Source organism: Rhinatrema bivittatum, chromosome 9 (genome assembly GCF_901001135.1).
Source record: "Rhinatrema bivittatum chromosome 9, aRhiBiv1.1, whole genome shotgun sequence".
Taxonomy (NCBI): Eukaryota; Metazoa; Chordata; class Amphibia; order Gymnophiona; family Rhinatrematidae; genus Rhinatrema; species Rhinatrema bivittatum.
The window spans coordinates 171,481,727-171,743,587 of NC_042623.1; the positions used below are offsets into that span (position 1 = coordinate 171,481,727).

General features: G+C 45.7%; 2 protein-coding genes and 1 long non-coding RNA gene across 5 annotated transcripts; 2 read left to right on the forward strand and 1 right to left on the reverse strand.

Moving 5' to 3' along the window:
• Positions 1 to 28,933: 28,933 nt before the first annotated feature.
• LOC115099105 (retinoic acid receptor responder protein 1-like) lies at positions 28,934 to 82,225 on the forward strand. The gene is made up of 6 exons (XM_029616450.1): positions 28,934 to 29,299; positions 47,629 to 47,691; positions 63,163 to 63,337; positions 69,329 to 69,465; positions 81,162 to 81,224; positions 81,586 to 82,225. The coding sequence occupies exons 1-6, from the start codon at positions 29,072 to 29,074 to the stop codon at positions 81,733 to 81,735; spliced, it is 816 nt and encodes a 271-aa protein (XP_029472310.1). The 5' UTR covers positions 28,934 to 29,071; the 3' UTR covers positions 81,736 to 82,225.
• Positions 82,226 to 121,978: 39,753 nt separating this feature from the next.
• Positions 121,979 to 209,081, reverse strand: LOC115099494. 2 transcript variants are annotated; one of them, XR_003858806.1, is made up of 3 exons: positions 209,007 to 209,081; positions 136,736 to 136,789; positions 121,979 to 123,078 (listed from the first exon to the last, which is right to left on the reverse strand). It is a non-coding gene; the product is annotated as an uncharacterized LOC115099494 (long non-coding RNA). The 2 variants fall into 2 exon arrangements; XR_003858805.1 differs by lacking the exon at positions 209,007 to 209,081 and adding an exon at positions 208,401 to 208,492.
• On the forward strand, positions 207,292 to 238,987 carry LXN (latexin). 2 transcript variants are annotated; one of them, XM_029617168.1, is made up of 6 exons: positions 207,292 to 207,534; positions 208,138 to 208,200; positions 218,542 to 218,719; positions 228,420 to 228,556; positions 237,825 to 237,887; positions 238,294 to 238,987. In XM_029617168.1, exons 1-6 carry the CDS (start codon positions 207,307 to 207,309, stop codon positions 238,402 to 238,404), a joined length of 780 nt encoding a protein of 259 aa, XP_029473028.1. In that variant the 5' UTR covers positions 207,292 to 207,306; the 3' UTR covers positions 238,405 to 238,987. The 2 variants fall into 2 exon arrangements, with proteins under 2 accessions (XP_029473028.1, XP_029473029.1); XM_029617169.1 differs by lacking the exon at positions 208,138 to 208,200.
• The last annotated feature ends 22,874 nt before the right edge of the window (positions 238,988 to 261,861 follow it).

Consider the following 261,861-nt stretch of genomic DNA (forward strand, 5'->3'; position numbering starts at 1 on the left):
TGAGTGCAGGAAGCCGAGTGCTGCGGTGATGACACATGCTGTCTCCCCACACAGCTGGAGACCATCTGCATTCAGGTGGGAAAGGCTGAGCTCAGGTAAGATTATATATATATATATATATATATATATATATATATATATATATATATATATATATATAATTTTTTAAAAAATATCTAATATAAATACAGCATGCATAATGCATAATTCATAAATGATCTGGAAAGGGGTATGACGAGTGAGGTAATCAAAGTTGTGGATGACAACATTATGCAGAGTAGTTAAATCTCAAGCGGATTGTGATGAACTGCAGGAGGACTTTGCGAGACTGGAAGATTGGGCTTCCAAATGGCAGATGAATTTTAACATGGACAAGTGCAAAGTGATGCATATAGGGAAAAATAACCCTTGCTGTAGTTACACAATGATAGGTTCTATCTTAGGAGTTACCACCCAGGAAAGAGATCTAGGTGTCATAGTGGATAATATATTGAAATTGTCGGCTCAGTGTACTGTGGCGATCAAAAATGCAAACAGAGTATTAGGAATTATTAGGAAGGTGTTGCACTCCCTGGCTATGGCAGGCCCGCAGCTGGGCTCACTCACCCTCGTCACCAGGTCCCCGAAGCTGGCCCAACCTCCTTGGCGGAGGTGGGCAGTCACCTATGCGCCCATGCTCCCTCCGTGTTCCTGGGATCCTCCTCTGCCACGCCACCACTTCCTCTTCCCTGGCCCATTGGCCTTAGGCGTCATGCCCGCGCCTCTCTGGACTTTAAAAGGGAAAGCCTCCTGCAACCCCAGATGATGACGTCAGCCAGCTCCACTGTATAAGGAAGGTACAGACGTTCAGAGTCTGCCTTGGCAACAGGTCTCCACACTTCCCTTTCGTGTGCTTTGTTGCTACTCCTGCTCCAGTACCTTTTCCAGTTCCAGTTCCTGCTTACCTCCTGATGGACCTCCTTGGCTTTGACCCTTGCTCAGACTTGCCCTTGCCTCTTTCCACCTGCCTTCGACTCTTTGCTTGGACCTGATCTTGTCTATTGCTGCCTGCCCTCGACCCTTTGCTTGAACCTGACCCTGACTCTAGCCGCCAGCCTCGATCCTTTGTCTGGACCCGACCTCTATTCTCGCTTCATCCTTCCAGAACCTCTGTCTCCGCTGCCACCTGGCACTCTGCCTCTGGACATCTTCTCCGGAATGAACTATGGAGAGGCCCGCCTAAGTCCAGCCGGCCCCAGTACCCAAGGGCTCAACCTGCGGGGAATGAGGGCTGGTATTGGCGAAACTCCAGTTGGCCTCCGCTTCCAACAGTGGGGACCTATGGGGGCTTCCCCCACGGGTGGCACCAACACCACCTCGGGCCAGTAGTCCACTTCCACAAAGAAGGGAATGGCAAATAAAACAGAGGATGTCATGATGCCTCTGTATCGCTCCATGGTGAGACCGCACCTTGAATACTGTGTACAGTTCTGATCACCGCATCTCAAAAAGGATTTAGCTGCACTGCAGAAAGTGCAAAGAAGAGCAACCAAAATGATAAGGGGCATGGAACAGCTGCCCTATGAGGAAAGGCTAAAGAAGTTAAGGCTGTTCAGTTTGGAGAAGAGACGACTGAGGGGGGATATGATAGAGGTCTACAAAATCATGAAATGACTTGAACAAGTTAATGTAAATCGGTTATTTACTCTCTCAGATAATAGAAGGACCGGGGGGCACTCCATGAAGTTAGCAATTAGCTCATTTAAAACAAACTGAAAAATTATTTTTCACTCAGTGCACTGTTAAGCTCTGGAATTCATTGCCAGAGAATATGGTTACAGCATTTAGTGTAACTTGGCTTAAAAAACGTCTGGAGAAGTTTCTAGAAAATAATCCATAAACTAATATTATGGTAATTAATAAGCAATAGTAGCTTGTGATTTATCTAATGTTTACATACTTGCCAGGTACTTGTGACTTGGATTGGCCACTGTCGGAAACAAGATACTGGGCTTAATGGACCCTTGGTCTGACCCAGTATGGCATATCTTATGTTCTTATGTTCTAAATAGATCCCATGCTACTAAAGCTAGTAATAAGTAGTGGTTATTCTCAAGTCAACTTGTTTAATAGCAGTTTATGGATTTCTCCTCTAGGAACTTGTTCAAACTTTTTTGAAACCCAGCTACACTAACTTCCTTTACCATATCCTCTGGCAAAAAAATTCCAGAGCTTAACTCTTCATTCAGTGAGAAAGAATTTTCTCCAGTTTGTTTTAAATGTGCTACTTGCTAAGTTCTTGGAATGCCCCCTAGACCTTGTATTATCTGAAAGAATAAATAACCAATTCACATTTACCAGTTCTAGTCCTCTCATGATTTTATAGACCTTTATCATATCCCGCCTCAGTCATCTCTTCTCCAAGCTGAACAGCTCTAACCTCTTTAGTCTTTCCAGGGGAGAGCTGTTCCATCCCCTCTTTCATTTTTGTCGCCCTTCTCTGTACCTTTCAAGGGATGTGGTTCAAGCTAGAGAGATTGCTTCGACATCTGCACTAGGTCCCCTGGGCTAAATTCAGCAATGGGGGTCATCATAGGTCATCATGTTTTGCCAACAGCAGAAAATATATCTGAGAGAACTCTATGCTGGGAATGTCGAGCGAGCATAGAAATTGCTGCTGTGATTTGTACAGTCAAGGATGCAAAAATCGTTTTCTAGGTGCTCTCTTTCTGAGGATGCTCCCCAGCAAGATCTGCTACTTGAAGCTTCCTGTCTTCAATCCCAGTGGTTTAAGTCAGATATCTTACTTGTAGGGTCCAAGAAGTCTACAACTTTGGAAGTGTCATGGGGCAGCCAATATATGGCTGGAAGAGGCTGTGATGTCTCACATGAATTTGCAATAGACTATGATAAAGGAAGTACAAAACCAAGTACAATTAAATGCTGCTGAAAGTAAAGAATTTTCCCTTAAAACTGTGACTTGTAAAAAGTATTAGATTAAGGGTCCCCAAACTAGGGCCTGCATGCTGGATCCAGCTTGTGGAGCTTGGTATTCCTCCCCCCCCCCCCCCCCCCCCTCATGTGCTATGGTGGCACAAAGGCTGCCAAGGTTCCCCAGAGTCTGTAAGTGGAAGAAGAGAAGGCAGAACCTTTGGAGAATCAGAGATTCGCTGGTGGGGAGGCTGGACCATCAGGAGAAGAGCAGGTCAGGGGAAGATGAAAATGATGCCGAGGTGTGAGGGAGTGAGATGGGAGGAGTCATAGTGAAGGAAGCATGTAAGGGAATGATGGGAAGGGTGAGTAAAAGGGATAGATGGAGTGGATGAAGGATAAGTAAAAGGATGGGAGGGGGCAAGTGAGAGGGAGGGGGAGGAGTGAATAAGAACATAAGAAATTGCCATGCTGGGTCAGACCAAGGGTCCATCAAGCCCAGCATCCTGTTTCCAACAGAGGCCAAACCAGGCCACAAAAACCTAGCAAGTAGCCAAACACCAAGAAGATCCCATGCTACTGATGCAATTAATAGCAGTGGCTATTCCCTAAGTAAACTTGATTAATAGCCATTAATGGACTTCTCCTCCAAGAACTTATCCAAACCTTTTTTGAACCCAGCTACACTAACTGCACTAACCACATCCTCTGGCAACAAATTCCAGAGCTTAATTGTGCATTGAGAGAAAAATAATTTTCTCCGATTAGTCTTAAATGTGCTACTTGCTAACTTCATGGAGTGCCCTCTAGTCCTTCTATTATCCAAAAGTGTAGATAAACGATTCACATCTAATTATTCAAGACCTCTATCATATCCCCCCTCAGCCATCTCTTCTGAAAGCTGAACAGCCTTGACCTCTTCAGCCTTTCCTCATAGGGGAGCTGTTCCATCCCCTTTATCATTTTGGTTGCCCTTCTCTGTACCTTCTCCATTGCAACTATATCTTATTGGAAATGCAGTGACCAGAATTGTGCACAGTATTCAAGGTGTGGTCTCACCATGGAGCAATATAGAGGCATTATGACATTTTCCGTTTTATTAGATCCCATGCTACTAAAGCCAGTAATAAGTAGTGGTTATTCTCAAGTCAACTTGTTTAATAGCAGTTTATGGATTTCTCCTCTAGGAACTTGTTCAAACTTTTTTGAAACCCAGCTACACTAACTTCCTTTACCACATTTAACCATTCCCTTCCTAATATGCCTAACATTCTGTTTGCTTTTTTGACTGCTGCAGCACACTAAGCCGACAATTTCAAACTATTCTTCATTATGATGTCTAGATCTTTTTCCTGGGTGGTAGCTCCAAATATGGAACCTAACATCATGTAACTACAGCAAGGGTTATTTTTCCCTACATGCAACACCTTGCACTTGTCCACATTAAATTTCATCTGCCATTTGGATGCCCAATCTTCCAGTCTTGCAAGGTCCTCCTGTAATGTATCATAATCCGCTTGTGAATTAACTGCTCTGAATAGTTTTACATAATCCGCAAATTTGATAACCTCAATCGTCATAATCCTTTCCAGATCATTTATATATATATATTGAAAAGCACCGGTCCAAGTACAGATCCCTGAGGCACTCCCCACTGTTTACCCTTTTCCACTGAGAAAATTGACCATTTAATCCTACTCTCTGTTTCCTGTCTTTTACCCAGTTTGTAATCCACGAAAGGACATCGCCTCCTATCCCATGACTTTTTAGTTTTCTTAGAAGCCTCTCATGAGGGACTTTGTCAAACGCCTTCTGAAAATCCAAATTCACTACATCTACCGGTTAGCCTCTCACTTCGGTGGTGGGAAAAGTAATGGAGTCACTGTTAAGAGAGAGAATAGTGACCTATCTACAGTCGGGAGAATTGCTGGACCAGAGGCAGCATGGATTCACCAGGGGAAGATCCTGTCAGACAAATCTGATTGACTTTTTTGATTGGGTAACCAAGGAATTGGATCAAGGAAGAGCACTCGATGTCATCTACTTAGATTTCAGCAAAGCTTTTGATACGGTTCCGCACAGGAGACTGGTGAATAAAACAAGAAGCTTAGGAGTGAGTGCTAAGTTGGTGACCTGGATTGCAAACTGGTTGACGGACAGAAGACAATGTGTGATGGTAAATAGAACTTTCTCTGAAGAGGGAGCGGTGTTAAGTGGTGTACCGCAAGGATCGGTGTTGGGACCGGTCCTGTTCAATATCTTTGTGAGCGACATTGCGGAAGGGATAGAAGGTAAGATTTGTCTTTTTGCGGATGACACTAAGATCTGCAACAGAGTGGACACGCCGGAAGGAGTGGAGAGAATGAGACGGGATTTAAGGAAACTGGAAGAGTGGTCGAAGACATGGCAGCTGAGATTCAATGCCAAGAAGTGCAAAGTAATGCATATGGGGAATGGAAATCCGAATGAACTGTATTCGATGGGGGGGAAAGGCTGATGTGCACAGAGCAGGAGAGAGACCTAGGGGTTATAGTGTCTAATGATATGAAGTCTGCGAAACAATGCGACAAGGCGATAGCAAAAGCCAGAAGAATGCTGGGCTGCATAGAGAGAGGAATATCGAGTAAGAAAAGGGAAGTGATTATCCCCTTGTACAGGTCCTTGGTGAGGCCTCACCTGGAGTACTGTGTTCAGTTCTAGAGACCGTATCTACAAAGAGACAGAGACAAGATGGAAGCAGTACAGAGAAGGGCGACCAGAAAGGTGGAGGGTCTTCATCGGATGTCATACGAGGAGAGATTGAAGAATCTGAATATGTACACCCTGGAGGAAAGGAGGAGCAGGGGTGATATGATTCAGACCTTCAGATACTTGAAAAACTTTAACGATCCAAAGACAATGACAAACCTTTTCCGTCAGAAAAAAATCAGCAGAACCAAGGGTCACAAGCTGAGGCTCCAGGGAGGAAGACTAAGAACCAATGTCAGGAAGTATTTCTTCACGGAAAGGGTGGTGGATGCTTGGAATGCCCTTCCGGAGGAAGTGGTGAAGTCCAAAACTGTGAAGGACTTCAAAGGGGCGTGGGATAAACACTGTGGATCCATCAAGTCTAGAGGGCGTGAATAAAGTGGAGGCAGCAAAACACTGCACGGAGCGGCAGTAGCCACAGAGGCATTCAAACACTGCACGGAGCGGCAGTAGCCACAGAGGCATTCACGGAGCGGGATGCCAGTGGCCAGTAGTTATTGTTCCACCTTCACGGAGCGGAAGGATGGAGGGCTGCTATCTCCAAAAAAAAATTTAAAAAAACAAACAAAAATAATAACAGGGGTGGGTAAGAGTATGGGGCAAGGGTGTGGCCTGCTTGTTACAGCAGTTGCTACCCCTAATTGAGCTGGATGTCATTGGATGCAGATACGGCGCTGCTCTCTAAATTGGTGGTGGGGTGGAGGGGAATTAGGGCTGGAGGGTACTGGAAGCCAATAGTAACAGGTGGGAGAGAGAAAAAGGGAAATAAAAATGGATAAAGTGCGTGGCTTGCTGGGCAGACTGAATGGGCCGTTTGGTCTTCTTCTGCCGTCATTTCTATGTTTCTATATGTTTCTATGTTTCACCTTTATCCACATGTTTATTAACACCTTCAAAAAAATGAAGCAGATGTGAGGTAAGACTTCCCTTGGGTAAATCCATGTTGACTGTGTTCCATTAAACCATGTCTTTCTATTTGCTCTATGATTTTGATCTTTAGAATAGTTTCCACTATTTTTCCTGGCACTAAAGTCAGACTCACTGGTCTGTAGTTTCCCGGATCGCCCCTGGAGCCCTTTTTAAATATTGGGGTTACATTGGCCACCCTCCAGTCTTCAGGTACAATGGATGATTTTAATGATAGGTTACAAATTGTAACTAATAGATCAGAAATTTTATTTTTGAGTTCCTTCAGTACCCTAGGATGCATACCATCCGGTCCAGGTGATTTACTACTCTTTAGTTTGTCAATCTGGCCTACTACATCTTCCAGGTTCACAGTGATTTGGTTCAGTTCATCTGACTCATCACCCTTGAAAACCATCTCTGGAACTGGTATCTCCCCAACATTCTCATTAGTAAACCCGGAAGCAAAGAATTCATTTAGTCTTTCTGCAATGGCCTTATCTTCCCTAAAAGCCCCTTTAACCCCTCGGTCATCTAATGGTCCAACCAACTCCCTCACAGGTTTCTTGCTATGGATATATTTTTTAAAGTTTTTATTATGAGTTTTGCCTCTACTGCCAATTTGATTTCAAATTCTCTCTTCGCCTGTCTTATCAATGTTTTACACTTAACTTGACAATGATTAAGCTGTATCCTATTTACTTCAGATGGATCCTTCTTCCAATTTTTGAAGGATGTTTTTTTGGCTAAAATAACCTCTTTCACCTCAGCTTTTAACCATGCCGGTAATTGTTTTGCTTTCCTGCTACCTTTTTTAATGTGTGGAATACATCTGGACTACGCATCTAGGATTGTATTTTTAAACAATGTCCATGGCCTGTTGAACACTTTTAACCTTTGCAGCTGCATCTTTCAGTTTTTTTCTATTTTCTTCATTTTATCAAATATTAGGGATGTGAATCGGGTGATCGTCTTAACGATCGATTTTGGCTGGGGGGGAGGGAAATCTGATCGTCATGGTTTTTGTTTTTTTTAAATCGTAAAAAATCGTAAATCGGGGGAGGGCGGGAAAACTGGCACCCTAAAACCCACCCCCACCCTTTAAAATAAATCCCCCACCCTCCCGAAGCCCCCAAAATGTTTTAAATTACCTGGGGTCCAGTGGGGGGGTCCAGGCGCGATCTCCCACTCTCGGGCCACGGCTGCGTTAAAAGAAATGGCGCCGGTGGCCCTTTGCCCTTACCATATGACAGGGCAAAGGTAGCGCCGGCGCCATTTTGGTTCCTGTCACCCGACATCACGAGTGCAGGAGATCGCTCCCGGACCCCCGCTGGACCCCCAGGGACTTTTGGCCAGCTTGGGGGGGCCTCCTGACTCCCACAAGACTTGCCAAAAGTCCAGCGGGGGTCCGGGAGTGACCTCCTGCACGCGGGCCGAATTGCCAATATTCAAAATGGCGCCGGCGCTACTTTTGCCCTCACTATGTCGAATATTGGCAATACGGACGGCACTACTTTTGGAAATCTTTACCTCAGGTGATTTTTTACGTATAGGCACCATCATTTACTGCTATACACTCTAACTCTCCCATCTTACTTCTTAGACCTCTGGCATTGGCATACAGACATTTCAAAATGAGTTTTTTGTTTGTATTAACAACCTGCTTTACAGTTGTTAGGGATAATTTGGAAATCTTTACCTCAGGTGATTTTTTACATATAGGCACATTAACTGTCTGCTTTTATTGGAACCTCTCTGTTGGGATGCCCGAACTCTCCTGTTTCATTAGTATCCTTCAAGGATACATACCTCCGAACCATGCACTGCTGAGTGACTGTCAGCTTTCCCCCTTGTTCTAGTTTAAAAGCTGCTCTATCTCCTTTTCAAAAGTTAGTATCAGCAGCTTGGTTCCACTCTGGTTAAGGTGGAGCCCATCCTTTCGGAAAAGTCTACCCCTTCCCCAAAAGTTTCCCCAGTTCCTTACAAAACTGAATCCCTCTTCCCTGCACCATCGTCTCATCCACGCATTGAGATTCCAGAACTCTGCCTGCCTCTGGGGACCTGCGTGTGTAACAGGAAGCATTTCAGAGAATGCCACCCTGGAGGTTCTGGATTTCAGCTTTCTACCTAAAATCCTAAATTTGGCTTCCAGAAGGGAGAGTGGAGAGTGAAGTGAAGGAAGAAAGGGAAGAGAATGTGAAGGGGTGAAAGACAACATGGAAAAGGGTGAGTAAATGAGAGTGAAGGAGAGGGGTGAGTGAAGGGAAGAGAGGAGAGGAGACAGAGGGAAGAGATATGAGAAGGATTGCAGAGGAGTGGGGTGAGTAAAGTGAACAGAGGCAAGGGGGTGAGATAGTGAGTGGAGGGAAGGGATGATGTGAATGAAAGGACACACATATATAGACATACACACTCCTCAGGGCAGAGGAAGGAGATTGCCAACTTCTCACACATCTGAAAATATTGTTACTGACACTCTAACTGCCACAGCCTAGGACTGCTTTCTCTCCCATTTCAAATCATCAAAACAGTCTTCCTCCTCTCAGCCCCCTCCCAGCCCTCTTAATGATTTGAAATGTCTTGGAGGGCACTTTCCTTGAAAAGTCTTGGGAGCTCTGTATAAGATGAACAATCCTCTTTTGGTAAAGGATAGGTAAAGGATAAAATGGCTTTATGCAGGAAGTTGGAAACTATAAAGAATTCCATTACCTTGAAAAATGCGTACATAGTCAGTTTTCCTAAATTGCCTGATTTTTCAGGCTTGGATTTAACAGACATCTGATGGAAAATTATTTGACTTCCTTTGGATACATTACCCCCAATTATAAAAGCATATTGCCTTCTGGTTAAGGAGATGGCAAGAGACAGCAATACCAATATGAGAATAGCTGTGATGGGAGTATGTGCACGGCTACAAGCACACCTGGTCTATCTATGATTTTACAATCTGGGAATCTCAAGCTCCTTACTAGTGGTGAAGGGGAAGGCTTACGTTATTAGTGACATTTGCACTTGAGATTGACTATGACTGGACTTTGACAATGTTTTTCTTTTAATTAAGAAAGTATGGAAATTTTCAGGCTGCAAAGTGAAACTTTTCCTGATGTGTCACAAATTACCCAAGCCCGAAGAAGGTTTGTTTGCTTTCTGTGGTTTGTTTGGTTTTTTTTTTTAACTCTTTTATTTATTCAGACACGGTTAACAAGCCATGCTAACATACAGGACGTTTTCTCGGTGCTGATACAATCTTTTGCTTCTGAATTTACAAGCATAGATAAATACTTTCAGCCCTATTCACAAAAGGTGCATTACCGCATTAACGTGCAAAAATATGTCATTTACTGCAGCTCCCATCATTTCTATTCACTAATGATGCATGTTTTCCACTGTTACACACCTTTGTAAATAGAGCTTAAATTGTGTTTGGCATGAGATAAAAAAAACTTTAAAAAAACTTTCAAAACATTTTATCTTGTCTGATATTCATTTGCTTTTACCAAAACTGTTGCCAAACAACTTTGTATTATCTTAACTCCCCTGCTTAATGAAAATGTAATTTTTTCAGTGGCTACTATTTCTAGTGGTTTCAGCAACTGAATTACAACTTTTCTTTGCAGGTCATGTGTGAGATCAACTTTTTCAAGTTTGAAAGGATTTAAATTCCCTTCCACCAAACGAAAAGATAGATCTTAGATGAAAGGACAATCTGAAATCCTGATATATGTCTAATTCCAGCTTCTATTAAACACCGAGAACACTAAACAAATTTACAACTCCACCACTTATGCATGTGCCTACCAAACACTCTACACCTTCTTCAACAAGGAGAACTTGAGATAGCATTAAAGTTGGAAAAGCAGGTGGGATACCTATTTAAAATAAAGTGTAGCAAACAAACATTCAAATCTACGACAACAGATGGAGACCTTATGAGCATTAATCCAAATACATTAAGAACATAAGAACATAAGAAATTGCCATGCTGGGTCAGACCAAGGGTCCATCAAGCCCACCATCCTGTTTCCAACAGAGGCCAAAACCAGGCCACAAGAACCTGGCAATTACCCAAACACTAAGAAGATCCCATGTTACTGATGCAATTAATAGCAGTGGCTATTCCCTAACGGGCGGATTTTAAAAGCCCTGCTCGCGTAAATCTGCCCGGATTTACGCGAGCAGGGCCTTGCGCACCGGTGCGCCTATTTTCCATAGGCCGCCAGCGCGTGCAGAGCCCCAGGACGCGCGTAGGTCCCGGGGTTTGTCGAAGGGGGCATGTCGGGGGCAGGACCCGATGACGCTGCGTTTCGGGGGCAGGACGCGGCGTTTCGGGGGCGGGACCGGGGGCGTGGCGCCGGCCCGGGGGTGTGGTCCAGGCCTCCGGACCAGCCCCTGGGTCGGAGGACGGCACGCCAGCAGTCCACTGGCGCGCGTAGATTTACATCTGCTTCTTGCAGGCGTAAATCTAGGAACAAAGGTAAGGGGGGGGTTTAGATAGGGCCGGGGGGTGGGTTAGGTAGGGGAAGGGAGGGGAGGGCGAAAGGAAGTTCCCTACGAGGCCGCTCCGATTTCGGAGCGGCCTCGGAGGGAATGGAGGCAGGCTGCACGGCTTGGCGCGCGCCGGCTGCCCAAAATCGGCAGCCTTGCATGCGCCGATCCAGGATTTTAGAGGATACGCGTGGCTATGCGCATATCTTATAAAATCCAGCGTACTTTTGTTTGCGCCTGCTGCGCAAACAAAAGTACCCGATCGCGCTGTTTTTAAAAATGTACCCCTAAGTAAAATTGATTAATAGCCATTAATGGACTTCTCCTCCAAGAACTTATCCAAACCTTTTTTGAACCCAGCTACACTAACTGCACTAACCACATCCTCTGGCAACAAATTCCAGAGCTTTATTGTGCATTGAGTGAAAAATAATTTTCTCCGATTAGTCTTAAATGTGCTACTTGCTAACTTCATGGAATGCCCCCTAGTCCTTCTATTATTCGAAAGTGAAAATAACCGAGTCACATCTACTCGTTCAAGACCTCTCATGATCTTAAAGACCTTTATCATATCCCCCCTCAGCCGTCTCTTCTCCAAGCTGAACAGCCCTAATCTCTTCAGCCTTTCCTCATAGGGAAGCTGTTCTATCCCCTTTATCATTTTGGTTGCCCTTCTCTGTACCTTCTCCATCGCAACTATATCTTTTTTGAGATGCGGCGACCAGAATTGTACACAGTATTCAAGGTGTGGTCTCACCATGGAGCGATAAAGAGGCATTATGACATTTTCCGTTCTATTAACCATTCCCTTCCTCATCCTTTGAATTCACCCCAAGAACTTCATTCCATTTGTTAATCAAATGTTGTGGGTTCAGGATCCCATATGTAGCTTCCATAATCCACTGATCCAATAGGGATAGTAAGCTAACCTTGGTTTTGCTAGTGTCAATTTTTCATCTTAATTTAGGCCCATGCATGCATGTTGTCTCGTGCCAAATGATGCTGCAACATTTCTTATCGATGAAAATATGCCCTTCTAATAACTTTTAACATTACCTGATCAAAAGTCCTAATTTGACATGTCACTCATATCTCTCCCACATATCTAAGGCCTGCTCTCCACCCTACCTCCATATCAGGGAGGAAAGTGTATATTGAAATACTAGAACTAATTTTCAAACAGGAGCTCAATGAACTTTTTCATTATGAGTCAAAAACAATTCATGCAGTGTAAACCAAGCTTTTAGTACACTTGCAATAATCAGACTTTTACAAACAGTTTTCCTTACTACAGGAGACCATGAAGGGAGATCCAGAAGTAGAGCCAGGTCAGTGTTCATGGCCTAATATTTCGCAAGAGACAACCAGGAAGCATGTCTCTCGTATCTCACCCAGGATCGCAAGCCCATTTGTAAGCTTGCAAATTTGGAAGTGCCATTCCCCTAGCTGACTTGGGCAGCCACAGTATCTCTTATTAAATCCTACCAAATTCTATTGTTCCATATAAATCTCAAGCTAATTATACTACTATTAATATCATCCAGCACTTTAGCAGGAATGCAACACCTCACAGGCTGGAATAAGTTTTAAGGGTTAGGTTTATTTTATTTATTTATCTTTTATAGTCTGCTTTTCGGGCACTTCAAAGTGGATTACATTCAGGTACTGTAGATATTATTAGAGCATTTGTTTTAAAAAGACTGATTCTCCCCACCCACCAGTCAACTAAATCTTAGAAGAAAGATTTTGGACTTTCGTTTGAAAGTGCAAAAGACGGAGGCTGATTTTACATTTCATGATACCTATACACTGAATGATGTATAGGAAGCATCTCTTTGTTGTATTTGATTCAGATCAGGTGTCCTTGTTTCCAAGTGCCCCTAAGTCAATATTTCAATTTTTATTTATTTATTTATGAACTTTTAATATACCGACATTCGTAGAACACATCACGCTGGTTTACAATTAAATCAAAGAAAGGAAAATTACATTTAATGGGGGGTGAGGTGAGGGGAGCAGGCAAGAAAAGAGGAGGAAAGAAGAGCTGGGAACGAGAGGGACTAAGAGTAGAATACTGAAAAGAAGTAAAGAGGAGAAACTGGAGAGGGACCAAAATAGCTTTATAGAAACTTACTATATTTACATCATTGGGAGAGTACATAAAGTAACTGGGCTAGCTATATACATAAATATATTGTAAGGCGAGTTCTGCGAGGCAGAGTGGGCCTTGTCTAGTTTGGTTAGTATCTGGGTAGGCCTGTTTGAAAAGCCATGTCTTGATGCCTTTTTTAAAAATGTGTAAGGATGGTTCTAGACGGAGATCAGTGGGAAGGGAGTTCCAGAGGGAGGGGCCAGCAATGGAGAAGGCTCTTTCTCTAGTGAGGGTAAGGTGTGCAGTTTTGAGGGATGGGGTGTGAAGGGTGCCTGCAAGGGAGGTTCTTGTGGGGCGGTTAGAGGATTGGAAACGTGGCAGTTCTTCGAGCCAGGGAGGGTTGTCTTTGTAAAGCATGTTGTTTAGGAGGGTGAGAGTTTTGTATTGAATGCGGAAAGGGATGGGAAGCCAGTGCAGATCCTTTAGAATGGGGGTGATGTGGTCCCTTTTGCGGGTGTTGGTTATGATTCTCACCATTGAGTTCTGCAGTATTTGCAAGGGTTTAATAGTTGATGAAGGAAGGCCTAAGAGAAGGGACTTGCAGTAGTCCAGTTTAGATAAAATGGTCGTTTGCAGAACTAGGTGGAAGTCCTGGGTGTGGAGGAGTGGCTTAAGTTTTTTAAGGACGTGGAGTTTGTAGAAGCCCCCCTTTAGTAGAGACAATGTGGGGTTTGAAATTTAGGCATTGATCTAGTGAGACGCCTAGGTCTCTTCGGAGTGCAGTGGGGTAAGGGCTGAGGCAGAGTTATGAGGGGTGGATTTAGATGTGTGTTCCGGTTGCGTAGAAATGATGAGGATTTCTGTTTTAGATGCGTTTAGAGCAAGGTGGAGGTTAGATAGTAGGGAATTGATGGAAACAAGGCAAGATTCCCAGAATTGCAGGGATTCCATGAGGGTTTTTTGAATAGGAATAAGGATTTGCACATCATCAGCATACAGGAAAAACTTCAGGTCTAGGTCAGAGAATAGGTGGCAGAGTGGTAAAAGGTAAATTTTGAATAGGGTGGAGGATAGTGCGGAACCTTGGGGAACACCTTGTGTAAGTGGAATGTGCGATGATTCAGACTTATCAATTTTTACTAAGTATTCTCTGTGGGAGAGATAGGATGAAAACCATGATAGTGCTGAGTCAGCGATGCCTATTTCTGCCAGGCGGGAAATGAGGATTTGGTGGTTGACAGTATCAAAGGCTGCCGAGATATCTAGGAGGACAAGTAAATACGATTTGCCTTGGTCCTTGCCTATGAGGATGGTGTCTGTAATTGCTAGTAAGAGATTTTCAGTATTGCGATGTTTGCGAAACCAAATTGTGATGGGTGTAGGATATTGTGGTCTTCAAGGAAGTCAGTGAGTTGCGTGTTGACAACCTTTTCAAGGATTTTGGAGATGAAAGGCAGGTTGGATATAGGCCGGTAGTTTGCTGGGTCAGTGGGGTTGAGGGAGGGTTTTTTGAGGAGGGGCTTGACGACAGCAAGTTTAAGAGAGTCTGGGGCTTTACCAAAAGCAAGGGAGCAATTAACTATGTCAGCTAAGGGTTTTGCAATGGCAGTGGGGATAGAGAGGAGGGTTTTCGAGGGGATTGTGTCTGAAATGTGTGTAGCAGGTTTCATCTTTTTCAGGATGTATTCAATCTCCAAGGATGATAAAAGGTCGATACAAGGATGATGTAAGGTCAATATAGCCCTGCCTCCTTTATTTTGCCTTTTCAATAATGTATAAATATAAGTGACTTCAAAATGGAACTTTAATTTCAGGAGATTTTAATCTTCATGTAAATGAGTCTCCAAGATTCATCACCCTTGACATGTTTCTAGAAACAATAGAAGCCTTAGGTTAAACTCAACACGTCTCTGAAGACGTACGAACAGAACAGTACACTCTTGTGAAGATTTGATGTCCTTTGGAGTGGAAGTTGAGAGAACATTGTACAAATCTCAACTTTGTGTGAGTTTCCTCACTCCAAAAGACATAAAGTCTTCACAAGAGTGTACTGTTCTGTTTGTACGTCTCACTCTGCATGTCAAAGTGGCCCCTAATCCCTGCATTACTACCTAAACCTCACCTTGAGTTACTAGGTGGGCCTCCTATAGAGATATAAATAGCTAACTACTAGAAGGGCCTTATAGCTTTTCTTTCTCTCTCTCTCTCCAGAGGTTGCAGGTAGGAACTGCAATAATTGTGGTATTACTGCAAAGTACATACTGCATAAGCAGCATTCACAGCTCCTAGGCAGGGACAGAGATCCAGTCATTGCATAATAGGGATGTGAATCGTTTTTGAACGATTAAAATTGTCAGATAATTTTAAAATCGTCCAAAATCATTAGAGTGCACAATACAATACAAATGCCCTCAATTTATCGTCAGGGGCATTTGTATTGTATCGTTAAATAGGGCGCGGGAAAACCGGCACACCAAAAAAACCCTAAAACCCACCCCGAACCTTTAAAACAAATCACCCACCCTCCCGAACCCCCCCAAAATGTTTTAAATTACCTGGGGTCCAGTGGGGGGGCCCCGGCGCGATCTCCAGCTCTCTGGCCACAGCTGCGTTAAGAGAAATGGCGTTAAGAGAAATGGCTCCCAAGCTGGCCAAAAGTCCCTGGGGGTCCAACGGGGGTCCGGGGGCGATCTCCTGCACGCGTGACGTCGGGAGCCAGGAACCAAAATGGCGCCGGCGCTACCTTTGCCCTGTCACATGATAAGGGCAAAGGGCCACCGGCGCCATTTCTCTTAACGCAGCCGTGGCCAAAGAGAGGGAGATCGCGCCGGGACACCCCCCCCCCCACTGGACCCCAGGTAATTTAAAACATTTTGGGGGGGTTCGGGAGGGTGGGGGATTTGTTTTAAAGGTTCGGGGTGGATTTAGGGTTTTTTTGGTGTGCCGGTTTTCCCGCCCTCCCCCGATTTACGATTTTTAACGATTTAAAAAAAAAACACGATCAGATTTCCCTCCCCCCCCAGCCAAAATCGATCGTTAAGACGATCGATCACACGATTCACACCCCTATTGCATAATGCTGCTGTGATTGACTAGGCTAGATGGGAGAAGGTGAGGAAGGTTAAAAATGATGAAAAGTTCCAGGTTCCTACAAATGAAAACTCAAGGACCCTATATAGCCATAGTGACAGGTCAGTTCTGACTGAACTGAATGCCCAAAGAAGCAAGGGGAAAATGTCAGGCCAGAAAAAGAAAACGTGTTGTACAAATTTTGTTGCTGCATGCTCAACACAAAATTAACAAACTGTAAAACAGATAAGTGTAAACTGTATTGGAATAATCTGACTTTTCTTGCACAAACTTCTTTCATTTATCTATCTAGGACTGGTGATCACAAGACAAGGAAAGAAGCAACAGAGAAAAACCAAAACAACTTCTCCAGGAGGCCTTCATCATCTTTCTTTTTCTCATATCTGTATGTTTCTTAGCTGCTATTTGTAGAGGAAGAACACGTCTCTTTTGCTGGTTACTGCCCTGCATGAGGCTGCCAGTGATGAGATAGCTGATTTTAATCTAAGGCCAGGAATTCTTCTTCTTTCTCCTTTAGGCCTACAGCCACTGTATTGCTGTGGAGGAGTAGCCTAATGGCTACAGCAGCTGGCTGAAAACCAGGGAAGCTAGGTTTCAAATCCCATGTCTCCCACTGGTATTCCTTGTGACTTTGGGCAAATCATATCACCCTCTATTGCAGAGCTTTCCAAACTTTTCATGTTGGTGACACACTTTTTAGACATTAGTCGTAGAAAAAGATGGAAATATTATTGTAATTTGAAAAAATGCTCCAATGAAATAATTTTATAGCATTTGTTGTTTCATTGTCTATTTTTTATTTTTATTTTTTTTTATTTTTTATTTTTAACTTATATTATGAATTTTTACTGTTTTTGTAATCTGAAGACAATAAAACTGCTTAATTATTATTGTGAAAGTGAACTGCATCAGCAAGCCAGTCAGCGTCGGACCAAGAATTTTTATGGTGAGCGCCCGGTCTTCTCAATCATTTGCAGTCACTTGTATAGCTACATTTCATCATTGTGTTTAAGCAAATAAAGTTTTAAACTGATGCAAACACTTCTAAAAGTCGACGGTGAATATCAATGAATGTCTTTGAGAACGGCTCAACTGCGGCCGAAGTTTCGCTGTAAGAACAGCTTCATCAGGAGCCAAGTTTAAACACAATTTTTCACAGGTTCCGTCTCTGAAAGAACAGCTGATGTTGCGTCTTCATGAAAAAGTGTTTAAATATAAGGACCGCAAGGTCTCTTTACTGCACTTCTGTATCCATAACTTCAATATTATCACTGAATGAAAAGACAAAAGAATATAAGACTAAAGAGTTTCTCTTATACTTATCTTAACACGGAGCAGGTAATCGTATCCTTACTCTGGACGCACTGGTCTCACCCTTGATTTCAAAATGGACAGAACGCTATCACTGATTTCTTCACCACTGTTATAGGGCCACTTAGCCCTTACGTAACCAATGAAAGCTCAATGATGTCATTACGTGCTGAATCGAAATTCACAAAGAGTCTGACGTCATTGTGGACTGAATTTAAAGAAACACCTGTAAGTCTGAACTTGCATTTAACCCTTTGGGCTGTAAAGTGTCCAAACGGTGTATCCAGCGTTGTTCTGACTGGAGGAGACGGCGATCATAATCACCTCCTCGCCAAGACGGGCTTATTGATTCCAAAACACAAACCCGTAGTTGATCAAACGTATGTGTAGACAAACATAATTTCACGACACGGTAATTCAGTCTACTAGTAAACCAGAGGTTAAAGGTTAAACGAACGAAACATATTTCGACAATTTATGTATGTTTCCTTAAATATATACATAAATAAAATGTTTCACGACACAACATATCTCATGAAAACCTTAAATTTATATTAAAAATATATATTCCAAGATTCATGTTATTGTTATAATTTATGAGAAACAATAATAAAACAAATTGTCTGTCCCCCACACACTCATCTCTCTCCTCCCCCCAGCACATGTCTGGTCCCCACACACTCATATCTCTCCCCCTCAAGCACGTCTGTCCCCCCAGCACGTTTGCCCCCCACTCACTCATCTCTCTCCCCCCAGCACATGTCTTGCCCCCACACTCATGTACCTCGTCTTTTTGATTGTTGCCAGTTAAGTGCTTCACTCCCTTCCATGATCACCAGACACTGCTGCTTGCAGTCAGTACTCCTCATGGCCAGGCCTCATCGGCAGCAGCAGCCAATGCAAGGATGGCTGGGCTCGTTCCACCCACCAAGCCCCCCAAAAAAACGCGATTGACAGCAAAAATCACCCAATAATAAGCAACCCATAAACTGAAAAAAAAAGTGAATCTCTAGAAAAAAAAAAGCCCAAACTCGCATCAGAGTTGACCGGGCTTGCGCGACACACCTGCACACTGCAGGCGACACACTAACGTGTCCCGACACACAGTTTGGAAAGCTCTGCTCTATTGCCTCAGGTATAAAAAGTGAAGACTGTAAGCCTTCTGGGACAGGGACCTACCACCTCTACCTGAATTTATAACTTGCCTTTTGAGCATGTCTTTGGAAAGATGGAGCAATGTGGGTTGCCTTTATTCTCTCAAATGGAAACTATTCTTCATTTGTACCAGTCCTGCTTTCGATCCCTTGTTCCACACTGACAAAAAAGCTGAGAGCTTTGTATGCATTTGCAAACGTGTCCTGGTGTTAAGGCAATGTCTGGGCTGGTTTTCCACATGAACAAAAAATACCCTCTGTCACCAAAAAGAAGAGAACCTGCATAGTGATGTATCTGAGGCATAAAAAACAGCTGTAGAGATAAATTCCACTGGGGCCGAAGTAATAAGGTGAAACTTGTGCTAGTTGTCTGCGTGTATTTTTCTTAGCGCGTGCAGGAAAAGCAAGCGCCTCCGCAGGACATAAGGGGACGGCACATTGCTATAGCTGTGCAATCTCAGTCAAGCAATTGCATATGCCGCACTTCAGGCAGGGGAGAAACAGTAGTAATCTGTTGCACCACCAGTGCTCCCCAAGTCTGCCACCCAACAAATATATATATTTGTAGGGATGGTAACTTTAAAACGAGCACACGAGCACCCATTAATGTGTGTAGGTGAGCGCACACGAGCTCACATATACAGGAATTTTAAATCTTGCATGCAACACATATGTGTGCTCCTAATTTTAAGCATGTGTAATTGGGTCATTTTAAAATACGATTTGCTCACGCTCGGTCTAGATACTCACGTATATGGACCTTTTAATGCAAGCAACTCTTAAAATTCACCCCACAGCATTTTGTTTATTGCACACCATACTGAATAAATAATTTGATATGATCATCCTACCAAATACAGTTTATGAGATTATTCATATTTATGGTTCTATTTGCCTGATTTAAAGAAAAATGAATCAGCTGATCAAGTCTATGGATATGGGCAACTAAGTTGTTTAGCCTGTTCAGTTAAAGGTTGTGATATCTTGCATTGACCTAAGAGTAAAATAATCAAAAGATATTGTAGTACATGCCCTTTTGACATCGCATAGGTCCTTTCTCTGCAATTCCAAGATTTCTTCCGGACCACTATGGCAATTAGGACTCTGTACACAAATTATTGTTGCGCGTCCTGGCCACGTTGGTGCCGCGGTCAGCCCTGCTCGCCTCGCGCTGCCCTCCACCATTTCCAGCCTTGCCGCAGCCACCAGCTCCCGACATCCCCGACGCTCTCCCCAGGGGTCCTCGGCTTCTTCCACGCCAGAGGCCTCTCAGTGGAGCTCCCATAGGGGCTCCGTGTCTTCCATCTCCTTGGCTCCGCCCTTAGGCGCACATACACGGCCGACGTCACGGACTTTAAAGGGCCATGCACAGGAAACCCGGCTCAGACGCATTCCGATTACATCACACAACCCCAATTTATAAAGCGAGGCTCTGTCCCCAGAACCTCACCTTGGCAATTGGGTCGACACCTCGGTGTTTCTAGTTTGCCTGTTCCTTGATCCTGTGTTCCAGTGTCTGTCTTGTTCCTGCTCCATGTTCCCTGGTAGGACCCTTCGGACTGATTCTTGGTACTGACCCCTGCTTGCCTGACTACGACTGACCGCTGCCTGGACCTGACCTTTGCCTGCCTTCTGACCACGTTGACTGCTGCCTGGAACTGACCTCTGCCTTCTGACCACGTTGATCGCTGCCTGGAACTGACCCTCGCTTGCCTTGACTGCGCTCGGACTGACCTTGGATTTAACCCTCGCTTTGCCTGACCACTTCTGGACTTCTGACCCTTGCGCTGCATTCGGAGACCCTCTTCCTGCCTCCTGTGACCACCAGACCAACCTGTTTGGACTCTGACCACGGCCTTCCTCTGACCAGACCCACAGGCGCTGCCTGTTCCGCCCGGAGAGCCTTCCTGAACTGTTACCTCCCTGAGGTCTCCGGAGTCTCCAGTTCAGGTCTGGTCCATCCTCTCTGCATCAGCCGCGCACCTTTGCTCGTGGTGGGCACACATCTCCGCTACCTCTCCGGGAGACCCTCTGAGGCCCACCTAAGTCCAGGCGGTCTGGGTACCCAAGGGCTCAACCTGCAGAAACCCCAGACTGTAATTGGCGAAGCTCCAGCTAGCCTCTATCGCCTCGTGTGCTCCGCCTCCTGGTGGCAGGCGCTCTCTGGGTCCGACCAGAGGGCCGTACCAATCCTGCACTAGGCCAAGGCTCCACCTCCAGCGCAGCAATTACAAATTCATGTGCCCAGAGATTCTTCATGTCGCACTATTTCTCAGGCTTATTAAACATTTTTTGCTCTGTTTTTTGTGATCTCAAAATTCTATCACAAAGTCAAATAAAATTCATGTTAAATATACCCTGATTGTAAATAATTTTGATTAATATGCATTTTTTGTATGGTCCCAAGTGCACATGCCAGTGAAGTTCACCCTGTTTTTATTCAAAGAAACATTTGTGTTTGGAAAAACAGAACAGCAAACAGTGGAGCATCCTAGCTGTGAGGCTCTGGGATAGTCCTCTCTCAAACTTACCTAAATGTTCAAAAATCCAATTTTTCTTTTATTTATTTATTTTTCTATACCGACATTCGATTTGACATATCACATCGGTTTACATACAACATGATGTCTAAGGCAAATCTTATAAAGACATGATACAGTGTAACAGATTAACTGACTAAATACATACAACTTGCTTTACAAAATAGTATTACATATAAAGGGCCTCATTTTCTAAGGTATCGCAGGCCTGCAATACTTTAGAAAATTGCGCTAATGGGGGGGCGGGGGTCGACCCGGGGGGTGGGGGCGGTCATGCGCTAGCCGGCAGCGATCGCACCGCCGCGGTGCGATCGCTGCCGGCTAGCACCTTTTCGCCATCCGCGGTGTCTTCGCGGAGTCGGCCCTGGTGATGCCCCGACTCCTCCTCTTCTGGGGCCGACTCCACCCCGATTTAGGTAGCACAGGCGTGCGCTACCTTTGCAGCTATTGCAGGCTTAGCGCAAGCCTGCGATAGCCTTGGAAAATGAGGCCCATAATTTGCTATTAGATACTGGTGTTTGACAATCAATTTAATTTTCAGATATAAGAAAATTATTCCTTACCTGCTAATTTTCGTTCCTGTAATACCATGGATCATTCCAGACGGTGGGTTATGTTCCATGTCCAGCAGATGGAGTCAGAACACAAAATTCCCAGGGGAGGAACCATATAACCACGCCTCCCCTGTAACAGCTCTCAGTAACTAGACTAACAGAGCCGATGGCGAAAAGGCCCTCACCTTTTCGCCATCCGCGGTGTCTTCGCGGAGTCGGCCCTGGTGATGCCCCGACTCCTCCTCTTCTGGGGCCGACTCCACCCCGATTTAGGTAGCACAGGCGTGCGCTACCTTTGCAGCTATTGCAGGCTTAGCGCAAGCCTGCGATAGCCTTGGAAAATGAGGCCCATAATTTGCTATTAGATACTGGTGTTTGACAATCAATTTAATTTTCAGATATAAGAAAATTATTCCTTACCTGCTAATTTTCGTTCCTGTAATACCATGGATCATTCCAGACGGTGGGTTATGTTCCATGTCCAGCAGATGGAGTCAGAACACAAATTCCCAGGGGAGGAACCATATAACCACGCCTCCCCTGTAACAGCTCTCAGTAACTAGACTAACAAAGCCCAAAAGAGAGAGACTAAAAACAGAGGGATCAAGTAATCAAAGAAGGAATTGAAATAACCACTGTCCAAATAAACAGCAACTAAATTCTGAACAGTGAACTTGCAAACAGCAGTGCGTGAACAAAAAAGACGCGCAGTATTTGAAATACAGAGTAAAAGATTGTTAAGACAGGTAGGCAGGGATGTCCCACAAGCAAACCCCCAAACCAAGGGAGGGTGTCTGGAATGATCCATGGTATTACAGGAACGAAAATTAGCAGGTAAGGAATAATTTTCTTTTCCCTGTACATACCAGGATCATTCCAGACGGTGGGATGTACCAAAGCTTTCCCATCACGGGTGGGCCGCAGACAGCCCTGCTCGTATTACCTTGTCTCCAAGCTGACCGCCCGGAGCACCGACGTCCAGGCGATAATGTCTCGCAAAAGTATGGATCGACTTCCAGGTGGCCGCCCTACAAATCTCCTGAGTGGAGACGGAGGAGCTCTCCGCCCAAGATGTTGCCTGGGCTCGAAGAGAATGAGCCTTGACAACCAGCGGAGGGAACTTACCTATGCCAAGGTACACCACTATGATCGCTCCCTTCAACCATCACGCTATAGATTGTTTGGAGGGCATGCAACCCTTCCGGGGTCAGGACCAGAGGATAAACTGATGATCAGAGAGCCGAAAATCATTAGTCACCTCTAGATAGCGTATCAGAGACCGCAGTACATCCAGTCTACGCAGGTCTCCAGACTCAGAAGAGGCAAAAGATGGTAACTCCACCGATTGGTTGAGGTGGAATGCCGAAACCACTTTAGGGAGAAAAGAAGGAACCGTCTTCAGCGAAACCCCTTCACGCGTGAAACGAAGGTATGGTTCACGACAGGATAGGGCCTGCAGCTCGGAAATACGTCTTGCTGAACTGATTGCCACGAGAAAAATGGTCTTGAGAGTGACGTCCTTGATGGTAGCCGAGCTTAGAGGTTCGAACGGCGAACCACAGAGGACTCGGAGCACCAGATTCAGATTCCACGATGGACAAGGTGGGCGAATCGGAGGCTTCAAGTGTTTCACTCCTTTAAGGAAACGGGAGACGTCTGGATGCGAGGACAGAAACTCCTTATTTCCACTGCGAAGAAAAGCCCCCAAGGCCGCCACCTGAACCCGAAGAGAATTGTAAGCAAGACCCAAATCCAAACCTGCCTGCAAGAAGGAAAGGACTTGTGGCACTGAGGCCTGCATGGGAAGAATGTCATTCGCTCCACACCAATCCTCAAAGACCTTCCAGACTCGAACATAGGTAACAGAGGTGGACATCTTACGTGCTTTCAGTAGCGCTGAAATAACCGGCTCCTGATAACCGCGCCTCCTCAACTGACGCCTCTCAAAAGCCAGGCCACAAGACAGAAGCGATCTGCCTCCTTGAAAAATATTGGTCCCTAGCGTAGAAGACGTGGCAGCTGACAGAGACGAAGGGGACCCTCCACCGTCAAATTGCGCAGATCCGCGAACCACGGTCGTCGGGGCCACTCTGGCGCCACAAGGATCACCGGCCCTTGGTGTGCCTCTATCCTGCAGATGACCTTGCCCACGAGGGGCCACAGTGGGAAAACATATAGGAGACAGTGGCGCGGCCAGGGCAGGACCAGCGCGTCCACGCCCTCGGCGCCGCGCTCCAGCCTGCGGCTGAAGAAGCGGGTGACCTTTGCATTTCCAGCGGTTGCCATTAGGTCTACGTGCGGTGTCCCCCATCGCCGTACTATTATCCGCATCGCCTGCTGCGAGAGCTCCCACTCTCCAAGTTTTGTCGACTGAGAAAGTCCGCCTGTACGTTGTCCACTCCCGCTATATGCGAGGCCGCTAGTCGTTGGAGGTGAAGCTCTGCCCACTCCATCAATTTGTCGGTTTCCAGAGAGACCAACCGACTTCTTGTGCTTCCCTGGCGATTGATGTACGCCCTTGTAGTCGCATTGTCCGATAGCATTCTGACTGCTTGATGGCGTACTATGGGGAAGAAACCCTGTAACGCCAGACGGACCGCCCTGGTCTCCAAGCGGTTGATGGGCCACTTCGACTGTTCTTCCGTCCATCGACCCTGGATTGAGCTGTCCCGACAGACTGCTCCCCAGCCTGTGAGGCTGGCGTCCGTGGTGATAATCACCCAATCCGGGTCCTCCAGCGACACTCCCTGAGCTAGGTGCCGCGGTTCCAGCCACCAATGGAGACTGATGAAGGTTCCTCTTGGAATCGGAAGGATTGCCTGGAAATCCCTCGACACTGGCTGCCACCGGGAGAGTAGGGATCTCTGCAGAGGCCTCAGATGGCAAATGCCCAAGGAACCCCAGGCAGTGGGCTCGAGACGCCCACTGCCTGGGACTACCTGCAGGTAGTCCCAGGCAGTGGGCGTCTCGAGCGCCATAAATCCTTGAATCTGCTGACGCAGAGAATGAGCTCTGTCCGCATGCAGAAAAACCCTGGCATTCTTGGTGTCGAAGTGAGCTCCCAGAAAATCCAACGACTGGGACGGGACCAGGCTGCTCTTGGTGAAGTTGACAATCCATCCCAGAGTTTGGAGAAGTTGTACCACTCTGTCGACTGCGAGGATACACTGCGCTCGTGACTTTGCACGGATGAGTCAATCGTCTAGGTAAGGATGCACAAGGATGCCTTCCTTGCGCAAGGTTGCCGCCACTACCACCATGATCTTCGTGAAAACCCGTGGAGCTGTGGCCAGGCCAAAGGGAAGAGCGCGAAATTGGAAGTGTTGACCCAAAATTTTGAAGCATAGGTAACGCTGATGAGCTTGACAAATTGGTATGTGGAGATACGCCTCCGTGAGATCCAACGAAGCCAAGAATTCTCCCGGATGAACTGCCGCTAACACTGAACGGAGTGTCTCCATGCGGAAACGAGGGACTCTGAGGGACCGGTTGACCTGCTTGAGGTCCAGGATAGGACGAAAGTACCTTCCTTCTTGGGAACCACAAGTAGATTGAATAATGCCCCCGGCCCAGTTTGGCGGCTGGCACCGGCACTATGGCCCCCAATTGAAGGAGATGATCGAGGGTCTGCTGCATGGCTCCCTGTTTGATTAAGGACCCGCAAGGGGAAAACAGGAACCGGTCCCGAGGAGCGCAAACAAAATCCAAAGCGTAACCGCGTCTTAGAATATCCAGAACCCATTGATCCAACGTGATTTGGACCCACTCTTCGTAGAAGAAAGCAAGGCGACCCCCCAGTCGAGGGACCACCTCGCGGGTCCATCTGGCATCATTGGGTAGATTTAGCGGATGTACCAGCACCCTGCGCTTCCTTACCCTGGCGGCGCCCACGAAAGGGCCGGTTCCAGGAGTGCGAACGAGAAGAGGGAGCCCGAGGTGGCTGTTGCCTCTGAGGACGCGCTCTCTGCTGGTTACGATAACGGTTTCTGGAGTAATTATATGATCTTGACGAACGGGGTCGATCTTCAGGCAATTTGTGTACCGCGTTCTCATTAAGGGACTTGATGATCTGATCCAAGTCTACACCAAAAATATACCTACCTTTAAAAGGAAGGGACCCCAAACGTGTCTTGGAAGAGGCATCAGTCGACCAATTGCGAAGCCAAAGGAGCCGACGCGCTGAGACCGCCGCCACCATGGTTCAGGCTAGGACCCTTAAAAGATCATATAAAGCATCCGCTCCATAGGCAACCACAGCTTCCAGTCTGCCCGCCTGGTGAGCCTCAGCGTCTGGTAAGGACTGGGAGGTGAGAAGCTGCTGCACCCACCGAAGACCCGCTCGCTGTGCGAGGGAACTGCAGATAGCCGCCCGCATCCCTAAGGCCGAGACCTCAAAGATACGCTTGAGGTAAACCTCCAGCTTCCAATCCTGCATATCCTTCAACGCCGTCCCTCCAGTGACAGGAATAGTGGTATGCTTTGTGACCGCTGATACCGCAGAATCTACGGCGGGAACTTTGAGATTTTCCAAAAAATCGGCCAGCAGAGGATACAATTTTTCCATGGCTCTACCGACCCTAAGGTTGGCCTCCGGGGAATCCCATTCCCGAGTGATCAACTGCAAGATCTTGTGATGAGTGGGAAAAGACTTGGCTAGAGGCCGCAGTCCTGCTAGGAGGGGGTCCCCCTTCTTGAGAGCCGGGTCAGGCCCCACCGGTTCTGGAGGGGGATCAATATCCATTTCCTGGAGGATGTAGGGAATGAGGTCATCTAACCCCGCCGCTTGGAAGATGCGGAGGACCCTAGGGTCGTCGCCCTCCACCTGGGCCGCCAAGGTGGGGTCGTCCACGTCAGGGTCCTGGGATTGTCCTTCCCCCGAAGTCTGTATTATCGATGGTGTCCCGGTAGGGCCACGAGATGTCCCCGCTCCCCCGCCTACTAAAGGGGGGTGAGCCTGAGGGAGGGTCCCACCCAGGAGGGGGGTAGGACATGGTATCTTGGGGGGAGAGGGTCCCCAGGTCCCGAAGGTCGTGTCTCTGCTCTGAAGAAAAGCCCTGTGCATCAGGACTATGAATTCAGGGGAAAAGGCCTGGCATCCTGAGGGGTCACCCACCGGGGGATCCCCCCTCTGCCAACCAGGATTAGACTCGGAGTAAGGGTCCAAAACGGGCCTAGAAGTGGGGAACGGATTATCCGTGTCCTCCTCAGAGAGCGCGGCATCAGAATCTTGCAACAAAATGGCCGCCGTTCCCGCGTTGAGAGGGAACGGGGCCTAGCACTTCCTTCCCACGCGGTCTGCAGCTCGAACATCCTTGTTAGTAGCTGGCGCACATTCCCCCTCGGGGAAACTGCCTGAGCACAGACCCTCTTCAGAAAATAATCCGGCCCTGTCGGAGCCCTCACAAGGCACCACGGACTGCATCGCCGCAGGGAGAGAGGGGGGGGGGAAGCTCCGCCGCAGGGAGAGAGGGGGGGGGGGAAGCTCTACAGGTGGCTCGTGCCTAAAATGAGCGCCGACCCGGCAACGGATGCTTGCCGCAGTCCCCCACCGACCTGAAGAAGAACTGACGGGGAATTACCCTCCAGACAGCAGGCGGCCCCGGGGAATGGTGCTTCGCGGGGCCGCAGGTCGGGATGTCGGTCGCTCCCCAAAAGGGAGGGGGGAAAACCTGGGTCAGGAGGGAGAGGCCGGCGCTACCAACTTTCACCTCAGAGAGCCGAACGGAGTCCAAAAAATTGCAGTCTTCTGCTGAAAAAGAAGATGAAACAAAAATACACTTACCCCAACTGAGCCCTCAGTGAGGAAAATGAGAAAAGAAAGAAAGAAAACAGGCAACAGCCTCGCAGCAAGTCACCAGGCTAGAGAGCGATGAGCCAGCACCAGCGGAGAGCTCTCCCCCTGCTGTAAGAGGAGCCTTAGCAAAGTGACCTAAACTGTAAATTTAAAACTTCCTTTTTTTTTTTTTTTTTTTTAAACTTGATCCCCCTGAGGAGGTAGCCCTAAGCTAACAAGCTGGGGACCACAAGTCCCCTGCTCACATCTGCTGGTGTCAGAACGTTACTGGGAGCTGTTATAGGGGAGGCGTGGTTATATGGTTCCTCCCCTGGGAATTTTGTGTTCTGACTCCATCTGCTGGACATGGAACATAACCCACCGTCTGGAATGATCCTAGTATGTACAGGGAACTTCCCATTGGTGAAATGATTACCTTATGATCATGGCTGAAGCAGGAGAATTAAAGCCCCAATTGAAAAAAAAACTCTTATATTAGTACAGGGAAATCCAAAAAGCTTTCAGCAAATGGGCAGAATTCACTTATTTCCTAAATGTTATTCTTTTATTTAAAAATATTTGGATATTATTATTAGGGCTTTTGAAAATATGAGAAGAGTAGGGCTGCTTCCTGAAGACAGAAGCCACATGGTGTCCCCTCATTTCACAGTTGTGGGATTCTTATGTGCCAGGCCTAGGGTAAATTGGCCTTTTTGTTATCCCTTTGGTACTGCATGCGAATACATCCAAACTTGGCTAAATTAAAATTTGTTAGTTCCCCAAGCATTACATTATGACTGGAAACAAACCTAATCCCAATACTTCTGCACATGCTTTAGTAATTTATTACAAGGGTTTACATATCTGCTCTTTACTGGAAAAGAATCCATAATTTATTGGCAAATACACTACCACAGATGGGGCTTGTTAGGCTACACTGAAGAATATGAAGAAATGCTCTGCTAAACAGGTTAATCATTCCAGTTATTCACTAAAAAAAATAAAACAAAATAAAACTGTCACAAGATTTTCTCTTTAGTCAGCAGGAGAGTTCCAGTAACGGAACAGGATTCTTGGCAGACTGTTACCGGACTAACAAGCACTATCTCTATAGATTATGTGCATGAACCCATATGGGTACTAGAGAAAATTGACATATATCTTCATTGGATAACTCTTTTTCCGTCCAAGTAAAAAGTATGATGTTCCGCTAATATATCCAGTCAGAAAAAAAATGCACTAAATATCCAAGTACCCTGGGCAACATGTTGCACTTGCCCCTCACCTCCTGGAGCTTGGTTCAGATACTGCCTAGGGCTTGGAAGGAGGAGGCGGGTAGACGTCCTGGACTCCGCCTGAGGAGGAGGGGAAGTGGGCAGCCATCTGGACTTCTCTTGCGCAAGGGCCGCCGTTGCTTTTTTAAGCGCGGGCAGCGGACGGCACGCACTCGACCGGATTACAGCGCGCGCAGCAGCAGGTCTTCGAACCTCCCCGGGACAGCCTAGGTCATGCAGTGTCGCGCGTGCCTTCTCGCGCTCACCTTCCTGGCGGCCGCTCGTGGCAGCGCCTCCCTGCCTTTTTCCGCGCCTCCCGCGCAGGGCTCGGCCCTGGAGCTCGTGCCTTCCCACAGGCCGGCGCAGCAGGCGGCCCGCGTAGCGGTGCACTATCTCAACTATATCGCGAGCTCCCCCAACAAGCTGCAGAAGCCAGGGGAGGTCAAGCAGGCCATCCGCAAGGTAAGGAAAAAATAAATCAACTGCGTTTTCCGTAACCGTTATTCCTCGCCTCGTTTCATTCTCCGGAGGCTCAGAAGCAGGCAATGAGGTTGAAAAGGTGTCCTGGCCCGGGCTGTCACTTGCCGCTTTACAGACCGCTCCGTAGTTCCTTGGGTGGAAAACTGCTCCTGCTAAATAAAGACAGCTGGGTACTCTTCACTTTAAGATGCAGCGGCTGGTTCAGTGACAGGAGGGGGATGTGAAAGGGAAGTTCTAGAGCGGAGCACTTTATTTTTTTTCCCCTTAAGTGGCCAGAAATGCAAAAGACCACGTTCTGCATGATGGGAACTCAAGGTTAGAACGTAGAGCAAGATGTTCTCAGGGTTAAATAGTAAACTGTTAAAAGCTGCTATAGTTTAAACACTGGCTAGGGAACAGACAAATCTTCAGCCAGTTGCTGACCAAACCAAATCAAGAAAAATCAAAGAATCCGAGTTGGTTTTTTTTAAACTGTCTGAAGGAAGTCTGACTTCCCTGAAGGGTTGTTACTTATTGTGACAGCATATTAGAATGACAATGCAAAAATTAATAATTGGTATCACACTGACAGTTGTACCTGCTCTGCTATGCTTCATTCAGCATGGGTGAATTACTCACAGAAACCAGTAATATTTACTTTCTAGCCATTCTTAATTTTTGGAGCATGTACATTTTGTAACTTCTTAAAACAGTTTCCTTTATGATTGCACTTGAATTTCTGAAATAGCCATGTTAGCAAGAGAGTCCCTTATTACCTTTCCATAACTGGAACCAATTGGATCATACTAACTTAAAACATCAGAATGTAGAGATCTACAATAACAAGAAGGACAAGCAATACTAACTGATGCATGAGAAACAAATTGAGAGATTGTAAGAATCTCAATACAACATACAGAATAATATGTGAAATTTATTTTATTTTTGTACTTCACCTCATATGTTGATCTTTAATTAATATGTATTTGAACAATTCAGTTGATAGATATTAATATCTGTTTATGAATATTTCCATGGTAGCCCATCATTATTTGCCAATTTATACCTATGAATGTCATTGTAAAACAATTGTGATCTTTACATGGAACGACGATATATAAAATGTCTAAATAAATAAATATTGCATTGCTTCCTAAGGGGGTTTTTTTTCCAACTTGCGCATGCAAAAAAAATGCTTTAACGCATGTGAAAAGCACCATAACATACGGTGTGATGCTAATTTTTAAAAGAGAAGAGTTGGGGGTAGGATTTTTGGAAAAGTGGATGCCATTGAGAGAGAGACAGACACACAGATTTGCTATAAGTGTTATGGAGTCTCAATTTAGTGGACCCTTGGGCCGACCTGCAAGAGACTGGGAAAGGTATTCAATGTCTCTGGTACACCGCAGGCCGGGAGGCAAATGTTCAGGCAGGACGTAGAGGTGCTCTTCACCCTGGAAGCTGGTGCTCCGCCGGGAGGAGCCCGTAGGAGCCCTGCCGCTGGGACTTAGGTGGGTTGATGATCTTGAGACTGGAGCGGGCAGGCTGATGAGCAGGACTGGGAACTGGAACCAGACTAGAATAGTAGACAGGAACTGTATCATGACTCGGGTACTGGAACCAGGCAAGAACTGTAGCAGGACTCGGGTACTGGAACCAGGCAGGAACTGTAGCAAGACTCTGGTACTGGAACCAGGCAGGAACTGTAGCAGGACTCGGGTACTGGAACCAGGCAGGAACTGTAGCAAGACTCGGGAACTGGAACCAGGCAGGTACTGTAGCTGGCAAGCAGGAACCAAGCAGGTACTGTAGCAGGCAAGCAGGAACGGAGCGAGTTCCAAGGCAGCTCACTCCGGGGCACGGAGCAACAGGGAACCGGTAGGTAAGCCCGTTGCAAGGCCAAGACTGAGAGTCCGCAGCCGGCTTATCAAGGCTGCGGGGTCTGACGTCAGGAACTGGGCGGAGTCACCACTGGCGGGAAACGGCCTAGAAAAGCGCCCAAGTGGCGCGCGCACGCGTGCGCCTAGAGGTAGGGCATCCATGGGAGGCCTCCTGGTGGCGCGGCCCCCGCGGGGACGCCACCAAGCAGGCCGCGAACTAGGCCAACAGAAGCGGGAACAGGTCCAGGAACCCGGAGGTAAGGGTCTGGTCATGGCGCTCGCGGCCAGAACCGTAACAGTATCCCCTCCTCAAAGCCCCCCTCCTCAACGTCCAGTCAACAATTCCGAGGAGAGGGGTAACAGTCCATAGCAAATGGAGGTATTCGAGGGTCCAAAAAGTGGAAGCTGGTAAAACTGGGGACAGCATGAACAGAGAAAACCAGCAGGAAACCACAAAAACATGAAGACACAACGAGAGACCAAGAGCATGAGACCGAGAGCAGACGAGACCAAGGGAACATGAGACCGTGCGACCGACAACACAAAAGAGGGAGCAAGGGAACGGAGAGCGACGGAACGGGGAGCAAGGGAACAGAGAGCAAAGGAACTCAAGGAGTGAAAGAGCAAAGGGCGAAAGAGCAACAGAATGAGAGCTGGGAAACGAGGAAACGGAACATGGGAACGAGGAGCACACAAGCAGGAAACAAAGACAGGCAAGGGATAGGCAAGAAACAAAACAAGAACAGGACCAACGAGCAACAAGCGAGAAGCAACAAGAAGCCCAGGGGGCAAAGAAAAACCAGCAAACCAGTAGGGGTGCAGGCGCCTCCTGCAGGTCGTAAAACCCCAACCTGGTAACAGGATAGCAAAAAAGGGTCTGAATACAGGCGCCTCCTGTAGGTCGTTTCAAAAAGGAAATCCAGACAGCTGGCACCTCCAGCAGGTCGTAAACAGGCAAGAACAGTCCAGAAGAAATGTTTTCGGTCCCATCAGCGTCCAGGAACATAGGCAAGAGTCAGAACAAGGCAAATCCATCGCTGAAAGTACCGTCGAGCACATGGCCTTGCATTCTGTTATGGGGCTCATCAAAAGCCTGTCGGAAGTTTGAGATGAACTGTTGTAAGTCCATTAGTGAGGGATCATTGTGTTCCCAAAGGGGAGAGGCCCACATTAAGGCTTTCCCGTCAAGCAGGGACAAGATATAAGCTACTTTCACCACATCCGAGGGGAACTGCAGACGCAACAGGGAGAACCGTATGAAACATTGGTTCAGAAAGCCGCGATAGGTCCTTAAATCTCCAGCATAACGAGAGGGTGCCGGCAACTGAGTCACCGAAGAGTCTTGACCCTCGGGTGCTGGTTCTGAGGTGGACGGGGCCCTGGCATCCAATCGGGCTGATAATTCCCCTACAGAACCAGTAAGGACCTCGAGGTACTGTTGTTGGTACTGCATCTGCTGGGCCAACCCTGGCAGGTCCAAGGGGACAGGCGCATCCGCTGAGTCCATGGCCTTGCAATCTGTTATGGAGTCTCAATTTAGTGGACCCTTGGGATGACCTGCAAGAGACTGGGAAAGTTATTCAATGTCTCTGGTACACCGCAGGCCGGGAGGCAGATGTTCAGGCAGGACGTAGAGGTGTTCTTCACCCTGGAAACTGGTGCTCCCCCGGGAGGAGACCGTAGGAGCCCAGCCGCTGGGACTTAGGTGAGGCTTCACCCTTGGAAGCCGAAGCCCCCCCCCCTCCCCGGGAGGAACCCGGCCGCTGGGACTTAGGCGGGTTGATGATCTTGAGACTGGAGCGGGCAGGCTGCTGAGCAGGACTGGGAACTAGAACCAGACTAGAACAGTAGACAGGAACTGTAGCAAGACTCGGATACTGGAACCAGGCAGAAACTGTAGCAGGACTCGGGAACTGGAACCAGGCAGGAACTGTAGCAGGCAAGCAGGAACCATAGCTGGCAAGCAGGAACCAAGCAAGTACTGTAGCAGGCAAGCAGGAACCAAGCAGATACAGTAGCTAGCAAGCAGGAACGGAGCGAGTTCCAAGGCAGCTCACTCTGGGACATGGAGCAACAGGGAACTGGTAGGTAAGCCCGTTGCAAGGCCAAGACTGAGTGTCCGCGGCCGGCTTATCAAAGCCGCGGCGTCTGACGTCAGGAACTGGGTGGCATCACCACTGGCGGGAAACGGCCTAGAAAAGTGCCCAAGTGGCACGTGCACCTAGAGGCAGGGCGTCCATGGGAGGCCTCCTGGCGGTGCAGCCCCCGCGGGGATGCCGCTGAGCAGGCCGCGAACCAGGCCAACAGAAGTGGGAACAGGACAAGGAACCCGGAGGTAAGGGTCTGGTCGCGGCGCTCGCAGTCAGAACCGTAACAATAAGGCCCTTCTAGTAGTTAGCTATTTATATCTTTATGGGAGGCCCACCTAGTAACTCGAGGTAAGGTTTAGGTAGAAGTGTAGGGAGTTAGGAGCCACTTTGACCTGCAGAGTGAGACGTATGAACAGAACAGTGCACTCTTGTGAAGATTTGATGACCTTCGGAGTGAGGAAACTCACACAACGATGAGATTTGTACAATATTCTCGCAACCTAGCTTGATGTTACCCAGGTAGAGAGAGTCTATCAAGCTAGGTTGCGAGAATATTGTACAAATCTCATCGTTGTGTGAGTTTCCTCACTCCGAAGGTCATCAAATCTTCACAAGAGAGCACTGTTCTGTTCGTACGTCTCACTCTGCATGTCAAAGTGGCCCCTAACCCCTACACTACTACCTAAACCTCACCTTGAGTTACCAAGACAGACACAAACATATTTTTAAACAAAGGCCTACATAAATACACACTTAATTTCCCATTTTCAATATTAGTTGTTGGGTGCATACAATATGGATGATGATAGATTTGTTTTTACTTAATTACCATCACTGGTTTCTGGTGACATTTCAGACAGAAGCTTTTTGAGACCTGTTTTAGTATACTAATATGAATTCTGATTTTTGTGCATTTTGTAAAAAAAAAAAGGTAGAATAAGGGGTTAGTCCTTTTCAAAGTTTTTTTTCCTCACTGCTCATATGTTGTCACAGTAAAGCTGCCCACTTATAACAAGGGTTTTCATTCCAGTAGATTGAAGAGAATTGGAACCCTCAGAAAATGTTTATCATAACTTTAACAGAGCGTGCTGTGACATTAATTCTTTGTCTAATCATTTTGAAATATCAAATTTGAAGTTATATTACTTGACAGCCTTTCTAAGATAATAAAACAGAAATAAAAGTTTAATAAAATACAGTTTAATACAGCAGCCCCCACTCCCCTTTCTCCCACACCCCTCTGACACATCAGCCCCCTGTAAATCCCTCCTAACCTGGAACTGCAACCCATTCCCAACCTATATTCCCTTAATGCAAGCCCCCAATTCCCTTGCACATATATTATATATTCTATAATTAGTTCTTGTTAACCACTCCTCTAAGTTAAAATGTAAAAATAAGCAGCCCATGTATTAGATTAAGCAGAATTTGTTTTATAATTAGTTACTTGCCATCTGTTTCTAAGTTATTCTGTAAATATAAGCAGCCCAATTGTTTTTTATAATTAGTTACTTGCTATCTGTTCTGTTATACTGTAAAAATAAGCAGCCCATGTCTTATTTACTGTTCAGATCTATGTGAACTGATGTGATATCTCGATCGAATGTCAGTATACAAAAACAAATAAATAAATATTAACTTAACTTTGACTATCTTTCAGAAGCTGACACTTCCTTCAAATCTAAGTGTAATGAGCAAAAAAAAAATGAGTTTGAATGATATTGCCAGAAAATGCAAAGGGCATGAAGAAAAGGTGGTGGTGGTGGTGAGGGATTGATGCATTAGCAGTAATGAATTTCTCCAGCTCGCAGACCTGGAACCTTTATGAACTTGCTTCGTTTTCCCAATTGCAGCTGGAGTGATGGGTAGAAGTCACCAATAGCCCCATTTTCTTTAAAAATAAAATTACCACTGTATTTGAGCAATCAGGCAGTGGCAATTTATAACTCCGAGTGGGTTAAGAAACCTAGGTCATAATGATTAAAAGCTGCTGTGAGAGCGATTTTGGGAACTCACAGAGCAAAGATACAGCATCTTCAATGAGCAATGATTAACTTTTAAATGGATAATTGAACTCAAAAGGTGTGTTCCTTGTTTATATCATCAACTCAATAGATTAACAGATGATCTGTGAACAGGCTGAGCAAAGATTGTCAACTCATCTACTTTCACTGGGCAGTATAAACGTGGATAAGATATTAAAACAAAAAAGATTGGTCTGATTAATCCAAGTTTGTACTTTTATTATTGCCATGTAGTTGTCATTTTTGCATATTTTCTATCAATAAGCAGACTGAATTAGTCATGACATATGGGTGATGTCATCCAGCAGCACCAAACAAACTTCTCTCCTAGCAAGTAGAGATTTTAGTTCTATTGAGCATGTGTGGGAGTTGCCTCCTGAGCCTCCTTAGTCATTGTTTGTCTGAGCAGAGCACGGATGTGTACTCCATCTCTGTGTTTTTTTTCTTCAATTCTCTTAATTTTTTGTATACTTCTTTGTATTTTTTGGCTATTAAAGTTGCCTCACTGCCTCAGCAGCACCCCCAACAGTACCTTTCAGTATTGGAAAAAAAATAGAGTAAAGTAAAAGTATTTGTCTCCTCAAGATGTCTGGCAAAAAGGCTACAGTAAGTGGATTCAAGCATTATATTTTCAGCAAAGTAATGTCCATTACAGATGGATACAAACTGTGCTACGGTTGTCTGAGACTGGAGTACAACCAGCAAATGGCTACAGTTATGAACAAATGTTCCCACATACACAACATGCCAAAGCTTATGAAATGAATGCACTGTGTAAGGTATCGATACTCTTAGTAGTCGCAGTTGCTTCTCCTCTTGTAGTGCAGTATTGTCTGCCTCACCTGAAAACGAGTTGAGCCGGAGCTCCTCAAAAACACCCCCTTTGGCACGGCAGGCTGAAACCTCAGGTGTCAAGTAGTGCTGGCCAGTCTGCATTGAAGAAAAAAGGGTGTCATTTTGCGAAGGCACTGGAGCAACCAGGGTCAAAAAAGCATAGAAGACAGTCAATGCATGCTACACCGACCCAGGGAGCACTGGCAACAAACAAAACATTAGTGCCGTCTACATATGCATTGTTGGCGCGATCGACTCACATATGCATTGACGCACTCCAAGCATGGTAAGTTGGTGCAGTTGAAGCATGCAACCATGAAATCATCAAAACATCTGGCACTGAAGCATAAGACATTGGTGCCACTGAAACTTAAAATATCCATACTGTTGATACACGAATTTATGATGCACTCAATACCTCAAGCCTCAACAGTGGAGCCTTCCTACATCAATTGTCTCATGTCAAACTACCAATATGACTTTATGGGTGTTACAGTCTAGTTAGTGGACCCAAGATAGTATAACAGTCTTACCTTGACTTGCCCTTGGACCACAGCCAGAAACCCAGTCAAGGGCATAATCCAGTACCCCTGGGTTGGGTGTCTGTGAAGAAGGTCCAGATCACAATCCGGTCCTAGTGGCAGGTAGCCAGCAGGAGAAAGTCCAAAGCAGGATCCGGGTCAGCGAGGCAGGCAGCAAGCAAGAGAAGGTCCAAAGCACAATCCGGGTCAGTGAGGCAGGTCACCAGCAATTCGAGAGCAGCACCAGCACAAGCAAGCAAGCCTGTAGCCGAGGCAAATGTTGGGCTGAAGAGTGGCATTTAAATAGCCCTATTTCCTGTGCCAATTCACGGACTTCCAGGGGAAGTGGACCAGTTACTCAACAGCCAAAAGTACAAGTCTCAAAGTACATGAAACAGGAATTGTGCTGATGACTAAACATTTGCATTCTTCATGGAGGAGATCCGCTTCGTCTGCTTCCTCATCAAGTAACCTTAGCAACAAATGCCTCCACAAAAGGTTGGGGTGCCCACATTGAACCATTTAGAAATCAAGGGACTTGGTCTGTCTTAGAAAAACATTTTCAGATGAGCCTATTAGAACTAAGAGTAATCAGATATGTGCTGTCAACGTTTACACATCTTCTCCAAGGGAGAAGCATTCTAATTCAAACTGATAACCAAGTGGCCAAGTTCTAAGTGAACAAGCAGGAGGCACAGGGGCATGGACTATCTACCAAGAAGTGATTAAGGATATGGGAATCGGCACGCAAATATCAAGCTGTCCTGCAAGCCACTTATCTTCAAGGGATCTCCAACACATTGGCGGATTGTCCAGCAGAGTTTTCCATCCTCACAAGTGGTCTATGCAACCATCAACAGCTGACAGACTGTTCAGATTATGGGGTCTCCCAGTGATCGACTATTTGTGTCAGAACAGAAAACTGGAGAAGTTTTGCCCCATTTTACCCAGCAAACTCAGGTCAGCTTAGGGATGCTTTCCTGCTCAATTGGAATGCAAATCTCATGTGGCCTCCACTTATAGCCAGAACCGTGCAAAAAATTCTAAAGGATCACATTTGACTGATCCTTATAGCTCTAGCATGGCCCAGACAGATTTGGTTTGCATATTTCATACAGCTTTCCAGTAGTCCTCCTATTCATCTGGGAACAAACATAATCTTATTGACGCAAGAAGAAGGAAGTCTCCCAATGCTCACCCTGAATGCTTGAACACTTAGTAATCGTGGATCTCTTTACCCAGAGAGATTGAGGACATAATTGTGATTGCCAGGAAGCATTCAGCTAGAACAGTGTTTCACAAACAGTGTGCCTGCAGACCAGGTATGATCAGGTGTGTCATGGAAAAGTCACCACTGCTTGATACTCAGATCCAAATCAGCACCTGTTCTCTGCTCTCAGCACCTCACAGAAACAAGGGTCACCAGCAGATTCTCCATGTGGTGTCAGCATAATGCCTTGAATCCATTCTCATGCGATCCTAAACATTTACTAACCTACTTGGCTCTCTCAGGTTTTTAATGTGGAAAGTAGTATTTCTTGTAGCAGTATCGGCAGCTAGAAGAGTCAGCAGACTTCAGGCATTAGTTCATTATCCACTTAAAGTTTCTGCCGAAAGTTGTATCAGCTTTCCATATTAATCAGGCCATCATATCTTCTTCCCAAAACCACAAGCTCAGGAAGGTGAGAAAGCCTTAGCCCACTAAAAGAGAAGAACTCAGCCACATTGTCAGACTTTACAACTTTTCATATCTTGCACTCCTAATAGACTTGGCATAGCAGTCATCAAACATACATTGTTTAACTGGATAGCGGACTGCATTCAATACTGCTCCACATCAGTAGGCTTACAAGTTACAAACTCCATCAAAGCTCATCATATTAGAGCTACGGTGTCATCCATAGTTCACCCAGTACCTCTTGAAGACATTTGCAAAGCTGCAACTAGGTTGTCTGTACACACCTTTATGTCCCATTACTGAATGGACAACCTCTCAAGGAGTGACTGAATTCAGACAAGCAGTTTTGCGTAGCCTATACACTTAGTCTACTCTTCATGATGGAGACTGGGTTGCTTATTCAATAAATGCTGTGCTGCAACCCTCAGCTTGAAACTCTCCACATGTGATGGCTAATTCAGCCCTACTTATGGACAGAAAAAGAAAATATGCTCACTGTTCAGTGTTTTCCATAGATAGTAGAATAAATTAGCCGTTCTGAATACCTGCCCGCCTCCCTGGAGAGTTGACTGTAGATAAATTCAGCTCTACACTCGACTGAGTAGGCAAGACTGGTCCATTCAGTGTGACTGGATGACATCATCCACATCGTGGCTGATTCATCTTGCTATCTATGGAAAACACTGTTAACTGTGAGCAAACTTGGTTTATCACACTACGAGATCTTAACTTTCCTGGAAGTGAGAACAGAAATTGGCAGAATTGACCCAAAGATCTTCAGGCCGATGCAATATCGGGCGCTAAGGTCAGTGCGCCACTGAACGCACGGTTGGACATGCTAGACTTACACCCAGTGCAATACCGGGATTAGCACATCCAAAACGCGCTTCCAAACCAGCACGTAGCTAATATACTCATCACATTTAAATGCATGTTGATGAGGCTATTAGCTAGTACGTCAGATGTAAAAAGTTACCCCATACTGGACGCACATGTTTTTGCGATCAAAAATTAACACCAGCTCCGGAGTTGGCAGAAAATACTGCTTTTCTGACTTTTCTATAGTTCCTTCAACTTAATATTGTTGCGATACTAAGCAGGAGGAACCACAGAAACAGCAAAAAAAAAAAAAGTCTTTAAAGCGGTCAGATTAGGAAAAGAGACTCTGAATTTACAAGAGTCCATTTTCCTAACCCGTGCACAGCCATTTCTCCTTGGTGCTCGATGCCATGGATGAGAGATAACATTATTTAAAATGTTAGATCTTATATTTCACAGCATTCTTAAAATCGATTGTTTTTCCTAAACCCTTCAGTTGTACCTGACTGATATTTTTGGTATAAGTCCTGTTAGGAGAGTGTATGCATTATAAACTTTTTCCCTCTAAAACCTACCAAGGACACTAGGCCCATTTGCATTCTGCAGATATCATAGTATGTGTATACTGCCGAGATTTTATAATTTAATAAAGGTTTGTGTGCATGTTAATATGGTTTTATATGAAATATTAATTGTATTCCAATTAACTGCTCATTAACGAATCATGCCGCACTGTTGACCATCCCTTCATGCAGACAAGCCACCCTCATATGTAGCTCACAATAAAAAGAAAAAGATGAAAAGAATACTGAATATTTTACTTGCTGAATTCTATTTTAATCCATCATTCATTAGCTGCTAACATGGCTTTCATGATAAAGCTGGTTTAGTATGCTATGATGATTTTCTTTTTTACTTTTCATAATTTTTTTTTTTCTGGGAGACCTTCCTTTCTTGTATAAGTAGCACATGATAGAAAGTGAAACAGGAAAGCTGTTAAAGATTTCCTAATCTGCTATGTAGATGGTCAATGTGGCTCAGTAAAGTGAAACTGAGTAGCACTGGATGTCCGTACATTATTAAGTAAAGAAAATAGTCTACATTTCTTAGTTAAATGATATAAAAGATTAACGTATTACATGAATTTGTTGCAACATTTAAGTAAAAAATACAGATAAATGGTTGCAGTCAGAAAATGGAACATCAGCACTGGCCAATCAGTGGTCAGATTAATCAAGCATTGACAGTCCATGAAAGCCTGCGTGGTTGCATTTTTAAAGAAAAATGTAAAACATGCACAATTTTTTTTTTAAATGTTCTGAGTAGCAGTAATCGTGCCTTTGGTATTATCAGATAAGTTCCTCTTGCCAGGTTCTTGGAATGCAAAGGCAGCTGGTACTGTCTCTGCTGCCTTCAAACATGCTGTATTTATACCACGTCTTTAAAAACCCTCACTGGATCCTACCTGCCTTCCAACTATTGTCCCACCTCCCCTTTGCCTCCAAACTACTAGAGTGTGCTGTTCGCTGTTGCTGGTTTTCGCTGTCTATAGTCGCCAGTCTGGTTTACTCCCTGAAACAGCCCTTGCCAATTTCCAATGACCTGTTTATAGCTAAAGTGAAAGGTCTTTACGCTGTCCTTATCCTCCTTGACCTGTCTGCTGCTTTTGACATTGCTGATCACCATCTCATAAGAACATAAGAAATTGCCATGCTGGGTCAGACCAAGGGTCCATCAAGCCCAGCATCCCATTTCCAACAGAGGCCAAACCAGGCCACAAGAACCTGGCAATCATCCAAACTCTAAGAAGATCCCATCCTACTGATGCAATTAATAGCAATGGCTATTCCCTAAGTAAACTTGATTAATAGCCATTAATGGAATTCTCTTCCAAGAACTTATCCAAACCTTTTTTGAACCCAGCTACACTAACTGCACCAACCACATCCTCTGGCAACAAATTCCAGAGCTTTATTGTGCGTTGAGTGAAGAAGAATTTTCTCTGATTAGTCTTAAATGTGCTACTTGCTAACTTCATGGAATGCCCCTAGTCCTTCCATTATTCGAAAGTGTAAATAACTGAGTCACATCTACTCGTTCAAGACCTCTCATGATCTTAGACCTCCATCATATCCCCCCTCAGACGTCTCTCTCCAAGCTGAACAGCCTTAACCTCTTCAGCCTTTCCTCATAGGGGAGCTGTTCCATCCCCTTTATCATTTTGGTTGCCCTTCTCTGTACCTTCTCCATCGCAACTATATCTTTTTTGAGATGCGGCGATAAGAATTGTACACAGTATTCAAGGTGTGGTCTCACCATGGAGCGATATAGAGGCATTATGACATCTTCCGTTTTATTCACCATTCCCTTCCTAATAATTCCTAACATTTTGTTTGCTTTTTTGACTGCTGCAGCACACTGAGCCGATGATTTTAAAGTATTATCTACTATGATGCCTAGATCTTTTTCCTGGATGGTAGCTCCTAATATAGAACCTAACATCGTGTAACTACAGCAAGGGTTATTTTTCCCTATATGCAACACCTTGCACTTGTCCACATTAAATTTCATCTGCCATTTGGATGCCCAATCTTCCAGTCTTGCAAGGTCCTCCTGTAATGTATCACAGTCTGCTTGTGATTTAACTACTATGAATAATTTTGTATCATCCGCAAATTTGATAACCTCACTCGTCGTATTCCTTTCCAGATCATTTATATATATATTGAAAAGCACCGGTCCAAGTACAGATCCCTGAGGCACTCCACTGTTTACCCTTTTCCACTGAGAAAATTGACCATTTAATTCTACTCTCTGTTTCCTGTCTTTTAACCAGCTTGTAATCCACGAAAGGACATCGCCTCCTATCCCATGACTTTTTAGTTTTCGTAGAAGCCTCTCATGAGGGACTTTGTCAAACGCCTTCTGAAAATCCAAATACACTACATCTACCAGTTCACCTTTATCCACATGTTTATTAACCCCTTCAAAAAAATGAAGCAGATTTGTTAGGCAAGACTTCCCTTGAGTAAATCCGTGTTGACTGTTCCATTAAATCATGTTTTTCTAAATGCTCTATGATTTTGATCTTCAGAATAGTTTCCACTATTTTTCCTGGCACTGAAGTTAGGCTCACTGGTCTATAGTTACCCGGATCGCCCCTGGAGCCTTTTTTAAATATTGGGGTTACATTGGCCACCCTCCAGTCTTCAGGTACAATGGATGATTTTAATGATAGGTTACAAATTTTAACTAATAGATCAGAAATTTAATTTTTGAATTCCTTCAGTACCCTAGGATGCATACCATCTCCTCCTTGATACTCTGACCTGTCCTGTCTTGGTTCTCTTTTTAGCTCTCCCATCGCAGTTTTAAAGTTTCCTATGGTGGTTCCTTCTCTACTGCCATTCCATTATCAACTGGTATGCCTCAAGGTTCTGTCCTGGGCCCTCTTCGCTTCTCACTATATACTATTTCCCTGGGTACTCAGATTTCCTCTCATGACTTGCAATAACATTTTTATGCTGATGACTCCCAGTTCTACACCAGAAATTTCACCAGAAATCCAGTCCTGGATCGCTTGTCTGACATTGCTTTCCTCCCAAGCCCACCTCCCCTCTTCCTTCCTTCTCTGTTTCTGAGGATAACGCTCCTGGTCCTATCAGTCCATAACCTAGGAGTCATCTTCAACTTTGCTCTCTTCTTTACACATATCCAAACCTCTGGTAAAATATGCAGTTACTTTAACATTTCTAAAATCTGTCCCTTCGTTTCTAAACACACTACCAGAACCCTTATCCGCTCATCTCCTCCCGTTTAGACTATTGCAATCCACTCCTCACAGGTCTCCTGGCAAGCCATCTCTCTCCACTGCAATCTGTCCTAAATTCAGCTGCGTGACTTTTCTTTTGCTAAAATTGCTGCTCTCTGAACCTCGGGGGCATTCCCTTCTACTGACGTCACGCCATCTGGGTATATAGCCTGTACTTTGTTGCTAGCTCTTTGAATTAGCAAAGGATTTGTTTTGGCCGGTTCTAAGCTACTCTGCCGCTTCCGTGCTGCCGCTGGAAGCTCTCTCTCTGCCCTTCGGGGTATTGCTAACCTGGGTACCCGCTCCTCGGGTGCCCTCTGCTTTATTTCAGGTGCCTTACAGGGATCAGGTACTCGCTCCTCGAGGGCCTGCTCTCCCTGCCTCGATGCCGCTGCCAAACTTCTTCAACTTGGTGGAATCGCATACCAACAGCAACCATCTAGTGAGTAATCGAACTCTCAGTCTATCTCATCCACAGTACTGCCTTGCTGGGAAACCTGCACCGGAATCCCCCTATACCAACGGGGTGAGAAGGGTACCCTCTGCCAAGGGTCCTTGTAGTGTACCTCTGGTGGTACACTACAAGCTGTCTAATAAAAGAACTAAACTCTGGGTTTGTGCGTCTGCGTTTAGCCCAGCGCTGTGGCGCTTCACGGGGCTCCTCCCCGTGGGTGTGATCATCTGCCACAGTACCCAGAAATCCACCCAAACACCTCTTAACCATAACACTGTCACATAATCCCTCTTCTGAAGTCAGTGCATTGGCTCCCTATCTGCTCCTGCGTACAGTTCAAGTTTCTCTTTCTCACCTTCAAATGCTTAACTCTGCAGCACCTCACTACCTCTCCTCTCTTATCTCGATATCCCTCCTCGTACACACCGCTAATCAGAAAAGTCACACCTATCTGTCCCTTCTCCTCTACTGCCAATTTCTGACTCCATGCTTTCCACCTGGCTGCGCTGTCTGCTTGGAACAGACTTCGCTGAACTGGTGCGTCATGCTCCCCCTCTCACCATGTTTAAATCCCATCTGAAGACCCATCTTTATGAAGCTGCTTTTAAATTTTAGACCTATTGTCTATTTTTAGCCTCATTAACTATTTTTTTTTTAACCATTGTCTTGCTTTATGAAATACTCCACGTCTCTTGCCCTTTATGTTTGTCTCTGTTGAGCAGGGACTGCCTTTTTTTTTTTTTTTTTGTGTAGCGCTGTGTATGTCATGGCACTATAAAAATGTTAAACATATTTACTTTTAGTAGTACTTATCAGCACATACATATATCGGAGAAAGAAGAAAGGCCAGAAGTGGTATAGTGAAATTGAAAGGTGACAAGGAGCAATGTGTAGAGACAAACGAGAAAATGGCAGAAATATTAAACAAATACTTCAGTTTGGTATTCACTAAAGAAGACCCTGGAGAAGGACCATTGCTGGTTGACAAAACCGTAATTGGGAATGGTGTAGACACAACTGCTTTTACAGAAGAGTATGTATGGGAAGAGCTAGGAAAACAAAGTGGACAAGATCATCCTAAGATACTACGGGAACTCAGAGATGTCCTGGCAGGTCCACTGAAAGACCTGTTCAATAGATTCTAGAAATGGGACTAGTGCCATGAGATTGGAAAAGAGAGGTTATGGTCCCGCTTTACAAGAGTGATGAATAAATGGAGAGACTGCTTAAAGAAAGAATAGTAAAGTACCTACAATCTGGTAAGTTGCTGGACCCGAGGCAGCATGGATTCACCAGGGAAAAGTCCTGTCAGGCACATATAATGAATTTTTTGGATTGGGTAACTAAAGAATCGGATCAAAGAAGAGCGCTCAATGTAATTTACTTGGATTTCAGCAAAGCTTTTGATACAGTCCTACATAAGAGATTTATGAATAAAATGAGAAGCTTGGGAAGGGACGCTAAGGTGGTGGAGTGGATTACAAACCTGTTGACTGGCAGGAGACAGTGTATAATGATAAATGGAACCTACCCTGAAGAGAGAATGGTGTGAAGTGGAGTGCCACAGGGATCACATTTTGGACTATCTTTGTAAGCAACATTGCAGAAGGAATAATAGGTAAAGTTTGTTTATTTGCGGATGATATTAAGATCTTTAACAGAGTGGATTCGCCTAAAGGAGTAGAGAGAATGAAAATTGATTTAAGAAAGCTTGAAGAGTGATTGAAAATTTGGCAGCTAGGTTTCAATGCCAAGAAGTACAGAGTCATGCATAAGGGGAGTGATAATCCAAAGGAGCTGTATGTGGTAGAGGGTGAAAGACTAACATGCAAGGTCCGGGAGAAGAATCTTGGGGTGATAGTGTCTGGCAATTTGACAAAGCTAAAGCCAGAAGAATGCTGGGCTGCATAGAGAGAGGAATAACCAGCAAGAAAAAGGTGATAATGCCATTGTACTGGTCCTTGGTGAGGCCTCACCTGGAGTACTGTGTTCAGGTCTGGAGCCTGTATCTCACAAAGGATAAAGACAGGACAGAGGCAGTCCAGAGAAGGGCGACCAAAATGGTGTGGAGTCTGTATTTTGAAGACTTATGAGGAGAGGCTGAAGAGTCTAAACATGTACACCTTGGAAGAGAGGAGATGCAGGGGACATATGATACTGACCTTCAGATACCTGAAAGATTTTAATGATGCACAAATTTCAAACTTTTTCCATGGGAAAAGGAACTGTAGAACTAGGAGTCATGAAAATGAAACTTCAGGAGGGATAATGCAGAGCCAACATTAGAAAATATTTTTTCACTGAGAAGGGTGGTGGATGCCTGGAATGCCCTTCCGGAAGAGGTGGTGAGGATGAAAACAGTAAACTAATTCAAAAGGGCATGGGATAAACACTGCGGATCCCTAAAGGCTAGTGGTTGGAAATGAAGTGTGCATGGGGGTAACCTGCATAAATTGCAGTTACTACCCATAACAGTAATGGGAGTAACAGTCATGGAGCGGCAGTTACTACCTTAAGAAATTTTCTGGGCAGGCTGAATGGACCATTTGGTCTTTTTCTACCGTCATTCCTACGTTACCATGTTACATACAATTATTTTACGATAAAGTTTACTGCTATAGGTACTTAACTTGTGTAGGTCATAATTTGAATTTTAAAAGTACTAATTTTAAAATTAAATTCTTACAAGTGTATTTCACATATTTGCATCCTGAAACTCCTATTACTGTTATACACTGTCTCCATTTCAGGGGTCTGGAATGGGCATTTTCCCCCTTTAGCTTTTTATCTATGGACCCAAAAATTCCAACCGACCTGAATGCCGTGTTATGACTGGAATAGTTTATCCCATAAATGGATAGCACATGCTGTTGGAGTATAGAAACATTCTAGTTGTCTATAGTAATTGTATCCAATGACATTGTTAAAGGTACATCTGAATTTTGTTAAATAAAAACTGATCTTGAGATAACTTAGACTAGCAGGAACAGGCCAAGGTTTGGGTTTGAGTAATTCTTTGCCCCATTTAAACATCGCACTCAGTTGCCATATGCCTGTCATATTTATCCACTAGAAAAAAAATGAAACAGTTATTGGGGAATTAATTTTAGCTACATAGTCAGATTGTGGCTGAGTGAAAGGTTATGAATCAAATTATGGGAGAAAACGCAGGGTATAGCTAGGTTTGTGTAATATAAGTTATTTATTATATAAATAACTTTCACCAAGCCTTCCCTGAACCACCAGACAATTACTAGTTGGCCTTTCATTCCTACCTGGTCTGGCACTCCGTTTCCCAAAGAAAGAAAAATAAATAAATAAATAAATAAATGGACTCTGAGACTTTCAGGTTAAAGCACCGTTCTTAAGTTTTAACTTGTACACTCTATGGTAAAAATACTTTTACCGGCCTTTCTTCTTTCCAGCTTGTTGCAAGCTTCCAAGTTCTCTCCCCCTGTTGATTATAACTTTGACTTATTCCTACTTATTGTTATCTTTCGTTTTTACTTGAATTTGTTACTCTAGTTTTTCCCTTTGTTAAACTGTAAACCGATCCGATATGGTAATTTACTATGAAGGTCGGTATAAAAAACTGTTAAATAAAAAAAATAAATAAAATATATAAAGCTCCTAACTCCAGAGCATGTGTCTGTGCACAGCGGTAGCTGCATACACCTTGTAGCAGTGGTAGTCCTGCACCTAGGTATGTATTGCATAGGTTCTGATGCACATTCCAGGTCAAGTTTAGTTTAATATTGTGAATGTTTCTTTGTAAACTGCTTCTATTATTTTTATGCTTTATTATGTAGCATGTAAATAGTATAAATATATTACCAGTAACCTGTACATACATGCATGAAGTCCTGTGGGTTTTCCCTGTTGACTCCCCAACAACCAGGCACAGAACTCTGTGGGCTACTAATAACATTCCACTATGCAGAATTGTTTAAAACACTGTAAGATGCAATTTTAAACTTTTCAGTAGCTAGTCAAATATATTTTTTTTAATGTGCAAAAAGCATAGTCACAGCATTTAGAAATGATATTTACAATCCATGATCATGACAAAATAAAATAGATGAACTTGGGTTAATCACACCAACCTTGTTTTCCTGGCTGTGCTTGCAGTTTGACTATTTTCACAGCACACATAGTTATAAATGGTGAATGTCAGTAATGAAGTCATTCTTTCTTTAATAAGATTTTCTCTCTTTATGTTAGGATATTCCAGGAGTTGGACACAAATATTACATTCAGTTTACAACAGAGGACTTCTTAAGTGACGTAAGTGTGATGAAATAATGATAATAAAATACGCGTTCAATATTTACATGACAGCAGCAATTTAAACCAAACTACTCTCCAACAATAAGGGCAAAAAAGGATGATTCGGGACTCAAGAACTGTTCAAAACTACTTCAGAAAAGAAATGACATTGGACTTTGTATCACCCCCTGAGTTCTTTTCTGCTCTCCTCTCTTCCTTGCTGACCCTAGAGGTTACCGTGCGTAGGTTGAAAATGTACAGAGAGAACACTGCTACACAAGAATGCATGGCATATTGACTCCTTATTGTAAGGGCAACCTGTGTGTTGCATATTCAGACCATTGTGGGTTTTTTGGTTGGTTTTTTTTTATAGTGCTGTAGGGAAAGGTTTCGCACCCCAGCCTACAGTGGATCCATTCCCTTGCCATTTCATTGTGCATAATGGGATTGTACTGAAAATAAGGAGAAGGAGCAACCTTCTGTCTAGACTGAATGCATTTCAGTCTAGATAGAAGGTTGCTCCTTATGGCAAAATTCCAAACTTTTGCCTTCCCCTTCCATCCCTCCCTCCCCTCCCCCCCACCCCAAACAACCTAGCTTAACACCATGTTTGATGGACCTAGATCCAGCCATTCCAAAGTTATGAGGGGGGGGGGGGGAGGAAGAGGCACATAGACATCGGTACAATCTGATAAGCCTCTCTTCCTATTGAGCAGAGGCTAACAATGTCACCTACTTGTCAACCATTCCAGCAACATTTGCCACAATGGTGTCCTCCTGAATCAAGTAAAGCTACTGGAAAGATTCTAATACCTCCAAGGCATGTGAGCATGAAGAGAATGAGCACGGTGTATGTATGGCTCCCCCCTGAAGTTTACTTACACATATTTGCAAGTTAGAATAAATATTACCATTTTTAAGTTGTTTTGAAAGATAACAGCTTCTCTGTTAAGAGGTTTCCTTATCGTCCACCCAGACCAGTATGCATGGGTTTAACCCCTCTGCCAGCAGATGGAGACAGGGAATAATCTGATTCATTGACATCCCTTTTAGGGCACTGTAAAGTTTATAGCACCTCACTATTTCTTTATCTCCAGTAGAGATGCTGAATCCTGCAGCCTAAGAATTTGGAGACAAATTGCTCCCAGGAGGTTTAGCCATTGGTGTTCTTTCTGGTGGTGTAGAAATGTGCAGAGGAGTTCGGTGGCTCCTTCCTGTACGTACCTGGATCCGTCCAGACAGTGGGTTGAGCGTCCTTTCCAGCAGGTGGAGACAGACTAAAACTTGAAGGATGCCCTATATCAGGACAAAATAGTGGAACTTGTTCTAAACATCAAAATCACAGAACATATAGAAAGACATGGTTTAATGGAACAAAGTCAGCATGGCTTTACCCAGGGCAAGTCTTGCCTCACAAATCTGCTTCACTTTTTTGAAGGAGTTAATAAACATGTGGATAAAGGTGAACCGGTAGATATAGTATACTTGGATTTTCAGAAGGCGTTTGACAAAGTTCCTCATGAGAGGCTTCTAGGAAAAGTAAAAAGTCATGGGATAGGTGGCGATGTCCTTTCGTGGATTGCAAACTGGCTAAAAGGACAGGAAACAGAGAGTAGGATTAAATGGGCAATTTTCTCAGTGGAAGGGAGTGGACAGTGGAGTGCCTCAGGGATCTGTATTGGGACCCTTACTTTTCAATATATTTATAAATGATCTGGAAAGAAATACGACGAGTGAGATAATCAAATTTGCAGATGACACAAAATTGTTCAGAGTAGTTAAATCACAAGCAGATTGTGATAAATTGCAGGAAGACCTTGTGAGACTGGAAAATTGGGCATCCAAATGGCAGATGAAATTTAATGTGGATAAGTGCAAGGTGATGCATATAGGGAAAAATAACCCATGCTATAATTACACAATGTTGGGTTCCATATTAGGTGCTACAACCCAAGAAAGAGATCTAGGTGTCATAGTGGATAACACATTGAAATCGTCGGTACAGTGTGCTGCGGCAGTCAAAAAAGCAAACAGAATGTTGGGAATTATTAGAAAGGAAATGGTGAATAAAACGGAAAATGTCATAATGCCTCTGTATCGCTCCATGGTGAGACCGCACCTTGAATACTGTGTACAATTCTGGTTGCCGCATCTCAAAAAAGATATAATTGCGATGGAGAAGGTAAAGAGAAGGGCTACCAAAATGATAAGGGGAATGGAACAACTCCCCTATGAGGAAAGACTAAAGAGGTTAGGACTTTTCAGCTTGGAGAAGAGACGACTGAGGGGGGATATGATAGAGATGTTTAAAATCATGAGAGGTCTAGAACGGGTAGATGTGAATCGGTTATTTACTCTTTCGGATAATAGAAAGACTAGGGGGCACTCCATGAAGTTAGCATGGGGCACATTTAAAACTAATCGGAGAAAGTTCTTTTTTACTCAACGCACAATTAAACTCTGGAATTTGTTGCCAGAGGATGTGGTTCGTGCAGTTAGTATAGCTGTGTTTAAAAAAGGATTGGATAAGTTCTTGGAGGAGAAGTCCATTACCTGCTATTAAGTTCACTTAGAGAATAGCCACTGCCATTAGCAATGGTAACATGGAATAGACTTAGTTTTTGGGTACTTGCCAGGTTCTTATGGCCTGGATTGGCCACTGTTGGAAACAGGATGCTGGGCTTGATGGACCCTTGGTCTGATCCAGTATGGCATTTTCTTATGTTCTCTACCCCTTCAGTATTCGTCTGTCTCCAGCAGGTGCAGCATCTCCCCTTCAGTTCTCTGCTGTAGGCTAGTCAGCCTCTTCTTCTTTCTTTTTCGGCTCAAGCAAGTAGTTCTTTGATTCCCGCTTGTTTTAGAAACAAGGAAAAAATCTATGAAGGAAATTTTGCCTTCACTGTTTTTGTGTGGGAGACGTCCGTCTCCCAGCTCTTGCCCGGCTCAGAGGGGCTTTGCCCCTTTTACAGGAGGGGGTTCCCTGCATTGTCCTGAGTCCGTGGACGCTTCCAGGTGTGGAGACCGACGGTCTCCGGGCCTCGTTCCCCCTCTGGCTGCTGAGAGGGTTTTTAACCCGCTGCTGCGCTCAGTAAAAAAAAAAAAAGGAGTTTAAAAGTTTCAAACTTTCAATAAGTTGCAGATACTCACCTACCTCTAACTTATTTGCAGCAGTTGACCAGCTTTTTTATTTTTTTCTGGTCAGAGTAGGGCTAGAACCGGCAGCCAGAGAAGCAGAAGGCAGCAGGTTTCCCGCCTGCTCTCTCCTGCTGTGCAGGCTGTCAATCAAGCTTTTTTTTTTCAGCTTTTTTTCCTTCAGCCGCGGCTTAGCTATGTCCCGGCTGGCAGCCTGCCTTTCTTGTGGGCTGCCCTCTTCGCGTTTTTCGCGGCAGGGCCTCTGCACTGCTTGCCTGCCGGGTGGGGAAGGTCCCTCCTCGGCCGGACAAGCAAATTTAGCCCAGGGCTCCACTCCTCCTGGCATGGCTAGGCCTTTCCCGGGTCGGCAGAGCCCGGGAACGGCCGCCATCTTTGATTTTTCATCGGGGCCGATTTCAGTGCTCCCTGGGGCTAGGGGGCCAGATTTTTTTTATTTAACCCCCGATTTGGCCCCCGCGGGTGCCCAGGAGGGGGTCCTGACCTTCCCTCCGCCCCCCCCGCAAAATCCAGGGTCCCTTTTTCAGCGGATTTCGTCCTCCTCATGCCCAAATCTTATCTAGCTAGCCTGCATGAGCTGGACAAAAGCCCACCCCCCCTTGCTCCCCCCACCAAAAATCCCTCGCTCAGCGCCGTTAACCACTGGACCGGCCGCGGAGTCCCAGGGACCAGTTCGGGTGCGGGTGGTCCCGGGGGTGCGCCCCCCCCCCCGGTGTCTCCCGTGTCCTCGGACCCCGCTGCTGCCTCGGATTCGGCGGATGCCCCCCCCACCCCAGAGGGGGATGACCCTAGAGCCCTCCATCTTTTTCGTAAGGAGGAATTAGAGCCCCTTCTCCCTTTTGTTTTGCAGGAGCTGGGTCTGGAGAGTCCCTCCGTGGATAATCTCATGGCCTCGCTCCCTAAGGATATGAACCCGGTTCTGGGAGGGCTCCGGGCTCCAGCCTCGGCCTTTCCCTTCCACCCCATGCTTAAGCTCCTTATCCTGCGGGAATGGGAGGCTCCTGAGGGTGCGCTTCGGGTGGGGCGTGCGATGGATAAGCTCTATCCCCTCCCGGAGGAGGGCTTGGAGCTGTTGCGATATCCATCTGTGGATTCTTATATTTCTGCAGTGGCCAAGCACACCACGATTCCAGTGGAAGGTTCCACGGCCTTGAAGGATTCACAAGATCGTAAGCTGGAGGCTCACCTGAAGCGCATCTTCGACGTTCTGGCCCTTGGGGTCCGGGCGTCTTGCTGTAGCAGTCTCATGATGCGAGCGGGCCTCCAGTGGGTCAAACAGTTACTCTGCACCCGGGAGCTTCCGCCAGGTGAGGCAGAACAAGCCGAACATCTGGAGCCAGTCACCGCTTACGTATCGGACGCCCTCTACGATCTGGTCCGTGTCCAGGCGAAGGCAATGGTTTCGGCAGTGGCGGCCCGGAGGCTCCTTTGGCTACGCCACTGGTCGGCTGATCAGTCCTCGAAAACCCGGCTGAGCATGCTGCCCTTCAAAGGTAAGATGCTATTTGGCGAGGATCTTGAGCTGACAACAAGGACTCCTTGGCTGACAACAAGGTCCATAAGCTCCCAGAGGACCGCCCTAAGTCTTCCTGATCCTTCGCAGCCTCTCGCTCTCGCTTCAGGGGCCAGCGTCGCTTCGCTACTCGGAGGTGGGGGCGGTTCTGCGAGGGGGTCTTCTCGTGCGCAGTCCTGGTCGCAGTCCTTTCGTGGCAGACGGCCCTTTCGCGAGGGCCAGCCCGTGCGTGCCACCGCTAAACCTGCCACGCAATGAACTTCAGCCGACCCATTCCTCTGTTCCTTACCTCAGCGGACGCCTCTCCCTGTTCTTCGAGGAATGGGTCAAGATCACGTCGGATCAGTGGGTCCTTGACATTATCAGAGACGGGTACGCTTTCGACCTCGTCAAGGAACTTCCAGATCTTTCTTTTCTCGCCTTGCGGCCGGGCCAAGAGGGACGCGGTGGTCCAGACTCTCTCCAAGCTTCTGGATCTGGGAGCGGTGGTCCCAAATTGGCGCCGGCCAGTATTCTATTTACTTCACCGTGCCCAAAAAGGACGGGTGCTTCCGCCCAATATTGGACCTCAAGAGGGTCAATCGGGCTCTCAAGATCCCCCACTTCCGCATGGAAACCCTGCGGACTGTCATTGCGGCGGTCCGCCCCGGAGAGTTCCTTGCTTCCCTCGATCTCGCAGAAGCTTATTTTCATATTCCCATTCACTGCGACTATCGGAAGTATCTCCGATTCCACATTCTCAACTAGGACTTCCAGTTTCGAGCTCTCCCCTTCGGCCTCGCGACTGCTCCTCGCACCTTCACGAAGGTCATGGTAGTAGTAGCGGCGGCCTTGCGCCGGGAGGGGATTCTCGTCCATCCCTATCTGGACGATTGGCTCATCAGGGCCAAGTTGGAGACCTCTTGCCGGCGGGCGATGGATCGCGTCTTGGAGCTCCTTGCCTCTCTCGGGTGGATAGTGAACTTTTCCAAGAGCAAGCTTCAGCCCTCCCAGGAGTTGGAATTTCTGGGAGCCCACTTCGACACCCGAGAAGGCAAGGTTTTCTTACCTCTGGCGCGAGCCCTAAAGCTGATAGATCAGGTCCAGACTTTGATTGCCCTACCTTCCCCGACAGCCTGGGATTATCTCCAAGTCCTGGGATCCATGGCTTCTACCATCGACCTTGTCCCCTGGGCTTTTGCTCATATGCTGTCCCGTTGGCAGCCAGTGTCGGAGCAGTTCCACGTAGTCCTTCCATTCTTGGATTCTGCTGCTGACGAATTACAGTGGTGGCTGTCTCTTCCTCATCTTCTGCAAGGGATGCCTCTTCAAGCTCCACAGTGGACAGTAGTGACCACGGATGCCAGCCTGTTGGGCTGGGGTGCGGTCTGCCTTTCTCAGTCCACCCAGGGAACATGGTCGCAGACTCAGTCGCACTGGCACATCAATCGACTGGAAACTTTGGCGGTCCACCTGGCTCTTCAGGAGTTCCTTCCCCTGATACGCGGCAAGGCGGTACGAGTCCTGTCCAACAACTCCACCACAGTCGCCTACATCAATCGCCAAGGGGGCACTCGCAGTCCCCTGGTAGCCTTAGAAGCCAGCCGTCTCCTCGCTTGGGCGGAGCATCACCTACAGTACCTTGCGGCTTCTCACATCGCCGGAAAAGACAATGTTAAAGCCGACTTCCTTAGCCGGCAGTCGCTCGATCCGGGAGAGTGGGAGCTCTCGGACGCGGCCATGGCTCTGATAGTGGACAGGTGGGGTCCTCCTCACCTTGACCTCATGGCGACTCTGCACAATGCCAAGGCCAATCGGTTCTTCAGCCGCTGGAGGGAGCACGGCGCAGAGGGCGTGGATGCTCTGGCTCTACCTTGGCCAGCGGACATCCTTCTGTACGTGTTTCCCCCGTGGCCACTGGTGGGAAAAGTTCTCAGGAGAATCGAGCTCCACCGGGGACCAGTGATTCTCGTCGCTCCCGAGTGGCCGCGAAGGCCGTGGTTCGCGGATCTCATCAATCTAGCGGTGGACGGGCCCCTGCGCCTCGGTCATCTTCCTCGTCTCCTCTGGCAGGGGCCTGTATATTTCGACCAGGCTGATCGCTTCTGTCTTGCGGCCTGGCTTTTGAACGGCGTCGCCTGAGGCGAGCCCGGAAGCAGTCGACTTCTCTGGCCTATGTGCGCATCTGGAAAGTTTTTGAGTCCGTGTGTACGGAGGCGGGTGTCCCTGCGCGCTCCGCCTCGATTCCTTTGATTCTTTCTTTTCTTCAGAAGGGTCTCTCTAAGGGCCTCTCCTTCAGTTCTCTACGCGTTCAAGTCTCTGCGCTCGGCTCTCTCCTGGGTCGGGTGGACGGTCATGCCTTAGCAGCTCACCCTGACGTGATTCGTTTCCTGAGGGGCGTTGGACACCTCCGCCCCCCCCTCTCGGGCCACGTGTCCGTCATGGAGTCTCAACCTAGTCCTTCGTGCTCTCTGTGTGGATCCCTTCGAGCCTCTTCACCACACTATGCTCAAGGATCTTACTCTAAAGACTGTCTTTTTGGTCTCTATTTCCTCTGCTCGCCGTATTTCCGAGCTTCAGGCGCTGTCCTGTCGGGAGCCCTTCTTGCGTTTCTCGGATTCCGGGATTTCTCTCAGGATGGTTCCTTCCTTCTTGCCTAAGGTTGTCTCCGCTTTTCATGTCAACCAGTCTGTCGAACTCCCAGCGTTCTCTCCGGAGGAGGTTGCGGGTACGGCGGGTGGCGACCTTCGTCGGCTAGATGTAAAACGAGTCTTGCTTCGCTATCTCCAGGTCACCAATGACTTCCGGGTATCGGATCATCTCTTCGTCCTTTGGAGTGGTCCCAACCGCGGTAAACAGGCTTCTAAGACCGCGATTGCGCGGTGGTTGAAGGAAGCCATTTCCTCAGCGTATCTTTGTCAAGGTCGTCCGCTTTCTGAGGGTCTGAAGGCCCATTCTCTGCGTTCTCAGGCTACTTCTTGGGCAGAGAGTCAATCTGTTTCCCCGCAGGAGATTTGCAGGGCCGCCACTTGGACGTCTCTGCACACTTTTGCTCGGCACTACCGTCTGGATGTACACGCTCCGGTGTTTGGTTCCTTTGGGCGGCAAGTGCTTCGAGCGGGACTGTCTCGGTCCCACCCAGTTTAGGGAAGCTTTGGTACATCCCACTGTCTGGACTGATCCGGGTACGTACAGGAAAGGAAAATTAGTTCTTACCTGTTAATTTTCGTTCCTGTAGTACCACGGATCAGTCCAGACACCCTTCCCTGTCTGTCTTCTGTCCTCTCGAAGCTTGTTTTCTTGCAGGTCTGCAGATTTTCATATATTTCTTTGTGCAAGATTACTGAGCAATTACACCGGAAGCCTTGGTAGTTCTCTTATACCAAGTTGATGCAAAAGCGTATAGGTATACCATGTTTTTCTACATTATTCTATATTTGCTCCGTTGAGCTTTACAGTTACTTGCTTGATCCTATTCTTGGGTTTGTTGTTTTATGCTTTGACATACGTTATACTGAAGGGGTAGAGGATAGGCTCTGTCCTGATATAGGGCATCCTTCAAGTTTTAGTCTGTCTCCACCTGCTGGAAAGGAGGCTCAACCCACTGTCTGGACTGATCCGTGGTACTACAGGAACGAAAATTAACAGGTAATTTTCCTTTTCTCTCTTGGTCCATGTGTGTAGGAAGATTCAGATAGCCAGTGAGGCTGGCTACCACTTTCTTTCCTTCTTGTCTGAGTTCTGCCTTGCCCTCCTCTTACCTAGAATTTTTCCCTGGTAATCCTCACACATGGGTGACCTCATCGGATGGAGCCTGGCACCGGTCTGTGTCCACCGGTCTGTGTCCTCACACGGTGCTGGGCTCAGGTTGGCACCGGCTCCTGCTTTGATGCCCCCGAAGCAACCCCACGGCGAGGAGGTATCTCCCTCCATCAAGGCCGGGAGTCCGAGGCGTTCTCCACCAATTCAGGTGCCGGGCATCAGTCTCCCTCAGGGCTCAGAGGGAAATCTGGCTACGCCTCATCCTCAGTCAGTCCTGTTGTTGGCGGCCTTCGAGGAGGAGCTGAAACACAAGATACAATTTGCGGTTGTTCAAGCCCCACCGATGCCGGAGCCTGTGCTTTCTTTGTTAGCATCGCTGCTGGAACGCCTCAACATTCTTCTCGGCGTTCTCCCCATGCAGCCGATGCCGGTGTCCAGGGTGCCATTTATGGCCACCAGTGCCTCCTTCTCTTGTTCCCGATGCTATTCCCCATTGTGGGGTCCTCCAAGGAGGAAGGGTCTTCGAGGCCGGAGGTGCTGTCGAGACCCTCTGTTCCATGGCTAGCGTTGCCTGGTCCAGTTCTGGGTCTTTGGGGGCCCTCTGTGCCCTTGATGCCCAAGTCGCTGGTCCTGGAAAGCCCCCCCCCCCCCCCCCACGGGCATCTCTGGGTGATCTTAGTGATGATCACACCCCTTACGACCCATGGTATGGATGATACCTCCGAGTTCTCTTATGATGATTTGGTGACCTCCCCTTGGACCTGTCTCCTCCAGAGGAGCACACCGGTTCCCGCCTGAAGACTTAACCTTTGCTGGTTTCGTGCGAGCCATGGCTAAAGCCATATTGTTCCAACTTCTTACGGAGGAGGATGCCAGACACAAGATGCTGGAGGTTCTCCAGTTTGTGGATGCCCTAAAGGAGGTGATGACTGTTCCTGTCTATGAGATTTTCAAGGAGTTGCTCCTTAGAATCTGGGAACATCCGCTCTCCTTGCCTCCGGTGAACAGGAAGGACAATACAGTGTACTTGGTCCAGCATGCTACAGGGTTTGAGAAGCATCAACTCTCACACCAGTTGGTTGTGGTGGAGTCCACCCTTAAGAAGGCCAAGCACTTTCACTCCCATGCCTCTGCTCCTCCACGATGGGAACACAGGGTGCTGGATACGCTGGGTAGGAAGGTGTTTCAAGGCACCATGCTGATTGCCCATATCGCCTACCAGCTTTATATGATGCAGCATTCTCTGAATCTCTGGAAGCAGATCCAGGACCTGACTGAGCACCTGCCCCAGCAGCAGAAAGACGCTTTTTCAGGGTCATCCAGCAGGATCTTGAATGCAGCAAGCATGAGGTGCGCTCCATCTATGATGCTTTTGAGTCAGTGACGAGGGTGGGGGCACGGGAATTGGTGCCCACCGGATGGTCTGGCTTTGGGCCTTGGATCTCTGCCTGGAGGTGCAGGAGAGACTCGCAGACCTGCTGTGTACTGGCGAAAACCTCTTTGCTGACAAGGTGAGGGATGCTGTGGCTCGGTTAAAGGATCATCATGAGACCTGCAGCATCTTTCAGCCAGTACATCAGACCTGCCTTCCTCGGCCAGGAAGACCTTGTTTCAGGGCACAAAGAGGTCGTCCTACCACCAGAGGAAATACTACCCTCCTGCTTCTCACACCCGGGCCCATCTGGTGAGCCTTAAGTCCTGCCAGAGACAGCAGAGGGCCCCCAGACCTCAGCTGGCGCCCCAGACAAGCCCTGGTACAGGGTTTTGACTGGCTACAATGGGAGCATAAGCCAACTGCCTGTACCCTTGACACACAACCCTCTGGTCGGAGGCTAGCTACAGTTCTTCCTGGACTGTTGGCTAAGTGTTACCTCAAACCGGTGGGTTCTGTCCATCATTTGTCGAGGGTACTGACTGAACTTCCTGGATGTCCCTCCAGACTCTCCCCCGTGCCCATCTTGGGGTCAGTCCTCGCATCAGGAAATACTTTCGATAGAGCTCACCACCCTTGTAACGGCCAGGGCTATCGAGCCCGTTCTGTTGAAACAGCGGAGGTGAGGGTTCTACTCCCAATATTTCCTGATTCCAAAGAGAACAGGGGGACTCCATCTTATTCTAGACTTGAGAGCCTTGAACAAGTTTCTGAAAAGAGAAACTTCAAGATGGTCTCTCTGGGCACCCTGATTCCCCTCCTACAAAGGAGATTGGCTTTGTTCCCTCGACTTAAGACGCCTACACCCACATCGAGATCTTCCAAGGTCACAGGAAGTATCTTCAGTTTGTGGTGGGCGAGCGACACTTTCAATACAGGGTGTTGCTGCTCAGCCTGGCCTCTACCTCATGTGTCTTCACCAAGAGTCTGGTCATAGTGGGTGCATACATCTGCAGGTTGGCAATTGGCTTATCAAGAGCCCACGATCTCTAAACTTGACCATTTGGGTGTTAGTGTCCCTGGTGTTTATTATCAACTATCCAAAGTCCCATCTCGACCTGTCACCTCAGTTGAACTTCATTGGCGCTCACGTTGGTGTCCATTGCGGGAGTGGTCCAACAGAGCCAGCAGATTTCGGCTCGCCACATGGTGTGACTGTCCATGTTACTCCCTTACCTTGCTTACATATGTGCAGAGCTCAATGGACCTTGCGATCCCAGTGGTGGCAGGCCACCCAGGACCTCCATGTCCGCATCTGCATTACTCCGCTTCTCCGGGACTCCTTGCCCTGATGGAAGATTCTTGTCAATTTGGAGCAGGGGTTGCCCTTTCAAAATCCCTCTTGCCCAGATTGTGCTCATCACGGATGCGTCCAACCTGGGGTGGGGTGCCCATGTGGAGGGGGTCAGCACAGAGGACCTGGGGGCCACACAGGAAGCACAGTGTCAGATCAACTTCCTGGAGCTCTGCGTGATCCAGTATGCCCTCTGGGCGTTCAGGGATTGGCTGATCAACAAAGTGGTTCTGATCCAGACTGACAACCAGGTGGCGATGTGGTATATCAACAAACAGGGAGGTACAAGGTCATTTATCCTGTGCCAATAAGCAGTTCACATCTGGACTTGGGCTCTATCAGAGAGCATGGTGCTCCGAGTCATGTACCTGGCCAGGACAGAGAATGTGGTAGCAGACAGGCTGAGCCAAGCCCCATGAGTGGTCCCTGAAATAGGAAGTGTCTGATCGATTCTTCCGCCTCTGGGGGACACCGGACATTGATTTGTTCACAACCTCCTGCAACAGGAAAATGGATCAGTTCTGTTCCCTGTACAGGGTAGATGGCAAACCAGCCTCAGATGCCTTTTGTCCGCCACTGGGGCAGAGGCCTTCTGTATGTGTATCCTCCGCTTCCCCTGGTGACGAACCCTCTCCTGAAGCTTTGACAGGACAGGGGTACTGTGATCCTCATAGCCCCTCATTGGCGAGGCAGATCGGGTTCCCGCTCCTGTGGGATCTCTCCCTCTGGGAACTGACCAACCTGGGGATTTCCCCAGATCTCATCATGCAGGATTGGGGCAGACTGCGCCATCCCAACCTCTGGGCCTTGTCCCTGACAGCCTGGATATAGAGAGGTTAATTCTGCAGCCTCTCGAGTCCTGGAGGCTTCCAGGAAGCCTTATGACCTGAAGTAGAAGAGGTTTTCTGTGTGGTGTGAGCGCTGCGACATGGATCTGTTCTTCTGCTCCACACTGAAGCTGCTTGACTACCTCCTGCACCTTTCAGGGTGGATGGTTAACTATCTCCTGCACCGGGGTGTGGATGGTTCGCCCATCTCTGTGCAATCCATTGTGGGACACTTTATGCAAGGGCGGCTTCAGTTGAAGCCTCCCCTGCAGCCTCCCGCTGTATCCTGGGGCCTCAATGTGGTGTTGGCTCAGCTCATGAAAGCTCCTTTCGAGCTGCTGCTTTCTTGTGACCTCAAGTACCTGACCTGGAAAGTCACCTTTTTGGTTGCAGTCAGTGAGCTTCAGGCCTTAGTGACGTATCTACCCTACACAAAGTTCTTCCGTGATAAGGTGGTTATGCGCCCGCACCCCAAGTTCCTGCCTAAGGTGGAGACTGATTTCAATCTTAACCATTCAATCGTCCTGCCCACCTTTTTTCCCAAGCCTCATTCACACCAGGGCAAACGGGCTCTGCACAGTCTGGATTGCAAGAGAGCCTTAGCCTTCTACTTGGCGCGGACAGCAGGCCATAGGCAGTCTATGCAACTCTTCATCTCTTTTGACAGGAATGGATTAGGAGTTGTGGTTGCTAAGCAGCCCCTGTCCAGCTGGCTGGCAGATTGTATCTCCTTCTGCTATACTGAAGCAGGATTGCAGCTTGGGGGCCATGTCCAGGCTCATTCTGTCACAGCCATGGCAACTTCAATGCCCTACCTGAGAGCAGTCCCTGTGGCGAGATCTGTAAAGCTGTGACATGGAGATCCTCTCACTACTATCTGGATAGGAATGGCCGACGTTATAACAGCTTCTGCCAGTCTGTCCTCCAAAATCTCTTTCAGTTGTGTTACCCAGCTCTTCCTACCTACGGCCCATTGTTCGGGTTCAGGCTATCTCCCTCTGTTACTAACAGCACCTGTGTTGTTGTACCTGTTGGCACCTGGTTAGGTGCCTGTTGGTCTTGCTTGTTCGGGAACAGCCTGTAGCTAGGGATTCACCCATGTGTGAGGACTACCATCCTGCTTGTCCTAGGAGAAAGCAGAGTTGCTTACCTGTAATAGGTGTTCTTTTAAGACAGCAAGATGTTAGTCCTTATAAAACCCACTCGCCACTCTGCAGAGATTTTTCTTTTTTTTTGTAATTCTATGTTAAGAGACTGAAGAGGGACCCCACTTGGACACGTGGATAGTGGCATGCTGGGCAGTTTTCCGTGCCAGGCTCCATCTGATGATGTCACCTATGTGTGAGGACTAACATCCTGCTATCCTAGGAGAACACCTGTTACAGGTAAGCAATTCTGCTTTCTTCAGTTAAGGGCATTTGCTTTATTCATCCTTTCTTCAGGAAAATAATTATTTATACTGAAAAAATAAAGTTAAGAACTTGGTAAAGTTCTGCCAGCTGAAAGAGGAACCACCTCTGGTTTACTTAAACTTTGAGGAGCTGAGTGCTACAGCTGAGACTGCTTCTGATGCAGGTCCCTCAGGGCTTCAGGTCTTTTCGAAAATGGTGGTGGCAGCCATTTTCTTGGCCCTGACTTCATGAGGAAAACCTTGGGGAGATCCTCTGAATTTCTTCCTAGTGGAGGGAAGTCCTATTAAGCCTCTGGGGGAGAAAACCCTGGGCAAAGATTGGTTTCCTCTAGGTTCCCTCCATCTCCTTTACACCTGAGAGATCCAGTCTAAATTTAGTGGAAAAGGGTTTTTTATGCCACAAGTTTAAAAAAAAAAAAAAAAAAAAAGGCCCAGAATAGACTCAGAAGAGGATCTGGACAGGGTTTCTCTGGATTCAGGAGCAAAGTCTGTAGAGGAGCTTCTGGAAGGGAACATTGATCCAGAAGAGCCTCTAGAAGGGAGCGAAATTCCCCCCCAAACCTATCCCCAAATCGTTAGATTATTTAGGAGAGAGGAGCTTCTTTCCATTCTGTTCCAGACCATGGTGAGTTGGGTATTTAAAGAAACTCAGGTAGAACCAGTTGTAGAATGAGGACCCATTTTTGGAGGATCTTCATAAATCAGTCAGAAACTTTCCTCTCCATAGGATTGTGAAGGCTCTAGTTATGGCTGAATGGGATTCACCTGAAGCAGGTCTATGTTGGCAGAGCCATGGCAAAGCTTTATGCTTTACCCTCACCCCCAAAAACAGATATTTTTCTTTGCATCTTAAATTATAACTACACACAACAGCACCAGATGATGTAACTATTTAAATATGGACCATCATAACACCCGGATGTAGCTTACAATACTATGGATCATTTTTAATTGTTGGTCCACATTGTTTTTCAAAGTTGTTTTTTTTTTCTTACACTTTTTTCTTTTTGAGAACTTGCAAATTAAAAGAGTGAAATACTATTTCTCCTTCACTTTATGCCATGCTCAACACATGTTTTGTTCCACTGTGTCAGGGACTTTTTAAATGTGTGTGTGTAGATATGTTTGTATGCTGATTGCTTCAAATCTTGTATTTTTTCTGTAGAGCAAAAAACAAAACAATAAATGAACAGTAAACAGAACATCAACAGTTATTATTGTCAATCAATATTTAGTTTTCAGTTTCATGGGAATTTGCATTACATCCTTTTGATGTTCCTCAGAAATGGTGGTTATCTGAAAATATCGGAACACCATGTAGGCAATGTATTGCTGTTTCAAAATTAAATTGGGCACATTATTACTTAACAATCGATCAGAGCCACCTTATATTAAAATTTAAGCAAACTTTCAAATCAAAATTAAAGAACCTTTAGAGTAAAAAATATCAAAAATACAGGAACAAATAATTTCACTCTATATATTGCTGAGTCAGTCTGTTAGTATGACCTTCATATCACAGAGGATGTCATTGCACACATTTGACTGTGACTAATGTCTATCTTTATGTACAAGCCATTACAGGTCACAAAGCTGTCCTCCAAAATTAACAATATGGAAGTCCCATAAAAGCAAGACGCTGACTCAGTGTTTTGAAATCAGCATCTATATCAGGGGCACACAAACACAAGTATTTCAGCAAAGGATTATGTGAGAGTATAGGGAGCATATCAATGTATATATCTTCAAAACAATGAGGAAAGGGAGAGGATAGAAATGTATTTTCTCCATTTGACACACATAGGGGTTGAGCAAGCATAAGTTTGAAACTTGTGAGCAGTAGCACCTGTTAAGGCTTCAACTCTGGTTGCTGACCATTTGCATATCTTTCATATGCATTTATAATTCAGTCTATTTGAGAATAGAGAGTATTGTATTTCAGTGCTAGGCATCTTCTAAACATTTGAAAGGTAATCAAACTTGGAATGCCTCCCATCAAATATTATCTGGTCCAAATCAGGATTAAGACTGGGTTTGCTTTTTCCTAATTTGAGCACATTAGATTGTCAAACACTGATTCAGATATTGAGGAACGAGCACTTGTTTCGTTTGTCATTCCAGGAAAAAGTCTGCGTGTGTTCTGCCACTGTGCTCTTCCAGATGAAAAAACCTCGACCTGCCATAAGCCTGAATTGCACAAGCAACAAAAATCAGAAACAAGCTCGGGAAGATGATTATATCTTCTACAAAGAGATGAAGCAGCGGACAGAGGCAATTTCCGGAAAGGAAATTCCAGGTAGATTCTGGCATCAGTCCTAATCTCTGCAAACTGCAGTCCAAATATTCTACATTCTATGAAGTCTAAAACGTAAATGAACAGATTCATTTTTCCAACACCATTAAGTAAGGTATATTAGTTCAATACAAAAGAGTTTACCTACATTTATTATTTCTCTTTATTGGTGCCTTGCATTTACCTGGCCAGTTGCTCACTGTAGACAAAATGTCCATGGTTATGGAGAGTACTGGCATTATTGCCCTATGACAAATGGGATCCTCACGTCACCACTTAATTTACAATGGGTAATTATGCTGCCCCAGGAGCTTGGCTTTTCCCTTAGTAATTCTGTTTCCTTGGGCTTTAGGACTTTTGTAAATTTATGCATCTCAGCAGTAAATATTTTAGTTTTTTGTTTTATGACCGCTGTGCTAGTGTTAAGATTCAGAGCTCGCGGGTTGGCCCCACAAGTTGCTGCACTTATCCCCGATGCTGCCATGATCACACGGGCCCCAGCCTCCAATGCAGCCCGGACGCTGCCAGCACGCCATCATCATCTTCCTCCTCACCAAGGCCCCATAGGTGCGCGCGCAGTCACAAGTAAATGTGCTGCAGCAGGAAATGTCCCTGCGGCACCCTTTGACGTAATGGGCTCCAAGAATAAAAGGTTCTCCCAAATGCTGCCTCGATGCCTCAGCAACAGGTCCCCTGATGTGCTTTGTTCGTCAGTGCATGTTGCTTCAATGTTCCTGTTTTGTTCCAGCCTTGCCTCATCCAGCTTGCTTTGTCCTGCTCTCTTGTCCAGTCTCTTCTGTGTGACTTCGTCTCCCCTTGGCCTGACTCTCCGGATCTTGACCTCTTGCCTGGACCTAACCATGATTGCCTGCCACCTAGACCTGACCACGATCGTCTGCCCTGATTTTAGCCTGTCTCAGCCTCCGTTAGTCTGCTGCCTGCTCTGACCCTGGCATGCCATTGGACTCTTCCTATTGCCACCATCCTAGGAACCTGCCTAAGATCTGCTGGCTGCCATAACCCAAGAGCTCAACCTATGGGGGAGAAGGCTGGTATAGGTGAAGCACCAGGTCTGTCCTGCTACAGGGCACGTATGCCAGCTACCTGTGTAGGCCTTGTAGGTTCACCTTCAACGTTGCGTCAACTACGTAACAGCACAAAGGGCTCACATCCACAGTACCCCTCACAACTAGGTGCTATTGTTTTCTCTAAATGTTTTTCTTTTGAATTTTTTTTATTTATATTCCGGTTTTTCAGGTACTTCAAAGCACATTACATTCAGGTACTGTAGCTATTTCTCTGCCCAAGAAGGCTCACAATCCCTGTATCCAAATTGGGAGCCACTTTTTTTTTTTTTTTTAATTCAAAACAGTAAAAATGCCCAAAACCAAGTCTCAGCAGAAGTCTCATGACACCACCATTTCATGCATAAGCTTAAAATAAAAAGGGTAATTAGTTTTAAAAGTGCCAGTTAACTTATGCTAGATTTATTCTGTTTTATGGATGATTGTATTTGAAATATTCTAAAATATATATTATCCCAGGACAAGCAGGATGGTAGTCCTCACATATGGGTGACATCATTGGATGGAGCCCTATCACGGAAAACTTTGTCAAAGTTTCTAGAAATTTTTGACTAGCACACTGAGCATGCCATGATCCCTGCAGCCACAGGGGTCTCCCTTCAGTCTCTTTTTTTTTTCCATGTTGCTGTTAGCCTCGTGTTTCAGGAGCTCTGTGAGTTCTCTCACAAACTTTTCCTCACAGAAAAATTAATATTTTCGGTCAAAAAATACCCTACACGGGTCTCCCTTCGATAACCTGTTCGGTGAGTACTGTTTTTGGTCATTTTTTTAGTCTGTCTCTGTTATCTCACTTCGGTATCCGAAGGCCACTGTGGATTTTTTACCATGGCCATGGGATTTAAGAAATATCCAAATTGCCCCGGAACGATGTCTGTAACAGACCCGCTTAACATCTGTGTACTTTGCCTGGGATCAGGCCACAATATCCACACATGTTCCACCTGCGCTCAGATAACTCCGAAGGGCAGGTGTGCCCGACTGGACAAAATGGAGGAACTATTAATTAAGTTGACTTAGAAAATAGCCACTGCTATTACTAGCAACAGTAGCATGGAATAGGCCACTATTGGAAACAGGATGCTGAGCTTGATGGACCCTTGGTCTGACCCAGTATGGCATGTTATTATGTAGCAATGTGGTACATAAACAAACAGGGAGGCACAGGCTCCTATCTGCTGTGTGAAGAAGCAGTGCAGATTTGGGCCAGGGCCCTGGTACACTCTATGCATCTCAGGGCAACTTATCTAGCAGGCATACAAATTGTCCTAGCAGACAATCTCAGTCGACGCTTCCATCCCCACAAATGGTCTCTGGATCCCTGTGAGCGAGCAAAATCTTTCAAAGCTGGGGTCACCAACCATCGACCTATTTGCGTCCAAAATGAACCACAAAGTGGAAAGGTTGTGCTCCCTCCACAGCCGTCAGCAAACCTTCCCCAGGGACGCCTTTGCTCGCCCCTGGAACACAGGGCTTCTATATGCGTATCCTCCAATTCCGCTCATAGCCAAAACTCTCGTGAAGCTATAACAGGACAGAGGGTCAAATGATCCTCATAGCCCCATACTGGCCCCGACAAGTCTGGTTTCCCATACTCCTCAAACTCTCGATCAGAGAACCAATTCGCCTGGGCACAGCGCCCACTCTAATAACTCAGAACCAGGGCATGTTATGCCATCCCAACCTGCAAACCCTTGCCCTAACAGCTTGGATGTTGAAAGCTTGATCCTACAGCCGTTCAATCTTTCGACTCAAGTCTCTCAGGTTCTCATAGCTTCACGAAAGCCTTCTACACGTAAATCTTACCGTTCCAAGTGGACTAGATTTACTACGTGGTGCACTCAAAAAGGTATTGACCCTTTTTCCTGCTCCACTCCATCTCTATTAGATTATCTATGGCACCCCTCAGACTCTGGACTCCAGACTCCAGACTTCTTCTGTACATGTACACCTGAGTGCCATTGCAGCATACCACAAAGGAATAGGGGATGCCCCAATAACCGTGCAACCCCTAATGAGTTGGTTTATGAGGGGCTTACTCCAACTTAAGCCTCCCATTCAACCACCGGTTACAGAATGGGACCTAAATGTAATACTTGCAAGGCTCATGCGATCTCCATTTGCATTCCTGTGATGTCAAATTTCTTACATGGAAAGTCCTTTTCCTAGTAGCTATTACATCTGCTAAGAGAGTCAGTGAGTTACAAACCCTTGTCACATACTCACCCTACACAAGGTTCCTGCAAGACCGAGTGGTCCTATGTACTCACCCCAAATTCCTGTCTAAGGTGGTAACAGATTTTCACCTTAACCAATCCATAGTCTTGCCCACTTTTTTCCCAAGGCCCCACTCTCCAGGGTGAGAGAGTTTTTCACACCTTGGACTGTAAATGTGCGCTTGCATTTTACCTAGATCACACTGCAGTCCATAGGAAATCAATCCAACTCTTCGTTTCTTTTGACAAAAACAAGCCAGGAGTTGCAGTGGGCAAACAAACTCTCTCCAACTGGCTAGCAGACTGTATCGAATTCTGCTATGAAAAAGCAGGCCTTCCTTTCCAGGGGCAAGTAAAGGCACACTCAGTAAGGGCTATGTCAACATCCATAGCGCACTACCGTTCAGTACCTATTGCTGACATCTGCAAAGCTGCGACTTGGAGTTCTCTGCATACATTTGCAGCTCATTACTGCTTGGATAAGGAAGGAAGTCAAGACTCTGCCTTTGGACAATCTGTCTTGAAAAACCTATTTCTAGTATGATACCCAACTCCTTCCACAACTGCCTGCTGTGATTCAGGCTGCCTCATCTTAGTCAATGACTCCCCAGTTGTTGTGCCTATTGCACTTGTTGGGTGCCATTGACCTCTTAAAGCGTGATTCAGCCTGTAGCTTGCTAATCACCCATATGTGAGGACTACCATCCTGCTTGTCCTGGATAAAGCAGAGTTGCTTTCCTGTAACAGGTGTTATCCCAGGACAGCAGGATGTAGTCCTCACGAAACCCACCCGCCGCCCTGCGGAGTTAGGTCCGTTGCCATTTTATTTTTTCGCTCACATTTATTGCTACAAATGAGACTAGGGAGAACCCTGTGGCTGTAGGGATCATGGCATGCTGGGCATGCTCAGTGTGCCAGTCAAAAGTTTCTATAAACTTTGACAGAAAGTTTTCCGTGATAGGGCTCCATCCAGTGATGTCACCCATATGTAAGGACTACATCCTGCTGTCCTGGGATAACACCTGTTACAGGTAAGCAACTCTGCTTACTCTCAGTTTTTAAATTTATGCTTTCATAGGTGACTGCGTTCCTGATCGGAGCACTGATGCTACAGTCACCTAAGCAGATCTGCCACTGGCAGGAAAGCTCCTGTTTAACTGCTGCTACTATCCAGCACTATGATCAAGAGCCACAATCAACAATAACAAAAAAAAAAAAAAAACACTTGAAAATAAATTTTTAAAAATTGGAAACAACATTAATTAGATACAACATTAATTTGTCTCTTTCACAAATCAATGTCAAGATAGTAAACCATTCTTTTTTATGACAGGTTAATGGTCCTCTTTGAGGTGTTCAGTATTTCATAACAGGTTAAAGTGTTCCTGGATTAGTTCACCTGAATGCACAGAAATAAAGGTCAACAAACAAACAAATACAGCTCTCGACTAGCTTTCGGGAATCGGTGTTCTCTTCCTCAGATCAAATGAAAATGAACATATTTTGTTTTGAGATGAGGAAGGGAGTGTTAGCTACCAAGCGCAAGTCAAGAAATATGTTAAGTTAGTCCAATAAAAAGGTCATCACCTTATTTTTTTTTTTAACTAACAGTACTTGGAACGTCACATTCAGATGAAAGGTAAATAGTGATACATGCAACACATTTTGTTTTAAGCTCTCCTTGGGATTCTAGCATTGTTATTTTAAAGCAAAATAAGACTTCCTTCGTGAAATGTCCTTGAAAGAAAAAAAGTGTAGAGTTGATCAGTCTTGGCTGAATCTCAGCATTTTAAGAAACAATTTTTCAAGCATGACACTGCCAGAAGGCTAAATAAAGTGTCCCACTTGTAGGGAAAAGAACGGCCATTTGTAGGGGTACGGCCAATAGCATTTTCTTGTTTGGAGAGCTTTGTGAATATACAACAGGATATTATGAAGCGTTTCAACATTTTGTAGACATAATAATAGAGTAGGCCTTTGAATCACAAGCAAAGTCTGTGGTTTACAGTGTACACTGCAAAAATCAGTTTAAAATATTTTTTTTTCTAACTGTTTGTTAGCACAAAACGTATTGAGGACAATTTTCAAAGCCTTTAAAATGGCTTGGCTGAACATTGCCTTCCCTAGCAAGCAAACGTTTAGCCGTATTAAAAGGAGGCATTCGGGAGGAAGGGGGAAGGGCTGTATTTAGGTGTGGGGAGTAAAACAAAACTCAGAGGTTTGATTTTTCAGTCATGCGCTGTCTTTGTCCGCATTCGGCCACCTGCACAAATGGCAGGTGGAACGCGCATAGGCGATTTCAGTGCGCATGCGGTTTGGCAGCTGCTCATTTTCAAAGGGGAAAGACATGCGAAGATGAGCTGCAGTGCATGCAGGTAAAATGTGCCCGTGCACTCTGTAAATGCAGGTTCTTCAAAACCGCCTCCATAACGACTCTTCCCAGCTTTTGCATGCATGCTTCAGTAAATCTTTTTTTGTATTGTATATGTCTGTTGTGGTTTGTTTGTTTTGGTTTTTGTTTTTTTTTTTAGTGCTGTGCTCCATGAGAGTTAAAATTCCAGAACAGCACAGTGTAGCAACCATGTTAAAAAAAATGATTTAAAAAAAAAAAATCTTATGCTGGCGACATGAGCTGTTTTTCACTGGCCTGTGAGAAATCATAAATGTTCTCTCTTCGTTCTTTTCCTTTCACACAGACAGTTATGGGCATATTGACCCTTCTCTGGAGCCCCTGTGGCACCTGGCCATTGCTGGAAGCAGTTACATAATGTGGGAAAAGTCAGAAGAGAATTTGCATTACAACGTGGCACAAATTAAGAGCGTCAAACAGTGGGTAAGAGTGACCAGAAAATAAACTTTGTAAAAATAGGAAATGTAAGTATTGGGCCGTGTTTTCCCGTAAGCTTCCCCCGCCTTTTGTGCCTGTGAAGTAAGGGTTTGGAAAGCAAAGCTTCAGACCACGTATGCATTGTCATGATCTGAGCACTCACCCTGGGGCTTCTGGGGAACCTGAATCCTAGGTTCAAACCCCACCTTTACTGTGCCTACTGTTATCTGAGAAACTTGGGGTCGCTATTAGCCTGCTTTCCAAAAGGGAAGGCTGATGAGATTGCTATGTCTGTGTCCATTTGTTCTTTTTAGGAAATTTTTGGAGAGTAAAGCCCTAACGGATACACTGGAGGACCCAGAGGAAGCCCTATGCTTCCCATCAGACCTCTAAATGGAACAGAAACCCTAATCCTGGAAGTTTAAAAAAAAAAATTCAGGGAAAGGCTCAGTAAGCGGACCCAAAGGAAATCTGTTTTGATGTCTCTCCATCAAGGCAAGAAACAGAGATTATCCAAAATCAGCATCCAAGTCCAATGGGGCTGCTGCTGAGTAGAAAAATTGATGGGAAGCTGAGGCAGATGGCCAGCACTCCCACCGAAATAGGAGCGCTGGAGGTCTCCTCCATCTCCTGCCCCGAATGCAAATCACCTGAGGCCATCTTCCCTGATGGCTGGAGAGAAGAGTTGGAAACCGGGGTGGGTAGGAGTATGGGGCAGGGGTGTGGCCTGCTTGTTGCGGCGGTTGCTACCCCTGATTGAGCTGGATGTTCACTGGGATGCGGATACGGCGCTGCTCTCTGCATGGTGGAGGGGTGGAAGGGAGAAAAAGGGTGGAAAAATAAATAAATAAATGGATGAACTGCGTGGCTTGCTGGGCAGACTGGATGGGCTGTTTGGTCTTCTTCTGCCGTCATTTCTATGTTTCTATGTAAACCCTCGCAGCTTTAGAGCACTGCCCCGGGACTTCCCCAGCATTCACACAGGCCATGTACAAAGGCCCCGCAGCCAACACCTACCGCTTACTCCCACAGGCGCCACAACTGTGACTGAATCCCCCTTTTCCATGGCACCTGTCTCTTTCCCCTCACACAGACTTCAGAGGCCTCCCATGCACCAAATACTCATCCAGCAGGGAAGAGAAGAAGGATAGACAGATGCTCAAAAGAGATCCCCTGCACAGGAACAACCATTCTGCATAGTGCCTCTCTGTCACTGCTTTCCGCTTAGGATGTTTATAAAAAAAACTAAAGAGGCAGTCATGAGAGGAAGGCAGTAAGAGAGAGGGGGGAGGAGAAAAGGGAGAGCGGGCTGAGGAACCACTCCACAGCAATCAGAAGCTTATATCCTTGATATAATTTTTTTTTATTTTATTTGGCTAAGGAGCAGCTCCCTACTCTGGGCTCTACCTAGTCCCCTCTGGGACTGGGAAACCCAAAGACAGGGGGAAACCAAGGGCTTGGCCCTTAGCCACAAAAGGGCTGTCCTAGAAGACCTGCTGCACCAACAGTGAGTCCTGGAGGCAGAGAATACTGGAAGCTGCACCACCTTTATATAGTGGCAGTGATGTTGCTGAGAGAGTCTGTGTACTCTGCCGCCATCTGCTGGTAGGGAACAATAACCCACCTGTTCGGACTGTACTGGACTGGCATAGCAGGGCAAAATGGAAATTCCATTGGTTTTGCGTTTATTATTGTCTTGTGCATCCCATTTGCTCTGTGACTGAGCCAGAGTCCAATTAGAACTCTGCTTTAGAGCCAGTTTTGTATAAAAAAAAATTTTCTTGGGTCAACACTGTGGCAGTACTGTGCACTGCCATGTGGAGAGACCTAGTTTCAAAACCTGGCTCAGGTCTTCTGCTTCCTGGATTGGTTACTGGGGAGAGTTCATCATCACACAGTAGTGACATCCAGTGGCTGGATTTAGTGCTCATGAGTGCATGGATCCTGGCTGAGGAGTCTTGGTACAATAACTGAACTAACATAAGTTGGGAGAAAAGGGGGGAAAGCCCTAGGCAGTGGCGTAGCCAGAATTGATTTTTGGGTGGGTACAAGGTTAACATGTGGGCTGTAGGCATGCAGATCTGAGACCTACTAGTTATTTTCTTATTGATAAATAATGCCATATACTGCACCCTAGAATGATTTTCTAAGTAGTTTGCAACAGCCATTATGCATCATGCATGAAACTTTAAAATAATTTACCTCAATTATTTCAAGCACTTACCAGCATTAAAATTTCCTTATTAATCAGAATGTATTTTATATTTATTGCAGTTTATAAATGCACAAGTATAGAAAACATTCAGATCCAATCATGTAATAAAACAAAAATTAATGTATTCTTTCATGAACCGTCTTTGCAGAAAACCAGAAATCTTCATAAATACAATAACATATATTCCCTGTACGTACCTGGATCAGTCCAGACAGTGGGTTATATCCCCCGACCAGCAGATGGAGTCAGAACAGAGTTTGAGAGCGTCAGCATATAGAGTAGTGCACCCTCTGCTGGAGCTCAGTATTCTTCTGACTCCAGCAGATGTGAGTGGGGGGATCCACTAGCTCCCCCAGATTGACAGGGTTTCTTCATTTTTGGTTATTTCTTTCTTTTTCTCCACAGTATTTCCCTGTCTTATGTTTCTCTTCATTTTGGATCCTTAAAATTAAAAAAAAAAAAAAGTTTTCAATTTTTGAGGAGGCGTGTGTCTGTGGCTCTGCCTTCTCTATTCTGTACTCCTTTCCTCTTCCGTTGGGGTAAGTGGAAGTTTTTTGAGTTTCTTTCTCCACAGGTTTGCTTCTTTTTGGTGGTGCCCCGTGGATGCCGGTGGTTCCGGCCGCTCCACGCGTCGTTTGTGGGTCCTGTGGTTCGCAAGCTCCGCCCGCGGGTGTGTGCTCAACTGAAACGGGGGTTTTCCCCCGCAGTTCCTGGACCCCTTTGGCGGGTTGTTAGGGCCATTCCAGGCCCCCCCCGCGGCACTAGCTCGTTTTTGGGCCCCCCCCCCCCCCCGAGGCTTTTTTCCCGGTGCTGACATGCCGCGGTCCTCGAGGTGTGAGGCCTGCGGCGAACCGGGGAATCAATTTCTGAGGGAGGGGCTTTGTGAGCGGTGCTTCCCCGACGGGGAAGGCACTCTGCAGTCCTCCGGTGCAATTTCGGACCTGCCTCCTCCTCAGCCCGGGCGGCACGGGCCGGGAACAGCGGCCATTTTAGGGGGACAGTGTGAGACGGACTCGCTCCCAGATGCAGACAGGATTGCTTGCACTGGCTCTCAACAAGCTTTGCCCCCGGCGGGGGGTTTGCCCGACTGGGGCTTCCAGGACGGTCCCCCCCCAGGGATTCCAATTAGCTCCCCGTTTTTCTCACCTGATTTTTTTCTGGCAATGCACATGGCTTATTTGCAGGGTATGGGAGCGCAGGCGCCGAATCCCCTGGGGGCCCCTCCCCCCAAGGTTCCTAAACTTGCCACGGGGGCGGCTTCGCCGGTGAGAGACGACTTCCCGGAACCCCCGGAGGCGCATCCGGATGGACATACGGAGGGGGACGACCCTCGAGCCCTACGGATTTTTCAAAAAGAAGAGCTGGATGAACTCATCCACCATATTATTCAGGAGCTTGACCTCGACCCACCTCCAGATCCGCCGATCCCTGTGGCTCCTGCCGTCGCCACCTCTTCTCGCAAAGGGGATCCAGTACTTGCCGCCCTCCGTCCTAGGGCAAGGGCTTTCCCTATCCATGAGTCCTTTCTACAGCTTCTCACCAGGGAGTGGGACACTCCCGAGGCGTCCTTGAAAGTCACACGCGCCATGGAAAAGCTATACCCGCTCCCTGAGGATTTTTTGGATCTTATCAAGGTGCCCAAGGTGGATTCAGCGGTGTCGTCAGTGACCAAGAGGACGACCATCCCGGTCACGGGTGGAACGGCCCTGTGGGATACGCAGGACCGTAAACTAGAAACCTTCCTCAAGAGGGTCTTCGAAGTCTCCGCCCTAGGTATGCGGGCCGTGATGTGCAGATCGCTCGCGCAAAAGGGCCAGCTTACTCTGGGTACAGCAGCTTCTCACCTCTCAGGAGTTGCCCCCCGAAGAGGCCACCCAGGCGGACCGTCTGGAATCTGCCATAGCATATGGGGCGGACGCCTTGTATGATCTCTTTCGCGTAATGGCGCAGTCCATGGTTTCGGTTGTAGCAGCCCGACGGCTCTTGTGGCTTCGCAACTGGGCAGCAGATGCTTCCTCCAAGTCGAGCCTTGGCTCCCTCCCCTTTCGGGGGAAGTTTTTATTTGGAGAGGACCTGGATCAGATCATCAAGTCACTGGGGGAAAATTCGGTGCATCGGCTGCCGGAGGATAGACAGCGTTCCTTCAGGTAATTTTCTTCCGGTAAGAACCAGGGCCAGGGCACAGAGACGTTATAGGTCTTACCGGCAGTCCGGTTCCCGGACACAGCCGACAAGATCCCAGCCTTGGTCTCGTTCCTTTCGTGGGCGGAGGCCCACGAGAGAGGGTGCAGGGCAGGGAAATCCGCCCACAAATTCCTCCCAATGATGCCAAAGGAAGCCCACTTCTCACCTCCCTAGTTCGGAGGCCGCCTCATGGACTTCTTCGAGGAGTGGGCAGTTATCTCCACGGACCAGTGGGTGCTGGACACCATAAGAGACGGTTACGCCTTTGAGTTTGTCCGCCCCCCGAGGGACCGGATCATCTTCTCCCCCTGCGGTTCGGATCTCAAGAGGATAGCGGTTCAACAAACATTAGACCGACTGCAGGAAATAGGGGCCATCGTTCCCGTCCCCTTCGACGAGGTGTGCTTGGGCCACTATTCCATTTACTTCATCGTTCCCAAAAAGGACGGTTCTTTTCGGCCCATCCTGGACTTGAAAGAGGTAAACAAGGCCCTCAGGGTCAGCCGGTTCTGCATGGAGACTCTTCGATCAGTGATTGCCGCAGTGCACAAGGGAGAATTCCTCGCTTCACTGGATCTCTCGGAAGCATACTTGCACATTCCCAACCTGCCGGCTCACCGGCGGTATCTTCGCTTCAAGATTCTCGGTCAACACTTTCAGTTCAAGGCGCTTCCCTTCGGTTTGGCGACCGCACCTCAGACCTTCACAAAGATCATAGTAGTGGTGGCGGCGGCCCTCCGCAAGGAGGGTATCCTAGTACATCCATACCTAGACGACTGGCTGATTCGAGCGAAGTCCTTCTCACATGGTCAGACCTCAGTGGCCAGAGTAGTACAATTCCTACGCTCTCTGGGCTGGGTGGTGAACCTTCCAAAGAGTTCCCTTGTGCCCTCGCAACACCTGGATTTCTTAGGAGCGAGCTTCGATACCTGGCGGGGTATGGTGTTCCTTCGCCAGGACAAGGCGCAAGCCCTGAGGGAGCACGTGTCTCGGTTTTCGGCTTTGGAAGAACCAACCGCCTGGAATTATCTGCAGCTCCTGGGAGTAATGCCCTCCACCATCGACATGGTACCCTGGGCGTTTGCACACCTGCGTCCACTGCAGGCGTCCCTGCTATCCCGTTGGAAACCAGTCTCCCAGGAGTATCAGGTGATCCTGCCGCTTCCACCATTAGCCAGGAAAAGCCTGGATTGGTGGCTTGTCCCCTCGCATCTCGCTCGGGGAGTCTCGCTCGAGGTTCCCAATTGGGTGGTGGTGACCACCGATGCCAGCCTCGCGGGATGGGGCGCCGTCTGCGAAAGAAGCGCCACGCAGTGGACTTGGACGCCAGAGGAGGCAAAGTGGCCGATCAATCGCCTGGAAACGAGAGCCGTGCGTTTCGCTCTCCAGCGTTTTCTTCCCCTGTTGCGACACAGAGAGGTGAGGATCCTCTCGGACAACGCCACCACCGTGGCCTACATCAATCGTCAAGGGGGGACAAGAAGCAAGCATGTCTTCCTCGAGTTAACTCCCCTGATGGAGTGGGCGGAGAGCAATCTCGTCCGGATAGCGGCCTCTCACATCGCCGGGGTGGACAACGTTCAGGCGGACTTCCTGAGTCGTCAACAGCTAGACCCCGGCGAGTGGGCTCTCTCCGACGAGGCAATGCATCTCATCGTCCATCGTTGGGGGACTCCACGCCTCGATCTAATGGCGACCTTTCTCAACGCCAAGGCTCCACGCTTCTTCAGCCGCAGAAGAGAGCGCGGCGCGGAGGGGGTGGATGCCCTCGCCCTTCCGTGTCCGTCGGATCAACTGCTGTATGTGTTTCCTCCTTGGCCTCTGGTCGGCAAGGTTCTCCGCAGGTTGGAACATTATCGAGGGACTGTAATTCTCGTCGCCCTGGAATGGCCCCGTCGGCCATGGTTCGCAGATCTACTTCAGATGACGGTGGACGGCCCACTTCGCCTGTCCCATCTTCCTCATCTTCTGCGTCAGGGGCCGGTATTTTTCGAGCAGGCAGAACTCTTCTGTCTTGCGGCCTGTCTTTTGAACGGCGCCGTCTCCGCCACAGAGGCTACCCGGAGACAGTGATCTCAACGATGCTTCGTTCCCGCAAGCCTTCGACCTCCGTCGCTTACGTTCGAGTTTGGAAGGTCTTCGAAGCCTGGTGCTCCGACCGCGGGATCAAAACCATGGAGGCGACTGTCCCGCTGATCCTTCATTTCCTACAGGATGGTCTGGATAAGGGTCTCGCCTATAATTTGCTCCAGGTTCAGGTGGCGGCCTTGAATGTCTTGGTACAGAAGGACTGCTCTCTACCCCTTCAGCCGGATATCGCACGTTTTCTGAAGGGTGCCAAACCCCTACGGCCACCGGTCAGGGATCCTTTCCCTTCTTGGAGCCTCATCTTGGTGCTGCGAATGCTGTCGGGCCCTCCTTTTGATCCCCTGAGGGGGTCCTCCCTCAAGGACCTGACCCTCAAGACGGTTTTCCTGGTAGCCATCTCTTCTGCTCGCCGGATCTCAGAGCTCCAAGCCTTGTCCTTCCGGGACCCTTATCTGCATTTCTCCGACTCCGGGGTTTCCCTTCGTACGGTGCCATCCTTCCTACCAAAGGTGGTCTCGGTCTTCCACGTCAATCAAACTGTGGAGCTTCCAGCGTTCGCTCCAGAGGAACCCCGGTCTCTCCGGCTCCTGGACGTCAAGCGTGTGCTGCTCCGTTACCTGGAGGTTACCAATGACTTCCGGGTATCCGATCATTTATTTGTCCTCTGGTCAGGACCGAGGAGAGGTTCTCAGGCATCCAAGATGACTATTGCGCGCTGGATAAAGGACGCCATCTCATCGGCTTACATTGCGGCGGGGCGGGTGCTGCCTCGCAGCGTGTCGGCTCATTCCACGCGATCCCAAGCGGCGTCCTGGGCGGAATCTCGCTCCGTTTCCTCCCAGGAAATCTGCCGTGCGGCGACGTGGAAGTCGTTGCACACTTTTTCCAGACATTACAGACTACACCTGGTGCCTCAGTACACGGGTTCTTTTGGCGATCAAGTTCTCCGAGCAGGTCTCTCAGGACCCCACCCGGTTTCGGGAAGCTTGGGTACATCCCACTGTCTGGACTGATCCAGGTACGTACAGGGAAAAGAAAATTATTCCTTACCTGCTAATTTTCGTTCCTGTAGTACCATGGATCAGTCCAGACGCCCGCCACGAGGGGTTTCATTAGGTCCTGCTCGGATTCTTCCAGGTAACTTTCATTCTGTTTGTCTCTGATTATTGTTACTGTTCACAGCTCCTCACAAGTTGACTGTTGGTGGTCCCGTTGACCGTTTGTTTACTTATATTTTTCTCTGTTCCTTTTTGGGGACGGATCTGGATCCAAAATGTTGTGTTTTGCTTTTGGGCTTTGCTATGTGTAATACTGAGCTCCAGCAGAGGGTGCACTACTCTATATGCTGACGCTCTCAAACTCTGTTCTGACTCCATCTGCTGGTCGGGGGATATAACCCACTGTCTGGACTGATCCATGGTACTACAGGAACGAAAATTAGCAGGTAAGGAATAATTTTCTTATTAATCATCAGAACAGGTGCAGTGCAGAGCTAGAGCAATTCACATTACAACTAATGGAAAAATAAAATTGAAATTCTGGTGTCACCTCAGCAAAAAATAACCCTCCACTGCTGAAGTAACACAAACTCTTGCAAAGAAAGAGGCATCTAGATCCTTGCCATACAGTCACAGCACTAACTCTCAGGATTCAAATAACAGCAATCTTATGAAAAAGCAGCAATGCAAATACTACACCAGGCCCTAGAACATGAATACATCACCTACGGGACTAACAGAACAAGCTGGACTACTACTACAGAGAAACTACATGCTAGCAGAAATACTGCACTTCAGTCACACACAGGCAAAACAGGCTGATCTTTACCTAATATAAAAATAAGAGACTACAAATTAGAAACAGAAACATTCAGATAAAACCAAAATAGCCTGAGAAACTAAAGTCTCTGAACAGTGGAATACTGAAGAACGAGCAAAATACAAAAATATAAGAAATGCACATTCCCAAAGATGGCATATTTTAAATTGCTAACATCTCAAAATATATATATTTTTAAATCTTTGTTGTCTGATCTTTGTATTTTTCTAATCAGTTGGTCCTGGTCTCATTTTTTCCTATTTTTTTCCCTTGTTGCTCATTTCCTAATTCCTTTTCAGTGCCTTTCTTCTACTACTATCTTCTTCCCTTCCACACACACACATACATGCTTTCTCTCACAGACTCCCTCACACACTCGAGCTCTCACTCTCATATGCTCTCTCCCCCCAACACACATGCTCATATTCTCTGCAGACACACATACAAGCTCTCACTTTCTCACCCCTCCCCAGTCTTACATTCTTATGCACACATAGATGCACATCCAGACTCCCATTCTCACCCACACACACAAACCTAGACTCCCATTCTCACCCACACATACACATATTCACGCTCCCATTCTCACCCACAAACAAACGCAGACTCCCATTCTCACCCACACATACACATATTCAAGCTTTCATTCTCACCCACACACAAACCCAGACTCCCATTCTCCCCCACACATAAACAAACCCAGGCTCCCATTCTCACCCAGACACAAACCCAGGCTCCCATTCTCACCCATATATGCACATATTCAAGCTTCCATTCTCAGCCAGACCGAAACCCAGGCTCCCATTCTTACCCATATATTAAAGCTTCCATTCTCACCCACACACAACCTAGGCTTCTGTTCTCACCCACACATATGCACATTCAAGCTCCCATTCTCACCCACAGAAAAACCCAGGCTCCCATTCTCACCCATATATGCACACATTCAAGCTCCCATTCTCACTTACACATACACACATTCAAGCTCCCATTCTCACCCACACATACACATTCAAGCCCGCGCACAGCTTCCGCTCCTCCCCAAAGCAGGAAAATCAGTTGGCTTCTCCTGCTGCCACGGCCTCCTGCTATCTTTGGGCCATACGGCCCACCAATTTTCCTGCTTGGGGGGGGAGGAAGCGGAAGCTGTGCGCAGCACTTCTGCTCCCTCCCCCCCCAAACTGGAAGATCGGTGGGCCATTTGGCCACAGGAGAGACCACGCCCGTTGCTGCTCCATGGCCATGCAAATGCATAGAATGGCATATCCGGTCGCGCAGGGCCTGGGTCCTCTTCACTGTTGTGGGGATGGGATCCTGCGATGGCCTTGCAGTTCCGATACTCCACTTCCGGTTCCAGTTGGGTGGGCCTGGGTTCAAATTGGGTGGGCAACTGCCCACCCAGGTCCACCCGTGCTATGCCACTGGCCCTGGCTAGTTGCAAATAAAAAAGGCATGAATTTCAGATCCCAGCCCATCTTCTGAATGAGCTGGAAGGCCAAAGGAGTGGGAAGAAACTATGGAATAAAAAAAAAAGGGATGATAAAGCTGAGTAGGAACTATGGATGGGCAAGCTGTATGGACTTTATCTGCCATCATATTCTCTGTTTGCTGCCTATTAGTGCATGTAACTAAGAACATAAGAAATTGCCATGCTGGGTCAGACCAAGGGTCCATCAAGCCCAGCATCCTGTTTCCAACAGAGGCCAAACCAGGCCACAAGAACCTGGCAATTATCCAAACACTAAGAAGATCCCATGCTACTGATGCAATTAATAGCAGTGGCTATTCCCTAAGTAAGCTTGATTAATAGCCGTTAATAGACTTCTCCTCCAAGAACTTATCCAAACCTTTTTTGAACCCAGCTACACTAACTGCACTAACCACATCCTCTGGCAACAAATTCCAGAGCTTTATTGTGCATTGAGTGAAAAAGAATTTTCTCCAATTAGTCTTAAATGTGCTACTTGCTAACTTCATGGAATGCCCCCTAGTCCTTCTATTATTCGAAAGTGTAAATAACCGAGTCACATCTACTCGTTCAAGATATCTCATGATCTTAAAGACCTCTATCATATCCCCCCTCAGCCATCTCTTCTCCAAGCTGAACAGCCCTAACCTCTTCAGCCTTTCCTCATAGGGGAGCGGTTCCATCTCCCTTATCATTTTGGTTGCCCTTCTCTGTACCTTCTCCATTGCAACTATATCTTTTTTGAGATGCGGCGACCAGAATTGTACACAGTATTCAAGGTGCGGTCTCACCATGGAGCAATATAGAGGCATTATGACATTTTCCGTTTTATTAACCATTCCCTTCCTAATAATTTCTAACATTCTGTTTGCTTTTTTGACTGCTGCAGCACACTGAGCTGACGATTTTAAAGTATTATCCACTATGATGCCTAGATATTTTTCCTGGGTGATAGCTCCTAATATGGAACCTAACATTGTGTAACTACAGCAATGGTTATTTTTCCCTATATGCAACACCTTGCACTTGTCCACATTAAATTTCATCTGCCATTTGGATGCCCAATCTTCCAGTCTTACATTGATGATGATGAAATGATAATGCACTACAACAGGGTACTTGCTGCTTTGAAACATATTGCACCTGGTCTGATTTGGGGTGGATCTTTACACTCCCATGGCCACTGTGTGTTGTCTGGAGGGTGATGACTTCTAGCGCCAAGAAAATTCATGCCACACAGCTCTGTTTGGCTGTTCCTATTAGCCAGGTCACAAATGCAGGCATCAAATGCACTTTGTATGTTGAGAGCTAAATAGTTGTCAGCTGGCTCCATTTTGCAGGTCAGGCTAATCCAGTCTTGGCTTTACCCTACTGCGTGCTTGAACTTACAACCATACATTTACAAGGGAAGCTAGAACTACAATTCCATGCATGAAGTGCAATAAAAGCAGGACTGAATCTACTTTTCCTGGAAACAAAAATGGAATTAGCTGCTAACCCTAGAGTTGAGTGATAGACTTTTATAAACATTTGCTCATAGTTAAGGGAAAAGAAGAGCAAATAAAACTGTCTGTACTCCTGAAAAATATAATCACAAAAGGACTTTTAAACATTAAAACTTGGGTCCAAAATTAGGGCTGCCAAAAGCACAGGGCATATGTATGACTGGCTGAGTAACAGCCTTGGTGAAGAAGACAAGATTATCAAATATTGCTTAAATGGTGACCCTAAACTGCAAGATTGTAAAAGGTCACAGCTTGACCAGAAATTGAAAATGAGACCCAAATCTCAAAAGCTAAAAGAATCCGTGCTCTAAAGTCAAAGCAGGGAGCAGATCATGCTGAAGAGGGTTAGAACTACTTCTGGAAAAAAAATAAACATGTTTTTTAGTAAAGCTTACTAAATCTCCTTACCATCTTTTCCCCCTAGATAAGAAGAGATGACTTTATTGACTTTGACTACAATATTCTTCTTCATGAAATTCCAACCCAGGTAAGTGTCTGGTAATCCTTAAACAGCTGACCTTGCTTATATCATCGCTGCATTCCATCTGCAGTGAAGCTCAAATTTAGCACAAGCAGGGTGAGAACCCTTACCTATAATGAGGGAACTGGAGCAGCAGGGCAATTGTTTTCAGAGGAAGGTCCCAGTTTAAAACCAAACAATATTTGAGCTAAGTTAAACTAGAAACTCAGTTCAGCACTCTTATTTTAAGGAGAGATGTCTTTCTACTCCTAACTGTGTTGAATTTTGCATTAAGCAATGGATGCCTTTTTTTTTTTTTTTTTCTTTTTTTTGCTGACGTGACATGCAGGGCAGGAGTAATCTCTTCTTGAATCTGTCCTCCCCCCAGGAAATGGTACCATGTCAAATGCGGATAGTCTGGCACCCAGAACAGCCCATGAAAGTGAAATATTACTGCTTGCCTGTGCCGCGCTCTGAGGAGGAGGAGGGATCTGGAATAGAATCCAAGGAAGGATCGGCTTCCTATGGGAATTTTTAACCAGAGATGTGCAATGTACAATTTTAAAACATAGAAAGTGATGCACTTCATCTACAATACTACAACTAGGACTTAATGAAAAAATGTTTATCATTTAGTAATTGCTCAGATTTGTATTGTAACAATATAGCTTAAAGTAAACTGAGTTGAGGACTTTGTCTATTCTTGGCTTTTTTTCAAAGTGCCTTGGGTGTTACTGCGCAGCTCAAGGAAGCGTTATACAGTATGGCAAAATTTAGAAGAGCCCAGTCATTTTAGTATATTTGGTTCAGACACAGAATGGTAGATTTGTTGAATTAATATTTTTATGAGCACTATATTTTGAACAAAGTTTAATATAATTGGGCAAAGATTTGTCTTGGGGAACCTCTTCCTTCACTGCTTTCTTCCAAGATCACATGTATTTCGGTCCACTAACAATATTTAAGAAAAGAAAAAAAAACAATTTTGCTGATCCCTAAGCATAATAGCAAAGATAGCACTGTTTAGTGAACACTATTACACTTTATGTACGCTGAGTAGATTTCCAAATCTCTGGGGCAAAAGGATAACAGTCCTGTGACAAATTTAAGTTATTTTATGTAAACCTAAATAAAATATTTCTACCTAATAAAGCAAAGTTTTACTAATAAAGTTAATCAAGTACAAAGTTGGGACACATTGGACTTTGTACCCGTCTCCCCCTCTTCTTTTAATCAAATGTAATCAGTAAAGTACATTTGCCACATTTATAGAAACATAGAAATGACGGCAGAAGAAGACCAAACGGCCCATCCAGTCTGCCCAGCAAGCTTCGTACTTTTTTTTTTTTTCCTCATACTTATCTGTTACTCTTGGCTCTTAGTAACCCTTTGGTTCTATTTCCCTTCCACCCCCACCATTAATGCAAGGAGCAGTGTTGGAGCTGCATCTAAGTGTAATATATAGCTTAAATTAGTTAGGGGTAGTAACCACCGCAATAAGCAAGCTACACCCATGCCCATTTGTCTACCCAGACTATGCGACTCAGTCCCTGTTGGTTGTTGTCTGTATATAGATCCACTTTTCTTCATCCCCCCTGCCGTTGAAGCAGAGAGCTATGCTTCTACCCCATCTTCAAGTGTGCTCTCATTCTCTTAAGCATCATAAAGGAAAACCTGTGCACAAATGACAATTATACGGATAAAAGCCAAAATAGAAGTTTCTGTGGAAAATAAGGGAAAGTATTTTTTTGCCCTAGTTGGTTCTAGGCAGTTTTTGGTCAGTAGATATTCAATGACACAACATAGGCTTACAAAGAAAAAAAGAGTCAAATATCTGAATGCCCATTGTATATTGTACTGTACTAAGTGAGCATTCAAAATCACATTTTAAATTAACATTTGTATGTAGAATCATATTTGGAATTGCAAAGTTTCTTACTATGGTGACAACACTTGGTACATGCTGCTATGGACCACCATAATACCCATGCAAGCAGTTACTTGCTTATGCACCTACTTATCAGGTCATATTTAATCATTGGTCCTAATGTCCCTTTTTTTTTTTTTTAACCTTTTTATGCAAATTAAATTGTCACAACTCCCAACAATGAATTTTCCATCCAACAGCAGCAGCAGTCTGAATCACCCGCCATAACGCTATGCCTCGCGTAGGGCTCTGCAACAGGGGTTGACGTTTCACCAATATTGGCATGTCATTCCAGAATGTCACGCCACATCATCGTGCTCATTACTTCCAAACTTTGCTCACTTAGTACAATAGGTTGACAACAGCTGGAGAACAACTGGCCCATCCTATCTACACTTTTTTCTTATAGCTAGTGGTTTAAGTCTCCTGCTTTGGCAATGGTCAAAACTTAATCATGTCCTCAGCGGGGTTGTGTAGCAATGTATTAACCCCCCACCCCGGAACAATCTGAGGCCACAGGTTACAACGCTCAGACCTTGCACCTTGGATGTTAGCCAAAAGGACAAATGCAACACCTATCAAGATGGGGGAAGATTATTTTTCCCACTGAATCAGCTTTAGTCAAAAAGCATAAATAAAGACCAGCTGCCAGGCCTAGAAACTTGACTGCTTGTAGGAAGATAGCACTCCTTGTCACTCCCCATCCTAAGCCCTCAGCCCCACTCCCCAGATATGTATTTCCTATTCTTACAGTGAAATTTTAAACAGGTTCATTATCTGTGACCTTTGCACGTAATTGCTTCTGCTGAATTACAACAAAGAGCCAACAGTTTTGAGAGAGGAGAAAATAAATATGCCCATAAGATGGGCAATCAAGCAAAACAAACGATTTAATCAAATGAAGGGTTTTGGTGCATCATCTCCATTGATTATACAGAACATTACTGGGAGGATGGGCTGTTATTTCATCAGTTTATAAAGATAAATTACAATGCTTTTGGTTACATCTGTACTATAGTACTGGAAGCCAGTGGAATAAAGAGAAACATGTCAGCTTCTTGGATATTAAGTGAACAGAAACTGCCTATAGTCCTGAGTAGGATTGCTACATACAGAGTACTAAATAATCTATGTCGACAAGATTGTCACATCTGAAGAGGGGAAACCTTGTAGATTTGTGTACTACATCATTTTGTTATTGGTCTTTTTAAAGTATATCAAACTATGTTGATTTTCAGAGTTTGTTAGGTTAGGTAATTATGTTATGTTCTTAAGTCAGACTCTTTCAAGATTGCACCTTCTATAGGATCATTGGCTCACCTTCATTCTGTGGCTCATAGGAAGTCAATCACCCTCTTCACAGACTTGAGTGGTGCAACACTTGTTAATATCTGTGCATGTGTGAGATGCTTCCACTTTATGGCAGGCCTTGCCTCTTGCATAATATAGATGATCAGGAAGAGGAAACTGCTAGCATTAAAAAGAATAGAAATAGTCATCAGTAAGAAACCTGGAAATCATTGTGAGGGGGAACATGCTATTTTAAGAAATTTACTAAGTGCATCTCTAGAAAGCCTTAGGGCTTTAATACATCTGTGTTATATGGATATTTATCAAGAAAGGTATTAACTAACCACCCAGCATTTCAATGATACAAATGTTTGTGAACCCCAACTATAATAATGAGAACATAAGCATAAAAACTTCATCTTTTTTTTTTTTTATAACTAAAGGTTTTATTGAAAGTCAGTAAACACCATAATTAATAAAATATACAACCAGTAGCATGTATGTGACTCATTTTTATATGTCAACATGAAAGCCCCTCTCCACCTGCAAACAATGCAAAAAAAAGTTGTTAATCCAGCTGAGTTCCATGAAGCTACAAACTCAAAAGCAGCACAGTCATCCTGTAAAAGGTACGTGCATCTAAGCACAAATAACATTAACCATTATTAGTATGTGTGAATACACAGATCAAAAATCAGTTAGATGAGTGAAGGAGGCTCGGTTAACCGTCTGAATAACAATAAATCAGGTAAAGATATTCCCGTGATGGAGGCATAAATTCTAAAGCAAATTAACAGGTATACTTCTCCATCTACACCATAAAGTCAGTAATACCCATAATGTGGAAAAAATTTGGAAGAGAGCCAATAACCAAAATATAACTAAAGTTAAGGATATAAGGAGGAGAAATGGACCAGACATGGTTAGGAGCAAGATTCCCCCCATTTCATAAAGGGACCCCATATTTTTTGAAACAGATTTACATATATGCAGGGCAGCTGTGATAGATGCCATCTGGCAGTAAAAATATACTCTTTGTTGTACTTTTTGTAAGGAAGGAATTTCAGGGCATTTCCAATTCAATGCAAGTTCACAATGAGCTTCAATAAAAACTTGTTGGCAGAGCCGTTGATATTTCCTCAGAATCTGCAGTGGGATATTAAGGAAAATAAAACCCATGTTATATAAGTCTCCAACCCTTAAAATCTCCTCTAGCCATGTGATCACCAGTGCCCAAAATAAGGAAACCTTCTTGCAGCCCAACAGATGTGAATAGAAGTGCCTACTTCACCACATCCCCTCCAACAAAGGTCACTAAGGGAAGGGTATCGACGGTGCAATTTGTGCGGTGTAAGATGCCATCTCACAAGTTATTTATAACAATTTTCTTGTAGCACCGCAGAGATGGAACATTTCTGAATGGACATAAACACCTGATCCCAAGATTCTGATGAAAGCTTTCTCCCCAAGTTTTCCTCAGAAAACTTGGGCAGAAAGGGTTGTCTAATAGGCCTTTAAGGAGAGAGTACATTTTTGAAATCAAACCTCGTTTCCTATCCACTTCTCCATACAAGTGCTCAAAGAGAGTTTTCTCTTGTGCTTAGGCGGAAGAAATCTCCGGGGATCGAAGAAAGTGACACACCTGATAATAGGTCAAAAAATCTAGTTTATCTAATTTATACTTGGCCTTAAGGTCATCACTTGACAAAAGGGAGCCCCCAACCATCATATGTTCAAATCGTGTTATACCTCGAGTTCGCCATCTCTGAAAGGCCTTATTAAGGTATCCTGCTGAGAAGTTCTTATTGTGAAATAAATGAGAAGAGTAAATATAGTCTCTCCTCCCCACTAGCTGAGCCTTCCATTTGGACAATACTCTCAATGTGGTGTGTAAAGAAAATGGAAGATCCCCCCCCCTCCCGGCACCCAGGTATCTTGTGGCTGCCAGGACATTGCAATCAAAAGACAGGCCTTCTAAGAACATAAGAAATTGCCATGCTGGGTCAGACCAAGGGTTCATCAAGCCCAGCATCCTGTTTCCAACAGAGGCCAAACCAGTCCACAAGAACCCACTGTTTGGGCGTGGTAACCCTATGCATATCTAAAATGGCCCGCAATTGAGCAGCTGCATAATACCAATCCAGGTTCAGTACCCCCAAAACCCCCCCCCCCCTTCCCTTGGCTGCAACAGAAGAAGACGTGATACCCTCGGAGGATGATTCCTCCATATAAAGCCAAAGGTTTCCTTCTGCTATGTGTGCAGGATAGCTGAACTAATGAAGATTGGAAGAGTAATAAATAAATACAAAAAATGTGGGATGATGTTCACTTTTACAATCACAATCCGTCCTAGCCATGAAAAATGTTCCCTGTCCCACCTAAGAAGGTCTCCCTCCATGGTTTTCACTAATGGGCAATAATTCAGAGCGAAGAGCTCTTGCACATCAGGTCCAATCTGAATTCCCAAATATTTTATGGACCTTTTTTTGCCCATTTAAAAGGGGAAATGGTTTTCAGGAGACTAGCTTCACTTTCTTCTAGTGTAACGTTCAATATTTTGGATTTATCTAGATTGACTTTAAATCCAGAAACTGAACTAAAGATTTTAAGTTCACTTTCAAAATTCTGCAGTGAAAGCAAGGGCTTTGTTAGAGTAAATAATATATCATCACGAAGAATGATATTTTGAGGTTCATATCCCCTCTCTGTATACCTCAAATCCCCTCAGAAATTCTAATTCTATGAGCAAACGGCTCTAGAAATAAGGCGAATAAAAGCGGAGATAGAGGGCACCCCTGGCGTCTCCCTCTCCCCATGGGGAAGCTGTTACCATACCCCCCATTAACTTTAACACATGCATGCGGTTCATTATATAAATGTTTTATCCAATTTAGAAAAAAGGGACCGAATCGCGTCTTCTCTAGCGTAGAAAAGAGAAAAGAGAAAAGGCCAGAGAACCATATTGAAAGCTTTATCAGTGTCAATAAAGAGGAGAAGAAAAGGAATATTCTTAATCCACCATAAAATATCTGTGACTTTCCAGACGTTATCAGCCACCATGTGCTGTGGAATAAAACTGACCTGGTTTCTGTGCACTAGTGCTGAAAGTACAGTATTCAATTGCCCAGCTAGTACTCTGGTTAAAATCTTAAGATCTACATTAATTAGAGAGATTGGATGATAAGAATTGCACAGAGTTGGATCGCTGCCCGGCTTAGCTATAATTGTGATCCCCACAATATTTGAATGTTGTGGGAGAGAGCTTCCATCCCTAATACTATTAAAGAATTTCATTAAATGGTCTATGAGCATGGTGTGAAACTGTTTATAATAGCTTCCCATAAACCCATCCAGTCCTGGGGATTTCCCATGTTTAAGGGATTTAATTGCCAGCAAAACTTCTATTGAACTAATGGGTTCTTCCAAATATTGTATTTGGTCTTCTGACAGAAAAGGTAGAGAAACTGACTCCGAGTAACCTGAAATGCCTGAATCGATGGTCCCATCCCCACTATATAAAGAAGAATAGAAATCGGTAAAACATTCTCTTATAGCAGGGGTGGTGGTGGTTATTTTCCCATTAGCATCCTTTATCTTTGCTATGCTATTCTGGGTAGATAGAATCTTTAGTTTCTGTGCCAAAATTCTCCCTGCCTTATTGCTCCCTTTGTAGAAGGTCTGTTTAGTGTATTCAAGCATGAATGCTATTTGAGCAGATTCCAAATCATTTAATTCACTATGAACAGCATTCACTTGCCTTAGCACCAAGCAGCTTTGTGATTTCATGTGAAGATGTGAGAGAGTTGCCAATCTATCTAGCAATGCATATCTGTGCTTTTCCTTCTCTCGTTTGAAAAAAGAAGTCTGAATTATAAAATAACCCCTCATTACAAATTTAGAACATTCCCGCACAATTCCAGCAAATACCATGGGGACCGAGTTCGCTTGAAAGTATTCTTTAAGCTTAGTACTGATGGACTTACAAAATCCCTCATTCTGGAGCAAGCTATCATTCAAGCGCCAATATCTTAGGCCAGAGTCCTGCATAAGTTGAAGAGAGATCCAAATAGGGGCGTGGTCTGACCATGTAATGTCTCTGATCCCAGCCTCCAGGGCTCTATTCTGTAATAATTTGTCTATTAAAAAGTAGTCAGTTCTTGAATATGTCCCATGAGGCGTTGAGTAGAAAGTATAAGACCTAGATGTGGAATAACTCTGTCACCAAATATCTACAGTTCCCCATCTGCCTATCAAGGATGTCAATTCTTATCATGCTTTAGTGCCAGAAGTTAGCCTCTAATGAGATGTGTCAAGTCTGGGATTTCTGACAAAATTAATATTCTCCCTCCCCCCCTCCCCCCAATATTACCAGTCTTTCGGCATGATTTCCAAGCACATTATCTAATACTCTCATAAACGCGTATTGATCTGTATTTGGGGAATAAATGTTCAAAAAAGTAAAGGTCTCCCCACTAATTTTTAATTTCAGAAGTATTTATCGCCCAAAAGGATCAGCAACATGATGGAGATATTTGTAAATGAGGGTTTGAGAAATAACAATGCCTATTCCAGCATACTTCGTACCTTTCGTACTGGCTGCTAAATACTTACTAGGATACCCTTTAAGATTCAGTACACGCTCATGCCTCCACTTTATATGGGTTTCCTGGAGCAGGGCTATTGAGACCTTACAATGCAATAAATCTTGTAAGAAGAGATGTATTTTCCTGTAAGAGTTTAGCCCCTTAACTTTAAGGAACCACACCCGCACAGACCTCATGGGTTCGTGGAAAAGAAATAAAATAATTACTCCATATTACCCAAAAATCAAAACTCCTCACTGTACTACATTTCCATACAATTACTTTAAATGCAGGTGTACCTCCCTCCCTTTTTCCTTTAAAACCCCCCCCCCCCCCCCCCCCAGCTACCTCATCCATACTTTGGACACCTCCCAGCTCATGGGGCTAGTCACATAATCCAAAGAAACCTCCTCACCACAAACACCCCCCCCCCCCCCCCCCCCCGTAACCCAGTACACAAAAATAAAAAAGAAGAAAGAAAGAACCTCCGTGAAACTGTATAACCTGGAACCAGCTAATGGTTCAGCTATAAAATGGCATTCCATATGAAATATGAAACAGATGCGCCCTAGTGTAACAGTGGTAAGCTCTGACCAGGCATAAGTTAAACAGCAATTGATCACCGTGAACTGCAGTCTAGAAAAAAAGATTAGCAAGTTGTTACAGTTGGGGACTGCAGTCAGGATAGTGGACCCTTGGGCCGGTCTACCCAGGGAGGCAGGGTAGGCCGGGAGGCGGAGCCACAGGCTAGCGGTGTTCACCTGGGAACCAGAAACCCCCCAGGTGGAGCCCGTAGGGTCCTGGAACCTTGGGACTTAGGAGAATGCTCAGAGTCTATAAACAGAGGAAGCCTGGGAAGAGGGTGTAGCAAGAAAGTCCAAAGAGAACACAAAAGTCTGTAGGCCAGCAATGCTGGTAGAGAACCGGCTGAAGGTAGGACAGCGAGCAGCAACAACACCTGTGGCAAGTTGGCCCGTGTGGCAGGAGTTGAAGACAGGCTGTGAACTGGAGCTGGCTGTAGACTGGAACGGAGTCTGTAGCTGGCTGTGAACTGGAGCAGGCTGAAGACTGGAACGGAGTCTGTAGCTGGCTGTGAACCGGAGCAGGCTGAAGACTGGAATGGAGTTTGTAACTGGTTGTGAACCAGAGCAGGCTGAAGACTGGAACGGAGTCTGTAGCTGGCTGTGAACCGGAGCAGGCTGAAGACTGGAACGGGGCCTGCAGCTGGCTGCGACCCAGAGCAGGCTGAAGCGGAGCCAGGAACGGACCAGGGACAGAGGCAGGCGGCAAGCTGAAGCGAAGTCAGGAACGGACCAGGGTCAGAGGCAGGCGGCAAGCTGAAGCGAAGTCAGGAACGGTCCAAGGTCGGAGGCAGGCGGCAAGCTGAAGCGAAGTCAGGAACGGTCCAAGGTCAGAGGCAGGCGGCAAGCTGAAGCGAAGTCAAGGCGATCCAAAGGTCAAGTCAGGAGCGAGGAACAGACGAAAGCGCAACTCAGAACTACTAGGCAGTAGTGAACCTCGTTGCAAGGCAAGGAGAAGGCGTCCGGACGCCAGTTAAATCAGGCTTAGGGTGTGGCGTCGTTAGCACAGGCGGGGCCAGACTTCCGGGAGCTGTGCGCACATAGTGTGCATCCTCACGCGCGCGCGAGGCAGCGGGGAGACGGGCAAGCAATGGCGGACGCCATGAGGAACCGGCAGAGTTGCAGGGGTCCTGGGCGTACGGAACGCGGCGTTTCCAGTAGTGGAGGTGAGCCCTGTTCAGGAAAAGAGAAGGGGAAGCGGTGGAGACCGTAACAGTACCCCCCCCCCTTTACGGCCCCTCTTGAGAGGACCTGGTTTTCCTGGGTGGTCCTGATGGAACTGCTGCAAAAGGCTCTTGTCAAGGATGTTACGGCTGGGTTCCCAGGTGTTATCCTCGTCACCATAGCCCTCCCATGCCAGTAGGTATTCCCACCTACGGTTGTGGAAACGGACATCCAGGACCTCTCGCACTTGATACGTGGGGTCCTCATCAACTGCAGTATCTGTAGGAGCCGGAGGCGTGCGATGAAACCGAGAGAGAACCACCGGTTTAAGCAGGGAGGCATGAAAGACGTTGTGGATTCGGAGGGATGATGGTAGTCTTAAGCGATATGACACCAGACCTACTCGCTCAGCGACTTGAAATGGCCCACAGAACTTGGGTGCGAATCTCCGGGATGGGAGCCGGAGGTGGATGTTTTTTGTGCTGAACCAGACTCGATCCCCGGGCTGGTAAGTGGGAGCTGGTCTTCGGTGGCGATCGGCCGCTTGCTTGGCAGCCGCGGCTGAGCGGAGAAGGAGTTTCTGCGTCGAGTGCCACAACGTCTGTAACTGCCGGGCCGTTATCTGTACGGCTGGTGAGGCGCTGGGAGCCTCTAGCGGTAGTGGAGGTCTGAGTGGTTTCCCATAGACCAGGTGGAACGGGGATTTGCCGGTAGCAGCGTGAACTTGGTTGTTGTACGCGAATTCGGCCCAGGGCAAGAGTTCAGACCAATTGTCCTATCTCTCATTGATGAAAGCCCGAATGTACGCCTTTAGTGTCCGATTCATTGTCTCGGTTTGTCCATTGCTCTGGGGGTGGAAGTCTGTGGAGAAGCTAAGCTTTACTTTAAAGCAGTTACAGAGGGCTTTCCAATAGCGGGCAACGAATTGAGAGCCCCTGTCTGAAACGATGTCTAGAGGAAGACCATGTAATTTGAAGACATGCTGGGCAAAGAGGCGAGCCAGCTCGGGGGCTGAAGGCAGTTTCGGTAGAGGAACCAGGTGTACCATCTTAGAAAATCGGTCAACGGTAACCCAGATGACCGTATGCCCATTGGACGGGGGCAAGTCCACTATGAAGTCCATAGCTATGAGGGTCCATGGTTCGGTGGGAATCGGTAAGGGCTGTAGAAGCCCACAAGGAGACCCGGGACTGGGCTTCTGGCGTGCGCAGGTAGGACACGAATCTACATAGGAGGTGACATCCCGCCGGATGTTGGGCCACCAGTAGAACTGGTTGACGAGCTCCAAGGTTCTTTCGCATCCAGCGTGTCCTCCGATGAGGGAGTCATGAGCCCAGCGCAAGGCAGTTAGCCGATCCCGGCGAGGGAGCACTGTCCTGTCCTGGGAGAGGACAGTTAGTGCAGACAGGCGGACTTTAGTCGGGTCCAAGATGAATTGGGGAGGTTCTTGATCTTCCTCGGCACACGTAATGCGGGAAAGGGCATCCGCTCGGAGATTCTTGGCCGCAGGTCGGTATTGAAGAATGAAGTCAAATCGGCTGAAGAACAAGGCCCAGCGGGCTTGACTGGGGTTCAGTCGTTGAGCTTGTGACAAGAACTCTAGGTTCTTGTGATCCGTGTACACGGTAGTGGTATGCTGCGATCCCTCGAGCCACTGCCTCCACTCTTCAAAGGCGAGCTTTATCGCCAAAAGTTCCTTGTCCCCGATAGAGTAATTATTTTCAGCTGGAGAGAACTTCCTGGAGAAGTAAGAGCAGGGAAGGAGTTGGCCAGAGTTGGAGTGTTGACTGAGAACCGCCCCTAATGCGATACTGGAGGCGTCGACCTCCACAATGAACGGTCTGGAGGGATCCGGATGCCGGAGGCAGACGTCGGTGAGAAATGCCTCCTTGAGATCAGAGAAGGCTGCCACCGCAGCGTCAGGCCAGTTCTTAGCGTCAGCACCCTTGCGGGTCAGAGCTGTGAGTGGGGCCACTCGGTGAGAGTAATGCGGGATAAAGTGTCTGTAGAAATTAGCGAAGCCCAGGAATCGCTGGAGGGCCTTGAGTCCCGTGGGCTGAGGCCATCTGGTAATGGCCGCTACTTTCTCTGGGTCCATGCGGAAGCCGGTAGAGGATATGATGTAGCCCAAGAAGGGTAGTGACTCAGCCTCAAATATAGACTTCTGCAGTTTGGCATACAAGTGGTTGTCTCGGAGGGCCTGGAGAACCTGCGTGACGTGCTGGCGATGGGAATCCACATCCTTGGAAAAGATGAGCACATCGTCGAGGTAGACTATGACGTGTGAATGAAGCATTTCCCGGAGAACCTCGTTCATGAGGTGTTGAAAGACGGCGGGGGCGTTGCAGAGCCCAAAGGGCATCACCAGGTACTCGTAGTGCCCATCCCTGGTGTTGAACGCCGTCTTCCACTCATCTCCTGGGCGTATGCGTACGAGGTTATAGGCTCCTCTGAGATCCAGCTTTGTGAAGATACGAGCACCCTGGAGGTGATCCAGCAGTTCAGGAATGAGCGGGAGAGGATACCGATCCCGCCTGGTAATGGCGTTGAGGCCGCGGTAATCGATACACGGCCGGAAGGAGCCATCCTTCTTGGCCACAAAGAAGAATCTGGCGCCTGCCGGAGAGCGAGATGGGCGGATAAATCCCTTGGCTAGGTTCTCCGTGATATACTGGGACATCGCCTTTGTTTCTGGTAAGGACAAAGGGTACACTCGGCCACGAGGAGGCGTGGTGCCCGGAAGCAGGTCAATGGGACAATCGAATGGCTGGTGCTGAGGGAGGATCTCGGCCATCTCCTTGGAGAAGACGTCTTGAAAGCCCAGGTACGGCTCAGGGAGGAGATGCGAAGAGCAGAGGTGCAGAGACCGAGGCGGACGTGGGAGGTGCAGACAGTGTTTAAAACAGGCAGGGCCCCAGCGGACCAACTGGAAGTCATCCCATTGGATTACTGGAGAATGCTGACGTAACCAAGGGAGTCCCAGCACTAGCGGGTGTACTGCTCGTTCCAGTACGAGCAGAGAAATCTCCTCTGAGTGGAACAGGCCGGTTTGCAGAGACACTGGTGCTGTGGAGCAAGTGATCACTCCTGGAAGCAAGGTCCCTCGGATCGAGGAGATCCGTAGGGGAGGAACCTTCTGTAGTGTAGGCAAGGCAAGCTGTGTCACCAGATCGGCCACAATAAAGTTCCCCTCGGCTCCGGAGTCAACGAAGGCCCGAATCTGGATCTCCCCGCCTGGGTATTTCAGGGTTACTGGTAGCGTGCAGAGAGGAGCTGATCCAGTAGCGCCTAGGTGTAGCTCCTCAGTGTAGCCTAGGCACGAGCGTTTCCCGGACGCTCAGGACAAGAAGAAAGGAAGTGTCCTTTGCCCCCACAATATAGACAGAGGCCCAGAGAACGCCGTCTGCTTCTTTCTTCCGGCGTGAGTGGGGACCTACTCAGTTGCATAGGTTCTGTCGTGGGCCTAGCAGAGGAAGGAACCCTGGGAGCCGGTGTTCGGGCCGAGGCAGACAGGTGAGGTGAGGTTCTGCGGCTTGAGCGAGTCTCTCTATCTCGCTGCTGAAGGCGGCGGTCCACTCTACCCGCAATGTCCATCAGGTCATTTAGATCCTCCGGGAGCTCCCTTCCTGCCAGTTCATCCTTGATTCGACCCGCTAAGCCCTCGAGGAAGATCCCCTTCAGGCAGTCATCCTGCCAAGCGAGTTCCATAGCCAGGGTTCGGAAGTCGATGATATAGTCGGACACCGGGCGAGTCCCTTGTCGGAGGTGTAGGAGCTCCGAGGCCGCGGTGGAACGTCGAGCAGGGTCATCGAAGGCCAGTTGGAAATTAAGAAGAAAATCCTGCAGACTCTGCAGTAGAGCGTCGGAACGTTCCCATAAGGGTGAAGCCCAGTCGAGGGCCTTGCCATCCAGCAAAGAGAAGATAAAGGCTACCTTGGCTGCATCAGAGGGGAATTGGGATGGCAGCAAGGTGAATCGCACTTGACACTGGTTCAGGAAGCCACGACATGTCTTGCTGTCCGCAGCATACCGAGTAGGCGTGGGCAGTTGAGTACTTGTAGTGGATACAGCTGCGGAGGGCGACTGTCGAGTGGAAGCCTCCAGGCGGGAGACCAGCTGGTCTACAGTGGCAGCGAGAGTGTCAATGCAATGTTGCTGTTGCTGAAGCCGTTGAGCCATTCCCGGAATGGCCTGTAGACTAGGAGACTCCGCCGAGTCCATGGCCTTGCAAACTGTTACAGTTGGGGACTGCAGTCAGGATAGTGGACCCTTGGGCCGGTCTACCCAGAGAGGCAGGGTAGGCCGGGAGACGGAGCCACAGGCTAGCGGTGTTCACCCGGGAACCAGAAACCCCCCAGGAGGAGCCCGTAGGGTCCTGGAACCTTGGGACTTAGGAGAATGCTCAGAGTCTATAAACAGAGGAAGCCTGGGCAGAGGGTGTAGCAAGAAAGTCCAAAGAGAACACAAAAGTCTGTAGGCCAGCAATGCTGGTAGAGAACCGGCGGAAGGTAGGACAGCGGGCAGCAACAACACCTGTGGCAAGTTGGCCCGTGCGGCAGGAGTTGAAGACAGGCTGTGAACTGGAGCTGGCTGTAGACTGGAACGGAGTCTGTAGCTGGCTGTGAACCGGAGCAGGCTGAAGACTGGAACGGAGTTTGTAACTGGCTGTGAACCAGAGCAGGCTGAAGACTGGAACGGAGTCTGTAGCTGGCTGTGAACCGGAGCAGGCTGAAAACTGGAACGGGGCCTGCAGCTGGCTGCGACCCGGAGCAGGCTGAAGCGGAGCCAGGAACGGACCAGGGTCAGAGGCAGGCGGCAAGCTGAAGCGAAGTCAGGAACGGTCCAAGGTCGGAGGCAGGCGGCAAGCTGAAGCGAAGTCAAGGCGATCCAAAGGTCAAGTCAGGAGCGAGGAACAGACGAAAGCGCAACTCAGAACTACTAGGCAGTAGTGAACCTCGTTGCAAGGCAAGGAAAAGGCGTCCGGATGCCGGTTAAATCAGGCTTAGGGCGTGGCGTCGTTAGCACAGGTGGGGCCAGACTTCCGGGAGCTGTGCGCACATAGTGTGCATCCTCACGCGCACGCGAGGCAGCGGGGAGACGGGCAAGCAATGGCGGACGCCATGAGGAACCGGCAGAGCTGCAGGGGTCCCGGGCGTACGGAACGCGGCGTTTCCAGTAGTGGAGGTGAGCCCTGTTCAGGAAAAGAGAAGGGGAAGCGGTGGAGACCGCAACACAAGTCACAGTCATTTTGATCCACAATATCATTAATAGACTATTCAACCCTTCTCTGATGATGCAGCGCAGGGTGCTTCCTGATGTCTGATGCTCTAGTCTCCTATGGTCGGCAGCCCTTTGCTTCCTCGGAAGTGTATTAACTTTAACTCTGTCCTCCTTTGCTTGCTGGACTGAAAAATGCACTGGCAGATTTGCTTATTTAAAGGCTTTTCCAGCCTCCTGCAGGGTTTTGACCTTGTAGGTCACTCCATTCACAGTGAAGGAGAAGCCAAACAGAAATCTCCATCGATAACGAATATTGCCCTCTTCTAGCGCAGCAGTAACCGCTTTTAAATCTTAGCGCTTGCGTAGGCGTAAGATTGTTAAAGATAGTTATTTTATGTCCTTCCCACTGCCATTTCTGTTGTTTCCTGGATGCTGTATAAATCTGCTCCTTGGTAAAATAACTGTGCAGGCAAATTACTCTATCTCGTGCCCTATCTGCAACCCTAGACCCCAGGGACCTATGAGCTCTCTCTATTTTTATTTCCTCTGAAGTCTCCTGTTCAACCTTCGCCGGAGAAAAGGCTGATGTGATTAGAAACTTACAGATCACAGCCGACACTGCTAAACAGTCGTATTCCAGTGTCTCCAGCACATCACGAATCCACAGATTACATAATCGTGCACAATTTTCCAAGTCCTCCATTTTTCCACCAATGCCTCTTGCTCAGCTTGCAATCTTCTTTAAAGAGTCCTCCTGGCCCTCCACACGCACAACCAGGTCATCGACTCAAACTCCCAAGGCCACCAGGTCCTCCCGAATCTCGTATATAGATGATAGCAGGTCTTGTTTATGCTGTCTCATGTCTACTCAAATATCCATGAACCACTCTCACAGTTCCTGGGTAATTAGCACTATTAGGTGCCAGATCGTCAGCCTAATCTGCGGCCTGTCCACCAGAGAACTGTTTAAGGTCAGCGGTCTTCCTTTTAGCAGCCATGGTGTTTGTATCAGCACTCTCTCTTTCAAAATTAAGCTCTTAGTAGTGCGGATGGCAGAGGTTCATGACAGATTCTTGTGGGTTATCAGGAAGCTCTCAGATTAGGCAGCCATTCTTGTCGTTGACGTCAGCACCCCCCAAGCATTATAAGTTCTTACCATGATACCCTTGTTTAATTGAAACCAGTCTTATCCAATAAACTAAACAATGCTGTGTTTCTTGACGTATAATATACAAAGTAAGAATAATAATTCTGAATCTGTGTGTGAAACTGTAAGTGAATCCCTAGTTTTCTTAGCACAAACAATTGTCTAATTAGAATCAGGTGAATAATAATTGGGTAATAAGTAAATAACCCTGCAGAGTAAATCTACATGACTTGATTTGGGGCATTATGTCCTATAAAAAGGTCCAAAAGGTTCTGAGTTTGGCCTTCACCATAAAAGTTAGTGGGAACTCATCATGCCACAATCAAAAGAAACTTCAGAGGTCCTATGAAAGAGGAGTTGATGCTCATCTGTCTGATCAGAGCTAAAAGCCATTTCTAAACATTTAGTGCTCCATCTATCCACTGTCAGTCTACAGATGGAAGAAAGTTAAAGACTAGAATCTGTACCCAAGCAAAGCCATGGAAGCACTAGGCAGGGACCTGGGGTGCCAAGGTTCCAGGGGCGGCAGCCGCAGTAGCGACGAGCAACCCATCTGTCCTTACCCAACCCAGTGCTTCTCGCTCCCTCGCAGGCACTGACAGCTTTCTCTTTTCGGAGGAGTGGGAGAGAGTGCGCAAACCCAGGCGGGGTGAGGTGACACGTTTGGGCGGGGGGGGCCAGTGCAAGGCAGAAAGCGCCTAGGGCGCCTGATACTCTTGCACTGGCCCTGTACCCAAGAGCAATTGCCCTGCCAAGATCAATTCCAAGAGAAAACTGGAAAATATACCACAAAGTCACAACCCCAGACTAATATCTAAACATCTGCAGGCCTCTCTCATTGTGGCTGATGCAAGGGTTCATGCATCAACCTTCAGAAAAAAAAAATCTGATTTCCTAGCATGTAGACAGATGGACTCAGGACCAGTGGTTTATGCTCCCCTGGCCAGCAGAGGGAGACGGAGCAAGCTGACATCACAGCATATTTATTTATTTATTTATTTACTTACTTACTTAAAAACGTTTCTATACCGTCGTTAAGTTAATTCACCATCACAACGGTTTACAGAAAGGCACGATAAGGAAAATATAATTGGTATAGATTACAAATTATACATGTGCCAACATAAAACAGTAACATTTTAATAGAGAAACTATGGGGCGGATTTTAAGAGCCCTGCTCGCCGGTGCGCCTATGTTCAATAGGCCTACCGGCGCATGCAGACCCCGGGACTCGCGTAAGTCCCGGGGTTTTCTGAGGGGGCGTGTCGGGGGCGGGCCCAATCCGCGCGGCATTTTCGGGGCAGGACGTAGCGTTTCGGGGGCGGGCCCGGGGGCGTGGTTACGGCCCGGGCGGTCTGGGGGCGTGGCCGCACCCTCCGGACCCGCCCCAGGTCGCGTCCCGGCGCGCTAGCGGCCCGCTGGCGCGCGGGGATTTACGTCTCCCTCCGGGAGGCGTAAATCCCCCGACAAAGGTAAGGGGGGGGTTTAGACAGGGCCGGGCGAGTGGGTTAGGTAGGGGAAGGGAGGGGAGGGCAAAAGAAAGTTCCCTCTGAGGCCGCTCCGATTTCGGAGCGGCCTCGGAGGGAACGGAGGTAGGCTGCGCGGCTCGGCGCGCACCGGCTATACGGAATCGGTAGCCTTGCACGCGCCGATCCAGGATTTTAGCGGATACGCGCGGCTACGCGCGTATCTACTAAAATCCAGCGTACTTTTGTTGGCGCCTGATGCGCCAACAAAAGTACGCCAAATCGCGCTTTTTGAAAATCTACCCTTATGTGTTTAATTAAGGCTTATATGTCTGTTGAGAAGCTGTCAATCGGTTCAAATCTAGCATTAATATGCAATTGGAGATATTAAAGGAAAAAAACTGATTACTTGGTGCGTCCTCATCTTTCAACTGTTTTCCTCCTTCTCTTTGTCTTTATAAAAAGCTTGTTTAAAAAGCCATGTTTTCAGACTAGTTTTAAATAGTTTCAAATTTCTCTGCAGCCTTATTTCGAGTGGCATGGAGTTCCATAGAACAGGTCCAGCCAGCGACAGTGCTCTCTCCCTTACCTGTATGTATAACTCTGCAGTGACCCCAGCCTGCCAGTATTCTCTGTCTCCAGCAGATGGTGAACATGCAACTCCCTATGGAGATTGCTTTGAGCTTTTTGGAAGGAGAAATTTGAAATTCTAAATTCAGAAAGGAAGCGCAGCTCTCCTGCGGTGATACCTAAAGGTATCTCCCCCAGTTGAGAATTCCTGAGGTGATTTCCATAGTCCCTTCGAGGTGTGCCTTGTTCCGGTAGCTGCGTTTCTTGGTGCGGACTTAGCTGCTGATTCAGCTGAAAGGCAGCCGATGCTGGAGGCCAAGCGCAGTGGTGATGGCAAATTCCCTCTCCCCCTGCAGCCAGAGACTGTCTCTGTACTCAGCCAGTAAGCGCTGAGCTCAGGCAAGATTAAAAGAAAAAAAAAAGAGTTTTCACCTGGATCAGAGACAGAGAGGTTTCAGCACTTTCTCCGGTCTCTGTTCTCAGCGCGCTGTACCGACATTCATTCCCCCTCCTTTTGGGGTTGGGGAACTGGGCAGCCAGGTGGGTTGAGCCCCCCCAGTGGGCTAGAGCCCGCATTTAGGCTTTGTTCTTCTTCACCACATGGTAAGCTGTGGCGATCATTTTTGCGCACTCTTGTGTGTGTTCTGCCTTCTATAGGCCGTCAGTATGTGCAATGTGTCAGCTCTGTGCATGCGTTGTGTGCTTAGTTTTTGAACGCATTTTTTACGCACACAAACTTTAAGCTGCTTTTTCTTGGGTGGAATTTTTTCAAGGCTTACAAGCCTTTCTTCAGGCGCAGTCCTCCACTTCCCTCATTTCTGTCTGGTTGGACCCTCAGCCGGTGGCTCCTCTCTCTACCAGTCCTATGCTTAAGTGCCGGGCTCTCCTCGGCTCCTTGTGGTTTTCCACGACAGGAGTCCAGCTGGCACGGATAATGAGGTTGATCCTGATTCCCTGGAAGATGGGAAATTCCTCCAGGGCTGGAAACCCTATCGAACCATGTTGCGGTTCTTTCATAGAGATGAACTGCCGGCTCTGATATGCCAGACCTTGACATAGCATCTAAATCAGGGACACCCAGCTATGTCGGAGCCGAAGAATAATACCATTTTGGTTTCCTTACGTAAAGCCTCTTGTTTTTTCCCGGTGATGGATGCCATTCAGGAATTGATTGATCTGAAATGGGACACCCTAGAGGCAAATTTTAAAGGGAGTCGGACATTGGAAGGCCTGTACCCCTTGGATCCAGCTGTGAGAGAGCATTTACATTTTCCCCAAAGTGGATGCTCTGGTATGTACCTTTTCTAAGTGGATGACTATCCCCGTAGAGGGAGAAGCAACCTTGAAGGATGTGCATGACAGAAGGATTTAGGCTATTCTTAAGCAAGCCATTAAAGTGGTGGCGATGTATTTACAGATTGCTTCCTGTTGCACCCTAGTGGCGAGAGCTTGTCTGCTTCTCTCTCAGGAGGCTGATGAGTGGAGGGAATTCCAGAGCAGTTATGGAACCTGCTGCCATCTTTTTAGCAGACCTCGGCCAGAGGAGCAGATTCAGGGATAGAGGCCAGGCGTCAACTTTGGTTGCGAAATTGGTCAGCTGATGCAGCCTCCAAAGCAAATCTTACCAAGATGCCCTTTAAAGGCTCGCTCTTGTTTGGGAGTGAGTTGGAGAAACTGGCCAATAAGTGGGGCAAGTCTCCGGTTCTTCAGTTGCTGGAGGATAAGAAGCCGTTACAGTGCCCCTTTGGTATGAGGGGGTCGTCTCCGGGGTTTCTAGCATTTTCATCCCTACAGAGAAATGACTTTTCAGCAGACTTGGCCTTTGGTAGGTCTCAGTCCTTTCACCCCGAAAGTCCAAGAGAGGAGCGGGCTCAAGTGGCGGACCTCCCCGAGCCTCCCAAACAGGCCGATATAGTAAAGTCCGCGGGAGAGCAGGCGAACGTCCGCTCTCCCGGCATGCGCACCGGCCACTCGCCGGTGCGTGCGATTCAGTATTTAAATTGGGCTTGGCGGTAAAAACGGGCATAAGGAGGTGCTAGGGACACTAGCACATCCCTAGCGCCTCCTTTTTGACAGGAGCAGCGGCTGTCAGCGGGTTTGACAGCCGACGCTCAATTTTGCCGGTGTCGGTTCACGAGCCCACTGACAGCCACGGACTCGGAAACCGGACGCCGGCAAAATTGAGCGTCCGGTTTTTGGCCCGACAGCCATGGGCCGAATTCAAATTTTTTTTTTTTAACTTTTTTTTACTCTTCGGGACCTCCGACTTAATATCGCCATGATATTAAGTCAGAGAGTGCACAGAAAAGCAGTTTTTACTGCTTTTCTGTGCACTTTCCCGGTGCCGGAAGAAATTAGTGCCTACCTTTGGGTCGGCGCTAATTTCTGAAAGTAAAATGTGTGGCTTGGCTGCACATTTTACTTTTCTGTATCCCGCGCGCATACCTAATAGGGCCATCAACATGCATTTGCATGTTGAGGGCACTATTAGGTGCCGCGGGTTGGACGCGTGTTTTCCTCCCCTTACTGAATAAGGGGTAAGGGAAAACAAGCGTCCAAGAGCAGGTTAACAGTGCGCTCCGTCAGAGCGCACTGTACTGTATCGGCCTGAATGAAAGTTTGCTGACTCATCTTCCAGAACAGGAAATAGGGGGCGTCTCTCTCTCTCTCTTTTATCGGAGGTGGGTCAAGATCACGTTGGACCAGTGGGTCCTGGAGGTGATACAAGAAGGGTACGCACTGGAATTTCACAGTATTCCTCAGAACGTGTTCATGGTGTCCCCTTGCACTCCCCACAGAAGAAGCAGGTAGTGGAGTTCACGTTTCAAAGGCTCCTCAGACTGAGGTCTGTGGTTCCGGTACCCATGTCTCAAGAAAGTATGGAGCAATATTCCATCTATTTTGTTATGCCCAAGAAGGAGGGCTCCTTTCATCCCATCCTGGGTCTCAAGAGGGTCAATCGTCATTTGAAGGTGACTCATTTTCGTATGGAAACCTTGCGCTCTGTAATAATGGCGGAGCAGTCGCGGGAATTTCTGACCTCCTTGGATTAGTCAGTCTTACCTTCATATTCCCATCCGACTGGAACACTAGTGATTTCTACGCTTTGCAGTATTGGGTTGCCATAATCAATTTCTGGTGCTGCCCTTTGGTCTAATCACCGTTCCTAGAATATTTTCCAAGGTTAAGGTGGTAGTAGCGGCAGTCTTGTGAAAAGAAGGAATCCTGGTACATCCGTATTAGGATAACTGGCTGATTCGAGCCAAGTCTCTGGCAGAGTGCTGCCTGGTGACACGCAAGGTAATCTCCTTGTTGCAGGAACTCTATTGGGTGGTGAACCTGATCAAGGGCAATCTTTAGCCATCCCAGTCCTTGGAATATCTGGGGGTCCAGTTCGACAAGAGTTTTCCTACTGGAAGTTTGGATTCAGAAATGGATTTCTCAAGTGCGTCAGTTAATGAAAACCATACAGCCGACGGTGTGGTTCTACCTACAGGTGCTTGGCTTAATGGCAGCTACTCTGGAAGTGGTGCCATGGGCAAGGGCACATATGCATCCTCTTCAGGGTTCTCTGCTGTCTCATTGGAATCCGCAATCTCAGGTCTATGCGGTTCGGCTCCACTTGCCAATGGAAATCTGTTCCCACCTCCAGTGGTGGTTGCAGGAGGATCATCTGAGAAGAGGGGTTCCCTTGTTCTCACTGAACTGGGTGGTACTCATGACAAATATGAGTCTTCACGGTTGGAGAGTTCACTATCTGGAGTTAACGCGCCAAGGACATTGGAATGCCAAAGAGGCCCGCTGGATCATCATTCACCTGGAAGTCTGGGTGGTATGGCTAGTATGCTTGCAGTTCAGCCACAGGCTCTGGAATCTAGCGGTTCGCATGATGTCAGACAACATAATGACCGTAGCGTAGATCAATTGCCAGGGAGGAACCAAAAGCCAACAAGTGTCACAGGAAATAGACCAGCTTATGGAATGGACGGGAGGTCATCTGCACATAATTTCGGCCTCTCACATTGCAGGAAAAGACAATGTAAGAGCGGACTTTCTCAGCAGGGAGTGTCTGGACCCATGAGAGTGGGTGCTGTCAGCAGAGGTGTTTCAGTTGATTGTGGATCGCTGGGGCCTTCCGTTCCTAGATCTGCTGGCGATTTCTCGAAATGTGAAGGTTCCTTGATTCTACAGTCGCAGGAGAGATCCATGGTCCCTGGGAATAGATGCTCTCATATAGGTCTGGCCGGAAGACAAATTGCTTTATGCCTTTCCTCCATGGCCCTTACTGGGCAGGATAATTTGCAAGATCAAAGGCCACAGGGGGCTAATACTCCTGGTGGCGCCAAACTGGCACAAGCATCCATGGTATGCAGATTTGCGATGACTCCTAGTGGAGGCCCCCTTCATTTTCTGCTGCACTTGGATCTGTTACAACAGGGACCGGTTTTTCATGAAGATCAGATTTAGTTCTATCTTACAGTTTGGCCTTTGAGAGGGCTCGCCTGATATGTTGAAATCTGTTTATTAAGAATTCTCAATGCAAAGAATACAGGTTTAAAGTACATGGTACATATTGTGCTCTTATACATACCACATGCGCATGCAGTTTTCCATTATTTACAACTTAATGCAACTGTCCGAACTGGTACCACTCCTCCCCCTGCTGAGAAGACATGGATCTACAATACAAAACCAGGTTTAGTAATCAATAGCGTTCAAAATTTGGCTCCGAATTCTATGTGGTAGTGACATTATATAGGGCATCTAGACATCCAACATTAATTTTTTGACCTGAAAAGAAGAATTACATAAGAGCAGTTCCATAGTCAGTAGAGTGTGAATACTGTTGCGCCATTGGGTCATGGAGGGCTCATCCGATGCCTCTAGACATGAAGGATGGCCATGGCTGCTAGAATGGAAACTTTGTTAATCCATAATTTTTGTTTCATGCTCCCCAAAAATGATGTAGCAAATACACCAAATAATGCTGTCTGAGGAGATAGAGGTTTGTGAAGGTCCAATATATAGCCAGCTTATTGAAACACTTGCTTCCAAAAGATCTGAACCCAACCACACTCCCACAGAGACTGGCCCAAATGAGCAATTACCTGGTTACATTTTAAATACACATCACAGTCCGTAAATTTAGCTAGATGAGATAGAGGTGAAATATAAAGCCTGTACAGAATTTTATATTGTTTCTCTCATTTGAACATTGTATGTAATGGTTTGGACAGCAGAGAAACTAACAAAGAAAGCTGATAGAGGAAATTGAGTCTGCAATTACTGCTGCCATTGAACTTATGCAATGTCCAAGGACCAAGTGTTAAAACTTATTTTCCAAAGCTTTATAAAAAAAAAAAGAATTGAATGTTGACTAGGTTCCTCTACATTGAACCAGTCTAAGAGAAATTGCTACATAGGATTGTGGAGGTCTGCAACATTAAGGGTTTGTGCATAGTGACAAACTTAATAATAGGAAAGAAGTCCTTCAGGGACAGGTTAAACCTGGTACACAACTCAGGGAAGGACAAAAGAAACCCATCTGCTTTATACAATTGGGCAAGAAATATTAACCCCTTCAGGGTCCTTGCTTGAAAAGGGGAAGGGCCCAGACATGGGAAAAACCCCACATTCCCCTGAATTGGCAAGAACGAGCAAGACATAAGCCACCGCCACATCCTGTGGAGGGGTAAGACAAAAATTGCAGACTGTACATAAGAAGAGACTGGAGTATGAACTGAAGAGAAATAGGAGCATTCAACCCCGCCTCCAAAGCAATTTCTGAATAAAAATTTGTATTCAAAATCCAGTTCCCGATGTGCCTGAGGTTGATGGTGTGACTGAACATCTGCAAGTCAGGCAACCCAAAACCCCCTTTCTAAGGAAGTTTCATCAGGACCTTCAAAGCCAGTCTCAGTTTTTTATCCCTGCAAAGAAAACAACAAAATGATCCATGCAGCCTCCTAAGAGTGGATCCAGAGAGAGATACAGGTAAAACCCCTCAAACATATAACCATTGGGGAAGAATAGTCATTTTAAGTAAATGAATGTGACCCATCAAGGACAAAGGCATGTGCCACCATGCAAGCAAGGAGTTCTCAGTCCGTTCTTGCAATTTGGAGATATTGACAGAGTAAAGAGACCAAATGCTCAAATATTTGAATTGATTCCCAGCCCATTTAAAAGGGAAAGTACCCCTCCCCCCAACATTAATATTCCAAGAGCCAATTGCCATAGCCTCAGATTTATCGAGATTCAGTTTGAATCCCGCAAAGGGACCATATTCTGCAATTTCTTGTAGGGCTACTTGTAGAAATTGGATGGGATCAGTAATATGTATCAGTAAATCATCTGAAAAGGCTGCCAATTTGAGAGTGGCATTCCCAATATCTATCCCATGTATGTCCACAGACGAGTTTAGAATCCTTAAGAGAGGATCCAAGGATAATACAAAAAGCAGCAATGACAGTGGGCACCCTTGGCATGTCCCCCTAGATAACAAAATCTCTAGAGAACTCCCCATTAACCAGAATGGCAGCCTGTAGGCTAGAGTAAAGCATAGTGAGAAAGGAGATACTGGCCATGGAATCCATATGCTCTGAGTGCATTCTAAAAGAAAAAGCCAATTCACCCTATCAAATGCTTTTTCCACATCGAAGCTAACTAATAAAGAATTTAACTGTTTTTTAGAGAGAAATCCATCAAAGTCAGTACTCGCCTTATATTCACCATTGCTTGTCTGCCCTTGACAAACCCCACCTGCACAGCTAATATTAACTTGGGCAAAAAAGATGAAAGGCGAGCCACCTTAATCTTTGCCAAAAGTTTGATATCACAGCTCAAAAGTGAAAGCAGCCGATATGAACTAGGTAGAGTGGAATCCTGCCCTGGTTTTAGGAGAACAATTATTGTAGCTTTATTGGCACTCCAGTCCAAAAATGGGGATTCAGAAAGGTTTTCAAAAAGCTTGCTTAGAGGCAAATAGACATCATCAGATAAGATCTTGTAAAATTCATTGGTTGGCCATCTGGACCAGGAGATTTACAAAGAGCAGAGGACTTAATGGTAATAATTCTAGGAATGCAATTGCAGAGCAGTCTTAGCTAGATAAGCCTGAATGGAAGATATCTCACAAGGGCCAGAACTGTATAAGTCCTGGTAGTACCTATAAAAGATACCACCAATATCTTTGGAAGAGTGTTTTACCTGACCTGTATGGTCTTGTAAAGCTAGTATTTGAGTCTTATCTTCCCAGGTTCTGATGATGTTAGCCAGAAGTTTCCCTGTCTTGTTACCATACTAAAAAAGTTTATATTTACTAATAAAGTAAGCTTTTCTTCGTTTTCTGATGGTTGAATTTAAGGCACTTTGAGCTGAGTAAAACCTGGTACGATTCTGGACAGAAGGATTTTTGACAATAATGCCTCTTAGCCAATATGAGTTGTTTTTCTAACTGCAGAATACCACCAGCCAGCTCCTGTTTCTTTTTAGCAACATAAGCTATTATCTCACCATGCAACACTGCTTTCACAGCTTCCCAATAAAGAACAGGATTGGACTGATGTTCCTCATTAGAGTGGGCATATTCCTTCCATTTGTCCTTCAGGTAAACAAGAAAAGTGGTTTCATAATAAAGATGAGGAGGTAATCTCCACCTCTGACTAGCTGCTAGGGAAGATATCCCTTCAGTATCAAACCACACAGGCACATGGTCTGAAATAGCCAGAGGGCCAATGTCAGAGCCGACCAGCTTTGAAAAATAAGCCTTACTCACTAGTATTTATTTATTTATTTAAAATTTTATTTAAAATTTTTATATACCGACATTCATCCAGGATATCACATCGGTTTACAGTGTAACACAAACAGACGCCAGGCATGGCGCTTTACATTGAACAAATAAAACAAGTTAACAAATGAATAAATGAGGGTGTGAATAACAAGAGGAAATTTGCATTAAATAATCAACGAGGTTTGTAAATATATACATATGTACAGAAGGAAGACACTAAGAGATAAGCAGTTTAGGGGTGCTAGGAGGAGAGGGGGGAGTGGCGAGCAGAAGGAAGGGAACGAGGTGAGGGGGGGAGAAAAAGGTATGAGGTGAAGGGGGGAGAAAAAGTATATGAGGTGAGGGGGGGAGAAAAAGGTAGGAGAAGGGCGAAGTGAGGGGATAGAGGGCCAGAAGAGGGGGGCAGAGGAGAGGAAGGGTGGGCAGTGGAGAGGAAGGGTGGGCAGTGGAGAGGAAGTGGAGAGGAAGGGTGGGCAGTGGAGAGGAAGGGTGGGCAGTGGAGAGGAAGGGAGAAATTAGGTGTATGCCTTGGCGAAGAGCCAGGTCTTGAGTTTCCGCTTGAACGATTTGAGGCATTCCTCTTGCCGTAGTTCAACTGGCATTGTGTTCCAAAGGGTCGGCCCGGCTATCGATATTGCACAGGCTCTGGTAGATGTTAGTTTGTAGAGTTTAGGGGAAGGGATGGGCATAGTTGCGAGATGTGCGTGTCTAATAGGCTTATTAGACTGGTGTAAGCGGAAGGATTCATTAAACCAGTTCATTTCAGGATTGTATAAAGCCTTGTGGATGAGAGAGAGAGTCTTATATTGTATACGGGAAGCTATTGGGAGCCAATGTAGATCTTTTAGAACAGGTGTAATATGGTCGTGTCTGCGTAAGTTGGTCAAGATTCGGGCTGTTGTGTTTTGTAAAATTTGAATGGGGTGAATGGCGTTGTTAGGAAGGCCGAGGAGAAGGGAGTTGCAGTAGTCAGTTTTGGCGAAGATGGTGGTATGGAGCACTGTTTGGAAATCGGGGGGGGTGTAGTAAGGGTTTTAGTTTTTTTAGTGTATGAAGTTTAAAGAAGCCATCTTTTAGTATGTTGTTGATAAATTTCTTCAGTGTGAAATGCCCATCAAGAATGATACCCAGATCACGGACTTGTTGTGCAAATTGGAACTGTGAAAGAGGGGGAAGGATCGAGTGGTTAAGGGGTGAGATGAGCATGATTTCAGTTTTAGTAGTGTTGAGAGCTAGGTGGATGGAAGAAAGGAGATTGTTTATGGATTGGAGAGTATCGTTCCAGAAATCCATGGTTTTAGAAATAGAGTCAGTGATGGGTATGAGGAGCTGAACATCGTCAGCATATATGTAGTGTGGGAGATTTAGGCTGGATAGGAAGTGACAGAGGGGTAGAATGTAAATATTGAAGAGGGTTGAAGAGAGGGATGAACCTTGAGGGACACTTTGATTAAGGGGGATAGCCTTGGAAACATGATTGCCTAGCTGAATTTTGTAATCTCTATTGCTGAGATATGAACTGAACCAGTTGTGGGCAACACCTGTAATGCCTATTTCAGTCAACCGCTGTAGGAGAATGGGATGGCTGACGGTGTCAAATGCGGAGGAGATGTCAAGGAAGACTAGTATGTATGATTGTCCTTTCTCAAATCCTTTAATAATGTGGTCTGTTAGGGAAAGTAAAAGAGTCTCAGTACTATGAGATTTCTGAAAGCCGTATTGTGCGGGGGCAAGGATGTGATTGTCTTCAAGGTATTCTGTGAGTTGCTTGTTAACGGTTTTTTCAAGGAGTTTAGCAATAAATGGAAGATTGGAAATAGGGCGATAGTTGGCTAGATCAGAGGGGTCAAGTTTGGGTTTCTTTAGGATGGGTTTGACAATAGCCTGTTTCAAGGGGAGAGGTACCTGTCCCAAGTTAATGGAGAGGTTAATGATATTTGTTAATGGTTTAGCAATAATATTGGGTATTGTGAGGAGATGTTTTGTGGGAATGGTGTCAGATGGGTGAGTGGAAGGTTTGGCTTTCTTGATAAAGGTTTCTATTTCTAATGTTGAGGTGCAGTCTAGGGAGGAGAGAACAGTAGTATTGTTGCAAGTCTTTGTATTGATGAAATCGGGTTCGACAATGTTGATGGGACTGGCACAAGGGGTGAACTTTGAAAGTAACTTGTCTACTTTGGTTTGGAAGAAGGTGGCTAGATCTTCACATTTGGATTTGGCTACTACGTCAGGGATGTCGGGGGCAGTCGTCTTGGTAAGTGAGTTAACGTAATCATATAGTACTTTAGGGTTGTATTGGAATTGGTGTATTTTGTTGGCATAGAAGTCTCGTTTTGTCATGTTAAGTTTGTCATTATATAGATGTAGGGAGGTTTTAAATTGTGCCAGGTGTGTGTGTGAGGGATCCTTGCGCCAAATCTTTTCAGATTTTCGATTTACTAGTAAGTAACCAGTAGGGATTTTGAGCCATGAGCCCTAGAGACATAGGTAAAATCTTCCTCCAGAGGATGAAGGACTCTCCAGACATGTTAAGTTCAAATTATTACATATAAATGGAAGGTCACGTGTGAGATCGGCACGTGAAGGGGGTCTAGCTGGTTGTCTAGCAACAGCACTGTCAAACACCATATTGAAATCAGCCCCTAGAACAATGGGTAAATGAGAATACTGTAATAGAATATTAAATATTTTGGTAAAGAAGGATTGAGAATAAATGTTTGGGGTGTAAACATTAACCAACAAAATTTGTTTACCAAAAAGCTCCGTCACCAAAAAAAAGATATCTAACTTCTGGATCCATTACAGAGTGCTGGACAGTAAATGCTAGGGATTTATGAAAAAGTATATCGACACCCGCCTTGTGATGCCTAGAGGAGGCAGAAAAAAAACTTACCCACCCACTGTTTCTGTAATTTCTGATGTTCAGCTTCCGAAAGTTTCGTTTCTTGCAACGAGGCTATGTCTGCACGGAACCTGCACATGGCCTGTAAAACCTTATATGGTTTAGTAACTGAGCCAATCCCACAAACATTCCAAGTGAAACATCGGAGAGTCACCGCAGTAGCCTAGAGGGAATGTAATAACAATAGAGTAATAGTACAAGACCTTCATATAGGAGATAGATCCCCCAGCATAGACCCATCACCCCTCCCAAGCAATAAAAGATAGAGACAATATGTCTATTCCACATGGGAATAGAATTCCCAGATCTGAAAAAGAAATACAGACCAAAAAGAAATGAGCAGCAAAAAAATCAAAAAACATAAAAAGCATAATACAGGAACAAAAGACATCATCTCAACAGTAAACACCCCAGAAAAAGAAAACCCCAATATAGATAGGCAATGGGTGAAGGATGAAAAGCACCATTTTGGATAAGTCATGTGTGTTGTGAGGGTCCCCTCAGATGTTCTTCTGTGCTAATTGACTGCATGCAGGGACGAACGCCTTCCTCCTCAAGGCCAACGCTGCAGAGTAATCTTGAAAAAGTAAAACTTTGTCCTCCTCAAAACAGAGATCTTTCTGGTGGCGGTAGGCTCCAGCGGCGGATTCACAATGTCGGACCGGCCCGGGTATTCGCCGCCCAGGCTGGCCCAGGACACATCACGTGGTCTGCTGAGCGCGGCTCTGTCACGGCCGCGCATGGCAGACCAGATGATTGGAGCGATCGGCCCACCGGGGGATGCCCGATTCCCGATAGGCCAATCCGCCCCTGGTAGGCTCTTAAGATGTCAAGTTTGTGGTAGAATTAAGGACCCAGAATATTATTGCCCTGGGTTTACCAGTAACACAGTTCCCAGATAACATGGGCCCTAGACAGTGAACCCTCTCAATCTGCAGGGCACCATGATTATCCACTAGGCTTAAGGCTTGGGTGAGCTAGGCTTCCAGCCATGGCCCTAAATCCATGTCTGGAACAGATTCAAGAATTCCTATCAACCACAAATTTTTCCTGTGTGACCTGTTTTCCAGGTCATCCACTTTGGACTGCAGCGATTCACCCTGGGATTTCAATTACTTCATGTCTGTTAACATGGAAGAGGTCTTGTCCTCTACATCAGAGATCCGCTGTTCCGTGGATTGCAACTGCTGCTGAATTTTGGCCAGCTGGGTGCTTACCCCTGAGAATTGTGTGAAGATCTGGGCAATCTTTCCATCAAGAGCCACAAGCACGATAGCGGCCACATCGGAGCTCATTGGATCCGGGTATTTAGTGATGGCAGGAAGTTCGGGCGGGTCAGCCATTTTGGAATTGCCACCCTTTGCCTTGTCCTTCTCTTTATTCGCCGATTTGGACACCATAGGTGCGGGGTAATGGCGAGGCTTGCCGTGCTCTGTGCTTCTGAGCTGAGGAGAATGTAAGGTGGTGAAGTCTCTCAAATCAGGTATGCAGGAAGCACTGCAAAATAAAGTAAAGGAGGAAAGGGCTCTTGGGGAGATCAGTTAGAGCTTCTGCTCTCCCTCACAGCATCACGTGACTTCGGGCTCGCCTATTAAAGTGTGGTTATTCCTCTGCAGCGATTGCCACCTTACTCCGCGCTCGCAAGTTCTCCATTTCCTTGACTTGTGTGTAGATTTGGAGAGTTTTTGAAGCCTGGTGTGAGGAGCGGGGTGTTCATCCTTGTTCAGTTAAGATCCCTCTCATTCTGGAATTTTTGCAGGATGGGTTGACTAAAGGTTGGCCCTTAATTCCTTGAAGGTGAAAGTTGCGGCTCTTGTCTGTTTCAGAGGTCCGGTGAATGATGTTTCATTGTCATCTTATCCTGATGTCTTTTGAAGAGAGTAAAACATCTTCAGCCTTCCTTGAGGTTACAGGTTCCCTTATGGAGTCTTAACTTGGTGCTGGATTTTTTGGCGGGCCCTGCATTCTGACCACTGCATAGCCTTTTCTTGGGGTTGCTGACCTTGAAGACTGTGTTCCTGGTGGCTATATGCTCAGCGTTTAGAATTTCTGAACTGCAAGCCTTGTCTTGTTGGGAGCCGTTCCTTCAGGTGACTCCGGAGGCTTTACAGCTGCATACTTCTTGCCAAAGTGGTCTCGGACTTTCATTTGAATCAGTCCATTTCCTTGCCATCCCTGGATAAGGTCATGGATGTGGAGGAGTATTGTTTTTTGCGCTCCTTAGAGGTCAAGCACCTTGTGGTGTGGTATTTGGAGGTTTCTGAACTTTTTCAAAAGATGGACCGCCTATTTGTCTCCATGGCGGGACTAAGCAGGGCACTCCGGCTTCGCAAGCTACCATAGCTTCCTGGATTAAGGAGGTAGTCACGGCCACGTATGTGGATGTTGGAATGCCATTGCCTACTCAGGTTAGGGTTCATTCTACTAGGGATCAAGCAGTGTTATGGGCGGAGGTTAGTTTGTTGTCTCCCATCGATATCTGCCAAGCTGCGACGTGGTCCTCTTTACATACTTTTTCCAGATTTTATCGTCTAGATGTGCAGGCCTGGGAGGATGCAACCTTTGCACGTGCGGTGTTGAATGAACCATGGGCAACCTCCCACCCTGTTGGGGAGTAGCTTTGGTACATCCCACTGAGTCCATCTGTCTACACGCTAGGAAATAGAGAAATTACTTACCTGATAATTTCATTTTCCTTAGTGTAGACAGATGGACTCAGCTTCCCGCCCTTGGCTGCTGCATGAGTGTGTTTATACTCCTCCTATGGGGCTCTGGGTCCCAAGGGATTACTGGTAAATGTTCATTCAGTCCCTAGCTTGGGGTACATAGAATCCTTCGTGAGTTCAGTGTTTCTGATTGGTCGAGTACAGTTCTGGTTACCTGTTTTTAATCTTGTTTTTAATCAAGTTTTTTGCTAGTCTGTCCACAGTTGCTTTTGAAGAGAATATAGGCAGGCTGTGGTCACTGCAGGGCTATGTATACTGTGACGTCAGCTTGCTCTGTCTCCATCTGCTGGTAGGGGAGCATAAACCATTGAGTCCATCTGTCTACACTAAGGAAAACGAAATTATCAGGTAAGTAATTTCTCCAATGGGAATGGTGTTCATAGGAGGATAACTAGAAAGAAACCACTGCTATAAAAGAAAGTATTGCTGCCCACCTCAGGTTTGCCAATGAGCATCTGGATGACTCGCAAGACTTCTAGAATAATGCTCCAGTCACAATATGTTACGGGTTCAGACTGTTTACACTGGTATCCTGCCCAGGGGCTCTGACCTGGGGGGCTAATTTCATATAAACACACACAATTACTGGATTATACCCAAGTGCTTATCCCCTAAACAAAGTGCCACACACAAACTTTGATTCAGTACATCACGGTTCCAGGTAAGAAAGTAAGTTTATTTGAGCAATAGGAGGATAGAACAAATAAAATCAGATCGTATAGCAGTAGTAATGGTAGATAATAGCAATTGCTACATAGATATAAAAAGCTTACATTTCCAAAAGATCAGCTGTACCATCACATCGAGGGCTCTCTCTCTCCCTGTCTTTCCTTATACACTACAAATGATTGTGAAAGCAGTGGTGTACCCTCCGAGTTCTTATCAGATTTCAGAAACAGCTGTGTGGCCTTCACTTTCTCTCTCAGGCTTTGGTATAAGTTAATTGCTAGCTTTCTCATCATAGACTCAGTGGAATAACTAAATAAACAGACTCTTGCCTATTTGTAAACATTTCACAGTAAATAGGAGTTCACTCAGAGGTTACCTGTGGCCTTCAAACGAGTCTGTGTCGGGTGAAAACTCTGAATCCATATGGCCTTATCCTCTATATATATCCTCCGCAAAAGTAACAAAAATGACTCTAACATAATAACAAATGTTTTGTTAGGTGAAAATCTAACACTGCCTTCTAACATATGAATATCATCCCAACTGAGAAGCAAGGTGGTGGAGGCATCATGGTATGGGGCTGCTGTGGTGCATTAGGACATGGACGGTTTGCCATCATTGAAGGAACCATAAATGTTGCTTTATACCTGAAAATTCTAGAGCAGAATGTCAGACCATCTGTCTGTGAGCTGAAGTTGAGCCAAAAGTGGGTCATGCAGCAAGACAACGACTCTCAACATAAAAATATATCTGCTACAGAATGGCTGAAAAAGAAGAGATTTTGTATTGGTCAAGTCAAAGTCCCCCAACCTAAAACCTTAGTGAAATGTTGTGGCAAGACCTGAAACAAACTATTCATGCAACAAAGCCCTCAAATGTCACAGAACTGAAAAAGTTTTGTATGGAAATATGGGCCAAAATTCCTAAAAAATGATGTAAGAGACTGATCAACAATTACAGGAATCTTTAACTGACGATGTTGTTGCTCAAGGAGGTGCCACCAGTTACTGAATGAAAGACTTAAATACTTTTTTCACGCAAAGATATTTATTGTAAATCCTTTTGCTGAATAATTTTGTCTGAGTTATTTGTTCAGTGGGGTAATCTTTCTTTCTTAACAAGATTTAGATTAGGATGTAAATGGAGTATAAACTGTGCTAAAATGCAGCCTGTTCTAGGGGGTTCACAAACTATCTCAGCACATTACATAATCTTAAAATTATTTTTCTCTCAGCATTGCTAAGCTTATCACTTCATCTGTTTCTGTTTCAAGAGAAATACCTGCTTTACATCAATTATTTGACAGTATAGGACTATCAAATGTAACAGAAGAGATGTATCTTCATCGGAGCAGAGATGTTGAAGTCTATAATCACAAGAGTACAAATGCTGGGATAACATTTGCAAGATGCAGCTGACAGGCTGAAGTGATTGAGCTTTGTTCTTGCCCATGAAGATATCAGCTTGCCCTGGCGTAAGGGGAAGGAGGAGAGGGGTTATGTAGGGTCAGATGGGGTGAATAGCAGCAAGGCTACTGTACCCCATCATTTTGTGACAGATTTTCCTACTAATATTTTATTGATATTCAGATGTTATATGGTGCTTCAATCTCACTGATAGGAAAACACATCCAATGGGAAAAAAAAAAAAGCAATTCCTACTGAAAACACGAGAAATAGGCAGGGGAAAAATCTTTTATTCATGGATGAAGTAGTGCCTAAGCTTTCCAATCCTCTCCAGTTACTTCTAGTGATGCCCAGCCATTACCCAAACTTGAACCCTAGGCCTTCAACTCGGCAGTGCAGAGACTTCACATCTTTACCAGCCCCAGAACCCAGACTGAGTGGTGCAGTTTAATAGGCTGCATGTCCAAGGCATTAGCACCCATTAAGACATCCCACTTTTCCACAAAATCTTTGGCTGGTAGTAAAAAAAATAATAATAAGTGATTCGTTAAATAAAATTAACTAACTAACCATGACTAGATACTGTGGCTTCATCCTTCATTTCCTCTGCACTCAGGCAGGTCAAGCCACACAAGGGGGTTATGCACCTCTATCAGCAGATGGAGACAGAGTAAAAGCTGATGTCATGGACATATAGCCCCACCCTATCAGCATACCAGTATTCTCCATCTCCAGCAGATGGTGGACATGCATTTCCCTTCTGGGGAGAAGATTGAAGAATTCTCGAACACCACTTGACCTCCTGAGGTGACATCAGTAGGTCCCTCCGTCAGTTGAGCGTTTTCAGTCCGGGAGCCTTCCTCAAGTAGTTTTCACAGTCTTCAAGGGAACCTGATCTAATGAAGTCATATAAAGACAGTTTGCACTGTGTGTGTATGATGTAATTATGTTTATGCGGCTTGCCATATAAGGGCAATGGAGCCATCGCCTTCTCTGCATCTGTGTCAATGATGATTGGACAAAATGATTTACTTACTATGGTTTTTTGTTGACGCTGGCCATCCCCTCAGTCTGAGGGGAGTGGGGCAGAAGGTGATACAATGAATGCATCTCCTTTTTCCTGATTTCCCATGATCAAGACATCTATGAGAGATGTTATTAGTCCGGTAGTGTTAGTTTTGGGCCTATGGGCTCCAGGATGAACTCATCCTCCCTTTCCTGGGTGGAATCTCAGGGTCTCCAGGTTTTCCTGCAGGGACGCCTACTGGAAAATCGGGGGCTCCCACTTTTCAACTACTGCATGCAAACACCACAGTGAGTCAGTTCTGGTAATGTTCAGAAGGATGTGCTTGACGATAATTTGGATGCCTCCGATGGGGGATTTGGGTTTCTCCCTTCTGAACGAAGGGGAGATTCCTCCGGATTTGGAACCACATTACACTCTGATCTGAGTTTTTCACAGCGTTGAGTTGCCAGGTCTATTGTTTCAGATTCTGGAGATGTTTGGTGTAGCTGGGAGTGACTCTGCCGGTGTACAATAGGACGACCCCTTACTGATCATCCTGTGCAAGGCATCATGTTTTCTCTCCGCTCTTGGGTGTGATTTCAGGGTTGATTATCCTTGAATGGAGAGCCATTGAACCTAATTTCATTGGAGGGTGTGCTTTTGTGGGATTGTGCCCCTTGGTTGAAAACGAGGGTGCTCTACATGATGCATCCTGTTGCTCTCTGGAACTGCAGACTAGTTGTGTCTCTCTTACAGATAAACAAGGAACAGGGTCCAATGGCAGTTTGGTATAGAACCGGGGGGACTGCATTCTTAGCCGATGAGGGCTGTGACATAGTGTGGACGACCACTAGACAGGTAGCTACACGCCAGTTGTGGCTATGGTCTCCAGGTCCAATCTCACAAGGTTACCCTTTTAGGGTTTTCATTTCTCCCTTCTGAGGCATCCTCCGGTACTGGAGCACCTTGAACTTCACAATGAAGGTCCAAAGACTCACCTACTGGCTCAGAGATGGGTCCAGATTAGTTGGATCACGGGGTCTTTGACATAAGGGATGGCTTTGCTCTGGAATTCTTCCGGATGTTTCTATAATCTCTCCGTTCAAATTTCTACCGAACAGAGTGCTGTTGGACTTGAAGGCCATCATGCTTGTTAGCAAAAAAAAAAAAAAAAATTGCAGGGCACTATCCCCATTTTCCTATCGTTCATAAGGAAGTTGAGCGTCATTTGTATTTGACTCCTTCCAGAGGAAAACTATGCATTAGAGAAGTTTCTCACAACTTCATTTCTGACGAGGTATGTCTGACGAGGTATGGCATTTGCCAGGAACATCAGCGTTTCCTGAGCTTGGCCATTCTGAGAAACCATCGTTTTCAGGCATTGTCCTCCAGGCTGGTGGTTGTACACATGAACCTTCTAAAAGTCATGGTGGTAGTACTGGCGTTTCTGTGCAAAGGAGGCACGTATCTAGATGATTTACAGTCGTCTCAGATGCTGAGGCATTTCAGCTTGCGACCAGTGTGGCTCAGGGCAGACTAATTCTGCCAGTCTGTCAGTTCATTGTTCAGTTCCTGGGGTCGATGGTGCCCACTTTAGACATTGTCCCTGGTCAGTAAGTGCACTTGCCTGTTCAGCCTGTTCAGTACACGCTGCTCTCTGATGGCATCCGTGGTCACAGGAGTGCATAGTGAGGTTTCATTTGCTCCCGCCAGTGAGGATCCAGTTGCAATGGTGACTACAGGCGGATTATCTCAGGAAGAGGATTTCCCTGGAGACACCAGTCTGTGTGGTGCAAAACTGCTGAGTTATGGGGCTCCCTATCAGGAATTGGGAGCACATGTACTCCAACTGGCATGTTTGTGTTTCACTGAGTGGCTGGAAGCTTGTCTGGTCACAGTACTGTCAGACAATGTATAGACAGTAGTCTACATCATTCATCTAGGTGGAACAGAAACCTTTCCATTCATGTTAGCACATTGGGGTTGTCTGATCTCAAAGGTACCATGATTCTTCAATTGGCGGTTCAAGAGTACAAATTTCAGTGCTCTCGTTCAGGTGTGGCCATGGGGTAGGATATAAGCCTTCCTGCCAGGAACATAGACAACATCTTTCACAAAATTGCTAGGCAGACCACAATCATTCTTCTGATATCTACAGATTGGCTCTGGAGGCCGTATTTGCTGATCTACAGAGCCTATGCTAGTGGGCAGTGCTCTCAACCTGTCATATAGGAGAGATTGGTTGCTGCAGAGTCCCTTCCACACAATGATCCAGATCGATTTTGCCTTATGGTTTGGCCCTTCAGAGGGTTTGGTTGCTGAAGTATGGTTATTCTTACTGCAGTAATTTCCACTTTGCTCTGGGCTGTAACGTGTTCCATCTCTCTGGCTTGTGTTGGAGTCGGAGACCTTCCAGGCCTGGGGTGAGGAGTGGGGTCCTCACTCTCTCAGGGAGAAATTCCTTTCCTTTGGGAATTTCCTGCTGGAAAGTTGTCTTAAAGGCTTGGTCTTTACCACCCTGAGGGTTCCGGTAGCAACTGAGGGGCGAGTCTTTGTTGGACCAGAGGTGTCCAGGTTCTTGAAGGGAGTTAACCATTTTTTTACCTCCCTTGCAGCTACCAAAGCCACTGCAGAACCTTAATCTGGTCTTGACTTTGGCGAGTCTCACCTTTCATCCACTGGGTGGATGTTCCTTGCAGTTACTTACCTTTGCACGCAGGTTTTTTCTTTTTCTTTTTTTTTTTTAGTTTATTTATGCAGTTTTGCATAATTAACAAACTAAGAATTTGCTCAGAAATACAGAAACATAACATTCAGAATTATTTCCAAAAAATTCCAGAAACAAATCAATTATTAGACCACAATTTGTGCTTTAGAGGGGGAGAATGAAATCAGGAGTCTCAAAGGAAATTTATTTCCCACATCAACTTATATATAGCAAGCTATAAATTTACCACCTTTATCAATAGATCTAATTATTTACTTGATCCTCTATAGGGGAGGACGTTAGCATTACCCTCCTCCTAGAGTCTAGGAACACTCTAAGTTGTTCTGGGGCATTAAATATAAATACATCTATATTATAGGTAACAACACACTTGCATGGGTATCTAAGAAGGAACTTTGCCTCCAACAAAATAGATTCCTGTCTCATAGAGAGGAAGGCTTTCCTCCTCTCGTGTTGTTTTCGATAAATCTGGGAAAATTTGGACATGTTGTTCCATAAAACTTTCTCCCATATGTTGAAAGTAAAACTTCATCACCAAGCTCACATCTGATTCTATTACCAAAGAAACTAGCAAAGGCGCCCTCTCGTATATTTCAACTGAAGATTCCAAGAACTCTGTTAGATTATTTAAATCAAGCTGTGGTGGAACTCTCACATTAGATCTATTAAATGGCAAAAAATATGCCTTTTTCACAGATGGTAGGCTTTCACTTGGTATTTTTAAGACTTCTAGCATGTATTTCCTCAATCTTAATCGAGGCTGTTCCCCCTACTACTTTGGGGAAATTCAGAAGTCTTATATTTAGTCTTCTCAATCTGTTCTCTAAAGTCTCCACTTTTTTATTAACAATTTGTTTATCTTGGACCAACATATTGCAAATGTCCTGCGTCGACTTCAGTTATCTTATTGGTGTTTTCCTGCAGTGAATTTTCATGTTCTTGAGACACTCTGTCCAACTTCCCAGACAACGAATTCAACTGCCTCGTTAGCCCTTGGAACATAGGGCCATACGAGGCAACCAATTTCCACAGAGTCAAGAGTAACCGTATATGGTTTAACACAATTCTTATTCACCAGGTCCCCCAGCTGTCCTCCTAGATCTTCCTCCACAACTAGACCCCCAGACTCCTCCTCTCGAGGCAATTCACCACCTCCAACGGTGTCCAGTGGAGTCAAAGCTGTTGTTCCTGGTGCTTCTGGATTCTCCAATGGCGCCGCTGTTCCTAGGCCCCGCCCAGCTGCTTTGACTCCCTCCAAACTGCCTGCGAAACTCCTCGGTACCACTTCCAGCGTCGTCATTGTGGTAAGGTTTAAGAGTCCTGGCGCCACTGGGTTCCTTAGATCTTGGGGGCTAAGAGAGGTCTTCCCAGATGCGAAAGACACTCCCAATGCCTTTCCATCAATGGGGATTTTAGCGTCCCCAATCTGGTAAACCGCGGCTAGCTCTGGGATAGTATGCAGTCCTGGCAAAGTTGGTGGTATAGAGGGAAATACCCTTACTTGGCCTTTCCACTTTGGGGGCATTTTCTTTATCGAGGAAAAAGACATTCAGAGGGAATCAGACAGCTCCGTGCTACCGCTAGTAGCTTGCCGCCATCTTGGCTCCTCCCCCCTGCACACAGGTTTTTTTCTCATGGCAATCTGTTCAGCACATTGGGTTTATGAGCTGCAAGATCTTCTTGCCATAAGAGACTTGTGCATGACTCCAGGAACAGTACAGTTTAAGATTGTGCCTTCCTTCTTGCTGACAGTAGTTTCAATTGACTCGCTCTATTCCCCTTCCCATGCTAGAAGGGGTTAGTGATGAGTGGGTCTCATTTTTTGCTTGCCTTAGATGTCAAGTGGCATTAGATGAGATACTTACAGTTTTCTGGCTCTTTCAGATAGTCGGATCGATTGTTTATGCGTCATGGTGGAGCTAAACAAAGGGATCCAACAAAGCGGGCAGCTTTAGCTTGGATGCCGAGATTTCTTTCTCTAAGTAACTTAGAGCGTGTTCCACTAGAATTCCGGTGATATAGTGTGTGGAGAGTTGGTTATGTTCTCCTGCTAAGATTTCCCAGGCAACAGGATATTCCTTGCACAGCTTCCCAAGCATTGTTGCTTGGACGTTCGGGCTCCAAAGGGTACAGCCTTCGCACATGCAGTGTTCTTTGCACCATGGGCAGCCTCCTGCCCTGTTCGGTAGTAGCTTTGGTACATCCCATTTGTGTGGATTGACCTGCCTGAGTCCAGAGGAAGGAGAAATTACTATTTACCTGATAATCTCCTTTCCTCTAAGGAAGGCAGGTCAATCCACAACCCGCCCTTGGCTGCCTACTTGCTTTTCACTCATCCATTCTGGCAGACAATGCAGACTGTTATTCTTTTCATTCATTGAAGGACTGACTGGTAAGTGACATAACTAGCCCCTGAGATTAGTGCATTATATTGCTTTTGGCTGTACTCTGTGTTCCTGTTTGGATGGAAATTTGTCTGGTTGACTGTTAATAATCATGTTCTCATTTACCTAGTTTGTCAACAGTTTGGCTTTTCCAGAGAATACTGGTGGGCTGTCAGAGTGGGGCTATATGTCCATTACATCAGCTTTTACTCCGTCTCCATCTGCTGGTAGAGGTGCATAACCCACTTGTGTGGATTGACCTGCCTTCCTTAGAGGAAAGGAAATTATCAGGTAAGTAGTAATTTCTCTTGTGGTGCTCCTTAATGAAACAGCATTTCCCCTACACAGGGCTGAAGGAGCCTTGTGACATTAGTATTCAGAAAGAGCTAAGAGGGTGGAAGAGACAAACCTTGGTGATGATGGACCTGGGCCAGACAGAACTTTTTTAAATAGAGAAAATGTTTTTGGATTCCAGGAAGCCACTCATTAGATGTAGAGGAGGGGAGCTTCCATGGTGGTGGGGGGGAGCACACATTTTTCTCAAGAAAAGGAGTGCAAGCTGAAGACAGATAAATGAATGTTGAATTAACTGACGTTCCCATTCTTTAATACACTCGCTCTTCCATAACTCACTCCTCTTGGTCTACAGAAATGTTCCCTTGATTAATTGTTGAGTCTAATGTGGTGCTGCAGGCATCTTAGGCTTTTACAGTGCAGAGACTTTGTAAACTCCTTGGGTTATTTGCCTGATCCAATTGTTTTCAAAGATTAGGTCCGTGATGTGCTGCTACATAAAAGCTTTGAACAGAGCTTTAGTGACGAGGGCCCTAATGGATTAATCTCTACAAACAAAAAAATCACATTTTCCGCTCACTGTGTTCCTTTTCTCTTTTTATGACTGAATGAACCAAAGAAACTTGTGCATGTCTCCTCATTAATATTAAGGCATAACACAAACCCCATCTCTTAATACAGTAGTGGTGAATTTTGGAATTTATCCTGTCTAGAGAGCTAGGGTAGAAGATACATCCAACTGCAGTGGTCTTCACATTAATAACAGAATATTTCTACAGAGTCAAGCAATGGCATTTTAAAAGACCCATATTGCAGAGCAATGTTAAAAAGATAAGATGCAGGTTCTTAGTAGAACAAAACTTCATAATACCTGAAGCATGTTAAATCTTACTTTAAAAATACATTTATTATATTTATCTTAAGATTTTGGGAGATGAACATGAAATCAAAGGCTGAAAATATGTTAAAAGTATTTTAAATCTTCATAAACAGGTAAGTCTACTATCAAAGATATTGGTCAAGGCAGTTACAATCAGCTGGAAACAATTTACTGTATGAGTGTTAGAAATAATTCCAAATTAGCCTTGGTGCTCTGCCTTGCAATATTTTTCAAAATGAATGCAGTAAAATTATATTTTCAAAGCAGAGCTACAAAATGGCAAGTTAATTTTTGTTGTTGACCCTGAATTAAGTGTCACTCAGGGTTACTAACCTGCTTGGAGAATCTTACACAGTTTGTAAAATCTCTCTTATACACACAGACTGCCCGAAACATTACAAAGTACCTTTCATTACTCTGCTTGGCATTGTATGCATGAGAAAGCACAATGATATGACTGAGAACAGCTGTAACACCCTTTGCACTCAGCAATTATGAGTCAGACAATACCTCACGGGTAAAAACCTTCACTAAGCTTACAGCTCCATATCCTGGACATTGTCCATTCTGTAATTTGAACAGTTACTTCTTCTGGAATTACAGGACATCATCCATTTCCACTCCAATTGTAAATTATGCTCTGGTTAAGAAGGGATTACACAGTGCTCAGCTCAAGTAAAACTTACAGTAAACAAAGATCCCAGACCTAAGCAGGCACAGTGTTTCTGTCCTAACGAAAAATGTGAACGTATCCCATCAAAGAACAGCCAACAGTTATTTAGAATTAATGTACTCCATGCTAGGAATTATACAGTATATTACTAGTCATATTTGAACTGTAATCCCTGGTAATCTTCAGTTGAAATCATGATGAAGTTAGAGCTCTGAACTTCTTGGAAATTATCCAGGTGGCAGCCAGACAGGGGAACTTCCCACCCCAAAAAATGCAATAAAATGTCAGAAGAAAAGTATCTGGACGAGCTGGTGCCATGTAACTCAAAGTGAGCAAAGCTAGTTCTTGGCTTTGCCTTTCTTAGCGATAAGCGGACCCGTCGATTCCAGATATTTGTTGACCAACTCTTCCTGAGTGCTAGCTAAACAGGGCTGGTATTTTGCATATTCCATTGTATATTCTTCTTTGCTCTAACAAAGGAAACAAAACGAGGAAAGTGAAAAACATCAAAGCAAATTGATATAACAAACAGTAACAAGTTAACATTTGAAGCTACAATCATGTGTGTATGTGTGTGTGTGTTTCTGTGTGAAAAGAAAGTGTACCCATATATTTTATATACAGCACATTTTTAGGAAAATATGAAAGCTTTATTCCAATAATCGATTATGAACAAATCATTGACAGAAGATAACACCCAGAGAAATGTATATTAAAACATTTTTGCCATGCTAATTACAAAACATGATTCACGTGTGTCAAACTATCCATACTCACTCAATCATGCAAACATTCAATAGCATAAATCTTTAAAAACAACAGCGATGATACTAATATTAAATCAATGATTTTGTCCATGAAACACATCATCTGCTTCACTTTGCTGCATATAACTATATTATAACTATGTATAGAGCTCCCTCATAAACGAATGTGAAAGAAATTGAAGGAACACCCCAGCAATTTTAAACCAGTTATAACATGACCATCATATCGTACTAAGGCAGCACACCGCTTTCTCACAAATGTAATGAGGTTTACAGGGATTTTTATATGTGAAGACTGCCGTTAACTTCTTTGTTCTGGCATTCCCTTCTGCTCTAAATGCGGCACTCTTCACATATAAAAATCCCTGTAAACTTGGAACCAAGTAAGTTATCGGCAATTTGGCATGTTTGACAGAGATTAGGTAAGATCATTGGACAGTTATGTGGAACTTTTGAAATTACAAAACATGGTCAAATTTCTAGTTCCGTTATTTAAATGGACGTTTGAGCAGGCTTGTTCTGGGTGGATTTTCAATCATATGTGGCCGCTTGTGGGTTTTTTTTAACCTTGCTTACTAACATACAATGAAGATTTGAGTGTGTCGCACCTTAAATTAAGAAGATTTAGCTGGTTGACTTTTTATGACTTTTCCTTACTCAACTCACAGTTTGAAATTACAAACTGCATTCATTAACTATATACGTGGTGCCATAAGCGAAGCAATTGGAAGCATTTTTTGTTGATTTTGAGTTGTTCCTCTTCATATGCTTTCTGGAACCCGGAATAAACAGTTGACTCAGGAACTACCCCTGAAGAAGGAGCTGTTCCAAAACACTGCAATGTCGGGTTGGTACAACATCAAGAGCATACAATACACAGCAGTGTATGCTGTGTTCTATTCCCGGACGTTTAAAAGATAAGTGCAACTTCAGTAATCTGTTGCAATTCACAAGAGGATTACTTTATGCTGTGAGAAATAAGTGCAACCATTTTTATATGCAAAGAAAAACAATTTTCACTTTAAAAATATATATATATACATCAAGAAGGACACAAGTTACAGCAAATTGACCGATAATTATAACCTCAGTACATCTGTGAGAATGTGGTGTGCTCCCCTAGCATAATATGATGTTTATTTTATAATTGGTTTAAAATTGTTGGAGAGTTCCTTCAATTTTTTTCACATTTGTTTATGAGTGAGATCTATTCACTTTGCTGCATAGCAGAATCACTGTCATATAAACAGAAAATTATTTATATATGAACTTTAAACCTCAAACTTTACCACATAAGGCTCTTCTTAAACTCCATTTATATAATTAAGACTATTTCTGAAGCTCATAAGGCTCTTTTTTAGTCCACTGATGAAGCTAAGGCCATTTAATATAAGAATATCATTACTGTTGTGTATGCTTGGTGGGTATGTATTGGACTCACCATCATGCTCTGAAAAGCATATTTGTTGCTTGATTTTGGTTCCTTAGGCTGTCCTCTATGCCCTACCAAAAATTGTACTAGGAATCATAATTAAAGCAGAAATATAACTGAAATGATTTGCACCTTTTCCGCAGTTGAGATCGTGGGCATGCACATATGCTGTGCTTCTAAACACAGCCTGGTCTCTATGCAGGTACCTTTGCCTGCTGCAGAGTGCACACGCGGAGTCAAAGTGATTTCAAGGATTGTAATTCCCAGGGAAGAGAGGAGGTCGGCCGAGCAAGTGTAAGAGGAAAGCTGCCTTTTTTCCCCTGTCATCTTTGATAAGCCTTTACAATGGTGATATCAGCCATCTCTGTGAGGCTTCCTACTGTACTCCAGGCTAACTCTCCTGTCTTTGCTTTTCTAGCACCAATCCTTTTGAAAAAAAAATTACAACCCCATAAGAACATAAGATATGCCATACTGGGTCAGACCAAGGGTCCATCAAGCCCAATATCCTGTTTCCAACAGTGGCCAATCCATATCACAAGTACCTGGCAAGTACCCAAACATTAACTACATCTCAAGCTACTATTGCTTATTAATTAACAGCAGTTTATGGATTTTTCCTCTAGGAACTTATCCAAACCTTTTAAAATCCCAGTTACACTAACTGCCATAACACATCCTCTGGCAATGAATTTCAGAGCTTAACTATGCACTGAGTGAAAAAGAATTTTCTTCGATTTGTTTTAAATGAGCTTCTTGCTAACTTAATGGAGTCCAGTCCCTCTATTATCTGAGAGAGTAAGTAACCGATTTACATTAACATGTTCAAGTCGTTTCATGATTTTGTAGACCTCTATCATATCCCCCCTCAGCTGTCTCTTCTCCAAGCTGAACAGCCCTAACTTCCTTAGCCTTTCCTCATAGGGCAGCCGTTCCATGCCCTTTATCATTTTGGTCGCCCTTCTTTGTACTTTCTCCAGTGCAACTATATCTTTTTTAAGATGCGGTGATCAGAACTGCACACAGTATTCAAGATGCGGACTCACCATGGAGCGATACAGAGGCATTATTTATTTATTTATTTATTTAATGGTTTTCTATACCGACATTTGCACGAGACATCACATCGGTTTCCAGACAACAGAATAATTCAGCAAACTGGGCTTTACATTACAACTGATGTAGTAACTGGGGTGGGGTGGGGGCAGGGAAGGAGTAGGGATTTTAAGTGAATATATAGAACAGGGGAGGGGTAGGGGGTGGACTATTAACAGGGGGGTTGAATTATGTACATCCTATATACAAGGCGAGCGGGAGGAGGCGAGAGGGGGGGCGAGCTTGGGGGGGGCTAAAAAAGAGAGAGGAAAGAGGAGGACGCTTGGAGGCTTCGGAGGAAAGTAGGGGTTTGAGAAGAGTGAGAAGGAAGGAATGATGGAGTGGAAGGGGGAGTGGAGGGGCAGAGTAGGAGGAACGGGACCGAGTCATTAGGAGTAGGCCTGCGTGAAAAGCCACGTCTTAAGTTTCTGTCTGAATTTCTTTGGACAGATTTCGAGGCGTAGATTGGTGGGCATTGAGTTCCACAGCTTGGGACCAGCTAAGGAGATGGAGCGTTGTTTAGTGGATGTGAAGTGGTATAGGTTGGGTGGGGGAGTGGGTATTGTTGCAAGGTATGGTGATCTGGTAGGTCTTGAGGTAGTGCAAAGGTAGAGGGAATCGGAGAACCAGAGCATGTTAGGATTGTGGATGGTTTTATGTATGAGTGTGAGAGTCTTAAAGATGATTCTAGAAGAGTTGGGGAGCCAATGTAGCTGTTTGAGGATGGGGGTGATATGTTCGTTTCTGCGTGTGCCTGTCAGTATGCGCGCAGCTGCATTTAGTAGGAGCTGCAGGGGGGTTATGGCATTTTTGGGAAGGCCTAGTAGAATGGCATTAGCGTAGTCTATTTTGGATAGGATGAGGGCCTGAAGTACAGTTCTGAAGTCACTAGGATGCAGTAGTGGTTTTAGTTTCTTGAGTGTATGTAGCTTAAAGTAGCATTCCTTAAGGGTGGTGGTGATGAATTTTTGTAGGTTGAATTGGGTGTCGAGGATTACACCAAGATCTCTTACATATTGAGCAAAGTCCGGAAGGGGGTGTAGAGCGCTGAAATTGGTGGGTGAGGGATTGAGGTGTTGGGGGGGCAATGATCATTAGTTCAGTTTTATTAGTGTTAAGGGCTAGGTTGAGTTGTGTGAGAAGGCTGTTGATGGAGGCGAAGGCATTTTTCCATTTTAGTAGGGCTTTGGGTAGTGAGTCTGTGATGGGAATGATGATTTGTACGTCATCGGCGTAAACAAAATGTGGGAGACCAAGATTCATAAGGAGGTGGCAGAGGGGTAAGAGGTATATGTTAAATAGAGTGGAAGATAGTGAAGAGCCTTGGGGTACTCCACATGAGATATTGATAGGTTTGGATTCGTGCTTTCCGATTTTGACTTTGAAGTGTCTGTTGCTAATGAAGGAATTGAACCATTGGAGGGGGATTCCTGAAATGCCAATTTCAGTAAGCCTATCGATTAGTATGGAATGATTGATGGTGTCAAAGGCTGCTGATATATCTAATAGTGCTAAGATGTAAGTGTGACCCATGTCAAGGCCTCTGATGATGTAGTCAGAGAGAGAGGTCAGTAGGGTTTCGGTGCTAAAGAGTTTGCGAAAGCCGTGTTGAGATGGTAGTAGAATTTGGTGCTGGTCTAGGTAATTGGATAATTGCGTGTTGACAGTTCTTTCAAGGACTTTCGCTAGAAAAGGAAGATTGGAAATGGGGCGGAAGTTGGTTAGGTCGGTGGGATCTAGTTTGGGCTTTTTTAATATGGGTTTCACGATGGCTAGTTTAAGTTGGTTGGGAACGCTACCTGAAGTGAGGGATGTGTTGATGATGTTGGCCAGGGATCGGGCTATGCAATCTGGGATAGATAATAGTGCTTTGGTGGGGATTGAGTCTGAGGGGTGGGTAGATGGTTTCATTTTACTTAGCGTTGATTTGATTTCAGACGTGGATGTGGTCTCGAAGGCATCCAATTGGTAGGTAGATGCTTTTTGGGGGGTTTTGGTGGGTGAGGGAGGGGTGATGAAGCGTGAAGTGATGTTGGTTATTTTGTTATGGAAATATTGTGCGAGTTTGTTGCATTTACTGTCATTTTCATCATCCGGTGAGGATTTGGGTGATGTTTTTGTAAGGCCTGAGACGAATGAGAATAGGGCTTTAGGATTAAATTGATAGTTGTGTATTCTGGAAGCATAGAAGTCTCGTTTGGTTTTGAGAGTGTTTGATCTGTAAGTGTGCAGCATGGTTTTATATTTGATGAGATTGGGAGTGGATGGGTCTTTGCGCCATGTTTTCTCCAGGGTTCTTATGACATCCATCAATTTATTTGCCATTCCCCTCCTAATAATTCCTAACATTCTGTTTGCTTTTTTGATCGCCGCAGCACACTGAACTGACAATTTCAAAGTATTATCCACTATGACACCTAGATCTCTTTCCCGGGTGGTAACTCCTAAGATAGTACCTAACATTGTGTAACTATGGTGTGGCGAACACACCCTGCGGGTCCAGAGGAGGGACACTGAGGCGCGATCGCCTGCTCCTGGGGGATAGTGAGCCCTTGGCCCATGGGGCGACTCAGGTGGGAGCCTAAGACACACCCCAAGGGAGGTGAGCGAGTACAGGCACGGGCGAAGCAGGAACTGGAATGAGGCAGGGTCAGCCCTCCACTGAACCAACACGACCAGTGAGACCCAGCAACGCAATGCTGGTCTCGAGTAGCCTCCGGCCACTCGGTAACCCTTCCGGGCCTGTCACGAGGGGGCGACGAGTGCGTGAGGTCAGACAGAGGCAGAGGGCTGGAAATGAAGAGACAGGGATCTGGCTCAGAAGAGTCCAGACACTTGGGAGACGTGAAATGAGTCAGTATACTTAGAGAGTTTGGACTGAAGGCTCAGGTGAAGACTTGAAGACTCAGGAAACTCTTCGTAACCCTTTCCAGATCATTTATAAATTTATTAAAAAGCACAGGTCCAAGTACAGATCCCCATGCTTAAGATGCTCCATCACTAGGATGATTTCAGGTCCAGAATGAAAACTCACTCTTTCCCCCAGATTGCTCATCAGTTTACTTATCATATAGCTCTGTATGGCTGATTAATATTTTAAATTCTGACATCTGTGAAGCACCCTGAATAGGAAACCATGCAGTAACTGAAATAAACAGCGAGCCTTAACTACTTGACCATGTAAGCAAGATTACAAGTTTCCTTCACACAAAACAAGTGAAGCAGGTCAATGTTTTCAGAGGACATCTACCTTATAAATGGGCTCTGACCGACGGCCCGCAAATGCGCAGTAGAGAGCAGCTCTACCGTGCATGCGCGGGCAAGCACGTTGGTCAGAGCCGAGCATGCCCAAAAAAAAAATGGTGCTGGGGCCAGAGGAGCGGCGGCGGCAGCGAGAAGCAGGAGTGGGAGGAGCAGTAGCAGCGGCAGCGACGACGAGCAGGAGCGGGAGGAGCAGTAGCGGCGCCGCGCGCAGGAGGGACCCCCCCCCGGAGATCTTCCGTCTGCCGGTTGTGGATGATCTTAAAGGGGAGGGGATTGAGAGAGGGGGAGTGACAGAGGAGAGGGAGGAGTGAGAGGGAGGGAGGGGAGAGGGGGGAGTGAGAGGGAGAGGGGAGGGGAAAGAGAGAGAGGGAGGGAGGGGAGAGGTGAAGGTGGGAGGGAGGGAGAGGGGAAGGGGAGGGGGGAAAGGTGAGAGAGAGGGGGGAGGGGAGGGGAAGGTGAGAGAGAGGGGGAGGGGAGGGGGAAGGTGAGAGAGTGGGGGGAAGGGGGAAGGGGAGGGGAGGGGGGGAAGGGGAGAGAGAGGGAGAGGGGAGAGAGTGAGGGAGGAGGGAGAATGAGGGGGAGGGAGTGGGAAGGAAATGCACCGTGCGCGAAGTTACGGGCTTAACGGCTAGTTTTATAATAAAGAATAATCGGGGTTCCAAATATTTTCTAAAACATGAGAAAGTTCAATAGAAACAGCAGTTTATGGGAACATTCTTCTGCTCTGTTTAGTGCTCCTGAGTAGCAGTAAATACTTTGAGAATGCAATGATTAAAAAAACATTTACAAGGAATTCTTTCTGTTGTATGTTCATTAGTACATCCTTGTTCCTGTGTCTGCTTGTTGCTTTCGTACACGATAGGATTTCTGAGACCTTGCAGCAGTTGAATTACTTTTGGGTGTTATTTTTATAGGCCTTTAATTACTACCCTTCCCAGAAATCATTTTCTCTGAGGAATTGTGTTGGTCATGCTCTTAAGAGTTCAAAAGACTTTAGGGGGAAAATTTCCTTTCTGTGTGAAAATATATAAAGGAAAATTAGTTCTTACCTGCTAATTTTCATTCCTGGAATACCACAGATCAGTCCAAACTCCTGGGATTATGCCTCCCTTCCAGCAGATGGAGACAGAGAAAGTTTCACTGGCATTGGCATATAACCTGGTGTGCCACCTGCAGTTCCTCAGTATTGACCTGTACCCCAAGCCAAGAATATCCCTATAACAGCCTTAATTCAAATAACTTTCCATAAATGAGCAAGGGGAAAAAAGATTAAACCCCAACAGAAAAGCTCCAAACCAGGTGAACAAACTTGAAATCTTAAGCAGCTCTGTGTCCTATATAAACCAGAATCAAGTCAGAAATATGAGCAGACTCTCCCCCACACAGGACTCTGGACTGATCCATGGTATTCCAGGAATGACAATTAGCAGGTAAGAACCAATTTTCCTTTCCTGTTCATACTTGGATCAGTCCAGACTCCTGAGATGTATCCAAATTTCCCTAGTTAGGGTGGGACTGGGAGAGTCCTGCTCGAAGAACACTCACCAAAGCCCATGGTCTCTGGGACTTGGATATCCAACCAATAATGTCTGGTGAAAGTGTGTAACGACTTCCAAGTAGCAACCCAACAAATTTCTTGTGCTGACACCAACTAACACTCTGCCCAAAAAGTCGCCTGAGACAGAACTGAGTGCACCCTCAAGCCCTCTGGAAATGGATGCCCCTTACAGATATAAGCCAAGTTTATTCCCCTTTCAACCATCTTGCTATTGTAGACTTTGAAACCTTCTGACCCCTTTTAGGACCACTCCAAAGCACAAATAGATGGTCAGACACCCTGGTGACTTTGAGGTGATGCGACAAAGCCTGCTTCACATCCAAGCAACATAGGTCTTTAGCTTGCGAGGCAGACACTTCCAAAACTGAAAAGGCCAGAAGTTCCACAGTTTGGTTCAAATGAAACACTGACAAAATCTTTGGGAGAAAGGAGGGCACCATCCTCAAAGATATCCCTGAATCAGAGATCCTCAGAAAAGATTCTCTGCATGACAATGCTTGAAGCTCCAAGATTCTCCGGGCAGAACAAATGACTACCAGAAACACCACTTTCAAAGGAAGATCCTTTATCATTGCCCTTCTTAAAGGTTCAAAAGGAGCCATACACAACCCTCTAAGGACTATATTGAGGTTCCAAGAGGGACATATCTTCCACACAGGAGGACGCAAATGTTTTGCCCCCCGAAGAAAACAAACCACATCTGGGTGAGTAGCCAACAACCATCCATGCACTTTGCTTCTAGGCAGCCCAAGGCCACAACCTGAACCTTAAGAGAGCTAAAGGCTAAGCTTTTTACCAAGCCTTTTTGCAAAAACACCAAGATGTGAGCTATCAAGGCCTGAGTTGAGACTATCCTTTGACCCGTGCACCAGGACTCAAAGTCTTTTCAGACCTTTACATATTATAAAGACATGGAAGTATTTCTAGCCTGCAACAGGATGGAAATGACATCCTCCAGATATCCTTTATCTCTCAAGTGTCTCCTCTCAAAAGCCAAGCCGTGAGACAAAAGCGATTCGCCCTCTCTAAAATATTGGATCCTGCTGCAGAAGTTTCGGCAAATGTGCGAGATTCAGTGGACCGTCCACTGCCATATTGACTAGGTCCGTGAACCACGGGCACTGTGGTCACTCTTGCGCCACCAGAATCACCTCACCGGGTGATTTTCTATTTGTCTTATTAATTTTCCTACCACAGGCCACAGAGGGAACACATAAAGAAGAGTCCATCAGGGTCAATGGACCACTAGAACCGGGGTGCTCTGGCATTCTTTTGCAACACCATCAAGTCCAGATAGGGAGTACCTCACCGGCTACAAATCAGAGCCATCACATCTTCCAATAGCTCCCATTCTCTGGGATCCAGCTTCTGGTGACTGAGAAAGTCTACTTGTACATTGTCCACTCTAGCAATGCGAGAGGCTGCTAGCATAGCAAGATGCTATTTCACCCAAAGAAACAGCTTCTGAGCTTCCTGGGCCACCACTCAAATCCTGGTTCCCCCTTGTTGATTGATGTTAGCCACCATGGTTGCGTTGTCCGACAAGATGAATACCACGTGACTGCTCAATAGAGGCAGAAACGCAACCAACGTGTACCTCACTGCTTTGGTCTCTAAACGATTGACAGACCATGACTTCTCTTCCTTGGACCACTGTCCCTGCATCAACTGATTCTGGCATACAGCTTCCCAGCCAGAGAGACCGGCATCCATGGAACCACCATCCAGTCTGGGACCTCTAAATCCACTCCACGCCGCAAATGCTCCTGACCAAGCCACCATGAAAGACTGGACCTAGCAGGCTCCTTGAGAGACAGCAGAAGATGAAATTGCTCCGACAAAGGATCCGACCAGGAAAGGAGCACCCGCTGTAGTGACCTCATGTGCGCAAAAGCCCAAGGAACTAGCTCTAACGTCGAGGCCATAGACCCCAGCACCTGGAGACAAGCCCAACCCTGAGCATCTCCGCATCCAACAGGCTTGTACCTGATCACTGCAACTTAAGGATATGACCCTCTGTCAGGAAAACTCTTCTTGCCCTGGTGTCGAAGCATGCTCCCAAGAACTCCAGAACCTGAGAGAGGGTGAGACGACTCTTTGTCTGATTCACCACCCACCCCAGCACCTCCAGTTGCTGCAAGACTTGAGCCACTGCCTGAACAGCAAGAGCTTCTGACTTTACTCTGATGAGTCAGTCATCCAGATATTGATGGACCAAGATGGCCCTTTTTCTGAACGCCATTGCTGCCCCCACCACCATCACCTTGGTGAATGTCCGTGGCACTGTTGCCAAGCCAAACTGAAGGGCATAAAAGTGAAAATGTTTGCTGAGAATCATGAAGTGGAGAAATCTCTGGCAATCCGGGTGGATCGGAATATGTAGATAAGCTTCGGTCAAGTCTAGAGATGCTAGGAACTATTCCTTGCACACTGCTGCGATCACCGAGCTCAGTGTTTCCATTCAAAAATGAGAACCTTGAGAGTGACATTCACTTTTTTAAAATGAAAATTGGACAGAAGTAATCCTCCTTTTCAGAACCATGAAATATATGGAATACCTTCCTGTCCTTAATTCCCCCATTAGAACCAGAACCACAGCTCTCAATGCTTGTAATCGCTCCACGGTTTCTTGAACTACCCTCTTCTTTAGGAATGAAGCGCAAGGGAACACCATGAAGAAGTCCCGTAGTGGGTGAGAGAACTCTAAAATGTAACTGTCTCTTATCATGCTGAGGACCCACCAGTCTGACATGATTTTGGTCCACTCCTCATAAAAGAGAGTCAGACACCCTCCAATAGGAGGAAGTGAGTGGACCGGCTTCACTTCATTGGGTGGACTTGGCTCTGCCAGATCCCTATCTGAGACCTTCTCTGCCTGGCTTCCTGCCCTCTCAAAAGGACTGGTTCCCAGATTGCTACCTCCAGGTGCCTTGCCTCTGAACTCCCGCCGAGGGCCTACTAGGACGAAACCTTTTGTTTGGTCGAAACCGAGATTGCCCTGAACAGGACCCTTTGTTACCTTTGGGACTGCCCTCTGGCAGTCTATGCCCTTTGGCCTCCCCAAGATGCTTTACGAGCTCCTCTAAGTCCTCACCAAATAGGAGCTTTCCCTTGAATGGTAATGCTCCCAAACAAGACTTAGCCCACATATCTGCCGACCAGTTCCTTAACCAAAGGAGCCATCTGGCTGAAACCACGGACATCATAATCCTCGAAGATGTTCTGATCAGGTCATAAAAGGCATCCGCCACATAGGCTGCTGCTGCCTCCAGACAGTCTGCCTGCTTAGCCTCCGATGGAGATAGCGATTTTGTGGCCTGCAACTGCTGAACCCAGTGCAAACTGGCCCTCTGCATAAAGCTTCTGCATATGGCAGCCCAAATGCCCAATACAGACACCTCAAATTCTTTTTTAGATGAATCTCCAACTTCCAGTCCTGCATGTCCTTCAGTGCCGCTGAACCAGCTATAGAAATAGTGGTCTTCTTAGTGACTGCAGACAAAGGGAGAGCCAAAACTTGAGAGTGTCCTCTGGCAATGGATACAACTTCGTCATCGCTCGACCTACCTTCAGGCCAGTCTCAGGAGTATTCCACTCCCTGACCACCAGCTTTTTTACCAACTTGTGAAATGGAAAAGCTTTCACTGGACCCATCATACCATCCATGATCCAGATCCACTCCTTCTTGATCGGACTCCTCCTGAGAAACCTTGATCTCTAGTTCCTCAAGGACATGTGGAATTAAGGGCCACAACTCCTCTTTCTGGAATAAAACGTACCATCTTAGTGTTGTCCCCCTCGGCCACCACCACCTGGCCCAAACATTCATTTGGATCTGGTCCATCCAGCCTTTATTGGGTGCAGTTGGATCAGTGTCAGCCCCAGAGGGATCCGGAAACATTGGAACCTGCGGAGCTCCTTCTGAGTCATCGGAGTCGACATCTGGACCACCCAGTGCAGACCTCATCCCGAGGACCCTGGATGCCTTCCGCGGAACTAGGCCCCAGAACTTCCAGCACTCTTAGCTGACTGCTGACCCCCCAGCTGCCTTCTGTGTCAAATATGCTTTGTGCCTCAGCAGGATAAATTCATAAGGAAAAGGCATGGGATCACCTGACATATTCTCAGATTGATCCCGTTCCCCATTCAAATCAGGTTTCTTCCGATTAAAAATGCCCTGCTGCACCAGAGACAGCGGAGGGGGAAGGTCCTCACCTCCCTGAAGCAGCTCAGAAAAGTCCTCAGCCCCCGGCAACACGGCCTACTTTCCCATGCCCAGCGGGGAGGGGTGCCTGCTGGCAAAGATGCTCCCGCCCTCACTTTGGCTTTAGCCTGCCATTCCTGTACAAATCCTGTACAAACTCCAACAACCCCGATCCACCCTCTCCACTGGAGAGACATCAGGAGAACAGCCTGGTGCGAGAGAGTCGTGCCCACACTTCATCACATGAGTGGCATGCACTGCCGCGTGCCATAACCCAAAGCTGCACCGACTGCAGAGAGGCCCGACCCTGCAGGGTGCTGAGCTCTCAGCCAAGACTCTGCCGCCTACACACTCACCTCCCAGCAGCAGCTCCAAGGCCCTGAACGCAGGCGAACCATCCGCAAACGCCTTATCACTTCTTACGTTTTTGGGTTTTTTAAATTTTTTTTTCAGAAAACCAGATTTATTTTTTTTTTAAACTTTACTTACAACTGAGGAAGCCTAGCAAGACTTCCCCAAAAGAAGAGCTGCTGCAGAGCGACTGCTCTTTTGGGGGAGGAGGGAACTCCCCCACCAGTTATTCCCCCCCACCAAGTGGCATCCGAATGAGCCAGCCTGGGGTCCCCAACCCCCTGCTCGTGTTCCTCGACACCAGGAGGGATAGCCCCACCAGGGCCTCGCAACCTCTTGGGAGGATAACCAAATAAAATTTAAATACCCCCTTTTTTTTTTCCAGACTGAAGGGATTGCACCTCTATCCATCTGCTGGAGTCAGAGAAATACTGAGGGACTGCAGGTGGCACAATGGGTTACATGCCAGTGCCAGTGAAACTTTCTCTGTCTCCACCTGCTGGAAGGCAGGCATAATCCCAGGAGTATGGACTGTTCCAGATATGAACAAGAATCATTTTACACTTCATAGTCCCTGCTTCTTAGGAGTGCAGATCATCAACACAGCCAGCCCACAAGCTTTGAAAATGTGGCTAGAAGGAGCAGCTTGCCAGCCAGAACTGGGTGGGTTGTAGTACAGGGCCTAGGGGCAGAGGAAGTCAGTGGAGGACATCCGTCACCCTCTGCAGATGGCAGATATGTCACCAGGAGCTCCTCCCACTCCTTGTGGTCAGAAGGATTTCACTAAGGTATGAGCCAGCATGCACATCCGTGTTCTAATGCTTCTGTCAGGCAAACAGGACACATCCGTCTTCCTCTTGCCAAATCTCCTAATACCAACTGCTGGTACAGATGACAACATAAAGCTGTGAAAAGAGCTATGAGAAATGGAAACCAGGGGAACAAGCTGACACAGACGGGTGACACAATTGTGATCTGCTCATAAAGGTTGACTGAAGTGACATTTTACCCTGACAAACCTGTATCCCATTCCTTCCATAACAGCAATTACTCAGAAATGTATTCAAGGAAGAGGCGAGCCATGGCAGTTACAACAGTGAACAAAATCTTTGGCATGCTCCTAGCAGTTCTCTAGTTCAATTCCTACCCTCCCAGTGACTCTGTGTGCCCTTATGCACGTCACTGTTCCTTCCTGCCTCTACGTCACTCAATCACAATGGCATAACAGTAACAAGGAAGTGTTCTTCCCTTAAGCAGATCAGGCACAATTCCAGGTAACCAGACTTCCCACTCAAAGGTGAACTATTATGGCTGTACTGTGTGGTGGGATCCTGTTTTAATAAAGGACACTGAATCAAATAGTAAAGTTTAAATGATCAAACTAAAGCCTATCTCAAGCAATTACTGTAGTAGCATTCCAGAGTTCTATTTCAGAAACAAGTAGTTTGCATTTTACCTCTGTGCATGATCTCAGTTCAGAGGCATATCCAAACATCTCATTCAGTGGTATCTAAAAAAAAAAAAAAAGCGATTGGAACATCAGGAACACAAAAGAATTATTCATGTAAAATTCTATTTAGATTAAAAGCTTCAGTGAAAATGTATACACAGGCAGAAGTATAAACCCTATACCTGCGTAAAAGAATACCATCCTAAAGTCAGTCTGTACTTACAGAATCTTCTCCTAGGTATTTAGTTCAGCTTCCAGTTTCTTAATTTTAGCAGCGAATGGCCAGCGTGCTGCTGTAACACTTCACCCCCCCTCCATCAATAAATGTACTTATTTCCTTACACAAATCCTTCCATTTTGAAGCGAGCGCTAAAATTTTAATATTGTTTTTAAACCCAATGTATTTCAGCAGATAAGAACAAAGATGAAACTTGTGTCTAAGAAAAATTTTAAAGACTAAACAAAACTTAACAGTGTGAATTTACAGATAATTCAAAGCTTTAACAAATGCTAATTTTATTAGAGCAAACTAAGAAAAAAAATTTGTTTTCAAGGAAGAATGTTGCATCTGAGCCTTGACAAAAGAACGCAAAGTAGGCTACAGATACAAGCACTTTTATATGTAATATTACGCAGTGATATACTTAAGAGACAGCCCCTGCTCGACAGAGCTTACAATCTAGTCAACACAGACCTCCATACGATCTGAAGTCACAAGGGCAGGGCTGTTTCTTGCATTGGGGTGAGTTAATAGATGGAGTTTAATTGAAGATAGGGGCTACTTTATCTACTTCCATAAAGTTGCAAGAAATCGAGCCTCTTCTCCATTAACAATCCATAAATAAAAAATGAGAATTGGAGTGGATGGGCAGCCCTAAAACTCATACTTCACTCTCCTTTTAACAGGGAGACATATAACTTCGAAGCAAAGATGAACTGGCAGAGCCTTCTGTAGAAGTTATTGCTCTCATCTTGCTTCATAATGGTTTGATCTCATAACTATGCTTTTGCCCCATGCATGATTTTCTCTTTCCAAAGAAGAATATTATATTTAAAGAAACACTCTAACCTCACTAAATAAAAAAAAAAAAAGTGAGACTGAAATGCTCCCTGTGAGAGAAACAGAGAGAGAGAGAGAGACTGGAGACAAGGTAAGAAGACTGAAAAAGTGGGAGACTGATCCCTCGAGTATGGTGTGCAGTTTTGGTGCCTCATCTCAAAAAAAAGGCATGCCAGACAAGGTACAGAGAAAGGTACCAAAAATGATAAAGGGGATGGAACGGTTCCCTTATGAAGAAAGGTTACACAGGTGAAGGCTCTTCGGCTTGGAAAAGAGGCAAGAGCAGTACTAGGACTAGAGGGCATGCCAGGAAAACTAACAACCAGAAGATTTCAAACAAATAGTAAAAAGTTCATTTTCACTCTGAATGCAATCAAGCTATGGAATCTGCTGCCAGAGGCTGTGGTCAAAGTGACTAGCATAGTGAGGTTTAAAAGAGGTTTGGACAGATTCCTAGAGGAAAAGACCATAAACAGTAATTAGCCAAGGAGACATGGGAAATCCATTGTTTATCCCTGGGACTGACCTGGGTATTTGTGACCCGAACTGACCATTGTTGGAGACAAGATGTGGGCTCAAAGGATCTAGGTCTGACCCCACATGGAATATCTTATGTTCCTTTGTTGGGGACAGGGTGGTAGGATAAAAAAAAGATTGGGTGAGGACAGGTTGGGGGGATTGAAAGAGAGGAAGTGATGGGTACCAGGTGGGAGAACAGAGAGAGGAGACTAGTTTGGACCCGGGCACATTGCTGCATGCTTCTGGTGGGGGAATGGTCTGAGTTGCCAAGCTTTTTTCCTTATAGACAGAGAATGAAAAAACAGATTTAGTAAATCAGACCCTAAAGGAGCAGCAGCAGACATTGGAGGATCAACCTGAAAAACGTGGGAGCTAGTGCCTGACAGCTCACTTAGTCTCTCCCTCCCCCAAACCTCTCAACTTCAGTAGGGATAATGGGGAGATTGAAAGAGCTCTTAGCTGCTGGCTCCTAAGTTTTTGAGCTGACTTCTAGATCAAAAGAAAATTTGTCAAGGCCTGTGTCACCCAACAAAAACAGAACAGAATAACATAGTTAGTCAGAGGATAGTTATAGCAAAATAATTCATAGAAATCAACCCTGTTCCCTCACGTAGTACACATCCTGTTTAGCAAGGAAGCTCTATGGAGATTTTCAGCTCTATCTCCCTTTTTTATCTGTCTTCCATAGGTTTCTCTCCAGCCTACTTTCTACCACAACACAATAACTTTCTCACCCCAATTCAGACAATCCATGCTCCATGGGGAATGCTGCACAACTGAAAAATACAAAGTTTATGCAGAATCCACCAACTGTGAAGATTTTTATATACTGCACACAGACTTAAGTCAGATGAGCATCAGCAGTCATGAGCCGGAAGAGAATGACGGTGTCTCCTTCATTCCAACACTGCTGTTTTCTTTTCCTCTGCTGTGGCTGCACTTCTGCAGTGCAGGTAATCCCCTCCATGGCAGCAGCCGATCAGGCTGCTGGCAGCTTAGGTGCTTCTCTGGCCTTTTCCACACCACCTCCCTCCATGGCCCAACTTGCTCTGGCCAATGCAGGCCCTGATACTGACAGCTGCAGGCGCTGGCAGCCATGTCCTGAACAGCTGCTCCTCTCTTTTTGATTTGTTCAATTATTCCAGAGCCTCTCCTCCATTACTGCCTGAGACAGCCTGCAGGTTTGAAGAGGCAGCACATCTGACATCATGAAAGAAGGCAGAGCTGAGGGAGTGAGCCTGAAGTGGGTATTGAGCCTATGGATGGGGGAGAGAGAGAGAGAGAGAGCTGACGGGTGGCTGTTGAACCTGTAGTGGGAGTGGAGGGCGAGCGAGCTACGTGGGATCATGAACCACAGTAATGAGAGAGCAGATAAGAGAGCTGGTGAGGGTAATGAGTATGGGATGGAGGAAGAGAGGTGGGGGAAGGGTGGTGAATGTGGGATGGGAACAGAGGGGTTGAATCTAGTGAAGGGGTTAAGGTTGGGTCTAGAAGCAAGAGCTGGGGCGAAGGTGTGAGGGGGGAGAGAATGCGTGATAGAGCAGTGGTGGAATTGAAACCTTGGATGGGGCGAGGCTGGCCTTATAATGTACTTTTTATAATACTTCTGAGGCTATTCTGTATTAAAAAAAATTTAAAATTCTGTATCTGAGTAGTAACGTTTTTTCTGTATTGCATTTAGTGTAAACAATTTTTATTGAGTTTACATATAACAATACATGAAAGGATAGTGGCGCGGAAGGGTTGGATTCTGAACCCTAACCGGACCAAGATAACAAACACTGTCAAAGTTATCACTGAACGCCTGCCCACCCACCCCCATTCCCTCCCCCCCCTTCCGAGGCAGACAAAAAGCAGGAAAGAAACCATGCTAGTAGTCATTCCATGCAGTGGTATGCAGTGGTAATACAGATGTACGAACAAAACGTCCCCCTATATCCAGCGTAGGTCAGTCATTGATGGTCAGACTTCGTGAGCGATGTGGTAGAGATTGTAAGGAAGGGTCCCAGATCAGCAGAAATCGTCGGTGAAGCTGAGGTGAGGCACGGGAACTCAAATCCTCCAGGCGCAGCAAATGATGCAAATGGTTACGCCAAGTCCAAAATGAGGGGCTGATAGAAGCCCGCCAGTTGATGAATATCACTTTTCTCCCCACGAGGCTTGCTTTATGAATAAAGAGATGAAAGCCCTTTCTCAGTGAGATAAGGGGAAAGTGGCCAAGAAGAAAAAGCAAAGGTGTAATGGGAAGAGAAATTCCCAGTACGACCCCAATAACTGCGTATGAGAGGGCAGGCCCAAAAAGAGTGGGATAGAGTTCCAATAGTGCGGTGGCATTTACCACAGAGGGCGGACTCTGAAAGTCCGGAATGGTAAGCAATCTGTGCTGATACATACGCCCATCATAAAAATGTATTATTGCATTTCGCAATAATACATACCCACTGTGATTTGAGATACTCGTCCAAAGCATGCCCGTAAGATAGGTACTGTAAGAACAAACACTCCATCCCTATTCCAGCGTTCAGTCAGAGCAGTATACGGCTCCTGTCGGGTGAGGATTTTAAGCCGTTTATAATAGTGGGACAGGGATGGAGCCCGTTGACTATCGAACCTCAGCACGCTGTTCAAGAAATGAAAGACCGCAGAGGATCGAGATTCCAAGGGCAAGGACTGGAAATAGTGCTGAAGCTGGAGATAACAGCCGAATTCAATTGATACAGGGAACGCAATTCATGAAATGGCAACAGTTGTCCATCACTATTAAGTAAATGGCCCAATTGAGTATTGCCTTTAGATCTCCATTGATGAAACCCTGCCATCTGGGATCCAGGACTAAAGTCACTATTCCCCTGAATTGGCAGCAAATACACGCACAGCCGAGGTATTTTCAGTATCTTAGTGGTTGCACGCCAGGTAGATCGTATCGGCTGAATGGAAGGGGAGTGAATCAAAAAGCGGGGAAGAGCCTGGGTCGAAGCCTGGATAACATAGGAGAGCGCCTTAGGGGCCACCAGAGCCAAAACATGGACATCGCTAGACTGCCCCAGCAGCCAATCCCTTATGATACGAAGATTGCCTGCTAGATTGTATAATCGTAGATCTGGGGCTCCCAAGCCAATCCCCCCACGCTCCCTTAGGCTGGCCAAGGGTATTCTGGCTTTACCGCCTTTCCAAAGAAATACCCATAATTCTTTATCCAAGGATAGGAGATCAGGCCGTCGGAGGGAGAGTAGTAAATTTTGTAAGAGGAATAACCACTTGGGTAACAACATCTTAAATAAATTAAGACGGCCCCCCCAAGGAGAGAGGCAAATTCTTCCAAGTGCGAAATTTATCTATGGTATATTGAAGTAAAGGGCTAACATTAAAGGCATATAAATTACTCGGAGAGTATGGAATAATGACCCCCAAATATCTGAACGAGCCATTTGCCCAGTGCAATGGGAATACCCCCGGCCAATGCTCCTGAAGAGTACCTGGAATGCCAAGGCCTCGGACTTAAGGTTGAGCCGGAGGCCCGCAAACCAGCCAAACTCCAAAAGGAGTTGCATGAGAGGCAGCAGGGAGTTATGAGGATTGGTTAGGAAAAACAGAATATCATCGGCAAAAGCCGCGTATTTAAATATTTGAGTGTTGCGACCATCGCTGCTTGACGCCCTCATTCCACCCTCTTTACCTCTGTGGCGACTCCCTCCAGGTCTGATGGACGGCTGGCTGCCGTGGCGTCTCCATGCCGTCTCCCTCCGGCATCCTCAGACCGGCTCGACGTTGCTGATCCGCCATGTTGCCTGATGACCTAGGGTGTGCGCTCTGATTGAAGTACCAGCAAGGGCGCGAACCTCAGGGGCATCCCCCTGAAATGACATCATCCGCTTCCAATATTTAAAGGTCTCTAATTCACTATCTAACTGAGTTAGCAAGGAGAGGATTCAGTTCCGGTTAGGATTCCTCCAAGCTACTCTGCCTCCTCGGGGGTTTCGCTCTAAGGAGAGGATTCGGTTCCGGTTAGGATTCCTCCAAGCTACTCTGCCTCCTCTGACTTACCAGAGGTACCCGCTCCTCGGGGGCCTCGCTCTTTTCTTTACTTTCAGATTACAGATAGGAACCGGTACTCGCTCCTCGAGGGCCTATGTTCCTAGACTCTCTGAAGATTCTTTACTGCCTGGAAGCTATCGCTGCTACAAACAATTGGGAGTTACCATCATGCTCTCAGAGCTTTCCCTGGAACCAGGTACTCGCTCCTCGAGGGCCTAAACCTTTCCAGCTCCTGAGCCTCCATGAGACCTTATGTGAGTTTTGTCATCTAGTGCTGTTCATGAACTTTGTCTACCCTGCCTACTCACTTTCCTACAGTTTCTCAACAGCTCAGCCATCCTGGATCACGGTTCCAGTACCTGAGGGACTACAGCCCCGCCGGGCATATCAACTCACTACTGCCACCTCTGGTGGTTTCAAAACCCTGTTTAATAAAAGAACTAATGTGTGTCTGTCGCCATACTCAAGCCTAGCTGGTGGTCCCTCTCGGGATATCCTCCCAGGGGCGTGGTCATCTGCCACCGGCCCAGGGATTCACCCACAACTATCTCAGATTGCTGCTCCTTAGCAAGACGATATCTGAGACACTACAAGATCACTGATTCCTCCTTCTTAGGAGCCATTCTTACAGATTGCTCCTCCCAGCTTTCTCCCAGATTTCCAACAGACTGCTACTCCTATCTGATTGCTCCACCCATCAGATAGCAGATTATAACAGATTGCTTACTCCGGTCAGCAAGATCCATAACAGATTGCTAACTCCTCCTCCATCCAGGAGCTCACAACACAGATTCATAACATTCAGATTGCATTCTAATGCCCCTTACTGCCAGAGTGTGTAAAATAGACAGTAGTAAAGGCTCCAACTGCAACAGAAACAATAAAGGGGATAGGGGGTAGCCTTGCCTGGTGCCATGGGAAATAGAAAATACCTCAGACTGGGAATTATTAGCAATGATAACAGCAGTGAGATCACTATATAGAAGCTGTATGGTGTCATAGAACAAACCATCAAACTCCATGACTCGTAATATATGAAAAAGATACTGCCACGCCACTCTGTCAAACGCTTTCTCTGCGTCAAAGCTAATCAAAAGGTATTGGTCACCCAGACATTGACTCATTTCCATAGCCGCTAAAATTTTCGTATATTAGTGAGGGCATATTATGTATTGCATTTAAATGATTACTCAATGACAATGATTATATTGTGTTATTTTGACCAACATCATATGGAAAATTTTGCACAGAAATAACTCACATGACTGCCAAATTACTTTATCCCAGAATTTTGCAGAATTTTTAAATTGTTTTTTTTGCACAGAAATTCCTCAGGAGTAAATGCACTGCCCTAAAACATAAGCTAGCATTTATATGAAAAACACAACAAATAGGATTGATACAAATGCCTACATGCTAGTAAAATACCTCACCTCGGTCACACACCCAGAACTGACTTTCACCAAGTACATAAAGACCACAAATTATAAATATGGAGACACAAACTGGAATGGAAAATCAAAAAAGCCACTCTGCAAGCAGTGCAAACCTGGAGAAATGGAAAGAGAAATATAGCACCTAACATAGTCCAAAGATCTGCAATAATGCACACACCTGTATTATGGAGCACACTCAAACAGTAACAATCATATCTAAGAAATACAATTATTAAACCAGGCCCTAAACACTAATACATTTTCTATTAGGAAAACAAAACAAGCCTAGATGCTATAGATCCCCACATAGAAATAACTGTAAAACTATACTAACAAATATTACAAAACAGCTGCTGAACAGAATAACATCCAACAATTAAAAATCATAGAAATTATTAAAACATGTCCAAATAGCAATAAAATATTTCAAAACAGAAGACATCGCATAATACCCAATAATTTAAATTGCGGTCAATCAAGAAAAATAAACTTAAAAAACCACCTTTACTTATCCTCTCCAGCAACTCTCCTACTCCTTTCCCTTGCAGGCCAATGTATTTGGATTTTCAGAAGGCATTTGACAAAGACCCTCATGTCCTTTCGTGGATTACAAACTGGTTAAAAGACAGGAAACAGAGAGTAAGATTAAATGGTCAATTTTATCAGTGGAAAAGGGTAAACATTGGAGTGCCTCACGGATCTGTACTTGGACCGGTGCTTTTCAATATATTTATAAATGATCTGGAAAGGAATACGACGAATGAGGTTATCAAATTTGCGGATGATACAAAATTATTTAGAGTAGTTAAATCACAAGCGGATTGTTATATATTACAGGAGGACCTTGCGAGACTGGAAGATTGGGCATCCAAATGGCAGATGGAATTTAATGTGGGCAAGTGCAAGGTGTTGCATATAGGGAGAAATAACCCTTGCTGTAGTTACACAATGTTAGGATCCATATTAGGAGCTACCACCAAGGAAAAAGATCTAGGCATCATAGTGGATAATACTTTGAAATCGTCGGCTCAGTGTGCTGCATCAGTCAAAAAAGCAAACAGAATAATAGGAATTATTAGGAAGGGAATGGTTAATATACGGAAAATGTCATAATGCCTCTGTATCGCTCCATGGTGAGACTGCATCTTGAATATTGTATACAATTCTGGTCGCCGCATCTCAAAAAGATATAGTTGCGATGAAGAAGGTACAGAGAAGGGTAACAAAAATGATAAAGGGGATGGAACAGCTCCCCTGTGAGGAAAGACTGAAAGGTTAGGTCTGTTCACCTCGGAGAAGAGACGACTGAGGGGGATATGATAGAGGTCTTTAAAATCATGAGAGGTCTTGAACGAGCAGATGTGAATCGGTTATTTATACTTTCAGAAAAAAGAAAGACTAGGGGGCAAGTTAGCAAGTAGCACATTTAAGACTAATCGAAGAAAATTCTTTTTCACTTAACGCACAATTAAGCTCTGTAATTTTATGCCAGAGGATGTGGTCAGACCAAGGGTCCATCAAACCCAGCATCCTGTTTCCAACAGAGGCCAAACCAGGCCATAAGAACCTGGCAAGAACCCAAACACCAAGAAGATCCCATGCCACTGATGCCAGCAATAGCAGTGGCTATTCTCCAAGTCAACTTGATTAATAGCAGTTAATGGACTTCTCCTCCAAGAACTTATCCAAACCTTTCTTAAAACCAGCTACACTAATTGCTGGCATCAGTGGCATGGGATCTTCTTGGTGTTTGGGTTCTTGCCAGGTTCTTGTGGCCTGGTTTGGCCTCTGTTGGAAACAGGATGCTGGGTTTGATGGACCCTTGGTCTGACCCAGCATGGCAATTTCTCATGTTCTTATGTTCGTATATACAAGCTCTCAATCACACACAAATGCTCTTGCACCCTTTCACACCAGCTCTCAACCCAGGCACCCATTCACACCTATGCACACAAGCTCTCACCCAGGCACCCATTTACACCCACATAACCAATCTCTCACCACCAAACCTCTTCTCCCTTTGCTGCAGGGAGGGGCTCCAGTTCTGCTGCGGCTTTACTTGATGGGCCTTCTTTTTCACCGCCACGGGGATGGGATCCTGTGGCGGTCTTGCTTGGTCGGGGTCAGGTTTCCTCTTCACCACCACAGGGATGAGCTTTCATGGCAGCCTTTCTTCATTGGGGTCCGACACTGCCATTCCTCCCACCCCTGGGCTATGAGATGCCCCTTCTTCCTGCCTCACCGTCCAATCAGAGGCTTCCTCCCTTCTTCCTACTCCCACTGGCAGGAAGAAGGGAGGAGGCTTCCGATTGGCCTGTGCAGGGGCAGGAAGAATGAAGGAGGTTTCCCATTGGGCAGTGGGGGCAGGAAGAAAGAAGGCTTCCCATTGGCCCGCAGGGGCTGGAAAAAGGGAGAAGGGAAGTACAACCAGGGCAGTGGGACAGCGGGAGCTGCAACAGACATGCCAGTTATGGCGATACACTGGTTGAGAATCGCTGATCTATAGGATGACCAAATATGATGGCGTGCATGGTTGCTGGCAATGTACTGGTATTAGGTGGGGTGGGTAATGAATATTTTAAAATAAAGAAATAAAACGTTAATACTTCTAGTTACTCATTCAGATGTGAGTAGCTGTACCGCACTGAAGTCCACCCACTGCACAGCCTTCCCCTCACCCCAACATCAACCCCATTATACTTATCTCACGTGGCTAGGATATCCCATGACTGAAGGTGGTGCAAAGCTGCATCCGCACCAGTTTGTTGAGCCTGAGGTTCCTGCACTCTGCAGGCACATAAAAGAGGTTCGCCTCCTCAGCCACCACTAGAGACGCCAGGCATTAGATGTCCCTGGTGATAAAATTAGGCTGCCAGGCCAAATGAGGAATATTTCAGTAGTACGCCCCTGCAGATCCGGAAGTGGAGTGTCGCTCGAGCATGTACGATATCTGCACACACAAATGTGCATGCGACATGTGTTCTGAACGCAGGTTACGCACACACAAATTTGCATGCTGTCACACGCATTTTCCAAAGTTTGCGCATTCTTTGGTGCCCCATTTAAAATTCTATACCCTCTTACATAAGCACGCATGTGAGTTCACACAAGCTTCTTTTAAAATTGACCTTAAAAAGAGTAGTTTAGAGCAGTGGTCCCCAACCCTGTCCTGGGAGCCCACCAGCCAGTCGGATTTTCAAGACATTTGCAATGAATATGCATGAGAGAAAATTTGCATGCACTGCCTCCATAACATGCAAATTTTCTCTCATGCATATTCATTGCGAATGTCCTGAAAACCCAACTGGCTGGTGGGCCCCCAGGACAGGGTTGGAGACCACTGGTTTAGAGGATACTTCTAAAAAAACAATTCACAGAAATGACTCCATTCTCACAGTTAGCAATGCCTCCTATTTAGCAGGGAAGTTCTGCGCACACAAGAGATCAGAAAACACATGAAAATAACATTTTGTCTTATAAAAGCCACTTTGAACTGTCAGAGTTCCTGCCAGGTTAAGATGACCAAGCTTCCTCACTATTTTCTTTTAGTAAATGATTTTTAGGACTCTAACAATTTCACATACTACTGTAATATATATTATAACGGAGAACGATCCACGAGCTTCCACCTCATGTCACTCGTGTTTTCTCATTCCTATATCTGATATGCTGGCATGCACAGAGCTGACAATACCACCACCACCATGTATCTTTAGAATTTTAACCAAAAGTTATTATTCTATAATTTAGGGCCTTTATCTCCCAAGTGACACCCCTGCTGTGTTCACTCTGGTGTTTGGGGAGATGTGCACATGTGTTTGTTCCCCATATGCACACCTCTCCCCCATGAGGAATAGAGAGAACAGTTTATTAAAATCTTGTTATTCTGCTTTTCAGGCACTTCAAAGCAGATTACATTCAGGAACTGTCAGTATTTCCTTAACCCCCAGAGCGCTTAAAATCTAAGGGCCTGGAGTCACTAAGGCATTTCTCCCATTCTGTGTCTAAGGGAAAATGCCTGGAAAAATCAGGCCCTTTTGTGATTTGCTCAAGGTTACAACGAATGGCAGCAGGATTTAAACCCTGGTTTCTCAGGATCACAGCCTGCTGCTCTAATCACTAGGCTACTCTTCCACACTACTCTTCTCATGGAGTCTCATTTCTTACAAATTACAAAGTCATGGGCTAGGAGGCAGTGTTCTATTGTGAATTGGTAACTGGTTAAAAGACCGGAAACAGAGGGTAGGATTAAATGGTCAGTTTTCTAAATGGAGAAAGGTTGTTAGTGGAGTACCACAGGGATCTGTCCCAGGACCTGTGCTGTTTAACATTTAAAGGGAACAATCAGTAAGGTGATCAAATTTGCAAATGACACAAAATTATTCAAAATTGTTAAAAAAAAACAAAAAACAGTGGATTGCAAGGAACTGCAGAAGGACCTTGTGAAATGAGGAGATTGGGCAACCGAATGGTAGATGAAATTTAATATACAAAGTAATGCACAAAGGGAAAATAATCCCAACTACAGGTATATGATGCTGGGTTCTGTATCGGAGTCACTACCCAGCAAAAAGACCAAGGTCCTTATGAACAATATTTGAAATCCTCGACTCTGTGCACAGCAGCGGTCAGAAAAGCAAATCTGAAAAGGAATGGAAAATAAAATGGAAAATATCACATTGCCTCTGTATTAAGCCATGGTGCAACTTCTGGTCACCCCATCTCAAGAAAGACAGCAGAACTAGAAAAGGTGCAGAAGAGCAAAACAAAAATGATAAGGGGGATGGAACAGATGTCCTATGATGGAAAGCTATGCAAGCTAGGGCTCTTTAGCTTGGAAAAGAGACAGCTGACAGAGAACATAATAAAAGTTTATAAAATCATGAATGGGATGGAATGGGTATGTAAAGGATGGTTATTTACCCTTTTAAATTTTGATATAACAAGAGGACAATCCATGAAACCAACAAAAATGCAAATAGAATGTTAGAAATTAAGAAAGGAATGGAGAATAAAACAGCTTGGAGAAGAGACGGCTGAGAGGGGATATGATAGAGATCTATAAAATTATGAGTGGAATAGAACAGGTAAATGTGAATTGGTTATTTACTCTTTCAAAAAATGCAAAGATTATGACAAATCAGAGAAAATATTTTTTCACTCAATGCACAGTTCTGGAATTCATTGCTGGAGGATGTGATAAAGACAGTTAACATAGCTGGGTTTAAAAAAGGTTTGGACAAGTTGCTGGAAGAGAACTTTAAAAGTTTTGGGGAAGGTAAACTATTGGGGTATATTCTTTCACATGTGTGGGTGTTTGTTAAAAAAGCAAGCCAAAAGGTAGAAAAAAGCTTAGAGTTTGTGTGTGTTTGTCTTTCCCTCCCACGCCTCTCCCATCCACCCATAGCTCATTCTTTGATTTATAGGCTTTCACATTAAAAATCAATCAGCCTATTATTTAAAGCACAGAATTGCCCCTGGCCTTATAAAGAGTTTAATTATCCCGTTGCAGGTCACTACCAGATTAATAGTGAATATGCCAATAAATTTAAAGGACTCTTTTTTACACATTCCTTCTCCCTTAGCAATCTAAACTTAAGACCTCAACAAAATTAAGATGAATGCAGCAATCCAGCAGCAAGAAGGGGACCTTCCAGTTTTCTACATTGAATGTCTCATGTATGATTTTTTACCTGCCTAAATGAAGTTGTATTTGTGCATCAGGTGCAAAGAGCTCCTGGCTCTCAGAGAACGAGTCTGATCTCTGAAGCCTTGAGTGGCAGACCTGGAGGAGCAGACCTGGAGGAGCAGAAGCAAACAGAGAGGTTTATAGATGAGACCTTCGGGGTCTCATCTATAAACTCAAGTCCCAACTGAAATTTGGCAGCCTTGGTGCTGCCTTGAAAGAGGAAGATCTTTTGGTCGGAGAGCTTCAACCTGGTGCAGCACGACGTGAACTTGTAGCAAGGACCTGCTCTTCAGGTGATGCATTGTCTTGCACTGAGGATATGTCTCCCAGAGCTACTGCCTAGGAGGGAAAGGTTAGATCGACCATCATAGTTGGTGATTCGATTATTAGAAATGTAGATAGCTGGGTAGCTGGTAGGCGTGAGGATCGCCTGAAAACATGCCTGCTTGGTGCGAAGGTGGTGGACCTAGATAAGATAAGATTTCAGACAGTGCTGGGGACAAGCCGGCTGTCATGGTACATGAGGGCACCGACAAAGGAAAATGTGTGAGATTCTGGAAGTCAAATTTAAGCTCTTAGGTAGAAAGCTGAAATACAGAACCTCCAGGGTAGCATTCTCTGAAATGTTCCCTGTTCCACATGCACATCCCCAGAGGCAGGCTGAGTTCTGGAGTCTTAACGTGTAGATGAGATGATGGTTCTAACCAAATTGGTAGTACAGTAATAATGGGAGATTTCAATTACCTCAATATTGACTGGATAAATGTATCATCAAGACATGCTAGGAGTTAAAGTTCCTAGATCAAATAAATGATAGCTTTATGGAGTAATTGGTTCATGAGTGGGGTGTGGGGCTAGTATTCACTGGGTCATTAGACAATGGAGGCCTGGGTGTTGCTGCCCCTAAAGTTTGAAGGGAGAAGTTGGGGGGATTTCTTTGGGTGAGTGGTGTTTTCTAGGGGAAAGCTGAAATTTATTTTATTTATTTATTTAAAAACTTTTCTATACCATTGCTAAGTTAAATACCATCACAACGGTTTACATGTAGGCACATATTTAATGTAGGTAAAAGTGTACTATAGTACATTCTAACAGGTGCCGTCAAAGGTTCGGTTACAATATATCATTAGACGTAGTCATTTAGTGAAGTAGTTCATAACCAAGGTACTTACACCGGTAGTTTTATCACACATGGTATTATAGTTATGCTTTATTGTGGTGTAGCATTCATAGACTAATCTACTATACAGTCCTAAGGACTGTGTGTTGGTGCCTTTCTGTCTTTTCCTGAAATATTTCTCTCCATTCTCCTGTCTCTTTGTAAAATGCTTGTTTAAAAAGCCATGTTTTTAAACTTTTCTTAAATGTCTTGAGATCACTTTGCAGTCTGATCTCTGGAGGCATTGTGTTCCAGATTATGGGTCCTGCTAGTGATAGGGCTCTTTCCCTCACTTGGGTCAGTCTTGCTGTTTTAACTGATGGAATGGTTAGGAGTGCTTTATTTGCTGATCGGAGGTTCCTGTGTGGAGTGTGTACCCGTAATGCTGTGTTTAACCAATCTGATTTCTCATCATAAATTAGTTTGTGAATGATACATAGGGTTTTGTATTTAATTCTTTGTTCAATTGGTAGCCAATGTAACTCTGCTAGGGTTTCAGTTATATGGTCCCTTCTTCTTTTTCCAGTGAGTATTCTAGCTGCTGTGTTCTGAAGTATTTGCAGTGGTCTTAGTGTTGTATTAGGTAGTCCTAACATAAGGGCATTGCAGTAATTTGTGCTGGAGAAAATTAGTGCTTGTAGTATTGTTCGGAAGTCATTTTGATTTAGTAGTGGTTTACGTTTTCTGAGTATCATGAGTTTTGCATAACCTTCCTTTACTTTTAGTGATATGTGTTGTTTCAGATTGATTTCAGGGTCTATTATTATCCCCAGGTTACGTACTTTCTCCACTAGTTCAATTCTTTGGTTGTCTTTGAGTATTATTGAGGTTTGACTGATTTCAGAATTTTTTCTTTCTAAGTGTAGAAATTCTGTTTTCTCAATATTAATTACAAGTTCCATTTGTGTCAGTAGTTGTTTTGTAATGCTTAGGTACATGTTGGCTAGGTTTAATGTTTTCTCTAGAGTGTCCTCTATGGGTAGAATTAGCTGAATATCGTCGGCATAGATGTAGTGTATAATTCCTAGCCTTGCAAGTAAGTGGCATAATGGCAGCATGTATATGTTAAAAAGGGTCGCAGATAGAACTGATCCCTGTGGAACTCCTGTTTTGAGATTAATTTTTTCTGATAATGTGTTGTTGATCTGAACTTGGAAAAACCTGTTTTCTAGATATGAATTGAACCATTTTAATGTTAGGCCATGTAATCCGATTTCTTCCAGTCTATTTAGTAGTATTTTATGGTTAACTGTGTCAAAGGCTGCTGATAGGTCAAGGATTAGTAGAATATAGTGTTTACCACTATCAAAGCCTCTTAGAATGTTATCTGTTAGAGAGAGGAGCAGAGTCTCAGTGCTGTAGTGTTTTCGAAAACCGTGTTGAGCTGGATACAGTAGGGTTTATTAAAAAAACACCAGACAGACACAAAAGTCATTTGTTCTAATACGAGCGGAGCTGTATTATATGGTTGAATGTAAATCATGGCTAATTCTTCTTTTAATATGATTTCTTTCAATATTAGAGGAATAGTGTCCCTGGTGAAAGGTGCACTTCTTCAGGACACTAATCTCTCCGATGTGGAACACTCTAAATTGGTGAGGGATTGGGTGGGCCATGCTGAATATGCCTCTTCAATTTCAAACACAGAGGGGTCTGTGTCCTTATACCAAGTCATTGCCTCTGGGGGTGCATAAGGTGTTAAAGGACCCGGAGGGCAGATTTATGCTCTTGGAGTGCTCTTTGACCGGGGAACAATTTGTGTTGGCCAGTGTATATGGTTCTAATATTTGTCAAAAAGAATTTTATTCTTTCTTGCTGGGTGTTGTGGAGGGATTTTCATCACACCCTCTTATTTTTTTTTGGGGGGGGGGGGAGACTGGAATCTCTGTTTAGATCCTGGGATGGACAGAACTTCAAGTGGGCAGCAAGGGAATCAAACTCACTGTTATGGACTCTGCCCACGGATCTCCCCGCGAGCAGGCTCTCACCTTCCCTTCATGCTTCTGCTGCCCGACGCGGCATGGATGCCGCCAGAGTCAGGCCTTCAGCGCAGCCGGAGCCACAGACTTGCCATTCCCCTGCGGCCCGGAGGCCGCCCATCAGGTCTCTCTTCGCCACGGCAGGAGCTGCTGACTTCGCCCTGCCTTCTTCGCGGCCGAAGCCGCCGCCGACGTGTTCTCCATCTTCGTGGCTGGAGGCCACAAGCCCCGGTCTTGCCTGGCAGCTGGAGCTTCCCCTGGGGCCTCCTGCAGCGGCTGGAGCTGCTGCCGTCATCGTGGCCTGTGTTCAGGCCCAGCCCTGCTTCCTGCGTACAGACGTCGGGGCAGGACCGCTGTCCGCGGTCCTGCACAGCTTCCTGTCTTCCTCCTAGGTGCGCGGCTGTGCCTCTCTTCAATATTTAAAGGGCCCACAGCCGGATATGTCCTGGGCTCCACCTATGGACTGATTTCCTGTTCAGCCCTATAAAAGGGCTGGTCTTGTCTTTGTTCCTTGCCTTGCATCAGAGTTACTTCACTCTGGAGGCTCCTACCTGCCAGAGCTCCATCAAGTCTTCTGTCTTCTCCATAGAGCTCCTTGTCTCGACTTCTCATCTCGTCTCATCATGTCAAGTCTTCATTGCCTGAGGTCCCCATCCAGGTGTCCTGGTGTCTCATCTTGATCGTCCACTTCCTGATGTTCCTGGTTTCTTGGTGTCCTGCTCCTGAGCCTTCTGTTCCTGTCAGGCCTGTGGTACCTCGGATGATGTCTTTCCCGAGCGAGGACTGGCCTGCAGGTGGACTGGTGTCCTGTGCTCCTGAGCCGTCTTGTCCTGGTGTTCCTAGTTCCTTGGTGTCTTGCTCCTGTGTCTTATGGTATAGGCAGAGAGATTCTGTCCATAAGGATACTGAATGGGATAAAATGCCCCCAAAATATGCCCCTGATACAGCTTCTGTTAAATATTCCACACTCCCTGTCTCTAGCTCTTTAGGCTTGTATCCCACTCTGTCAGATGCCTGTAGCTGATTAGGTCAATTTCCACTACATTCTGTTCCTTCTGAGTTAGGACCTGTAGATCCAAAAGATGTAGCTCCAGGCTATAAGCTGTTGCAGTCAGACCCTCCACCCGTGACTCCACAACCTGTTAGTCATAGTTCAGGAGAGGGTACTTCTGGAATATCTCAGTCAGTAGGTGCTCCTGCGGCTTCTCTGCCAACAGCGGTTTCCACTGCACCTTTTTCAGTGGCAGCGCCTGTGGCACTGCAACCAGCAGATGTAGCTGTCCCACCTCCGTTAGAATTACAGGAAGGGTGATAGGAGATGACTTGCATTTTTAAAAAGTTAATGCACCTGTGAAACCATGTTCAATCCAGTCTGACTGTAGATGAGCTAAGAAAAAGATTTGGAGATGTTCTTACGCTTCCAACAGCTGATAGCGTAGCGGAGAAGGAGACAGTGGTAGCTCTGCAGATGAGGGGGAGAAGGAAAAAAGTTCCTGGAAAAAGGGAAAAAAGAGCAGGCAAATAAAGGAACGTTCAAGAAAACAGCCATCCAGGAAATGTAAAACTCAGGGATGTGTGATAATACATGGAGGAGGAGACGAGGAGAAAGCTTATAGGGATGCTAACGGAGATATTATAATGTTAACCCAGACCTTGTATAAAAAGACACCAAAGGAAATAGTGGCTGAAAGTGAAGATAGTCGCTATTATGTGGATCCTTGGGTGGATAGTTTAGCTAAATGGACTGAGGGGATGGGAGGAGATATGTCCCCCTATCCAAGATAGGCCTCTTTATCTTCCAGAGACATGAATGTAGCCTGTCAGTATACTAGAGGTCCTTTTGGGGATCCTGATTGGGAAGATCAGTATATGAATGCTGGCTTAATGGTATGGGAAAAATATGAAAAACAAGCAGGGGCTGAAGCTAAACAGAATCCCATGTTGTTAGGGAGACCTAATAAGCGGGGTCAGGTCCTTCCTCATTATACTCCATGGCAATTTACTGATCTGACTAATCTAACCTTGCTGTTGCCACCTTTAACGGAAGGTGCAGGTGCATGGATTCGTGAGTTTGAAAAATTAACCAGCGGACTGACTCTAGCCATAGGAGATATTAAAGCATTATTAGCTCGACTTCCTGGAGTTGATGTAGATGCATTGTTTCGACAAGCTAGAATGAGGGAAATCACATTAGCTAATTCAGAATATGATGGTAATCCTTTTAATCACTTTCGTCACAATGTCTGGGAAGGTCTACGGCAAACCCTCCCTATACAAAGAGAAAAGAACATAAGAACATAAGAAATTGGCATGCTGGGTCAGACCAAGGGTTCATCAAGCCCAGCATCCTGTTCCAACAGAAGCCAAACCAGGCCATAAGAACCTGGCAAGTACCCAAACTCCAAGAAGATCCCATGCCACTGATGCAATTAATAGCAGTGGCTATTCCCTAAGAAAACTTGATTAATAGCCGTTAATGGACTTCTACTCCAAGAACCTATCCAAACCTTTTTTAAACCCAGCTACACTAACTGCACTAACCACATCCTCTGGCAACAAATTCCAGAGCTTTATTGTGCATTGAGTGAAAAAGAATTTTCTCCAATTAGTCTTAAATGTATTACTTGCTAACTTCATGGAATGCACCCAAGTCCTTCTGTTATTCGAAAGTGTAAATAACTGATACACATCTACTCGTTCAAGACCCCTCTTGCTCTTAAAGGCCTCTATCATATCCCCCCTCAGCCATCTCTTCTCCAAGCTGAACAGCCATAACCTCTTCAGCCTTTCCTCATAGGGGAGCTCTTCCATCCCCTTTATCATTTTGGTTGCCCTTCTCTGTACCTTCTCCATCGCAATTATATCTTTTTTGAGATGCGGCGATCAGAATTGTACACATTATTCAAAGTGCAGTCCACCATGGAGCGATATAGAGGCATTATGACATTTTCCGTTTTATTGACCATTCCCTTCCTAATAATTCCTAACATTCTGTTTGCTTTTTTGACTGCTGCAGCACACTGAGCTGACGATTTTAAAGTATTATCCACTATGATGACTAGATCTTTTTCCTGGGTGGTAGTTCCTAATATGGAACCTATCATCGTGTAACTACAGCAAGGGTTATTTTTCTCTATATGCAACACCTTGCACTTGTCCACATTAAATTTCATCTGCCATTTGGATGCCCAGTCTTCCAGTCTTGCAAGGTCCTCCTGTAATGTATCACAATCCACTTGTGATTTAACTACTCTGAATAATTTTGTATCATCCGCAAATTTCATAACCTCACTCGTTGTATTCCTTTCCAGATCATTTTATATACATTGAAAAGACCAGTCCAAGTACAGATTGGTGAGGCACTCCACTGTTTACCCTTTTCCACTGAGAAAATTGACCATTTAATCCTACTCTCTGTTTCCTGTCTTTTAACCAGTTTGTAATCCATGGAAGGACATCGCCTCCTCTCCCATGACTTTTTTGTTTTCTTAGAAGCCTCTCATGAGGGACTTTGTCAAATGCCTTCTGAAATCCCAAATACACTACATCTACTGGTTCACCTTTATCCACAAAGGGGCAGATTTTAAAACTTATGCGATGGCGTAGATTTGTTCATGCAAACCGGCGCGAACAAATCTATGCCCTATTTTATAACATGCGTGTGCTGCCGCGCGCATGTTATAAAATCCAGGCTTGGTGCGTGCAAGGGGGTGCACACATAGAAACATAATATAGAAACATAGAAGTGATGGCAGAAGAAGACCAAACGGCCCATCCAGTCTGCCCAGCAAGCTTTCACATCTATTTGTTTTCATACTTATCTATTACTCTGACCGCTGAGGTCAGGGCCCTTATTTGTAACTTTTTGGTTCCAATTCCCTTCCACCCCCACCATCGATGCAGACAGAAGTGCTGGAGCTGCATCTAAGTGAAGTATCTAGCTAATTGGTTTGGGGTAGTAACCGCTGTAATAAGCAAGCTACTCCCACGCTTGTTTACCCTGCCTGTGCAATTCAGTCCTTGTTGGTTGTCTGAATATAAATCCTCTTTACTTCATTCCCCCCTGCCCTTGAAGCAGTGAGCTGCACTGGATATGTATTCCAAGTGAAGTATCAGGCTTAATTGATTCAGGGTAGTAACCGCCGTAACAAGCAAGCTACACCCTTGCTTATTTGTTTACCCAGACTATGTAATTCTCGCACCGAGCCCAAGGGGAGCCCCGATGGCTGTCCCCATTCCCTCCAAGGCCGCTCCGAAATCGGAGCGGCCTTGGAGGGAACTTTTTTTCCGGCCCCCCCACCTTCCCCTCCCTTCCCCTATCTAACCCACCCCCCAGCCCTACCTAAATCCCCCCCACCTTATTTTATTTCTTACCCTGCCAGAGGCAGGCGTATCTTGCACACGCCAGCAGGCTGCCGGTGTACGAACCTCCGGCACATCCAGTACGGAGGAGGACTTGGGACACACCCCGGACTGCCCCCGGACCTCCGTCATGCCCCCAAACCACCCCCTGACACCGGACTCGCCCCTGGACAGCCGTCATGCCCCCGCACCACCCACTTTTGAAAGCCCCGGGACTTACGCGCATCCTGGGGCTTGCTCGGTGTGCGCAGGGGCAGATTTTCTCTGGTTACGTGCGTAGCCTTTGAAAATCTGCCCCATATTTATTAACCCCTTCAAAAAAATGAAGCAGATTTGTTAGGCAAGACTTCCCTTGGGTAAATCCATGTTGGCTGTGTTCTATTAAACCATGTCTTTCTCTATGTTCTATGATTTTGATCTTATATCACATGCTTGGGTGTTGCGACCGTCGCTGCCCGACGGCTTCACTCCACCTACCTTTCCTTTTCTGCGACTCCTCCTGCTCTTCATTGACGCCTGGCTGCTGCAGCATCCATCTGCCGTCCTCTCCGGCGTCCCCGGACCGGCTTGGGCGCTGCCTCCTGCCATGCTCTTCAGGTACCTTAGGGTGCGCATGGCCCTCATTCTTATTTCCTCATTGGCGCGTTCCTAGGGGTGTCCCCCTGTGATGACATCACGCTGCCCGGATATTTAAACCTACTGGTTATTGCTAGCCATTGAGTTAGCAAGGGTGATCTTATGGATGGGATTCGCTCTCTGTACCCAGCTACTCTGCCTTCCAACTTCCATTGGACTCTTTCTACTAACGGGGTACCCACTCCTCGGGGGCCTCTTTGCTTCTTTCAGGTCACTGTCAGGTAACTGGTACTCGCTCCTCGAGAGCCCATGTTCCCTGACCCACTGCCTGTATCTATCTCCTCTTCTACTTGGAAGAATTCGCTACTGACACCATCAGTGAGTACTACTATCATCCACTCCTCAGAGCTGTCTCCCTGGAACCAGGTACTCGCTCCTTGAGGGCCTGCCCCTGTTCCAGCTCCAGTGCCATCTCTTACGTGGAACCGCTGTGTGAGTATTTTGCAAACAAGTCTCTCTACCTCCAGGGATCTGGTACTCGCACCTCGAGGGCCAGCTCTCCCTATCTCGGGACTTCTCCATATTTGGGACTCTGTGAATGTTCTATTGTACTCACTTTCTCAGTTCTCTCCACTACAGCACTGCTACCGGAGAAACCGCTGTTACCACGCCCTGGGGAATACTAGCCCAACTGGGCTACATCTTCTACTTACTATTGCCACCTATGGTGGCTTCTCAAACTGTCTAAATAAAGAACTATCTGTGTTTGTGTGTCCAGAGCTGAGCCTGACCTGTGGACCCTCACGGGACGTCCCCCCATGGGCGTGGTCAGCTGGACACCGACTACCTCAGAGATCACTAACTATAACAATGGGATGGTAAATCTGATATCAGGCTGCATGTGCAAGCAATGCAGGAGGAATGGTTTCGGCAAATGGAACAGCCATTTGATCGCCTGGTATGTTACCAATGTTTTACCAAACATTAAGGAAAACTTTGCCAAAAGGTGTTCAGCAAAGGTTAGATCAGGTGGTAGGTTTGGAAAGCAAGATGTGGCCAGAAATGTTCCTCAATATTTGTCACTATGGTGATCTGTATGTTAGAGAGAAAGGTAAAGGAGCTGATGATTTGACTAAAATCCAAACTAAATTATGTTCTATGCAGATAGAAGTGCTATGTAAACAAAAAGATGGAGAGAAAAATAAGGTGTCTGGGACAGTAGGAGTTAAAATATGTCCAGATAAGGAATTTGAATCAGAACTACAACATGGACAAGATGGGTGTGATGCATGGTATCCCCAAAATCAATTAATAGGTGCAGTAATTACACCTAGAGGAAATAATATCCGTGGCTGAGGGATGTTGAGAGGTAGAAGAGGGACATGTGGAAGAGGTATGTATGGGAGCCCTTCACAAGGAGCTGGTATCAGACCTGATAGATGAGCAGGTGTAAATTGTTGGTATTGTGGGAAATTTGGACATTTTGCAAATGAATGCAGGGCTAATCCTGGCAGAAACAGACCTGGTAGTAGAGGAAGACAAGGAGGATTTCCTCATTGGGATCCTGCAAATGAGATCCAGAGGTAGAGAGCAGGAAATGGGTATGCCCAATGACTCTTAGGAGTGTTGCAAATTAGGGCAGGAACAGCAGACCTCATGTTGACAATATATATTAACAAACAACCTCAGACTTTTTTATTGGACTTCGGGGCTACCACTTCTGTGTTAACCACACTTCCAAAGGGAGTAATTTGCTAGGAAGGGATTTGTTACAAGCCTTAGAAATAGAACTCTCATTTGTACCAAACTCCACAACACTGAATTTAGCTAGACAGTTTATCAATCTAACACTCAGACAGGAACAGTTTCCTCATGTGCCTGCATCAGTATGGGCTACTGAAAAAGACCCTTATGGTAAGGTGCAGAGTATAGACTCTGTGAAAATCCAATTAAAACTAGGAAGTATGGGTCCCAAGCGTAGTCAATACCCCTTAGCCCGAGAAGCACAGGAAGGAATTAAACCAGAAATTGCATCTCTTCTTAAACATAAGAACATAAGAAATCACCATGCTGGGTCAGACCAAGGGTCCATCAAGCCCAGCATCCTGTTTCCAACAGAGGCCAAACCAGGCCACAAGAACCTGGCAATTACCCAAACACTAAGAAGATCCCATGCTACTGATGCAATTAATAGCAGTGGCTATTCCCTAAGTAAACTTGATTAATAGCAGGTAATGGACGTCTCCTCCAAGAACTTATCAAAACCTTTTTTGAATCCAGCTATACTAACTGCACTAACCACATCCTCTGGCAACAAATACCAGAGCTTTATTGTGCGTTGAGTGAAAAAGAATTTTCTCCGATTAGTCTTAAATGTGCTACTTGCTAACTTCATAAAGTGCCCCCTAGTCCTTCTATTATTCGAAAGTGTAAATAACCGATTCACATCTACTCGTTCAAGACCCCTCATGATCTTAAAGACCTCTATCATATCCCCCCTCAGCCGTCTCTTCTCCAAGCTGAACAGCCATAACCTCTTCAGCGTTTCCTCATAGGGGAGCTGTTCCATCCCATTTATCATTTTGGTTGCCCTTCTCTGTACCTTCTCCATCGCAACTATATCTTTTTTGAGATGTGGCGACCAGAGGGAGCGTCTTTGATTCCACATACTTGCAGGAAAACTGCACTGCCCTTACCTGATAAAGTTGTTCTATCTCATTTTATTTATTTAACAGCTTTTTTATACCGGTATTCGTGTGAACATCATATCGGTTTACATCAAACAAAAGATAGAAATTACATTGAATGGGAAGGGGAAAACTGGGGCAGGGAGGGGAAACTAGAGGAGGACAGGCAGATAGAGTTTAATGGTAAACAAGGAATGTAACAACAATGAAAACGATAAAATTCAATATGGCATAGTTAGTTAAAATTAGTTATCTAAAAGTGTGTCAACATGAGGTCGATGAGACAAAGGCCAGCATCAACTTGGATCAACTAATGAACCCCTAGTAGAAGGAGATTTTTGGTTTACAGATGGTTCCTGTACAAAAACAAGCCCAGGGTTTGCTGCTGTTCAGTACAACTCTGCAGATAAAGTACTTAGATGTGAACAGTTTTCATTACCACTGGAAATGTCTGCACAGGGAGCAGAATTGTGTGATGTAGCATGGGTGTTAATGAATTGTGCACATGTGCCTTTGACTATCTTTACAGATTCACATTATATATTTTCATCTATTAATGAACACCTGAGAAAATGGGAGAGGATTTATCTCCGCTTCTGGAGAACCTCTTTCACATTTACAATAATGGGAACTAATTTTATTATGCCTACAGGAAAGAGGAGAGAAAGGAGTATTAATGGCTATTTGTTGGGTGAAAGCCCACCATGCTATTGATATGTGGATCTATAGAGGAAATGCATTGGCAGATTATGCAGCACAAGAGGTTGCTCAGACAACTTGTCAGCCAGTAATAAAGGAATTAGTGCAGACCAGAGCACAAATGGAAGCAGTATGTCGAACAGTGCAGCAATTGCAGGAATCTGCTACAGTAGATGAGATAGTAAAGTGGAAAGCTGCAGGCTATAAGTATACCAAGGATGTAGGCTGGGTGCATCCAGCAGGAACTCTGTGTTATGCTTTGAATGTTTTAAATCTGCTGCTACATGAGTCTTACTGTCCTCTGCACAACGTGATATCTCTGATGAGTGGCGGTATATAAAAAACTATAAATAAATAAATAAAAATAAATAAATACCATGTACACCAATTTGTCTCAAAGCATTTGGGCTCCAAATTTACAGACCATTTGTTCTCAATTTGTGACCAGATGTCCAATATGTGCTACTGCAAATCCCCATAGAGGTGCAGTGACCCCTAGTGGACATATTCCAAAACCACAGGGAACTTATTTAGAATAGCATTGTGATTATACTGATATGATCCAATCCTGTTCTGGCTATTGCTATTTACTTGTGTGTGTCTGTCCAAATACCCAATGGCTTGGAGTCCATACCCTGTAAAGTGGAAACAGGTACTTGTATGGCAAAGGCATTGCTGACCCACATTATACCCAGATTTGGGGTACCAGTAAAATTTTGACAGATAATGGATCACATTTCAGAAATGAATTAATGCATGTGTTAACATCAGATCTGAACATCATATGCCATCATGTTTCTGTGTACTGCCCAACTTCTAATGGTTTGGTGGAGAGAATGAATGGGATTCTTAAAACTAAGATAAGACAACTGATGTTGTCTTATGAACAAAATTGGCTCACTGCCTTACCAGGTGCTCTGATGGCACTTAGAATGAGCCTGGTGAGATCTATAGGGCTCACTCCTTTTGAGCTGTGTATGGGCAGAGCTATGAATTTACCCCAACAAGTTGAGTATCAGAAGCATTCTAAGGTACCAGATAACCTGTTTGTGTTTCTCAAATATCTACAGGTGGCGACATAGCAAATACATGCTGCTAGAGCTAAGCAATCCGAAGTGCTAGAACCTTCGAGAGTGTATGCAATAGGAGATTTAGTTTAGACGTAACTTTAACCACTGAACGTGGAAAGATCCAGTGTACACCGGACCATACAGAATAATAATGCTAACTCACTACAACTGCTCGCTTAGATACTGACACTACCTTCACACACCTAGCTGATTTGAGGCTGTGTCCAAAAACAAAGGTTATCTGCTGAGACTTTACCCTTTCATCTCTGCTTCTGCGGTCTCACTGGTTTGGATTGACTTTACTTTTGTTGAGACGGGCCTCAAAGGCCTACGTGGACGGCCTAGAACGGGGAGTTTAGTGTGCCCTTGGGCCTCGGCCCGACCCCAGACGGATCCAGGACCGAACCGAGGGTTGACGGCGTGTTCCACCATGGCTGACAGTCTTACCCTCCGCCAGGCCGGCAAGCTCCCAAGGTCAACAACAGGATGATGTTGGAATATGAATGGTCCTCTGACCATTCCGAGCCCTTTCGGACCTGCCGCTTAGATCGGCATGGAGCAGCAGGCCTGGCCTGAGGATGAGGGCAGACGGACCTTGACATGAAGACATGGCAGACTAGGATTAATGCGACGGCATCACAGACGAAGACTTGGGTTGATGCAACGGGATCACAGACGAAGACTAGGGAAATTGGGCATCCAAATGGCAGATGAAATTTAATGTGGATAAGTGCAAGGTGATGTATATAGGGAAAAATAACCCATGCTATAATTACACGATGTTGGGTTCCATATTAGGTGCTACAACCCAAGAAAGAGATCTAGGTGTCATAGTGGATAACACATTGAAATCGTCGGTTCAGTGTGCTGTGGCAGTCAAAAAAGCAAACAGAATGTTGGGAATTATTAGAAAAGGAATGATGAATAAAACGGAAAATGTCATAATGCCTCTGTATCGCTCCATGGTGAGACCGCACCTTGAATACTGTGTACAATTCTGGTCGCCGCATCTCAAAAAAGATATAATTGCGATGGAGAAGGTACAGAGAAGGGCTACCAAAATGATAAGGGGAATGGAACAACTCCCCTATGAGGAAAGACTAAAGAGGTTAGGACTTTTCAGCTTGGAGAAGAGACGACTGAGGGGGGATATGATAGAGGTGTTTAAAATCATGAGAGGTCTAGAACGGGTAGATGTGAATCGGTTATTTACTCTTTCGGATAGTAGAAGGACTAGGGGACACTCCATGAAGTTAGCATGGGGCACATTTAAAACTAATCGGAGAAAGTTCTTTTTTACTCAACGCACAATTAAACTCTGGAATTTGTTGCCAGAGAATGTGGTTCGTGCAGTTAGTATAGCTGTGTTTAAAAAAGGATTGGATAAGTTCTTGGAGGAGAAGTCCATTACCTGCTATTAAGTTCACTTAGAGAATAGCCACTGCCATTAGCAATGGTTACATGGAATAGACTTAGTTTTTGGGTACTTGCCAGGTTCTCATGGCCTGGATTGGCCACTGTTGGAAACAGGATGCTGGGCTTGATGGACCCTTGGTCTGACCCAGTATGGCATTTTCTTATGTTCTTATGTTCTTATGATGCAACGGCATCACAGACGAAGACTTGGGTTGATGTAATGGCATCACAGACGAAGACTTGGGTTGATGCAACAGCATCACAAAGCTGGGAGGATAGCTGGGAGGATAGCTGGGAGGATAGCAGGGAGGATAGCTGGGAGGATAGCAGGGTGCCCTACTCAGCCCACCTTCACGGGCGGATGCAATGGGCTGGTCATGAACCACCCTGTCCCACTGCGTGCCCTACATAGCCCGAGGAGGCTGGTCATGGACCACACTGAGAACGGGACAAGCGCAGGAAAGGATCCAGTTGAAGCAGAACTCCAACGACGGAGCTGATGTCATCCGAAGCTCCACCAACGGCTGGCAGGACATGAAGCTCCGGAGCGCAGGGACTGGAGTCCACTGCCGGCATCTCCAAAGATGAAGCAGCGTCACCGGGAGATCCACGGCCGGCAGTACAGAAGGCTCATGAGCATAGGGACACAGGAGCAGGACACCAAGGAACCTGGAACATCAGGAAGCAGCAGATCTATGACGAGACATCAGGACACCTGGACGAGGACCTCAGGCAACAAAGACATGGCATGACATGACGAGAAGAGACAAAGAACTCCATGGAGAAGACGAAGAAGACCTGACGGAGCTCTGGCAGGCAGGAGCTTCCAGAGAGAAGTTACTCCGATGCAAGGCGAAGACTGAATGACGGAGCAGCCCTTTTATAGGGCTGGTACAGGAAGTCCCATTAAAGGTGGGGCCAGCACACTTCCTGTGTCTGGCCCTTTAAATGTAGCAGAGAGGCACGGCCGCGTGCCTAGAGGAAGCAGGAGAGCTGTGCAGATTCGTGGACAGCGGCCTGCACCGACATACAGCGTAGGAAGAGGCAGGGCTGACCTGGAGAGCAGGCCCTGATGACGGCAGCGGCTCCAGCCGCTGCAGACAGCCTCGGGGGCGGCTCCTGCCACTAATCCAGCCCGGGGAGGTGGCCTCCTGGCTGCAAAGATGTCATTAACGCCAGCAGCAGCTTCAGCCACGAAGATGAAACAAAAGCCCACGGCTCCGGCCGCGGTGAAGAATGGAACACTCAGGCGGCCTCCGGGCCACATGGAAGCAGGAAGGTCCGCGGCTCCGGCCGCGTGGGAAGGCCCGACGGCGGCGTCCGTGCCGCGTCGGGAGAAGCAGCAAACAGCAATGGGTGAGTGCCTGCTCGCGGGGGAACCCGCGGGCAGGGTTCATAACAACTTTATCCTGTAGGCTTCTTAGGAGTATCTATTGACTTTTAGTTCTTTGAAGGACTGATTTTTGAACATTGAAGTATCATCTTAGTAGGTGCATGTTTTCTTTCTCTATCATATTTAAAAAAAAAATTATTAAGTTTGCTATTCATGATTTTTGTTTTCTTCCTAATAGTTTTATTAGGTTTATTGTTATTGGCAATAGTTTAGTTTTTTTTTAGAAATTATGTATTTATCTGTCTTTTCTTTACTCTTTTCCCCTCCTTTCTCTGTTACCCTTCTTTCCCCTGATCTTTTGGTTAATTTCTCTTTACCCACACATACCCCTTTTTCTACCAACATGTGGTATCAGTTAATGTATAAACATTCTATCACATCGTATCCTCACATTCCTTGTATTGCTTGTTCTCAACATTTCCATACTACTCAGATGGCAGATTTTGTCCTTACTATACCATTATCCCCCTCAAATGCTTCCTGCTATTATCATTCTCTTGCCTGTCCAATTGCTGGTACTTCTGCACAGGTCTCTTCCCTTATCTCTTCTTCTCCAGCCTCTTTTTATGGTAATCTCACTGCTGGACCTCCATATTCTATTCCCCCTGCTTCTAACTCTAATAAATATACCAAATTTGGTTTTTCCCCTTCTACTATGATTTCCTTGTGGAATGCATCTGTTCTTAATGAGACTTTCCCTTCTTGTCCTCAGCATTTACTCCATCAGCTTACTTATCTTACTTATTCTTGTTGAGAGAGAGAAAAATGGACTATTTGTGGATCTTCTTCAATACACTGTGTGTTTTTCTCCTATCCCTATACCCCCTTTACCTACCCATACCTTTTCTCATTTTGCTTCTCTTGTCAATACCTGGCCACCTCCTTTTCCAGGCCCTCTGTTTCATACTGCTCCTACCCATTTCTCCTTTTACTTTTCACAAAATGGCACTGGATCTTTTTTGGGAAACTCTTCTTGTGATACTACCTATCATGCTATGTATTTAGAATTTGGTTCACAACCTCTTATGGATGATTTCTGGCAATGTGGTATCTCTGTCTATCCGTTTCTTCCATTCCAATGGCGTGGCACTAGTGCTATGGTGATTTTAGCTGCTCCTGTGTTCATTTCTCCCCTTTCTGTATTCTTGCCTTCTGTTTTTCAACTCGCATTTGTTGTTCTGCTTATCTTACTCCAACTGAGGTACCTGATAAATTTAAACTGTTCAGCCGAACTGAAATGTTTTTTGCTTCTTGGCTGACACCTGATGTCCAAGCTGCTGCAAATGCCAAATAGATTCAGACTATCCGTTATCAATTTATGCAGTTTGTTAAATTAACTACTGCTGAACTTAATGCTATTAATGCTGAACTTCTTGCTACTGCTGTCATGGCGCAGCAGAATCGTTTATCCTTAGATTCTATTCTTGCTTCTAAGGGTGGAGTTTGTTTTATCATTGGCACAGCATGTTGTACCTATATTCCCACCGTTGCTTATGACCATAACATGTCTTATGTTTTCCAATACCTTCGTAATCTGTCTCACACCATGTATGCACAAGGTGGTATAAATCCTTCTGCTGACTCTTGGTTTGCGTCTTTATTCTCCTGGCTTCCCTCACTTTCTTGCTGCGTACGTTACTTCTTTCTTTATTTGCCATCGTTGCTATCCTTATTCTTAGCTGTGGTTGTTTTCAATGCTCTTTCTATCTTCTGTCATATATTCGCACTCCTTCTTCTTCTCTGCTATATCTATCTACTTCTGTCCCTAGTTCACAGTATGAGACTGTTCTTCTTGCAGAGACTCACCCATTATAGACAGTGTTACATTAGCACAAATATGCAACTAGTTTATGCATACTTTCTTCTTTAATGATTCTTAGTTGTTTCTCCTATCTTTATGCTAGTTATACTATTAAACGATTTCTTGACTCAGAAAACAGTATGTAATAGTATGTAAATAGTTTTCTTATAATATTATTCTATGTTCTTTTCTTCTTTCTGTCCAGTATAGAGATTGCTTCCTATTATTCTCCCTATACTTAAGAACAAGTTCTTTCCTTTTAGATTATTAGTGTTCATATGGTATTTCTTTCCTTATGCAATGTAATCTCTAGTTTAAGACTAAAGTCATGACAATGCTGTCACACTTGCAGCTCAACATCAGAGCTGGATGATCTCTATTGCAATTCAGTCTTAATGTTACCGTTTGATTAACTGGTGAATGCCTATGCTTATATGAGTATCACTTACACTTATTAGGAATTTAGAGGGACACATACAACTGTTCTCTACACCCGACAAATATCAAGGTTAGTTGCTAGGCTACACTTTTAGGCCCCCTTTGCCATGGCCTGTCTTCACTGGCCTGTCACCTTCTCTGATGCTTTGATGTGCCACTCTTGCCATTTGAAAGTGGCACAAGAGGGAAATGATATGTGTGCCTTAAGTTTGAAATCAAATTAGAGACTATGGCTCACCCAGCTCACCCAGAATCCTTTTCTGCCTCTGGCCTGTCTGCAAATTCTGGCCATGAGAACCTCAAACTGATCCTAGATTGGAGATGCTGGGAGATATCTGGACTGCATTTGGAGCTGTTCAAAACTTATGATGGAGGGTCATGAGGTTACAAAGGGCAAATGGACGAGGTTACGTTCTCACAGGATACCATCTCAACTTCAGGGGCCCTGGTGAAAATGAAGTTATACAATTCCCCCTGAGGATGGAAAGATTGACAGGACAAAGGACTGTCAGAGGATTGCTGCTAACATCTGGCTTAAGCAAGGGGGGGCCTTAAAGGGGAGGCCTTAATTTGGGTGGAAAAGGATCAGGTTAACATAGGTTCAAGTAATCTTATTTTAATATGACAACCTCAGTAAGTGGTAATCGATCATAGGCTCATAGACATCACTGTATATTTTAAACCTATAAAATGCAGCACTCACTGACATACTACGAGAGACAGGATATGAAATAATAAATTTATATTTGTTCCTACTAAATTTTGTGTGATATCCCTGACTCCCATATGTGTAGATAAGCGTCTTTAAAAGTGAATTAACACTCAACAGTACATTTGTCCCAATGGTTCTGTCCTCAAACTCCACTTTTGTGTAGTGCTCTGGATCCAAGGGTTCAAGCATGCCTATATCTTTACCATACTGACCGGCACCGCCTGACTGCTTCTTGTGAGTAAATTCAAATCTGTATAACAGAACATTTTATTCTGACTCAGAAAAATCTGGTTTTCATCACTAGCACTCAAGCAGGGAAAGCATGCAAAGGCGTGGCTTCGGAACGTCTTCCAACAGAGATTGGTAGAACTAGCAAGCAAGAGTGGATGATCTCTGGTGGGAGGAAATGGGGGTGTGGATGCTTTTGAGGGGTACGAGTATGTGGGTTCTGTATATTTAAGGGGGTGAGTGGAGTTGTATAGGAGGGATGTGTGTATGTTTCAGGGTGTGTGGGGGGTTGTATGTGCAGTTGGAGAGGAAACGGAGTGTGAATTATGGGTATGTGTGGGGTTGCGTGTGTAGGAATGTGTGACGTGTGTGTTGGAGTAGGGGCACAGGTGTGTGGAGGTATGTAGACGTGTGTATGGAGTGGCAGGTGAGGGCATATGATGAGGTATCTGATCTGTGTGGGGTGTTTTGGTAGGAGTGTATAGGCTGTGAGTTTGTGTATGGGAGTGTGTGTGGTATATACAGGGGATGTGGAAGCGTGGGTGGTTGGCAAGTGAGTGGGGGTGGAAGGGGTGTATCTGTTGCATGTATGGGCTGTGTATGTGACTTTGAAAGTGTGGGAGGTGATGGCTTTGATAGCACCTATTGGTGTCATCTGTCACTAGCAGGTTCAGTCCTTTTTCCTCTTCTTTGCCTATTTGTGTCGAGGATGGAGGGAGGGGGCATTTGGAATGAAATGGTACTCAACAATCTAGAGCTCTAATAGTTTCCCATAGAAAACAAAGGGGATTAATTTTTTGGGAAGCTCGATTATTTGAAACTCCTAACCCAATGTTTCTGGTTTTGAAACTCCTCCAAGATGGTCACATTTCCTTCCTGCACGCCAAATTTGGTGGATTTCCATCCCTTTTTTAGAAAATTATTGTACCTATGGACAGACATCAATCTCTCCATGTGTTGGAAAACCTAACAAGCAAAAAAGAGGCAACTTGACAGTATTAAAGCACTTGGGGTCATTCAATCACTCATGAACTGCAGGAAATGGAGAATAATTTTACAAAAGGATTGTGTCATTTAGAAATGAAATAAAAATAAGTACCCCCCGCCGCTTCCAGTTTACATTCTACATCCAATATTTGCCCAGGGTGGTTAGAGAAAAGCAGAAAAGGATACATCAAGCAGCAGTAATGAAAGCCAGATCAGCAGTGAGCCATAATGTTATTACTTATTTTTATAGCAATACTGGATATGTGTAGCACTACACAGTGGTGATAAGTATTCAGATACAATCAGTTCCTTCCCCAAAGAGCTTACCAAATACATGGGTACCTGAGGCAAAGGGAGATAAAGTGACTTGCCCAGGGTCACAAAGAGTGTCAGTGTGAGAACTGGGTCGTGAACCCTAGCATCCCTGGTTCTCAGCACACTGCAGTCTAACCACTTAGACAGAAGATGGACTAACAAGGCCCGTGAGCGAACGATAGACCTGTTGCTTATCAACATGTGCCCACCTCAGGTTGAGTTTTGCCCAGAAAACTAGGCTGCATCAGGGGCTAAGTGGATGTTTTACGCAGCGTGCTGCTTGTAAATAATAAGCAGATAAAGTACGAGGTATACTGCTTAGTAAAACTAAGCCAATGATCAATCAGCGTGAGGCTTGTTAATCTTAAGGAAGTAAAAGACGCATTAAACCACTTGATAATACTTCATACATACCTCTGTGCAGAGATTAGTTTTACTAAAAAGTATACCGCATACTTTATCTGCCTATTTACAAGCTGCACACCGCCTAAATCATCCACTTAGCCCTCGATGCAGCCTAATGTTTCTGGGCAAAACTCGGCCTGAGTAGGGCACATGTTGATATATCCTGCGGAGTTCCACAGCGAATAAAGGCATCCCAATAACTAAGGTGACAGGTCTACTGTTTGTTTTGTTTGCTGTCTAACCACTTAGGCCAGAGGTTCCCAAATGATTTCCAGGATATTCACAAAGAACATACATGAGATAACATTTGCATGCTATGGAGGAAGTGCATGCAAATGTTACCTCATGCATATTCATTGTGGATATCCTGAAAACACTACTAGCTGGGGGTCCTCTAGGACAAGTTTGAGAGCCACTGCACTAGAGGGCTACTTATCTCGTACACATCAGCAGGGGCAGATTGGCCTATCGGGGGATCGAGCATCTCCCGGTGGGCTGGTCACTCAAGTCACGTGGTCTCTCGCTGATACCTGTCATGGGCCCCCTTCAATCACAGCCGCTGCCTTCCTGAGTACACTGCCCCTGGAATGTAATTGCTCCTCTGAGTCCTCCCTAAGTGTACGAGGAAGTGATTTTTTTTTTAATCGAAAAGACCGATACAGAATTTTTTTTTAAATAAATTAAAGACATGTGCGACTTTCAATATTTTTTCAAAAGTTGGCAATCTTTTCATAACTGTACACATCCCGACTCTGGACGTCCCCAATGTAGGACTTCCTGACTTCCGGACGTCCAACTTGAGCACGTCCAGCTTTCCCAGGAGGAGTTTGAAATTTGGGGTGGGATGTGGGATCTGCTTCGGGACCCTATCGGGACCTGCTCACCCTCCCTCATGGCGGCTAGATAGACCTCTCACTGATACCTGTCCTGGGCCACCTTCCATCACAACCATCACAGCCGCTGCATTCCTGAGTACACTGCCCCTGGAGTCCTCCCAAAGGGTACGAGGAAGAGATTTTTTTTAATCGAAAAGACCAATTCAGAAATTCTTTTAAAATAAATTAAAGACATGTGTGATTTTCAATATTTTTTCAAAAGTTGGCAATCTTTTTATAACTCTACACATGGGGACTCTACACATGGGGACTCTGGACGTCCCCAATGTTGGACGTCCCGACTTCCGAACGTCCAAGTTGACCACGTCCAACTATTCCAGGAAGAGTTTGAGATTTGGGATGGGATGTGAGACCTGCTGTGTATCCTCTGCTGAATCTCCCACATGGGGGCTAGTTAGATCTCTCACTGCTGCCTGTCCTGGGCCCCCTTCCATCACAGCCTCTGCCCTCCTGAATACACTGCTCCTAGAATGTAATTGCACTTCCCTAAGGGAAGGAGGAAGCGATTTGTTTTTTTAATGGAAAAGACCGATTCAGAAATTTTTTAAAGATAAATTAAAGACATTCCCAACATTCAATATTTTTTGAAAAGTTAGTAGTCTTTTCAAAACTGTACCCATGGGGAAGTGTTGTAGATTTCCTGTCTGTTCTCTCTGCTGGGAATCTGTACTTTTCAACCAGGTCCAATTGCTTCGGGCACTTTCAGCTTGGGGTTTCAGATTTGGGGTGGGATGTGGGAATCTGCTTTGGGATCCCCTATCCAGACCTGCTGAGCCTCCCACATGGCGACTAGATAGACCTCTCGCTGCTACCTGCCCCTAGAATATAATTGTACCTCCCAAAGGGAAGGAGGAAGCGATTTGTTTTTTTAAAGGAAAAGACTGGTTCAGAAATTTAACAAAAATAAATTAAAGACATTCCCGACTATCAATATTTTTTCAAAAGTTGGCATCTTTTCAAAACTGTAACCATGGGGAAGTGTTGTACATTTCCTGTCTGTTCTGTCTGCTGGAAATCTGTAGTTCTCACCCAGGTCCAGTTAATTCGGGCACTTTCAGCTTTTGGTTTGAGATTTGGGATGTGGGAATCTGCTTTGGGATCCCCTGTCCAGACCTGCTGAGCCTCCCACATGGCGAACAGATTAACCACTCGCTGCTACCTGCACCTAGAATGTAATTGCACCTCCCTAAGGGAACGAGGAAGCGATTTATTTTTTTAATGGAAGACCGATTCAGACATTTTTTAAAGATAAATTAAAGACATTCCAGACTTTCAATATTTTTTCAAAAGTTGGCAGCCTTTTCAAAACTGTACCCATGGGAAAGTGTGCTACATTTCCTGTCTGTTCTCTCTGCGGGGATCTGCAGTTCTCACCCAGGTCAAGTCATTGCGGGCGCTTTGAGCTGGGCTTTGAGATTTGGGGGTGTGATGTAGGGTCTGCTTTGCTTCCAGAACTGCTCAACCTCCCACATGGTGGCTAAAATGACTTCTCGCTGCAACCTGTCCTGGGCTCCATTCCATCACAGCCGTTACCCTCCTGAATACACTGCCCCTAGAATGTAATTGCACCTCCGCAAGGGTACGAGGAAGCGATTTTTTTTTTTTTATCGAAAAGACCGATAGCAGGTTCAGCAGGTCTGGATAGGGGTCCCAAAGCAGATCCCAAATCCCACCGCCAAATCTCAAACCCAAGGCTGAAAGCACCCGCATTAACTGGACCAGGGACCAGGGTGAGAAAAGCAGTTTCCTCTCAGACAGAACAGACAGGAAATGCCTTCCCCATGTGTACAGTTATGAAAAGATTGCCAACTTTTGAAAAAATATTGAAAGTCCCACATGTCTTTAATTTTTTTAAAAAAATTCTGAATCTGTCTTTTCGATTAATAAACATCGCTTCCTCAAACCCATAGGGAGGACTCGGAGGAGCAATTACATTCCAGGGACACTGTACTCAGGAAGGCAGTGGCTGTGATGGTTGAGATGGAAGGGGGCCCAGGACAGCTATCAGCGAGAGGTCTATCTAGCCGCCATATGGGAGGTTGAGCAAGTCCAGATAGGAGTCCCAAAGCAGATCTGCGGGGCGAGAACATCTTGGGTGTGCTCAACTCGGATGTCCTGAGGATGGACGTCCGGACTCTGGACATCCCCAATCTTGGAAGTCCGGACTCTGGACATCCCCAGGTTGGATGTCCCAACTCTGGACGTCTCCAATGTTGGATGTCCCGACTCTGGACGTCTCCAATTTGGACGTACCGATTCTGGATGTCCACAAAGTTGGATGTCCCGACTTCCAGACGTCCAAGTTGACCACGTCCAACTATCCCAGGAAGAGTTTGAGATTTGGGGTGGGATGTGGGATCTGCTTTGCTTCCAGACCTGCTCAATCTCCCACATGGTGTCTACAAAGACTTCTCGCTGCAACCTTTCCTGGGCCCCCTTCCATCACAGCCGCTGCCCTCCTGAATACACTGCCCTTAGAATGTAATTGCATCTACCTAAGGGAACGAGGAAGCGATTTGTTTTTTAATGAAAAAGACCGATTCAGAAATTTAAAAAAAATAAATTTAAGACATTCCCGACTTTCAATATTTTTTCAAAAGTTAGCATCTTTTCAAAACTGTACCCATGGGGAAGTGCTGTAAATTTCCTGTCTGTTTTTTCTGCTGGGAATCTGTAGTTCTCACCCAGGTGGGGTGGGATGTGGAAATCTGCTTTGGGATCCCCTATCCAGACCTGCTGAGCCTTCCAAATGGCGAATAGATAAAGCTGTTGCTGCTACCTGCTCCTTGAATGTATTTGCACGTCCCTAAGGGAACGAGGAAGCGATTTGTTTTTCTTAATCGAAGAGACCGATAGCAGGTTCAGCAGGTGTGGATAGGGGTCTCTAAGCAGATCCCACATCCCACCGCCAAATCTCAAACCCAAGGCTGAAAGCGCACGCATTAACTGGACGAGGGTGAGAAAAGCATTTTCCCAACAGACAGAACAGACAGGAAATGTCTTCCCGATGTGTACAGTTATGAAAAGATTGCCAACTTTTGAAAAAATATTGAAAGTCCCACATGTCTGTAATTTATTTTAAAAAAATTTCTGAATCTGTTTTTTTGATTAAAAAAAAACATCGCTTCCTCATAGCGTTAGGGAGGACTCCGAGGAGCAATTACATTCCAGGGGCACTGTACTCAGGAAGGCAGCGGCTGTGATGGTTGAGGTGGAAGGGGGCCCAGGACATCTATCAGTGAGAGGTCTATCTAGCCGCCATGAGGGTGGTTGAGCAAGTCCAGATAGGAGTCCCAAAGCAGATCTGTGGGGCGAGAACATCTTGAGTGTGCTCAACTCGGAGGTCCTGAGGATAGATGTCCCGAATCTGGACGTCTCCAGGTTGGACGTCCGGTCTCTGGACGTCCCCAATTTTGGACGTCCCGATTCTGGACACCCATAGTGTTGGACGTCCGTGCTCTGGACGTCCCCAATGTTGGACGTCCCGACTCTGGATGTCCACATGTTGGACGTCCGGACTCTGGACGTCCCCGATGTTGGACGTCCTGATACTGGAAGTCCCCAAAGTTGGACGTCCTGACTTCCGGACATCCAAGTTGACCACGTCCAACTATCCCAGGAAGAGTTTGAGATTTGGGGTGGGATGTGGGATCTGCTGTGGGTCCCCTGCTGAAACTACCACATGGGGGCTAGTTAGATGTCTCACTGCTGCCTGTCCTGGGCCCCTTTCCATCACAGCCTCTGCCCTCCTGAATACACTGCTCCTAGAATGTAATTGCATCTACCTAAGGGAACGAGGAAGCAATTTGTTTTTTTTTTTATGGAAAAGACAGATTCAGACATTTTGTAAAGATTAATTAAAGGCATTCCCGACTTTCAATATTTTTTCAAAAGTTGGCATCTTTTCAAAACTGTACCCATGTGGAAGTGTTGTAGATTTCCTGTCTGTTCTCTCTGCTGGGAATCTGTACTTCTCGCCCAGATCCAGTTGCTTCGGGCAGTTTCATCTTGGGGTTTCAGATTTGGGGTGGGATGTGGGAATCTGCTTTGGGACCCCCTATCCAGACCTGCTGAGCCTCCCACATGGCCAATAGATAGATCTCTCGCTGCTACCTGCACCTAGAATGTAATTGCACCTCCCTAAGGGAACGAGGAAGCGATTTGTTTTTTTTAATCGAAGAGACCGATAGCAGGTTCAGCAGGTGTGGATAGGGGTCTCTAAGCAGATCCCACATCCCACCGCCAAATCTCAAACCCAAGGCTGAAAGCGCATGCATTAACTGGACCAGGGTGAGAAAAGCAGTTTCCCAACAGACAGAACAGACAGGAAATGTCTTCCCGATGTGTACAGTTATGAAAAGATTGCCAACTTTTGAAAAAATATTGAAAGTCCCACATGTCTTTAATTTATTTTAAAAAAATTTCAGAATCTGTTTTTTTGATTAAAAAAAAACATCGCTTCCTCGTAGCCTTAGGGAGGACTCCGAGGAGCAATTACATTCCAGGGGCACTGTACTCAGGAAGGCAGCGGCTGTGATGGTTGAGATGGAAGGGGGCCCAGGACATCTATCAGTGAGAGATCTATCTAGCCGCCATGAGGGAGGTTGAGCAAGTCCAGATAGGAGTCCCAAAGCAGATCTGTGGGGCGAGAACATCTTGAGTGTGCTCAACTCGGACGTCCAGAGGATAGATGTCCCGAATCTGGACGTCCCCAGGTTGGACGTCCGGACTCTGGACGTCCCCAATTTTGGACGTCCCGATTCTGGACGTCCCTAGTGTTGGACGTCCGTGCTCCGGACGTCCCCAATGTTGGACGTCCAGACTCTGGACGTCCCCAATTTTGGACATCCCGATTCTGGACGTCCCTAGTGTTGGACATCCGGACTCTGGACGTCCCCGATGTTGGACGTCCCGATACTGGACTTCCCCAAAGTTGGATGTCCTGACTTCCGGACGTCCAAGTTGACCAAGTCCAACTATCCCAGGAAGAGTTTGAGATTTGGGGTGGGATGTGGGATCTGCTGTGGGTCCCCTGCTGAAAATACTACATGGGGGCTAGTTAGATCTCTCACTGCTGCCTGTCCTGGGCCCCCTTCCATCACAGCCTCTGCCCTCCTGAATACACTGCTCCTAAAATGTAATTGCACCTCCTTAAGGGAACGAGGAAGCGATTTGTTTTTTAATGTAAAAGACCGATTCAGAAATTTAAAAAAAATAAATTAAAGACATTCCCGACTTTCAATATTTTTTCAAAAGTTGGCATCTTTTCACAACTGTACCCATGTGGAAGTGTTGTACATTTCCTGTCTGTTCTCTCTGCCGGGAATCTGTAGTTCTCACCCAGGTGGGGTGGGATGTAGAAATCTGCTTTGGGACCCCCTATCCAGACCTGCTGAGCCTCCCACATGGCGAATACATAGATCTCTTGCTGCTACCTGCACCTAGAATGTAATTGCACCTCCCTAAGGGAACGAGGAAGCGATTTGGTTTTTTTTTTTATGGAAAAGACAGATTCAGACATTTTTTAAAGATTAATTAAATGCATTCCCGACTTTCAATATTTTTTCAAAAGTTGGCATCTTTTCAAAACTGTACCCATGTGGAAGTGTTGTAGATTTCCTGTCTGTTCTTTCTGCTGGGAATCTGTACTTCTCGCCCAGATCCAGTTGCTTCGGCCAGTTTCATCTTGGGGTTTCAGATTTGGGTTGGGATGTGGGAATCTGCTTTGGGATCCCCTATCCAGACCTGCTGAGCCTCCCAAATGGCGAATAGACAAAGCTCTTGCTGCTACCTGCTCCTTGAATGTATTTGCACGTCCCTAAGGGAACGAGGAAGTGATTTGTTTTTTTTAATGGAAAACACCGATTCAGAAATTTAAAAACAATAAATTAAAGACCTTCCTGACTTTCAATATTTTTTCAAAAGTTGGCATCTTTTCAAAACTGTACCCATGGGGAAGTGTTGTACATTTCCTGTCTGTTCTCTCTGCTGGGAATCTGTACTTCTCACCCAGGTCCAGTTGCTTCGGGCACTTTCAGCTTGGGGTTTCAGATTTGGGGTGGGATGTGGGAATCTGCTTTTGGACCCCCTATCCAGACCTGCTGAGCCTCCCACATGGCGAATAGATAGATCTCTCGCTGCTACCTGCACCTAGAATGTATTTGCACCTCCCTAAAGGAACGAGGAAGCGATTTGTTTTTTTTAATCGAAGAGACCGATAGCAGGTTCAGCAGGTGTGGATAGGGGTCTCTAAGCAGATCCCACATCCCACCGCCAAATCTCAAACCCAAGGCTGAAAGCGCATGCATTAACTGGACCAGGGTGAGAAAAGCAGTTTCCCAACAGACAGAACAGACAGGAAATGTCTTCCAGATGTGTACAGTCATGAAAAGATTGCCAACTTTTGAAAAAATATTGAAAGTCCCACATGTCTTTAATTTATTTTAAAAAAAATTTCTGAATGTTTTTTTGATTAAAAAAAACATCGCTTCCCCGTAGGGTTAGGGAGGACTCCGAGGAGCAATTACATTCCAGGACTGTACTCAGGAAGGCAGCGGCTGTGATGGTTGAGATGGAAGGGGGCCCAGGACATCTATCAGTGAGAGGTCTATCTAGAAGCAATGAGGGAGGTTGAGCAAGTCCAGATAGGAGTCCCAAAGCAGATCTGTGGGGCGAGAACATCTTGAGTGTGCTCAACTCGGACGTCCTGAGGATAGATGTCCCGAATCTGGACGTCCCCAGGTTGGACGTCCGGACTCTGGACGTCCCCAATTTTGGACGTCCCGATTCTGGACGTCCGTAGTGTTGGACGTCCGTGCTCTGGACGTCCCCAATGTTGGACGTCCGTGCTCTGGACGTCCCCAATTTTAGACGTCCGATTCTGGACGTCCCTAGTGTTGGACGTCCCGACTCTGGACGTGCACATGTTGGACGTCCGGACTCTGGACGTCCCCGATGTTGGACGTCCCGATTCTGGACGTCCCCAAAGTTGGACGTCCGTGCTCTTGACGCCCCCAATGTTGGACGTCCCGACTCTGGACGTCCACATGTTGGACGTCCGGACTCTGGACGTCCAAGTTGACCACGTCCAACTATCCCAGGAAGAGTTTGAGATTTGGGGTGGGATGTGGGATCTGCTGTGGGTCCCCTGCTTAAACTACCACATGGGGGCTAGTTAGATCTCTCACTGCTGCCTGTCCTGGGCCCCCTTTCATCACAGCCTCTGCCCTCCTGAATACACTGCTCCTAAAATGTAATTGCACCTCCTTAAGTGAAGGAGGAAGCGATTTGTTTTTTAATGTAAAAGACCGATTCAGAAATTTAAAAAAAATAAATTAAAGACATTCCCGACTTTCAATATTTTTTTCAAAAGTTGGCATCTTTTCACAACTGTACCCATGTGGAAGTGTTGTACATTTACTGTCTGTTCTCTCTGCTGGGAATCTGTAGTTCTCCCCCAGGTGGGGTGGGATGTAGAAATCTGCTTTGGGACCCCCTATCCAGACCTGCTGACCCTCCCATATGGCGAATACATAGATCTCTTGATGCTACCTGTACCTATAATGTAATTGCACCTCCCTAAGGGAACGAGGAAGCGATTTGTTTGTTTTTTTTTATGGAAAAGACAGATTCAGACATTTTCTAAAGATTAATTAAAGGCATTCGCGACTTTCAATATTTTTTCAAAAGTTGGCATCTTTTCAAAACTGTACCCATATGGAAGTGTTGTAGATTTCCTGTCTGTTCTCTCTGGTGAGAATCTGTACTTCTCGCCCAGGTCCAGTTGCTTCGGGCAGGTTCATCTTGGGGTTTCAGATTTGGGGTGGGATGTGGAAATGTGTTTTGGGACCCCCTATCCAGACCTGCTGAGCCTCCCACATGGCGACTAGATAGATCTCTCGCTGCTACCTGCCCCTAGAATGTAATTGTACCTCCCTAACTGAACGAGGAAGCGATTTTTTTTTTTTTTTATGGAAAAGACAGATTCAGACATTTTGTAAAGATTAATTAAAGGCATTCGCGACTTTCAATATTTTTTCAAAAGTTGGCATCTTTTCAAAACTGTACCCATGGGGAAGTGTTGTACATTTCCTCTCTGTTCTCTCTGCGGGAATCTGCAGTTCTCACCCAGATCCAGTACATGCGGGCGCTTTGAGCTGGGCTTTGAGATTTGGGGGTGGGATGTAGGATCTGCTTTGCTTCCAGACCTGCTCAACCTCCCACATGGTGTCTACAAAGACTTCTCGCTTCAACCTGTCCTGGGCTCCATTCCATCGCAGCCGCTGCCCTCCTGAATACACTGCCCTTAGAATGTAATTGCATCTACCTAAGGGAACGAGGAAGCGATTTGTTTTTTTAATGGAAAAGACCGATTCAGAAATTTAAAAAAAATAAATTAAAGACATTCCCGACTTTCAATATTTTTTCAAAAGTTGGCATCTTTTCACAACTGTACCCATGTGGAAGTGTTGTACATTTCCTGTCTGTTCTCTCTGCCAGGAATCTGTAGTTCTTACCCAGGTGGGGTGGGATGTAGAAATCTGCTTTGGGACCCCCTATCCAGACCTGCTGAGCCTCCCACATGGCGAATACATAGATCTCTTGCTGCTACCTGCACCTAGAATGTAATTGCACCTCCCTAAGGGAACGAGGAAGCGATTTGGTTTTTTTTTTTATGGAAAAGACAGATTCAGACATTTTTTAAAGATTAATTAAATGCATTCCCGACTTTCAATATTTTTTCAAAAGTTGGCATCTTTTCAAAACTGTACCCATGTGGAAGTGTTGTAGATTTCCTGTCTGTTCTTTCTGCTGGGAATCTGTACTTCTCGCCCAGATCCAGTTGCTTCGGCCAGTTTCATCTTGGGGTTTCAGATTTGGGTTGGGATGTGGGAATCTGCTTTGGGATCCCCTATCCAGACCTGCTGAGCCTCCCAAATGGCGAATAGACAAAGCTCTTGCTGCTACCTGCTCCTTGAATGTATTCGCACGTCCCTCAGGGAACGAGGAAGCGATTTGTTTTTTTTAATGGAAAAGACCGATTCAGAAATTTAAAAACAATAAATTAAAGACCTTCCTCACTTTCAATATTTTTTCAAAAGTTGGCATCTTTTCAAAACTGTACCCATGGGGAAGTGTTGTACATTTCCTGTCTGTTCTCTCTGCTGGGAATCTGTACTTCTCACCCAGGTCCAGTTGCTTCGGGCACTTTCAGCTTGGGGTTTCAGATTTGGGGTGGGATGTGGGAATCTGCTTTTGGACCCCCTATCCAGACCTGCTGAGCCTCCCGCATGGCGACTATATAGATCTCTCGCTGCTACCTGCACCTAGAATGTAATTGCACCTCCCTAAGGGAACGAGGAAGCGATTTGTTTTTTTTAATCGAAGAGACCGATAGCAGGTTCAGCAGGTGTGGACAGGGGTCTCTAAGCAGATCCCACATCCCACGCCAAATCTCAAACCCAAGGTTGAAAGCGCATGCATTAACTGGACCAGGGTGAGAAAAGCAGTTTCCCAACAGACAGAACAGACAGGAAATGTCTTCCCGATGTGTACAGTTATGAAAAGATTGCCAACTTTTGAAAAAATATTGAAAGTCCCACATGTCTTTAATTTATTTTAAAAAAATTTCTGAATGTTTTTTTGATTAAAAAAAACATCGCTTCCCCGTACCCTTAGGGAGGACTCCGAGGAGCAATTACATTCCAGGGGCACTGTACTCAGGAAGGCAGCGGCTGTGATGGTTGAGATGGAAGGGGGCCCAGGACATCTATCAGTGAGAGGTCTATCTAGCCGCCATGAGGGAGGTTGAGCAAATCCAGATAGGAGTCCCAAAGCAGATCTGTGGGGCGAGAACATCTTGAGTGTGCTCAACTCGGACGTCCTGAGGATAGATGTCCCGAATCTGGACGTCCCCAGGTTGGACGTCCGGACTCTGGACGTCCACATGTTGGACGTCCCGATACTGGACATCCCCAAAGTTGGACTTCCTGACTTCCGGACGTCCAAGTTGACCAAGTCCAACTATCCCAGGAAGAGTTTGAGATTTGGGGTGGGATGTGGGATCTGCTGTGGGTCCCCTGCTGAAAATACCACATGGGGGCTAGTTATATCTCTCACTGCTGCCTGTCCTGGGCCCCCTTCCATCACAGCCTCTGCCCTCCTGAATACACTGCTCCTAAAATGTAATTGCACCTCCTTAAGGGAACGAGGAAGCGATTTGTTTTTTAATGTAAAAGACCGATTCAGAAATTTAAAAAAAATAAATTAAAGACATTCCCGACTTTCAATATTTTTTCAAAAGTTGGCATCTTTTCACAACTGTACCCATGTGGAAGTGTTGTACATTTCCTGTCTGTTCTCTCTGCCGGGAATCTGTAGTTCTCACGCAGGTGGGGTGGGATGTGGGAATCTGCTTTGGGACCCCCTATCCAGACCTGCTGAGCCTCCCACATGGCGAATACATAGATCTCTTGCTGCTACCTGCCCCTAGAATGTAATTGCACCTCCCTAAGGGAAGGAGGAAGCGATTTGTTTTTTTTTTTTATGGAAAAGACAGATTCAGACATTTTTTAAAGATTAATTAAATGCATTCCCGACTTTCAATATTTTTTCAAAAGTTGGCATCTTTTCAAAACTGTACCCATGTGGAAGTGTTGTAGATTTCCTGTCTGTTCTCTCTGCTGGGAATCTGTACTTCTCACCCAGGTCCAGTTGCTTCGGGCACTTTCAGCTTGGGGTTTCAGATTTGGGGTGGGATGTGGGAATCTGCTTTTGGACCCCCTATCCAGACCTGCTGAGCCTCCCACATGGCGACTATATAGATCTCTCGCTGCTACCTGCACCTAGAATGTAATTGCACCTCCCTAAGGGAACGAGGAAGCGATTTGTTTTTTTAATCGAAGAGACCGATAGCAGGTTCAGCAGGTGTGGACAGGGGTCTCTAAGCAGATCCCACATCCCACGCCAAATCTCAAACCCAAGGCTGAAAGCGCATGCATTAACTGGACCAGGGTGAGAAAAGCATTTTCCCAACAGACAGAACAGACAGGAAATGTCTTCCCGATGTGTACAGTTATGAAAAGATTGCCAACTTTTGAAAAAATATTGAAAAGTCCCACATGTCTTTAATTTATTTTAAAAAAATTTCTGAATGTTTTTTTGATTAAAAAAAATAAATTAAAGACGTTCCCGACTTTCAATATTTTTTCAAAAGTTGGCATCTTTTCAAAACTGTACCCATGGGGAAGTGTTGTACATTTCCTGTCTGTTCTCTCTGCTTGGAATCTGTACTTCTCACCCAGGTGGGGTGGGATGAGGAAATCTGCTTTGGGACCCCCTATCCAGACCTGCTGAGCCTCCCTCATGGCGACTATATAGACCTCTCGCTGCTACCTGTCCTTAGAATGTAATTGTACCTCCCAAATGGAAGGAGGAACGATTTGTTTTTTTAATGGAAAAGACCGGTTCAGAAATTTAACAAAAATAATTTAAAGACATTCCCGACTTTCAATATTTCTTCAAAACTTGGCATCTTTTCAAAACTGTACCCATGGGGAAGTGTTGTAGATTTCCTGTCTGTTCTTTCTGCTGGGAATCTGTACTTGTCGCCCAGATCCAGTTGCTTCGGGCAGTTTCATCTTGGGGTTTCAGATTTGGGGTGGGATGTGGGAATCTGCTTTGGGATCCCCTATCCAGACCTGCTGAGCCTCCCAAATGGCGAATAGACAAAGCTCTTGCTGCTACCTGCTCCTTGAATGTATTTGCACGTCGCTAAGGGAACGAGGAAGCGATTTGTTTTTTTTAATGGAAAAGACCGATTCAGAAATTTAAAAACAATAAATTAAAGACCTTCCTGACTTTCAATATTTTTTCAAAAGTTGGCATCTTTTCAAAACTGTACCCATGGGGAAGTGTTGTACATTTCCTGTCTGTTCTCTCTGCTGGGAATCTGTACTTCTCACCCAGGTCCAGTTGCTTCGGGCACTTTCAGCTTGGGGTTTCAGATTTGGGGTGGGATGTGGGAATCTGCTTTTGGACCCCCTATCCAGACCTGCTGAGCCTCCCACATGGCGAATAGATAGATCTCTCGCTGCTACCTGCACCTAGAATGTATTTGCACCTCCCTAAAGGAACGAGGAAGCGATTTGTTTTTTTTAATCGATGAGACCGATAGCAGGTTCAGCAGGTGTGGATAGGGGTCTCTAAGCAGATCCCACATCCCACCGCCAAATCTCAAACCCAAGGCTGAAAGCGCATGCATTAACTGGACCAGGGTGAGAAAAGCAGTTTCCCAACAGACAGAACAGACAGGAAATGTCTTCCAGATGTGTACAGTCATGAAAAGATTGCCAACTTTTGAAAAAATATTGAAAGTCCCACATGTCTTTAATTTATTTTAAAAAAAATTTCTGAATGGTTTTTTGATTAAAAAAAACATCGCTTCCCCGTAGGGTTAGGGAGGACTCCGAGGAGCAATTACATTCCAGGACTGTACTCAGGAAGGCAGCGGCTGTGATGGTTGAGATGGAAGGGGGCCCAGGACATCTATCAGTGAGAGGTCTATCTAGAAGCAATGAGGGAGGTTGAGCAAGTCCAGATAGGAGTCCCAAAGCAGATCTGTGGGGCGAGAACATCTTGAGTGTGCTCAACTCGGACGTCCTGAGGATAGATGTCCCGAATCTGGACGTCCCCAGGTTGGACGTCCGGACTCTGGACGTCCACATGTTGGACGTCCGTGCTCTGGACGTCCCCAATGTTGGACGTCCGTGCTCTGGACGTCCCCAATTTTAGACGTCCGATTCTGGACGTCCCTAGTGTTGGACGTCCCGACTCTGGACGTGCACATGTTGGACGTCCGGACTCTGGACGTCCCCGATGTTGGACGTCCCGATTCTGGACGTCCCCAAAGTTGGACGTCCGTGCTCTTGACGCCCCCAATGTTGGACGTCCCGACTCTGGACGTCCACATGTTGGACGTCCGGACTCTGGACGTCCTGATTCTGGACGTCCCCAAAGTTGGACGTCCTGACTTCTGGACGTCCAAGTTGACCACGTCCAACTATCCCAGGAAGAGTTTGAGATTTGGGGTGGGATGTGGGATCTGCTGTGGGTCCCCTGCTTAAACTACCACATGGGGGCTAGTTAGATCTCTCACTGCTGCCTGTCCTGGGCTCCCTTTCATCACAGCCTCTGCCCTCCTGAATACACTGCTCCTAAAATGTAATTGCACCTCCTTAAGTGAAGGAGGAAGCGATTTGTTTTTTAATGTAAAAGACCGATTCAGAAATTTAAAAAAAATAAATTAAAGACATTCCCGACTTTCAATATTTTTTTCAAAAGTTGGCATCTTTTCACAACTGTACCCATGTGGAAGTGTTGTACATTTCCTGTCTGTTCTCTCTGCTGGGAATCTGTAGTTCTCACCCAGGTGGGGTGGGATGTAGAAATCTGCTTTGGGACCCCCTATCCAGACCTGCTGAGCCTCCCACATAGCGAATACATAGATCTCTTGCTGCTACCTGCCCCTAGAATGTAATTGTACCTCCCTAACTGAACGAGGAAGCGATTTGTTTTTTTTTTTTATGGAAAAGACCGATTCAGACATTTTTTAAAGATAAATTAAAGACATTCACCACTTTCAATATTTTTTCAAAAGTTGACAGTCTTTTCAAAACTGTACCCATGGGGAAGTGTTGTACATTTCCTGTCTGTTCTCTCTGCGGGAATCTGCTGTTCTTACCCAGATCCAGTACATGCGGCGCTTTGAGCTGGGCTTTGAGATTTGGGGGTGGGATGTACGATCTGCTTTGCTTCCAGACCTGCTCAACCTCCCACATGGTGTCTACAAAGACTTCTCGCTGCAACCTGTCCTGGGCTCCATTCCATCGCAGCCGCTGCCCTCCTGAATACACTGCCCCTAGAATGTAATTGCACCCCTGCAAGGGTACGAGAAAGCGTTGTTTTTTTTAAATCGAAGAGACCGATAGCAGGTTCAGCAGGTCTGGATAGGGGTCTCTAAGCAGATCCCACATCCCACCGCCAAATCTCAAACCCAAGGCTGAAAGCGCCTGCATTAACTGAACCAGGGTGAGAAAAGCAGTTTCCCAACAGACAGAACAGACAGGAAATGACTTCCCGATGTGTACAGTTATGAAAAGATTGCCAACTTTTGAAAAATATTGAAAGTCCCACATGTCTTTAATTTATTTTTAAAAAATTTCTGAATCTGTCTTTTCGATTAAAAAAACATCGCTTCCTCGTACCCTTAGGGAGGACTCCGAGGAGCAATTACATTCCAGGGGCACTGTACTCTTGAAGACAGCGGCTGTGATGGTTGAGATGGAAGGGGGCCCAGGACAGCTATCAGCGAGAGCTCTATCTAGCCGCCATGAGGGAGGGTGAGCAAGTCCAGATAGGAGTCCCAAAGCAGATCTGCGGGGCGAGAACATCTTGGGTGTGCTCAACTCTGATGTGAGGATGGATGTCCCGAATCTGGACGTCCCCAGTGTTGGACGTCCCCAATGTTGGACGTCCACAGGTTGGACGTCCGGACTCTGGACGTCCCCAATGTTGGACGTCCCGACTCTGGACGTATCCAATGTTGGACGTCCCGATTCTGGACGTCCCCAAAGTTGAACGTCCTGACTTGGGGGGGCCTCCTGACCCCCCCAAGCTGGCCAAAAGTTCCGGTTGGGTCCAGCAGGGGTCCCGGAGCGGAGGTGCGGAGAAGTACGTGACATTGGCGTCACGTTGGAGTGACGCCGACATCACGTGCTCCTCACAAAGGAATACAGGGATGGCTTCCTGACTCCCCGCTGGACCACCAGGGAGTTTTGGTAAGTCTTGGGGGGGATTTAGGAGGGTGAGGGGTTTAAATTTTTATTTAGGGAACCGGTGAACGTATGGACAGGCCCTCAACTTATGGAATTCTCCATATGTCCATATTGAACGAAATCGACCCTCAACTTCAAGTTATCAACTTATGAACGCAAACCTTTTGTCTGCACCTCCCTAGCCCATAATGACACAGACCAGCATGGCATCCCAAGGGACGGGTGGGTGTGACCATCAGTCACATCTGCTGCTCCTGGAAATTAGCCCAGCAAGGCAGGAGGCAGCAGAGACATCAGCAGAGCAGCTGAGAAAGCAGGGCAGTACTGCTGGATATGTTGGCTGAGCCTGGAGTGCTTCATGGCTTGGGTGAGATGCTCCGAAAAGTGACATCTTGTTGCAGCACTCTGAAAGAACCCTGCATCACTGTGAACCTGTTTTGCTGGCTGGGAGTCTGTTATAATAAGCTGCCTGTTATGCTGGAGACAATCCGGATGTGGATCCTTGGGCCGACTGGCCCGAGGGAACAGTCGGTAGGCAGAACTCCCACTGGGCAACAGGATCTTCACCTGGAAACCCGAGACTCCTCCAGAGGAGCTGTGGGAGCCCGGGTTGCTAGGACTTAGGAGACTTCGCCCTGGAAGCCCGAGGTCCCCCCAGGAGGAGCCCGTAGGGACCCGGACCGCTGGGACTTAGGCGAGGCCGAAGAAACCCAGGAGTGGAATCCGGACCGGAGTCTGGGCCGGCAGCGGGCGAGCAGAAGTCGGTGTCACGAACCGAGGTCAGGGCAGGCTGAAGAAGCAGGAGTCGGAGTCACGAACCGGAGTCAAGGCAGGCTGAAGACAAGCAGGAGTCGGACAAACCGTGGTCAAGGCAGGTAGCAGGCAAGCGGAGTCAGGCAGAGCGGAGTCAGGCAGGTAGCAGGCAAGCGGAGTCAGGCAAACCGTGGTCAAGGCAGGTAGCAGGCAAGCGGAGTCAGGCAGAGCGGAGTCAGGCAGGTAACAGGCAATCCAGAACGCAACTTAGAACTACAGGAAGTAGTGAACCTCGTTGCAAGGCAAAGAAGGGAAGGGACTGCAGGGCTTAAATAGCCCTGCAGCGTCTGACGTCATAGAAGGGAGGAGCCGGGTTTTCCCGCGCTGGTCCCCTTAAAAGTGGAGGACAGTCGCGTGCGCGCGCGCCTGGGGGCGGGACTGGCCGTGAGGCCACGCCGGCAGCAGCGTGAGAGCCGGCGCATGGCGCCCGAAGGCACTGCAGGCCCGCGGAACGCGGCAGCTCCCCGGAAAGCAGCGGCCGGGGTCCTGCGGCCGCGGAACGCGGCAGCTCCCCGGGACTCGGGAGGAAGGTAAGGCCTCGGGCGCCAGCGTGGCGACCGAGACCGCAACAGTACCCCCCTTCTTACGCCCCCTCCGCCGAGGACCAGGTTTCCCGGGATGGTCCAAATGAAATTGAGTGAGCAATGATTTGTCCAAGATGTTTCGAGCTGGCTCCCAAGAGTCCTCCTCGGAGCCACACCCCACCCATGCCAGTAGGTATTCCCAGCGACGGGCATGGAAGCGAACGTCCAGGACTTCTCGAACCTGATACGTAGTCTCTGAAGATGTAGAGGAGGATAGCGCATCCGTGGACGGATGATGGTACCGGGACAGTACCACTGGTTTCAGCAAGGATACGTGGAACACGTTGTGGATGCGAAGTGAAGACGGAAGGCGAAGTCTGTAGGAAACGGTACCAATACGCTCCGCAACCTGAAAAGGCCCACAGTATCGAGGGGCCAACTTACGAGAGCGGTTAGGTAGTTGGAGGTTCCGAGTGCTTAACCACACCTTGGTACCTGGCAGAAAAACTGGCGCTGGTCGTCGATGACGGTTGGTATACTGCTGGGACCTTTTTGCTGCGGTGGTCAGTTTGAGTTGAATCCTCTTCCAGAGATGATGTACTTGCCGTGCTGTGGCTAAGGCAGCAGGTGATGGAATGGAAATCGGAAGCGGCAAAGGAGGCCTTGGGTGACGTCCATACACAATCTGGAAAGGGGTTTGTCCAGTGGCAGCATGGGTATGGTTGTTGTAGGCGAACTCTGCCCAAGGCAGGAGAGAAGTCCAGTTATTCCCTTTTTCGGAGATAAAACTGCGAAGGAAGGCTTTAAGAGTGCGGTTCGTGCGCTCTGTCTGACCATTAGTCTGGGGGTGAAAGGCCGTGGATAAGTTTAATTGGACCCCAAATTTTCTGCAAAGGGCACGCCAAAAACGAGCCGTGAACTGTGGCCCTCGATCCGATACGATACTCTGTGGTAGGCCGTGAGCCCGGAAGACGTGGGTAGTGAACAGGAGTGCGAGTTCAGGTGCAGAGGGCAGCTTAGGCAAGGGTACCAGGCGAATCATCTTAGAAAAACGGTCTACAGTTACCCAAATCACCGTATTGCCCTCCGAGAGGGGCAGATCCACTACAAAGTCCGTGGCTATGTGGGACCATGGTTCCACGGGAATAGGCAGCGGCTGCAGGAGGCCCCAGGGCCGACCACTGGGCGGTTTTTGCCGGGCACATACTGGGCATGAGTCAACATATACTCGGACGTCTTGTCGCATTCGAGGCCACCAATAATAGCGGCTAAGCAGGTCGAGCGTCCTCTCCCTGCTGGCGTGACCCCCTGAAAGCGAGTCATGGGCCCAAGCTAACACCCTTCTGCGGTCTTTGTGGGAAACCACCACTCGTCCAAGAGTGGAAACTGTGGTGCTAGCTAACTGGATTTTAGCGGGATCTATGATGTGTTGTGGAAGGTCGTCCTTCTCCTCCTGAAGCTCATAACGGGAGAGTGCGTCAGCCCGTACATTCTTCAACGCGGGTCGGTACTTCAGAATGAAATTAAAACGGTTAAAGAAAAGGGACCATCGTGCTTGTCGAGGATTAAGACGTTGGGCCTGGTTAAGGAACTCCAGGTTCTTGTGATCTGTATAAATTGTAACCGGATGGAGGGAGCCTTCCAACCACTGTCTCCATTCCTCCAGCGCAAGTTTGACCGCCAGCAACTCCTTATCCCCAATGCCGTAATTGCACTCGGCAGAGGAGAACTTCTTAGAAAAACAGGAGCAGGGTAGGAGATGTCCGGAGTTAGAGACCTGTGAGAGCACCGCTCCCACAGCAATGTTAGAGGCATCGACCTCAACAAAGAAGGGCCGTGTTGGATCTGGGTGGCGTAAACAGGTATCCTGGAGGAACGCCTCCTTTAATAGTTCGAAAGCCTCACAAGCTCCCTCAGGCCAGAGACGAGTGTTTGCCCCTTTCCGAGTTAATGCGGTTAAAGGAGCCACCAAGCGGGAGTACTGAGGAATAAAGTGTCTATAGAAGTTAGCAAACCCCAAAAAGCGTTGTAATGCTTTCAACCCCTCAGGTCGGGGCCACTTCCTGATGGCGGTTACCTTGCTGGGGTCCATCCGGAAACCTGTAGAAGACACTATAAACCCGAGGAAGGGTAACGACTCTTGTTCAAATAGACATTTTTCGAACTTGGCATACAAATGGTGGTCTCGTAAAATCTGGAGTACTTGTCTCACATGTTGCCGATGGGAGGCAAGATCTGGGGAGTGTATGAGAACGTCGTCCAAATAGACGATCATGCAGGAATGCAACAAGTCACGCAGAATCTCATTCATTAAGTGCTGAAAAACAGCGGGAGCGTTGCACAGTCCAAACGGCATTACTAGATATTCATAATGGCCGTCCCGGGTGTTGAACGCCGTCTTCCATTCGTCCCCGGGACGGATTCGAACCAGATTATAAGCGCCGCGGAGATCCAATTTCGTGAAGACTTGTGCTCCTTGGAGTCTGTCCAACAACTCCGGAATGAGGGGAAGCGGATACCGGTTCTTCTTGGTGATAGCATTGAGCCCACGGTAATCAATGCAAGGCCGCAAGCCTCCGTCTTTTTTGGCAACAAAAAAGAAACCTGCTCCGGCGGGGGACTTGGAAGGGCGTATGAAGCCTTTAGCCAGATTCTCAGTGATATATTCGGACATGGCCCGGGTCTCTGGCTGAGACAAGGGATAAACTCGTCCCCGTGGGGGAGTAGTACCCGGAAGCAACTCTATTGCACAGTCAAAAGGTTGGTGTTGCGGTAACAATTCCGCTTTTTCCTTGGAAAAAACATCCTGAAAGTCAGCATACGGAGCCGGTAGTACCGGTACGGTGTGGGCCAGCGGAATCCGTTGGAATCTTTTCACTTGGAGGCAGGATTGGAAACACTCCGAACTCCACTGGGTAATCTGAAAATCTTTCCAGCGAATCACAGGAGAGTGTTTCTGAAGCCAGGGTAACCCGAGGACCACCGGATGTACTGCTCTCTCCAACACTAGCAAGGAAATCTCTTCTGTGTGTAACAAGCCCGTCTGCAAAATTAACGGGACGGTCTCAGTGGAGATGCACCCTGATAAAGAGTACCCTGAATAGAGGTTATCCGCAAGGCAGGAGTCCTAGGTCGCGTAGAGAGATTCAACTGTTGCACCAAGTCTTTCGTAATGAAGTTGCCTCCAGCCCCTGAGTCAATAAGGGCTTGTGTGAGGAAGGAACCACCTGGATAATCCAAGGTTACTGGCATAGTACATTGAGGAGCAGGACTAAGGCAGCCTAGGGGACACTCCTCCTTTACACCTAGGCGCGGGAGTTTTCCGCCCGTTCTTTACACTGGGCAAGGTAATGGCCCTTTCCTCCACAGTACAGGCATAGTCTCAAGTCCCGGCGTCGCTGCCTTTCTTCGGGAGATAAAGATGAACGACCCACTTGCATGGGCTCGTCGGCGGCAGTTGTAGGTGAAGAAGTAGTTCCTCGTGACCCCGAACTCGAACCCGAATTCGAGGACCTGGGAATCACGGACGTCGAGCGTCGGAAAGGGCGCCCCTCTTTCGCCCTCTGCTGCAAACGCCGATCAATACGACCCGCTAAGTCAATCAGGGAACTCAGGGTCTCTGGCAGGTCCCGAGCCGCTAGTTCGTCCTTAATACGACCGGCTAAGCCCTCCAGGAACACACCCCGGAGAGCCTCATCCTGCCAGCCTACCTCGTGGGCAAGGGTGCGAAACTCCAATGCGTAGTCTGCCAAAGTCCGTGACCCTTGCCGGAGCTGAAGTAACTCTGAGGTAGCGGAAGCCTGTCGTGCTGGCTCATCGAAGGCCGCTTTGAACTCTTCCACAAAGCGATTCAAGTCCCCCAGTGCAGGATCATTATTCTCCCACATGGGGGAAGCCCAATTCAGGGCCCGTCCGTCCAGAAGGGCAAAAATGTACGCCACCTTGGTACCATCAGTAGGAAACTGGTTAGGCAGTAGTGCAAAGCGCACATAACATTGATTTAAAAACCCTCGACACGCTTTGGCATCCCCGGCATAGCGAGAGGGCGCTGGGAGCTGCGTAGGGGTCTGAAGGGTTACCAGTGGTGCAGGGACAGGTGCCGGTACTGGAACGGGCGCGGGCGGCTCGGTATCCATGCGAGACGCCAGCCGCTCTACTGTAGCAGCCAGGGAATCCAGGACTTGTTGTTGCTGCACCAACCGCTGGGCCAAACCCGGAATGGCCTGTAGCCCGGCGAGGTCTGCCGGATCCATGGCCTTGCAAACTGTTATGCTGGAGACAATCCGGATGTGGATCCTTGGGCCGACTGGCCCGAGGGAACAGTCGGTAGGCAGAACTCCCACTGGGCAACAGGATCTTCACCTGGAAACCCGAGACTCCTCCAGAGGAGCTGTGGGAGCCCGGGTTGCTAGGACTTAGGAGACTTCGCCCTGGAAGCCCGAGGTCCCCCCAGGAGGAGCCCGTAGGGACCCGGACCGCTGGGACTTAGGCGAGGCCGAAGAAACCCAGGAGTGGAATCCGGACCGGAGTCTGGGCCGGCAGCGGGCGAGCAGAAGTCGGTGTCACGAACCGAGGTCAGGGCAGGCTGAAGAAGCAGGAGTCGGAGTCACGAACCGGAGTCAAGGCAGGCTGAAGACAAGCAGGAGTCGGACAAACCGTGGTCAAGGCAGGTAGCAGGCAAGCGGAGTCAGGCAGAGCGGAGTCAGGCAGGTAGCAGGCAAGCGGAGTCAGGCAAACCGTGGTCAAGGCAGGTAGCAGGCAAGCGGAGTCAGGCAGAGCGGAGTCAGGCAGGTAACAGGCAATCCAGAACGCAACTTAGAACTACAGGAAGTAGTGAACCTCGTTGCAAGGCAAAGAAGAGAAGGGACTGCAGGGCTTAAATAGCCCTGCAGCGTCTGACGTCATAGAAGGGAGGAGCCGGGTTTTCCCGCGCTGGTCCCTTTAAAAGTGGAGGACAGTCGCGCGCGCGCGCCTGGGGGCGGGACTGGCCGTGAGGCCACGCCGGCGGCAGCGTGAGAGCCGGCGCATGGCGCCCGAAGGCACTGCAGGCCCGCGGAACGCGGCAGCTCCCCGGAAAGCAGCGGCCAGGGTCCTGCGGCCGCGGAACGCGGCAGCTCCCCGGGACTCGGGAGGAAGGTAAGGTCTCGGGCGCCAGCGTGGCGACCGAGACCGCAACACTGCCTCCTGCCCTCATGCTGTTTGAACCTTTCTGCCAGCTTCTAGGCCCTGCTGTGCAATAGAAGGGCTACTCTGCTGGAGTGAACAATGCTCCATTTACTGCATATTATATTCATAGCTCTCAAATTCCTGTGGCTGCTCCAGGGTAGGTTCTGTGGCAAGAGTTTGAAAGTTCAAGCAGCAACATTTCTCAAATTCTGTTGCATATTTGCATACATTTCCCTATTAAATGATATTAATTTGAATTTTACGTTTTTTAAAAATAAAGTTGTTTTCTGATATTTCTTGTATGTTTGGTTAATTCATTTCGTTCCTTTTGGGGGAGGGGAGGTTCTGGGAAGGATCTTAGTGACTGGTGGTGGGAAGAGAGAAGGGGATAGAGAATAGGAGAAGGTAGGGAATCTGGAGGATGGGAGGAAAAGGGGATCTTTGAGGAAGAAGATGTAAAAGGGATTTCAGAGAAGGGATCTTGGGAGGGGAGGTGGCTTTGGAGGGGGAAGGGACTCAGAGAGGGAAAGAGAGTGGGAATCAGAGAGCAGAGGGAGATAGGAAAGGAAATGAGAAAAGACAAGGGAAATAAGGGGGTGAGAAGAAAATGGGATTCTGGTTTGGAGGGAGGAGGATCTCGGATTAGGAGAAAGAGGAAGGCAAAATCTGCTTTTACGCACCTCCTCCCAATGCTGTGCAATGGCACATTTAATATAAGACCGCCATGCTTTTACATAAGCTGCACTGCAATGGACCGATTCTCTACTTCGAATTTATAACCCTGGCAGAGCGATGCACTCAGCTCATAGGGGCCTGCTGGACATAACCCTCTATGTGACATGCCTGACTCACAGACACTAGAACTTTCTCGGTTGCTGCCCCAAATTATCTGGAACTCTCTCTCCCCCAAGAGCTCCAGCTGATGGAATGTCAGAAAACCATTAGGAAAACGGCAAAGACATTTTTTCTTTTCTTTAGGTTTGCCTTCTCGTAGGCATTGGTGCCACTGTGTGAACTGTTTAATGAAGCTGCCCTGAGTTGTTATTGCTTATGTCATTGTATTGATTTTATATGTCTTTATGTTTTGGATTTTATGTGTGTTATTTTGTACGCTGCTTAGGACCTTGGTTTAAGCGGTGTATGAAGAGATGCACTGCTGGTGCTGCCACAGCGATTCTGTGGGAGAGGGGCCCATTCCATAGGAAGGGCCTGATTCAGTGGCTCTTACCGCAGCTGCGGAATCACCGGAGACAGGGGACCCAGGTTATTGTCTGGTCTTTCTAAGCTCTCCTAGCTGTTCTGCAGTGGCATTGAGTCAATAAAGAACTAAAAATATAATTCATGTGTGCAACACAGTAAATTAAGCTGAAGGAATAGAACCATTTGTGTCTTGTAAATATTTTATATTTCATACATTCGTTATTTTGAAATATTTTTCTAAAGAAGGGTCCTGTGTGGTCTCCGAAGTACTAAAACAGAGGTTCCCAAACCTGTCGTGGGAGACTCCCAGCCAGTCAGCTTTTCAGGATTTCCACAATGAACAGACATGAGATAAAATTTGCATGGGTATCCTCCACAGGGGCGGATTGACCTATCGGGGGATCGGGCTTCCCCCGGTGGGCCTGTCTCTCCTGTCACGTAATTTTTTTTTTTTGTACTCGTATTATAAAGTTTCCAGCCAAAGTGAAGTGGGGCTTCTGTGGCCTACAGAGAAGCCAGGAGAATGGCCTGTAAGGCCGCGGCAGAGCCCATCTTGCAGTGGCAGAAGAAAGCCATGCAGGCACTAGGTGAACTAGGCCTGGGCCTAGGGAGCCGAGTATTAGGGGGCGCCGCGAGCAGTGGTATCCTGAGGGGAGCTAATGCCCCTGGGCGCAAGGAGGCTCATGCGGCCGCTGAGCAGCAACACGCATATAGCAGGCAGATCGGCAGGGCCGTGGTGGATCTCACGTCACCACGGCCCGAAGAAAAAGACTGCGTTTAAACGCGCTGATGCTCCTCCTCCTTCCTGCTTGCACGGCCCTGTAAATAAACATTGCCGGGACCGCATGGGCAGGAAGGAGGAGGAGCATCAGCGCGTGCAGAAGAGAAGCACCGCGAATCCCAAGTCACAGTGGCCCGAGAAGAGGAAGAGGCCCGGTAGCAGGGCTGCTGCAGAGCCCATGCTGCGGCGACCCGCGAAGAGGAGGCCCAGAGGTGATAGAGAAGCTGAGGGTCTGTAGAGTGTGTGTGTGTGTGCGTGTATGAGGGTGTGGGAGTGAGGACCTGAATGTTTGCAGAGATAGCATGTAAGAGCCTATGTGTGTGTGAGAGAGACAGCATGTGACAGCGAGAGCCTGTGCTTGAGCAAGACAGCATGTGGGAGTGAGAGAGAACCTGTTTGTGTGAGAGTGAGACAGCATGTGCCAGTGAGAGACTGTGTGTATGAATGATTGTATGAGAGAGAGAGCATGTGAGAGTGAGAGCCTGTGTGTGTGTGAGAGAGAGAAATGCATGTGAGAATGAGAACCTGACTGTGTGTTTGAGGGAAGAAGATGGAGAGAAAAGAAATAGAAAAAAAGACAATATAAAATGAATTGGCAAAAAAAATAAGAAAGGGAAGGTGGAAAAAAATAAGAAAGGGAAGGTGGGGAAAAAAAGCCTGTGACCAACCGATTAGAAAACTAAGATCAGCCAGCAAAGGTAAAAAAAAAAAAAAATTACTTTTTAGTGATTGGCACATGTAATCTCTGGGAATGTGCGAGAATAGCACTTTCTCTATGCGGATCTCACAATGTACGAGATCCGCATGGAGAAAGTGGAAGCCCACGAGGCCTGCACAGAGGCAGCAGAATGGGCTTCAGTGTCAGTAGCAGCAATCAGCACCTCCCCAATAGCCACGCGGCAGCAGTGACAGTGGCAGCAGAGGAACGAGAGAGGTTCCGAGGTTGCTGGCAAAATAAAGAGAGGGGGATCAGCCTTTAGTATGTGTATGAATGGGACTCTGTCTGGGGGTGTATGTGTGTGAATATATGGGTGCCTGCCTGGGGGTCTGTGTGTGTGAAAATGAATGTGTGCATGCCTGGGGGATGGGGAGGGAGTGGTGTGAAAATGAATGGGAGCCTGCCTGGGGGTCAGTGTGTGTGTGTGTGTGTGAGGGAGCCAGTGAGTGTGAGAGCATGAGTGTGTATGAGAAAATCCAAGGGAGTAAGAGTTTGTGTGTGGGGGGGTGTGTGTGTGGAAGGGGAAAGAGTGTCTTAGAGCCTGTCAGTGTCAGTGAGAGCGAGAGGTTATGGTGGATATAAGAGCATGAATGTGTATGTATGTGACAGTGTATGTGTAAGAGAGAATGGACATGTGAGTATGTGTGAGAGAGAGAGGATAACCTCCTAATCCTCAAGAATATCAGAGTGACTGGAAATCAAGAGCTCCCACAGAAGGGGACAGCAGGGGCTTTTTAAAATCCTTATTAGTTTTAATTATTGAATGTTATTTCATATATGTGCTGTTTTTAAATATTTTATTAGTGTTTGGGAAATTGTAAAAAAATGTATATGATTTTAATTAATAGAAATTCTATTTATCAGTAGTTTTAAAATATTCTTTTATTATGGTTTTACTATTATAACTGATGCTTTATGTTTCTTGATTTTATTTGTTTTATGAGGAATGGTGGTTCTGTTTTTCCATTGTTAATACACAGAGTCTGGCTTCTTGGAATTTCCATTTCAGTGTTTGTCTAATTTGTGCTCCTTCATTTTGTATTCTGTATTTGGTGAGAGTCTGTCTCTGCTCTGTGTGTGTGACCGTGATGAGAGATTCTGCTAGCATAGGGATCTATAGCAATCTGGTTTGTTTTGTTTCCTCAGTAGGTGGTGTATTGGTATTCTAGGACCCGGTGTAATATTTACCCTTGCTTTTTTGCAGGTAGGGTTATTGTTGAGTCCTTGGTGTTATTACTGTTATGTTACGATGGGATTGCAGTATAGATTTTGAGTGTCTTTTTTTGTGGGGTTTTGTGTTAGTTCACAATGTGCCTGGCAGTGGAAGGTGTTTGTGCTGCTGTTACTGTGAGGTGACACCATAATTTGAAAATATCTTTTAGTATGATGAGCTGTAAGGGAAACATCCAAGCTCCATTGTTTGGGGGAATTTCAGTGGATGCACAGAGTTAGAGAACTGGAGGTGCAGGATTTGTATTGACATTCTGTCCCTTCCTATATATTCCAGACTTCACTCTCATAGCCATATAGAATTAGTTGAATGAGGCTATCAAATAATTTTATAGTAGTTTTACTAGAAGTGTGAAACTGGTCAGTGTCAGTGAGAGCGAGAGGTTATGGTATCACTGCCCAATCTGCGGGGCTGCTGAAGAGGACCTGCGTGCAGGGCCGGTGCGCCACCAGTCTGGGGGCGGTGATAGCATGACTTCTCCTTCTTTCTGTCTGCATGGCCCGGAAGAGGAAGTGGTGGGTCTGTGTGGGCGGGAAGAAGAAGAGCGCTGGCCGTTGTAGGAAGCAGCATTGGCTTAAAGTTTGTGCGGCGTCCAAGAAGCAGCAGCAACAGTGCCTCAGCCTCCACCTCCACGCAAGCGCATCCCCTGGGCCATCTCAGGACGAGGCATCAAGGGCCAGAGGAAAATCAACAGTGATACCTCCCTCTCCCCCCCACGGCCTCAAGAAAAATGAAGAGGTCCTCTGCCATGGGGGCTGAAAAAGGAGGCTGCTGCTGTACTTCTACTGGGGAGGGGGGAGGAAGTGAATGAGTGAGAGCATGTGTGTGTGTGTGTGTGTGTGTGTGTGTGTATGTCTCTGTTAGGGCATGTGTGGGTGAAAGGGCATATCTGTCTGTGAGAGCATGTGTTTGTGTGTATGACTGCATGTCTGAGACAGCATGTCTATGTGTCTCTCTGAGCATGTCTGTGTGTGTTGCTGTGTCTGAGAGCATGTTTGTGTCTGTGTTTCAGGCCGATACAGTACAGTGCGCTCCGACGGAGCACACTGTTAACCCGCCACTGGACGCACGTTTTTCCTTACCCCTTATTCAGTAAGGGGCCGAAAACGCGTGTCCAATCCGCCGCACCTAATAGGGCCATCAACATGCAAATGCATGTTGATGGCCCTATTAGGTATTCCCGCGCGATTCACAAAGCAAAATGTGCAGACAAGCCGCACATTTTGCTTCCAGAAATTAGCTCCTACCCAGTAAAAACGGCTTTTCTGTGCACCCTCCAACTTAATATCATGGCGATATTAAGTCGGATGTCCCAAAACTTTCCAAAAGTAATGAAATAAATAAATAAATAATTTGAAGTCGGCCGGCAGCTGTCAGGTCGAAAACCGGACGCTCAATTTTGCCGGCGTCCGGTTTCCGAGCCCGTGGCTGTCAGTGGGCTCGAGAACCGACGCTTGCAAAATTGAGCGTCGGCTGTCAAACCCACTGGCAGCCGCCGCTCCGGTCCAAAAGGAGGCGCTAGGGATACGCTAGTGTCCCTAGCACCTCCTTTTGCCCGTTTTTACCGCCGGGCCTCATTTAAAGTCCCACGGACTTTACTGTATTGGCCTGTATGTGATGGCATATTCTATGATTAAGACTTCAAAATCTTGGTAAACCCAGTATTTTTATGTAAACTATAAAGGAATAGCTACACACTATGTTTGTAGGACCATGCCTCACGGGGTCTAGGTATTTTAACCTGACTCTTTCTTGTGGGTTTTGGTCCGTTTTACTTTAAATTTTTTCACATTTTTTCATTTTTACAATTTCAATTATCATGCTCACTTTCAGCACGTCTTTTCAATCTTTTGTTCAATTTGTGTCAAGCTGATAGAAACTTCAAACATAGTCCCATATCAAAGTACTTCAAACGTCACTTTTTTTCCTTAGCCAGAAAGCAATTCATTTAACAACAGTACTTATCCTGTATAACCCCGACACGATCGCGTTTCGGACCCACGCTCTAAAGGTCCTGCTTCAGGGGGACAACAATTTTCATTTTCTTCTGTGACAAACAGGCTGAGAGGAAGTCTTCAATAGCTGTCTCCAATCATTTATTTATAGCTGCGATCCCCGCTTGGAATCGCCTCACCTTTGAAACATGGCTCATACCGGATGGCTTTTAAAGAACAAGAAGCGGAAATCCCTCCCCTTTCTTCATTCCCTGATTGGTTGCGCCTCAACACCAACTGAAGTGAATAGACCCATCCATTTTGACACTCACAGTTCTCTATCACGTCGGCATTTTCCAAAATGAGTCTGCCTCGTCACTTCTTCAGTTCTCAACAACGTCATGATGTCCCATAGACTTTGACAGTCACAGTTCTCTATCACGTCGGCATTTTATGCAAAAAGTCTGCCTCATAGTTCTCTTTCACGTCGTCACTCCTCGAACTTAGAAAAAACTCACAATACTGAACTCCCAATATACTGAACTCCCGTGAGGTATTTTTACCAGATGGAATTTGAAACATACTTACATATTCAAGCTGACATTCTAACTCCACCGTAATCATTCAAATTAATGAATACCAATTGATTTTCTCATTCAGGCCGTTAGGATCCATAGTATTTAAAGTAAATATCCAATGGTGTTCTCGTTTATTCAGATAGTATTGAATATCTCCTCCTCTACTACTGGGCCAGACTTTCTCTATAACCAACCATCTGAGATCAGAAAATATATGTTTGAATGAAATACAATGTTGTACGAGTGGGGCCGCTAACTTTGATGTTTTCAAGCAGCTTCTATGTTCAATTAAGCGGGTACGGATTTTTCTCTTTGTTCTCCCAACGTAACTTAACCCACACGGACATTGTATGGCGTATATAACGCCCTCTGACTCACACGTTGTCTCGGATCTCAATTGCACAGTTCGATTTGAATGTGGCTCCTGCCATTGTTCACCAACCCATGAAAGTGCACACATTTCACAATGCCCACACGGGTGGTGTCCCCCACTTGTAGAAATTGCTATCTTTGACTGAAAGGTGGAATGCACCACCATGTCACGTAAATTTTGGCCCCTAAAGAACGCAAATCTCGGACCGGTCTGGAATACATCGTGCAAAGCCAGTACCTGCCAGTGGGAATGAATCACATTGATCACTGACCAAACTTGAGATGAATATCTTAAGGTGCAAGTGAGATGTTTAGAGAAGGGACGTTGTTGATAATCCAAGAGTAATTCTCTATTTGCAAATAATGCCCTTTTGAAGGCTTTCTTTATCACTGGTCATGGATAGCCCCTCTGAAGGAATCTTTCAAACAAATCTGATGCTTGGGTCCGGAATTCTATGTCAGTAAAACATAATCGGCGTAGCCGAAGAAATTGAGAAATCGGCAGTCCATCCTTAAGATGGACAGGATGAACACTGGAGTAACGTAGAAAATTGTTTCGATCCGTAATTTTACGGTATAGCGTGGTACTAATTTTGTTACCTTCACGACTGATCCATATATCTAAAAAGGCTATGGCAGTCTGTTTGTATTGAGCAGTGAATTGTAAATGTGGATCAAGTGTGTTAAACCAATCCAAAAATGTTTGAAGATCATCCAACGAAGATAGCCAAATAAAAAAGATGTCATCAATGTAACGTCTGTATACTGTCATTTTTGCAAACCATTGGGAGGGGTATAGATATAGCTCTTCAAACTGTGTGACGTAAAGATTTGCAATATCTGGTGCCACTGTGGCACCCATCGCCACTCCACATGTTTGCAGATAGAATTTTCCATCAAATTGAAAAATTTTTTTAAATAACACCAACCGTAAACATTCAGACAGAAATGCTGAAGGGACTCTGTGTGGCCGTTGATGCCGATGGAACAACTGTTCCATTAGTATAAAAGCTCCTTGTTGCGGGATATTTGTATATAATGATGAGATATCCAAAGTAACTAACCAAAAATCATTTGGGAGATGAGTAACCTCCTGCAAAGTCCGCAACATATGTGAAGTGTCCTGAATGAATGAACGGGCCTCCTTTACAAATGGTTTTAAGAAGAAGTCCAAATATGTAGATAGTGGCTCCAATACAGATCCACGACCCGCCACTATAGGGCGTTCTGGGGGTTGTTCCAAATTTTTATGAACCTTGGGTAAGGAGTACAAAACAGGATCTATAGGATGTTTAACTTTTAATGCTCTTGCTTCTCTCATTGTCACGAACCCCTTCTTAACTCCCTGATCTATTAGGCTCTCAATCTGTTCTTGAAGGACTGGGGTGGGAATCTCCTCCAATAGTAAATAATATGTCGAATCACTTAACTGGCGTTGTATTTCGGCCACGTAGTCTTGAGTATCTTGTACAACTACCGCTCCTCCCTTGTCTGCCGGCTTAACTATAATTTCTTTGTTTCCGGATAGCTGTTTGATTGCTCGATATTGAGCAACTGTCCAATCTGCGACAAACTGATTTCTATTGAAATTATCTTGATTTTCCAACAATCCTAAATCTTTCGACACTAACTGTATAAATGTGGCTATGGCAGGATCGACCGGGCCTGGAGGAAGCCAGGTAGATCGCGGTGTTATAATTGAACCATCTAGCACATCTTTACCCCAAAAAAATAATTCCAGTTGCAAGCGTCTGAAAAATCTATGTAAGTCGATTCGTGTTTGAAATGAATCATATTTACAATGGGGGACATATGATAGCCCTTTATCTAGGGCCTCAATAACTTCTTTAGATATTTCTATCCGTGACAAATTGATAACAGTAGATGTAGCAACTATGCCTGTGGTGCATTCTGTTGTTGTTGAGTTTTGGACCCTTGAGATCGTGTAACTGGACCCTCCCAGTGTGGAGTTCTGGGACCTGATTTGCCTCTGTATGAGCGGGCCCGATATGCCCCTCTTCGTTGACCTAAAAAAGGCTGAGTATATTGATAATTTTGATAAGATTTTTTACTATTATTGTTGCCATCACTACTATTGGACTCTTCAGAACTATCCTGAAAAGTTACATGTGGTGGTCTTGACGTTTGTTTTTTGTTCTTCCAAAAATATATATTGTCAGTACGGTAGTCGGTCTCATCACGACGAAATTTCTGGACTTTAAACTGTTTAATCTGATTACGAAATAGAGATACTGATTGTTCCAATTGTTTTGTTGAGGCCTCCACTATCTCTTCACTGTTGGTGGCAATTAATGAAGACCGGATAGTTTCCACTTCTTTCTGACACTCACTTACAGAAACTGCAATTCGTTCAACTATTAGGACCATCAGGTCCAGGGAACACTTGTTCAAGATTGATATCCAACGAATAACAAACTCCTTATCATCCTGCTAATCCACAACAATCTCAGGGCATCTGGAAATCAAAAGATTCCAGGTATGAACAACCAGGGATTTTGTTATCCTTTTAAAGTTATAAGTATTGCATACTGTTTGAAATATTTTATTGGTCTGGAAAATATATATGAGTTTTCAATTATTAGAAGTTGTTCTATTTGTCAGCTGTTTTGAAATATTCTTTTTATTAGTATGGTTTTGCTTCTATTGATCCTTTATATTTACTGATTTTGATGTTTCTTCAGGTATTGTAATATTTCTGTTTTTCCATTGTTGCACTGCATAATAGTTTGGCCTGTTGCGGTTAACAATTCAATTTTTGTCTGAATGTTTGTAATAATACTTTATGGTTACTTTATTCTGCATTTTTGTGAGGGTCTGTTTATATTTTGCATCTGTGACTGAGTTGACGTATTCTGCTAGTGTGGAGGTTCTGTATAGGGATCTGTAGCAGTTTGGATTTTTCTGTTTTCCTAACAGTAGGTGTATTGGCTTTTTAGAGTCTGGTGTAATGATCATAGTGTTGCCTTTTCATAAGTAGGGTTGTTAGTGTTTGCATGCTGGCAGTTATTGCAGTTTTGATATGGAGATTTACTGTATTGAAATTGTAATCTAGTTTACTTGTGGCTTTTTGAGGGCAAAGCTCATACCCAATGAATTAGCCCTGTGATGCGGTGACACACACTGTATCAAGTACAACTAGTACAAAAAGCCTTCTCTGTATTAAATACTGAAGAAGTTCTTGAGAAAAAGATTGAAGTGTTAACTGAGAAGAGAGAAGAAACCCAATGCATACAGAAATTCCAGATCAGTAACCAAAGAAAAAAGCTCATTGCGATGGATGAATCTGTCATCAGAGGCAATAATCCTTTTCTTTGCACAATTGCAATGGGAAAAAGTGAAGTGAATAACAAAACTCAACTAAAATCACAAAAGGAGTCCAGGAATAGCAGTGAGCTGAAAGAAAAAAGCTGGAAAGCGATGAGCACAAATGCCCATAGTTTGGGCAATAAAATCCCAGATCTGCAAGCCCTAATGTTGGAGGTGGACTTGGACATTGTTGCTGTCACGGAGATGTGGTTCACGGAATCTCATGATTGGGATACGGCCATACCGGGCTACAACTTGTTAAGGAAGGACAGAGAGGTTAGGAAAGGGGGAGGAGTGGCTCTTTATGTCAGAAACAATATCCAAGTTCTGAGCTGCAAGGAAGATGGGGAAATGAAGAAGCTATATGGGCCGACCTAAAAAAAAGATGATAGGGCGTCCATTTATATTGGAGTGGTTTACAGGCCTCCAAATCAAAAGGAAGAGCATGACAGAGATATGGTTGAAGATGTCCAAAAGATGGGAAAGAAGGGAGAAGTGGTGATCGTTGGAGACTTCAATCTGCCAGATGTAGACTGGAGAATTCCTTTTGCTGAATCTAACAGTAGTAGAGAAATAGTGGATGCCCTGCAAGGGGCTTTGTTCAAACAATTGGTAATGGAACCCACAAGAGAGGAAGCTATGCTCGATTTAGTACTCACTAATGGAGATAATGTCTCTGATGTCCAAGTGGGAGCCCACCTCAGCACAAGTGATCCTCAAACGGTATGGTTTAACATCACAAAAGGGATACGGAAAAGAAGCACAAAGACCCGAGTTTTGCAGTTCAAAAACACAGACTTTGAGGAAATGGGGGAAGTACCTGAAGGAAGAACTAAAAGGCTGGGAGACTATGAGAGATGTGGATCAACAGTGGAGCAAACTAAAAGGAGCAATTATCAAGGCAACTAATCTATATGTTAGAAAAGTAAAAGGAAAGAAAAAGAAAAATGAAACCTATATGGTTCTCAAAGGAAGTGGCTGACAAAATAAAAGCTAAAAGAACAGCATTCAAGAAATATAAAGGATCCCAAAGGGAGGAGCACAAAGAAGAATATCTGGTACAACGGAGGGAGACTAAGAAAGTAATCAAGACGGCAAAAGGTCAAGCGGAAGAAAGGATTACCAAAGAGGTAAGGAGAGGTGACAAAACATTTTTCAGATACATCAGAGAAAGGAGAAAAGTTCCAAGTGGTATAAGTGAAATTGAAAGGTGAAAAGGATCAATGTGTGGAGAGAGACAAAGAAATGGCAGAAATATTAAACAAATACTTCAGTTCTGTGTTCACTAAAGAGGACCCTGGAGAAGGACCATCGCTAGTTAACAAGAAACTGGAGGGGAATGGAGTAGATGTAACTCCGTTTACAGAAGAGAATGTATGGGAAGAGCTGGGAAAACTGAAAGTGGACAAAGCCATGGGGCCTGATGAGGTTCATCCCAGGATACTGAGGGAGCTCAGAGATGTGCTGGTGGGTCCGCTGTGTGACCTGTTCAATAGATCACTAGAAACAAGAGTGGTGCCGAGTGATTGGAGAAGAGCGGTGGTGGTCCTGCTTCACAAGAGTGGGAACAGAGAAGAGGCTGGTAACTACAGACCGGTTAGCCTCACCTCAGTGGTGGGTAAAGTTATGGAGTCGCTGCTGAAAGAATAGTGAATTATCTACAGTCTGAGGAATTGCTGGACCAGAGGCAGCATGGTTTCACCAGGGGAAGATCCTGCCTGACAAATCTGATCGACTTTTTCGACTGGGTGACTAGGGAATTGGATCAAGTAAGAGCCCTCGATGTCATCTACTTGGATTTCAGTAAGGCTTTTGATACGGTCCTGCAAAGGAGACTGGTGAATAAAATGAGAAGCTTAGGAGTGAGTGCCAAGGTGTTGGCCTGGATTGCAAACTGGTTGACGGACAGACAACAATGTGTGATGATAAATGGAACTCTCTCTGAAGAGAAAGAGGTGTTAAGTGGTGTACCGCAAGGATCGGTGTTGGGACCGGTCCTGTTCAATATCTTTGTGAGCGACATAGCAGAAGGGATAGAAGGCAAGGTTTGTCTGTTTGTGGATGACACTAAGAGCTGCAACAGGGTGGACACGCCGGAAGGAGTGGAGAGAATGAGATGAGATTTAAGGAAGCTGGAAGAGTGGTAGAAGATATGGCAGCTGAGATTCAATGACAAGAAGTGCAAAGTCATGCATATGGGGTGTGGAAATCCGGAAGAACTGTATTCGATGGGGGGTGAAGGGCTGATGTGCACGGAGCAGGAGAGACACCTAGGGGTGATAGTGTCTAATGATCTGAAGTCGGCGAAACAATGTGACAAGGCGATAGCTAAAGGCAGAAGAATGCTGGGCTGCATAGAGAGAGGAATATCAAGTAACAAAAGGGAAGTGATTATCACCTTGTACATGTCCTTGGTGAGGCCTCACCTGGAGTACTGTGCTCAGTTTTGGAGACCGTATCTACAAAGGGACAGAGACAGGATGGAGGAGGTACAGAGAAGGGCGACCAAAAAGGTGGAGGGTCTTCATCAAATGTCTTATGAGGAGAGATTGAAGAATCTAAATACGTACACCCAGGAGGAAAGGAGGAGCAGAGGTGATATGATACAGACTTTCAGATACTTGAATGGTTTTAATGACCCAAAGATAACGACAAACACAAAGATAACGACAAAAATCAGCAGAACCAGGGGTCACAATTTAAAGCTCCAGGGAGGTAGATTCAGAACCAATATCAGGAAGTATTTCTTCACGGAGAGGGTGGTGGATGCCTGGAATGTCCTTCTGAAAGAAGTGGTGAAAACCAGAACTGTGAAGGACTTCAAAGGGGCGTGGGATAAACACTGTGGATCTATAAAGTCTAGAGGATGTGTATGAAGAGTGGGTGGCTCGCGGGAATGACGGCTATTACCTGGAGATAATACCCTTATTCAATAAACATACACACAGTTAATGCGACTCCAACATTACTCTAAGCTTCAATGGCAAGAGGTAATGTGGGGAAAAAAAAAGGATTTCCAGTCACAAAAAATGTGGGGAGTAGCTTGCTGGTTACGACAGTTACTATTCCTAACCAAATAAGCCTGATACTCACTTTCAATACCTATCCAGCATAGCTCTCTGCTTCAATGGCAAGGGAGAAAGTCTGATACTTCACGCATATCCAACACAGCTCTCTGCTTCAACGGCAGGGGAGAAAGTATGATACTTCACTTTCAATGCAAGTTAGCTCTCTGCTTCAACGGCAAGGGAGGAAGACCGATACTTCACGCATATCCAGCATAGCTCTCTGCTTCAATGGCAGGGGGGAAATGAAGTAAAGACTTGAGGATGTGAATGAAATGAAGAGAAGAGGCATGGGGGTGGCTTATAGGAATCATGGCTACTACCCTTATTCAATAAACATACACACGATTAATGTGACTTCAACATTGCTCTATGCTTCAACGGCAAGAAGAAATGTGGGGAAAAGGATCTGCATTCACATATAAGCGTGGGAGTAGCTTGCTTGTTGCGGCGATTACTACCCCAACCCAAATTAGCCTGATACTTCACTTTCAATGCATATCCAAGCAGCTCTCTGCTTCAATGACAGGGGGAATGAAGAAAAGAGGGTTTATATTCAAACAACCAACAAGGGCTAAACTGCACAGGCTGGAAAAACAAATAAGTGTGGGAGTAGCTTGCTTGTTGTGGCGGCTACTACTCTGAACAAATCGTGCCTGATACTTCACTTTGAATACATATACTGCACAGCTCACTGCTTCAACAGCAGGAGGGAATGAAGAAAAGAGGATTTGCATTCAGACAACAACCAACAAGGACTAAATTGCAAAGGCTGGGTAAACAAATAAGCGAGGGAGTAGCTTGCTTATTGCGGCGGTGACTATTACTACTACTACCCCTAACCAATTAGGCTTGATACTTCACATTGATGCAGCTCCAGCACCGCTCTCTACATTAATGGTGGGGGTGGAAGGAAATTAGAACCTAAAAGTTACCAATAAGGGCCCTGACCTCAGTGGTCAGAGTAACAGATAAGTATGAGAAAAATAAGTATGAAGCTTGCTGGGCAGACTGGATGGGCCATTGGTCTTCTTCTGTCGTCATTTCTGTTTCAATTCACATTACAATAGATCTAATACCAATTCCAAGGGTCTTTTTTACTTTTTTTGCAGGGTTTTTCAGCACTCCATACAAGTATAATATACATGTTGTAAGTAATATTTTTACCTCACAAGAAATTTTTCTTTTGGAGATATTTTAGCTCAGTTCCATCAGGTTCCAGAATTAACATGGTGTGCTTTTGGGAGCTGTTGACATATGTGCTGTAGGGAAAGGGCTGGTTTTGAAAAAATCCCCCAGGCCTATATTTTCCTGCAATCCACCACTGGTGCATATATATGTACGTGTAATTGGGTACCCATGGGCCAGTTAGAGAAAAATCCCCCAGGCCACTACTTTCCCACAATCCGCCCCTGCACATCAGTAACCACATTCAAGATCAGCAGCTCTAACTGTGCACCTTGAATCTGCAGATCTTCATTATGAAGCCATTATAAATAGCAATTACATTTTCCCAGAAATTTGTGGAAGCTTACATTATTTGTTAAAATAAGAGTAAAATGATTTTAAAAAAGTTAAATGTCACCATCACCTCAGTTGAAGGCCAAAATTATATGACTGATTATTTCACAACTCTCAAGTACTACTACAAGCTGGGCCAGCTGCATTATTTATTTAGGCTTGTGCATGCTACTTACAACCTTGAGATTAGGCAGGTGCTCCTACAAAAACCCCATATGCTGAGGAGCTTTACATTTTCTTAACTGAGCCGCATGCGATCACTGAAACTAAAACTGGAAACTGCCAGTAAACATTTTGAACAGTTTCCAAAAAAGTTAGCTCTAAGGAAACTGAACATTTCTTACACCTACAACAATCAACTGCCCAGAAATGCACAAGTTAAAATATAAACCCAGACACTGTTGAACCTTAATGAAAAAAAATAACTACACGCTGTAAACATAGCATCGTGCGATCCTATTACAAGTTGAATATAAAGAGGTTTTTCAAGCCAGCTGATCATTCTTGGGGCTTCTTTTTGAAGTTACTTGCCATGGATCACTTTTCAGACAATAAGCGTATGTTCAATGTCTGCTTTCATTTTGCCCTAAACTGGAGCCACCACAGTAAACGCTGCTGGAACGATCGCTCTCCGGCCTTAACAGAAGAGAAATGCGAAGGCTGGCCCGAGAGTTCCCGCCCGGTGCTCGCCCTCCTGCTTCCGAGGGTGGGGCCGGCCAGCGGCCGCCGAGCTTCCTGCTGCTCGCCATGGAGGAGCTCAACCCCTCGCACTACCCGGCCACCAGGGCCGCCAGAGTGGTCGAGAACTACGTCAACTACCGGGAGGGATCGCCGCACCGCTTCTTCCTGAAAGAAAAGGTGACGCAGGCCAGCAAGGAGGTGAGGGCGGCACTGCCGATCGCGCCGGCCCCGAGCAAGCGCAGGAGCCCTTCCTCGCTGCAAAAGGCAATAACCCCAGCTCCTTAGTGGCACGGCGAACGTGACATTTTGGCTACCTGCCACAGCACCCCATTCAAGAGTTTGTTGTTTAATTTGTCTGCTTTCAGTTTAGTTTTGATACACGGGGAAATAAAAGGCAGGAATTCTAGCAGGGACCAGTAAAGGAAAAGTACAGATGATTCACTTTTAACTGATCACAGTGCATTGCAGACCACAGCTACCATGTGATCAAATATGTGGTGGGGCACGAAAACCTGCTTTGCTAAAAAGAATTGAAAAAAAAAACAAAAAACCAGGAGTCAGCTCCCTGCCTCGGAACATAAGCAGCACAGCAGAAGATTTGCACTCACTGCTGCACAAGGCTGCCAGGCCTCTGGCATATAAATTGTCAAGGCCACCAGAAAAATACTGGCTGCATTAAATTGGTGGTTAAGCATATTCATGTCGCCTATCATCTATATATTTGATGCATATTTGTACAACAGTGTGAGGAGTATTTTTCTGGTGTAGATTTTTTATATCATTACCTTACTTTCATTTTAGGTAATTGCAGGAGTTGGGCACAAATACTGTCTTCGATTTTCAATAAAGGAGGAAATCGGGAATGTAAGTTGTCACTTTACCAGTCGTGCCCCCCTCTTCCTCCATTTTAGGTGTACTCGTTCCCCCTCCCTTGATGCATAATCCAACCTCTTCCAGATCCCAGGGTTGCAACTCACGAAAAACCCTTTTTTTCTGCCAGAAGTTTACTTGCAGTCTATCACTATTTTTTATTTACGGACACACATTTGACATAGTGCGAATACCTGTAAAATCCCAAATCAACTCGGTGCCATTCTTTGGCAGATCTCTCTGTTACATCCCAGGTTCTCACCGCAGATCTGTTTGCTGCACAGTGTGGTTTTCAGGCACACCCTGAAAACTTTGCTTTGTGCACAGCGTGGAAAAGTACAGGAACGAAGAAACACCAAAACGATGCATTTCTGGATATGAAATTAAGTGGCAATGTTACTAAACCCGTGCAAAAATTAACCCTCTGAAAATTTACAGAAGGTTGGCAGCCCCCTTCCCCAAGTACTCACCCAGCCCCCTCCTGTTGATTAAGCTACCAATGAAAATGTATGAGTTAAATCTAAAAAAAAATTCTCCCCCATCCCTTTCGTATCCTCCACCCCCTGCACTCACCCACTTCCACAATTAACTCTCATCCTGGCCAACAAGAGCAGAGAAATCTGCCTCCTACAGTAGAAGCAGCAGGAGGGAGCCATGGTGCTCTGTTCTTCTCGTGCTGGCTGGAAAGTGGGAAAAGTAAAGGATGGGTGAGTGCATCTGGGCAGGAGAAGGAGGAGTAGATGGGGAAAGGACATTTATCAGAAGGTGCTTCTCCCCCCTCCCAGCATTCTGTGCCTTACCGAGGTTGCCCCAGCTTCTCCTTGTGCCATCAGAGCCCTGCTGCCTGGCTCTCCACTCAACTGCTGCTGCTTCTAGGGCTCCACAGCCTGGATTCTGCGCTGTTAACCATTTTATAAAGATAAGTATTAGTATTGGCTGGCAAAATCCCAAGCTAGCCAATCAGATTTGGCTAATATGGGCTTCCTTATAAATAAATAGTGATATGTAACTTCCTAAAATGCTAGACTCTTCTCCATTTTAAGCAGATATTGAACTCGGCTGTTTAAACAGTTTTCTGTTATAGCCAATTCAATGTCTTATTTGGAGTTAGTATAGCCTAATATTTGTCTCTGAACTAGAGAGACCATAAAGTAAAGTGGGGTGTTGCTTCCTGCTGGAATATGTTTGTAATAATGGGGTATTTTGTATTTGCTGAAAAGATTATTATAGCATTTTGCACAAATAATGTGCTCTCTCAAAGGATCCAGTGATTGTCTAAAGGACTCTAAATTGATATCACCACTGCAATACAAAATTTAGACACTGGGCCAGCCATGTGGCTGTTGCGCCCATTGGTCGCAGATGGCTGTGACCTCTGATGCTCACCTCTTTTTTTTCCCTGCACCAGCGACTCTTGGAAGATTGGCAGTCTCCGTCTGCAAACTCTGCCTTCCCCAGCATCCCTGGGACGGCGTGGGCGATCCTGTCGGCCATCTTGAATAAGGGATTACCTAGGGCATGTGTGCGCGTGCGCCAGGCCCTCTCTTAAACATGTCATGGCGGGAACCTCGGGGGCGTCCCCTCCGCAGGACGTCACCCACCAGTGTATTTAAGCTATTCGGACTTTGCTTCCTACAAATTAGCAAGGACTTCCTGCCTGCTGAATTCCACTCCACTTGGAGACGCTTCGCTATTCGCTACTCTGAACTCGTTCCTGCACTCTGGGCATTGAATGCCTTAGGTGCCCGCTCCTCGGGGGCCTTTTCACATTCTGGCTATCCACTCCTCGGAAGGCCTTCCTGCCTGGAGAAACCATCTACTCAGATTAGGACCAAGTCTTGTTCAGCCTTGTGAGAATGCTACTCGTTTGCTATCATCTTGTTGACGGAACCTCCGGTGCACCCCGTGCATCGGGCCACTACCTTGCACGCCTCAGCATACCTGCTTCTACACTTCGGAGTGAGTAACCTTATCTATTCCGCTCTGCTGACCTCCTGCACTTCGCTACTTTCATCTGTGTTGATTCTCGATGGACCCCGCACTGCGGGCCACTACTGGATCTACCCCTGAGAAGTGTTCGTGAGAGGAAGAGTTCCTTGGTGTACCCCGCTCCACGGGCCACTACCAGGGATATCATCACCAAGCCATGTTGCTACTCTGGACTGTGCCTTGCTGGCCACTTGGGGGGTACTTTATCTACGTTTCAGTCTAATAAATTCTCATTACTTACTGTGTCCGTCTCAGCTGAGGCCTCGCCTATCGTGGTGAGTCCCCTCAGGGCTCCTCCCTGTGGGTGGAGTCAGCTCTCACTATGATCCAGGGTCCACAACCACACCAGATTAGAACAGTGGCAGGACCTGGGTTTGAGTCCTTCTGTTCTAGGGGTCTGGAGCTGAAGATGTGAAAACGCTGCAGTCACAGTCACAGTGGGGAGAGGGTCATAGTTATGGAATGGAGATATCTAGTGGCCACATTTGCAGTGTGGGGGAAAGCACCCTGATTCTGAGCTCTTGGCCAAAGACTGTTTCTGCAAAGTCTAGACTAAAGTTGGGCAGGAGGATAAAATAGGCTTCATGTGCTTGTGTGTCATTTAGCCTGTGTGTCATCTCCAAGCCATGTGATAACGATGTCTGCAGACAGATGCAGTTCTTGTAATCCAACACTGAACATGGTGAGCAGTCAGCCATCCACAATAAGCTGCATGATTTGTATTTTGCCACAACAACAGTCTGGGTTGTCATGGCGTTCACAGTGGTGGAGGATAGCCACATAGACATCTTGCCCTATCCAAAACCCTATTCAACAAGGCCCACTGTCCGTAAGATAGTTTGAAGCCCATTGGGCAAACTGTGGGATCGCTGATAAGCAACAGGTTGGGTGGTGATGCTGAGCGTCATTACTTACATCAGAGGGTCTCAATGGTACAATCCTGGTATGGTAGTTTGGATCACAGTAGGTGTCATGATGGTAGGGGAACAGCAGTTGGATTTACTAAGACGGACATACAGTGACTAGCTTGGCAAAGGTCTTCTCCAGTAGCTTGCTAGTTGCAATGTCCATTCAGATATTTATTTACACAGCTTTATCTTCCACACCTTCTGAAAGTTAGTTCAGGGTGGATAGAAAGGGGTGGGTGAGGGCAGGGAGAATTTATAGCTAAGAACTGGGAGCTGTGATAGGTCAGTTGGAGAGTTCCCTAGCTGATGTGTATTGACAGATTTGGTATCATGATAGCTTGATGTTCAGTGCCTTGTATAGATACAGTAGGTTGTACTTCGTGTCTCAACGTCTGGCTATTCAGGTCACGATCCAACTCCTCAGCAGCATTGGGGAGGTGGAAGATGGTAGAGATTTTCTTTCTAACACTTGGCTAGTGATACCACAAGACAAAAGGGGTACGTACCTTGAAGAAAGTATTAAAGTGGCTCTGAGATAAGAACTTTCAGGATAATATATGCATTCTGGATAGTTGGGAGTGAATCACATATGGACTTCTTTTGTGATACACTGACTTCATTGTTCGATTTTATTTGCAGAAAAGAAAAATGTATAAAAACAAATTAATATAGAAGTCCTACACATATACAAACAAAGAATTATTTATGTGAATATTTATGATACTGCGGGAGATTTTTGGTCTTGTGATATTCTTATTTGTATTTCCCATAGTTCTGGGTATATTCTTTGGTGTTTGTGTTGTTTCCTATTTGGCTAGTGATGCCATGTTGTGCAAGTGGCAGCCAGTTTGGCATCACCACCATTCAGCAAATGTCTTAGTTCAGAGAAAGTTTGGGCCTAGAATCACCAGTAGCTGAAATCGGTATAGATGAAGTTCTCTGACTGAGGTTGTGTTTCCCAACCCTTTCCTGGAGGCATACTTAAATCAGGCAGGTTTTCGGGATTCGCAGAATGAATATGCATGAGATAAAGTAGCATAACCTGAGTCTCCAATATATGCAAATTTATCTCATGCATATTCATATGGATATCTTGAAAACCCCACTGGTTAGGTGTGCCTGCAGGAGAGGTTGGGAAACAATAGTGTAGAGGTTATACAGGGTCAGAGTAAACATAGATCCTTAAAACTGTCCATTGGATTGTTTTTTTTTCCCCCAAGCACTCGTCTTCTCACCCATATGCACCCTAAATTAACTGTCACAAAAGAAAAGTTTGACCATGGTGGTTGCCCATGCTGGTAGGGCTATTCTTATGCGGGCAGTAGGCCAAACAGTATTGTACATTCATGAGATTTAAGAAAACAGTGCCTCTCCTCTAGAAAACAGCTTTTAATTCATGTTGTCAGAGCATATTTTGACCAAGGCAGCTGGCAAGAGATCAGCATTCAAGTTGTGTCGATCATCAGTGTCTATTTAGCCCTTCCTCTCTCAGAACTCGGCGCCTCTTCATCAAGTCACCTTGCCACTCTGAGGCCTTCTTTCTATGCCTTGTCTTGTGGCCTGCTTGACCTTCCTGCCTTGAGGCCTCCTTGGGCCTTCTAGTATTCTTTTGTCTTGTCTTCTCCTGTCTAATCTGCCCTGTGGCCCCAGTTTCTAGGGGGCCTTCTGTCTCTCCCTCTCCAGCTGTTATCTCCTGTTCCAGCCCTGCCTATCTTCAGCCTGTGCCTCTGGTTCCAGCTTTGTGTCCGGTTCTTGTCTCGTTTCCAGTGCCTGCTCTGCCTCTAGACCCAGTTTGTCTCCAGTTCCAGCCAAAGACCTGCCAGACACCAGAACCTGCGGGCTCAACCCAAGGGGGAGGTGGCTGTCAGGCAGAAGATGCTGTCCGGCTTTGCCATAGAATCTAGCCCTGCTCCTGCTGGGGAACTCCCCCATCCAGCTGATTCCCCACTCGTTGGCAAGTAATATACTACGTAGAGATATTTTCAAGAGATCCAAATACTCCTTGCTCTAGCTTGATTACATTATTTAGGGTATCTCTTCTGTTACTTCTACTATGGTTCTGGCTCTTAATTAGATGGGGAGGGGGCGGGGGATGTCTGTCTCTCTCATGCCATAATTGTTTGTTTGTTTCTGCTGGGGTGCTAGCAACTTTCATCTCATATGGATTTGTTCATTGTAGCAGCTATCCCTTGTTTGTGATTGGGATGTTAATCTGTTGTTGTTTATCTGGGTTTTTTGTAAACTGAATAAAGATATTATGAAAAAAAAAAATGCTGAAGCATTAAAGTGAATGGCCAGAATCTGTCTTTGCCCAAAAACTTGCACAATTGTTTTGATGAATAGAAGTAAGGAGAGAGAATTTACTTGCACACAAGGGGAAAGAAGCAACAGAATTTGCAAAAGAAGAGAAAAAGCATTCTTTAAAAATTAGACCAGCAAACAAGGTAAAAACTGGCAAAAACCTAAATACAGTGGGAAATAGAGAATTACTTCAGCAGCCCCAATGTAGACGAAAACTTGACTCAGGAATGGCTAGAGAGATGAGCTTAACTCTAAAAGGTGGGAAATTGATAATTGCAGCACAGGGCAGGGGACTACAATTAAGATGGTTCACAACTAGTATAGAAACAGAGTGGTAAAAGAAATAAATGCAGATTCTGTAAAACAGAACTGGAAACAGTTTCACGTCGCGTTGCTATCAAAAGGCCTGTATACAGAAAGGAATATGAAGTTGGCAAGCGCACGCACTGGAAACTGTATGGACACGATATAACATCAGCCCGACTCTGGCCAAGTTTCGCTCTTTGGTCGAGAGCTGCCTCAGGGGCAACTAGAAACAAATATGCAATATTAAAAATGAGACACACATACAAACAAGTAAAATCAATAGACAACATAAATGGGTGTACAAACTCCAGAATTAATGCAAATCATAACATGTATATGTGCTGACAACAAAATGGAAGACAGAAAAATACAATGCAGAAGAGGAACTAAGGACACAGTGTTCATGCAGATACCATTAGATATAAACAACAGTGGGTGAAACATGTACACAACGTGCTGGAGAGGATAACTTGGTGTCAGTGTAGACCACAATGCAAATATTGTGCTTAAATTAAAAATATTGATAATAAATAAATGAATTAATAAAATGCCAGGGAGTAGGACCATCTAGAGGTTAAAAAAGAAAAATTAAAAAATATAAAAAAAGAAAAATTAAAAAAAAGGGGGGGGGCATAATTAATCAGAATTGCTTACTTAGTATGAGCAGGACTTATTGCATGCCTGCAAGGTTGAAAATTAGTGCATCCGTTATTGTATATAACCTTTCGGTTCCTATTTAAAATAAGACAAGACAATTACATTTAAAAAAATAAAACAAACATAAAAAATGAATGAAACAAACAAAAACAAAACTGAATACCCAAAGCCATTAGGATAAAAAGTGTATATAACTGTTTGTAAACTGAAACTAAGTGACAGAATCTGGATCGTCCATGTTTGGAAAAATGCTGGGGATTCAATACATCGATTTTTTTTGTTTTAAAATTTAAGTCTTTGTTACAATATGTATTTTTGGTGTACCTTTTACATTTTTTAACAACATTTTAACATTCATTAGGGCTAAATGCCTTCTCTCCTATGAATTTTATTTTTGCTTTGTTTTAAGATTTTATTCTTGTTTTTTAATTGCTTACAATGAATACTCACAATATGCCTTTAAAGAAACTTTTAAAAAATATATATATACACACTTACATTTAATTCCTACTGATTACTTTCATCATCTTTATAATCAGCATCACACACATCCATTCATTTATATAACAAATTTCTGACAGTCTGAAGCAAATATTATTGACACACAATCTGCTTTCATACCAGCTCCATATGCTGTTCATAGGTGTTCCTCCTTCAATTAGCTAGACATTTTTTTTAGATATACCGGCGGCAGCAATGTTCCTAATTTTGTCGCGATAAGTTCCACATATCACAAGACATGCTATAAAAATCGGCTTGACGCGTTTCACTATCCTTTTGCAGCTTGACTTTCAATGATACACAATGCAGGTATGTGTTTGGATTCACACTTAATGGATAGTAGCAGATTTTAGCATTCTATTTTTGGTAATTTTTTTTCAAAAAATGCTTTGTGTACATTAATTAAGCTTTGATTCGTGCAGCATGCATTCACAGTTAAAATATTTACATAGTGGTTCGAGTCAGCAGTGGCAGTTCGCCATATACATATTGTCCTTGTTAAGTTATATTTGTCTTCCCGATTTAGATTCTGTACGCAAGCATTGATGTCCATAAAAAACTCTGTCACACAGTGTCATTGACACATTTACATTTTATTTCATTTTATGTGCACTTTACAGGTTTCTGAATTTCTTTTTAGACCGGCGGCAGTCACTGTTTCATTGCTAGTTGTTGGCGCGAATTGACCTAGGCACTGCGAGATAATATTCCTCTACCTAATTTGGATTCTGTACGCAAACATTGTTCATAAATAATTCTGTCACACAGTGTCATCGACATTTACATTTTATTTTATTTCATATGCACCTTACAGACTTCTTAATTTCTTTTTAGACTGGCGGCAGTCACTGTTTTCATTTCTAGTTTTTGGCGCAAATTGATCTAGGCACTGCGAGATAATTCATATAACACAGCCTATGCTCTTTACTATGTATTACAAACCGCAGGTATGTGATCGTTTTTTGGCGTCTATTCATTGGTAGGCATATTTTTAACATAGTATATTTTAACATAGTATATATAAATCAAACATTTTGAGCACCTTTAGTAATTGAATTTGGCGGGTGCGCCATATATTCAATGATGACTAGTCGGTAGTGATATCATCCGATTTGGTTTACACACATAAGCACTAATGGCCAAACGGTAGTCACTGTTTTTACTTTTGGTATGAATTGATTTATAGCATTTGTGGTTAACTAGCATCTTTGAAATTGAATATAAATTGATATGTTCTTTTACATTTTCACATTTCACATTCATTTTTTGTTTTTTAGTCTCACGTATTTTATTAGCTTTCTGAGGAATGAATGAAGCTTTCCTATTGCTGCATGGCATTACTACATGTTTTAAATAAGTGAGAAATGTCAAACCAGGTAAACTGGCACATTGAAACAAGTTTTCCACCCTTAATCAGTATATTTAAACAAAGTTTCTACTCTTATTTTTGTCTTAAAACTAGATACCATCCCCAGCATTTTTCCAAACATGGACGATCCAGATTCTGTCACTTAGTTTCAGTTTACAAACAGTTATAGACACTTTTTATCCTAGTGGCTTTGGGTATTCAGTTTTGTTTTTGTTTGTTTCATTCATTTTTTATGTTGGTTTTATTTTTTTTTTATGTAATTGTCTTGTCTTATTTTAAATAGGAACCAAAAGGTTATATACAATAACGGATGCACTAATTTTCAACCTTGCAGGCATGCAATAAGTCCTGCTCATACTAAGTAAGCAATTCCAATTAATTATTCCCACTTTTTTTTTAATTTTAATTTTCCTTTTTTATATATTTTTTAATTTTTCTTTTTTAACCTCCAGATGGTCCTACTCCCCGGCATTTTATTAATTCATTTATTTATTATCAGTATTTTTAATATAAGCACAATGGGCTAGATTTTAAAACCCTGCGCGCGTAAATCGTGCCGGATTTACGCGCGCCTATTTTGCATAGGCCACCGGCGCATGCAAAGCCCCGGGATGCACGCAAGTCCCGGGGCTTCGTAAAAGGGGCGGGAGGGGGCATGTCTGGGGTCAGGGGCGGGCCGGGGCGGGCCGGGAGGGATGGTTCGGGGGCGGGCCGGGAGGGATGCCGAGGCGGTGCGCGCAAGTTACGCCTGCTTCAAGCAGGCGTAACTTGCACAACAAAGGTAGGGGGGGATTTAGGTAGGGCTGGGGGGTTGGGTAGATAGGGGAAGGGAGGGGAAGGTGGGGGGACGCAGAAGGAAAGTTCCCTCCGAGCCTGCCTCCGTTCCCTCTGAGGCCGCTCCGAAATCAGAGCGGCCTCAGAGGGAATGGGGGCAGGCTGCGCGGCTCGGCGCGCGCAGGCTGCCGATTTTGCGCAGCCTTGCGCGCACCGACCCCAGATTTTATAAGATACGCGCGGCTACGCATATATCTTATAAAATCCGGCGTACTTTTGTTCGCGCGCGCGTACTTATTTAAGATCTACCTCAGCATTTGCATTGTGGTCTACACTGACACCAAGTTATCCTCTCCAGCACGTTGTGTTCTTGTTTCACCCACTGTTGTTTATATCTAATGGTATCTGCATGAACACTGAGTCCTTAGTTCCCCTTCTGCATTGTATTTTTCTGTCTTCCATTATGTTGTCAGCACATTTACATGTTATGATTTGCATTAATTCTGGAGTTTGTACACCCATTTATGTTGTCTATTGATTTTACTTGTTTGTATGTGTGTCTCATTTTTAATATTGTATATTTGTTTCTAGTTGCCCGTGAGGCAGTCTTGACCAAAGAGCGAAACTCGACCCGAGTCGGGCTAATTTTAATAAAGGGCTTTTTCTATACACCGATCTTCACTATCTTTACTGCTACACAGCCAACTGGATCAGCTTCCGATTTGTTTTCTGGGACCTTCCACGATATAGCATCACCATCTGAGGAAAAAACACTGGAATAATGACTGTGGGAGAATTGTAGTTTCCATTACCTGGAGTATTTGTATTTCAACCAATCAAAAGCTTGATGCTTGAAAACCAGAAATTATGGTAAAGGATAGAAATATAAGAACAGCAATGCTAATAGAAGTCTCGGTACTAAGCAACTATTCTTTGGAACATATGGAGAGAGAGAGAGAAGATGAAATCAGAGACCAAGAAACTTCTCTACTAATTGCATCAGTAGCATGGGATCTTCTTAGTGTTTGGGTACTTGCCAGGTTCTTATGGCCTGGTTTGGCCTCTGTTGGAAACAGGATGCTGGGCTTGATGGACCCTTGGTCTGACCCAGTATGGCAATTTCTCATGTTCTTAGTTCTAATTGGATTGGGCACCACTGGCCTGATTAAAAAGAACTTCCATGTGCATCTTGATACACATTACCTATATATACATATATCACATCTTATGAACTCCAGAAGGAAGCTCTCTTTGGTACAATGCAAGTATTAAGAAGACCAATAGCAGTAAATTTGAGAGATTAAAGTCATATCCTGGCTTACAAATTAGGTTCATTCCTGTCATAGTATTCACAGGAACTAACACATTTGGAGACATTACCCCAGGAAGAGAGATTAAACAACCGTGAATGAAATCAGAGATGAAGAATCTGTAAAATGCAGTTTGACTTCTGAAATGTTTTTTTCATGTTTTCATGGCTTTAGTTTCCTTTTTAAAAATATTTAACAATTTTCTTGTTTTCTTATACAGAAAAGTATTGTGAACTGCACTGCTGAGGTACTGTATCACCTGCAGGATCCATCCCTAGCTCCAGAGGTAAATGTCACATTGGACAGAGACCTTGAAAAGCATACTGAAGATGCAGACAACAAATTCTACAACAAAATGAAGAACTTGGAAATCCCAATAGAGGCACACACTATTCCAGGTATAGCATTTGGCTCTTTAAATAATTATAATCTTAGACAATGTACAACAGAAATTATATATTGTAAATGACAACATTAGACTTAGTTTTAAGTATACAGTCTAATTTCAAAGGTTCTCCCCAGAAGCACAGAATAAGAGAGCCTTTGATGAATCAGACCTTTCATTTGCATGGATTATGCTAATTGGTCATTCAGAAATGATCCATCCATGCCACAAAATTAGATCCTGTTCTAAATGACAGCTGCTGTGAAATAACAAGATGTTATAAACACACCACCAAAGTAGTGCCTGAACTTAATGACTGACATTGCACCATCTGATACCAGGGGAAGTTATTAAGTCAAAAGGAAATATCATGGTGGATGCAAGACCTAAGGCATCCAGTGTATAGTCACATAGAAGTAACCAAACATCTTAAATTGCATAATAGTTTATGCCTAGTGTTGTGTCTCTGGATATGACAGCCAGCAAGACACAACCGAGGTTATGGAATGCAAAGACTACATGAATTCAGACACATGGAAATAGCCCTGGAACCCAAAGAGGATCTGCCTGGAGGAGCTAATGAGTGATCATGGGAATGCCTAAGCTGCCAGTGCAGGCAAATCAATGACTAACATGGGCAAATAGGGCTGCTTTACCGACACAAATACATGAGATTACAATGAGATGGAGACCACTGCGCTCCTGCTCATTGACCAACTCCTTGGGAAAATTGGAGTGAAAAAGGACCACAGAAACAGAAAATGCACACACCATTCTGGAAAAATATCTACTATAAGAAAGACTCCTGCTTATTTCCAAACCAACGAGGATCACAATGAATAATAGATACGGGAGGTATCTCCCGTAATCCGACAATGCAATGTATACGTTTGCGAGCTTAAATTTAAAGCGTAACCGAAGATATCTTGGCTTGTAAATGCGGAAATGACACACAGTCAGAGGAGGTCCTGAGGCAGCATTGGACACGAAACGTGCACGTCGAACTGTACTCTGATACCGTTGGAAGGGTAGCACCCTCCACGAACTGTGCTCAGTTATCCCCGAAAGGGAAGTATTCTTGAATTAATTTATTCATTCTAAATAGTGGTATGCAGAAGCATTTAAAGGAATATTTTATTTAAATGAAAACTAAGAAAAATTGGTAAAAACAAAAAATGAATAAAAAGTGACTTGAAAACAAGTGACTTCATGACCTATGATTAAAGATGATCCCAATTGTGGCTTAACAAAGAGTAGAGATGCCCAAAGAGACCGCGGGATGTTATGAAGGTCAATAAATCACTTGTATGAATATTGCATAGTTAGATTCGGTACCGACTATTCCATTATTTGAAGTAATTTCAAGGGAAACTGACGTATAATCTATTATTCAAAATATCTACTATGCCATAACAATAGAGATGATGAAATCAATCAGGTTTTAGATAAATGCAATTCTACTTATTTAGATGACTTAAATATCATCACTGAGCACAGAGTGGCCAGATGTTTGGAGAACAGCCTCACTAGTTTTAGTGGCTGTCTGCATTATTACAAAGCTTGTGGTAAGATATGGGAGGAGGCTTGGATGTTGTGTTAAACTATGGAACTTGTAAAAACAAGAGAGGAAGATGACAAGGCCTGGAATAGCCTACTAGTGAAAGGGTGGGACATTCCAGTCCTCAAGGGCAACAAACTGGTCGAGTTTTCAAGGATATCCCTAATGAATATTGTTTGTACGGTTTTTCTTAAATAACAACTTAGGCAGTCTTCTTACAAGTAAAGAACTTTTATTATCGAGAGGAGTAAAAGGAAAAACTACAGAAGCCTTGTTTAAAAGCAAATAGAAAGAGTTTTGTAGGTACTGGGATCTAGTCTTTGCCAGCAAAGTAGCAGAAAAAAGATGCCAGCTAGATGTTTCCCTGAGAGCACACTTTATACAATTCCTATATTTCTCACACCAATATTCCCTCCTTGTCCTTATATAGTATTACTTCCTGTTCTTTCTTTGTTCTATATTCCTGCTTCCTGAGGCATGCTCATCACAGTGCTTGATATCTGGAGAAATTACTCACCTGATAATTTTGTTTTCCTTAGTATAGACAGATGGACTCAGAGCCAATGGGTATTGTGCTCTCCTGATAGCAGATGGGAGATGGAGTCAGATTTCAAAGCTGATGTCACTCTACATATACCCGTGCAGGTAGCTCAGCTCTTCAGTATTCTCCTCGAAAAGCTATTGTGGATATATGTGTGCTTTAATAACTTGATTAACTTGGACTGGTTCAACTGATTTCCAAACTGGAGACCACCAGTGCATTCAACCGATTAACGCCGACACCCGGCAAACTATGAATAACACATGGCTTACCCATACTTGTTTAAGTCTCTAGCTTTGTTACCCGAGGTTCCCAATTTCTGGGGCAGCTGTGGGCGGGGTGCTGAGTCCATCTGTCTACACTAAGGAAAACGAAATTATCAGGTAAATAATTTCTCCATTTCCTAGCATGTAGCCAGATGGACTCTGACCAATGGGATGTACAAAAGCTACTCCCAGACAGGGTGGGAGGGTGCCCGTGGTTCACTTGGTACTGCCCTTGCAAAGCCTGTGTCCTCCCAGGCCTGAACATCCAGGCGGTAGAACCTGGAGAAGGTGTGTATGGAGGACCACGTCGCTGCTCGACAGATCTCGGCGGGCGATAGCAGCTTGGTTTCCGCCCAGGATACTGCCTGCGCCCTGGTCGAATGAGCTTTAACTTGTAGAGGTAAGGGCTTCCCTGCTTCTACGTAAGCTGCTTTGATTACTTCCTTGATCCAGCGGGCTATGGTCGCCCGCGAGGCCAATTCCCCTTGTTTCTTCCCGCTGTAAAGGACGAATAGGTGGTCTGTCTTTCACACCGGTTCCGATCTTTCCAGGTATCGGACTAGAAGTCTGCCGGCATTAAGATGGTGAAGGAGGCGCAAGTCTTCCAAATCCTTATGTTCGTCTGGAGATGGTAGTGAGATGGTTTGGTTCAGGTGAAACTGGGAAACCACTTTCGGTAAAAATGAGAGAACAGTGCGCAGCTGTATGGTTCCAGGTATGAACATAAGGAACGGTTCCTGACAGGATACCGCCTGAAGTTCGGAGATGCGATGAGCTGAACATATTGCCACCAAGAATGCCATCTTCAGGTTAGGAGACGTAGTGACAGACCGCTTGTCAGTCTGAAGGAAGTTCCCACTAAGAAGTCTAATACTAGATTGAGATTCCATAGGGGTACCGGCCACTTTAGGGCTGGTCAGAGTTGTTTAACCCCTTTCAGGAAGTGGGAGAGATCTGGATGGGTTGATAGTCTGATGCCGTCCACGAAGCAGGCCAGTGTGGCAGCTTGGCCCTTGAGAGAGTTGAGGTACAGTCCCTTCTTCAAACCGCGTTGCAAGAATTCCAGGATCATGGGAGTTTTGACTGTCCGTGGGAGAATTCCACGGTCTTCACACTAGGCTTCAAATACTCTCCATATCCGTATGTAAGCCAAAGATGTGTGCTTGAAGCAGGGAGTCAATCACTACCTTGGAGTAACCGCTCTTCTTCAGGCGAGTCCTCTCAAGGGCCAGACCGTAAGAGAGAATCGAGCTGGATCTTTGTGGAGGGTCGGGCCCTGCCGGAGAAGGTTCCTGTGTGGAGGTAGGCACAGAGAATTCCCCGCAAGTAGTCTTCTCATGTCTGTATACCATGGTCGTCTTGGCCAGTCCGGGCCACTAGTAGGACTAGTCCCCTGAGGTACTCTATCTTGCGGATGACCCTGCCCAGTAGTGGCCACAGGGGGAAAGCGTACAGTAGGTCTTCCTATGGCCAGATCTGGATGAAGGCGTCGATTCCCCGGGATTGGGGTTCTCGTCTGCGGCTGAAGAACTTGGGTGTTGGTCCGGGTTGCCAATAGATCCATGACGGAGAGGCCCCAATGGTTTACTATTAGTTGGAAGGCTGTGGTTGAAAGCGTCCATTCCCCAGGATCTAGGCTTTCTCTGCTGAAGTAGTCCACAGAGATGTTGTCTTTTCCCACGATGTGGGAGGCCGAAATTCCTTGCAGGTTTATTTCAGCCCACGCCATGAGGGGATCTATCTCCAGGGACACCTGCTGGCTCTTGGTTCCTCCCTGGTGGTTGATGTAGGCCACAGTTGTTGCGTTGTCCGACATGACTCTGACTGACTCACCCTGGAGTCTGTGACTGAATCGTAGGCAGGCTAATCTGACTGCTCGAGCTTCCAGGCGGTTTATGTTCCATCCCACCTCTTCCTTGTTCCATTATCCCTGGGCCTTCAGTTCCTGACAGTGGGCTCCCCACCCTCGCAGGCTCACATCCATGGTGAGCAAGATTCAGTTCGGTGGGGATAGGTTTACTCCTTTGCTTAGTTGGCCTTCCTGTAGCCACCACTGGAGCTGGTCCCGAACCTCTGCTGGTAGCTGGAGATGAATTGAGTAGTTCTGGGACATTGGATTCCATCGTGACAGTAAAGAGCGCTGTAGTGGTCACATGTGGGCCCTTGCCCACGGTACAACTTCCAGGGTTGACGTCATGAGGCCCGAGAGCTTGAAGGTAGTCCCATACCTTGGGGCGAGTGTAGGTCAACAGTTTTCGCAGCCTACTCATCAGTTTCCTTCTCCTTGGAGGGGGGAGGAAGACTTTGTCCTGTTTGGTGTCGAACCGGACTCCCAGGTACTTTAGAGATTGGGAGGGCTGCAGGCAGCTCTTGGCTGTGTGGACAACCCACCTGAGCTCCTGCAGTAGATTCTTGACTCTGGTGGTCATTTTTCGACTCTCCCACCGACGCATCCCCCATGCTCTGAGCCGATTTTCGGCTGGCTCCCAGTGGTCGATGACCTGACCTGGGGGAGTCGACTGAAGAGGCCCTCTGTTTCAAAGGGGATGTCTTCTTTGGTTTGGAGCTGGAACAGATCTGACAGAGATTTCTGAAGAGGCATAAGAGCCCGAAGTCCTGGATCGCTTCTCCTGATGTTCTCTCTGCCTCCAGTCCTGTGGCGACATGCACCTGCAGTCCGTACAATTCTTCTGGTCATGTTTCATTTCTCTGTTTCTATGTTGGGGTCCGAGGCAGAAGTGGCAAGAGATGTAGCTATCTGTAGCCAAAATTAATTTGCCACAGGAACAGAACTTAAAACCTGGATGAGGCATTCCGTCGTAGATCCTTAGCTGTTTTACCTGTGATGTTTTTTAATCTTACTTTTAAACTTTTAAAGACTTTTTTCCTCACGGAATAGGAATTTTCTCTGGAGAAAAAGCTCTGCGTGCCTAACGGTCGCATGGAAAAAAAATTGACTGAGGAGCCTGAGGTAATCCTGTCAGGATGCAGGAGGGAGCACCTAGCTGAAAGACTTTGAAAGACTAACAGGTCGATACAGTAACGTGCAGTTAAAGATTGCCCGTCTGTAACGTGCTGGGAGTGCACAATACAGACGAGTAAGGCGATCCAGCGATACAGTCTCCAGTTTCACGCGTCCTTAGCGCTTCCTAAAATAGACTCATAACCCTTTCCGCACCCAGCATGTAAATGAACGAAAAAGCTGTATAATGAAGGAATTAGCTATTCCCCTCCGATACTGTAACAGGCGCTGATACTATCTCCCTCAGTAACCCGCTGTTTTGCCGCGGCCTTAACGTGTTAGTTTACCGCCTCCCCCTAGTAGGAGTTAGTGTAGTATAGTGTAAAAAACATTGCTTACCCGCCCTGGTCCCGTCCAGCCCGTCCGGTCTCCGGTGTAGCCCCAGTCCGGTCTCCTGCAGCGCGTCCGGTCCCCTCCTCCCGAAGCAAAAAACAACAAAAAACGAAAAAGTAGCAAGGCTCGGGCCTGCTACGGCAGTCCCTTCTCCCTTCATCCCGATTTCGCACGGCCATTCATCCAGGCAGAGGGAACCGGTGGCGAAAACGGCCCACGGTTCCCTCTGCCTGGATGAATGCACGGCCACCGGCAGTGAAGGAATGGCCATGCGATTTCAGCGCTGAAGGCAGTCACATGCCGTGACCACGGCATGTGACTGCCTTCAGCGCTGAAATCGCACGGCCATTCATCCAGGCAGAGGGAACCGGTGGCGAAAACGGCCCACGGTTCCCTCTGCCTGGATGAATGCACGACCACCCGGCTCCCTCCGCCTGAATTAATGCGCGCCTGTGAGACCCGGCCGGGTCGCACAGGCGCGCATTAATTCAGGCGGAGGGAGCCGGCGGCGAAAGCGGCCTCCGGCAACCCCCACCGACAGTGAATGCGTGCCTGCCGGTGGGGGTTGCCGGAGGCCGCTTTCGCCGCCGGCTCCCTCCGCCTGAATTAATGCGCGCCTGTGCGACCCGGCCTCGTTTGAACACGCGCCCACCCGCCCCCCCCCGGATCCCGCTGCCGCGCCTGCCCAATCGAACACGCGCCTACCCGCCCGCGGCCTCGATCGAACACCCGGCTCCCGCCGCCGGCCGCCTGGACCCACGCCGCTGCCTGGATGACCGCATGAAAGTGACAGGTATTTAAAAAAAAAAATTTTTTTAACACTCAGGTTTTTACATATTTTTGGTTTTTTTTTTTTTACACTTCCTGGTACCTGTCATTTCAAATGTCATTTGAAATGACAGGTACCAGCGCACCCAGGTTACTGTATAGGCGCTGTATTAAGCGCCTATACAGTAAAATGGGTTACGCGGGCATAACCCTTCCCTAACGCTTTAAAGCCGCGGCATGCATTTGCATGCGATTAGAAGAGAGAATCGGGGAGTTAGTGAAGAGAACTGTGCGTGCGGGGAGGAAGGGTGCGCCTGACACTGCCGCACTGTTTCTACTGCGGCCTTACTGTATCGACCTGTTAGAGAGCTCCGCCACCTAGTGGCACGGAAGACGTACCCAGACAGCATGGCTAATTCAGCTGCTTATCTACGTGAAAAGGTAGGGATATAAATACTTGTTCCTGACAAAGCCAATAGTGTCCTATATAAAGGCATAAAAAATTCCCCTAAAAACTGTCACATTTCCAGAATAAGGACCATATGCAAAGGGTCTAGTAAGATTATACGGAGCTGGGGTGCCCACCATGTAACTGTTATCTTACTATGTAATGCCCCAATTCTTTCAGGATCAGCATAATGTAAAGATGTGAGTATTATGTGAAGTGAAGAGACACTATAGCACCACTGTCCTCCTGGATGTGCCCAGTATTTCTCTATTTTTTTTCAGCCTGCTCACTCCCATTGTTGTATCTCACTTGTAGTAGCATTTTCCTGACACATCTGTGGGGTGATGTCAGTGACTTTAACATTTGTGGCTCTGGTCTGTAAATTACTTTACTGTGTAAAGTAATTATCCTGCTGTGATTGTAAGCTGGATGATTGAACAGCATTTCCAACACACTCCTGTGCTAACATATCAGCCAAAGTGTTACCCATAGAATACCATGAAATCTCTTTCTGATGTGCCTTAATCCAACAAATTGCTGTCATAAGATTTCTCTCCTGTCTGTCTTGTAATACCTCTTGAGGTACTGCCACAGGTTATGATGTGACAGCTGTTCTCCATCTGCAGAGATAAAACCCCTCTTGTTCCACGTTCTAAGGTGATGATGAATAGAGGAGAAAACACAATCAGAATCAGTGTTTATAGTTAAATTGTGTTGCAAGTCACTGCTATAGACATGGCATACAACAGCTAATCCAGCATATTGTGCAGAGATCCCTGCCAGACAAATAGATCTGCAGCTTGTACTAAAGCTTCCTGAAGCATGGTGATAAGTGAGTCTTTATTTTGTAAAACTACAGTAGTTCCTCCTGACCTCAGTAGCAATGCTGCATATTTTTCTAATCTGGCATTGGTAAAAGTAAATTGTGGATTTTGAAATAGTGCCTTAACATCATGACTGGTATGCAAAATAATAGTGCATACGGTGCATGAGAATGCATGAGAGATTTGCATGCACACCGCCTCAGTTATATGCAAATCTTTCATGCATATACATGGATATGGAGGCCAGTACAGTAATGGAATTTAAATGTGCATGGGACAGATATAGAGGGCAATCCTATTCTGTTTAATTTTGTGTATAATGAGTTTTTGTTGTCATGACCATTTCTTACAGATGTGGCCAACTCCAGTCCTCGAGAGCCAAAAACAGATCTGATTTTCAGTATATCAATAATGGATGTGCAAGAGAGATATCTGCCTGCAATGCCTCATCATGTGCAAATCTTCTCATGGCCTGTTTGTTTCTCTGGAGCACTGGAGCTGGCCACCCCTGATTTATTACATTGTGCGTCATGTTTTATATAACAAATGTTTGTACAACACAGATTATGGATACTATGCAAATGTTTGATTACACCGCCTAGAGTATTGGATAGTAGAGATGTGCCTATCATTTTATTATTTCATGTTATTTTTTCCCCAGTTTCAAAGGGTTTTGTTTCGTTTTTAGTGCACAATAACTCCACATTAAAGCACACCAAAAACTAAAAAAATGTTGCAGATCCTTACGGGCGGATTTTAAAAGCCCTGCTCGCATAAATCCGCCCAGATTTACGCGAGCAGGGCCTTGCGCGCCGGCGCGCCTATTTTCCATAGGCCGCCGGCGCGCGCAGAACCCCGGGACGCGCGTAGGTCCCGGGGTTTTTCGAAGGGGGCGTGTTGGGGGCGGGGCCGAACGACGCGGCGTTTCGGGGCGGGGCGGGGCGCGGCATTTCAGGGGCGGGACCAGGGGCGTGGCGCCGGCCCGGGGCGTCCCGGGGGCATGGCTGCGCCCTCCGGAACCACCCCCAGGTCGGGTCTCGGCGCGCCAGCAGCCCGCTGGCCCGCGTGGATTTACGTCTCCCTCGGGGAGGCGTAAATCCGTGGATAAAGGTAAGGGGGGGGTTTAGATAGGGCCGGGGGGGTGGGTTAGGTAGGGGAAGGGAGGGGAAGGTGAGGGGAGGGCGAAAGAAAGTTCCCTCCGAGGCCGCTCCGATTTCGGAGCGGCCTCGGAGGGAACGGAGACAAGGCTGCGCGGCTCGGCGCACACCGATCCAGGATTTTAGAAGATACACGCGGCTACGCGCGTATCTTATAAAATCCAGCGTACCTTTTTTTAAAAATCTACGCCTTAATGAATAGTGCAGTTTATAAATCCTCATAAACAAACGGGCCTGAGAGGTAGAGTAAGGGAATGTGACTGCTCATCTACTCAAAGTGGTAGAGACCCAAAGAGAAAGGGAATTGGGCCACTGACTGGGTTGCCAGGCCCTTGTCTGCTATGTTGTTATGATCAGTGCTACAGTATTGATGATACATTGGATGGATGGATGTGATGGTCTTTAAAGGCCGTTAATGATATTTTAAAAGAATCCTTTTAAGCTTCAGAATAACAATTAATTATAGTTGACCAAATGTAATTGAATTGCACAGTATTGTTTATATGCTGCTCCTTACAAAAATTGATTTTTCAGTGCTATGCACCCAGCTGCCACAAAAAAAGCAAGTGTAATCTTCTGTTGGGTTTATAATAGGCTGCTAATGTAGGCAACTGGTTAGAGCACAGGGCTGTGAAATTTGGGCACCCTGATTTGATTCACCTCTCCAGAGGGGAAAGAATAGAGAAACCACACGTCTTATCTTGTATAGCCTGGTGCACACCAACACTGCTATTTAATATATCAGAATCTTATCTTGCTTTTCATTTTAAACAGACTAACCAGTTTTTATTTCTAGATAATTTTGGTAATGTACAGCCAGAAATGGAGCCAATCAGGATTCTAGCCTTTGTTGCCTGTGGTTACGTCATATGGCAGAATTCAACTGAAGACACATTGTATAGCATGGCACGAATTGAAACTGTTAAACAAGTGGTACGTATCTAATAAAACTCCTGATGTATTCTGACAGCAGGCATGATCATTATTTGAATCCCTTCTGAGACTCCAATATAAATACAGAAAACCCCCCATTATCCAACACTCAACTAACTGACATCTTCTCCAAGCAGCATTTTAGGAGAATGACAAGGGGGAGAGGTTGGATTAGGGAGCAAAGTAGCTTTTCTCTGCTGTGCTCTATCTATTCCAGCATCACCTCCTCCCCTCCTGTTCCCTTCAAGAGAGAGGAGGGGAGAGAAAGTGACTGGATGCAGATATGCCGGTTATCTAAAAACCAGCATATCTGATTAACCTTATCCAGTGCAGCGCTTTTATTGTACCTGCTTTTTACTGTTATACACTAACAGAATATGTATAAATTCTAAGCAACTTCTAGATCAGGCAGTAAAACTTTGCAGCCTAATTGTTCAAGTAGTTATTCTAACAGTAAAAGTCTGACAAGCATTTTTTTTTTTTCATTTTGAAGGGGAATGTGCTGCCAACATTTTGTATTTTTTAAATTTGATTTGATTACATTTATTGTATTTTGAGGTTTTTTGAAGGATGGGGATTCAGTATCTGTTTGCAAGGTATGTGAGACTAGATTTCAGTAAACCACCTCGAATGTCCATCTAAAAGTGTGACATACAAGGAATAGACAAACATGTATAGATAGAATGGTGGCACTGCAGCAAATTAAGGAACAGCCAACAGTAGTTGCCCTTTCAAGTTAATCTTGAGCACTAGCTCTAGTTTGTTTCCCCGCCAGTATAAACATTTAGCTCCGCTCTGAACAGAACTTTCCATAAAAAATTACTGGATTTTAATTATCTGACAGTCTAGTTTATAAACAGGCCCGGCAAACTAGGCAGTCACCTAGAGCACCAACAATAAGGGGGCAGCAAAGAGCAGCCACCTGGGGCTGGAAGCAGAGCCCATCCCGCTCATGGTCAAAGATGAGTCCCAGCGGGGCCGTAGGCGGGGCCCATCCCGCTCACAGCAGAAGACAATGAGAGATCCAGCAGGAGGAGAGAGAGAGACCAGGGAAAGCTGGCGTGGAGCCATACCACCTGCAGAAGGAAGAAGCAGCCCAGAATGATGGACCAAGAAAGCCTAAGAGCAAGAAAGAGAGATTGGAAAGGTGTGTGTTTGCGAGGGTGCCTGTGTGTGTGTTTGAGTGCGTGAGGGTACCAGTGTGTTTGTGAGAGAGAGGGAGCTTGTGTGAGAGAGTGTGTACGAATAACAGATTGGGAGCCCATGTGCGGGAGTGAGTGCGCATGTGTGTGAGAGAAGGAGCCTATGTGAAGAAGGGTGTATGTGTGTAAGACAGTATCTGTGTGATGGGATGTTTGAGAGAGAGGGGGAGGAGTTGTGTATGTGATAGAGGGAGCTTTATGAGAGTGTGTGTGTGTGAGTTAGAGGGATTGTGGGTGCGTATGAGAGAATGAAGTTGCGTGTGCGTGTGTACTAGAGAGGGAGCTTGTATAAGAACATAAGATATGCCATACTGGGTCAGACAAGGGTCCATCAAGCCCAGCATCCTATTTCCAACAGTGGCCAATCCAAGTCACAAGTACCTGGCAAGGACCCAAATATTAAATAGATCTCAAGGTACTATTGCTTATTAATTTATAGCAGTTTATGGAGTTTTCCTCCAGGAACTTATCCAAACCTTTTTAAAATCCGGCTATACCAACCACTATAACCACATCCTCTGGCAGTGAAGGAGTGTGTATGATGACAGATTGGGAGCCGGTGGGAGGGAGAGTACATGTGTATGTGTGAGAGAAGGAGCCTGTGTGAAGGGGTTTTTGTGTGCAAGAGACAGAAAATGGCTTTGTGATGGGGTGTATGAGAGAGAGACTGAGGGAGAGTGTGTGTGTGTGTGTGTGTGTGTGTGAGAAAGAGATCCTTTATGAAGGAGTGTGTATTGAGTAAGAGAGAGAGAGAGTGTGAGCTTGTATGAGTGTGTGTGTGTGTGAGTGAGAGGGATTCTGTGTGTATGAGGGAGCGAGGGTGCATTTGTATAATGGGAGGGAGCCTATGTGAGGGTGTGTGAAAAAGAGGGGGCCTGTCTGAGTGAATGAGGGTGTGTGTGAGGGAGAGAGGGTGCAAGCGAGAGCATATATATATGTGTGTTTGTGTGTGTGTGTGGTAGAACATGCATGTGTGGGAGAGCCTGTGTATATGTGTGTGAGAGAGAATGAACATATATGTGTATATATATGAGAGAGGAGAGCATTTCCTAGCGTGTAGCAGATGGACTCAGGGCCAGTGGGTATAGTGTACTCCTGATAGCAGTTGGAGATGGAGTCAGATTTCAATCTGACGTCAGCACTACATATACCCGTGCAGGAAGCTCTGCTTTTCAGTATTTCTCCGTCTCCTTCACAGTTTGGGACTCTACACACACTTGCACAGCGTTAGACAAAATCCAAACCAAAGAAGAAAGAAAATCTTACCTCTACAAGACAAGCCCCGCTCTCCTGTGGTGATACCTAAGGGTCCCTCCCCCAGTCGAGAATTCCTGAGGTGATTTCCGAGATCCCTCAGAGGTAAGCCTCGGTCCAGTAGCTGGTTCCCAGCGTGGACTTAGCCCCCTGAGTGGCTGAGAGGCAGTGGGTGCAATATCGAGCATGGCGGTGAAGGTAATCCCCTCTCCTCCCACAGCCGGAGACCGCCCGGCATGAGACTGGAAAGCGCCGAGACAAGGTAAGGTAGAAAACTTTATTTAAGTCTCCGGTCTCTGAGGCTCGGTGAGCCGCACAGATCGCCATTCAACGTCTATTCCATCGGGTTGAGCAGCCCTGTCCAGGCTAGGATCCGATCCGGCGCGAGGGTCCTACCACATGGAGACCCTCCGGGTGGGGGGGGGGGTCGCCATCTTGCCCGCGTGGTCGTCAGTGCCATTCCCCCCCTTGATCGCCGTCTTGTCCGCACAACCGAGCTGGGCGTACAAACTACTTGTGCTCACAGCGGCGCGCGCATCTGTGCCGTGCTCACAGCGGCGCGTGCAACGGTGCCGGGCGCACAAATTAGCCTGTGCGCAAAGCAGCGCTCGCATCTTGCCAAGCGCAGGCCTGCAGACAAGTTGAGAGCCACTCCACACGCACAAATCATGGCACCGCCAGCCAAGAAAGCCTCTGCCCAGCCTGCCACCTGAGAGCTGTGCAACACGAAGTGGCCTCTGCCCTGAGATTACAGTGCAAAGAGGATCTGGGGGAACCGAGACAAGGCCCCCTCAGCCAGTAGAGGAATCCGGCTCCACCAATGACAGTACACCGGACCTCTCTATCCCTGGCTCCGGACCTCCTCAGATGGGCTCCTCGGGGAACACCGCTGGATTCAATATGGACCCAGGGACCTTTTCCTGGGTGGAATTCTTCAAAGGGCTGCAAACCTTCGTCCAGGCGCAATAGATGCCACCTGTGTCACAGCCTCAGTTTCCACCAGAAGAACAAAATCTTCCAGGCCCCTCTCGTCCTCCCCAAGACGTGCCTCCTTTGGGCAAAAGCTTCCCCTTAGGGGATACAGACACCTCGAAGGAAGAACCGGACTCCCTGGAGGAAGGGGAAATCCCTCCACGGACAGAACCATATCGAATCATGATGCGTTTCTTCTCCAAAGACGAGCCATCAGACTTTGTGTCTCTGAGCTTGAAGACGCTGGCCTTCCCAGGCACAAGCTCCACAGTGGAGCCAAAGACGAACCCGGTTTTGGTCGGGTCATGCCATTTCCCATTGCTGCAGGCCGTACAATAACTGATTGACCTGGAATCAGCTTCAAAGAAGGATGGGCCCTAGAAGCCCTATACCCCCTGTAACCCTCAGCCAAAGAGCTCCTGGGGTTCCCCAAAGTGGACGCCATTGTCTGCGCGGTCTCAAAGCGCACCACTATTCCAGTCGAAGGAGGAGCTGAACTCAAGGATGCCCAGGACAGACGTCAGGAATCCATCCATAAACAGTCATTTGATATCGCAGCTATGTCCCTGCAGATCGCTGCCTGCTGCACCGTGGTGACACATGCCTGCTTGTCACTGTCCAGGGACGCAACCACGTCCGTCAAAACATTAGAACTGGTGATATCTTTCCTCACGGATGCGACCTCCAACCTGGTGCGCACCTCAGCCAGGGGCGTCTCAGCTATAGTGGCAGCCAGAAGGCAACTCTGGCTCCGAAGTTGGTCAGCCGATGCGACTTCCAAGATGAAACTCACGAGAATGCCTTTTAAAGGAGTCCTCCTGTTCGGAAGCGAACTGGAGAAGTTAGCCGACAAATGGGGTGAATCCCCAGTACTTCGGTTACCAGAGGACAGGAACAAAAGAAACCAACACCCCTCTCCCCAAAGATCCAAGGGCAGAGGTTCCCAGCGTTTCAGACCATACAAAAATACAAACCAAGCACCTTGCCCCGCAGGCAGGGGCCAGTCCTTTCGGAACAGACACAACAAGAGGGGAGCCAGCTCAGGTCCAGGCCCCAGCCGCACCCCACAATGAGAATCAACAGACCCATCCACAGGAAAAAGCCATAGGGGGCAGTCTTGTCCTATTCTACCAAAGATGGGTCGAGATAACATCAGACAAGTGGGTCCTAACAATCATTAGAGCGGGATATTACCTGGACTCACTAGTAAAACAATAAAATGGTTTGAGTCATACTTAAACAATAGATGTTTCCAGGTACAAATCAAAAATGCACTTTCAGACAAAGTTACACTGCTAACTGGTGTCCCACAGGGATCAGCCCTATCTGCAACACTCTTTACCATTTACCTCCTCCCAGTATGTCATTTACTAGCAGGACTGGGAATCATACATTACATTTATGCAGATTATATACAATTACTGTTACCCATTCCAAACACCATCGAAGAAACAATGAAACTAGCCAATATGTACCTAGAAATAATCAAACCGCTCCTAAACCAGATGGAACTGGTAATAAACATTGACAAAACTGAATTCTTACACCTTGAACGTAAAACACACACCACACAAAACCAACATTCACAATCAAAAATATTCAAACCGCCGAGTTAGGAATAAAAGTTAGGAATCTAGGAGTAATAATTGACCCTGAGCTAAACATGAAACAACACATCTCACAGAAAATAAAAGAAGGATACGCAAAACTAATGATCCTGAGAAGACTAAAACCTCTACTAACGATTAACAATTTTCGCACAGTTCTACAAGCAATGATATTCGCTAGCACAGATTATTGTAACTCCCTGCTTTTAGGACTACCTCAATCTACAAATCGGCCTCTGCAAATATTGCAAAACTCCGCTGCAGAGTTTTGACAGGCAAAAAAAGACCACATTACAGGAACACTTGCTGAACTCCACTAGCTTCCAATTGAACAAAGAATACAATATAAATACACTTTGTATAATCCATAAACTAATCCACGATGAAAAAGCCGACTGGTTTAACACGGCACTGCGCATGCACTTACCACAAAGAAACCTGAGATCTGCAAATAAAGCTCTACTAACTGTCCCCTCTGTCAAATCAGCACACCTCACGCAAGTAAGGGAAAGAGCACTGTCATTGGCTGGTCCCGTACTCTGGAACACCATGCCACTCGAAATAAGACTACAGAGACTTCAGAGAAATCAGAAATTATTCAAAACTAATCTGAAAACCTGGCTTTTTAAACAAGCATTTTATAAAGATAAAGAAAAGGAGAAAAATAGTTGATAGATAAGGATGCACCAAACTAGAAGTTATTAGTAACCTACATAAACATATTAATGTTAAAATCAAACTGCCTAATTTGTTCCTAACAATAAGGTTTAACTTACACACTTAGTTTATTATTTTAAATTGTTACCGTACTATGATGGCACATGAGTAATTTGTAATCTATACCACCCATATTTCTCTTTATCGTGCCCTTCTGTAAACCGTTGTGATGGTTATTTAACTTAACGAAGGTATAGAAACATTTTTAAATAAATAAATATCCCTCCAAACAAATTTGTGAAATCACCGTGCCACACCCCCTCCAAGAGGATGGCGGTGGAAACCATACTGACAAAACTACTCGCCCTAAGGGCGATAACACCAGTGCCCACGTACCAACAAAATACTGGGCACTATTCCATCTATTTTATCGTCCCCAAGAAAGAGGGAATATTCTGGCTCATCCTGGACCTCAAGTCCGTCAAGCGCTACCTGAGGGTACCTCACTTCCGCATGGAAGCCCTATGCTTGGTCATAAGGGCAGTACAGCCAGGAGAATTCCCGACATCTCTGGATCTGTAGAAGCCTATCCCCACATCCCTGTCCATCATGACCATCAGCATTTTCTACGCTTCGCGATACTGGACCATCACTACCAGTTCCGGGCGCTACCCTTCGGACTAGCTATTGCCCCTCGGACGTTCACCAGAATCATGGTTGTAGTGGCGGCAACACTGAGGAAAGAAGGAATCCTCGTACATCCATATCTAGATGATTGGCTGATCAGGGCAAAATCTCAAGATGAAAGTCACTAGACGACCACCAGAGTCAAGAATCTACTGCAGAATCTCAGATGGGTCGTCAACATAACCAAGAGCTGCCTGCAGCCCTCCCAATCACTAGAATACCTGGGAGTCTGGTTCGACAAAAAACAAGACAAGGTTGGTCTTCCCCCTACAAGGAGAAGGAAACTGATGGACTAGTTGAGAAACCTGTTGGCCTGTTTCTGCCCCAAGGTATGGGACTACCTCCAGGTCCTCGGCCTCATGACATCAACACTAGAAGTCGTCCCATGGGCAAGGGCCCACATGCGACCACTACAATGTTCCCTACTGTCGCGATGGAACCCGATGTCCCAGAACTACACTGTTCGCCTCCAGCTACTGGCAGAGGTGCGGACCCAACTCCAATGGTGGCTACAAGAAGACCATCTGAGAAATGGAGTAAGGCTATCCCCACCGACCTGTGTTTTGCTCACCATGGATGCGAGCCTACGAGGATGGGGAGCCCACTGCCAGGAACTGACAGCCCAGGGCAATGGGACAAGGAAGAGTTGGGATGGAACATCAACCGACTGGAAGCCCGGGCAGTCAGACTAGCCTGCCTTCAATTCAGTCACAGACTCCGGGGCGAATCGGTCAGAGTCATGTCGGACAATGCCACAACAATTGCCTACATCAACCGCCAGGGAGGAACCAGAAGCCAACAGGTGTCCCTGGAAATAGACCACCTAATGGCATGGGCGGAGGCAAACCTACAAGGGATCTCAGCCGCCCACATCATGGGAAAACACAACGTCACTGCGAATTACCTCAGCAGAGAGAGTCTAGACCCAGAGGAATGGAGGCTGTCCACCACAGCCTTCCAGTTGATAGTAAACCACTGGGGAACACCAGCCATGGATCTTCTGGCAACCCAGTCCAACGCCCAAGTTCCCAAGTTCTTCAGTCGCAGACGAGAACCGCAATCCCAGGGAATCGATGCCCTCATCCAGACTTGGCCACAGGAAGACCTTCTGTATGCATTTCTCCCATGGCTACTACTGGGCGGGATCATCTGCAAGATGGAACACCACAGGGGACTAGTACTTCTAGTGGCCCCGGACTGGCCAAGAAGGCCAAGGTATGCAGACATGCGAAGATGTCTGGCGGGGAACCGTCTGTGTCTACTCCCACACAGGGACCTGCTCCAGTGAGGACCGATCCTCCACGAAGACCCAACTCGATTCTCTCTTACGGTCTGGCCATTGAGAGGACACGCCTGAAGAAGAGCGGATACTCGAGGGCAGTTATTGACACCTTACTCCAAGCACGCAAGGTTTCACATCTTTAACCTACATACGAATATGGAGAATATTCGAAGCCTGGTGGTGAGGATCGCGACATCCTTCCGCGGACAGTCAAAATCCCCATGATCCTGGAATTTCTGCAGGATGGCTTGAAGAAGGGGTTGTCTCTCAACTCCATCAAGGTTCAGGTGGCCATGCTGTCCTGCTTCAGAGCCAAAGTGGACGGCATCACGCTATCATCCCATCCAGACATATTCCGTTTCCTGAGAGTGGTCAAACAAATCCGACGACCACTAAAATGGTCGGTGCCCTTATGGAATCTCAATCTAGAACTAGATTTCCTGGCGGGAAAGCCTACACCCAACACGTATTACAATAGGCCCAATACAACATGGGTTCCAAATGTCTTTTTATTAGCTTTTTAGCAGGGTTTTCTGGTTGACATACAATATGTATATTATATTTATATGCATTGCTGTAAGTGATATTTTTTTTTTTATCAGAAAGCTGTACTTTGAATGTCCTTTTTCATGTAAAATCTATTATACATGCAAAATTTATACTTATGTAGGTGGGATGGGGGGAGCAAGGGGCATAAGGCAGAAGGTTCGCCTAGGACGCTTAATACCCTTGCACTTTCCCTGTTCATAAAGCTGTCAAAAATGAATTATTTTTTTTAAGTGCAATGCATAATTGATAAATCACCCTCATTGATTCTCCACAAAAGAGACTAAAGATCAGCAGAAACCAATATGGTCCTGTTTTCAAGTCAAAGATATGACTGCAACATGGGTGTGTGCCAGTTAAACACACTGCCATTATCCATATGGGCCTGATTTGCTAAGCTTCTTTCCCATAGACAGAGAATGAAAAAAAAAAGCTTTTAGAGAACGAGGGGCCTATATGTAACATAAAAAGAGAGTCCATGTTTTTTCAGGTGATATTCCTCCTAAAATCTGAGAAGTGTTTTTTGTTTTTTTTGTTTTTTTAACGTTGAAGGGTATTTTAGGGTTTTGACCATAGAATGAAAGAAAAACGGATTTTCATAGACTGTGCATGAAGAAACAGGTGACCAACTAAGGGCTAAAGGTCCAGTTTGGAAGCTAATTCAGATTTTCTGCATGCATCTCTCTTACACAAAGGGAGGCCTCAGATACTACAAGCGCCAAACTCAGAGAGTTGGAATTTGATCCAAAGCGATAGTAAGACTTTCTTTGACCACCCAAAATCACTACTAACCATCAAACTTTCAAACATACCACACAAATCCAATGTGAAGAGAGGGAAAAAGTTGTCACCCCAATACAAGGAAAAAATACAATAAAAAGTGACAATTCAGTATTAGAAAATGATAGACAAAATGTCTCTAAATCATAAAGCATTGAATGGAGTCACATTTATGTGATCCATTTCAAGCACAGCTGGTTTACAGTCTTTCAGGAGACATGAAAAGAGAGCCAATATTTCACAGTTCGGTACTTAACCTCCTCCTCTCCCCTTCGTTCTAGAAAAGAGAAGACGAGTTCATTGAATTTAACTACACGGTCCTGCTTCATGACTTTGTCTCGCAGGTAAATGGATCACAACACGGATTGTTAGTGGATTTAGAAACTGATGTAGGACGCGCGCATCAAAACACAAGAATGAATCCGCTGAAAGTGAAAAATGCTGGATGTGTGTCAGGAGCTGCTTTTCCTTCTACATTTCACCTTTTTTCAATGCAGCTAATCGCTTTCCTGTACCACCATCCAGTGCTCAGCACTCAAAGTCTCCATCAAGTTACCCAGGGGCTGCTTCTTTCCTCCTTGTGCCCAGTCTCTCACAGAATGGGATACACGGCACACAATATGCAGTGCTGCCCAGTCTTTAAGGCACCATAGAAGATGGTCCATTGTAATATTTCTCTCTGAAAAAGTAACTTGGTATTGTTGCTGCTACTTTGCCCATTTATTCTGATGTATTTTTCCTTCCCCACAGGAAATGATTCCTTGGCAGCTGCAAGTTCTCTGGCATCCGCAGCATGGAACTGAAGTAAAGCAAAACAAGCGCCTGCCAAAAAGGTGCGCCTGCCAAAAGACGTGCGAGTAGCTTGCTGACTGCAGGGAAATACGAATTATGCAAGAGGGGTTCTACCTGCCACACCTTCCTTTGGGACACACTTTCTTATAATGTAGCCCAGAGCCGCTATCCTTTCAATATATATGAGGCAAAAATCTCTCTCTCCTCCCCTCCCCCGTGGAAAGCTGCTGGTAATTAGTATTCTGCTATAGTAATTAACCGAGACTAGTTTAGAAATGTGTCTGGGTAACTCAGAATAAAGCTTATTCTCCCGTTGGCAGCATGCAGGAAGAGGACTTACGGCACAGGTACAGTGACTGTTTCTCTGAAGGCAACTTTTGGCTTTCCCATCATGCAAGGACAACCATATTCTCTCTCCATGCGCTGCAGAGCAACAGAAAATATACTTGTGTTGGAGAGGACATTTAAATTTATTCAAAGTAAAGAGAAAACAGATTTCAAGGGAGTACAACACAGAAAATGTTTTTGACATGGTACGTTTTACATAATCCATCAAAAAGTCAACATCCTGTGTGTGAAAAATATGTAAAGGGACAACATGCATGGTTGGTAAATGGGAAACTGAAAAATCTAGTTTAATGCATTCAAGCATTTATCTAACACCCTTGATCAGTAAATTAGGTGAAGGTACAAGTCTTTGCCCCCAAAGCTAGGTGGGCTCCTCAAGCAATTGGAGATCAAGTGACTTGTTACAGGTCACACTCTTGTGTTGGTGGGAGAAATAGGATGTGAACCCAGTTGTCCTGGCTGCTAACCAATTACTGTAATTGTCACCCTCCATGGAAAAATACAGCAAAGAGAAAATTAACTCTGCCTTGCTGGAGCCTGCAGTCTGGATAAGATAGAAATTTGTTATCCCACTTGTCATTTTTTCGTGCCTATTACCTTGCACCTTGCACCTTCTACCTTTCTACACCTTCCTCTTTTTAAAATGTGAATGAAGTGTAAGAGGGAAACACTGCTATAGCAGAGACCTGTTTAAAGCTGTGGTGCAGCACACATGGGATGGGCTAGGCCTTTGGCTTCAGGATATAAATCTTTAAGCATCGAGACTGAACAAGTGTCAACATTTTTCAACTTATGATTTTACCCGCCCTAAGATTGCCCTGCTAACTTCCCTTGGGTAAAGAGCATGCCATAAGGAGCCCTGGCGAGGAATAGGGCACAGCAGTGCTAATACTTTACTGTATTACATATCTGAGCATAGATTTCCAGATGTAATTCTCATGTATTCTAAAACTTGGGTCTTCTTTAATAAACCAACTAATGCCTTTTGAAAAATTGTCCAAATCATTCTAGAGAAGGAAATTGTACATTGCTTATGAGTATTACATTCCTTTCCCAGTGACGGATTTAGGGTTTTGCCACCCCTAGGCCCTGTCGGTGCTGTCGCCCCTCCCCCTCTAATAAGGTCCTGATAACAGGGAGCAGAAGGTCTTAGGCACAGCCCCCAGTTTCCTGCCGTAGCTCAGTTAGATTTTATAGCAAAAATGAGAACATTGGCAAACATTTCTATCTTTTATATTACATTATACACAAGAAGTAATTTTCCAACCTTGCTGATGTATATATGCTTTTTTTTTTTTTTTAAATTGGGAGAGGAAGAGAGGTGTTAAACATCAATAGAAAGGGGATAGGAAGGGGAGAAGATGGTGAGAGGACTGGGGATAGGGGCAGGACCATGAATGGGGGGAGGCGTGTGAGAAGGAAAGAGGATGAGGAGAGGAGATGCAGAGTGAACCAGGGATGGGGAAAATGGTAGATGAGGAAGACTAAGGGGGGGGGGGAATCAGGAATCTTGGATGGAAGGATAGTCAGGAGGGAGGAAAGGGAAAAGGGAGTAAGGGGGATTGGAGGGTGGGATTCAGGAGGAGAGGTAGGAAGGAAGGGAGATTTCCAGAATTTGGGGGGAAAAAATCCAGGGTCAAGGGAGAGAGGAACGGATTTGCATTGGTGGGGTTGGGGAAGGAGATAGGTCTCTTTAGCATGCCTTGGTCCTGCTTCCCTTTTTATCTTCTCTCTAACCTCTCACCCCATCTGGCAAATATACAGACACAGACACTTCACTATTTCTCCATTCTCTTCTCTCTCGCACGCACGGACACTCTTCCCAGCCAATCCTTCTCACTGCCCAATGACCCCAACTCAGCCTCTCCTAGCCTCCCCAAAATGATCCCCCCCCCCCTTTGCTTTGTCTGCTCCAGGCTCATCTGGTCCAGCCCTGTTCCCTGCACAGGAATGGATGAGAAGCAGAGAAGTGTTCTCTGCTGAGATTATGCACAGCTAGAAGGCAGCACATTTTCAATCAGCACCCGCTACCCCAGATTTTTGTCACCCTAGGCACAGGCCTATTGTGCCTATTGAGAAATCTAGGCCTTATGCTGTATATTGAAAGGTGGTAATTTCATCCTGAATTATAAATACATATTTTTCCTTGAAAATATATTGACACAAAAGATGCAAATGTCCACAATTTGTTTATCCATGGAAAGTTTGAAAATGAAAGGACCCTAATTATATTTGACCTCTGAAATTTATTTTTGTGTAGCATGCAAAAATGTTGATAAATATGTAATATGGCAGAGAAGCTTCAGGAAAATGTAGAGAAATCTCTCAGTCAAGGGTTTCTGGTAACATGAGAAGCCATGAGCACCAACCTGGAGACACCAAACTTCTAATGTTTTACTGAAACAAAGCTTTCATTTTATGTGTATTTGGATATCATTCAGGCCGATTCAGTAAAAGTCGCGGGAGAGCAGGCGAGAGCCCAGGCCACTCTCCTGTGCGCACGATTCAGTATTCAAATGAGGGCCCATGGTAAAAAGAGGCGCTAGGGACACTAGCGCGTCCCTAGCACCTCTTTTTTTGACAGGAGTGGCGGCTGTCAGCAAGTTTGACAACCGACGCTCAATTTTGCCGGTGTTGGTTCTCAAACCCGCTGACAGCCACAGGCTCAGAAACTGGACGCCGGCAAAATTGAGCATCCGGTTTTCAAACTGCAAACCACGGGCCGATTTTAAATTTTTTTTTTTTAATTATTTTTTACTTTGGGACCTCCGACTTAATATCGCCATGATATTAAGTCGGAGGGTGTAGAGAAAAGCAGTTTTCACTGCTTTTCTCTGCACTTTCCCGGTGCCGGCAAAAATTAACGCCTACCTTTGGGTAGGCACTAATTTCTGAAAGTAAAATGTGCGGCTTGGCTGCGCATTTTACTTAGTGAATCGCGCGGGAATAACTAATAGGGCCATCAACATGCATTTGCTTGTTGCGGACCCTATTAGTTTCAGGGGGGTTGGACGCGCGTTTGACACACTATTACCCCTACTGAAAAAGGGGTAAAGCTAGCGCTTCAAAAACACACGTCCAAACACAGGTTAACAGTGTGCTGCTTACTGTATCGGCCTGAAAATGAGCTAAATGTGTTCACTGGGAGAGGAGGTGCTTCTGAGTCTAAAACAGAGCTTTTTTGGAATATTTTTTTTAAGGACTTACTATAACTAAACCACAGCATTCCAGTAAAATACAGCTCACTCAAGCTAAATTTTATCTTATAGGTTAATGACAGATCTAGGATTTGCCATCCTAGGTATGAGTGCTGCTGTTGTCTCCCGTCCTCCGTTTCCTGGACAAGGGACAATGAGCAGAAGTTGCAAGGCACAGCCTTCTTTACTCGGCTCTCCCTCCTCCCCTCAAGTCTCTGAATGACAGAGACGCGGGGGCTGGATTAGGGAGCAGAGTGGCATTTTTAGACTGACATCTGGTCTGGACTTCCAAGATGGTATTTTAAAACAATAACTGGAATGGTTTACTGGTATCTCCTTCAAAACATTCTACATAGCCACATCAAAAATATAGATGTATACAATATATTTATGTAAGACCCACACTTGCAGAGTTTGTATATCAATCAAACTCAATTGGTAATAGGTCTCTTTACTTTATTTTCAACATTTTTCTCTGTTTTTTGAATTTTCTTAAAAATATATCCAATGATATCTTTCTTATATGCTGATTAACTTCAAGATCAATCTTCATGTATCATTAAGCAAATATTCCTCCATATATTACTATCAATGAATCCACCTTTGTATTCAATAGCAATTTTCATTTGCCCTTGCGGTAAATACTTATCTCTGCATAACAGTTCTCAACCAGGTACACACTTTTCATATTGAAATCAAAAGTTCACCCCCATGTCCGATTAACATTCATACAGACTCAAAAACAGATGCCAACCAGGTCCTCTCTTTTTCTCCATGTATATGAAATTTTAATACAGAATTTTCATCTCATACAGTTTGACCAGGAATGCACTTTCTAGATTGCAGTCGAAAGTTTTCCAGACATCCATTTGTCCTTCATGTAGACTCGAAAACAGAAGCCGACCAGATCCTCTTTATTTCTCCATGTATATGAAATTATAGTACAGAATTCTCATCGCATAAGGTTTATCTTCTTATTGGACCACTTAAATCAAGGAATACCAATTGATTCTTTCATTCAATCCTCGAGGATGTACCGAATTTAAAGTAAAAATCCAAAAATGTTCCCGTTTATTTAAACGGGACTGTATATCACCCCCTCATATTCCCCTTTGTAGTTGTTCCAAAATCAACCATTGTAAATCAGTAAAGCTATGATTTTTTTGTATACAATGTTGTACTAGTGGGGCTGTTAACTTGGATGTCTTAATACAACTCCTATGTTCAATCAAACTCGTCCGTATCTTCCTCTTGGTCCTTCCCATGTATATCAAGTTGCATGGGCACTGTATCACATACATGACACATTCTGAGTCACATGTGGTAAATCCAACTAAATTTACCACAATGTCGGAGTTGGGAAATTTCCACGGATTCCCTGTCAATGTTTGGACACACATTTCACACTTGCCACAGCTATGGTGTCCTCCAGATCTTAATTTCTCCCATAGAGAATCAAAAGAGGATCTGAGAATTAGATCTCTAATGTTTTGTCCCCTTGAAAATGCAAATCTAGGCGGGATCTGAAACACTTTATGTAATGTTAGCACTTGTCAATGCGATCCCACAATATTGACCACATCTTTTATATTTGCAGAGTATTGCTTCACACACATCTAATTCTGTGTATACGGTTTTTGTTGATATTGAAGCAACAGGGTTCTATTTGCAAATAAGGCTCGTTTATAAGCCTTTTTGAGAACATTTTTTGGGTAACCCTTTTGAGCAAATCTGGTATACAATTCTACCGCTTGTGTTTGAAACTCTTCTTTGCTAGAGCAAAATCCTTCTTAAGCACAAAAATTGGGATACCGGCAATCTATCTTTCAACCTTTTTGGATGGTAGCTGGAATATCATAAGAGATGATTGCAGTCTGTCTCTTTTCTATATAAGTTATACCAACAGTGTTTCCTTCCCGTCTGATTAGGATGTCTAAAAAAGCAATAGAATATTGATGGCATTGTGCAGTAATTTGGAGATGGAGGTTTTATCTATTCAGCCATTGTAAAAAGTCTTGTAGATCTTGTCTGGAAGCAGTCCAGGTGCAGAATACATCATCGATGTAGCGACGCCACAGTAAAATATTTTTAAACCAAATATTGGTTTTCAAAGTTGGCGACATAATGATTTGCAATGTCAGGGGCTACCATTGCTCCCATCGCCACAGCCTGTGTCTGCAAGTAAAACATACCATCAAACTTGAAATAATTTTTGTATAGAATCAATCTCAAGAGTTTAAATAAAAAAACCTGTAGGAATCTTATGTGGACGGGGACGAGCCTGTAGAATATTGTGTCACTGCAAGTAATGAAAGAAAAAGTGGATGGAATGGAAACAGAAATAGGAAATACACAAGTTTTCAACCAGGCAACAATAAAAGATAGAACTGTATTGTCCAGAAGATTGGAATTACTAGAAAACTGGAACCGGAGACTTAATGTGAGATTGATCAAATTTCCTAAAATTATGGGTGAGCTTCCCATAATAACTTTTAAAAAGATATCTCTGGGAGAGTCTTCAGATGTTGGATTCTGATATGCCTGTGATAAATAAGGTTTATTTCATTCCTAGAACCAGTGCTGAAAGAGGGGAAAATGTTCCACAAGAGCAAAATCAATTTGATGCAGATAATCTTACTACGTTCCTTGAATCCTCTGCAATAGAAATTATTGAATGTGCTACATTGATTGTTACACTAATTGCAGAACAGGATGTCAGCAAAATTATGTCTAAGTATTTTCAGCATTTAAACACCCCCTTTCATGGTATAATTATACGCATGTTCCCAGACATCTCAAAGATCACTCAAAGAAAGGCGTAAAGTCTTTTTAAGAATGAGGCAGGAGACAGGTTCTTTAGGCGCAACTTTTATGTTGCGCTACCTCTGCAAATGTATTGTAAGGAAGGGGAGTGATTGTTACATTTTCTTTGCACCTGAGCATTTAAGAGATTTTATTGATTCTTTTTCTGCCAATGGTGCCTCATAGAGAATCGTTAAAGAAAATTAACTGCTCTTGTTCAGGGCTATACCATTTCTTCTTTTAATTTGTTATTATTCCTCAAATCTAAACCCCCCAACGAGAGACGTTTGAGATTATAGTTTAGCCATTATGGAATAACTTTATGGTTTATATGCTTTGTAAGAATGTTATCTTTAAAGACTAATCAAGTTTCTATTTTATTGTAAACAAATACTTTATTTGTATTGAAAATTCAGAAATAAAAAAAAAACAAAAAACTGGTAGCTCTTGTAAAAGTAGTAACATATGTGAGGTATCCTGAAGAAAAGATGGCGGTTCTTGAACATCTGGTTTTAGAAAAAAAATCCAGGAAATCAGAGAGGTGTTCTAAGATGGAGCCCTTACCCGCCGCTATAGGGCGACCTGGTGGTGACGAGATGTTCTTATGAATTTTAGGTAAGGTATAAAGTACTGGATGTATAGGGTGTGCGACTTTAACCGCCCGAGCCTGCCAGGGCAATATAAATCCTTTAAAAAGACCTTCTTGCACTATTCCTTCAATCACATCTTGTAACTCAATCGGATGTGGGGAAAACGTTCGATTGCAATCTAGAAAGTGCGTTCCTGGTTATAAACTGTATGCGATTGTTATGACTCTTGCTGGAGACTCCTGTAGGAGGAGGAGTTAGCAATCTGTAATGGTCTTAGCTCCTGTAGAAGGAGTAGCAGCAATCTGTTACCAGCGGAGTGCTTGGAGAGGGCACTCTGCAGTAGGAGAGTGGTTGTAGGTGGATCCTTGGGCCGGTGGCAGATGACTACGCCCCCAGGAGGATATCCTGAGAGGACCACCAGCTAGGCTTGAGTATGGCGACAGACACATATAGTTCTTTTATTAAACAGGGTTGAGGAACTACCAGAGGTGGCAGTAGTGAGCTGATATGCCCAGCAGGGCTGTAGTCCCTCAGGTACTGGAACAGCGATCCCAGGGTGGCTGAGCTGATGATAAACTATAGGTAGTGAGTAGGCAGGGTACGCTGTGTTCAAGAACAGAACTAGATGACAACTCTCACATAAGGTCTCAAGGAAGCTCAGGAGCTGGAAAGGGTTAGGCCATCGAGGAGCGAGTACCTGGTTCCAGGAAAGCTCTGAGAGAGTGATGGTAACTCACAAATGTTTGTATCTGCGATAGCTTCCAGGGAGTAAAGAATCTTCAGAGTGTCCAGGAACAAGCGCCCTCGAGGAGCGAGTACCATTTCCTATCTGCAATCTGAAATAGAGAAAAGAGAGCGAGGCCCCCAAGGAGTGGGTACCTCTGGTAAGTCCGAGGAGGCAGAGTAGTTTAGAGAGACAAATGAGTCCTATGTCAATCCCCTTGCTAACTCAAAGTGTTAGCAAATACTGAGACCTTTTATATAGGAAGCGGATGATGTCATCTCACGGGGACGCCCCTGAGGTTCGCGCCCACATCCTAAGTCTTCAGGCAACAAGGTGGATCTGCAGCGTCGAGCCGGTCCAGGGACGCCGGAGGGAGACAGCATGGAGATGCCGCGGTAGCCAACCGTCCATCAGACCTGGAGGGAGTCGCCACAGAGGTAAAGAGGGCGGAGTGAGGGCGTCGAGCAGCGGCGGACACAACAGCGATGAAAATTCTGTATTACAATTTCATATACATGGAGAAGAGAGGACCTGGTTGGCATCTGTTTTTGAGTCCGTATGAAGGTTAATCGGATGTGGGGGAGAACTTTTGATTTCAATATGAAAAGTACGCACCTGGTTGAAAACTGTAAATTCTGAATAAGAACTTTAGTGAATCGTTTGTTGTCTATTGAAGGAAGTTTCTGTTATATTAAGGAAATATGCCCATTGAAATATATTGGGGTTGTATTTTTAATGGTTAACATCATTAGTCTGTGAGACTATTTGGCGATTTGGGATGGTGAAGTCACTACTTGATAGAAGACTACGTATAAGCTGTCGTCATTTCTGGTTGAGGGATAAAAGGCTCCGTGTTGCCACCATGTTTTTAAAATTGCAAATCTGAAGTCAGACCGCAGGAGAAAAAACAAAGAAAAGAAAATAGCTGGGTGTATATCGAGCTAATGGAATGTTGTGAAGATTCAATAAAGGATTCCCCCTGAAGCAGGACCTGTGTGTCCGAAACATGGTCATGTCAGGGTTGGACTATCGCTAGTTATGCAGAGATAAGTATTTACGGCAAGGGCAAATGAAAATTGCTATTGGATACAAGGGTGGATTCATTGATAGTGATATATGGAGGAATATTTGCTTAATGATACATGAAGATTGATCTTGAAGTTCATCAGCATATAAGAAAGATATCATTGGATATATTTTTAAGAAAATTCAAAAAACATAGAAAAATGTTGAAAATAAAGTAAAGAGACCTATTACCAATTGAGTTTCATTGATATACAAACCCTGCAAGTGTGGATCTTACATAAATATATTGTATACATCTATATTTTTGATGTGGCTATGTAGAATGTTTTGAAGGAGATACCAGTAAACTATTCCAGTTATATTTGTGTGACTGTCTAGGGTTTCTGGAATACATTAAGTGTATTTTGGGGCAGATTTTGTGATTTTTAAACAATGTCAATGCCTGATATAAACTCTTGACCTTTGCAGCTGCTTTCAGTTTTTTCCTTACCATTTTTCTCATTTTACCAGAATCTCCCTTTTGAAATTTAAATGCTGTTGCAACAGATTTCCTTAGTGTCCTGCCTCCCTTATCACGTCAAATTTGATCATGTTAAGTCCACTTGGCAATACTGATCATAACATCATTATCTGTTTCACCAAATCATGAGTTCCTCTAAGGATTAATCTAAAATAGTTCCCCCCACCCACCTTTGCCTGGTCTTGTATTAACTGCTCCACGTAGCAGTCATTTATTTCATCTAGAAACAATCTCCTTAACATGTCCTCGTGATTTTTATCCAGTCAGTTCTGGGGTAACTGAAATCACTCATTAGTACTTTGTTAATTTTGTTAGTTTCCCTAATTTGTGTTAGCATTTCATTGCCTGTCAGTTCATTCTGGCTAGGTGGATGGTAGTTACACCCACTGTTATTCCACTTCTCACATGGAATTTCTAATCAAAGATTCTACAGTGCATTTCTTTTCCTGCAGAACTTTTATCCTGTTTGACTCTCTGCCCTCTTTAACATAGAGCACCAGTTTGATCTATTCTATCATTACAATATAATTTGTACCCTGGTATCCCAAGGTGCCATTGGTTATCCTCCTTCCACCAGGTCTCTGAGCCACTAATTATATCTTCATTCAGTGCTGTACACTCATAACTCTCCTATCTTATTTTTTAGTCTTCTGGCATTTATATGCAGACATTTCAAAGTATGTATTTATTTTGTAGTATTAACAATCCACACATAATCCAAGGACTTATTACTGAGTATTCCTACCTTTTCCAAGTATCATCTTACTTTTGTTGTTTGGGAAGCTATACATATATATGTATTTGAGTGATTTTTTTATATATATATTAATAACCTACTTATCAATTCACAGGGGTAATTTGGAATCTTTCTGCTCTTTACCTAAAAGCACATCAGCTATTTTAGCATTTATTGCAACCTGGCTCGAGGGATGCTCTAACATCCCTCTTTTGTTAGTATCCTTCAGAGATACGTACTTCTGAGTGACTGTTGCCTCCCCCCCCCATCATCTAGTTTAAAAGCTACTCAATCTCCTTTTTAAAGGTTAGTGCCAGCAGCCTGACACTATCCTTTGCCTCTGAAACTAATGGGAACAAAGACCCCTTCAGTGTAAATAGTTACTCTGCCGATGTATACACAGAGGAGGAAATAAAAAAAAAGATTTCAAAACATTATGGTTCCACTCCTCGAGTATTGTGTGGCCCTGCTGTGTCTTACCATAAAACCTACAAGGAATTAGAAACCAGCTGGCAGGCTTGTACCCACAAAGTGGAGAGAGATAATAGAAGTTAACCTCCTCAGCGTTGGAAACTTCAGTTATCCATTTGCTGTCTGGCAGCTTATAAAAGGGAAAGAAGGAAATGATGAATTGTCCTCTTCAATTACATTTGATTAAACTGAGGAATGGTGGTAAAGCAGTGCCAGCAGCTTGGAATATTTTACCAGGGAAGTGCAGGATCTAAAGTTCAGGTGGGGTTTAAAAACCTGTTCCCTATACGTACCCGGATCAGTCCAGACCGTGGGTTGAGCCTCCTGTCCAGCAGATGGAGACAGAGGAAAAACTCAAAGGGTATCCTATATCAGGGCAGAACCTACCCTGTAGCCCTCCAGTATTTGTCTGTCTCCAGCAGATGGTTCAGCTCACCCTGCGGTCTCCTGCTTTGGGCTAGTCAGCCTTTCATTTTCTTTCCTCTTGGGATCAAGCAAGTAGTAATTTCCTTAGGGATTGTCTTAGGTTTTTTAATTTAAAAAAAAAAAAAAAAGATATATTATTTTATTTCCTCTCTTTTTTGCAGGAGACGGTCCCGTCTCCTGGCTCTTGCCAGACTTAGGGGGCTTCGCCCCTTGTGCAGGGCATAGCCTAAGTCAGTGACTGCTTTCCTGGTGAGGGGGACTCAGGCTGGTGGTCCAGTCACTCATCTCCCCCCTCTGGCTGCCTAGGGAGCTCAGTGCTCCATCGCTTTTTTCCCCTCAGTTTTACTTTAGTCTTGTTTTGAGTGATCAGATGCGGGTCCGTTCCCAAGGGAATGTGCCTGTGGATGGAGAGATCCTGGAGTATGGGAAACCACACTTGGCGCGGCCAATGAGGTGCTATCAGGATCATGGTTCCTTTGCCCTGACATAGCTTCATGAGAGTCTTCGAGAGAAGAGGAAGTGGAGGGAATGCATAAAGCAGACCGGTTGCCCACGCGAGGGAGAATGCATCTCTGGGCCGAGCGTGCTTGCTCCGAATTAGGGAGCAGTAATTTTCCACTTTGTGGTTCTCAGGGGACGCAAAGAGGTCTATTTGGGGATACCCCCATTGCTGGAAGAGAGAGATCACTACCAATGGATTGAGCGACCACTCGTGCGGTTGGAAGACACGGCTCAGTTTGTCTGCCAAGACACTGTTCACTCCCGGCAAGTAGGTGGCCCTGAGGTACATCGAGCGGGAGAGTGCTTCCGCCCAAATCTGCGCAGCTTCCTGACACAGGAGGAAGGAGCCTGTGCCGCCTTGCTTGTTGATGTACCACTTGGCCACCTGGTTGTCAGTCTGAATCAGGATTACGTGATTTGATAGGCAATCCTGAAAAGCTCTGAGAGCATATCGCATCGCTAGAAGTTCCAGGAAATTTATCTGGTGTTTGGCTTCCTCTGGAGACCAAGATCCTTGCGTCTGTAGATTGTTTACATGAGCTCCCCAACCGATGTTGGAAGCGTCGGTGGTGAGAATGATTTGAGGATCTGGTAGGTGAAAAGGCAGTCCCTGGAGGAGATTGGTGTGATCTTTCCACCAGGCGAGAGATAGACGGAGTGCGTCGGTGATGTAAACAATGGTTGACAGAGGCTGAGTGGCTTGAATCCATTGTGACCTCAGAGTCCAATGCATGACTCTCATGGCCAGGCAGGCCATTGGTGTCACATAAACTGAGGACGCCATGTGTCCCAGCAGGACGAGGAATTGGCGAGCTGTTGCAGTGTGTTGAGACTGCAACTGGTGAGCTAGAGACACGATGGTTTGAACTCGCTGCTGAGGGAGAAAGGCTTTTGCCTGTAAGGTGTCCAAGTCTGCCCCAATGAAGGATAAGGTTTGAGATGGGAGTAAATAAGATTTCTTGTAATTGACAAGAAATCCTAGAAATATTAGAGCAGGGGTGGGCAATTAATTTTCCCATGGGGCCACATGAGAAATTGGGATGGTTTTAGAGGGCCGGACTAATATAATTAACTCAGTTCTCAATAGCCCTACTTATGAAAAGACAGCAGTTTACCACCAATGCATGTCCTCTGAGAAAACACAACAAATAAGACCGATACAAACTCTTACATGCAAAATATCTCATCTCGGTAACAGACACAGAACCAACCTAACATACTCCCAGGATCTGTAGTAATGCACATAAACTAATCCGCACACAGTTACACCTGAATTGTGGAATATACTCAAACAGGAGCAACCCTATCTATGAAAAGGCAACACTACAAATATTAAATCAGGTCCTAAAAACCAATACACCTCTTATTAGGAAAACAGAACTAGCAAGCACTATAGATCCCCACCAGAAATAATTGTAAAACTATACTAATAAGCAGAATAAATGTTTCAAAACAGCTATGAACAGAATAACATCCAACAATTAAAAACTCATAAAAACTATTAAACATTCTCCAAACACCAATAAAATATTTCAAAAAAGCAGACATCACACAATTAAAATGGCAGTCAAGAAAAATAAACTTAAAGCCACCTTTACTTACCCCCTCCAGCAGCTCTCCTACTCCCCTTCCCTGCAGGCCGTGGCACACACCAGAAGCAGCAGTAGAGGCTAAGCTCTATACTTATGGTCCTCTTCCTTAGTGCCCATGTCTCTCACACACACACCATACCAGTCATGCCCCCATGACCAGTTTCTGTCTCTCACACACCAATCATCTCCCAAACAGTCTTTGGCACACACACACCAGTCACCTTCCTGAACAGTTTCTCTCATGCCATACACACACAGGCTTCCCACTCCCGTGTTCTACTTACATATATGGGCTTCTCACTCTCATAATCACTTTCTCTGTCTCTCTCTCTCTCACACACACACACTCACTCACCAGTCTCTCACTCCCATGCTTGTTCTCTCCACATGCACAGGCTTCTCATTCCCATAATCACTTTCTTTCTCTCTCTCTCACACACACACACACACACTCACCAGTCTCTCACTCCCATGTTCTCTTTCAGATATACAGGCTTCTCCCTCCCATGATGTGTCTCACACACACCCAGGTTTCTCACTCCCATGCTCACTCTTCACATGCACAGGCTTCTCATTCCCATAATCACTTTATTTCTCTCTCTCTCTCTCTCACACACACACCAGTCACCTGATCTCACTCATGCATACACACACACACAGGCTTCCCACTCCCAAGTTCTCTTTCAGATATACAGGCTTCCCCCTCCCATGCTGTCTCACACACACCCAGGTTTCTCACCCTCTTCACATGCACAGGCTTCTCATTCCCATAATCACTTTCTCTCTGTTACACACACACACCAGTCTCTCTCATTTCCATGCTCACTCTCCATGTGCACAGGCTTCTCATTCCCTGAATCACATTCTCTCACATTCACACACACCAGTCTTTTTCTCTCACACACACAGTCACCTTACCAAGCAGTCTCTCTCTCTCATGCATGCACACTCACCCAGGTTTCTCACTCCCACACCAGGCTTCTTACGCTCATGCTTTCCCACATACCCAGACTTCTCACTTCCATGCTTTTTCTCTCACACACACACACATCAGTCACCTCCCTGACTAATGTCTCACACACTCACATACACATCAGTCATCTCCCTGAGCAATCACTTTCATTGTCTCTCACATACACACACACATCAGCTCTCTGACCAGTCAAACACACACAGGCTGACTGGCTGCTTCTCTCTCTTTCTCTTACTCACTTCCTCTTCCCCCCCCCCCCCCCAGCACAAATGGGAGCTGCAGCAGCCCCCGCAGGCCAAGAAAGAAGAATCCCATCGGCCGCGGGAGGCTCATGCTGCTGACTCCTTTCTCGATTACCGGCTGCTTCAATTGCTCGGGGACCGACGCTGCAGCCGACGCGGCACGGCTCTTTCTCCTTCCCGCGCACCGCTCCGTGTATCACTTCCTGTTCCGGGTCACGGGAGGGGGGGTGCAGGCGCGGGAAGAAGAAAAGGCCAGCCGCGGGTACCACAGCTTCTTCCAACACCGCTGCCGTTCCCGCTGGGCTTGAACGTGCTGACAGCCCAGCGGCAACGGCAGCGGGAGAGACCGGGAGCGCACGCTGCGGACCGGCAAAAAACTCCCACGGCCCGGTCCCGGTCCGCGGACCGGTGGTTGGGGACCCCTGAGATAAAAGACCACGAAAGGCGGAACTGTGACATATGTAGGAAAGAAACTCAAGCGAAGGCACGCTGCCCGATTGGCCGGTGCTGGGCAAGGCTTGCCCAGCACCGGCCAATCGGACAGCGCGCCTTCGCTCAAGTCACTCCCTCCCCCCCCCACCGGACGCTGTAAAAAAACCAGTTCATTCTCCGCTCCCTCGCCAACCGGCCAATCGGGGAGCGAGGGAGCGGAGAATGAACTGCTGCCTTCCCTCTGCAAGGGAAGGCAGCGTGCCTCATTCTCCGTCTGCTCTCAGCAGGGGGCGGGCCGGTCACAGACCGTAGGCGGGCAGGATTCAGCCCGCGGGCCGCCCCTTGCCCAGGTCTGTATTAGAATGTGAATGGTCAGGTTCAGGGAGGACCGAGCGACTTGCTGGGTTGGGGCCCTGATCAGCCAGTCGTCCAGATAGGGGTAGACATGGACACCTTCCTTCCTGAGAAAGGCTGCGACAACTACGAGGCATTTGGTGAAAACTCGTGGTGCCGATGCTAGGCCGAAAGGGAGCTCTCGATATTGGTAGTGCTTTTGGCCTACTAAAAAGCGGAGATACTTGCGATGAGCCGAGCTATCGCAATGTGGGTGTAAGCGTCTCAAAGGTCTAGAGAGCAGAGCCAGTCTCCTCTTTGTAGCAGAGGTAGAAGAGAGCCTAAGGTTACCATTTTGAACTTCTCTCTTTGAAGGTACTTGTTGAGGGCTCGTAGGTCCAGAATTGGACGAAGTCCTCCTGACTTTTTTGGGATCAGAAAGTACCGGGAATAGAACCCTAGGCCTTGTTGTGAAAGAGGGACAGGTTTGACTGGAGAAGGAGGGAAACCTCCTGTTCCAGAAGGACAGAGTGGCCGGTTAGTCCCCATGTTTGCAAAGGTGGGGAGTCCGGTGGAAGAGTTAAAAAGTTTAGGTGGTAACCCTGAGCAATGATTGCTAATACCCATTGGTCGGTTGTGATTGAGTGCCACTTTTCATGAAAGTATCCTAATCGACCTGCCACTGGTATGCTTTGTAGTGGGATCTGGCTTCCACTATCCAAGTGGAAGTCAAAAACCGGAAGCAGGCCCTGGCTGGGGAGCTGCTTGCGGTTTTTGCTTTTGAGGCTGGCGAGGCTAAGATTTTTGATAAGGCCTCGTCAGTCTGGATCTTGTTGGCGGGGGATAATACTTCCGTGTACGGAAGAATGATTTCTTAGAGTCCTTTTTGAAGGGCTGTTTAGAAGGGAAATCAGAAGGTATCGATGAGAGCTGCTTGAGGGTCTCATGATGGTCCTTTAATTCAGCAACTATTTGTTGAATTTGTTCTCCAAATAGATTATCCCCTAAGCAGGGCAGGTCAGAAAGTCTGTCTTGAACTTCTGGGCGAAGATCAGAAGACTTGAGCCAGGCCCAGCGTCTTGCCGAAATGGCAGCTGCAGACACTCTAGTGGAAGTGTCAAAAATATCATAAGCTGTTCTAATTTCATGTTTTCCTGCTTCAAAACCCTTAGTTACAAGGGCTTGAAGATGTTGGAATTGTTCAAGCAGGGTTTCAGAGAAATCATGTATTTGCTTGAAAATGACCCTATTGTATTGGGTCATGTATTATTTATTTATTTATTTTAAGTTTTTCTATACCGGCATTCGCGATGAATATCGCATCATGTCGGTTTACAATTAACAAGTGGAGAAGGAACAAAAAAAGATAATAAATAATAATGATGATAATAATAATAATAATAATAGTAAACATTAAATAAGTAAAGGCTAAGGGTTGCAGTTACAATGTACAGCTGATAAGAAGCTATCCTGGAGATAAGCATGGCCCCTTGGTATACTCGTCGACCAATATTATCTAAGAACTTATGTTCTTTGATAGGAGGTATAGATGAGTATGGCTTCGTCCTTTTTGCTTTCTTTTGGGCTGATTCAACCACTACTGAATGGTGGTCAAACTGAGGTTTTTGAAAGCCAGGTGCTGACTGTACGAGTTAAGTAGAGTCAGCTTTTTTATGTACTGGAGCAATGGATCCAGGATTCTCCCAATTCTTTTTTAGAAGGTCACGAAAAACCTGATGAATTGGAATGGAAGTGATCACTTTAGGGGCATCCAGGAATTGGAGAAGCTCCATCATCTGGTGCCTGTCATCTTGCTCCGTTTGAAGCTGAAAAGGGACCAATTCCGATATTTCCTTCACAAAATTGATGAAAGAGAGGTCCTCTGGAGGAGAACGCTTTCTACTTTCAGTAGGAGAGGGTGGTGAAGGTAAATCATCAGTGTCTGTGGACGTATCATCCCCCCAGGTGTCATAAGGATCAGCGGGCTGACCTGTAGGACCAGGAGGGGGTTGGATACCCAAAAGGTCCCGGCTGAGGCTCCGAGAAAATCGAAGGAATCACCGGGGGCACCGAGAATGCCCTGGCGGGCATCGGTGCCGGTATCAAAGGCATCGATGGCGCCGATGTGCCTATCGCCCCCGATGAATGAATCGGTGGCGAGGGACGATACGGCATCGATGGTTGAGGCACAACTCCCAAAGGAGGAATGCGAAACGGTGTTTCTCCTCCCGATGAAGCTGTCATCGGGGAGCGCACTGGGGCTGTCGGTGACCCAGGAATTACCGGTGGAAGGGCGGTCATGAGCACTTCCATCCGGGAAAGCAGCGGTGCCAGCGCTGCTGGAATCGGGTCATGACCGGTTCCACTCTCGACGCTGGAGTCGGTGCCAGAGGGACCTGGAACTGTTGCATTGCCTTGTCGATGGCCTCCTGGACCAGCCGGTCCAGTTCTTCCCGGAGACCTGGGGTAACAAGACCCGGCTCCGTAACAGAAGAGGGAGGCTGAGGCAGAGCCGGAGAGACCACCTTTACAGGCGGAATCGCGACTCCCAAACCCCGATCGGGTGAGGGTTGCCTCGATGTCTCGGTCGCAGGAGTGGACGGTGCCGCTCCTGACCGGGGTTTCTTCGATGGAGGCTCGAACGGTATCGAGGTCGATGACTTCGGTTCCTCGAGGGTCCGAGACTGGCAATGCCGATGGCGATGTTTCTCTCTCCAATCCCCTCGATCTTCGGGGGAAGGGACGGGAGTTGATGGCGGACGGTCACCGGAGGATTGTAGACGATGGTGCGACTTCAACGGTGCCGGCTCCGAAGACGTCGATGCGATGGACGGCGTTGGGGTGTGAGCACGGAAAAGGAGTACCATCTTCTCCATTCTGGCTTTGCGACCTTTAGGTGTCATCAAGGCACATTTGGTGCAAGTCAGGACATCATGCTCACTACCTAAACACAATACACAGACTCTATGAGGGTCTGTGATAGACATGGTGCGCGTACAATCTGGGCACAGATGGAAACCAGACGCCATGGCCATGAGAAAAAATTTAGCCGCGGTACGGTCAACGGCCAGTAGGCCGCAAGGGCCAAACTCGATGGTAATCGACGAAAAATGGCAAAAAACTTACCGAAGTACCGCGGACTGAGTAAAGAAAGAGGAGGGACCCCTGTGGGGCAAATTTAACCTTAAAGAAGTCCGTGAAGAAATTCCTGTCAGGAATGTGGTCAGAGCTCCTTAACCGCGAGGCTACTGCTGCGTGGAAAAAAAGACGACTGAAGGGGGACCCCCTGCTGGCTGCAGGGTTGGTGCCATGCTGGGCATGCCCAGTAGGGGCCAGTCAAAATTCTAGAAACTTTGACAGAAGTTTTCCGTGATTGGGCTCCGTCCTGTGACGTCACCCATATGTGAGGACTACCATCCTGCTTGTCCTGTGAGAAAGTCAGTAAGAGTTTGGTTGGTATCTGGTCTGTTGGATGTGACAAAGGCTTCATTTTCTTGATTAAAGATTCGATCTCCAGTGAGGATGTGAGTTTGAATGATTCCAGCATCGGTTTATAGGTGGATAGGGCAGGATTTAGAGCAGGAGGAGGCTAGATGTTTGATGTGGTTATAGTCGTGGTCATATTTGCGAGTAAAATTTTGATCTTGTTATCAAAGAATAAGGCCAGTTCTGTAGATTTGTTTTGGGCTTCTTCTTCTGGGATGATTGGAGGAACAGGGGTAGTGAGGGTTGCGACATATGAGAATAGTCTTAGGGTCGTATATAAAGCTATGGATTTTTTTTGGCGTAAAAGTCTCTCTTAGAGTGAAGAATGTTGATCCTGTTAAGGTTCATAGCAGTTTTATAGACGGCCTGGGAGGTAGGAGAGGGGTCCTTACGCCAGCGTTGTTCTTTATGTTGTAAGTCTTGTTTGAGCTTTTTCAATTCTAAAGAGAACCAGGGTTTTTTGTTGTGCCTGGCTGATCTCTTTAGATGCTATGGGGCAAATTTTGTCTGCCATGGAGCGAGTGATGCTTAGCCAGGAGGTAATAGCAGAGTCGGCGTTGGAGAGATCCAGTTCAGTTAGGTCCTTGGAAAGGCTGGAGCTGAGGACGTCCAAGGAGCAAGGTTTTCTGAACTTGATAGTAGATTTAGGGATGACAAGTGTCGTTTTTTTCCTAATTGCTAATTCCGTATAAATCAGCGAGTGATCTGACCAGGGGATGGGAGTACAGGTTGGGGGGGGGGAGGGGTGGAGGGCGAAATGGATTCATTTATGAATATGAGGTCCAGAGTGTGGCCTGCTTTATGAGTGGGTTTGTTTATGATTTGTTTGAATCCCATGGTCTAGAAAGATGATAGAAGGGCTTCACAATTGGAGGTGGGCGAAGGGGAGTCCACATGGATGTTGAAGTCTCCTAAAATGATGGCTGGGGCGTCCGTAGTGATGTGTTTAGCTATGGTTTCGATAAGAGGCGAAGGGTCTGATTCTAGGATCCCCGGGAGGGGGGGGGGGGGGGGCGTATACTAAACAAATTTGTAACTGATTAGATTTGAATAATCCAATTTCTAGTTTAGTCGTCGATTTAAAGGCTTGTCGGGAAAGTCTCAGCTCTTTTTTTGCGGCTAGTAGAATTCCTCCCCCTCTTTTTTTAAGTCTAGGTAAAGAGAAGAAGTCGTAGAGTTGTATTGGTAATTGGTTGATTAGAGCAGTATCTGTGTTTTGCAGCTAAGTTTCGGTTAATGCACAAATATCAGGTTGGGTATCTAAGAGGTAGTCGTTGAGCAAGTGAGATTTTTTCGAGAGGGATTGGGTGTTGAGAAGAGTACGGGTGATTAATGAGAGGCCTAGGAATTGGGTTAGAGGAGAGATCATGATGGGAATCTGTGATCTCTTTGAGCGTTGAATATTGTGCGTGAGTGGTTTGTTTCTGTTAAGGAATGGGAGTGAAATAATGGGGATAGAGTACGTTTGTGTCATGGTGATTTTTGAGTGAATATGGAAGATTTCTGGAAGAGATGGGAGCTAGATGGTGGTTGTTGGTTGAGCTTCGAATTTGCTGGTTGCTGGACAAGATGAGTGCTGGATGATTGCAGGTGGAGATGAATGTTGGTTGTATGCTGGAAGAGCTGGAAGCTGAATGATTGCTGGCTGAGGGGAATGCTGGAAGGGATGGGTGCTGGGTGGTTGTTGGCAGAGAAGAGATTTAGGATGATTGCTGGAAACGATGAGAGCTGGGTGATTGCTGGAAGAGATGGGTGCTGGGTGGTTGTTGGCAGAGAGGAGATTTAGGATGATTGCTGGAAACGATGAGAGCTGGGTGATTGTAGGGAGTGGTGCGTGCAGGATGGTTGTTGGGAGGGAATAGTGCTAGATGATAGCTGATAGCTATCCGGGGTGAGTGCTGGTTGGATGTTGTAAGAGAGGGTTGCTAATGGTGGCTAGAAGAGAGAGTTGTAATGCTGGATGCCTGGGCGGATCCTGTATAATGGTGCAGGGATATTCTTTCGAGGTAGTAATAGGCTTGGGGGCCCAGTCTAGAGGATCACACCGGGTCACACTGAAATGTCAGGCCCCTCGGAACGCACTTCGTCGGGAGTTGAGCTGCAGGGGACCGCGGAGCTCAAGCCTCCTCCACCAGTCCTGGTGACATCATCACCCTTTTATTTTTGTTGAGCAGCAGCTCTTGCCCGGTCCGGAGCGCCGTTCAAAATCGCGCTGAAAAACTTTTTTTTCCCCCCGCAGCAGCACTGGTATTCAGAGAGGAGGCAGGGCTGGAGCTTCAATCGCGAGCAGCCATCTTGTCTCGCGGGCACCCAGGCTGCATCACTGTACAGACTTTTAATCAGGGATCCTTTGGGGCTGCTGTGTTCTACGAGGGTTTGCCCCTAATTCCACCCACTCCGGCGAACTTACAATTTATTTATTTTTTTTGTTCCTCTCTCTCTCTCTCTCATTTTCGCACGCGGCAAGATGGCCGGCAGGAAGGCAATCAGTCATAGTCTTCCACACGGCTCAGCTGCCTTCCCTCCACACAGGCTGGTCTCCTTTGCTGGCGGTCTCAAACTGCCCCGATCCCCAAGGCTGTCCCCACAATGATCCACCGGATCGAGGCACAATATCAGGGAGGATCTTAAATGTTGGAGGCTGTCCAGATGGGACTACAGGCTCGGGCTTTCACCCTCCAGCACGGTATCACCCCCGAGGGAAATTATAATTGTTAATTTTATTATCTTTATGTTGCGGGGAGTCTCACAGAGCCTTCTGCTTCAGTAGATTTGCATCGGGGGGCAGAAGATTTAAGTTTTCTTCCTGTTGCCCTGGCTGGTTTCACAGCCAAGATGGCAGCCGGGAGAAACAGAGAGACCAGAACTGCACTCGGCCCTAGATCTCCTGTCCCTGGGCAAATATCCCTTGAGAAATGATACAAATTTTACCCGCGTTTCAAGTCCAGACCAGTGTTATGCCCAAAATCCAGTTTCCTTGGGTTTTATCGCAGCTTATTTGTTGTTTTAGCGGGCTCAGGGCTGGAGCTCCAGACGCCAGCAGCCGTCCCTGATTGCGCAAACAGCGCCCCCTCCCCGGCAGTCTGTTGGTTATGAACACCGACACCGATAAACTCTGTGTCTGTTTTCATAACTGCAGTCAGCCGGTTAAAAAAACCGACACTGAGCATATTGGCGTCTGTCTTTGAAGCGGCCGGCAGATTTTTTTTTTCTTTTTTTTTTTTACTTTTAAAAAAGTACAGAAAAGCAGTTTTTTCTGCTTTTATGTACTTTTTTTTTATCATTTAAAGTTTTATTATCAGTGGTATAAACACAAACCAACAGTCATGATTACAAATATTTTCTCAGCAGTGACATCAGTATACAAAGCTCAACAAAATAAAAAAAAAAAAAAAAAAGTAAACTATACTCAGAGACTGCGGGCAATATCAATCAGTATTTACCAAAAACATACCACCGTGACTTCTACCCCTGTCCCCCCCTCCCTCCCGCTCCATAGGTGTACTGAAGAAAGCATTGGTGGACTAAGTGAATACCTCAAACCATCGCCCAAGCTCACCCCATAATAAAAAAAGAAAAAAACAAAAAAAAAACAAACAGGAAAATAGTCTACAGGAAAGGTCCCGGAGCACATCAGGAAGGATCCTTGGATTGAGCGGATTTCCAGCTTGAATAGACCTGCCATGTTTTGTGAAATTTATGCATAGTTTTGTGTCGGAAAGCTGTTATTTTAGACAATAAATAAATCTTGTCTACTTGCTGTTGTATCATTACTTTTGTTGGAACCCGGACATCCTTCCAGGACCTTGCAATGGCCACACGGGTGGCCAAAAATACATAATGAGCCAACCGGTTACACCCATCCGACAGACCCCCACACTTGAGCCCAAGTAAAGCCTGAGCCGGACCAAAAACAGGGAAACCCGGCATCATTTCCCCCAACCACTGGCGAACAGTCGTCCACAAGACCCGTAATACCGGGCATTCCCACCACACATGAATATAAGTACCCAACTGCCCGCAATTCCTCCAACATAGCTCAGAGACCCGGGGCATAAATTTATGTAACCGTTGGGGATACATATACCAACGATATAAAACCTTATAAGCGTTTTCAATCAGGGAGGTAGCAATAAAACCTTTCCCACAACCTTGGAATATCGTCTTCCACTGTAACGGAGAGATATCCATCCCCAAATCCCACTCCCAAGCAAGTTGGAAGTTCATTTTGGTCCCATCCACCCTCGCCAAAAGTTGATAAATGCCCGACATCAACTGTCGAGAAGTATTGGCTTTCTTACATAACTTTTCAAAAGATGAAGGACCCAGTGCTAGATGGGGATCAATCTGGGTGGCGGTAGCAAAGTGAGCCAGCTGCATATAAGGGAAATAAGCTGAATCAGGTAAATTATATTGACGCTGAAAATCTGCAAAGGGTTTTATCCTCGTCGGGCCCCAGATGTGATCCCATTCCAGAATTCCCCGCTGCCTCCAAAGGAGGAAAGCCGGGCTGTCTTGACCAGGACGAAAGTCCTTATTGCCATATAGACTAGTACTGCCATGATACTCTCTGCTCCCTAAAAGGCATGCACCTTGCTGATGCCACAGCATTAAAGTATCCAAAATAGAGGGAGATAACGCCAGCCCCGGATCCCGGAGCCATGTCCTCCTAGGTTGCGCCAAAGGAGAGTGTGTAAAGGGATACCCCCATAAAGTTCCTGATTAATTTGGATCCACTGTGGAGGAGTCTTCCTCTTATGCCAATCAACCAACTTTTTAAAATGAGCAGCCCAATAATACCGGGAAATATCCGGGACCCCGAGCCCACCTAGTGCCTTAGTCTGAAAGAGGACGCTCCGGGCTACCCTCGGCCGCCGCCCAGCCCAAATAAAAGTCATGCATTTCCATTGCCATTTGCTAAGTTGGGGCGCGGGAACAGGCACGGGGAGCGTTTGAAAAAGATATAATAATTTGGGGAGCAAGGACATTTTGAATACCGCCATCCGTCCCAGCCAGGAAATGTGATATTGACTCCATTCTTCCATTACCCCAATCAGTTTTTTCTATAGAGGGACATAGTTGAGAGTGAACAAATCATGGGACGCACTAAGTTGCACTCCTAAGTAC

Coding starts and splice junctions, on each gene's coding strand:
- LOC115099105 (XM_029616450.1), top strand. CDS start 29,072: ATGCAGTGTCGCGCGTGCCTTCTCGCGCTCACCTTCCTGGCGGCCGCT. Junction 29,300..47,628: donor TCAAGCAGGCCATCCGCAAG/GTAAGGAAAAAA, acceptor TCTTTATGTTAG/GATATTCCAGGAGTTGGACA. Junction 69,466..81,161: donor TTAAGAGCGTCAAACAGTGG/GTAAGAGTGACC, acceptor TTTTCCCCCTAG/ATAAGAAGAGATGACTTTAT.
- LXN (XM_029617168.1), top strand. CDS start 207,307: ATGCGAAGGCTGGCCCGAGAGTTCCCGCCCGGTGCTCGCCCTCCTGCT. Junction 218,720..228,419: donor AGAGGCACACACTATTCCAG/GTATAGCATTTG, acceptor TTTTATTTCTAG/ATAATTTTGGTAATGTACAG. Junction 228,557..237,824: donor TTGAAACTGTTAAACAAGTG/GTACGTATCTAA, acceptor CCTTCGTTCTAG/AAAAGAGAAGACGAGTTCAT.